The sequence below is a fragment of the Trachemys scripta genome, chromosome 2 (genome assembly GCF_013100865.1).
Source record: "Trachemys scripta elegans isolate TJP31775 chromosome 2, CAS_Tse_1.0, whole genome shotgun sequence".
In the NCBI taxonomy this organism is placed as follows: domain Eukaryota; kingdom Metazoa; phylum Chordata; order Testudines; family Emydidae; genus Trachemys; species Trachemys scripta.
In genome coordinates this window covers 143836463-144124820 of record NC_048299.1, presented here as the reverse complement: position 1 = coordinate 144124820, position 288358 = coordinate 143836463, and the positions used below count along the sequence as shown (strand labels likewise).

The following is a 288358-nucleotide window of genomic DNA, read 5'->3' as shown; positions in this document are numbered from 1 at the left end:
AGGTAGGGACACACCCAGCTGCAGTTACACGCAGGCTCTCTAACCACCAGCTTCCCAGCTTAGGACCCCAGAGCAGTACCATCCTGCCCATGTCAAATCTGGCCAGAATATGGGTTTAACAGCTGGTCCGCCTCTCCCTCAATGTGAAGAGAACACTGCACGCTCGTGGTAACGAAGCAGAGATTTTCCCCAAGCACTCCAGTCAAAGCTCAGTGGTTTAGATTCAAACAAAACAAGTTTATTAACTACAAAAGGATAGATTTTAAGTGATCATAAGTGATAGCAAACAGCTCAAAGCAGATTACTTAGCAAATAAACAAAAAACGCAAACTAAGCTTAATAAATTAGATATGAATTAGCAAATTCTCACCCTGAGAAATGAAACAAGCAGGCTGCAGATTAAGGGGCAAGCTGCACTTCCTTTACAGCTTGGGATCCCCAGGTCTTTCATACACAGGCTAGAAATCCCTTTAGCCTGCGTCCAGCACTTCCCCAAGTTCACTCTGTTCCTCAGGTGTTTCCAGGAGTCTTCTTGTGTGGGGAGTGAAGAACCCCAGATGATGTCATTTCCTGCCTTATATAGCTTTAGCATATGGTGGGAACTCTTTGTTTCAAAACTGGGTTCCCAGACCGGTTAGTGGAAAAATACTGACATCCCAAGATGGAGGCCAGAATCATGTGGCCTGGTCACATGTCCTTGTAGAGTTATAGCAACCATTGCTTACAGGCTGGCCAACACGTCCACAGGACAGTTAAGCTATTCCACAGCCCATTATCTTTGTTGATGGGCCATCTGTCTTCTTCATTGTTGTATCTGAAAAGCTGGCTGTGGGTGTTTTCCAGAGTAAGGCCCTTTGAATTACAGATCCCTAGTCAATATTCATAACTTCAGATACAAAAATGATACATGCATACAAATAGGATAATCATATTTAGCAAATCATAACTTTTCCAATGACACTTCATAGGTCCCATCTTGCATAAAATACATCATAATTATGCTATAATCATATAATCATAATATCATTATGAAGAATATGGGGTGCAGTGTCACTCATGGTAGCCCTCTGTCCAGGGGTGAATTTCATCCTGCATTTGCTGCACTTTGCAAAAACTTGATACATTGACGCAATAAGCAAGGGTGAAAGAAAACTCTGGAAAACACCCTAAAACTGTCCCACAATGTCATCCAGCCCCAGACAGAGGCAATTCCCTCTGCTCAACTCCTTTGGTCAGCTCAAGTTTTGGAAGTGCTGTGGGCTCCTCCTAGAGGAAAGGGGTGCTATGTGCATGCAAGTTTTTATTCTTTGGAAGGAAATATCAAGCACAGATCCTGGGAGCTTCTGTGATATTTCAGTGTTAGGTTCATATGGGATAGATTGCTGCTCTGATTCAGAGCCCAATGAATGACCTTCGGTCTCCCATATTGTGCCATTAGTTCGTACATGTGGATTAAAGTGTACTTACAGGGCCGGCTCCAGGGTTTTTGCCGCCCCAAGCAGCGCAAAAAAAAAAAAGTCGCGATCTGCGGCGGCAATTGGGTGGGAGGTTCTTCACTCCGAGCGGGAGTGAGGGACCATCCGCCGAATTGCCGCCGAATAGCTGGATGTGTCGCCCCTCTCCGGAGTGGCTGCCCCAAGCACCTACTTGTCAAGCTGGTGCCTGGAGCCGGCCCTGTGTACTTAGCCGGGAGGACCATGTGAAGGTTGCCACTGTCGCTCTTGTGGAAGACACCTTTCATGCTGATCTGAAGAGGATGGAAAACTACTTTCAGTACTGGCAGCTCAAACCCAATCCAACAAAAACGGGGTTGTCAGCTTTCCAGCTCAGCAATTCTGAAGCTAAGAGGTTGCTGAATGTAAGCTTCTGCAGCAAGGCAATGGTCCACGATCCTAAGGATGCCAGAGGATGTTGTGAAGGCCAGGACAACTAACAGGGTTCAAAAAAGAACTAGATAAATTCACAGAGGATAGGTGCATCCCCATGCTCTGGGTGTCCCTAGCTTCTGTTTGCCAGAATCTGGGAATAGGCGACGGGATGGATCACTTGATGATTACCTGTTCTGTTCATTCCCTCTAGGGCACCTGGCACTGGCCACTGTTGGAAGACACGATACTGGGCTAGATGGACCTTTGGTCTGACCCAGTATGGTCATTCTTATGTAACTCCTGCTCCCTAGGCGTCGCTCTCGATCCCAGCCTTACCTAGCAACAACATCTGAAGCAGGTGAGCCATAAAACCAAGAGTCACATCAATATCATCCAAAAGCGAGCAGGTTCTAGTTGGGGTTGCGATGCTCGAACACTACAAATGGCAACGCTGGCTTTAGTTTACTGTACAGCCCAGAACAGCACACCTGTTTGTGGAAGAAGCTCGCACACGGACCTCTTCGATATCCAGCTAAATGCAGCTGTGAGACTTGTAACCACTCCACTGTTCTTGCTTCCAGTCCTCAGAAACATCCTTCCTCCAACCATCCAGCAAGAGGTGGCTACATTGTGCGAGTACAAAAAAAACTCTCTCTGACCAAAAGCTCTTACTCCATGACAGCCTTGTTCACTTGCCTTAAGTCCCACTAACCATTTGGGACAGCTGGAGAAGCTCTTTCATCATCCAGAAGACATCTGGCAGATGCAATGGGCAAGCTCTGACGTAAACAACAAGCCCCTCATAGATAATTCCACTATCAAACCGCCTTGTGTCTTGCTCCGCCAAAGACAGTGGATGACCGTTAACCATATTAGGACGTTGCATAGAAGATGCGTGCACCTGATGCACACATAGACAATCAAGGATTTGCCACAGCGTGAATGCGGAGACCTCCAAATGATCAAACACACGGTGAACAAATGCCCCACAGTGCAAGGGTGCACTGTTCATCTCCTGAAGCCCTCACATGGATTTCACGCCTTTCTAATAACTTGCTAAAATGTTGCTATTTCCATATGAAAAAAGAATGAAATGGCCTAAGTTTAAATGGGAATTGTCAAGGCTGCTTCCCCACTCTGAACTTTAGGGTACAAATGTGGGGGCCTGCATGAAAACTTCTAAGCTTAACTACCAGCTTAGATCTGGTCCGCTGCCACCATTCCCAAGGGGATTCCCTTCCCTGGGAAGCCTTGAGAAACTCTTCACCAATTCCCTGGTGAATACAGATCCAAACCCCTCGGATCTTAAAGCAGGGAGAAATGAACCATCCCCCCCTCCTTCCTTCCACCAACTCCTGGTGAATACAGTTCCAACCCCCTTGGATCTAAAAACAAGGAAAAAATCAATCAGGTTCTTAAAAAGAAGACTTTAATTAAAGAAAAAAGGTAAAAATCATCTCTGTAAAATCAGTATGGAAAATAACTTTACAGGGTAATCAAACTTAAAGAGCTCAGAGGACCCCCCCTCTAGCCTCAGGTTCAAAGTACAGCAAACAGAGATAAACACTCTAGTAAAAGGTACATTTACAAGTTGAGAAAACAAAGTAAAACTAACACGCCTTGCCTGGCTATTTACTTACAAGTTTGAAATATGAGAGACTTGTTTAGAAAGATGTGGAGAACCTGGATTGATGTCTGGTCCCTCTCAGTCTCAAGAGCGAACGACTTCCCAAACAAAGAGCACAAACAAAAGCCTTCCCCCCCCCCCCCACCTCCACCCCCACCACAAGATTTGAAAGTATCTTGTCCCCTTATTGGTCCTTTGGGTCAGGTGTCAGCTAGGTTACCTGAGCTTCTTAACCCTTTACAGGTAAAAGGATTTTGGAGTCTCTGGCCAGGAGGGATTTTATAATACTGTACACAGGAGAGCTGTTACCCTTCCCTTTATAGTTATGACAGGAATGAATCCAGCCAATAAGGCCTAAGCATCACATGCGATATAGGGTATCATGGCATATCCCCTCTTGAAATCACTAGCCAACTATGTTCTGTATTCCCCTCACATCTCAGTTATGATGAAAGCCGGTCCCTCCATCTTAGAATTCCAGAGCTGAATTAGCTGTCTGCTCTCTCAGCCTGTGGAATGCTGTAAACCTTATCTCTGGTTGATTAAATTGAATTCATTCTGTAAGATGCAGTAATTACTTTACTTCTCCCACTAGCTAATATCAGCTTGGGGGTATTACGCTGGCCCGGCCCAGCAATGCAAACCAGGACACCTGCTATTATGCTAATTTGTATTAGTTCAAATATTGTCACTGCTTCAAGTTGCCAGAAATAAAATTATTTGGATCAGTAACTATAGTGAATTTCTTATTCTTCATTAGGGGCTTGATCCAGAAGTCATTGACATGAGTGGGAAAACTCCCATTGACTCCATAGGGCATTGGATCGGACCTTAACTGCTGATTAATGTTGTTCCTTTTTTCCAGCATCATAAGCTATACCAAAGGGATGCCAAACCTTTTATTTTATCTTTCAAATGAGAAACTCAAAGCTTTCTGCAAATAATAATGAATTGACCCTTCACAGCATCCCTATAGATGTTATCTCCATTTAACACACAAGTAACCTGAGGTACAGAGAGATGAAGGCCCAACTCTTCAAAAGCGGCATCTAATTTTGGTTGCTCCCATTTCTGGGTGTCCAGCATGAAGCACCTACTGCCTGATTTTCAGAGATGCTGAGCACCCGGAGTTCCTGCTGACTTCAGTTGGAGCCCAGGCCATCGACAATTTGAAGTATCCAATATTAGAGGCTGTTTTTAAAATGTAGGGGTAGAAAAGGAACTTTGCTGCTTTACACCGACAGGGGCCAATTTTAATGTGGATGTGAACACCTGTCCACTAGGGAGACAGCCAGTAAGAGGAAGACATGAGTCACTCTTGGTCAATTTGTCAGCTCTTCTGAAAATTTTGGCCACGTGTCTCCAGATTAAATCCCTGACTTTCAAGCTCTTGCTCTAACCATTAGACACACTGGCTTAGACATCTCGGTGAAGCTATCCACCTGCAATCACACACACAGTAGCATCACTGCCTGCACTACCAAGCTCTGACATTAGTGATATAATCTGGGACCATATAGAACATGGTTGCAGCCAAAGTCCTGTAGTGACACCAAAGGGGTCAAATGAGGTGTCTAAGACAAGGTTATGGTTTACTGGTTATGATTATGCTGTCTATATGTGTGTATCAATGTTGTAGTTGAAGTTCTGAATATTGGCTCTATACTGCCTGTATTTCAAACTTATGCTATGCTTCTGGGTGACGTCCCAGACAAGCTGGTGTTAGCTCTGCCTAGCCTGCTTGATGGCCCATTAAGGACCATCGGCTACACAGTGAACCCATTGAGAGAAGGCAAATATGCCTTGAGACTCAGCAAAGTGTGCAGGAACTGGCCCATGTGACTCCAGACTCCATTTTGCTATAATTTTTCACAGTAAGAACAAAGAGGTTTTCTTACACCTTGAAAAGACTTTAAAAGGCTGATGCCTCATCTCCATCTTGTCTTCAATCCTGCTTCTTACCTCTGGAGGGACTTTGCTATAAACAGAAGCTCTACACAAAGGACTGATGACCCATCCCAGCTGGGGATGTATTCCAGAGACTTGATTTGAACATGCAGTTTAGTTCATCACTGCTTCAAGCCTAAACCAAGAACTTTGCCATTACTGTATGTAATTGATTCCATTTAACCAATTCTAGCTCTCATCTATATCTTTTTCCTTTTATGAATAAACCTTTAGATTTTAGATTCTAAAGGATTGGCAACAGCATGATTTGTGGTTAAGATCTAATTTGTATATTGACCTGGGTCTGGGGCTTGGTCCTTTGGGATCGAGAGAACCTTTTTTTTCTTTTCTTGGGGTATTGGTTTTCATAACCATTTGTCCCCATAACGAGTGGCACTGGTGGTGATATTGAGAAACTGGAGTGTCTTAGGGAATTGCTTGTGTGACTTGTGGTTAGCCAGTGGGGTGAGACCAAAGTTTTCACTGTCTGGCTGGTTTGGTTTGCCTTAGAGATGGAAAAACCCCAGCCTTGGGCTGTAACTGCCCTGTTTTAGCAATTTGTCCTGAATTGGCACTCTCAGTTGGGTCCTGCCAGAACCAGCATCGTTACACAAGCACTCAGCATAATGTCGTAAGAGCCTTTAATAACTTGTCCCTCCTGCCATCCCTTTCTCTCACTCAGTTAAATGCACACGATCTCCCCCATTAAGCACACCCTTGAGTTTCCATTGCAGATTTCTTGACGTCAGATACCAACGCAGCAAGGAGACCCCCTTCTAAGATTCTTGCTCTGAACAGGAAAATATGAACGAGCCACTTGAGTAAGTACAGCGGGGAGGTTTGAGAGAAGCATTGTTTAGACTTTGAATAACAGGCACCCCTTTTCTTTGGGACATACAACATTTCTATTAGGGAAAATATGGCTCTAAAGAGAGACTGTGACAGGGTTTTTAATAGGTCAATAGGAAAAGGATCATGAGTACAAATGATACATCTGCTTCATTGCCTGTCAGCATTCACACTCTCAGGTGGCCTATAATAGCCTTGCAGTCACGGAAAGTAGAATAGGGTTGAAATTGCTGAGGCTTGAGCATACTGGTGCTATTTCTCTTATTTAAAAAAAGAGGCAGCTCTGATCCAGTTGGCTTCACTCTCTGCTGCTGCTGTTTGGAGAGTTTAATTCATAAGCAATAACTAACCTTCCAGTTAAGCCTCCCAGCTCCTCCTGGTAGATAGCTACCCTCCCCATTCCACAGAAGGAAACTGAATTGCAGAGAAGTTGGTTTGGCTGCCAGCGCTCATGGGCCTCGAGACGACAAAGTCTGGGAAGAGTCTGTGTGCAGACTAGGCTGCCTCCATGGTCTGGGAAGGTTGCACAGCAAACGTGTTCATTGTCTGGTGGAAAAGGAGGGAGCAGCGTGCCAGCTCTGTCCACAGAGCACCCAATTCCAAATGCTTCACCCCGAGGTGTAAATCTCCCTCCTGTGCCGCGTGCGTCTAGTCTAGTGGTTTCTCGTCTTTGGTCTGTTGGCCACTTGCTCGTAGTCGGCAGAAACCTGGCTTTGCTGCTCCTACAGGCCTCCAAGTTCTTCACTGTAGAGAGTGCCTGGGCCTATCAGAGGAGCTCGCAACAAGAAGGCAGCTCAGCTGCCTCCATTAAAGGCCACTGTTGAGTAAGTGGAAGAGGAGAGGAAACAGTAGCTGCATGGGGCCAGTGTCTCCATCAGAAGGGAAATGTCCAGGGGAGCAGAACAGAAAAGGGACCACATGGGTGGGTAGCACATGCAGGGGAGTAAGAGGGAAGGGATCCACATGAATGTCAGTGCGAGTAATTGCATGCTCCCCACTTACATTCCCCCTGCAGTTTCAACTGAATGAATGTGGTTCGCCGCTTTCACTTCCTGTCCTAAATTCTTGAGTAATGTTGCTGGGCACACTTCATCAGCTACCGCGTTGCGCTCAAGCGTGAGTGCTTCTAAGAGATGAGCTTTTAACTCAGTTTCTTTGTAAAGTGCTTTGAGATGAAATATGTTCTATATAAAGTGGACTCAGATGCAGAAGACCTGGATTCTGTTCCTGACTCTGTGCCTGCTGGGAGACCTCTGGCAGGTCACGTCTCTGCTCCGTGCCTCAGTTTAACCCCTGTAAAGTGGGGATAATGATACTGACCTCCATTGTAAAGTGCTGTGTAAGATCTGGGTTGTATTTGTATTATTTTTGGGAGGTGTTTGTACAGCACCTAGTGCAATGAGATCCTGGTCCATGACTTGTGCTCCCAGGCACTGCCACAAAACAAAATAATATAGATACAAATAATCTTGGGCCAAATTCTGTGCTGGTGTAAATGGGGGAAACTTCGTAGAAGTTAGTGAAGTTGCACCCATTCACATCAGCATAGAATTTAGCTTGTTCAGTGCATGGAGGTGAAAAACACCTGCACACACACATCTTTCCTTTCCATGCATCCTTCCTTCTCTTTGGTTTGCATAACTGCAAATATTCTTTGGCATGAATATTATCCAGACACCCAGCTGCCATATTTGGCGCTGACCTTCTCCATAGCTATGCTATCTGCTGTGCAATGTAGCATTTCCTTTTATTTGTTCTAATTAACAGGAGGTAATTTGCAAGGGGCCCCTGAGCAACCTTTTAGTGATGGCTGATCAATTCTTCAGACCAGAATTAATTACCAACATCAGTTGCGTCTTTCAGTGCAGTTGGTGAATGTTATGAACACCCCATACTGACTTTCCTTCATTACACATTAATTAGGATACCTCAAAGCCTTTGAGCAAAAGCTAATCCATCAACTATTTATGACAGAGTCACCTGGGCAAGATTTGAATTGGTGAGAGGGATGAAATGCTTTGGATGCCATTTCCAATCCCCTGAGCTACCAGCCCCACCGAGCCTCATTACCATTATTACGATTATTATTCAGTTCTCATTAAGTGCATGACCTGTTATAGCTGTTATACATGACCTGTTATAGCCAGTCCTTGTAACCTGAGCAAAACCCCACAGTATATTGTATCTTACAGTAGCAAGAAGACCATGTTTGTAGCCACCTGTTCTTGAACAATTCTCTAGATTTATAAAATATCTACAGTCATGTCATTTGGAGAGTTTAACACCTTTTTATAGAAATTGCACTGAGTGAAATTCACCCTTTTGCAGAGACCCAGTGTAAGGTCTGTATGCCATTTCAGTCCCATATAAGCATTCCAGTAGTGACACTGTGTAGGCCATGATCTGGTTGTCTGCATAGGGACGAATTTCATCCACAATGAGCACAGCAGGTTGTTAGCATGCTTTAAACCATTGGCAAGTAGTAACGTCCACCTACTTCTCCAATCACTCAGTAATGTTCCTAGATGTAATGGGAGGAAAGTCAGGGGAAGAGCACCTTTTCTTGGATGGAGGTTTGCTACATTTTGGAACATGTAACTAATACTCTTTTGTGCAATAAAATGTTCCCTGTTATTGACTAGTAATAAAAGCAGCACTCACATTAGAAGTCTCTTTGCTTCTGGAAGCAGGAGGCCTTCAGAGAGTGGGATATTGAATGCCTGGCAGCCTTTTATATTTTCATTCAGTTAAAAAATACAGGTAGGGTGAGTTGTTACGGAAGTTGGTTCACACTTGGAGGAGAACGAAGACTGGGGAATGTGGACTAGTGAGTTTGTGAAGCTCAGATGCCTTTATTCTTCTAAGGGGTCTTTGATTAAAAGCTGAAGCCAAAGCACAATGTGAATATTCAAATTTCATCCCCCTTGAATCCAGCCTACATCGTTAGGGGAGTACATTATATCTCAAATGGCTGGATTCTGCAGGTTGCAATGTGCTTTCAACTTCAACGTTGAAGTCAAAGGGCCAGATTCCAATTCTAATGCCCTCTTCATATTCAAATAGGGCCTTGATTCAAAGAAGTACGTATGTGCATGATTTAAAGCTACGTGCTTGGCTGATAGACATGTGCTGAAGTGCCATATCGGTGCCTAGTACCTTGTACCACAAGTAGTCCCATTGAAGTCAGTGGGACCATGTATGGAGTTAAGCACTATTCAGTATGAGTAAGGGGCAGTAGAAACCAGTCCTAAGGGACTTGAGGGCATTCAGGGTCTGATTCTGCACCCATCAATGGAAGCTTTTGACTTCAATGAGAGCAGGATCCCGGCCTCAAGGTGCCCAGCAACTTATAGGATTGGCCTCACCATCACCAAGCCATGACTCTAATACCGTGTGACATTTCCACAGCACCTCTCAATCCAAAGGATCCGTTTTCACAAACTAGTACGAACTAGCCAGCACCACTGAAGGTATGTCTGTACTGAAATCAGATGGGTCCTGCATCTTGGCAGGGGGTTAGACTAGATGACCTTTGCGGTCCCTCATAACCCCAGGCGTCTATGATTCTACACCCAAGCTATCTTTGATCCAACCAGCTCAAATAACGATAGCAGCGATGTCGTGGCATTGCAGGCTAATCGCGCAAGTACTGGGACGGCCTGTACAGCCCATGCTGGCACCGCTTCGCTTGCTGCATCTCAAAGCTAGCTCAGGTATGTCTACACCTGCTGCAGTCACACTTCTGCCTGCAGTGTAGACATACGCTCAGATGCAGCCACCTCTGAGGTGGGGACCAAAAACCACCCAACACACGGGACAGCATGAGGGAAGGGGAAACTTTGACCAAGAGCAGCGCTATAAACACCAGCTGTTACAAAAGTTGCCGTGAGATCTCTAATATCTACATCAGGAAGACAGGGCCCATCCCTGTAATAATAAAGATAGCACAAAATTTTGAGGAGCTAGATATTTGAGGCCTTCAAACGAGAAACAATGGGGATGATTTTCACTTTACTGAAAGGGTCAGAATATCGCTGTCCCTTTGGACTGCCTGCTGCAATTTAGAAAAACACAAAATACTGCATGAAAATATCCTGCAGTCTTGTCAGTTTCAAACACAAATGAATAATGATGCCACATAATTATTTTTCAACTAAATTGAGCCTCCTTTGCTCTATGTGGCTCTCCTTAATGCGAGCGGTTGTGCCAAGATGAATTTGGTATGCAGCTGGGTAGAGCTGGAATATTTCATTGTCTGGGACAGATTTATGCGGTTGTGTGTGCCAAGTATGTATAGATTTATTACATCTTTCATACTCTTGAAGAAAACCAGTCCAATGCCCATGGTAGGTCCATGAACCTGAGGAGAAAAAATACCTACTGCAGAGGCAGCACAGTCTAGGAGCACAGTTAGTCAGTCTGAGGCAGCTCCTTGCACATGTACCTTTTATTCCTCCGCACGTTTACACACACAACATAACAGAGGCAACTTGAAGCAGGCGCTTTCCATGCCATCTCCCTCTTCAGCTCAGCTCACCTTCTGAGCTTCCCCTTGCTGCCTGTTGTTTCTACTTATACCCTCCCACATGCATCAGTAGCCCAGGAATTACCACCCAGCTGCTCATAATCCCCCAACAGAAAGTGTTTAATTGCTCGCAGCTGAGCCTGTAGCCATCTTCACCCTGGAGCACTGGCAGTGATCAGGAGGCTGCTGCTAGTAATCTGTCAATGAACAATGCCCCAGGTGCTTGGTCCCCTGTTCCCCGGACTAGGAGCTAGTGTATCATGTTGCTGTCTAGTGACACCCCCGCCTCCCCATTGTTTGGGCTTCGGAGGTGCCTGTGTTCATGTGATCCAAGGGAGGAATGCCACAACTCTAGGTGTGTGAAAGTGCTGGTGGAGTGGAAGGTAATGAGTGTGCTCCATCAAATCACGTAGCTGTTGGGAAGGTCTGTGCGGGTCTGCTCTCCCTGCATGTCAGCAGTGGGTTTTGCCTTCCTCTCTTTACTTCCCTGGTTATCATAAAACGTTCTTCAGGAGGGCGGATCCACCAAAAGAGAACATTGCATAGGCTCCTAGTCAGAGGTGGATTAAGGTTTCCTGGGGCCCTGGGCCAGAGCAAGTGGGGGGCCCCTCACCACTGCTCCACCCCCGTTCTGCCCCTTTCTGTCCCTTCCCCAGGGCCTGCCTCTGTTCCACCCAGGGCCCCCCATTATGCCCCTCCCCACTACAGCTTGACAACCCCTTTTGCTCCTTTCTGTGTGTCTCTTCCCCCCACCCCCAGGGTCCCAAGACTGGATAAGCTCTGTCCCTGCACCACAGCCCCGGGGCCACAGTGGGAGAGTGAGAGCTCCTCCAGTCCCAGGGCCACAGCAGGGGTCTGGGTGCTGGGGCTTCCCCCACCACCCCCTGCGCTTTTGTGGGGGACCAGGGTTGAAGTGCTGGGGCTTCTGCAGCCCTGGCCACCCACCACTTCTGCTGGAGAGCGGGGTCAGGGGCCGCTGGAGGGGGTCTTGCCCTGCCGCCCCGCAGCTTCTGCCGGGGTCGGGATCCACTAGGGGGGCTTCCCCCGTCCTGTGGCCCGGCGGTTGATTTTTTTCCAGGGCCCCCCAGTTGGCTGGGGCCCCTGGGCATGGGCCCCAACATCCCAGTGGCTAATCTGCCACTGCTCCTAGTTGAAGGATTCATTAACTGTTCCAGAAATAGCGTTCTTTTGGTAGAGCTAATTAACAAATACAGCCTTCTGCTTTCCCTCTTACTGCCCTAACCTTTTTTTTTCTTTCCCTTTTTCAGTGTAGTGAGGAAAGGGGGAATTTAGGCCTGCATCCATAACAGGCCTAATCTCTAAACAAAACTATATCCCTTTGATAATCACCTTAAAGTGGCTGAGAGGTGGAACAATAGGGCCATACGTTGAAGATATGGAAATCCCAAAGGATCTAGAAAATCAGAGAAACAACAACGTGATGCACAAAGCCTGAGTTAGGTCCCTGTGCTCCTTATTCAGTCCATGGGGAAAAATAAGTGCCTTAGAATGGGACCCACAAAAGTCAGCACATTAGACAGGGAGCTGCCTAAACTAGCCACGGGAGAATTCTGAAAAGAGGAGCATATCTTAAGCCCTGACCCTCTCGCGGAGATAGGTACCTGAGCTCAGGCTGCTGGGAGGCACCAATCTCTGCTAGCAAGCCACAGCTGGGAACCCCTCTCCTGGAATTAGCTGGCTTAGGCACCTACTTTGTTTCTTGTGAGAATGAGTTAGAGACTTGCCTCTCTCCACACAAAATTGATGGGGGAGGAGGTGGTGCCCAGCCCACCTTGTAACTTTTAGCCCTCCTGATAGCAGTCACCTGGTTATGTGGGATAGATTTTAGAAAGGCTTTTGACGCAGTCACACATGACATTCTCATACGCAAACTAGGGAAATGTGGTCTAGATGAAATTATTATAAGCTGAGTGCACAACTGGTTGAAAGACTATACTTTAGTATCAATGGTTTGCTGTCAAACGAGGAGGGTGTGGCACGTGGATCCCACAGGGATCAGTCCTGGGTCCAGTACTTCAATATTTTCATTAATAACTTGCATAATGGAGCAGAGAGTATGCTTATAAAATTTGCAGATGAAACTGAGCGGGGAGGGGTTGCTACCACTTTGGAGGACAGGATTAGAATAAAAACAAACTTGACAGATTGGAGAATTGATTTGAAAGCAACAAGATGAAATTCAGTCAAAGACAAGTGCTAAGTACTACACTTAGGCAGGAAAAGTCAAATGCTCAACTACAAAATGGGGAAGAACTGGCTAGGTGGTAGTACTAGTGGAAAGGTTCTGCAGGTGATAGTGAATGACAAATTTAATGAGTCAACAATTTGATCTTGTGAAAAAGACTAATATTATTCTAGAGTGCATGAATAGGAGTGTCATATGTAAGACATAGCAGGAAAGATGTGGCAAATTAGAGAGAGTCCAGAGGAGAGCAACAAAAATGATAAAAGGTTTAAAAAGCCTGACCTACGAGGAATAGTTAAAAAACCTGAGCTTGTTTAATCTTGAGAAAAAAAGACTCGGAGGTGGGGGGGGACGGACCTGATAAGTCTTCAAATATATTAAGGGCTGTTATAAAGAGGCTGGAGATCAATTGTTCGCCTTGTCCACTGATGGTAGGACAAGAAGTTATGGGTATAATCTGCAGCAAGGGAGATTGAGGTTAGATAGTAGGGAAAACTGTCAAACTCTAAGGGTGGTTAAGCTCTGAAGCAGGCTTCCAAGGGAGGTGGTGGAATCCCCGTCATTGGAGGTTTTTAAGACCAGGTTGGACAAACACCTGACAGATATGCTGTAGGTTTACTTGGTCCTAACTCAGCGCAGGTGCTGGACTTGGTGACTTCTCAAGGTCCCTTTTGGCCTTACATTCCTATGATTCAATGATATTCTAGTGTGGGCTCCTTCCATCTCTCCTGGTAGTTTAATAGCACTGGAGCCTGAATTCCTCTGCTGATTCCAGGACAACATGGTCTAATGGACTTAAGTACAGTAGTGGAAGTCAGGAACATGTGAGATCTCATCCTGGTTTTGCCATTGAAGTATCAGGTGCCCGTGTGCAAAGCACTTAAGCTCTTGTTAAGGACAACCTGGCCCTTCATTTACACAGTGATGGACACTCTCGTATAAGAACCTGGATAGATCTAAAAAGTGGTATTAGATTTTTGAAATGTGAGTTTTAAACCTTTTTCTTAGTGGGCTCTGGAGAGCACTGCCTACTGTTTTAGAGCATGACGTTCCTTTTTGTTTGTGACCTGAGTTTGCGGTCAGCATAGCAGCAGTAATGAATGTGATGAAATAAAGTGTTTTGAATTTCTAAGCCGGCTATCAGATTCCATCAACCAGAAGTCTACCTGCTTTGCTTATTTCTTTCTGCTTCAATTCTTTGGCATAAGAATCAGTTGAACCTTAGAAGTTCTGTAAATTCCATTGCACAATTTCTGGGTTGTAAATAGTGTCGGGAAGTTAATGTATTCCTCATGCCTTTAATGATGCATGAGTCTTGAAAGAATAGCATGAGGACACATTACTATCTATTTTAGTAATGAATTGCTTTCAAAGCCACAGGGCATAAAACAAACTTATTAGAAGATCATTTGAGCTGCAGGATATGTTGATTTCAAGCCATCTGGATAGCTAAATGATGTGAAGTGTTCTGAAGATTCTAATGTTCACTTTACTTTCCATTTCTGTGGTTTTATTTTCTAACAAATAATACGAATAAAATCTTAGTATTTCATTTATATCGGGGTAACCAAACCACAGCTTGCATGCCACATGCATCTCTTTTACAGTTAGTGCAGCTCACAGAACTCCCTACACTCCCCCATTCTCCACTACCATACTGGGAGTGGGGAGCTCAGGACCTCTGTCTTGCAGCGGGGTGGTTGGGTAGGGCCTTCTGCCCAGTGGAGAAGGGGTTCTCGAGGCTTCAGCCCCCTGGGGCACGCATGCTGTGGCTTGGGATTTCAGTAGGATCAGGGCCAAGCCCCGGCAGCCACCTCCTGCGGGGCTGAAGCCCCGAGCCCCAGCATAAGAATGGCCAGACTGGGTCAGACCAAAGGTCCGTCTAGCCCAGTGTCCTGTCTGCCGACAGTGGCCAATTCCAGGTGCCCCAGAGGGAATGAACAGAACAGGGAATCATCAAGTGATCCATCCCCTGTCGCCCATTCCCAGCTTCTGGCAAAATATCTTGTGCAGGTGTGCCCCTGCTCTCAAACTTCTGAAGATTGTCGTATGCGGCTTGGAGAGTCAGTAAGTTTGGCCACCCCTGATTTATATAATGCCTTTCAAACAGAAGAATCCCTAATAATAATACTTCTAAGGTTGGGCATTTGATGGATCCAACAATAATTGGTCAATTGACTGGCCAAATATTGTCGAAAGATGGTCAAACATTTTAAAGCACTAATTTATTTGAACAGTGACCACAGAAACAAATCAGTAACAAGACCTTGGGGCACTCTTACCGGAATATTTGACAATATTTGACTGCCAGCTGACATTTGACCAGTCAATTGACTGGTTTGCCGAGCCTAATTTTGCACTCTGTAGCACCTCTCTAAGGATGATGATAACATACTGTTCAAGTGCCAGCAATGTACTCTGTGGTATAAAAGCAAGAAACATTGGGACGGCCCCTGCCCCAAAGAGCTTCCACTATAAGATAGACATAAAATAGACAGGATGCTCAGCGAAGCCCCGAGAATGGAACAACTGGGATTCTTAAAACAATTATTTTACTTTTAATTATCAAAGGGTGTGCTTGCCACTGTGAGGTTGATCCTGGTCTCTGCTATACAGCCTCCCAGCTCCCTTACTATCGTAACCTGTGAATAAGGGAAGACCCCTGCATGTACTAGATGATTGCTGCTTACTCTGAGCCATTGTATAGAAAGAAGCCTTTGTTGTTACAGCTTTAGATTGGATAGGGTCAATTACTAGCAACTTCCATACCAGCAATGTGTATTGCATGAGAAACACTGTCATATGTGCTGGATGTCCCACAAACAGATCCCATCACTGGGCAAGTCATTCTAATGATCAGTTTTAATAAAAGATGTTGCATAGTGTGCTATTCACAAAATAACGCAACAGCAATGGATGGCTGAAACTAGACCCGGCAAAGAGCATGCTGTAGGGAACAATCCTGAGCTGTTAGGGGAATGCGCTATGTGCCCTAATTGGTCATAGCCTTCTCTTACTTCTGTGACTGATTGAACAACTGTAAAGTAAAACTAGACATCTGTAAGCTCCATCAGTATTAGTGTTCCATGGGAAGTGCAAAATTGTTGGTCAGTCTCAGAGGCCAAGTCAACTTCAAGCATAATTTTTGGATCACCTGCACAGACCATTAGCATGAATGGCAGAGCTTCCCTTCTTTTTCCAAAGAGAAATTAATAAATCCGATGTTGTTAATGTTTACCTGTTCACTGGAGACCACTGATTTGATTAGTTATTTCCCCATAGTCAATTTAGTGTTATGTCTGTCTGCAAATTGTGTAGCTTCTTGTTGGCAAACTCATTTTCCATTCTACTTAATGGCAAAACTGTTGTGTAATTTAAAGTGCATTACACCCAGGCCTATTTATCCCCATTTGTCTCTTCCTTTTAACATTCTCAGTTTCCAGACAATTTCACAGATTGATTAGGACTCAAATAAATCATTATTATAATTTTTCAGCTCTAAAAACAATATGCCACAATTATGTGTGAGACTCAAATTAATAAATGTGGCAGATGCAGTTTGGTTACTTCCTGATTTACACTTCAGTGTCCTTTAAGCAATGTTAGAAGAAAACATGTTTGCTAATAGCATTCGCAAAATGATAGGGAAAGCCCTGCAGACTTCAAATTAGGTTATCTTAAACCATAGGATTATATAGCTTTAATCTTACACAAAGCTCCTACACCATGGGAAGTGATTTGCTTGGGAGAATAAACTCCATGTAACTTAGTAACATACTCCTCTTAATGCATTGCCCCAGCTGGTATGTGTGCTCTTTCTGCACTGTATCTCAGTGCAGTTTTGGTCATTCAGAACTTTAAAAACAATTCATCACCTACAGAGGCCTATATAGAGGGCAAGTCAACCCCTTCCTCCCACCACAAGCTTCGGAAAAGTTCAATTCAATCCAAAACATTGTGTTCCTGTCCGCACACTAGACTCATTGCCCTGTGTGTTCCCATCACTGTACTGTAATAGCTGCAGAGTAGTATATCATGAGAGAGACCTACTCTTGGGTGATAGCACTGCGTAAACAGCAAGAGGTCTTTTAGGGATTGCCCTTGCTCCTTTGTTTCAAACATCCAAGCACATGAGCATGTGGCAGCAGGGTCTGCACAGCAATTTAGGACTGGTCTACTAGTTATACTGCAAGTGCGATTTTCAAACTTAAATACCTAAACAATGCATTCGAATTCTATATTGGAATTCTCACTTGGCACTTGAATGTGTCAGTGCCTGTTTAATGTGATTTGAGCATCTAAATATGGATCCCGATGTCCTTAAAGCACTTGTATTTCCAAATTGAGCCCATCTGGCTCAAAACAATGAATCACAGGCAAAGGCTGCCTAGCCTTCTGAGAGAAGGCTTCACTGCTTACAGAGCACTTCTTAGTCTCTTCTGTTTCACAGCAAGATGTTTCAAATTGAATTGTTTCTAGCCAGGAGCATGGATCTGGAAGAACTAAAAGAAACACAAGGTTCCAGAGCAAAATATAATGAACGAGGTGTGTCTACCTACTGTGGTTGCGTTTCCAATTTTGCAAACCCAAGAGTTTGGACAATGTTCAGATTAGCATCTCAATTTTAGAACGCTTATCCAAACCCAGCCAAAGCATCTGAGGTATGCCCACCAGTCATCATTATTGTTCATCAGGGTCCGTCATTCCACTGTACTTGGGTTCATAACACCATATTCAGCTCACATGCAGTGGGCCTTCTCTACTGAAGTCAATGCAGTTGTGCCCGTGGGCACCAGAGATTGAAATTGGCCCAAAACTTTTTTCTTCCAAGGAAACTGCCATCCTCCGAAATCTGAGTAATGGAGGGGTTAATACCAAATAAGCCACATGCCGGATTTTGCTGGAACGCCTGATGTTCCAAATGAGCCCAGGAAATCTTTGATTATTACTGTTATCATCATCTGTTCTGTAAATAGTGTCTTGTACCTGTTTTTACCCTAATAAATTATCTCCCTAGCATTTTGCTCATAATCACCACTGTTGTGCCGTTTATAAGAAAACGTCAGGTGAACGCAAAGTGATACTTTAAATCTTGTGCTAATGAAATAGGTTTTTTAGATCAAAATGCTTTATTATTTTGTTTCTCTGCATGGCAGCATATAAATAACACACTGAACCACCTCTTTCCTTCTGGCATGATAAAGTTTTTAGCAAAAAATCCAATAATTTGCCACTCTTCCCATAATGTGCACTGTGGCTGTACAATACTATGATTTCAGACCTAACTGTAATCTGGTTAGCAAGGTACTAGCGTTATAATTAATGAGATGAAGCCATTTAAGAGTGTGATATAAATGATGCCATTATTCTAGCTGAGAATTTAATGGGAACTTGGTTTTTGTAATTTTGTATTAGGCAGTTTGCATTGTTTCTTCATTTGTTGTGTGGTGGTTACCAGAGAAACTGAGCTGATAGCTGAAAGGTTAAGGGCCTTGCTTGGAGCAGAGGGATGGTCCAGTGGTTAGAGCTCTAGCCTGGGACAGCAGGGGTTAAGCACATGTCCTACTGAAGATTTTGTGTGTTATGCTGGGCCCATCATTTATTCTCTCGCCTGTACAGAGGGCAGTTCTACTACCCCCAATCTCAGAGGGGTACCTGAGAATAAATATGTAAAAGGTTGGGCAGTAACGGGGGCCATATAAGTACCTAAAACAAATTATGAGAGACTGAGTATCAATGCTGGGTCTTAATCCTGAAAGAATGGAGAAATTCATGCCTCAGAAGAACTGAGCACCCAAACATCACACCACAGTTAACAGGAGCTGAAAATCAGGCTACAGCTAACTCAGGAGGTTGCTAACTAAGGGATGCAAATCCAGTTCTGATCTACATCACTCATTCATATCCATCGCAGATCAGCAGCAAAGACAAGCCTATATGATGGCTCTTGTTTGATCCACATGAAATAGCTGGTGCCTCAGTTCCATTTCTAATAAATGGGACGTGTCCCCCTGCTGGCAACCTCAGCAGGGAGGCCAAAGACTGAATAGACCATTGAAACGGAATCTTTTTTCTAGAGCCAGAATAACAAAAAATTAGCAGGCTGTTGTGGAGGAACGTATGCTGCCACTGCTTGTGCTGCTAATCAAGAGAGAACTTCACTCTTCAGGGACCCCAGTTCAGTAATTTGCATTCATCCAAGCATCTCAAAGAAGTTCTTTTCAAGCATTAACCATGTATTTCTGCTAAGACTCCTGCCTGTCCTCTGTGTACAGATGGGCAAACGGAGGCAGAGAGTGGGGAAATGACTTGTCCTAGGTCACCCGGCAGGATAATATCAATGCCAGGATTAGAACCAGGGAGCTTATGGTTCCTGTTTATGGGCATAGTCCACTCAAAGCCAAGTTAGTCAAATCTCATACTTCAGAGCATGATCTGATACCATTCAGGGGTTAAGAGGAGATTTGTTCTCCTATACATAGTGCCACACAATTGACTAGATGCATTATATTGTATTGGCTTTTTTGCCTTTCTCTGCAGTATTTAATATTGGACTTTGCTGAAGGCAAGATCCCAGACCTCATGGTCTGAGCCAGTTTGGTGAATTTATTCACTCAAATGGACAATAACATCTACTCAAGTAATGCTGATATTTTTGCTTTGATGGCTTTGTTTGGATGCATAAATAATGACAATCAAAAATTACTGCACTTACTCATCTACATTTGGAGAAGTCACCGGAGATTGTCTGGCTTAAATCCTTATAGTTGAACAGTCACAGATTATTTGGATATGTTACATCTCCTCTCTTTGGCCTATAAGAGCCTGACTGTCTTGTGCTATCATTGCTGTGCCCAGGCCGCAAGTCTGTGCATATGATGTAAACCAAGTAGGCATTTAGGACTGTCACAGCAGATAAGGGGAATCAGTCTTTTGAGTGACTGAGGGAGAAATTGGAAAAGGCCAAGAGAGATGTTCACCAAACTAAATCAAATTCTTGTTCCTTTTAATGCACCTTCACCTACCCAAGCAGTAATAATGTTATATAGCACTGAAGGATTCCAAAGTGTGTTAGATATTGTGTATATCGGGCTCATTTACCTACCACTGAAATGCAGCCAACTTTACCATCGTACACGTTTGCTGCTATGCACAAATAGCTTTACAAAATTGCGCATTTTAAGAGCAGTTTCTCCACCTGAAATTCAAGGAGGCAAAATGGAATAAGCCCTATTGGAATTTGACCAGAACACGAGGGCTAACGCACCTCCTCTTGCAAAATAAAAAGTGTCGGGGGATAACTTTCAGAGCATGTTTAAAAGACTGGACCTGTAGCAGCACAGCAGTGCTGGGACATTCAGTACAGACTTAGAGCTGAATAGTACCGCCTACATCTCTTCCTGCAGCATCTTTGTTTTCCCTGGACATCTCCATCCAAGTTCTGATTAGGCTCAGTCCTGCCTAGCATGAGACCTGAGGATTTATTAACATGGCCAGGTTTAAAAGACCTTTAAAATAAAAATTTCTTGTATTTAAGGAAATGCATAAAGAGTTGACCTCACTAAATCTAATCCCTTTCAATGAATGTTTCTTGCAGGTACTTGGCCTGGTTATGGCCTGGTTATATTGGCGAAAGCTTGACGACATATACTGCAGACTGGATACTGTTGATTTCAAGGCACTTGAGGTGATAGACTTCAAAGCAGTGGACTTCACAGGTGCTGGCTGGTGCTTGTGTTTTCCCAGAGAAGGAGGCTACATTCCCGTCAATGTCACAGATGATGACGATGATGAAGAGGTTATCGGTCAAAGTAAAGTGTGAAGAGGTTCCGGTATCCTCAACGTGGCAGTTCAGAGCATAGCGCACCTGAAGGCACAGACTAGAGAATGTGTGATGGACCTCAAGTAGGGAAATAACTAGACATCACACCCACTCGTGCTTCATCCTCAAATTCATGGGATATCTTAACAGGAATTCTAAAATAACTTAACATGGATACATGAGTAAGAATCAGCACACCCTGAAGGCACACAAAAGTGCCATAGTTTACATGCACTGTCTTGGCAACCCCAAGTATTTGTATATATCTCCCTTTTACAAAATAAATGTAACTTTTTCTTTAATCTTACTTGTTTCTGATGCGTATTTTTAGCTTCCAGAAACTGTGTGGAATTGGTAGAAAACACTGCAGTTAGCTATGGAAATATGAGTTTTAATATCCTGAGTTAGTCACAAAGAAAAGGCGGCCAGTCTGCAAAGAGAATGTGATTATAACTACCATCTCTTGCAAAGATGTGTTCTGAATGGCCTGTTCTTACCTGCACAATGTTTGATATTATTATCACTATACAATTCTTCATTTCAGCTCTCTCTCTTGACTGCATAAGGGTCAAATCTTGTGCCCTTCTCCAGAGCAGTGGGAAGCTATGGCCCAGTGGAACTGATGTGGTTCTGCTCCTGGAAGAGGTCAGGGGCAGGAGGTTGTTTAGCTTTTTTGGAACTCCAGGCCAAGCTCTGCATCACCTGAGGACCACAGTACTCTGCTCATGAGAGGTGGTGTTGGCTACTCTAGTAGGTGACCTTCCTTCTGAGCCATAATGAACCAACATCCCCCAGCATGTTGCTGCCATCATGAATAGTTTTCAGATGAGCCATAAAAGTGAGATCTTGACCATTTTTGGTTATCAAGGTTCCCATAGCACTTTTTGAAAGTTGGTATATATGATAGATAGGTAGTGGTGACTTCAATATCCACATTAGATAATTATATTCTCTTTCCTTACATTCTCCTTGTATTTCCAGTGGGACGTGTTAGTCTCACCACTTCCTGTCCTTAGCAGTTGTGTTGCTGTGCTCAGTTACACAGCTGCTGCATTTCAGTGAAGGGTGAGGGGGTCCCCCATCTACTTGTATATAAAAGCTCTTTGGTGTCAGTCAGGATGGAAGGCACTATCTAAAAGTAAAGAGGTAGCTTTTATGCTCTCTTGGGTAACTGGAACGCAGACCCATTTGCCCAGAGATTCTCCTGTGGCTTGCTTCATTGGAAGATGTCAATAGCTGTCTTGAAAAGGCATTGACTTTTTCAGGAATACGAGTCAGAATGGGGAGCCAAATCTTGGGTTATTGCTGCGAGTATATGTGCTGCTGCTTAGCTAGGGGAGATTCCCAGGGAAATGGGAATATGTCGAGCTCTTAAACCCTCCAGAACATCACTGGTGAACAATTGCTTTAATTCTTATCCTCAGGAAAACAGAAACACCCACTTCAAAGTCTGTGCTTGACCTTATTGCAATGTGATATCAGCTGGTTTTCATATTCATAGATTCCCAGGCCAGAAGGGACTGTTGTGATTGTCTCATCTGACCACCTGAATAACACAAGCTATAAGATTTCCCTATATTAATTTCAGCTGCAAATCCAATAACTGTGCTTGAATAAGAAAAATATCCGAACTGGATTTTAAAATTTCCAGTGTTGGAGAATCCACTGCGACCCTTGTTAAGTTGATGAGATTGTTAATTATTCTTGTTGTTTAAAAATTTGTTCATTTCTAGTCTGAATTTGTTCAGCTTCAAGGGTTAGGAAATTATCCATCTTGAAACTGACGAATAGTTTCTGCAATTATTAAATGTTTAACATGGATTGATGCAGAAAGTAGGACCAGACGGCTCAGGAGTTAGGGGGCTAGAAATGGGATATGGAGCCTTTCATCTTCAGGATGCTTGTTCACCTCTATTCCCTGGTTTTTGCTAAATGGCATGCTGGAATTTGACACCTATCTGACAGCCTGTGCTCAGAGTAGATGGCCATTTTTGTAGCTGCAGAGGAAAGCTTCAAAATAAATCATCTAGAATGTAACACAATGGGTAGGTGCATTATGCAAGATTTTTCTCCATGCTGAAGTACCCTTTGCTGGCCACTGCAGCAGGTGGGATACCAGACCCGATGTACCCAGTGTCTGATCAAGTATGGTAATCCCATGTTTCCATCAGCTGCAGACAGGACTTCAAGGTAGCCAGGTTATTAGGCCTGTTCCCTTTTAAGTTAATGATAAAACTGCTGGGGCCTGACACTTCAGAGGTTCTGAGCATCCACTACTTCCATTGACTTCAATGGGACTTGTCAGGTGCATTTTAGAAAACCAAGCCACTTATTGTCTGCAATTGCAGCAGGACTGAGTCCGTTGTAGCTTTCCTAAGACCTTCCAAAACCGCCTTCCAGGTTCTAACCCCTACCCCACTCCAGAAAAGATCTTCTTTTAAAAATTCCTTTAGTTTAACCTCAATAGCCTCCTCCTATTTTAGTTTCCTGTTTGAGATTTGAGATTTTTCTTTGCCCTCCTATGGAGGCATCTGCCTTGTTGAGCTTCTTGACAGGTCCCCTGCCTGCTCTGTGCCTTCCCCTACCAAGCTGTCACATCAGGAAGCAGTCATCCACAAGACTGTTTCTTTACATTTTTTTTAAAACTCTGGCTTCTGAGCCTTATGATGTATAATGCATACAGCAGGGAAGCATAAATCATTTAGCATGTAATTCACCTTTTACTTGATTTATTTATTTTAAGAAACTGTTTCAATGTGTAAGCGTCAAGGTTTCAGAGGAGTCTGTAAAAAAACAAAAAACAAAAAAAAACCAACCAAAGGGCAAAAGTACAATAGGAGAGGAGGAGATGGATACAATTTAAACCTTTGTCCTGGAGAAAGTCGTATTGTCCCAGACTGCCTGGATCATTCACTTTCTGCCGCTAGTTCCTCTTCAAAAGTCCTGATCTGGCAGGATGCAACTTCGGTCTGGGATTCTCATCTTCTTTTGGCATGCTAACAATTATGCTACACAGGCCTGATCCAGTACCCACTGCAGTCAATTGAAAGACTGGATCTGGCTCCAGGAGGCTTAAACTTCTACCTGTCCTGTCGGAAGGGAGAGTCTTTCTTTCTTTCTTTTTTTCTTTCTTTCTTTCTCTTTCACAAGAACTCAATGCTATTCGTGGAATTCAATCTATAGGCCAGGGAGAATTTTGCATCTCAAGGACTGTGCGGCCTTCATTCTGGGCAAGTCTAGTTGGTTTCTCTCTCACAGTTGTGAGGAGTCTGACGTTCAGTTTGGATGTTCTCTGCCCCCCGTGAAAAAAATGATCCTACCCGTAGAGAGGGTTGGTCCTCTCTGAGGATACTGACTCCAATTCCAGATTCAGAGCAGGTGTTAAACCACTTTGACACCACAGGCCACTTGCTAGAAGCACGAAAGGCATACTTTATTTGCATGAAAATGTAATTTAAAAAAATAAATAAATTCTTAAGTGTAATCTCTTTCTTTTAACCATGTATGAAGGATGAGATACATAAAAGCATCTGCTTGGTACATATCACCAGCAATGAAAGCCAAGCTGTCCTACAGCCCAGTTAGAGAGAGATCAGACTGAGACCCCAGATTTTCAGAAAAGCTCAGCATGGTTGGGTGCACACTGGGTGAAGAACAGTTCTATTGTTTAAGCTGAGCATTTTGGAATCTTTAGTCTCCTGAAAAGCACAGGTGTGGATAACCAGTAGTTGGACATGGGGCAGTGTTTAATACTCCAGGGAGCACAGTTGGCTCCCTCATTCATTTTGGACACCCTTGCACTGAAGATTTCTGTAGGATTGTGGAGGCAATTGCATAGCACAAGTATTATTACTATTAGGAATTATTAACCGGTATCAGGATTGTGGTTTAACTAATGCAGTAATTAGATGCAGGGTGTGACATTCTGTACCTTGGGGGAGTACCCTGTAACCCCCATATTTCTCATTTATATAAAATTGTGATCTTGCACATAAAGCAGGCCATGTGAGGTATCAGGGGAAAGGTTATGAGCAGCTGAAAGTTATTTCTCCATCCATATATGTATAGCATTAATGCATATGAAGTTATGAGAATTGTGTTGTATGGTTGTCACTAAAACATGCTGTAAGTTCTGTAAGTTAGAGAATCAGCCAGATATTAGCTCCCCAGAAGCAACAACAAGGAAAGTAACCAACGCCCAGGGTGTCAAACAACTCATCAACAATCATTGTCCAGCAAGGGAGCTACAATTCAATGACTCACCTGCATGCGGCCACACTAGGGGAATTGCTCAACCTTGCCTGGGAACTCAGCAATGCCCCCCAGACATGCCTGGACTTGTGTGTTCCCCAAACACATGGGACTGAGGGTATAAAACAGAACAGAGCAGGCCCATGCCTCGCCTTTCTCCTTCTCCCACCCATGCTGCAAGCGACAAGGACACTGAGAAGACTTATGATTAGGGGACTGGCCCAGATTTCAAGGGTGAAATCTGTGTACTATGAACTGCAATATCCAGTGGGGGGAGAAAAACTGCTTAATCTAAATGTTACCCAGTCTAATAGGGTTGAGAATTTAGACTGCGTGCTTAGATTTTATTTCTTTTGGTAACTAACTCTGACTTTTTGCCTAACACTTATAGTCACTTAAAATCTATCTTTTGTAGTCAATACATTTGTTTTACTGTTTATCTTTACCAGTGCGTTTGCAAATCTGCTCAGGTTTTGCAAAGGCTGGTGTATATCCACTTTCCATTGATGAAGGGATCAAGCAATTATAAATTTGCACTGCTCATCTGGAGCAGTGCAAGATGGTATATTCCTGAGATACAGTGCTGGGAGTTGGGCGGGATTTGTTTCTGGTGCCTTTCTCTGTGTGATTCATGAGTGGCTCTGGGAACATTCATGCAATCTAGCTCCACATGCTGTTATGCTGAGTGATCACAGAGCCTGGAGGGGTTTGCTGCTTGTCACTAGCAAAGCATTGTGAGAGGCAGCCCAGGCTGGAGAGAGTTAAGGAGGCACAGCGGTCCCACAGTTCCAGGCAGCACCCCGGGGTCCTGTCACACGGGGTTTCAGCAGAGATGTGCAGATGCGCAGAGATAGAAATGAAGCTCTTTGCTATCATGGAGTGGGACCTGGAGGTCACAGAGTGCTATGACAGCCACAATATGTATTTACCTACCAAGGTGGGCAAATAATTCACAGTTAACTTATTCTGCAGGCTTCATCTCTTTTTCTGTTCGTGGCTTGTCCATGAACAGAGAGGCATCTTCTCATTCAAAAATATCTAACCAGTAATTCATAATTTGTTTGCATCTCAAAAATGATATTCAAAATTTTGTTGGCTGTATAGGTCATGTGGTATTGTCTCTATTTCCTGAATGGTTGAGCGCAACTCTTCTACAGTAGGTCTACACTGCAAGTAAAGGTGTGATTGTGGTGCAGTAGACATACCTCTATTAGCTTTCATATGGCTAGCATGGGTAACAAATTAAATTAATGGAGATATCCTATCTCCTAGAACTGGAAGGGACCTTGAAAGGTCATCAAGTCCAGCCCCCTGCCTTCACTAGCAGGACCAAGTACTGATTTTGCCCTAGATTCCTAAGTGGCTCCCTCAAGGATTGAACTCACAACCCTGGGTTTAGTAGGCCAATGCTCAAACCACTTGAGCTATCCCCTCCCCAATAGTAATGTAGACATGGTGGCATGGGCTAGCAACTCAAGAACTTACCCAGGCGCCTACTCTGGTTGCTAGCCTGTGCAGAAGCATGTGCTGCCACGTCTACACTACTATGGTTATAAATGCTAACTAGTATTCATCTACATCACACCTTCCCTTGCAGTGTAGACATAGCCTAAGAAGCAGACTTCCAGTGAGAATTCTCAAGGTGATGAAGTCAAACTCATTGGAAAAATTCAAGCTCTTTTTTGGAAAATGCTATTCATAATTCATCCAGCTATTCCAACTCAGGGCTGAACACTGCTGCGTCACCATTACTTTGGCATGTTTCTCTGATGAATGGCAAAAATTTCTTTAATATTCCTAAGCAAAAGAAGCAGCTCAATAACTACAGAGGTATAACTGTAGATGTGAGATGTGTACTTCATCTGTGAATGTCCCTCGTTCCCATTATTACCCACAGGAGTTATAGCAGGTGCATAGGTCAGGTGAAACACTTGGCCTTCAGGGTTAACATACAGTATGATAATTGCTCACATTAAATGCAAAAGCTGTAATTTTAGGAGTGAGAATACATTTACAGTGACTGTTGCAAATGCCCCTTTTTAATGATCATATTTTGATGCACCTCTGAATATTAATCAGGAATGATTTTGAAGCCTGGAGCTGGATTTATTAATCTGACCATAAATTGCGTAGTTTAGTAATTGCAGCGTGGGTAGAAAATGTGGGAGGTGTGTTTCATCGGGGCTTGTCGCCCCATGAGTGAAGCTAAAAGTTCCTCTGAAAGCAACTAACCTAACCATTTTGCCTTCGTTTTTATTAATTGGTTGAGTATCATTCAGATGCATCACGCTGCTCTAAAGAACTTTTTCCATTGGTGTTACAAACTATAGAAAGAGGATCTAGTTCACCCACCACTGAGAGGCAGCCATTGCTGGGGTGAACTATGCCAACTGGCTAATGGACCAGAGCCACACCTGATTTAATTCAAAGTTCTTCCCACTCTGATAGGTTAAAAATGTCTTGATGGATTTTCTTTAAACTATATACGTGAACAGAGAACATTTTTCTTCCGCATTGAGAAGCGACATGAAAAAATTCAGCCCAAAAAAGGAAACGAGAAACAACTGAAAAATAGAGAATTTAGGGTTGTATTTGGCAGTGGTTAGTCAGTCGGGTTAGTAACTCTTTTAAAACTGTGGAGCAAAGGTTAGCCTTACAGATGGTTTTGGGAATGCCCCAAGCAGTCAGGAAATGTGGATGTGCCAGGATTTCCACACTACGTTTTCCTCTGCTCTCTACGCTGACTTCCCATAGAATATTGAGGCAAATTCATAGTCTCGATCTTTATCTTCAGTGTGCTCAGTGGTCTGGGCCTAGCATTTCTAAAATCTCCCCTAAGGGTACATCTACACTACAGCGGGGAGTCGATTTAAGATACGCAAATTCAGCTACGTGAATAGCGTAGCTGAATTCGACGTATTACAGCCGACTTACCCCGTTGTGAGGACGGCGGCAAAATCGACTTCTGCCGCTTTTTGTCGGCGGCGCTTACTACCACCTCCGCTGGTGGAGTTAGAGCGCCGATTCGGGGATCGATTGTCGCGTCCAGACGGGACGCGATAAATCGATCCCCGAGAGGTCGATTTCTACCCGCCGATTCAGGCGGGTAGTATAGACCAGGCCTAAAGCTCCAGAATGAAGAGCATGATAACTCTGCTCCTCTGGCAAAATAAAATTTTATCCTATAAGGGTCAGCGTCATCCATGCAAGAGACACAGAGCTTCCTCCAGGGCTGGCTCTAACTTTTTTGCCGCCCCAAGCAAAAAAAAGAGCGCCGCCCCGCCGTAACACCCCCCCCCCGAGTGCCGCGCCATGGAAACCCCCCCCCCAGCACCACGCCGTGCTGCTGAAACACCCCCCTGAGCACCGTGCCGCCAAAACACCCCCCCCAAGTGCCGCACCGTGCCACCGAAACACACTCCCCCTGAACACTGCGCCACCGAAACCCCCCCCCCCCCCGAGCACCGCACCGCCAAAACACTCCCGCCCCCCAGCACCGCCGTGCCAAAATGCCCTCCCCCCCACTCCCCAAGCACTGCGCCACCGGGGGAAAAAAAAAAAAAACGAGCGCCGCAGAAATGGAGTTATTGGGGACTCTAAAAAGTGGGAAACTGAGGTAGGCGCACCTGTCATGCCATGGTCTGCCACAGGAAGGCACTCCAGGTAGAGGTATAGATATTGATTTCAAAGGCCCAAAGAGTTGAAGGTGTTTATAAACTCCCTCACTGGCCAACAGTAAACAGTGATAGGTTTTGAGGTTATTTTTAAACAGAGCACTTGGTTTTATTCAGTTCCTTGGCAAACACCCAAAAGCATTTATTTAAATTGAAATTTTATTGATTAAACACAAGAAAGAACATGACATTAAAACAGGCCTTTTTATTGAAACAGTGGTTGAGTGATGATGTAAAACAAACTTAGTTAGACCTTATCAAAGTCTTTCTCCTGTTGGAGTCAAAATATTAGTCTCTTTATTTTCAGAGCAACCTTTCTTTGATGAAAAAAAGAAGGCTAATTTTACTCTCAGGCCTGATGTGAAGGGTATTCACTCATCCTGTTCTTATCAAACACACAGACACAAGGTGGAGGAGAGATGGGATAGAAAAGATGAGTGAATTACGGCTTTTGTTGATATTTTTGGAACACTGGTTAGTTTGCTGGTTAGTTACGAGTGGATGCTTTGGCTGGCAAGACAACCACAACAATTGCTGCTTGGACCCTGGTTAGTTGCCATCTGGTCAGGGCTGGGATCTAGTTGGATCCTTTCTCTTTAGACGGAGCAGGTTTGGATGGATGCAATATGATTGACTTCAGGATTCAATGAAAAGCCAAGAGAAAGCATAGGAGGAAAAAGAATGAGGAGTACTTGTGGCACCTTAGAGACTAACAAATTTATTTGAGCATAAGCTTTCGTGGGCTAAAACCCACTTCATTAGATGCATGCAGTGGAAAATATATATATACACAGAGAACATGAAAAAATGGGTTTTGCCATACCAATATAACGAGACTAATCAATTAAGGTGGGCTATTATCAGCTGGAGAAAAAAAACTTTTGTAGTGATAATCAGGATGTCCCATTTCCAACAGTTGACAAGAAGGTGTGAGTAACAGTAGGGGAAAAATTAGCCTGGGGAAAGAGTTTTTATTTTGTGTAATGAGCCGTCCACTCCCAGTCTTTATTCAAGCCTAATTTAATGGTGTCCATGAGGAAAGAAACAGAAAATAACCTCAACAAGAGAAGGGAATACAATGCAGGATCTTGTATGCCTTTGCAGTTCTGGTAATTAGATATCCCCACTGGTGGGCTGAAGACTGGATGTCATGATAATGTGATGACTTTCAGCACTCACAGGTGAAAACAAATTTCCTGTAACAAGAGCAAGGCCAGCCGGTCCTTTAGATGAGTCGTGATGAGCTGCAGGGCTGGCAGGTCGGGAGATGAGCTGGGATGCCAGGTGGGATGGGAGATGTGAGGTAGAGCTGAACTGAACTGATCTTTTTTTTCAACAGTGGAAATGGAAAAAGTGGGCAGCCTAGTTCATCCCCCTCGTTATTTTCGCCACCAGTTAGTAATATCCATCACACCAATTTTGGTCTATTAGCTTCTGGTTCCACATCTTCTGTTTTCACCAAGCATAATTTTAACAGTCATTGGATTATATCAACGTGGCCTTTTTGGTTTAGACCAGCGGTTCTCAAACTTCATCGCACCATGACCCCCTTCTGATGATAAAAATTACTACATGACCCTAGGAGAGGGGGACCGAAGACTGAGCCCACCCAAGTTGCACTGCCCCAGGCCGGGGGAGGAAGGGAAGGGCCAAAGCTGAAGCCCAAGGGCTTCTGCCCTGGGTGGGAGGAATGTAACCTCAGCCCCGGGCAGTGGGGCTTGGACTTCAGCCCTGGGCCCCAGCAAATCTAACACCAGCTTTGGTGACCCCATTGAAATGGGGTCGTGACCCACTTGGGGGTCCCAACCCACAGTGTGAGGACCCCTCGTTTAGACTAATCCAGCTTCTTTGTCTGGTTTGCTTGTGTTTGTTACAACATTCAACGTTGTAAACAACTTGACCTATTTTTCATGGTTATTTTAACATCTTATGAACAATCACTTGCTTTTTACATTTGAGCCCACAATAGAGGTACACTTTTTAGGCCCAATAGTCACCTCAGCCTTTCTCCCTACCTCACATAACAGGTAGTATCCCTTTAAATGGTTTGTGAGCTCTCTAATGGCACTCACTGGGTTCTGTGTTGTAGAAGCTGCCGGAAACCAGTCAGAGCAGCAGCATGTATGTAGCTACACCTTGCTCGTTAGTGTGTCATTAGTAAACACGGTTTTTTTGGGACCCAACTGTGCACCTGAAGTTTTGTCATATTGTAGATTGTAGGGTAAATAGTAGAAGACACAACAGCTGTGCGATGCAAGAGGCCAGACTAGATGATCACAATGGGTTGTTCTGGCTTTAGTCTAAGAAATCCATTTCTTCTTGCTATTCCAATGTGCCTGTGCACCTGCAGTTTCCTGCCTGGTCTCTGCTAAGCACCTTCACCACACTGTTAGCTTGTTGGCTCTTCTTAGCCTTTCCTCTGTGCTCCAGCAAGTATGCGTATCCTTTCGCATTCAAAGAGACACGAATCTCTTTCCCTTTATCTGCATATCCATAAACATGCACTCTGGTCTCGGTAGGATTCCGTTATGATCATGTAATTAGAAAGTCTTGGAAGCAATTGCTGCTAGTGATGATTTTACATAAAGACTGGCATTTAAATTGGTCTCTTTTCTTCGTCTTCTCCAAAAGAATTGGAGCAGCTGTGTTTACTCTTCTGCTGCTGAAAACCGCATTAAGAAAATATTTGGATATGTGCGTGGAACAGTGAATTACTCCAACAATGTACAGTAATGGTTAATTAGTTCTCATTTTATTCACATGGAGTCCATGTGAGCTGTTCTTTTCCTACCACTCAAGCCTTCTAGAATAGGCTTTTTTTTCCCCCTTAAAATTTCTCATTCGTGCAGGTCCCCCAATGATGGAAGCACCAGTGTTAATAGGACTAGAGGTAAGTGCCAGCCAGTATTTTAATCACCATGTCATCTCACCTTGCTTCGAGCTGTGCTAAATAACATAGTAGATCAAGCCCTGCAGCCATATCTACACAAGTGCTGTCACTGTGTTACCGCTGGTGGAAAAGTTTAAAGAGAAAAGTCTAATGGAGACATGATCTTGAGGTGATGCATTAATGCAACCGGTGTTCTGAGTTTAGCCAAAATCTGGGTATGCACAGCAAGCTGAGAACTGTGTTAGAAGCAAGCTGATTTCTAAATCACTTGCACTAGGTGTTTTGATCTCTACTGCTTTGGAAGCTTCTTTCTTGGTTTAAGTAAAATTAGCTGTTGACTGTACTTTCTGATGACATGCACAACTTTTAGCTGCTACCTATTAGATTCAAACCAATGGCTCAGCGAGGTGAAAGGTTCCATCTCTCTACATCAGCTCCTTAAATATCTAGTCCACACCTGTGATTTAATGGCATTACTTCACAGTAAAACCTACCACATTACCATATGTGTATGCAATATTTTGGCCTCCAACTTCATCTTTTGTTAACTCCTGTGTAAGCTTTATCCAACTGGATTCAACGAGGAGTGTCCACTAGAAGGGATTCAGTCACTTTAACTCACTCCTTGACCTCTGTTTAGCGTTAGCACTGCAATAAGAACAATTTTGCTGTAAAGGCATATGGTGTCTGCAGTTGAGGCAGTCCTGTAGCCTAGAGAATTGATGTGTTTTGCTGCATTTTTAAGGTATTTTCATCATGTTCCATTCCCTCGGTTGAACATTCTGAGATTTACCGCCAAGGCCCATAAAGGCTGTCTGACCTCTAGGGAATGAAATGAAGTCAGAAGGCTTGTAATGCATTGTGTTGCTTCTCAGAATTCACCACTGAATGTAATCTTCCCTTGCTCAGAAAACCATGGATTAACTACTAATCTCAGGAATCCGGACCAAGGGAAAACAATCCATTAATCCAGACTACTTTAAAAAGAAAGATCCGAGAGAGATCACCTTGTCAATCCAATTATTCTGCTTCTTATGTGACTTACAAAATTCAGATCCTTATCGGAAGCTGATTGGACAAAGCTGGGATAGAGATCTCACTTGTTCTGTGGTATTACATTGCTTTACTTTCTGGTATTAGACAAGTAGGAAACACAGACACACTTGAAAGAGAAGCAGATACATTAGCTGAATTTAAAAGAACATCTAAAAATCCGTTGATGAGCGCTGGTTTGTATGAAGGAATCTTATTGTTCTGTCTTTCTCTAATTACATATATAAAGGAGCAAAAAAGAGATGAAAGATAGGCCTCAGATTAAAGAGGGATTTTAGCTTTAGCGATAGTCACCTGCTGTTAGGATAATACATGTGAATATGCTGTACATAAACATCTCATGCTAGCATGTCTCATTTTGCTGATGCAGGTAAACCTCAGTTTTACAAAACTCTGTTAACCCCAAAATGCCTGTGTGTCCCTATCTTGCCTGCAGGCTATTGCATGGGTCCAGCGATACAATGGTAAGGATTTTAAAAAAAAGCTTTGGAAAACACACTCTCATGCAGTTTCAGGGATCTAGCCAATTGAGATTTAATGGAGTTCAGGAATAAACTGCCCTGTGGACAAGTTATCCCATAGTTGTTGCCTGCGGGGTTTATTGCACCTTCTTCTAAAGCAGCTGGTACTGGCCACTGTTGGAGCCAAGATAGTGGGCTGATCCAGTAAATGGACCATTGTTCAGATCCAGTGTTTCAATTCCTAGTCTCCCTCCCAAATCCAGATTTTACAGTGTCCACTGGACTTTTGCATAACCAAGGCTTTTGCCTGAATTATCAGGATTCATAAATACACATAATGGTTTGAATAGTCTGTCGAGTGGCAGGAAAGGATGCAATGAGGTCATTCTGGACCTGATGCAAAGGCCATCAAAACCAATGGAAAAATTTCCATTGGTTTCAATAGGTTTTGAATCAGGCTCTTTGTGGGGTGGATTTTAGAGACAGGAGGCTGAGCCCTCAAGAGTCTATAGCACTAGAACATCAGTCTAACAGAGAGATGCTTAGTATTTCAGTAATGGCACCCATCGGCGTTAGCGATGTCACTTCACCTTGCCACTCACCGATGTGTTTAGCAGGGGGAATGTTCTTGCTCATTACAAGCAGCTGCTGTTCAGTGAGTCTTAGCAGATAATCCCTGTGTAAAAAAATCATTTCCCTGTCGCACCTCTGAGTCAAGAGGGACGATTTGGTGTAAACACTGCGTGTGATGAGACAAATGTGTCTGGTATGTTTCTCTTTCACAAATGCTTTCAGGTGGCAGCAGCCTGGAAAAGGTGCTTTTTAAAAATCTTTTTTCAATTATTCCCTTTATTTTAGCTGTATTGTGCTGCCAGATTTGACCCTCAAGCTGGATAAGGGATGACACCTGTGGCCATAAGGTTACAAGTATTGTTTTCAGTGCCCTGGCCGGGTTCTAGTCTGGTTAATAACATTGCCAAAAATTCTGTACCATAACAGTTGCAGAGCTGGGACTGTAGCCCATGCAACAGCCCCTGATCTAGCCCCACACTTAGAAGAAGGATGGTCCAGTGGTTAAAGACTAATCAAAGATCTGGGTTCAAGTCCCAGCTCTGTCACCGACTCCCTGGGTGACCTTAGGCAAGCCACTTGGCCTCTGTGTGCCTCAGTTCCCCATCTGTACATTGGGATAATGGTGCCGTCCTGCCTCTCTGCGGTGTTGTGAAGATAAATATATTAAAGCCTGTGAGCTGCTCAGATACTACGGCAGCGGGGACCATATAAGTACCCTAGATACACAGACTGCCTCCTATAATCATGTGTACCCCACACCAAGTGAGAGTGGATCTCCCTCTTCATAGAATCATAGAATATCAGGGTTGGAAGGTGTGACAAACTGGGACTGTTCTTACTGTGGTCTGTGAATGCTGACAGGGGAGTGTGGCTGGGATAGTCTGCATTGGGGGATGGTAGACGGCCCGGAGGAGAATACCTGAGCGTGTAACATGAGAACCCAGGAAGGGGTTGGAGGCCAGGTAACACCTTAGCCCGGGAAACTGAACAAAGGCTGTGGGAGGGGTCGCTGAAGGCAGAGTCTTGGAAGCTGGGTGGTGAGATGGTGGGGAGGCAGAGTTTGCTCTGACCTCCCAAGGGGGGCTGGGATGCCCTGGGACCCCAAGATGGACCTAACTGAGGGGGTCCCTGTTGTCTGTGCCTGCAAGACCTGTCTTGGACTGTATTCCTGTCATCCAAATAAACCTTCTGCTTTACTGGCTGGCTGAGAGTCATGGTGAATCGCAGGAGGCCGGGGGCGCAGGGCCCTGAGTTCCCCAATACTCCATGACAGAAGGGACCTCAGGAGGTCATCTAGTCCAATCCCCTGCTCAAAGCAGGACCAATTCCCAACTAAATCATCCCAGCCAGGGCTTTGTCAAGCCTGACCTTAAAAACCTCTAAGGAAGGAGATTCCATCACCTCCCTAGGTAACCCATTCCACCACCCTCCTACTGAAAAAGTATTTCCTAATATCCAACCTAAACCTCCCCCACTGCAACTTGAGACCATTACTCCTTGTTCTGTCATCTGCTACCACTGAGAACAGTCTAGATCCATCCTCTTTGGAACCTCCTTTCAGGTAGTTGAAAGTAGCTATCAAATCCCCCATCACTCTTCTCTTCTGCAGACTAAACAATCCCAGTCCTCTCAGCCTCTCCTCATAAGTCATGTGCTCCAGCCCCCTAATCTTTTTTGTTGCCCTCCACTGGACTCTTTCTAATTTTTCCACATCCTTCTTGTAGTGTGGGGCCCAAAACTGGACACAGTACTCCAGATGAGGCCTCGCCAATGCCGAATAGAGGGGAATGATCACGTCCCTCAATCTGCTGGCACTGCTCCTACTTATACAGCCCAAAATGCCGTTAGCCTTCTTGGCAACAGGGGCACACTGTTGACTCATATCCAGCTTCTCGTCCACTGTAACCCCTAGGTCCTTTTCTGCAGAACTGCTGCCTAGCCACTCGGTCCCTAGTCTGTAGCAGTGCATGGGATTCTTCCATCCTAAGTGCAGGACTCTGCACTTGTCCTTGTTGAACCTCATCAGATTTCTTTTGGCCCAGTCTTCTAATTTGTCTAGGTCCTTCTGTATCCTCTCTCTACCCTCCAGCATACCTACCACTCCTCCCAGTTTAGTGTCATCTGCAGACTTGCCGAGGGTGCAATCCACGCCATCCTCCAGATCATTAATGAAGATATTGAACAAAACCAGCCCCAGGACTGACCCTTGGGGCACTTGGCTTGATACCGGCTGCCAGCTAGATATGGAGCCATTGATCACTACCTGTTGAGCCCGATGATCTAGCAGCTTTCTATCCACCTTATAGTCCATTCATCCAGCCTATACTTCTTTAACTTGCTGTTAAGAATACTGTGGGAGATCATATCAAAAGCTTTGCTAAAGTCAAGGAATAACATGTCCACTGCTTTCCCCTCATCCACAGAGCCAGTTATCTCATCATAGAAGGCAATTAGGTTAGGCAGGCATGACTTGCCCTTGGTGAATCCATGCTGACTGTTCCTGATCACTTTCCTCTCCTCTAAGTGCTTCAAAATTGATTTCTTGAGGACCTGCTCCATGATTTTTCCAGGGACTGAGGTGAGGCTGACTGGCCTGTAGTTCCCCGGAACCACCTCCTTCCCTTTTTTAAAGATGGGCACTACATTAGCCTTTTTCCAGTCATCTGGGACCTCCCCCGATCGCCATGAGTTTTCAAAGACAATGGCCAATGGCTCTGCAATCACATCCGCCAACTCCTTTAGCACCCTCGGATGCAGCGCATCCAGCCCCATGGACTTGTGCTCGTCCAGCTTTTCTAAATAGTCCCGAACCACTTCTTTCTCCACAGAGGGTTGGTCACCTCCTCCCCATGCTGTGCTACTCTTCTACTAAAGGCTGGTCCATATAGGCACTGAAGGTCTTGGGTTCAAAACCCATTTTCCACCCAACATGGCACAACACTGGAGTTTGAACCCAGAATCTTCAGCACTAAACATATGAGCTGCTCTCCCCCAGATGAGATTCGTAAACCTCCGATGCTGACCAGCCATTAGAATGGGGACATGCACTTTTAGGGTGAGTTATGCATGCCCTCTGTTGAGGACAGCAGTCTGTGGAAGCAGAGGGTGTAGTATAGCGAAGCGTAAACTGAACAACAGAAAGCTGAGGGGACTCAGGTGGAATCTGTGGTGGAAAACAATGCCGAGTTATGTAAAGGATGAGGATGGAGAGGAGCCTGTACCCACAATTGCTTCTGCAGGGGAAAAAAGACAGTGTTTGAGGGGGCAGAAAGAGCAGTCCAAGGAAATATTGGCGAGCTAAAGGGCAGGCCAGGAAACAATTATGACACTTTCACTCAGCCAGGCTTGGGAAAGGTTAGAACATTCATCACTGGAACTTTCAAATTAGCCCGGCGTGGGCCGGGAATAACAATTGCAGGATGACTAACGAAGGTTGCAGCTTTCTGGAGTGTTCATTTTTGCAGTTGAATAAGCAGTCAGCAATAGCAAAAGTGTTCTGAATGGAGACCAAGCCAGCTATGGCCCTAAGGATGGAGATGGCTGGTGGTAGGCACCATACACAGAGGAATCTTCATGCAGAGAAGTCTTATTTCTTTTCATTCCCCCTCCCCACTTCACCCTAAGGGGGAGGCTTTGCTATAATTAGGATTGCTAGCATGGTCTGGTGATTATAATACAGAACATGAAGTCAGGATTTCTGTTCCCAGCTCCACTGCTGATTCAGTGGTGCTGCTTAACCTCTCTGCAGCCCCAGCTATTTAACAGGTATGTTGCATTTCACTTGCTTCAGAGTGGGTTTATGAGGCTTAAGTATTGAGGGTGACATCCTGGCCCCAGTGGGAGGTTTGCCATTGACTTCTAAGAGGCTAGAATTTCATCCTGAATGTTTGCAGAAACTCCAATGGAACTGCTGCATACATAGATAATGTCATTCCAATGAAATCCAGCCATCTGAGACCTTCATTCTGCGTCGCTGTGAACAAAGTATCACAATAAGCAAGTTGTTCATTAATACAGTCAGTCATACATGGGAGCCTTAGTCACAAATCTAAAAATAATTGCTCTCCATTAGAGATGATTGAAATTTTCCAATTTCCATTTTTCAGTCACATTTTTGTTGACATTTTTTTATTTAAAAAAAAATGTACACTGATGACATTTTTGCCGTTTTTTTTTCCCCCCCATGTTTTCAGTCAGAACATCCCAGGGAATCTGCTCTTTTGGGGGAGCTAGGACCCACTCTACCCATGACTGTCTTATGAAGGCCCCACCTGGGGTTATTGGCTGCCCCTGACCACTGATTAGTAAACGAGCACCTGGACCTAATAAAGGTTCCCCAAGCTCAGTTAGAGGGGTACTGAGATGGGAGGCTCCTATGGAGGGGAGTGCCCGGGAAAAGTCTGAGCTAGAAGGTGAGCTCCCTGGGGAACCTACCAGGTTGGGGAGCTTGTAAGCGGGTGCTCCTAGAGATGGGGGCCTCCTAAGTGGAAGGCTGGGGTCAGCAGGTATCTAAGAGGACCTGGTCTCATCTGGGAGGTCTCCCAGATGCTTCCCAGAAGCCTGACCTGGCAAGGATCACCTGCTGTCTCTGGAGAAGTCACAGTGGATGGACTTCCCCAGACAGCTGACTCCAGAGAAGGCTATTACTCCAGTAGGAGCAAGAGGCCTAGCCCCAGAGGGACTAGAGAACCAACAGAACTCCATGGGGAGAGCTTGTAGAGGCAAACACTGGACTCAGGTGGCGGACATAGCCTAAGATTGACCTAGTCACCCCACGGGGATGTTGGGGTGAAAGTTTTGTTTATGTTCTGCATTGGCTTTTCTATGAATAAAGGAGACCTTGCACAAGGGGGTAGCATTTCGCTGGCTGTTTGGACTTTCTCATACTCTTGTTGAGGGGAAAACCAGCTAAGGGCTCACTTGCAATGCCACGCCCACCTGCGTGGGGTGGCATGGGCTGAGTCAAACTAGAATGATGACACCCATCTAGTCAGAATTTTTCCACTTTTGAAGAATTCTGATGAAATTTTGAAAATTTTTTGGAATTTGTAGGAAAGGTTTCTAAAAAAAAAATCACCAAACATATCAAGTAGCAGGGGATAGTCATGTTAGCCTGTATCCACAAAAACAACAAGGAGTCCGGTGACACATTAAAGACTAACAGATTTATTTGGGCATAAGCTTTTGTGGTAAAAAACCCACTTCTTAAGAGCAGTTTCCCCAGCCAGCTATGTTATCTATCAATCAAGTTCAGTTCACTGTTGTTTACAGGATTGCTAAGTATTCTGGCAAGTGGCAGTTACTTGGAGATTTGTGAATTATAGCATAAATTAATATTAATCCAAAAATTCATAAAATTTGTTATGCGCTTTTTGTTGTCCACTTTTTAAAAAGTTTAGATATCTAGCAAAAGCTCATAAGTAAGTGACCAGCCACACCCTGCAAATAGTGAAAGAAACAAAGTGAATAGTTTATGAATAACTGATAGATTGAGAATTGTTCACTCAAACTACTCAGCAAATCTTGGATTCACTGGCAAAAATCAGGTTGAGTCCATGAGCAGAAAAAAGGGCAACATTTGCAACAGCCATTATTTGCAATGAATAATTCCACCATCAGATCTCAGCTGTAATTATTTTTTTAAATATTTGTTTTACTTGCAATGTGCATTAAAAGCCCTCCTAATAAACGCAACTAAATAAATATGGCGTGCACCTTTCCTGTCAATTACCAAGTCCAAACGATCATCCATGGAAGGAAAGTTCAGCTTACTCTACTTTTCCTTAAATACAGTACAGGCAATAGCCATCATCTGTCTTTAAAGTGTTCTCTGCTGTGCAGTCTAGTAAGTAATCAGCGCCATAGGCAATGAGTATTCAATCAGTAGGACCCAAGTGCACTCTGTGTGCCAAATACATTTATTTGCCATATAGTTCATTTTTAAGCAAGGAGCTGTATTGCCTTCCCAGGGCGGATTTTTCAGGGCATCAGTCTCTGAATGGCAACACCTCTGCATGGTTGCAGCTACAAGTGTTCTCCCTCCTGTCAAGCTCAGGTATTCTGAAAGATAGCTTCCAGCACTATCCCTTCTGCAAGGCTTTGTTGCTCTGTGGGACAGGAGTATCCTTGTCCAGGAATAACGCCGGCCCTGGGAAACCCAGCTGGCTGCTTCTCCTCTCCTGCACTCATCTAGCCATAAGTCTGTAATAACAGCCAACAGGAAGGGGTGGCAGTAACAATTTGTGTAATAACGAGTCAGGAAGGGAAATGGTGCATTCCTTTGTGAAGCCGCAAATTGAATTCTACATGGGGCCCAGGACAATGGGGATGCTATCAAGTATCAGGGGGTAGCCATGTTAGTCTGTATCTACAAAAACAACAAGGAGTCTATAGCGGTCAATAGGTTTCCTGTATATGTTTATGTGACCATCACTTATTTGCACTACAGTGTTCAGAGAGTGGATCTCTTGTGTGGACTGGTCCAGACTGAGATTGATGGTGGGGTGGAAATTGTTGAAGTCCAGGCGGAATTCTTCAAGGGCCTCCTTTCAGTGGGTCCATATAATGAAGATGTCATCAATGTAGAGCAAGTAGAGGAGGGGCGCTAGTATATAATGCCTGCATCTGTAACTTTCACTCTATGCTTCTGAAGAAGTGAGGTTTTTACCCACGAAAGCTTATGCCCAAATAAATCTGTTAGTCTTTAAGGTGCCACCAGACTCCTTGTTGTTTTTGGGATGCCGTGTACGTTATAGGCCTGCAAGCCATTAAAGTCAAAGGGAAAACTCCTGAGGCATCAACGGGAGAAGGACAGGGCTGACTTTCTGGAAATCTTGAAATCCTTCAGATGGAATATGCAGTATAAATAGAAGGGACTATTAAACTCTGCATAGTGATTATAAGTAGAGTGTGTGTTAATTACATAGAGTTAGGAGAGCCCTGCCCTTAAGAGGAGTGTCTGAATGGAGAGTGGGGTGGTGTTCCCACAGCAATCACATTCATAGCTGGAGGAATCAGGTTAGGGACAGGAGAAACCAGAACATATGATGAATCAGATAAGGGGCTCAAATATTAGTCTCTCCCAATTGCTTTCACTCCCTTATAAGACAAAGGGTGGTTTTTCTAAGGGCTAGCACTGCAAACGGAGCCTGGACTCTGAAAAGCTGACACTGTTCTTGCCGCTGCTTACATGGATAAAGATTCTGCAGTCTGACCCTAGCTGTTTGCTCTGTGGCTGATGCATGAGACTGCTTAGAATCCAGCTGACCCTCCTATAGCTGCAGCTGCTGCACAGGGATAACAAGGCAAGCATCTGTGTCTCATTAAAATCAGCAGAAGTGACTCAGCTGAGTAGAGCAAATTACCCCTGTGCAGAGCTGGTGTAAAAGGTCCACAGACCCCTCTGAAGCACAGCACTTGTAGGGAGAAGATGTGCTGAGTATGAAGATGCCAATTTTATGAGTACATTGTTTGTACTTAAACTCTATGAATTTATTATTTAAGGCCAGAAGGGACAATCAGATCATCTAATCTGAATAGCCCAGGCCATTAAACTGCACTCAGTTACCCCTGTGCTGAGTCCAAAAACTTGTGTTTGGCTCTAGCATATCTCCCAGAAAGACCTCCAGGGTTGACTTGAAGACATCAAGAGATGGTGAGTCCACCACTTCCCTTGGCATCTTGCTCCAATGTTTAGTCATCCTCACTGCTATAAATGTGCGCCTCGCTTCCAGTTTGTATTTGTCTGACTTCAGCTTCCAGACGTTGGTTCTTGTTCTGCCTGTTTCTGCTAGATTAAAGAGCCCTGTAGAATTTGGTATTTTCTCCCAGTGAAGATTAATAATAATAATAAGTTTTTTAAAATGGGATTATGTTCAGGAAAGTATATGCCTGAGAGCACAGACGAATAAGTTTAAAAAACAATTTCTAGAAATTTTTATGAGCTACGTAACAATTTTTTTTGCCCTCTCCCCTCAACATTCCAGGAGTAACCTTTTCAGTAGCACTCACCCCAGGCACATGTGGAGAGAGGCCCGTCTGTGAGATGACTGCCATGGAGAGATCTGGGAACGTGAGGGTTTCATAAAGGCTGAAGAGAAAAATGAAACCTGATAAACACACAGGGTAAAATGAGTAATGATGTGGACTACACCAACAGCACATTGCTGCATGGCATGTGGTGAGGGAAATTGTGGGGCTGTAGTACCATCTTGTGGACAGGAAAAATACTGTCTGTCTCTGCTTTTCACTAAACCATTCTTAAGATACAATTTGGAGAGAAATCTGTCCCTTCAGACAAAGGGACAACTCCATGTTTGGGATAAACAGGGTGCAGCTTCTGTGGCACTAAAGGTGAGTTGTCCCTGGGGTCTCTCAAAATCCTAGTGTCAGAACTTTAAAAAAGAATCTACTTGTGACGGGTTGGATCACAGAAACCCTCTTGGGAGCTGCCACCTGATGTGCCAAGACTACCTCTGCTCCCGTTTTCCCTGCCAGCTCAGGACTGCAGCGCCCTGTCTTGCTGAGCCGGACACTCCCATCTGCTCCAACAAAGACCCAAGATCTGAATTACTTGCCCCAAAGCTGCAGGTTTACCTGAAAATAGCTCACAGAAGTGTGCTTGTCTTTAGCACTCAGATGCCCAACTCCCAATGGGGTCTAAACCCAAATAAATCCGTTTTACCCCGTATAAAGCTTATACAGGATAAACTCATAAATTGTTCACCCTCTATAACACTGATTGAGAGATATGCACAGCTGTTTGCCCCCCCAGGTATTAATACATACTCTGAGTTAATTAATAAGTAAAAAGTGATTTTATTAAATACAGACAGTAGGATTTAAGTGGTTCCAAGCAGTAACAGACAGAACAAAGTAAGTCACCAAACAAAATAAAATAAAATGCGCAAATCTGTGTCTAATCAAACTAAATACAGATAATCTCACCCTTAGAGATGCTTCAGTAAGTTTCTTCCTCGGATGGACATCTTCCAGGCCTGGGCACAATTCTTTCCCCTGGTACAGCTCTTGTTCCAGCTTAGGTGGTAGCTAGGGGATTCTTCATGATGGCTCTTCTCTCCTCACTTTGTTCTGTTCCACCCCTTTATATATCTTTGACATAAGGCGGGAACCCTTTGTCCCTCTGGGTTTCCACCCCCCTCCCCCAACCGGAAAAGCACCAGGTTAAAGATGGATTCCAGTTCAGGTGACATGATCACATGTCACTGCAAGACTTCATTACCCACTTGCCAGCACACACATATACAGGAAGACTCACAGGTAAAACACAGCCATCTGCAGACAGTTATCCTGGTTAATGGGAGTCATCAAGATTCCACACCACCATTAATGGCCCACACTTTGCATAATTACAATAGGCCCTCAGAGTTATATTTCATATTTCTAGTTTCAGATGCAAGAGTGGTACATTTATATAAATAGGATGATCACACTCGGTAGATTATAAGCTTTGTAATGATACCTTACAAGAGACCTTTTGCACGAAGCATATCCCAGTTACATTATATTCACTTATTATCATATTTTTATAAAACCATATAGACTGCACAACGTCACACTACTACTAAAAATGGTTGCATTGTAATTTAGTATGTAGAATTTCTCTGGGGGCAGAACTGTTGTATATTGCCACTCTGTTATAGACAAGGACTAAGAATTATAAGTAGCCAGATAACCTGAGGTTGAGTGATTGAGATTCCCTGCTAGCAGGGAGTTAGAAATGGGGTGTGGTGCACTGGTCTTGTGGTTAAGGCAATGAACTGGACTTGGGAGATGTGGATTCAACTCCCAGCTCTTCCTGAGACTCCCTGTGTGACCTTGGTCAAGTCACTTCCCCTCTTGTGCCTCACTTTCCCATCTGTAAAATGGAGAGATTTCTTTTCCCCTACCCTTAGTCCGTCTTGTCTTGTACAATCTTTGGGGCATAGACTGTGTCTTCCTATGTGTCTGCACAGGAGAGTTTGACAGGAAATGATTTCCCTATCCCATTAAAATTTTTGAGATTTAAGAAATTTTTCCCAGCCCAAATTGGGACCAAAAATCAAAGTTTTGAAAACTTCTACAAACTGAAAATCTGAAGGGAGAGGCGGGAAAGTTCAATTCAATCAAAATGTTTAGTTTTGATAATTTTGTTTGATTTTTTGACCATTTAAAAAAAATGTTCTATAATTAGCATACATGTGAAAACAAGGTTACTGTATTTGGAACTGGAAAACTTAAATGTTTCACTTAGAAAATGTCAAAATGGGATGTTTTGAGAATTTGAAAAGTTTTTGTTTTGTTTTGTTTTTTTACATTTTTGCGTGCCTAGCTTTGTTGAAACTGACTCTTTCTCATGAAAAGTTTTGGTTTAAACAAATTAGCGTTTTACTGAAAAATTCCTGACCAGCTTGAATGGAAAGCATCTATAACAAATAGAGCTCTGATCTTGCTTGCAGTATGTAGGGGCCACAGTAATATAAAAATAATGAATGAAATTCTTAAATGACCTAAACCCAGAATGTCAGTGTTAGTCTGATGCTTTCCAATTTACCACGGTTAGAAACAAATGCCGTGCAAAGGGAGGATTCTTCTATGGGATATCCAGCCCTTTAAACTAATGATATTGGACCTTAAACCTGTTACTGATACAGGACCCATCTTGCACCTCAGATCAGTATAATTTCAGGGCATAGGGTGGGGAGGAATCCATGTGTTGAGTAAAGAAATAGTTTGGGGCCAGGTTTAGTTTTTCTGCAATGGCAACTGTTCAAAGCAGGTTAGAAGTTTGTGATGTTCAGAGGAGTCTCCAGGGAGATGGATTTGGAGACTGTTTAAAGATGCACTAACAGGGGATGGGGGGTAAACTTGAATTTGTTTTGAGATCCCTGGCACTATACACTTTAGGAAAAACTAATTAAAACTCAGAACATACCTGTGAAGTGAGTAAATGTTACTGATTGGTATAGAAAAGTTAATTGATTTGCTCAAGGTCAGTGGCAGAATCAAAAAGAGAACCCAGGAGTCCTGGCTCCTTGTCATGCTTCTTTAGCCTTTAGAATACCAGAACCATAGGAAGTAGAGATGGGAAAGGTGTCTAGGAGTAAGAGGCAAGTCCATGCCCCAGCAAATGCAAGATTAATCCCTATTACCATGCAATTTTGTCTCCAGAAATGGATCGTTTTCATTTTCAATTCCAAGAAAATTGTGTACAAGTGTTAGAAGGGCTAAAATACTAAGGAGGGAGCAAAACGGTGCAGGTGATGTTTAACTATCACCAGGGGGATGAAAGCAAAAGAAGCTTTAGGCCAAATATCAGAAAAAGAGTGTGTGGAATAATCTCCCAAAAGGAATTGGGGGAGAAGGGAGCGGGGAAGCCCCTATCACATTATCTTAAGCTGCAAAATGTCACTTCCCATTCCCGTTTCTCCTTACCAATGTGACCAGCTATCCAGAAATTATATTGACAGTTGTGATGCAGATTTATTGATATTTCATGTTAAAAGGATAAGTAGATCTGAACAGCCCAGGCGTGAAATATAACTGGACAGCTCAGATAATCAGTGTATGTGCATATAAATGGATGTATTTGTGTAGAGCACAGGGCTGTGTGCAGTAATTGCAGTAAAACCTAAAGCCACATGAAACTCACCCACTTTGGGGGATCATAACAAACTCAAGATAAGATCAGAACTTGGATCAGTGGAGGATTTAGAACAGAAGCCCATTGGAAATGCACGGTTCCATATGAGAGAAACCCAAATGAAAAATACTAGCTCAGAACACATCAGAACTCTAGGGTGTTAAAAATCGGAGCCCTGATTTGAAATTTCCAGATGATCCCTATTTCTAATGGGCCCAACAAACGTAAGATTTTAAGCAGTGGTTCTAATCCATGGTTTTGGTCCAGGCCTCTGTGCAATCAGTGCAGTGATAATGTCCTCATTCAAACAGAGAAGGGTCATGGTTTTCCATACATCACTGTGGGGCCAGACTTGCAGCCATTGCAAGCAGCTGGTAGATGCCCCAAAGCCCTGCATGACACAGCAGTTCATTCTCAGTGCATGCTCTCCTGCCTCAGAGAGAGCAGAGGCAGAGGTTACTCTCAGCTTGGTTTTTTCGAAAGCCCTTCTCTGTCAGGACGGGGGCTCTGTCGTTGGTATGGCTGCACCTACATCATAATTTAAAATTCATACCGTGATTTGTGCAATTCAGGAGTCTGGACTTCATGACTGCTTGTTTAACTCTAGATCCTTCGAGTGCTGAGTCCCCTCCACCCTTATGGAACTCTATAAGCATTGAGGATGCTCAGCACCTTGCCGAATCAGACCCTTAGTGCCGGAAGGGATTTTCAACAACAGCATCTAAGTGACGTAGGAACAGAAGCCTTATTGAAAGGGCCAGATCCTGCAGACACTTAGAGTATGTCTACACTGCAATAAAAACCCAGCAGCACTGCTCCTCAGAGCCTGGGTCAGCTAACTCAGGGTCACAGAGCCCAGCCTTTGGAGCTAAAATAGCAGGGTAGATGTTCAGGCTCTGAGACCCTCGCAGGGTCTCAGAGCCCAGGCTCCATTTTGAGCCTGAACGTCTACACTGCTATTTTTAGCCCCGCTATCCTAAATCAGCTGACCCGGGCCAGTTGCCGCCCTGCCATGTGTCTTTTATTGCAGTGTAGACGTAACCTTAGGCATGAGCTTAACTGGAAGCATTCAGTGAGACCACACCATGCACAAAGTTAACCACCTGCATAAACGTTTGCTGGGTCAGGAAGAGCGTACATGCAGCCCTGATTTTCAGTGCTCCTGAGTTCTCACAGTGCCCTCGATTTCAGTGGGAGCTTTGTCTGGTGGAGTTGAAAATCAAGCTCTTAATCTATATGCAATATTCCAAATTATAAAGATGTGTGGTTTTAACTCGGGCTGTCTTATATCCTTTCAATGAAATCTTAAATACCTTGAAATGTGAGGTTTTCTTATTGTGTTTGTGTCACAAAATACGTTCAATTTTGTACAAAAAAAATTCAACTTTTGAATTTCTTTTTATTTATTATTTGGATGCCTAGGAGCCTCCGTCGTGGACAATGATCCCATAGTGCTAGGTGCTGTCCAAAGAACCGAACTTACCTGGATAACTGCCTGATGAACTTCTCATCTGAATAGACAAGAATGACACAGCGTGGTAGGGAAGGGATGCAACACACAAGCAGAGTGAACAATGTGATGGTAGCAAATATCATGTTAGTTCCATTATTTCTTTTGGAAGGCCATTTGGGAGTGGAAATTGGGCCCATTTTAAGCAAAAATTGGTTTGATACTCAGGTGAAACCTTCAAAATCTTTGACTTTTCAAAATGCCATTTCAGTGAAGATCGATTTCCCACCCATCCAAACACACAAGCTTTCAAAGTTTGGTGTTCTTTGGGGGTGGGGGGAGGGGAGTTAGGGTGGAAGCTCTGATTTTGTGAACATTTCACTATAAAGACAAAATTCGGAGATTGCTAAATGGCCTGGAATGCAATTATCTGTTTTTTCTTTATTTTTAAACAAGTAACTATAATCCTCTAAAAGCCCATGAGCCTGATCTGATCAGGCTGCCATAGACTTCAGTGGGGCTTTTCATGTATAGGTTTTATTGGACCATCCTGCGCAATACAACTTTACTCCATTATTATTACTGTTGATCGTTTCTTAAGTGCTGACAGCATATTTGACCCTGTTCAAAACACAAAATGAAGGCAGTTCCTGTGCAAAAGGGGGAACTGACAATCCGAGCAAGACTGATGCACCCAAGACAGGATGCCCTGGGCAGCACAGAAGGGGGACCAGGTTAGATTTTGTTGGCTTTGTTTTTTATGCTCTTGCTGTTTTTCCCGTCATTTGTTATTGTGACTGTACAAGGCTAGGTCCTCGCTTGTTCGCATGTCACATCCTCCACTGAGATCTATTTGTGTCCTGTGATGTGATGCTGCTCCGCTCTAAAAGTCAATCAACATTGCCCAAAACACATTTTAACTAGGAAGCGGCAGCGCCTTTGACATTCGAAGTCAATACCATGCTTGCATCAGTAGTTTTCTCTGTCAAGACAAACTAGGCTTCCTCACCCTACAGCACCCAGGACTTTCTTTCGTCCTAGAGCTTTTGCCAGTCAGCTACTGGACACCCCCCTCTGCTTAGTTCTGAACATTTCAGGGGATTAGAAGGTAAGGTTGCTTATTAAAACTAGAGCTCTTTTATGGAACACTGTGGGTCCGAACAGTGCAGGTTAATAACGTGTGTGCAATAAAGTTCACCTAAGGCGTGTTTTATGGTAAGTCTCCACTGCAGTCAGAGGTGTGACTGCAGCATGTGTAGAGACACCTGAGCTAGCTTTGATCCAGCTAGCCCAAATAATGATAATCGTGGTGGCATGAGCTAGCGGCTCAAGTAAATACCCAGGGTCCTCGGTGGAGTTGTAGAGCTCCTGCTGCTACAGCTTCACTGCTAATGTTGTTGTACCCTTAATTGTATCACTTTGGTATGTAATAAGATGACAACTCCTCTGAGAAAAGTAATGTTTGTTTTCCTCGTGCCCTATAATAGAATCTATCGCATAGTTGTCACGATTTTTGGAGGAATGTTCTTGTGGAATATGAGAGATTTTAGATGTTATGTATTTTAATCTGAAGAGAGATGCTCTCTCTTTATAATGCTAGAGTACCTGTTGTCATTGTGTCTATAAATCCTACTCATGCACATAAACAAGAGGAAATCTCCCCCCCCCCCCCATATTTATATATTTCTATTGTAAAAATAGAAATTCTAGGACCACCAGCCCCCTGCTGTGGGAATCTCTCTAAATGTTTAAAACAATGTGATAATCAGCAGTTACATTGAACCACTACATCAACAGTTACTATTGGACCACTTTTTCTCCTGTAGGCTTGGAAGAGGGAGAGGGAATGTTATTTCTATTTTGAAATTCTTGGCAGCTACTCAGGGGGTTTCTACACTTACAGCACTGCACCAACGTACACATAGTGAAGATGCTACTTACACCGATGGGAGAGCTTCTCTAGTCAGCTTAGGTACTTCTCCCCGAGAGACAGTATGTCGATGGGAGAAGCCCTCCCATCAAGCTATCTATACCAGGGACTAGGTTGTTATAATCCATGTAGATTTTTCCACACCTCAGAGTGACATAATTATACTGACATTTTGTAGTGCAGAGACCAGGGCTAAGATATAAGCAGATAAAGTTCTGTATATTGAGATTAAAACCTCTGAAGCTAACAAAAATATCTGAATGTGTGCGCGTGTGGATCTAGATACGTAGAAACATTCCAAATGTGGTAATGTTGATGGATAGAGAATGTTAGTCTGTACGTTTGAGAAGCAGTTTCCATGGTCACACGCCCCTTTTTCGTTTGCTCACAACATTCCCCAAAATGTCTTCGTGGGCAATAAATGTGCATATGTTTAATTATGAATCTCTCTAAAGTATACTGATAGTTCTAGGCTGTGTCTACACTACAGCTCCTATGGCAGCATAGCTGTGTTGGCATAGGCCCCTAGTGTAGGGGCATCAGATGTCAACAGTAGGCGTTTTAGCTGCCTAGTATAGATGCAGCATCTGTCAACAGAAAGAGTTTTTTCTGCCAATATAGGAACACCACCTCCCTGACAACACTAGCTGTGCTGACAGAGACACTCTTCTAATCGCATAGCTACATCTACACTAGGGGTTTTGTTGCCATAGCTGCATCACTAGAGGGTGTAGGGTTTTTTGCACGTCAGTGACTGGTTAATGGCTATGTCAGTATAAGTGACACCCCACACTGGGAGACAGCAGCCCAGGATAGGGATAACTGGAGAAGACTTGTCAGAGAGGGAACGTCCACTTTTGAGGAAAACCGCCTTGCCCTGGTTGCAGAAAAACGCTATAAAAGAAAGACAATTGTCACGCAGCAATTATGGCCCAACCCTGTCTTCCAAAACCACTTACAATGTCTGCCAACGAGCCCGTGGCTCAAGGGTCGGATTCCTCAGTCACCAAAGGCCCCATGAAAAATAAAACATGTGAAAGATCATCCTCGACCCGAGGGATTGCCGATAAGTGTAGAACAGACCATAGAAACACCTTTGTCCAGATCCATCTCTTAGTGAACCAGAAGAAAAGGACAAGAGAATAATTGAGCATACAAACAGACTATATCTGTTCCTGTTTAGCCAGAGTCTTGGTGACCATGTTAACAAGGGCCATTTGCAGAGATGCGAAATGAGTCTCTTCAGAAGACTCCCTACTCAAAAAGGCATTTAGAAAGAGCACAACATCATGGCAGCACATCCTAATACCGCACATCATAGACCAGAAAAGTTAAGCTCAGCTGGTTTGTTGAGGACCCCAAAATGGAATTAGACTTGATTTACCTTCAGTTTAGAAGGGATCGTTATTTCATACACTATATGGCATAAGAAGTCTACCCCTCTGATCCATTCTTTTCATTCCCTTTTGCATCTCAGGTACCCATCACTTGTTTCTTTGCCCTCCTTTCATACCCCAACTCTGCCGGTTCCTTTCTGTCTTTGGCCTTGTCTTGTTAATAGGCAGCAGCTTTAAAACAAACAAAAGGAAGTATTTTTTTCACACAACACACAGTCATCCTGTGGAACTCCTTGCCAGAGGATGTTGTGAAGGCCAAGACTATAATAGGGTTCAAAAAATACATTCATGGAGGATAGGTCCATCAATGGCTGTTAGCCAGGATGAGCAGGGATGGTGTCCCTAGTCTCTGTTTGCCAGAATCTGGATGGGCGACGGGATAAATCACTTGATTACTTGTTCTGTTCATTCCCTCTGGGGCACCTGCTTTTGCCACCATCAGAGTACAGGATACTGGGCTAAATGGACACTTAAAAGTTTTGCCGGTATAACTATAGTGGTAAAAACTTCCTGGTGTAAATGCAGTTGTAGTAGCAAAATAAGTCCTTTTGATTTGTAAAGCTTTTTCTGGTTCAACAAACAAAATAAGTTATATCAGCAAAATCTGTTTTTTCTGGTGTAACTGCATATATTGGGGCTCTTGCAGGCATAGCTAGTTCATGTTAATCAAAACAAACAAAAAAATCACAACCCTAACCAAAATAGCTATGCCAGCAAAGCTTTTAAATGGCTTTAGGGTTTTATACGGTCATCCATCACCTAGTATCTGAGCACCTTCCATATACAATTGATATCCATAACCAAGTCCCTTGTGGACCTCATAGTCTCTGACAATTCTCACTTCTCAAGGTTAAAAGGTCTGGTTTGGATTAAGTTTATTTATGTGGTTGCTTGGTTTCAGATTGTGGGGATTTTTTGGGGGGTTCGCTGGAAGGGGCTGTCACTATTTCAGGTCCTCTTCTCATCTGTCAGTTGAGTCGCCCATCCCAGATCCTAGTCAGACATTTTTATTGCTCAGACCCTTTCTGTTACACATTTTCTAACATGACTTTCCTATCTTCTCTTCAAATCCTGGAACCAGATAACCTTTAGTTTCATGAAGTCAAGGCCTGATGTCAGGTTACATTTGCACTAGTGCAATTTGAGCACTCAGTGTGTGCACAATTGCATATCCTAAAGAAAGTGTTTATCTACATAAATGGTGCTAGATACACACTGGCATGTGCAAATACCCAATCTGGCGCACACCATTGTGGTAACTAAATACCCAAACTTGGCAATTTGCGTCCCGGTGTCCTGAAAATCGGGCCCAATCAATTGTATTTTTTTTTATTAAGAGTGTTGCAACATTCATGTATTAATCTCTATGGCCTAAATAAAATTCTTTGAGCCCTGTTCCTACACTGCCTCCCCAGTGAATGTCAACGGTTCAGGACTAGGCTGGCAGTCAAGAAACCCAAATTCTGTTCTCTCCTCTGACATTAGCTCCTCATCTGTCAGCTATGGCTAATGACACTGACACATCTTTGTAAGGCACCCTGAGATCTATGCTGAAAAGTGTTCTGTAAGGGATGTGTGGTTATTATCTAAGTCTTTATTCTCCAGTTACAATGAATATTTGGCTCATTGGCTTATTATTGTGAGGCTACTTATGAGTGATGGGGCTGTGCGCAATGGCTTGGTTTTTGTAGGGTTACTCAGTGTGTTGGGCTGTCATGCTGGTTTGTTTCTGTAGGGTTCTAGGAAGTTGAAATTGATTCACTTTTTAGGGCCAAGCCCACTAACATAAATTTAAAAAAAAAAAGAAAAAAGAAAGGAGACTCTAGAGAACACTCCCACCCATATCTAGGAATGGGAATCCATTTTATTTTTTATTAGTAAAATACCCTTGACTTGTACCCTAAGTGCAATGGACAGACCAGGTTCTTGTTTATGGATCTGGCCATATACAGAGATCAAATCCAGCTGCGCTTATGTAAGCACAGTCCCCCTATCCCCCCACGGAGTCAATAGACATTTTGCCGGCATAACAGTGACGTAGTCTGGATCTAAGGATTCAGCCCAAAATGCACCAAGAGCTCTGCTTTCTAAGAAGGAATCATTTAGGGTCTCCCATTGAAACTAGACCATTTAATTCAGTAGCAGCAAGATCGAGCACTATGAGCCCAATCCAAAGCCCCTAAAGTTGATTTGAAGACTCCCATTGATTTTAATAGGCTTTGGAGCAGGCCCCTTGTTTTGTAACCTGGTCTGACATGAGAAATGCCACTTGTGGAATGTCCTCAGTCAGTGCACACATATGCCATCAGAAACATCTTTATACCAGTATAACCAGTCCACCCTTAGGGGTTGCACCAGTTTAACTAAATAGGTTTCTTTCTATCGATTTTAGTTAAATTAGTACAAAAACTGTAAATAAACCCCAATTCACCAATGTGGGACAAGGACTACCTCTTATATTGTTTTTGCACAGCACCTATCACAATAGAGCTCCAAGCTTGGTTGGGGCTTCTCAATGCTACTGTAATATAAATAAGATAAGATAAATGACAAGGTTATTCTGTTTCCTGATTGGCTGACTGCAGCTTTTAAACAGGGATAATGGTCTGAATATATGGACAAATAATCATTTGTGAAGATTTTGCACTTCCAGACATACCCGGTAGTTAAACGAATGCTTGCAAATAGAGAATAACATGACCACGCTTCCCTCAACAACCTGAACTCAGTACCTTATTCACTATTACTTTTGCAAATCTTTATTTTTTTTTAAACTGATCAGCTCTGATAATGTTTGATGCCTTCTCTTGAGAAAACAAGAGCTGGCCATTAGTTTGTGATGGTACTCAGAGCCCAGAGCTGGCTATCTGATCACTCTCAAAGTGACTTTGAAAGGCATTGATTTTACTGCCACTACTAGTAACCATCCTCTTGTCTTCATCAAGTGTGAAGGGCAATCACTATAGGTGAGATAATTAGGAAACTAATTACTATTCTTGATGAAAACACAAAAACTCCATTCAAAATAAAACCGTATGTGAGAATTATGAGCAAAAAGCAGGACAAATATTTACCAAAATGGGTCGGTGCATGATGAAAATGCAAATTCCACTTAGGAGAAGCAGCAGGACAATAATACTTTGCATCTGTAGATCACATTTTTATACACTTTTTTCATCCTCACAGCACTTCATAAAGGGAGGTCAGTATCATTTTTTTTTAAGATGGGGGGGGGGGAAACTTCAGCAAAGAGGTGGAATGACTTTCCAGAAGTCTCAAAGCAAAGTCTGCACTACAACCCAGGTCTCCTGTCTCCCAGCCCCACGACTATAACAACTAGACTGCTTTAGCCTTTCGCTTCTGAAAACTGTGATATCCCCAGCAAGCCAGTCTGCCTAACCAGGCCAGCATCTGCACTTGGCATACTCTTTAAAGCCTATGACCAGTGGAATTGCCAGCAGTTACAAGTTAGCCCACAGCTCTTTCTAAGCAAGCACCTTTATTTTAAGGGGAAAGCATTACAGAGAAAGCATATTAAAATATATGTTTAATATGTACACACTTGCAGAGATCACCACCCGCCCCCAACTCCAATTTCAGGCTATGACAGGTGTCAGTCCTTCCAACCCTTCCCTAAGGATTGGGACCCCTGGCCCCTGCCTTGGACAGAACGTCCTGTCTGTTGGCTGGATCTGAGAGAGCCCTTAATTTAAATTCAGGCTATTAATCCAAAAGTCCTTTCTTTGTCCAGTAGCTTCTGGAGAATCCGGTTTGAAGCAATATATATGAGCGTCTTCAGGTGGTGGTGCCCCTACGGACATATTAAAACCTGAGTGAATTTGCCTAATCATCCCTCCGCCTCCAGCCACTGTTCTTCATTCCTGGAGGGCTGTGGTCACCGTCTCCAATGGAATTTCATACAGTCCCAGGCCCACAATGAGTTCTCCCAAAGATATGGCAGGAAATTGCCATATATGTGTCTGTCTGTCTCTAGGAGTGAGTGGGTAGTTCAGTCTCCATGGCCTGTCTAGTTCTTGGCCTTTCTGTTGAGACAGCCAGTTAGGATCGGTGGTTGTGATGTAGATGCTAGGAACTGAGCTGAGAACCTCATGTTGCCCAAGTCATCAGACAAACGTCAAAAGCCGTTGCTACCTAATCACCCATTGCAATGAGTCACATTTGAACTTGGTGATATATGGCCTGGTGCAGCCACAAGGAGAATCAAAAGGACCGGGTTTTTTTATTCTGTGTTTGTACAGCACCTAGCACAGTGAGGTTCAGGTCCATGATAGAGCCCCTACAGGAATACAAATAATAAGGAGTAATAAAAAGGGAAGCCTTTCCTTTGACTTTAATGGCAGTTGGATCAGGTACCTACAGCTCGGATAGCTTCTGTATCTCATTACAAACCTCCTAAGCTAGCTAGTTCCCTTACAAAAATAATATTAAAAACCCAATCACCTCTGTGAATTTAGGCCTCTTGTTCATTAAATATTTCCCTTGTAATTATTTATGCATTTTGCAGTAGAAGCTAGGAGCCCCAGTCATGTACCAGCCGCCCATTTTGCTAGGCCCTGTACAAACACAGAATGAAACAATGTCTTCAGACCTTCTTCTCTCCAATGCTTTGCCTGTTTTGTCTATTTAGGCTGTAAGTTCTTGGGGCAAGGACTGTCTCTCACCAGCTGATTGTACCGTGCATAGCACAATGGTCGCCATCTCTGTTGGGGTCTGTAGGCACTACTGTAACACAAATAACATTTATTAAGCAACGTCCTCCACACTGCTCCCCAGCAATGTGTCTTAGCCCAGATCCGGCAGAACCACCTCAGGGGATCGGCGAGAAACTCCAGCCTTCGTCAGTATTGATTTATTATTTATTTATATTGCAGGAGCATCTAGAAAAAGGACCGGGCCCCACTGTGCCAGGCACTGTACAAACACAAAACTAAAGGATGGCCCCTGCCCCAAAAAGATGACAATTTTAATAATAGTCTCTTACCACTGATGTGGAGCCAGATGCCTCTCTCTGGAGAATCTCTTATTGATCTAAAATGAAAATATTTTTTCTTAAAGGTCATGTTCTAATTATTTTTCTTTCTTTCCCGCCCCCCCTTGAATCCCTCAGCTCTCTCCTCTCGTGGTTCAGTCATGATGGATGAGGATGATGGATTGAGTGAAAGAGGTCTCAGCAACTCCAGGAAGAGATATGATGATGATGAAGGTAAGAGAAATTCCAGGTGTTCCACAATTTGCCTTGGGAGGCTGATTCTGCTCCCATGAAGTCCAATGGTAAAACTCTCATTGACTTCAGTGATCGATTGATCTACCTACCTACCTACTTTTATGGCCCTCATCACTGCAGTATGTCACAATCCTTAATGGATTCGTTCGCCCAAACCCTCCTGGGAGATAGGGAAGTGCTATCTCCATTTATAGATGAAGAACTAAGGCCCCAGACAGCTCTAAGTAACATGCTCATGGGCACACAGGGACTCTGTGGCTGAGCTGTGAATTGAACCCAGATATCCTGAGTCCTAGTCTAATGCCCTGTCTATCCACTAGACCAATGTTTCTCAGCTCATGGGTCATGACAACCAAAGGGGTTGCGAGGCATTGAAAAACGTATTTGTTTGGAAGAAAAGAAAATCTCACTCCTCACACGCCATTACTCTTCAAAGTCAAGTATTCTCTATCAACTTCTCAAAGCACATACACAAATAAGACTTATTGTTATCCTAGATACCTTTTTTTACTCTTTTATATTAAATGTAAGGGGGACATGAACGTTTTTGACTTTGACTAAGAGGTGGACAGTTTGAGAAGGTTGAGAAACCACTGCCTTAGACTTCGTACTAGACAGCTGACGCCCGATCCTGAGAGGTGTTGAGCACCCACAACTCCTGTTGAAGTCTGTGGAAGCTGTAGCACCTCAGCACGTCTCAGAATAGGGCTGTTCAGCTGGTCTGAAGACTATGTTGCAGGGTAATATTCCTTGGAGTAATGGAATAGAGAAGTGATGCCAAAATTCAAGGCGAAATGGATAAAATTTGTCATGTTTCCATCTAAATAAGGAAAAACGTCCTTTGTGGAGGTGAAACATGGTTTGGCATAGTCTTGCACCCCGATGTATCAGTGGGGATGCATGTTATGGTGCTTCTAGGGGTGCTGATGAGATGCAGAACCCATGGGCTTGCCTACTTGTGGACTCCATAGCATCGATGGGTTTGGGAGTAGCTAGACATCTTTGTTAGCATGATAGTAATGTTTGGTGTTTCAGGCCAAATGGGGTGGGGAGAGCATATGAAAGAACTGGCTTTTATCCACAAGTGAAAAGTTGTGAGGTTTGTACACCCAGAGCCCTGCTTCTGCATGGAAGGTTCCTTGGTGGGTTTCTTTTTTCTCCATTGCAGACTACCATTCCATTTACATTGGGGTGCCAATGCCACGGGGCTACAGGAGGAAAAGGCGCAGACGGAGATCCACCTCCAGCCGGGATAAAACCAGTGAGAATGAAAGGCTCTACGAGCGCCAGGACCGATCAGATACCGATGAAGGAGGGCAAGCAAGCTACGACAATGGGAACGACAACGCCAGCAGGACGAGTAAGTCCTAGTTGTGCTATACCCTGCAATCAAGAAAAGGAATTAGGCTCTCGCTAGATCAGATTTCCTGAGGTGGTCTGTGCGGTCCTCTATAATGCTTGCATCATTTTTTTCAACAAATTGTGTTTTTCATTTAAAAAAACAGGGCTTGAATTCAATTCCAAATTTGGCCAATTTAAAAAAAAAAAAAAAAAAAAAAAGGTGAAAAACACCTGAAACTGCCAAATCGAAATGAAAAATTGGAAAACAAAATCATTTGAAGTTGACCGAAAACATTTTGGTTGACTCTAAATGAATCAAAACACTGGGGAAAAATCATTTAGAGGTATAGAAACATTTCATTCAGTTGAAAATTAATTTTTTTCAGCTTTTCAACTGGACAAAAACTTTTGAAAGTTTCATTTTGGGTCAGATTTTTTATTATTATTATTATTATTATTTATTATTATTCAATTCAGACCCAGACCCAAAAAAACATTATTCACTCAAGTTTAGTCCTCTGTAGCGCTCAAGCTGACATAGCCTTTTGTGCCTTCACCACAAGGGGACAGTACTCAGATGTTCCAGAGCTGGCTTTGTACTCCCCTAATTCCCACAGCTGCCAGGGGCCGATTTGGTACTTGGCTGCTTAAGAATGGCCTAAAGGCTTCTCTAAATTATAGGTGGTTGCACTGGCCACAAAGGGTCTGTTCAGGCAGCTCAGGGCTGCTGAAGCACAAGTCTTGTTGCCGGGATCTCTTTCAGCCCATGCAGTTTAGGAAGAGTGACCTGGATTCAGTTCTGCTTTGTGCAGCATCAGCAAATTTGTCAGGTATGTTCTGACTGTAGAATTGGAACATAAGAACGGCCACACTGGGTCAGACCAATGGTCCATCTAGCCCAGTGTTCTGGCTTAGGGACACTCAGAGCATGGGGTTGCGTCCTTGACTAGCTTGGCTAATAGCCATTGATGGACCCATTCTCCATGCAATATAATTGTTAGAGATGTTTGGACTGTTTTGTCCAGTCTAATTTTACAAACCACCCCCCACCCACCCCAAAAAATAGGACTTCCACCATTTTCCTCAGGAAATGCACAGCTTAATAGATCTCATTGTCAGAAAGCTTTTCTCCTTATATTGAGCATAATTTCATCTGACCACTCATAGCTATGCCCTGTGTACTGGCCACACCAAATAAATTTCTCTCCATCCTGCATATTTATGAAACCTACCCACTGGTTTATTTTGTATTTTGTGTGACGTGTAGTGTGTTTCCTGTAGTGGCTGGTCCGCGTACAAGAGCCTATTACTGTTAATAGCAAATGTGGTACTCCTCTAGTTCAAATGGTAACCGTCCTTGCTTTTAGTGTTGAAGGTCCTGGGTTCGTTCTCTGCTGATAAAACATGGTAAAGAAAGTAGCATTTGCAGCCTGTAGGTACAATTATGGTCTCTTCTTCGCTATTCTAAATGGTACCAAAAACAAGAAGAAGATAGCCTTAATTTTTCAAGTCCCATGACACCAGCAATTTGAAAACACACCTTTTCCTTTGTAAGCAGAGCAGATGTGATATGTTAGCCTTTGAAAGAGTCCGTAAGTGATGCAGCAAGGTCATTTCAGTGCTGTGTTTTCAAAGTGTTATTGTGCTGTAAGTAATTAATGTTATTTCCTACTTCTTACTAAACAATAGAGTTAATAGCCCATATTTCTGGTCATTGAATTATGACTGAATGCAGTGCCTTTTTGCTGACCATTTTCTGGCTTTACTTTTTGCATTTTTTCCATCCTGACTTAATTGCAATATTTATAAAGTGCTTTGAGATCTACTGATGAAAAGCACTATAAAAGAGGTAGGTATTATTTCTCCTAGTTTATTATTCCAATTGCAGTAGCGTCTAAGAACCCTAGCTGAGGGTCAGGGCCCCATTGTGCTATGCAGTACATAGAAAATAACAAAAAAGACCGTCCCTGTCCCAGGGAGCTCACAGATTAGACGTCAGACAGGACATGACAGGTGAACAGAGAAGACCGGCAGGGGCGGGGGTGGGGTGGTGAATGGGAGGGTGAGTTAGCAGAATGACCAGAATTTAGCAGAAAATGTATGCGTTGCTCTAATATATTTCAAGGTGTCATGTAATCATAGTTGTTAGAGACAGGAAAGACCCTATTGGGTCACATCTAGTCTATTTCTTCACCAGAGTAGGATTGTTCCCTACAGTTTATTCCCTAGAGCCTTGTCCAGTCTAGTTTTTAAAGCTCCTTAGCAAAGATTAACATTTTACATAGCAAAATAGCTGTCAATCTTCGTTTTAGCCCCAATATAGATGTTCTCTTCTTTTTGCTCATTTAAGAGTGCATTAAACCAAACTGCTGTAGGAGCTGGATCACAAAAAGTGACCTGATATAGGGATTTGCTTTAGAATCCTCTCTTTAAGAGCACAATTTTGTACTCACCATAGATTCTGCTTGCGATTCATTCATGCTTTTCACTGGCAAAGCATTCCAGCAATTCCCTGGCAAAAGTGCACTTGTAAAACCAGAGTACCAGTCTGGAAATCATGCCTGTAATTCCTTATACTTAAACTTTGTTTTCTTTCACTTGGCAAAGCATAGTGTCCCAGTTAGTTATTCAATGTGACTTACATATAGAGGCTGTGCATTAAAGCTAAATGATAGCAAACCTGTAGGATCAACAGCGCAGGCTTGTCTTCTATTTGACGGTCTCCAATAAAAGGTGCTGGAAATGGTAAAGGTTTCTGACTGTGGCTAGTTATGGGGAGTACAGTTCTTTGTAGTTGTTGCAAGTTGTTTCTGAATAATGCAGCATTTACAAAGCAAGCGTTCGCAATTGTGTATTTGAAACAGTCTCCAAAGCACTTAGTGGAGCACTCTAACCCTGCATAAAACCCTCAATTTACCTTACCTTACCTTGAAGGAAATAAATCCAATGCAATATTCCTGATGGATGGATGTCAGTATCTGAAGATGAGGCCCAGCATGCGTATGATGCAATATGAAGAAACAGTAAAGCACGAGGCACATGGAGAATCCAAAACATTTAGGATTTAAACCAGCTAAAATAGGGCCTGTTCAGCAGTTCAACTCATACTTTGGCAGAACTCCCATTGACTTCTGTGGGGAATTTTGCCTGAGTAAAGAGGCATAGGGCTCTGTCCGTGCTTGGAATAAATATGTGCAGCATTTCTGAAGTTGTAGAGATTATATCAAAACCTATGCCGCTGTTCCCATCCTCCCACCTCTCTCTCATTTCCCCCCCACCTCATTCACTCTCTCTCACACACACACCAGTTCGCTCACCTCTTGTACAGGCATCTCGGTGGATTTGGTAACTTCACGTCATGAGAGCTGAAGAGAGAGGAAAGTGCTTTATATTCTCTATAATCTGCTCATTAAGCTGTGGAGTTTAACAAGACTGAGTGGATAAAGGAGGAAGTTTGGGGTGGTTTTTGTTTGGTGTGGTGTACGTTTAACGGGGCAAAGAATGCAAACCATTCCAGGTAAGAACTATTCCACATGCTATTTCCATTCTCTTTCCAGTCTTAAAAACCTTGGTGTTCCTGGGCTTTGTTTCTTGCTTACAAAAGCCATTTTTTAACTGATCTAGGGGCCGGGTAAAACGCGACAGCATTGTTTCTGTTTGCAAGTGTGAGAGAAATTGATTAGCAAGACAGTGTGGCATCTTGGAATCTGATGTGCTTGCTGAAAATAAACTTTTTGGTAGCAAACACAGCTCCTTCATGTCTGAGGGGGTAAGAAAGGTGTTTTTGACTGGTGTCGCTGTCCCTTCCAGCCTACAAACGTAGGGATACTGAGCCTTAAAAATGTGGCACAGCTGACCCCAAAAAATATAACACAAGGAGTTTAGCAGTAAGCCCACATGCTTGCTAGAGAGAGAGAGCCTTCCATTTTGTAGCCCGTTGCTGCATCACAGTGTTCTGGAAGTGGGATAGAAGAGGCAAATTGCATCTAGAATAGGATGTTGGTCTTAGACAGAGGGACAATTTAGAGCGGTGGGCTGAGCTTTTCAATGCATTCTAAGGAATTTGGACATCCAGTTCCCATTAAAATTAATGGAAATTGGGCATCTAAATCCTCTAAGTGGTTCTCAGTCCTGAGGTTCAATAAGTGCTGCTGCTGGGATGCTTTATTGTAGAAGGCAGCTAGTTGCAAGGATCATCTCTGTTGAACAACCAGTGTTGCTGCTATCCTTCTTTTTAGGGGACAAGGAATGGACAGCAAAGGAGAAAAAAGCCCATTGTATGTTCTGATTGTCCTGCAAAATGAGACCTGCAGAAAATGAATGCCTTTCTTTTGAAGGAATGGATAATTACAATTGTCAAGCACCATTAGATAGTTGGCATTTCAAACAGATGCCAGGTGCTTGTTAGTTATTTGTTATGCCAAGTCTAGTTGGAAACTGCAGTCAGTGCCGATAACCTTGTGCACAGCTTTTATTCTTTTAATGGCAGCCACTTTCTATATATGTATATATAATATGAGACACAAGAGAAGCAAAACCAGAGTTGGCCTTTGTTTTGCAAAACCACATTAGCTGGGGCTTTTATCATGTTGGGGAAAGGTTTGGGAAGTAGTTCTCGGGGTTTGGTGCATCTTTAATATAGATATATGCATGTAACAATACGAGTATTACATTGTGTTGTTCTGTGCAATGATCCATTTTAATATAATCTGTTTTATCTGTAGTATTAATGTTGAGCTAAATCTTCAGCTCTGGAAAGTTTGGGGCTTGATTCTGATCTCACTATGGTTTAAATTAGGGGTAACTCCACTAAAGCCAGTGGAGTTTCACTGATATAAAACTGTGGAAAGACCAAAATCTGTCATCTTGGCAATATCTTTCTTAATTCTTTGGGTTTTTTTAAATTACATTAATGTGATCTATTCCTGCCCAAACAGTGGATCTCTTTATGACCTTTGATAAAATTCCTAGCATAAGTGTATGCATTCTGATTTAGTTTTAGTGAATTGCCTTTCAAAAGTGCAAAAACTCTGCAAGCATTTGGGTCACTTTTGCTCCGAAAGTGCAAAAAGATTTTATTAAACTAGCCGTTCGCATTCGTATGCTCTCGTAACTCAGTGCCCTGCAAGGTGGCCAATGACTCCAAGTAGTAAATTGAGGGAGCGTTCTAATGAGGATAGTTTTAATAAGGCTGAGATGTCAAAACCTTGCAAGAATGTTGTATCAGTGCTTCTTTGAAGATGCCCGGTTTGCGTGCTCAAAATAAAATCACCATTAAATATCTTCCTAGCTGAACATCTGGTATCTTCATTGACGAAGCAGAATGATGTATCAGATTTACCAGCTGAGAAAAATGAATAAGATCCACGTAAGTGCCTGAAATTATGGCCAGGCTAAGATAGGCTTTGTTTATTTCAGGGAGGAAAAGATCCCTCAGGTGAATAAATACCAAGCATTCTCTCCAGCAGCTTCCTGCCCCCACTGCTCAGTGAAGTCCTATCAATGTTGGTTTAGCAAATAACTCTTTGTTCGGGTCAGTGACCCCGGTCAGGGGAACAATGTGACTAAGAGTCTAGAGGAGGAAGAGACCTGAAAAATGATCTTCAGACCTTCCACTTGCATGATATTGAATGACTAGGTGTGCTGTGAATGGAGTGAAGGCAGTAGCTCAAGGATCCCGGCAAAACTGCACAGTGCAGAAAGTACGTGTTATGTGTAGACAGATCGGCTTAGACCTTAAGCTGGGGGAAAGAAAGAAAAAACCCTCTTTTCTAGGTAAATGTTCCCCTTTGTCTTTTGTTTTCGTCAATGGCTGACAAAAAAAAAATTCTTCACAAATGCACTCAGAATAGAAAGTTACAATGTTAAACGACCTTTAGGTACAGATGTAGCCCCCTCACAGTCTTTCATGCATTTATCCTCAGAGCACCGCTGGGAGGCAGGGCAGTGCTATTATCCCCACTGGGGGAACTGAGTCACAGAGAGGCTAAAAGACTTGCCCAAAGTCACACTGTGGTGGAGCAGGGTCTCCCAAGTCCCAGGTTTTAGGGCCAAGAGCTGGGAAGATCCAGCCTGGAGAAAAGAAGGTGTCTGGAACTTTGCAAAGGGATGTTAAAGGTAGGACACAATTCCTCTCTGTCATTAGAGACAGAAGAAAGGTGACTGGCTGAAACTACAGTAGGGAAAATATAGATTAGATTAAAATAGCTACTGTCGGTGATGGGAGAAGTTTCCAAGGGCCGTTACGGGTTCCCCTCAATGGCTTGGACTAGGATATGCCCTTTTGTCAAGGCTGGTATAAGAATAATTAACTTGGTACTTGCACATGGTTGCAGAGAGGCTGGCAGCAGGGACTCCAATACAGAATAGCTCTTGTCCATCTCTCCCTCGGTGTCTCTGTGGGATGGAGCCCTTAGAGGGTCCCCAACCAACGAGCTCTGTGCCCCCAGGGGGAAGGTCCTTTCCCTCCAGCTGAGAAAGTTGCATAGAGTTGAGGTTGTCCCCCAACTCCTCCCCCTTCCCAGGGCAAAGCCTGAGACCCCCCCCCCAACCTCCCCTCCCTGCAACTGTGGCATTTATTTATTATCATGTAGATTTTTATGCTTTTCAAGGCAGGGACCTGTCTTGTGTGTGTGTGTTCTGTGAAGCACCCATCTGGCTGCCACATCATAATAATAATTATTTTTAACCCATGTTGTTCATCCTCTCAGCGGGGTGATGTATCACAAACCGCTTTCCTATTGATCTGGGGAGAGGGGGTCTAATCTTTTGCATAACAGACCCCGCACTGGCTCTACTGCCATCAGGGAGCTCCATGGCCAGAGGAGGGGGGCTTTTTTGTTTTGTGCATGTACAGTGCCTACCGCAGTGGGGTCCCAATCCCTGCTTATGGCCCCGTGTTGCTACCACAATGCAAAGAATACATCAGCATCATCAAGGTGCAGAGCTTGAACCTCAAGTGACTGTAGCATTGCAATAGAAGGGGACTGATACCATCCTTGTTCTCATGTCCGTGAGCTCCCCATACCATTGCAGGACTGAGGGATCGGATCAGAAAGCGTTACTGGCCTCTCAGCTGAGATCCTCTGCTTTTATCCCAGCATTGCTTTTTGCAAGAGAGATTCTTAAATGTACCTAATGTATGTCGGTCGTGAACTCTCTGGGGTTGTGTCTTCCTTTGTGTTGGTGCAGCAACTAGCACGACAGGCCCCTGATTCCAACCAGAGCCTCAAAGCATGACAATAATTAATAATAATAATGACCAAGACTCTGGTGGTGTGGCTTAAGGGTCGTAAGCAGTAAAGCAGGCTAAACTATAATGCAATGGACATCCTAGTCTTTCACGGCAGTTATGAATTCTGCTTCACCTGATTTTTATGGATGGGAAAGGCAGTATTTCTGGCTGCAGCAGGAGGTTTCCTTTTACACATATGTACCAATTTAATTAGCCCCTTTCTTGAGTACCGTATATGGCCGACTTTCTTATTTCCAAGTTCTAGAGCAGTGGGATTCCGTTAACAAAGACATTTTCATAAGTGGATTAACATCTGACACATTAAGAGAGTGCTAAAACCCAACAGTTTATTAAAATACACGGTGTCCGAGGAGACCGACATGTGGTTGGGTTAAACCCTTGTTTGAACAACTCGCCACCAACAGCGGAGGAGACAACCCTCCCAACCCAAACCAGCAGTTCTGCACCTTTGCGGAAGGTCCTGTCCTTGTGTCCAGGTTACTTAGTGAAATGCCAGGGTGATTAGGAGACAAAATTGATTCTAACAGTATAAGTCCTTCTGGGTACAGGGACTGTATCTTTATTTTGTAATGTGCCAAGAGTATTGTTAGAATGTTAGAAATAATAATTGTAACGTGGGCCATTCCGGAAGTCCTTACTCAGGCAAAATTTCTATTGACTTCAATGCCGGAAGTTTGAATCCAGATTTGATCCTGCGAGCATAGTTCTAAACTCCCCTCTTAGCTTTACAGAGCACAGTTCTCCAAAGGTGGTTCTTATGTGTAACTCAGGCACATGCATGGAGTGGGGAATAGGCTGGAAGAGATTTTCCTGTGCAATTTGGAGAGGAGATTTAGCCCTCAAGTTAGGGACACAAAAAAGTCTCTCAATTTGCAGCCATGTCTGTTACGAACATGATGCTTCATAGGCCAGTGAGCAGGGGATATTAAAGGAGCTGAAGATGGTTTCTCTTCATAACAGGGAAAAAACTGTCGGAAGAATCAGGAGACCTACATTTTATTCATGGCTCTGCCACAAATTCTGATCTTGTGATGATGGGGGGGCCAGGAGGAGAATATGGCTGGATGGGTCTAGACAGGCTCACTGTGTGACCTAGGGCAAGTCCGGTAAACTCTGTATTCCTCCACTTCCTCCCCTGTAAAACGAAGGGAGGGGGCAGTGTGGGGAGGGGCAATGCCCCGCCAACCTCATGGGGGTGTTTGATGCTAAGTTTGTAATCATTTGTTAAGTGCTTTGAGACCTTCGAGTGGAAGGCACTGAGGAAGTGTGGAATATGATAATTACTACTGGATTGAACCCAGCGTGCATGTAGAATGAGTGTCGCTCTTGTTTGGGGGGGATTATTTTACTTTATACAACTTTGGAGGGGGAGTGTTTGTTTGGATAAGCATGCCATGTAGACTTAGAAGATTCAGGACTGTATATAAGAGGGGAACCACTTACAAGGGGGAGAGAAATGTCAGAATGAAGATGTCTACTGAGTATAAGTAGTGTGAGCGTTGTAAGATCTACAATATATACGTCGACTCAAGGCTTGTCGGCATGAGACAGTATAACATAAATCTCTTTTTAAACCAATATAAACCAGTGCAAAAGGTTGTGTGGGCATTTACTTCAGTATAGGGGTGGTTTATTTTGGTTTAGCTCAGGTCAATCAGGAACAGGTTAAACTAAACTGGGAAAAGGCCTCTCTTGTACCAAAATAAGAGTGTCCACAGAGTCTTTTACGCCAGTGTCATTCTACTGGTTTCAGTTCACACCTCAAGTTATACCGGTGCGACCTTCTCATGTAGATGAGTCCAGAGTGAGTTTTTCTGGAATTGTCTCTACCTCACATTCATTCTCTATTTTCATGAGTTATCGCCGTGGACCAGAACCTCACTCCGTGTAAATTGGCATAAGTCCATTGGCTTCACTGAACCTGGCTCAATATCTTCAATGGAGTGACACTGATTCACACCAGCCAAGAATCTGGCCCTTTGTCTGGTTTTTGGTCCTGTATATGGGCAGGCCGATATGTCCCAGAATGGGGGTATACTACAACCTGGGTAAAATTCTCAAAACCATGTAATGAACAGGAGTTAGATGCCTAAATCCCTTTGAGAATCTGGGCCATGGTAGCCTACGTCCCATTGAAAGAGGACTTAGGGCCAAAGGGTATGCCTATACTGCAGTCACAGGTGTGATTGCAACTCAGGCAGCCACACCCAAGCTAGCTAGTTTGGGTCCCACAGCAGTGAAGCCACTTCAGTCTTGTATAGGCCATGCTGAAGCTTTCATTGCCATGGCTTCACGAATCCAGGGGCCAAACTAGGTAGACTAAAGCTTGATCTGCAATCACACCCTGCGATTGTGATATAGACATACTCCCAATGACTGAGGGTAACATTTTCAAAAAAGCACCTCTCTGTATGACTCTGACATGACCATACCTTGAGTATTGTGGTCATTTCTGTGTATCTCATGGCTAAAAGGATACTGATGATGAATGGGAAGGAGTTGTGAAAGGAGGAAGAAGAAGAATCTGGAAGGAGGCAGGTTTAGGAGGAAAGACCAAAAGAAGTAGACGTGCTTAGCTTGGCTAAGTGACAACGAAGGGCCAGTCATAACTGCCGGGAAATACTTGAAGGCTGTAAGCACCCAGGAACAGGGCAGGATCATCTAAAGCAGTTGAATGAATGACGAGAACATTTAGGCTGAATATCAGAAGAGCTGCCTGATAGTGAGATTATTGGCGTGTGGAATAGTCTCCCCAGGGAAAGGGTGGGAATTTATAAACCAGGTTGTACAAAACACTAGCAAATGTGCTGAAGGCAGCAATCCTGCAGTGGCAGGGAAAGAGACTGGATGTTCAGAGAGGTGCTCACACTTAGGAGTGTACCTCGTGTGTGTGTGTGTGTGTGTGTGTGCGTGTGTGCGTGTGTTCTCCATTCATTCATTCTTTCCCCATTCCAAGGGATTTGGGTGCCTCAATACTTGGCCCATAGTACTTAGCTTTTTGATTCCACCTTTCTATAATGGGAAGGGCCGAATGCTTCTGTACATTTTTCACATGTGCTGATTATTAGAAAGAGGGGGAAATCTTTTTGATTTTTAAAATTAATAGGTTAGACCAGTCACATAATCCAAATCTAGTAAAAGTACTGGAATTAAGCACTCTGGGAATTAATGTAGTTGTTCTGCCTACTTTGTGTATGTTGTGTCCTATGTGCCTATTGGTGTAACCACTTGGGGAAGAGAGAGGACGTGTCTCCATCAATTTTGATTCTCCTGTTGATGTCCCCCTCAACATCGCTTCCGAACTCCTGCATTTTCATTCCTGCTCTCCCCCCCACCCCACTAATTTACATAAGTTGTGGCATCTCTGTACATGCCATGCGATAACGTACGAATACCGCCTTGCAGTTGGCCCAAGGATCTCTCCCTTGGGAATCCCACAGTGGTATTACCTCTGAACAAAGGTGTTCCTCCGCCGCAGGCATTTTTCAGCTGTTTGGAAGCGGACCCAAATAGCACGAGTGAATAGCATTCCAACACACCGGGCGCATGGCACGTTCTTCTGCCAGATTCCTAGCGAGAGTCTTGTGGCCTGCAATAACTGGTGTGTTCTGCTCTACATAAAGTAGGCCCTTAAATGAGCAGATTGTTAAGGAATCTTAGGAACAGGGAAAGCCTCCTGGCCCAACATGACTGTTGTTATTTGGCAGATCCCACCTTCCTACTTTTTCTACTATCTCCTGCAAATCCCCCAGAAATAGACAATGGTCTAGGATTGCCAGAGCTGGCCTGAGACTCAGTACAGGATTCACGGGGAGGGAGAGCTGCTAATAGTACTGCCTTTTTCGTCCCTCACCATCTTTGCCTTCTAGCCGAGGCTCCATAGAAGTCTCCGCTACCCCAGCGATATGTAGCACCTACATAGGTAGGTAGATGCTACTGAGGGGCTCTGGGGAATGACCACATTCCTTTGTTGTCTTGACTAGAGTTACTCAATAAGTTAGAGTTTAAAGTCAGAAGGAACCACCAGATCATCTAATCCAGTGATTCTCAATCTATTTACCATTGTGGGCCACATACAATACCTGTATAGCCCTGAGGATGTCACATGGGCCGCAGCTGTGAGCTGTGTGCCGCAAGTTGAGAACCACTGAAAGTCTGACTTCCTGTGTATCAAACACAATCCCACCCATCAACAGAAATGGTGGTAGCCTTGGCAGTTTAGGGTACAAGTGGGCCTTCAAGTGACAGGTAGGCTCTGGCCACTTTGTCATTAGAAGTCTCTTTGAATGGCCCACATAAGGGGATAGAACTGGGGACCTCCAGAGCTTTGTAGATTTCATTGATTCTAAGGCCAGAAAGGACCATTATGATTATCTAGTCTGACCTTCCTGTAGAACCTCCGCAAAATAATTCCTCCAGCAGATCTTTTATTAAGCATCCAGTCTTGATGTAAAAATGGCCAGTGATGGAGAATCCACCACGCCCCTTGGTAAATTGTCCCAATGGTTAATTACTCACACTGTTAAAAATGTACGCCTTATTTCCAGTCTGAATTTGTCTAGCTTCAACTTCCAGCCGTTGGATAGTGTTAGACCTTCCTCTGCTAGATTGAAGGGCCCATTATTACCTACTTGTTCCCTGTGTAGGTACTTTATGGACTATAATCAAGTTACCCTGTAGCCTTCTTTTTGTTAAGCTAAAAAGACTGAGCTCCTTGTGTCTATCACTAGAACACAGATTTTCTAATCCTTTAATGATTCTGTGGCTCTTCCCTTTCCAATTTATCAACAGCCTTCTTGAATTGTGGACACAGGATTCCAGCAGTGATCACACCAGTGCCAAATACAGAGGGAAAATCACCTCTCTACCCCTACTCAAAATTCCCCTGTTTATGCATCCAACAATTGTGTTAGCTCTTCTTCAGATCGGACAAAGGAGGACCTGTAACCCACACTGACCAATGGGCTACATCTACACAGTTAGAAGCCAGCATAGAGCCTGGTTGAATTGGTCACAATGCCTGGAACTTCCTTATGTGTTGTGTTTTGGTGCCCTTCCATGAGCACATGGTATTTCCCTGATTATCTCCATTTTAGTTCTACTTTCCTAATTTTTAGCTTCTGGCCCTAGTTTAGAATCACTCACCTGGGAGAATTCTCAGTCAGCTTTATCAATTGCCCTTCATAACATTGAAGTTGTTAATGGGTCACCTTGAGGCTTCCTGTTTCCCCGTGGCCCCTTCATGTTCCTTCCATTCATGGAAAAGTCCTATACAATGAAATAGGGATGGAAACAATAGAGGTTATAGAAATGTAATAAGGCTCCCTCGAAATTACTCTGAAAAACTTATAGAATTTCATGATGAATGTGACCCTTTGTGTAGGTTTTCCAAACCATCTCATAGAATTCTACAGCAGGGAGAGATGATTATCTCTCAAATTCAGTACGGTGGTTGAGGTAATCTATAGAAAGTTTCTCCTGTTCTATCGCATTAAATAGGATGATACCAAAACTACAGAAACGCTACCACTTTCTATTATTCTGCACGACTTTTTCATAAATTAAAAACTAGAGAACTGTGACCATCTTGGTTGTCTGTGCTACCTCTCCTCCGCTGCCCATTTTGAGCTGCGAATGTTAACTCCCAAGTCTTTTCTACACCAGCAATTTTATTAACATCTCCCACTATGATTCTTGCACCAGTTCCCCTACACCGGTATCGCTGGTGGGAAACCTAGCATAAACCAGCCATCGGTGGTTTTATCGCCATGTTGTCTAGATCTGCTCTGAGCGGAGTTAGAAAAAACAGCCTTGTCAATATCTGTGCTCCCACTGTTGCTACCACCAGTGGAATTTAGCTGGTGTTAGCACAGTAGGAGAAATAGTAATACCCAGCGCTTTTCATCAGTAGATCTCAAAGCTCTTTACAAAGGACAGTATCATTATCCCCGTTTCACAGATGGGAGAAACTGAGGCACAGAGTGGGGAAGTGACTTGCTGAACGGCAGAGCCAGGAATAGAACTCGAATGTCCTGACTCCCAGTCCAGCGCTCTAACCGCACTGCTTGCAAAAGCATCTGAGGCAGTTAAGTGCTTGACTACCTTAGTCACTTGAAAATCCCATCCATTAACAAAAAATGCTTCTAACATAGACGAGGCCAGAGAATGCTGGCATTTTCCACTCAAATGTATGCTGGGGTACGGGGAGAGGGAACGTGTGTTGTGACAGTCAAAGCTGAGTCCCAAAACCAAAGTTATGGGCTTAATGCAAGGATCACGGAGTGAAATTCTATGGCCTGTGCTGTGTAGGAGGTAAGACTAGAGGGTCAGAATGGTCCCTCTGAAATGCCATTCAAAGAAGGAGCAGCTTTATTTCAGCTGGAATTTAACATGGCAAAAGTTCCCGCAGCAGCCACAACAGATACTCGTTGGGAGCACCTATAGATTCTTAACTTCCTGTCTTAAGTTGTCATGTGATGTAGCTAGGTTCTGTTAAACAGTTGTCATGTTTCACACCATTCAGTAGGGAACGCATGATTCCTAGTTATGTTGCGTGGGGAAGTTTGTGAATCACTTTTGGTGTAATGATGCTATAGTGGAGAACATGGCACTTTTATAAAAACTGATACTTTTCTAACTCCCCAAACTTTTGTGTAAGGACAGCAGCATGCAGATGCAGTTAGAATTCATCTGAATTATTGTAGTGATGGCTGCTTTTCAGAATGGGGCAGAAGAGGCTATTTAATTGGGTACTATTAATCATGCATATTCTTATTTATCACTCAGTGCTTTCCATCTAAGCTCCTTACCAAAAAGCAGGATTGTTCTCCCCATTTCCCAGGTCGGGAAAGTGACTTGCTCAAGATCACCCAGTGAGTTAATGGCGGAGACAGGACCTACTCCAGTGCCCTAAACCCTGGATTACCCTGCCTCTCTATCACGCACATCTCTAGGGCCTTCTATCTTCAAAATACCCACAGTAACTCTGGGTGAGCACTACTCCCATTTTCATGGAGACACTCAAAATAATAGTTAATTCATCATCATTAGGAGTCTTTAAATCATGACTGGATACCTTTCAAGAAGACTGCCAATATAGTCTCGACTTTTCCCTGAACTCCCCTGCCTGTCCATCTCCTTATGTAGTGTCTTGTATTATAATTAGACCATCAGCTTTTTGTTCTGGGTTTGTACAGCACCTAGCACAATGGGGTCCTGGTCCATGATGAGGATTCCTAGGCGCTCCGTTAATACAAATCTTGGAGTAGAACTCAGTAGCGTTCTCTTACACCAGGGGAGTGGATAACCCCCATCCATTTCAGGAATCACTGCGTGAAATTCCCTGGGCTGTGTTGCATGGAATAATGATATCATAATAATAGATTATCATTATCTGTCCTTAGACTCTAAGAAATGCTGTCTCTGTAGGTAAGAGATGCCATTAGAACTGAGGAGTTCGTGGCTTCTAGCCCGGTATTCAGACCACTAGGCCTTGTCTCTCCTAGCCTGGCTAAAGAAGCGTTTATTCTTAACCTCACACACATCAGCAGTGGGTTAGCATTGCGCTGGCTGTTGCCAGCCGCCTTGCATGCTGCCAAGAGATCTAAAAACATGTGAACACAGAGATTTAAGAGAAAATCCACCAAACTCGCTCAGCGATGGAGCAAGCAGTCAGGAGGGCAAGTGTGTGCTCTCCCCCTCCCTGCCCCCCTCACACGGCTACAGGGAATGCATTAGAGTCACTCAGGCGGAACAATTCAAAGGGAATGAACCGGCTCTCTCGGTAATTAAAAATGTCCTGTGCTGCTGAAACTTCTGTCCGCATCCCTGGGTGACATACCACAGCCACAGGCCTAAGCTTACTCTGACGCAGCCGCTCAATAGCGGAGCTTGTCTCGACTGTTCTTTTCTCCCCTCAACACTTAGCGGGAAACAAAGTTAATTTGTTATGACAGGAGCATTAGGCTTTGCTCCGGAGGCTTGAGCCATAAAGAAAGCAAGAAAGGGAAACTCTGAGACCGAGAGAGAGCGCAAAACTCTAAGAAACTCACTCTCTCTCTCTCTCTCTCTCTCTCTTTATCTCAGAATTTCACTTTCTTTCTGAGATAGAGAAACAGAAAATGTTGAGAAGGAGGGACAGAGGGGGAGAAAATCCCAGAATAGATGAATAGAAAGAGAGAGCCCTGAAACAGATTTGAATTTGATGGCTGAAAGACGGGTGAAAGGGTAACCTCCACCAACTCACATATCACAGCAGGGAAAAAAATATAATTTCTAAAACCGAAACGTTGGGCTAATTTGTACAGCTCCCACTCAGGCAAAACTCCCAATGACATCAATGGAAGTCTTGTCTGAGCAACGATCTCATGTTTCAGCTCAATGTCTGGAGGAAAACAAAGCATAGAAAAGGGGGCAACAAAATTTCCCCCTGTGCTAGAGACCAGGGTTTCTTGTTTCTTACAGGGCTGTATTGCTGGTAGAAGGTGCTGGCTTGACAGCTCTGGACCCTGAAGTCCTATGTTTAACTGCAGCAGGCACAGCACAAAGCAAGCTTCTCAACATCCCTCCCTGAGGTGGAGGTGGGATGGTTCAATCTCCGTAACCTATACAAGCCTTGGCTTCTCCACTGAAGCCACCAGCGTGATGTGATGGAAAGGGCAATTGTGCTGGTATTTCTTATTATATGGACACTTGTGCACTGGGATTGGGCTGCACCAAACTCATTTCACATAGGCCACCAAGCACCAGGCATCAGGGATAGCTCAGTGGTTTGAGCATTGGCCTGCCAGACCCCGGGATTGTGAGCTCAGTCCTTGAGGGGGCCACTTAGGGCTTTGGGGCAAAATCAGTACTTGGTCCTGTTAGTGAAGGCAGGGGGCTGGACTCAATGACCTTTCGGGGTCCCTTCCAGTTCTATGAGATAGGTGTAGCTCCATATATTTATATTATAATTATCAGTCACTCCCCAATCTGGACTGGATTCTAGCTGGTGACTTGGAAGTTAAATGTTCTGTATCCACTTACCAGTCCCCTGAGCCATGCACTGCCACAAAGCCAGAATTTCTCACTGAAATGGTGGAACCTTCCTGATCAAGGACCCTGCCCACTAGAACCTAAAGAAAACACAGAGTGTCACCATGTCATGTCACGTTTCTTCCCCAGCGGGTCCAAAGAGTTAAGAAGCTCAGTCCATAAATACTTACCTGGGGATAGCTGAGGGATCTTTAATCTAACAGGTAAAGGCAGGACACGATCCAATGGCTGGAAGCTGGAGCCAGATACATTCAAGTTAGAAATAAAGCACAGATTTTTAACGGTGTGGCAATTCACCATTGGAACAACTTCCCTGGGGAACATGGTAGATTCTCCATCACTTGATGTCTTTAAACAAAATTGGATGTCCCTTTCAGAAAAAAATATATGCTCTAGCTCAACCACAAATACGTGCGTGGTGCAGGAGATGAAATTCTCTGGCCTGTGTTTTGCAGGAGGGCAGACTAGATGAACAGCATGGTCCCTTCTGGCCTTAAATACAACGGGTGAAATGTTGGCCCTTCTGTAACCGATGTCAAAATTCCCATTGACTTAAATGGGGCCAGGATTTCATCCTCTGAATCTAGCTGGTGGTTGTATCCACTGATTACCAAAATCGAGAGTGTGCACCTTCCATTCATTACATTTGCCAGTTGTTCTATATTTCAAGCCCTCTTTGTTGAGGAAACTTGGCCTGAATTGCTTTATTGTCTCGGTCTTCCCTGCTTCTCAATGGGCCTCTTGTTTCTGAATGAGTTGTTCCCTCAAACAGCTTATTGTCCTCCAAATGTCCTTTTCACTACAGGATCTAAGATACGCCTGTTGGTCCCCTCCTCCACCCTCACCCTCCTTTCTGTTTGTCCAAAGCTTTGTGGGTCAGGAGTGACTAATCTTGCTGCCCCAAAAATGCTGAATCACTTTTGTTTGCCATCAAAATTACCCCTTTAGCCTTTGCAGCGTCTTTCCTAGAAAACTAGAGCAACCAGGGGGCTGCTGCTCAGGCTGCCCGAATGGACTGCTACAACTGCACTTTTGGCAGCAAAGAACCCTGCTGCAATTGCTACAGCACGAGATGCCCAGCGAGGTCTTCCCAAGTCGATTTTTCAGCATGAGCAAAACGGAAGAGAAATCAAAGATTGTTTCCCCAACAGGCGGCCAGGTTTGATTAAACTGATCTGACTCTCCACCCAAAATTCAAACCCACAAAACATTTTGGAGAAACAAATTCCATTTTCTTGCTTTGGTTCCTGGTTCTGGCTGGGGCTGAGTTTGAAAGGACCAAATAATCACAAGCAAAGCTGCAGTCTTCATATTTCTTGCCCAGATAGGTATATCTCAGTATCAGTTCCTTGCCATTGGTATTCTCTACCTGTGGCATTCAATGGTTTAGCCTCCTGAAGTCTGTAGTACTTTGGTCTTATTCTGGTGGTTGGGCTTGGTGCGCAGGTGGTGATCTGTGCTATACAGGAGGTGAGGTATGATCTGGTGGTCCCTTCTGACCTTGAACTCTGTGACTCCATGGCTGTAACCAGGACATATTCACCAGAAAGCTCATTCTCACAAGGTTCCTAGAGCAATTTCGAAGCCAGATTGGTGTGAGAACCATCCACAGTTGTCCAGGGTTAAATGAACTCTTTTTATCTCCTCGCTTTAGTGTCTCCAGCTGCTGAACGCCTTCGTTACATCCTGGGTGAAGACGATGACCCTCCAAACCCCACCCTGTTCACTGAGATGGACACACTGCAGCATGATGGGGAAGAAATGGAGTGGAAAGAATCTGCCAGGTAAGGAGAGGAGACCTCCCCAGCGCTGGTGATTCAGTAGGTAGTGTTATTATGCATGTATTGTGGTAGCGCTTCAGATCCCCAGTCATGGACCACCACCACCCATTGTGCTAGGTGCTGTACAAACACAGAACAAAATGATGGTCCCCATACAGCTTCCAGTCTAAGTCACTACTGACCTAGTGCCCCCAGCAGAGAGTTAGGAGACACTGTGCTGCTGGAGGTAGCATTGATGATTCAGTAGCTGGCTTTTCCCCCCCAGAGTTAGTACTCAGCTGGTTGTCCCCTGCCTGGGGATAGGGTCCCAAAATTTCCCACCGTTGTTCCCGCTAGTTCAGCTACATGAGTGGCAATATTGATGACAGCCTTAGGGCAGATGGCTCCAGGAAGTCTCTCACATTTTAAGCACCATTTCCTCTAAGCCAGCTCAGAGCAGGTATAGATGACACAATGGTAAGTCTTGTATACGTTGGCACTCCCAATAATGGCAAATTGTAAGGGGGGTGGGAAAGAGTGTACACAAGGCAGGGCCAGCTCCAGGCACCAGCTCAGCAAGCAGGTGCTTGGGGCGGCCAAGGGGAAGGGACGGCACGTTGGGCTGTTCTGCAGCAGTTCGGCGGCGGATCCCTCTCGGAGGGAAGCACCTGCCACTGAATTCCCGCCAAAGAAGAAAACGGCGCGGTGGAGCTGCCGCCAGAGTGCCGCCGATTGCAATGGTGATCGCGGCTTTTTTTTTTCTTTTGTCCCACTGCCTGGGGCGGCAAAAACCCTGGAGCCAGTCCTGAGACAAGGCAATATGTAAATTATTGCGTAGTGTTGCTGTGCACTGGTGAGCAGTTATCACATTGTACCCCAGAGGGGGTTGTATTTCTATACTCGATTAAGTGATTCTGCTATATGCGTAGTTAGTAAAGCACTGTGGGAGCCTGCGTGATTAAAGTAGCTATAGAAATGCAGTAAGTTGTTATAATCGCAAGTAAGATGATGCAAAAGAAAAGTCACAAATTGCTTGTGACCACAGTGAAGTTACACCGGGTGCTTTTACAGGAGATACCCAGTGGCTTCATGACCATGGTGATACTGAGACCGAACACACTGGCTAAATCTATTAATCAGTCCTCAAATTGCAACAGGGTGATTGGTTTTGAAATTGATTAGGAAACAGCAAGTATGGGCCAGTTCATTGCTTGACCATGCAAAGTGACACAAATCCTGAAAGAGGAACAATGTAAAACATGGTGGCTAGAAACATAGCTGTTTCTTGAAGCCCACTCCAGAGTTGAAAAACCGCAGCTGCCTGTGGAATGGAGTCTTATCTTGAGTCTTGCAATATTTGGTGTGTTTCTTAAAGCCCCAGTGCCTGGAGGAATGTGATTAGGTGAGAATCTCAACTATCATTTGTTTTTTTTGTTTTTTTTAACTAAGTTTCTAGCCCTTGAGGTGGTAAGGGGCCTAATGTGGGTTGCTCCAATTGAAGACAAGTTGAAGAAAGCTTGGTTATATTGGTATGGGCATATCTGGCAGAGACCAGAGAGCTCTTGTAGTGACTGTGGATGGACGATGAACAAGAGGGAGACCAAAGACTAGGTACATGGACCAAATATCAGCAGACCTCAGAGGGACTGATCTTCATGACAGCCTCGTGTATGATCATGAGTTTTGGAACAAAGTTACAAAAGTCGCTGACTTCAAATAGGGAAGTGGCAAGAAAGAAGAAGTTGTGGAGAAAAATAGCACACACTATAGGCTCCACCACCAGACAGCAAATAAAAGGACCCCAGTATTTATTAATTTATTGCCTTGTGTCTGGGCAAGGCTACAATTACAAATAGAGTTGGGTGAATTTTTTTATTTTTTTTATTTATATTTATTTTTTGCTAACTAGTTTATTCACCGAAAAATGCAGTTTCGGGTGAATAGCTGAAATTCTCAACTAAAACCGTTGGCAAATTTAAGTCAAATTCAGCAAATATTTTTGGCCACAGAAAAAAGGGGAGAGGGATTCCAAAAATGTATAAACGGAACATTTCAACTTTTTGTTTCAAAATAGTATTTTGTATGGAAATTTAGCTAGATTTAACTTTTAAAAAAAAAAAGTTTTAAAAAAATTAAACTTTTTTTTTTTTTTTTCAGGTCGAAACATTGTATTCGACCTGAAAATCTCCCCCCGCGTCTCCCCAGTTTATCATTTCAGCAAGAAAAAACAAAAGATTGTCATTTCAGGCTGATCTAAAAGGAACATTTTTTTTGGACTTTTCATTTTGACAACCAAACTGGAAATGTTTTGCTCAGCTCTAATTCCGAACAGTGTGATAAGCAGCAGTCACAGCACGTGCTCGGCGGGTGGCTTCAGTTCCATTTCTCCAGCCTCTGCCTCTGTGCTTGGATCATGAGTGGATTTAAGAATCGAAGCCATTACTATTGCTGGTAACCTGTGAAATAAGAGTTCAGGAGACTGAAACGGCATGGGCATCGCATGGAATTGGTGTAGATAACACTGTATGGAACTGGCATAGCATAAGCATGGAACTGGTATAGAGCTGACAGCATGGCAAAGAAAATTGGTGCAAAATGCTACCAGATTAGATTGGTAGCATTTGACATCCTTTGTTTCACACCCTTTGGAAATGATTCCACCACATGTCAAGACAGTGAAAAAATCAAGCCCCATCTGTCTAATATTTCTGCATTCTCACTTTTCATGGCATCTAAAGAGTTAACATGCCCCACTGTTCCAGATCTTAAAAAAAAGAAAAGAAAAAACCCAAAACTTTTAATAAAAGTATTAGAGGAACCACAAATAGTGTTCGTTTTATGGAATTATGAGCTTAACCAAGTAAAAAATCTCAAATCCATGTGGAATTTTCTCTTCCTAGCGTAAGTTTTGTAAGCATTATTAGTTCTTTTTTTTTCCCCATTGAGCTTCATTCTTTGAAAAAGGAGTCACTATTGCGCCAGGGATTTAGGTGGCTTTTTGAGCTCAGCTGAGCCCTTTCTCTATTGTAACACAAAGGGATTTGTGTGTGTTCCTGCCATTTCGAATGGGATCGATGGGGTGAGGTCAGGCAGTTAATAAGATAGATTTTTATTAATTCTGTCTCTCTATCTCACCCACGTGCACCAGTGACATCCCACTTGTGCTGCATAATGACCTTGTTTGATGTGCACGTAGGGCCGGCGCCAGGGGATGTGCTTGCTCTCTGGTGCCCAGGGATTTCCACGTGCAGCTCCTGGAACAATGAGATGGGCACACAGTGTCCTACTGACCCCTTTGTTTCTGTACCGACTAGTGTGGTGCCTCTCAGGCATGGGAGTGCCATGCAGAGGTGGGCGGTCCAGAACACGTGGGTTCAAATCCATGCTCTGCCCCAGACAGCCCATGTGACCTTGGGACTTAGGAGCCTAACCCCTATTGATTTAAATGGGAGTTAAATGCCTCAACACCTTTAAGGATCAGGGCCCGTGTGCCATAATTTGCCATCTGTAAAATGAAGATAATAGCACGCCCCTGCTTCCCAGGGATGTGCTGAGGATAAATATATTAAAGACGGTGACATTCTCCGGTACTATGGTATTGGGGACTATATGATCTCTATCTACCTAAGACAGATAAAGATTACTGGGTAATGGTCCGATATACCCACCACCATGAAAAAGTTCACCTTGCGGAAACCTGGTGGCTGCTAAAACCGATAGTTCCTTGCCATGATCACAGGGGGGTTTTTTTGCCTGCAAAGACTTGCTGGATACAAGGTGCGGAAGGAAATCACAGTTAGTTTGGTGGTTCTGAGTGTTAAAGTTCTTGAACTACTGGGCAAGTGATTGTGTTCCTAGCTCTGGACAGGGAGTGGAGTCTAGTGGTTAGAGGGGGAGACTGGGTATCAGAACTCTGGGGTTCTGTTCCCAGCTCTGGGGAGGGAGGGTGGTCTAGTGGTTAGAGGAGGGGGACTGGGAGTCAAGACAGAGGCTCTTGCCACTGACTTGCTGTGTGACCCTTAGGCAAGACACTTCCTTTTCCTGGGCCTCAGCATCTGTAACCTCAAGTAGGATTAGATAACATATTTTACCTCTGTTTGGTGCTGATGTGAGTGCTGCTGGAATCCTGTGTCCAGTTCTGCTGTCCATGATTCAAGAAGGATGTTGACAAACTGGAGAGGGTTCAGAGAAGAGCCACAAGAATGAATAAAAGTTTCGAAAACCTGCCTTATAGTGATCGCCTCAATAAATTGAGCTTCTTGAGTCTAAGGGATGACTTGATCACAGTTTATGGGCTTGCCTACATGGTACCTTAGTCCGTATTACAGGGGAGTAGATTCTAAAGCACACCAGCGTGTTGCGCACTAACTGGTGATGTGGACTCGGCTGGCATGCACTAAAAGTTCCCTAATGCATGTTAACGTAGTACAGTTTGAAACAGGACCATATTAATGTGCACTAGGGAACTTTTAGTGCATGCCAGCAGGGTCCACATGGGTCAGCACACAATCTAGTGCCCCTCTATTGCAGACAATGGCACCATATAGACAAGCCCTATAAGTACCTACATGAGGAACAAATATTTGGCAGTGGGCTCTTCAGTCTAGCAGACAAAGATGTAACATCATCCAATGGTTGGAAGCTAAAGCTAGACAAACTTAAGAAATATGGTTTAAAATTTCAATAGTGAGGGCAATTAAGCATTGGAAAAATTTACCAAGAGTTGTGGATTTTCCATCAGTGGCAATTTTTAAATCAAGATTAGATGTTTTTCTAAAAGTTCTGGTCTAGGAATTATTTTGGGGAACTGCCGTGGCATGAGTTAGGCAGGAAGTCAGACTAGATGATCACAATGGTCCATTCTGATCTTGGAAACTATTAATGTAGGTCATCGTCCCTATCTTAAAAGGTGAAGCTTGTTTCATTAATGTTTAGAAAGCTGTATGAGATCTTTGGATGAAAGGTACTTGGAAGCACAACGTGTTTTCATCACTATTAGGCTGATTCTGCAATGGGCTACGTCCATCAACTTCCTTTATCTTCAGTGGGAACTGGTGTCACTTAGAACCTGGCCCAGCCTGGCAGGATCCAGCCCTGTCCCATCAGCGAGGATCCAAAGAAACGACATGTGTGTGAGGCATTAGACATTGTCGAGGCTGTTGTTTGGGCAACCGATTTAATTAACTTTTAGTCTGTTTTTTGAAGCAAGCAAATTTCCCAAAGCATCTAAGTGAGCAGGAGCACAAGTCCCACTGACTTTCAATGAAACTTGTTCTCCTAACTCACTTGAATAATTTGGGTGGTATTTCATTTTTTTCCCCTTGGTCTTCCTGTCTGCACACTAAATTGGCTCTATATGGGTATGTCTACACTGCACACTAAGCCAGGACTCTGACTCCGGTTTGAGCCCAAGTCCCCACCCCCACCCGCTCCCTGCTTCCGTCCACACACAGATCAGTCTGACTCAGGTCAGCAGGCACTCTGGCCCCAGGTCCTAGGATCCTACTAAGGGGGAGTGGGTCAGAGCCCAAGTCCCACTGTGAGTTGGATCCATTCCCTGTCACTGTGCAGTGTGGACACAGGTCAAGCTGCAGACCCAAGTTGGAAGGTCTGCGTCACACAGTATAGACGCGTTAGCACGACTGTGAAACCCGGGTCCAGTAATTGTAAACCCAGGCTTACAATGCAGTGTGGATGCCCCAGTATGGGCAGTGTAGACATATCCTAAGTGTTTGGGTTGTTAGCAGAAGTGTGATCACACTGAGCTGTGACCCCAGGGCTGCTAAGTGTCTGCTGAATATGGTTTAACGCTTTGGAGACTGGGCATATATAATCTACATCCTAAGCATTCATTTTGTTGCCAACCTGGATAAAACACCAGCATTCTACAGGTTAATGTTCCTAATAGATGGGGGGGAGGGATAACTCAGTGGTTTGAGCATTGGCCTGCTAAACCCAGGGTTGTGAGTTCAATCCTTGAGGGGGCCACTTAGGGATCTGGGGCAAAAATAAGTACTTGGCCTGCTAGTGAAGGCAGGGGGCTGAACTCAATGACCTTTCAGGGTCCCTTCCAGTTCTATGAGATAGGTATATCTCCATATATTATATTATATTATATTATATTATGATGATATTTTTGGCCACTGCTTAGGGAGCCATTTAATTATTTTCCCCAAAAGGTTTTATTCCTTTCTATGGTAAACCCTTATTCTGTGGGGCTGGGTGTGTGGCAGAATTAAATGCTCTCCAAGGTGCAGGTTACGGAGGGAGTTTGATGGATCTCTTTCCAGACCCTTGAGGCGGTAGGTGTGTTTGCTCGGCCTAAAAGTCATCAGCACGATTGACACTAATCAGCCTTTCTCCGTAGGGAGACCAAGGAGTGAATGGGCCCTGGAGACTGGACTCCCTCTCACCCAATCAAAGCTGGTTCAGGCGCATTAGAGAGGTAGTGCAGGGAGGTGGTTACAGTGCTCCTGGCTGTGCTGTACCCACTCTGGAGATAGAGGGCTTCAGTCTCCAGGGATCGCCCAGGACTTCATGCGAGCATTTCCACTACAGGTTTAAAAGCTGCCGAATTGCAGGCCCTGCGTTTCCTCTCTCCTTGGGTCAGGAATTCACAGCCTCTTTAGCTGCGGGGAGCCAGCTCCTTCGCTGCGTGAGCACTACCTGCAAATAAAACCTTGGCAAGCCTAAACAGGAAACTTCATCTTCAGAGCCAAGCAGCCGTCAAGACCATGTGGGCTTGGCTCCGGGAGTCTAACATGGGGAGAAAGCTGACTGCGCAAAAAGGCCAAGGATGAGACATTGCATGTTAGATTGCCACGCCTGGGATAATGATGCTTGGAAATTACACTTGCTGTGGTGACAGTGTCTAGTCTGTTTAGGGTTGCCAACTTTCTAATCTCACAAAACCGAACACTCTAGCCCCGCCCCTCCCCGAGGCCCCGCCCCGCCCCTCATTCACTACATTTCCCACTCCCTCGGTGGCTCACTCTCCCCCACCCTCACTCACTTTCACTGGGCTGAGGGAGGGGGTTGGGGTGCAGGAGGAGGTGAGGGCTATGGCTGGGGGTGCGGGCTCTGGGGTGGGGATGAGGGGTTGGGGTGCAAGATGGAGCTCCAGGCTGGGGAGTGGGGCCGAGAGATTCGGAATGTGGGAGGGGGCTGCGGGTTGAGGCTGGGGTGTGGGGGGAGGTGCGGGGGTGAGGGCTCCGGCTGGGGGTACGGGCTTTGGGGTGGGGCCAGGGATGAGGGGTTTGGGGTGCAAGGGGGGTCTCTGGGTTTAGAGGGCAGCGGCTTGGGGCTCAGAGTTGGGGCACGGACTTACCTTGGGCGGCTCCCGATCAGTGGCACAGCAAGGCTACGGCAGGCTCCCTGCCTGTCCTGGCACCACGCTGCGCCCCAGAAGCAGCCAGCAGGTCTGGCTCCTAGGCGGGGATATGGGGGCCAGGATGCTCTGCGTGCTGCTCTCGCCCCCAGGCCAATGGGAGTGTGGAGCTGGTGCTAACAGGGCGGAGGCAGCATGCAGAGCCCTGTGCCCCCCCCCACCTAGGAACTGGACCTGCTGGTCACTTCTGGGGTGCAGTGTGGTGCCGGGACAGGTAGGGACTAGCCTTCCTTAGAGCCACAGCACCACTGACCAGACTATTAACGGCCTGGTCGACGGTGCTGACCAGAGCCCCCAGGGCCCCTTTTCGACTGGGATTTCTGGTCGAAAACCGGACCCCTGGTCACACAAAGTCTGTTCAGATCATACTGTTTGGGGCAGGGACTATCTTCAGGGTGCGTTTGTACAGCACCTAGCGCAATGGATCCCTGACCTGAGCTGGGGCCTCTAGGTGCAACTGTCACACAAATGACAAAACAGAATAGGCCAAAGGTAGCAGGAACTCATGCTTCAGTGCAGAAGGAATTTTTCTCATAGAAGATTAGGGTTGGAAGGGACCTCAGGAGGTCATCTAGTCCAACCCCCTGCTCAAAGCAGGACCAACCCCAACTAAATCATCCCAGACAGGGCTTTGCCAAGCCTGACCTTAAAAACCTCTAAGGAAGGAGATTCCACCACCTCCCTAGGTGGTGGAATCTCACCCATCTCAGTGAGTACTCCAGATTGTAAAGGAGCATTACGGGGTGTTGTCTTCCTTTGAAGCAGTAGTGAGCAGATTGTCATCTGGTGTAAATTCTCCCAGCACCATAGGCAGGATTCTGGACTGCAGGGGGATGAGGACACAAACCTTTTACCTTTGTGATCCGAAGTTGAAATCCTGCCTCTGCTCACAAGCAACAATAAGTGTGAGCTGCTCGCGCTATTGCCGTTGGGCACGTCATAAAATTGCCACATGGTCAGAGGCAGAATAGCCAGGGAGTTGTGGATGAGGACTACAGAGATATTTGTGTTAGGGAGTCCAGGACTAAAGCAGCAGGGGGTGCTGCAGACCAGAATTATGGGTGTCGTCAGAGCTATCCTGAGGGAGCAGGACAGAAATAGCAGCAGCATGGTGCAGGTCAGCGTTAAGAAGCGTTGGCAGTGCTGGATGAGGAGGGGCCAGTTTGGGACTCGGGAATATCAGCATTGCTGCATGAGATCTCATGACTAGACCATACTAGGGTGGTGCAGTTCAGTGCAGAACTGAGGGTCCCAGTACGGGACTGAGGTGCATTGGTCGAGGTTTGTAGCAGTGCACTTAGCAAATCCATTGAGGTTCCCCGGAATAGATAGCAAATGTCCCTCATCTGACACAGAATTTGATCATGAGCAGTGTTAGCGAAACCACTTGCAATACCCCTGTCTGTTTTCTGCTAACATGGTCAACGCTTAACGTTGTGGTCGTTCCTAAAGCCCGGATGGCAGAACACGCTGTGAGAACACCTCCTGAAGCATTGCAGATGGGTGGGTGTGGGCCCACCCATGTCTAAAGGTCCTTCCCCTCAGTCTCAGGGGAGGAACCACCGGATCCAGGCATCAACTAAGCACTGGGGGATGACTAATGAGAGTAACCACCGCAATGCGTGGGGGACTGCATGATACTGGGACTGAAAATGGAAACAGAGAATGCAAATCTCTAGGTGGCTTCATATCTTGCCATCAGTGGGCTCTTGGCCAGCCTCAGTATGGCAGGCATCTTACTCAGTGACCATAAATCTCTTGGCCAGCACTGATGTAAATAATGTGACTGAGATGCACGTTAATTTAGCAACCGCTTTTGTAGCTCTGCTTAAAAGGATACAGGGTGGTCTAGTATTTAGAGCAGGAGATTAGGTGTTGGGACTCCTGGGTTTTAATCCTGGTGTGGGGAAGTGTATCCTAGCAGTTAGAGCAGGGAGGGGTTACTCCTGGGTCATATTCCCAGCTTTGGGATGGGTATGTGATCTAGGGGTTAGTGTAAGAGAGTCATCGCTTGGTTGTATTGTGAGGCGGTGATGTTTGTGTCATAGCATCAGGTTGCTGTAGTGTGAAAGACACAGGCCAGTGATACGTTGTGAACATTACAGGAGAGCTAAAGCTGACCTGTGGTGAGGGTTTATTAACGAATATCTGTAAAGAATTTGAGATCAGTGGGTGAAGGGAGCTACATTGTAGTAGAAAGAAAAATGCAATAAACCAGGACTTTTCCCTTTCTGAATAACGAATCTCACGTTGATGCTCTTTAAAATATTCCTTGAATTTCTCCTAACTAAAGCTCTGCAGTATCTCCTGACATGGTTCCAGTATAGCGCCCTCTCGGTTTTATGTATTTATTTAAAATACTATTCACTGATTGCCTTTCTCTAGTTTTAACAAACACCATTTTGTGTTCATGTAACATTTTTCATTCAAAGATCTCCAAGTGCCTTCCAAAGGGTGAGTAGCTACTATGGTTGCCCTCTGACAAGAGGGGAAACTGAGGGACCAGTAGGGTGACCCGGAAGCAAGGGTGAAAAATCGGGACAGGGGGTGGGGAGTAATTGGCACCTATATAAGACAAGGCCCCAAATATCGGGACTGTCCCTATAAAAGCGGGACATCTGGTCACCCTAGGCACCAGAGAGTTTAAACTAATTTTTTTTTTAAGGGTTGCTTCCGATTGCTCAGCCAAACTTGAGCCTGATTATCAGAAGCGTTACATTCCTGCAGCTCTCACTGTCTTGGGTGCACTGCACTTCCTAATGCAGGCCGTGTTGTGTGTCAGGTTTGGCACAGAAAACTGAGGCATCCAGAAGCCATTCGTGGCTTGCCCAGATCACACATTAAATCCGTGTTAGAGCTAGGACTAGAAACCACATGTGCTCGAACCACTACATTACACTGTCTCCTTCTCCTGCTGCATTAATAGCCTTTTGTTTGTCAATTCGCCTTCACAATCCATCATACGGCAATAGTAGTACAGAACAATAGCCACCGTACCTTTTCAATCACTTCCTGCAAAACCTGGGTGAGGTAACAGTAGCCTGTTGCCTTGCCCTGAATCAGATTTACAGCACCCAGAATCTATTTCCTTTCTTCGCTGCTAAATGGGCGAATGCTGCTCTACTCTGTTAACTGGGAGGAATCCTGTCTTCCACATCCCGCCCCCCCTTGGTTCAAGAGCAATGAATCCCAGCAGGGCCAGCTCCAGGCCACCAAGCATGTGCTTGGGGCGGCGCGGCGCTCTGGCCCGAGAGCGGGGCCGTGACTGGGCTCGCCGCCGCCCTCCCCGGGTGCTCCGGCTGCCAGGGAGTGCGGAGCCGCGGCGAGCTCGCCACCCTCCCCCCAGCGCTCTGGCCGCCGGGGAGAGCGGAGCCCCGGACGGGCTCTCCGCCCTCCCCGCAGCGCTCCGGCAGGTCAGGGAGAGCGGGCCCGCGGCTGGGCTCAGCGCCCTCCCCTGCCGGGCTCCCGGGCGGGCAGCGGGAGGCTTTTTTGCATCAGGCAGCAAAAAAGCCAGAACCGGCCCTGAATCCCAGAATCCTAAATGAGCAGCAAAGCTGCAGCGGGAAAGATTATCTAAATTAGTTCTTCCACTGGGAAAAAAACATTGAAGTGTGTCAATCTGCCTCCCCTTTGTAGTTTGGTAAATGCCAACCTAAAGGAGCTACTGGGGAGAAGGAACCACCAGGTATGTCCCTGACCATAGCCTGGATAATCCAGAGCTGTTTCCAGTATTTGCAGGCAGAATTAGCATATACTCTGTTGCTACTCTTTTTTCTTTTTTTTTAAAGCCCCTGTTGTCCTCTGTTCTTTCCGTCTGTCCCCACTGCAGTGACATGAGCCAAAATCCAAGTTGTTCCAGTTAAAAGCTGCCAGGTTAAGCCCTAGACTGACTAATCCATGAGAATTCATGGAGCTGGGCCTCTGCAAACCTGATTTAAAGGAACAGCAGCTTTATTTCCAAAATAAATACAGGCGCGTTGCCGAGAATTACTTGTGCTTAATTGGAGCACAAGTCATATTCCCAGGGAGCCTGCAGAAATCTGCTCTCATTCATTTATTTGTGTTACTCTTCATGATGAATGTTAAGAAGCTGATGCAGAACGTTAAAAGCAGAATAGTTTGGGTTTTTTTTAGGGGAGGGAGCGTTGTCTAGTGATTGGAGCAGGAAGTCAGGACTCTAGGGTTCTTTTCTCAGGTCTGGTAGAAGAGCATGGTCTAATATTTGCAGAAGGGACTGGAAGTCAAGATTCCTGTGGTCTGTTCCCAGATCTCAGAAGGGATTGTGGGTCTAGAGGTTGGAGCAGAGGACTGGGAGTGAGAGATCCTAAGTTCTTTTCTGCCACCAATTCAGAATGACGTCAAGTTAGCTCAGCATCCCAGTTTAGTCACTGCAAAATGGTATAATAGTCCCAATAGAATTAATTAACAAATGTCTCTAAAGCGCTTTAATCTCCTTGAGTCCTGTGGCACCTTATAGACTAACAGACGTATTGGAGCATGAGCTTTCGTGGGTGAATACCCACTTCATCGGATGCATGTAATCACCCACGAAAGCTCATGCTCCAATATGTCTGTTAGTCTATAAGGTGCCACAGGACTCTTTGCTGCTTTTACAGATCCAGACTAACACGGCTACCCCTCTGATACTTAATCTCCTTGAATGGCGGAGGTGTGTTATAAATGTTACATCACTGGGGATGAAACTTTGCTTAGTCAGCATGCTGCATCCTCTCATTTGCCATTTCACATTTTCCTGATGCTGAAATCCTTCACAGAAATAATGTAGCCAAAATGTAATTAACCCATCACTGAAATGAATAGAGCAGGTTAAGGTTTTGGGAACTCTGATCACTATCAAGCTGATTAAATGAGTTTTCCAGTGTCCTACCACAACAGGTGTACCAGGCCTTTTTTGCCCCATCACCACCCTGACGCACTCCACCCAAAGGAAAAGCATTGGCTGGGAAAGAGGGGCAATGAGTTAGACCTCAGAACACTGCCACTCAGGTTCTGCTACCTGCAGAACCAACAAGACTTGGTCCTCCAGGGGCTAGAAGGGGAGTGGGAGGAGGTATTAACCAATCAGGACCCACCAGGCGATATAAGAGGGCTTGCTTGCTTCTTTGTAGGGGCAGTGCTGGATGAAGCTGGGAGAAGAGGGGAGCTCCCCTGGCCCTAACCCAGAACCCCAGGCCTGGAACCCCAGGCCCTCAGAACCTAACCATCTAACTGCACCTTCAGCTGAAGGGGGTACAAAAAACTGGCTGTTTTGTCTTGAAGTTTAAGGGCTCAGGTGACCAATTTTGGGGGTTGAACTTTAATTGTTAAAGGATGAGCAAAGAGCTCACTGCACCAGACCCCTTGCTCCAGGCACGCTGTGACACCTGTCCTTTTAGTATTTGTTAGTTGTATGCATAAGCACATTATTATTCCATAGATGCACATGGCACTTCACCGATAAAAGGGTTTCCCTGCCTTGAAAGACTTTACAATCTATTTTTTTCATAGCAGCGTAAGTATTATATTGTGTGAGAAAGAGGAGGGGGAGGACCTGATCCCAGCAGTGAGGTTTACCAACCCGGCAGGTTCTGTTCCTCTTTCAGATGATGTGACTTTAGGCAAATAACTTAACCTTTCTGCCTCCACTTCCTCATCTGTAATATGCAAACCTACATTGCAGGGATGGTCTGAGGATGAATTAGCTGATGCTAATAAAGCACTTGGCAGGTGAAAAGTGCTATCTATGTACATGTGAAGCATTACCTCCCTTTAATAAAAGAGATCATTTAAAACCATATATGAACTGGACTCATGAAAGGAGCCTCATCTAGCATAGTGCTAATACTGCTGGTAAAACTCTTGTAAGATTCCTCTAGCTATGCAGCGTTGCCAATGCACCATCACCCTGACCTAGGGCTCTTCTAGATACCCCAGCCCTGACTCACGCTCTGCCAATGCCTCTCACTCCTCAGCTGTTCCAGTCCTGGGCTCCTCCAAGCACCTCGGCTCCTACTGAAACAATGGCTGTGAATCCAGTTTATTGCTGATAAATATATCTAACTGTAGAATGCACACAGGCTGTCCAGCAGCTGCCCTGTGATAGATCTATTCTGTTCAAGTTCTTACACTGTGCCCATCACCATGATCCTTGATCACCTGATTGGTTTGGACAGATGTGCAATTTACCAGACATGTGTTTGTACCCTGGACTGATCACAACTGTGGCTTTTGTTCCAGGTGGATCAAGTTTGAAGAAAAGGTGGAAGAAGGAGGGGAGAGATGGAGCAAACCTCATGTGTCAACGTTATCTTTGCACAGCCTGTTTGAACTACGCACGTGTCTACAGACAGGGACGGTGCTCCTAGACTTAGATGGCTACTCCTTACCACAGATCATCGGTATTAACCTCTCAATGCAAACAGTGGTGGGATTTTCTTGAAGTGGTTTCATTGGCACGCTGAAGCCTTACCTAGAACTAGAGGAAAGTGTCACTCATCTCAGAGTAATTTGGTGGAAGGGAGGGTTAATGGCATGTCAAATGGCGCACAGTGTAACCGACAATATCAACTCTGATTCTCCACTTGTGTAGTCATTGACATGTATGAATAGTAAGATCGTGTAATGTAAATAATAAGACCATGTGGGCAAGTGGCTACGGTGATGGACCACAAATTTATTCTGTGTGAGAGGATGTTAGACCACTAGTGTAGGCCTGGGGAGAGTGGAGTGCGGTTCCCTGGTCTGCCACAGACCTCCTGTGTGACCTGAGCATTCAGTTAGGCCCAGATTTGTAATGATACCAGACTCCTTGTTGTTTTAATGATATGTAGGTGTCACTGCACTCAGCATTGCAACCCCAAACTGATTTAGGAGCCCTTGTCTCACTTTCAAAAGGGATTAGGAGCCAATATGCCAATTATGTAGGCTCCTAAGTGCCTAAATCCCTTTTGAAAATGAGAGGCTCCTAAATCAATTAAGTATTTTAATGCTCAGCACAGCAATGCCCGAATTCTGTTAAACATCGGGGCTTTAGTCTCTCAAGGCCTCAGGTTCCTTATCTGTAAAGTAGGGATAACAGTGCTGCTGTTGTGAGGATAAATACGTTAAAGTTTGTGAAGTGCATAAGACCAGATCCTCAAAGGTACTGAGCTCTCCTGACTTTCATTGAAACCCCTGGGAGTGAAGTCCCTAAACACCTTTGAGCATCTGGGGGCCAGATACGTAGCTAAAGTAGATTATGCACTGCAACTGTAAATCACTACTGCTCTGATGTGTTTGCATTTGACTTCCACTTTTCCGTGTTTACACATTGACACCTTTTGCAGTCCGATGCAGTGAGGTTCTTTAATACATTTCACTCCACTGTAATCCATCCAATATGAAGTTAGGCAATGAAGGGATGATGATGATGAGGTTGTTGCTAGATTAATTTCTGTTACCTGGTGGGTCTTATGCAGTGTAATTGTAGCCGTATCAGTCCCAGGATATTCGATAGGATATTACCTCACCCACCTTGTCTCTCTAGTGGGTTTTAGGCTTACAGCCCCAAAAAAACCCACATATGTGTGTGCATGGGGCAGGGGTCACTAGCTGGAGGATTCTCTGCTACTTGAAGTCTTTAAACCACAGGATTTGGGGACTTCAACAGCAGAGTCAAGGGAAAGGGGTTGGGACGGCTTTTGTGGCCTGTATCATGCGGGAGGTCAGACTAGATGATCATAATGGTCCCTTCTGACCTTAAAGTCTATGAGTCTATGAGGAAGCTGTGACTAGTGGTTGGAGCTGGGACTCCTGAGTTCTGTTCTGAGACCTACAGGTGTTAGTAAGGCTCTAGTTAATGTTTCCAAAGCATCCTGAGATTATATAAACCTGACAGGTGAGGAAAAGCTGAAAAAAGCGGATGCAGTATTGCATCAAAACTAACAGTGCCTTATGCTGGGTTTCACTTTCCATTTTTATTGATGAATGTTCATTTCATTATGCCTTACGTAATATAAGCCAGAGAGAATGCAACTGTTGTCAAGCAGGAGATGTGGTACAGTTGAGAAATGAAGACAAAATTGATGTCTAATTTCTGTGCATCCATTAACTTATTTATTTTTCCCTTTGATTATATATAGTTACATACAAATGTCATTACATATAAATACACTAAAAGTTTTTAAAAAACCTGACCTGTGAGGAAAAGTTAAAAAAACTGGACATGTTTAGTCTTGAGAAAAGAAGACGGGAGGCGGGGGACCAGATAAATCTTCAAATATGTTAATGGCAGCTATAAAGAGGACAGTGATCATTTGTTCTCTATGTCCACTGAAGGTAGGACAAGAAACAATGGGCTTAATCTGCAACAAGAGAGATTTAGGTTAGACATTAGGAAAAACTTTCTAAGGGTATGTCTACACTACGAAATTAGTTCGAATTTATAGAAGCCGGTTTTATTGAAATCGGTTGTATACAGCCGATTGTGTATGTCCACACAATAAAATGCTCTAGGTGCTCTAGTCGGCAGACCGCGTCCACAGTACGAGGCTAGCGTCGACTTCCGGAGCATTGCACTATGGGTAGCTATCCCACAGCTATCCCACAGTTCCCGCAGTCTCTGCCGCCCCTTGGAATTCTGGGTTGAGATCCCAATGCCCGGATGATGCAAAACAGTGTCGCGGGCGGTTCTGGGTACATGTCGTCAGGCCCCTCCCTCCCCCGTCACAGCAACGGCAGACAATAGATTCGCGCCTTTTTATCTGGGTTACCTGGGTTACCTGTGCAGACAACATGGAGCCCGCTCAGCACAGCTGAGCTCACCATCACCATATGTCCTCTGGGTGCCGGCAGACGTGGGACTGCATTGCTACACAGCAGCAGCTGCTAACTGCCTTTTGGCGGTAGACGATGCAGTAGACTGGTAGCCTTCATCGGCGATCTGGGTGCTGGCAGCCGTGGGGCTTGCCTTTTGGCAGTAAATGGTGTATTATGACTGTTAGCCGGCCTATTACAAGTCGGGTCATCGCACGTTAGCAGAGTCTTCCCTGAGCAGCAGCTCGTGCAATAGGCCTGAAGACCATCGTCATACACCGCCCAGTATTTGCTGCCAAGCACCCAGAAAGATGCCGAGGGCTATCAGTCACGCTGCACCGTCGTCTTAAGATGTAAAAAATAGATTTTCTCTGTATTCATTTGCTTCCCCCTCCCTCCGTCAACAGGGTTTTCAGTTTAATCTTTGGGGGGGACCAGTCTGTGACAGTTGTTTGTGTCTCTCCCTGATGCACAGCCACCGTTCTTTATTTTAATTCCCTGTGCCTGTACGCCATGTCGTCACTCGGCCCCCCTCCCTCCTTCCCCTAGGCCGTCAGATACTACGTTTGCGCCACAGCTCGAGCCGAGAAGCGGTTCGCGCCTTTTCTTTGAATTCTGGGTTGAGATCCCAATGCCCGGATGATGCAAAACAGTGTCGCGGGCGGTTCTGGGTACATGTCGTCAGGCCCCTCCCCCCTCGTCACAGCAACGGCAGACAATAGATTCGCGCCTTTTTACCTGGGTTACCTGTGCAGACAACATACCACGGCAAGCATGGAGCCCGCTCAGCTCAGCTGAGCTCACCGTCACCATATGTCCTCTGGGTGCCGGCAGACGTGGGACTGCATTGCTACACAGCAGCAGCTGCTAACTGCCTTTTGGCGGTAGACGGTGTAGCATGAGTGATAGCCGTGGGGCTGGCAGCCGTAGTGCTGCATTGCACCAGCCCCTTGCAGGCGATGGTATATTATGACTGGTACCCGTCGTCGTCGTACTGGTATGGCTGTCAATCATGGCCACCTGGGCAGACATGCTACTGTTTCGATGATGACGGTTACCAGTCATAATATACTATTTTCTGCCAATTGCCCAATATTGTCTGCTAAGCACCCAGAAGAGGCCGAGGGCGATGCTGGGTGCTGGCGGACGTGGGGCTGGCAGACGTGGGGCTGCATTGCTACACAGCAGCAGCCCCTTGCCTTTTGGCAGATGATGGCATATTATGATTGGTACCCGTCATCGTCATACTGGTATGGCTGTCACTCATGCTGCAGCGTCGGCTGCCACCTTAAGATGTAAAAAATAGATTTGTTCTGTGTTCATTTGCTTCCCCTTCCTCCGTGAAATCAACGGCCTGCTAAGCCCAGGGTTTCCAGTTTAATCTTTGGGGGGACCATTCTGTGTGACAGTTGTTTGTGTTTCTCCCTGTTCCTGTACCTGTACGCCATGTCGTCACTCGGCCCTCCCTCCCTCCCGCCCTCCTTCTCCTGGTCCATCAGATACTACTTTCGCGCCTTTTTTCTGACCAGGCGCCATAGCTAGCACTGGGATCATGGAGCCCGCTCAGATCACCGCGGCAATTATGAGCACTATGAACACCACGCGCATTGTCCTGGAGTACATGCAGAGCCAGAACATGCCAAGGCGAAACCCGGACCAGGCGAGGAGGCGATTGCAGCACGGCGACGAGAGTGATGAGGAAATTGACATGGCCATAGACCTCTCACAAGGCACAGGCCCCAGCAATGTGGAAATCATGGTGTTACTGGGGCAGGTTGATACCGTGGAACGCCGATTCTGGGCCCGGGAAACAAGCACAGACTGGTGGGACCGCATCGTGCTGCAGGTATGGGACGATTCCCAGTGGCTGCGAAACTTTCGCATGCGTAAGGGCACTTTCATGGAACTTTGTGACTTGCTTTCCCCTGCCCTGAAACGCCAGGATACCAAGATGAGAGCAGCCCTCACAGTTGAGAAGCGAGTGGCAATAGCCCTGTGGAAGCTTGCAACGCCAGACAGCTACCGGTCAGTCGGGAATCAATTTGGAGTGGGCAAATCTACTGTGGGGGCTGCTGTGATCCAATTTGCCAGGGCAATGAAAGACCTGGTGATAGCAAGGGTAGTGACTCTGGGCAACGTGCAGTCAATAGTGGATGGTTTTGCTGAAATGGGATTCCCAAACTGTGGCGGGGCCATAGACGGAACCCATATCCCTATCTTGTCACCGGAGCACCAAGCCACCGACTACATAAACCGCAAGGGGTACTTTTCAATGCTGCTGCAAGCCCTGGTGGATCACAAGGGACGTTTCACCAACATCAACGTGGGATGGCCGGGAAAGGTACATGATGCTCGCGTCTTCAGGAACTCTGCTCTGTTTCGAAAGCTGGAGGAAGGGACTTTCTTCCCGGACCAGAAAGTGACCATTGGGGATGTTGAAATGCCTATCGTGATCCTTGGGGACCCAGCCTACCCCTTAATGCCATGGCTCATGAAGCCATACACAGGCAGCCTGGACAGGAGTCAGGACCTGTTCAACTACAGGCTGAGCAAGTGCCGAATGGTGGTGGAATGTGCATTTGGACGTTTAAAAGCGCGCTGGCGCAGCTTACTGACTCGCTCAGACCTCAGCGAAAAGAATATCCCCATTGTTATTGCTGCTTGCTGTGCGCTCCACAATATCTGTGAGAGTAAGGGGGAGACATTTATGGCGGGGTGGGAGGTTGAGGCAACTTGCCTGGCCGCTGATTACGCGCAGCCAGACACCAGGGCGGTTAGAGGAGCACAGCAGGGCGCGGTGCGCATCAGAGAAGCTTTGAAAACGAGTTTTGTGACTGGCCAGGCTACTGTGTGAAACTTCTGTTTGTTTCTCCTTGATGAACCCTCCAACCCCCCCCCCGACCCGGTTCACTCTACTTCCCTGTAAACCAACCACCCCACCCCACCCTCCCCTCCCCTCCCGCTTGCAGAGGCAATAAAGTCATTGTTTTTTCACATTCATGCATTCTTTATTAGTTCCTTACAGAGGTAGGGGGATAATTGCCAAGGTAGCAGGGATGGGTGGGGGAGGAGGGATGGAAAAGGACACACTGCATTTTAAAACTTTAACTCTTATTGAAGCCCAGCCTTCTGATGCTTGGGCGATCATCTGGGGTGGAGTGACTGGGTGGACGGAGGCCCCCCCACCGTGTTCTTGGGCGTCTGGGTGACGAGGCTATGGAACTTGGGGAGGAGGGCTGTTGGTTACACAGGGGCTGTAGCGGCGGTCTCTGCTCCTGCTGCCTTTCCTGCAACTCAACCATACGCTCGAGCATATCACTTTGATGCTCCAGCAGACGGAGCATTGCCTCTTGCCGTCTGTCTGCAAGCTGACGCCACCTATCGTCTTCAGCCCGCCACCTCTCCTCTCGTTCATGTTGGACTTTTCTCATCTCCGACATTGACTGCCTCCACGCATTCTGCTGTGCTCTATCAGCGTGGGAGGACATCTGCAGCTCCGTGAACATCTCGTCCCTCGTCTTACGTTTTCTCTTTCTAATGTTCACGAGCCTCTGCGAAGGAGAAACATTTGCAGCTGGTGGAGGAGAAGGGAGAGGTGGTTAAAAAAGACACATTTTAGGGAACAATGGGTACACTCTTTCATTACAAGGTCGCATATTTCGGCTTGCAGGCAGCCATCGTAGGCCACAGTGTTTTGGCTTATTTAACCTTCTTAACATGCGGGAAAGGTTGCAAACAGCAGCGCATTTCCCATCTCAAGGATGAATTGGGTTGTCCATTTAAAATGGGGTTTCAATGTAAAAGGAGGGGGCTGCGGTTTCCCGGTTAACATGCGGCACAAACACAAGTAAACCACCCCCCCCACACACACACACACGATTCTCTGGGATGATCACTTCACCCCTCCCCCCCACCGCGTGGTTAACAGCGGGGAACATTTCTGGTCCGAATAGCAGGAACGGGCGCCTCTGAATGTCCCCCTTAATAAAATCACCCCATTTCAACCAGGAGAGCTTTCTGGAGATGTCCCTGGAGGATTTCCGCTCCATCCCCATACACGTTAACAGACTTGCTTGCTTTTTTTTGTAATGTTTACAAATATTTACAAAGTTACACTCACCAGAGGTCTCCTGTGTGCCCTGAGGGTCTTGGGTGAGTTCGGGGGTTACTGGTTCCAGGTCCAGTGTCACAAACATATCCTGGCTGTTGGGGAAACCGGTTTCTCCGCTTCCTTGCTGCTGTGAGCTACCTACAGTACCTCCATCGTCATCTTCCTCGTTCCCCGAACCGTCTTCCCTGTGTGTTTCTCCAGTGAGAGAGTCATAGCACACGGTTGGGGTAGTGGTGGCTGCACCCCCTAGGATCGCATGCAGCTCCGCGTAGTAGCGGCAAGTTTGCGGCTCTGCCCCGGACCTTCCGTTTGCTTCTCTGGCTTTGTGGTAGGCTTGCCTTAGCTCCTTAATTTTCACGCGGCACTGCTGTGTGTCCCTGTTATGGCCTCGGTCCTTCATGGCCTTGGAGATCTTTTCTAATACTTTTCCATTTCTTTTACTGCTACGGAGTTCAGCTATCACTGCTTCATCTCCCCATATGGCGAGCAGATCTCGTACCTCCCGTTCGGTCCATGCTGGAGCTCTTTTGCGATCCTGGGAGGACTCCATGACGGTTACCTGTGCTGATGAGCTCTGCGTGGTCACCTGTGCTCTCCACGCTGGGCAAACAGGAAATGAAATTCAAACCTTCGCGGGTCTTTTCCTGTCTACCTGGTCAGTGCATCTGAGTTGAGAGCGCTGTCCAGAGCGGTCACAATGAAGCACTGTGGGATAGCTCCCGGAGGCCAATAACATCGAATTCCGTCCACACTACCCCAATTCCGACCCGCAAAGGCCGGTTTTATCGCTAATCCCCTCGTCGGAGGTGGTGTAAAGAAACCGGTTTAAAGGGCCCTTTAAGTCGAAAGAAAGGGCCTCGTTGTGTGGACGTGTCCAGGCTTAATTCGGTTTAACGCTGCTAAAGTCGACCTAAACCCGTAGTGTAGACCAGGCCTCACTCTAGTTAAGCTCTGGAATAGGCTTCCAAGGGAGGTTGTGGAATCCCCATCACAGGAGTTTTTAAAAACAGGCTGAACAAACCACTGTCAGGGATGGTCTAGGTTTACTTGGTCCTACCTCAACGCAAGTGGCTGCACTTGACGATGTCTCAATCATTTCTGTGATTCTGTATACAGCAAGTGACTCATAAACGCAGCGTATTTGCTTTGCAAGATAATGAGAGAAAGCACAATACATTTAGAACTCTACAGCTTCCTTTTTATTGTCCCTTTTCAGAGTATAACTACACGTTACACTTGAAAAGGCGGTGTAGTAGTCAGCCTTTAAGTAACAACCCACTGCATATGTTAAAACGTTGGCTCAAATTGTTGCACTGTTACATGCTTATTGTGGAGCTCAGTAGAGTTTTGCCATTCTTATTTATTCATTAATCATCTCTCTGTTTGATTTATTATCTCTGGTGTGATGTGCTTTTTATGTACTTTTTAATTTAACTTTATGAGCCTTATTCTAATGTCACATAATAAGCAACTCCATTGAAATCAGTGGAATTTATGCTGGGGTAAAAAGAGAGGACAGCTGAATTAACCGTATCAGAAGAGGTGACTCTCAGTAAAATAAAGGCTGGTCTACCCACAAATCTGCACTGAAATAACAAAAGGAGACAGTCCAAACTGATTTTGTTATTTCTGTGCAAGTCTGTGTATAGATGAAGACCTAAGGCAGCTAAATCGGCATCACCAACCCAGTCAGAGTAGCTTAGCATAGTAACTGCTTCGAAGATGTATACGTACTGCACACTGGGATAGGTTTTTATCGTATGAAAACATCCTAGTGCCTTCTGTGAATCACTACAGATCTCACTGATGCCCAGATATTGTGGTGATGGGCATCTTGGAGAAAACATATTGTTTGTTTTGGAAGTTTAGAGCCAAATCATGTAGCTTTGATTCTTCCCAATGGTGGGAGTTTTGCCTGCCCAAGAACTGCAGGAGTTGGCCCTTTAGGCAGAACAAGCTTGATTCTTCACTGCCTTGCTCCTTGTGTGTCATCATTGCACACCTATGCAACGTTAATGCAACACGCTGCTATATCTGAATGGCTGCATTTTACACAGATATCACGTGGGTGTAAATGATGACATAAGGTACATGGCAAATGGGGATTGGGCACTACACCTTTAAGAAAAGGAAAGTAACGTGGCCCTGATTCAACACTCCATTATACAGGCAAAACCCCAGGGGGAGGAAGGATATTAACTGTGATTTTTTTCTGAGTAAAGAAGGAGCGTGAACTTACCTGTGATGATCTGATCCCACCATATAGCCTCTACAGACCACGTAGAGTTTGTATGATGAGACTGCCTACGATGGCATGGAGCCGATTTGCAACTGCTAGCAGCAAATCTCTCCAATAGCCAGGGATGGGTCACTAGATGGGGAGGGCTCCAAGTTACTGCAGAGAATTATTTCCCAGGTGTCTGGCTGGTGGGTCTCGCCAACATCTCTAACTGATTGATTGTCACATTTGGGGTCAGGAAGAAATTTTCCCCCAGGTCAGATTGGCAGAGACTCTGAGCGGTTTTCGCCTTCCTCTGCCATATGAGGCACAGGTCACTTGCAGGTTTAAACTAGTGTAAATGGTGGATTCTCTGTAACTTGAAGTCTTTAAATTATGATTTGAGGACTTCAGCATAGGGGCTGACTTCCCCTCTGCCCGGTGAGTGCTCAACCCCACCGCTGTCCCCACTTCTTCCCGCTCCCGCACTGCCCTCGTCCCACCACCATTCCACCCACTTTCCCCAAGTCCCCGCACCTTCTCCGCCTCTTCCCCCGAGTGCGCCGCGTCCCCGCTCCTTCCCCTCCCTCCAGGAAAGTCCTAAGCGCTGCCAAACAGCTGTTAGGGGGCGGGGGGCGGGAAGTGCTGGGAGCGAGTGGGAGGAGCAGGGACACGGCGTGCTTGGGAGGGGGGAGGAGGCGGGGCGGGGGGAGGTTTGCTGCTGGTGGGTACCGAGCACCCGCTAATTTTTCCCATGGGTGCTCCAGTCCCGGAGCACCCACAGAGTCAACGCCTATGGACTTCAGTATCTCAGCCAGAGGTTAGGGGTCTGTTACAGGAGGGGTGGGTGAGGTTCTGTGGCCTGCGATGTGCAGGAGGTCAGATTAGATGATCATGATGGTCCCTCATGACCTTAAAGTCTGAGTCTTTGGCATGTGATGCAGTTCTAGAGTTTGCAAGGAGGGGGGGGGGTTTATTTTATTTTTTTTGCAACAGAACCTGCCATACCGCAGCTCAGTGAGTCATGCACATGCTTCCAATGTCCTTCTTTCAGATGATGTTATTGAAAAGCAGATAGAGGATGGTCTGCTCAAGCCAGAGCTGAGAGAGAAAATAAGTTACGTGCTCCTGAGGAAACACCGCCACCAGACCAAGAAGCCAATCCACCGATCCTTGGCAGACATTGGCAAATCGGTCTCGTCCAACACAAGTGAGTTCACAAGATTCAGCTCACACATGGCTGTATCCCGACGTCCTTATTCCTTTTTTTTTTTAACCCAGGCTAATCTTTTGTTGCAGTCTAGGGGCCTCAGTAAGGACTGAAGGTAAAATGCTCCCCCTCTACAGAGGGCTAGCACCTGTCCTATGCTCCATTTACAGCCTATTCCAGCCCTGTGGCTCAAATCCACCAATTTTCTCTGCCTCTATGAATACCTATGGGCTTCATTGGGACATAAGCAGCATGCACAGTCATGCTGTTCCTCTACACTTCCCCTTGAACACAAACTTCGGGATTTCATTCAGTACATTCTACAACTCTTATGCCGTATGTGAAACATGTAGATAAAAACAAAGCTGGTGGTTCTTAGATTCGTAGAGCTTAAGGCCAGAAGGGACCGTGAGATCATAACAGAGAGCGATGGATGGAACCCACAGGAACCCAGAATTCCTGGCACAGGGAATTGGTCAAGGAATGTAGAGTCTATGTCACTGCGTGACTGGCCCCTTTATGAAGGAGCAGTACCCAGTGCAACCTGTGAGTGATTACCTGCTGCTCATTTAGGCTTAAGGGAAGGCACCTGGGCCTTATAAAGAGGGAAACAGGGCGAGGAATGTGGGGGCAGAGCGAAGCTGCAGAGGCTTGGGCAATGTCTACACTACACAGCTTTTAGCGACATGGCTGTGTCACCGCAGCTGTGGCGCTAAAAGTCGCGCAGTGTAGCCACTGTTTGTCAGCAAAAAACTTCTACCCCCAGCGAGCGGCATTCGCGTTGTCAGCAGGAGGGTGCTCCTGCCGACGACGCGCTGTTCACGCTGGCACTTGTCGCAGCAAAACTTTTGTGTTTCACGGGGGGGATTGGGGAAGTTGTTAACACCTCTGAAAGACAAGTTTTGTCGTTTAGTTGCCAGGGTAGACATAGCCTTAGGGGGCTCCTGCAGAGAGCAGAAAGCTGGGATCCTCTCCTGGGAAAAGAGAAGAGGCCCCAGGGCTGAGTTGAGACACCAGGGGACAAAGGGTCCAGGCAGGAAAGCCTGCAAATGACTCAAGAGAGAGGATGATTCTCTCCTAGGAAAAAGGGAGAAGCCCCAGGATTGAATGTTGTGAATTGTCTGTAATTTATGTATATACAGCAGGGGAATGTTTAAAGGACTCAGGCCTGGTGGAATTTATCTAAGGAGCCTTGAGGAGAGTAAACTGAGGCAGGGCCTCTGCACTGCCTCGCTTGGCCAGAAGGGGGCACTACAGGACAAGCCCAGCCTTTTACAGCCTATAAAATCCATGTTGCATCCGAAGAAGTGAGGTTTTTACTCACGAAAGCTTATGCCCAAATAAATCTGTTAGTCTTTAAGGTGCCACCAGACTCCTTGTTGTTTTTATAAAATCCATGTTATCCATTCAAATCCTTCTGAGGTTGTTAGTAAACAAAAAATATTACTCATCTGACATTGGTTTGTGTGAAGCAAGCTGGTGGTCTCCCTAGAGTTCCCCATCACAGTAGCATCACCCCGTGGGGCTGTAAATGGCACCTTTGGTGACCATTCCAGCAGAGAGGCCGAAGGCTGGACGGCACATTGAAAACTGATCTCCATGTCAGGGCGAAGGCATCCTAGCAGGGGGCTGTGCTGGAAGCTTGCTCTGATGTGGTACGCCACTGGGTTGCTTGCTCTATAGAACGAACCCAGTCTGTTGCATGATTGTTTCCTGTTTTTAGCCATTTTAAAGGGGGATTTCTCTGTTTCCAGTCTAAGATATTAACTTCGGCTCAAATAGGAGGCACTTTGGTGGAATCTTGGATGTAATGACCTTAAGTTGTCCACTCTCTAGACTAACCTAAAGTGCAAACGTAAGGTTTCACTTCCGCACATCACATGTAATCGCCGATAGCCTGCTCTCCCGACATGCATACTTTCATTGACTTCAATGAGGCATCCATGCCTCTGGGGAGCAGAACAGAGATTCACCCAACAGCTCAGAGCAGAACTTTGCTCATAATTTAGTGATTTCTAGACTTGGTGTTTTGGCTGTGGTTATTACTCCTCATTGATGTTTTACATTGTGGGTCTTTTTCCATTTAGGAGTAATAAGTCATTGGAATGAATATTGACAACATACAGGAAAATACAGGGGCAGATTGTTTACCCACAAAGGGAGTTCTGCTGTTCACTTCAGTGGGTGCTGCGTTGGGCCCATTATTAAATTGCAGGGAAGATTTTTATTGCTGTTGTTCTAGCTGCTATTCATCTTGTTGCTTCCAGCCTATCAGCAATAAGTAGAGCTTGTCAAAAAAATGTTGACAGAAGTTTTTCATTGAAAAATGCCATTTAACTTAAATTTTTCATGGGAACATGTCGATTTCAACAACATTTTTTCGTTGGGGAAAAATGTCAAAATGAAGCATTTTTTTATGTCAAAAACATTTTGAATCAAAGTTCAGTTTTGATTTTAATATATTTACATATTGTGTGTAGAATATTATGTATATGTTATATTTAACATTTAATATAATGAAAAAGGCCAAATGTTTTGATACTAGCGACATTTTTGATACCAGCAATTCTCATTTTGAGGACATTTCAGGGATTTTTCAGAATATTGGAACTTCCTGTGGAATGCAGATTCCAGTTCCTGACCAACTCTAGTGAGGAGTTCTTTGTCACAGGACAAGATCCCACCCTGGCAGCAGCGTTGAATTAACACTGGGGAGGTGCTGGATGTCCGTAAATGCTTGCAATGCAGCTGTACCATAAGCAGTGTCTGTATTGAAAACGGCCCCTTCGTAATCAAAAGAGCTATTCTCTGGGTCTCCTTCTGATCTCCTTTACACCAGTGTAAATCAGGAGTGGCTCCAGGAGTGAAGTGAATGGGTTACATCCACCGTGTAAACAAGATCAGAATCAGGCCCTTTTGTGTTTATTCAGAATTCTGTCTGCTCTTTTTAGGCATGAAGGTGTGTTTTGTACTAATTTTTGTCCGTGACTCCTGCAGATAGGGTGACCAGATGTCCAGATTTTATAGGGACAGTCCTGATTTTGGGGTCTTTTTCTTATATAGGATCCTATTACCCCCAGGCCCTGTTCCAATTTTTCACATTTGCTGTCTGGTCACCCTACCTGCAGAGCCAACACAGCTATGAGAGTGTGAGCTTCTATCTACTGCAACCCAAGTCCCCTAGTATATGTCAGAGTTCAGGGCAACTGCCCCTATATTCCCGCTTAGTGGTCCAGTCAAGGGCACCCACTCTCAGGCCATTCCCTTTTCCCTTCCCCTCTCTGTCTCCCCCTCCCTCCCTTCTGATCAGGGTATCTCCCATCTGCACAGTACCCTGCCTTCACCATGTATTTCCCACCACTGGCAGGTTGCCCAAGGACGTTGCTTGCTTGCTCTCCAGAGATGGTTAGCAGGTGTAATTGCTACAAGGTACCACACAGCACTTCCTATGCAAGCCTACTTAATTTTTAAGGTAAAAAGGATTACAGAGAAATCATATTAAAACAATAAAGGAATCTGCACGCTTGCTAATAAGCTTACCAAGCATCACCCGCACCCTCTCATGGATGCTGGCAAGAGTCGTTCTTCAACCCCCAACCCACGGGGATTCCTTTGTGGTCACAAGTTCAGCACAGAACAAGCTCCCAGGTTTATGGGGCCTCAGGAGGCTCAGTCCTTTCAACCCTACCCTAGGGATTGGGGCCCTCCATGTGTCAGGGGTCCTGTCTATCCCCTGGATCATGCAGAAGGCTATTTATCCAAACCCCTTTTTTGTCTCTTAGTCCCTGCTGGAGAATAAGCCAGGGGGTGGCTTCAAAGGGTTGATAACAGAGGAAGTTCATTGCATCCTTCCTTCCCTACTAGAGAAAGTACATACAGTGCCACAGTAACATACCTTTTTAATACAGTGTGCCCCAAAGGTATTAGCCCTAATTCAATAAGGTTTAACTTAATTTAATGAAGTTTATCTTAATTCCAGAATGGTTCTTCAGGACAATACAGGATATTATCAGTCTGTCACACACCACGCCAAGTTGCATGGCCTTGCTCAGTTTCTCTCCGCAATTATAACCATGAAAAGAAGAACAGGAGTACTTGTGGCACCTTAGAGACTAACAAATTTATTAGAGCATAAGCTTTCGTGGACTACAGCCCACTTCTTCGGATGTGAGCTTATGCTCTAATAAATTTGTTAGTCTCTAAGGTGCCACAAGTACTCCTGTTCTTCTTTTTGCGGATACAGACTAACACGGCTGTTACTCTGAAACTTGTAATTATAACCATGGTATCTGAGCACAAAGGCCAGTTGTAAGTCGTAGAGCTTGTGTTCACACTGTGTGATATTCATTCTTCTGCAGAGAGGGCCTGCGCATCAGTCAAACGCCACTTCAGTCCTCAAAATAGGGCTTCAATGGGACTAAGGTAGTGACATAAGCCTTGTATTGGCCTTCTGCACAGGGATGAAATTCACCCAACGAGGAAAATATTTAAAATACCCTGGCAGAAGTAAGACCGTTCCTTCCTAATAGAAAAATTACTCTGCCTGGGCCGAAAGTGGGAAATGCTGCTGAATTCATAGCCACGCTTGCAGAATATCAATAGGTGTGTGAAATCTATCCAAGTTAAGCACTGGACAATTAATTTGCCACCCGAGTTTCAATACCTGAAAATGACAAGCTGTATTCATTGATGGTCACACATGATCCGAGCTGGCAGCATTTGCTGACAGCCTCATTATGTACATGTATGTGATCTAAATGCTCTCTCCTTCTCAGATCGCAGTCCTGTCCGGAGCCCAGCAACAGGGGCCAGCTTCCACCGCTCCACCGAAGATCTTAGAATGAGACAGAACGCAAATTATGGACGTTTACGTAAGTTGAACAACAGCTACTTACTTGTTTAGCGAGGCAGCAGTGTCTAGCAGAACAAACACCTGGTTGGGAGTCTGTACTCCTGAGTTCTAATCCTGGTTATTTGACTGATTCGCATTTGGCAAAGTACATAATCTCTTTGGGCCTCGGTTGTAAACAACTGTTTCCTAGAGCCAGAAAGCGAGAATGGTCTACTTGAAAATCACTTTTCCATCTGCAAATGTTGCTCTAAGTAAACTCTAAAATTATCATGATTGAAAGAGATTAGAGAAAGATGGATGCCACTTTATCCCATGGTGATTGTAGTTACAGTGCACTTACATTGCAATTGCAGCATAGTTACGCTGTGGCTATGATTTTCAATAACTTATTACAAGTAATTCAGACAGCCGGAAGGGGAACTGCATTACAGACTCCCTTATTGTTACATCTCTGGGTGTTCGTCTTATTACATCGCTTTTTGGAGCCCAGGTGTGTCTAGCTACATTTCAATTACACTGCAGTTATCCTCCGCCTTGTAGTTCTTCCATTTTTATGCATTGGTGGCAATTATAGGTATCAAAAAGCATAACTACAGTGTATTGCCAGGTAGAACTTATTGCAAAGTGTCATTTAAAAATTAAAGGTTTTTAAAATGACAAATCATCGCTTTGCAGCAAGCCCTGAGCAAGGGGCAGCACATAATTACGCTGCTTCAGGAACCACGTTCTGACTTAGAGTCACAGTCTGTGACAGCTGGATAGTTGGCACAGACGACTTCCCCCTCCATACCTTACAACTCCTTATCCTGCTGTGTAGGGGTGTAGGGCAAGAGTCCATCTCAACTTGAGAGGAAAATCGGGGTGGGGGGGAAATGTTTGCGTTTTTCAGCCTGCTCTGATTACTCTAGTGGGTGTAATTCACATTGAAATCAAATTACACTAAGATGAACCCCGAAGGGCTGGATTCACAAAGGCATTTGGGCGTGGTGATGCTGAGCATCACCAGGCTTAATTTTTAAGCACCTAGAAAATCACTGTGAAGCACAAAGCCCGAGTTAGGCGGCCAGGCTCCCTGTACAGTGAAAGGGGAGAGGCAGGCACCTCAGAATGGGGCTCACAAAAGCCAGCACGCTGGAGGCCAGGTGCCAGTTAAGTTAGCCAATGGGAGATGCCAAGGATGCAAGAAGCTGGGGTGGGGGGTGGGCAGGAGAAGGTGGATCATCAACATCAGGGAGACTGGGGGTCTCATCTCCCAGGCGAGTGCTGTAGCCACCAGGCTACTGAGTCATTCTTGTCCTTGCGCTCTCTGGCCCAATTACTCTTAATTATGTATTCACAGTGGAACAGTTTTGACGGGAGAGACTGAGGCAGCCCCACATCAGAATATCCCATAGCTCAGTGGTTAGGGCACTCCCTTGAAAAGTGACCAGTCCCACTTCAAGTGGAGGGGGGACTTGAACCAGGGGTGTGCCACATCCCAAGTGAGCGGCCTCACCATTGGCTAAGACGCAAGGGAGAGGCTCTCCTCCCCTGTTTTGTGTGAGCTCGGTAGGCGTGTTCAGGGCTCGCCTCCCAGATGGGGGCCCACACATGATTTAGGTGGAGGAACACCTTGTCCGCTGGTTCGTTCATCACGCTGAAGCTCAGGTGTCTGGATGCTTAGCATGAGGCTGCAGACCTCAGATACGCAAGTACCTGGGGAACTTTTCCTGAAAACATTTAGCTATCTACCGGGGTTGGTGGCAGCTGAACAGGGCTTTTGTAAATCCTGGGGGTGGGGGGATGATTGTGGGATTAAGGTGCCTAAAGTGGCAGTTCAGTGCCTAAATTCTTGTTTGACTGTAGCCCCAAATATTTATGTGATGGCTGGGGTGTTGACCGACACACTGGGGATGGAATCAGGGACCTCCAGATAGAAAAGCGTGAGCTGCTACAGGATCCCTTTTTGGTGTCTGTATCAACTCCTATTCTCTGTGGATCACCATAGCGGGGGATTTGATACGCACATTCACCAGTGGGTTACATTTAGTCAGGGGAAAGCTTTGTTGAGAGAGGAAAGAAATGAATAAAAACCAAGTAAGGATCTTAGGATTTGGCCATCAATTTGCACCACAACACTCAGGCAGATAGAATCATAGAATATCAGAGTTGGAAGGGACCTCAAGAGGTCATCTAGTCCAACCCCCTGCTCAAAGCAGGACCAATTCCCAGCTAAATCATCCCAGCCAGGGCTTTGTCAAGCCGGGCCTTAAAACCTCCAAGGAAGGAGACTCCACCACCTCCCTAGGTAACGCATTCCAGTGTTTCACCACCCTCCTAGTGAAATAGTTTTTCCTGATATCCAACCTGGACCTCCCCCACTGCAACTTGAGACCATTGCTCCTTGTTCTGTCATCTGCCACCACTGAGAACAGCCGAGCTCCATCCTCTTTGGAACCCCCCTTCAGGTAGTTGAAGGCTGCTATCAAATCCCCCCTCATTCTTCTCTTCTGGAGACTAAACAATCCCAGTTCTCTCAGCCTCTCCTCATAAGTCATGTGCTCCAGACCCCTAATCATTTTTGTTGCCCTCCGCTGGACTCTTTCCAATTTTTCCACATCCTTCTTGTAGCGTGGGGCCCAAAACTGGACACAGTATTCCAGATGAGGCCTCACCAATGTCGAATAAAGGGGAACGATCACGTTCCTCGATCTGCTGGCAATGCCCCTACTTATACAGCCCAAAATGCCGTTAGCCTTCTTGGCAACAAGAGCACACTGTTGACTCATATCCAGCTTCTCGTCCACTGTGACCCCTAGGTCCTTTTCAGCAGAACTGCTACCTAGCCATTCGGTCCCTAGTCTGTAGCAGTGCATGGGATTCTTCCGTCCTAAGTGCAGGACTCTGCACTTGTCCTTGTTGAACCTCATCAGGTTTTTTTCTGCCCAATCCTCTAATTTGTCTAGGTCCCTCTGTATCCGATCCCTACCCTCTAGTGTATCTACCACGCCTCCTAGTTTAGTGTCATCTGCAAACTTGCTGAGAGTGCAGTCCAGATGAATACTCCTGTTATGAATGATGATGGAGTGACCCATGAGGTATAAAGCTTTAAAGAGAATCTCAAGACGATAGAACAGGGATAGGCAACCTATGGCACGGGTGCCGAAGTCGGCACGCGAACTGATTTTTAGTGGCACTCACACCACCCAGATCCTGGCCACCGGTGCGGGGGGCTCTGCATTTTAATTTAATTTTAAATGAAGCTTCTTAAACATTTTAAAACCTTATTTATTTTACATACTACAATAGTTTAGTTATATATTATAGACTTATAGAAAGAGACCTTCTAAAAATGTTTAAATGTATTACTGGCACGCGAAACCTTAAATTAGAGTGAATAAATGAAGACTTGGCACACCACTTCTGAAATGTTGCCGACCCCTGCGATAGAACAAGAAAACAACCAAAATGCGTAGACTAACAAGTCATAATTATTTTTAACTGCTTCAGCACTGGTCTACATTTAAAATTTAGATCGACCTAGCTGTGTTGCTTTCAGGTGTGAAAAATTCACACCGCTGTGTGCATAGCTAAGTTGACCTAAACCCTGATTCTTCCATCAACCTAGGTGCCACCACTTGAGGAGGTGGATTAACTACATAGATGGTAAAAACGCTTCTGTTGATGTCAGAAGCGTCTACACTAGAGCTCTACTGCAGTAGACATGCCCTCTTGCTCCCATTAGCAATCCCACTAGCTTAAAAATGGCAGCTTCCAAATGAATTGGAGAACTTTGGCTGGAAGCTAGCACCCAGCTCGAGAACTCGCTTAGCTCTGAGCTGGTTCTTCTAGTCTGTCTAAGCTGTTCTGTTCAAGCAGTAGGATTTGATTGATTGATTTTTTTTTTAAATCATTTGGTTCCAAGATCCTAATAGGAAGTAATTAATGGGAGCCTGTCAACTTTAAATTTGCCCTTGTTGTTACTGTAGCCTCTATGTGCTTCATCTGAGATCAGGACAGCGTTGCGCTAGGTGCTGTATATATACATAATAAAAGACAGTCCTTGCCCCAAAGAGATTACAGTCTAAATGCATGAGACAGACAAACAGTAGAAGAGAAGAATTATTATTGTCCAGATGGGGAATCAAAGGCACAAGGACACTAAGGGCCAGATTTAAAAAGAGAGTTAGCTGCCTATCTCCCTTTAAAGTTCTGGTCCTAAATTGGTGGGCCGTGGTCAGGCAAGACTCTGTAGGAAAACTGGGGATTGAACCTAGACCTCCTGAGTCTCTATTCACCAGGCCAGCTGTCTGAAAATGTTCTACAGGCTATTTTTACAAGTCACATTTAAAATTACTGTAACTAAAAGAAATTAGGGGAGGGGAATCATTTTGTGGTTTTGTTTTTTTTTCAGATTGCTTACTTTGAATATTTGGCAGCACTGTGTTTCAGTTTGAGTAAATTTCATTGTTCACCCTGTATTTTCTGGCAATTGGCTTCCCCTTTTGAGTTCTGAAGAGAAATATATTTTGAAAAATAGGAAATTGTAAAACCACAAAATCGAGGAGGAGGGACTCAGGATGGATTGTTGCTTAAAATCGAAACAATGTCAAAAATGAGTTTAAATTTATATAGCCCTTGAAGAAAGGGCGGGGAAACCTTTGAGTAACAGAATTAATCCCTTCGCCTCCTCTTATTGCTAAGCATTCGTGGCATATGATATCTTGATTTTTGCTGCATGTTTCCTGGAAATTGATAGTTTGGTTATACTTTGAGAGATAAGTGGCTTGTCACCCCCAAAGGGGACTGTGTGCAAAGCTTTCATTAACCACCCACAGATTTGACATATATGAACTCTCCTGGAATTGCAGCTTCCCACAGACCCTGAGAAAGCCCTGATGGGAAAAGATGGAAACTGGGGCAACGTGTCACAGGAAGAGGGTAAAGGGACCCAAAAAATGAAGCAAAATTCTGCTCCCCAGATCCATCCATGCCATACCCATTAACTCAGCGGGAGTTGTAAATGCAAATGTGATGGCAAAATTTGGCCCATGCAGTGTAAGAGATAAGTGTCAACACGTGGCCAGAATCTGATCCTAGTTACACTTGTATAAATCCAGCGAACTCCACCAGGGTAACTCTGTTCTGATCACATTTATGCCATGTTAAATCTGGAGTTAGTCCAGGGGAGCCACACCAGATTTATCTTCTTGTAAATGGGACCAGAATCTGGCCTATTCTAGAAATGGACAGTGCTAGAGGCAATTTAGGACCCCATTCTCCTTTTCAGTAGCTTGTCAACCACACAGGTGAAGGGCACAAAATGGGCCTGTGAATCTGTACATAGAAGGTTTGTGGCCTCTAAATGTTTCTTACCGTGTCTTTCCCTTGTGCTTTCTTTAGGCCATGCGCAAAGCAGAAGCATGAATGACATTACAGATACACCAAGCACAGATCAGGTAGTAAGTTCTAAAAGCCTTTTGTGGACCAAGGTTTTCTGTGTAACATCATGACCGACCGCCTCCCATTACCAGGGGGGAGAAAAACAAATATCTGCTGTTATACTCTCATCCATAAACCGTAAATATGAGCGGCCTCAAAGCTGATTGTGTTCATGCAGGACAGGTGCAAATACACTGTGACAGACCCAGACCAGTGGGGTACAGGAGTCTGATAGAGGGCAAATATACTGGTCACTGGATGAGTAGTTTTCTGTTCCCTGAGTGACCAGAACAGGGGCTGCACTAGACTAATCAGGAACCTGCTAGAACCAGTTAAGGCAGGCAGGCTAATTAGGACACCTGGAGCCAATTAAGAAGAAGCTTCTAGAATCAATTAAGGCAGGCTAATCAGGGCACCTGGGTTTTAAAAGGAGCTCACTTCAGTTTGTGGTGTGAGTGTAAGGGGCTAGGAGCAAGAGACGCAAGGAGCTGAGAGTGGGAGGGTGAGGGTGTGCTGCTGGAGGACTGAGGAGCACAAGTGTTATCAGACACCAGGAGGAAGGTCCTGTGGTGAGAATAAGGAAGGTGTTTGGAGGAGGCCATGGGGAAGTAGCCCAGGGAGTTGTAGCTGTCATGCAGCTGTTACAGGAGGCACTATAGACAGCTGCAGTCCACAGGGCCCTGGGCTGGAACCCGGAGTAGAGGGCGGACCTGGGTTGCCCCCAAAACTCCCAATTGACCTGGACTGTGGGTTCTTCCAGAGGGGAAGGTCTCTGGGCTGTTCCCCAATCCACATGGTGAATCTCTGAGGCAAGAAAATCCGCCAATAAGTGCAGGACCCACCAAGATAGAGAAGGAACTTTGTCACAATATGTACTTCCTATGTTTAGCAGCATTCGGTGTCTAATTTTAATCCACAATCTGCATCCGTGATGCCCTGTCCCTGGCCAGTCAGGACCAAGTTGTTACATACCAAGAGGTAGATACATTGGAATGTAAGACTCTCAGAGCTGACGTAGTCCAGTATTCTATTCCCAACTAATACAAGATACTTCAGAGGAAGCAGCAAAAAATCTTTGTGGTGGATGTTTACAGAGTAATCTGTCCCCAGAAGATGATTCTTCCTATCCCCTGTCACTTAGTGGTTGGTTTATGCCCCGAAGATGGTAAGTTCACATCCCTTATGGATTTTCACTCCTAATAGGATGTTCTCATCCCTACATAAATTTCTAATCCTTTTATTAATCCTACCAAACTCTTGAGCTCCGTGAGCCAAGCAGACACCCAATGAAAGTGAAAGGCAGCAAATTTAGAAGCGTTTAAAAGGAAATTCTTCTCTACCTGATTTCGAATTATCCTGTGGAACTTGTTGCCACAATACATAATTGAGGCCAACAGGTTGGTAGAATTCTGATGAGGATTAGACATTTATATGGATAACGAGGACTCCACAGTTACAGTAAATAGGATTTTTAAAAAAAAGAATGATCTGAATCTTGCCAAAGAATTGTTTCAGGAATACCCTGCAACAATGAGTTCCGTAGGTTAATTTATATACTGAATACACATTCCTGTGTTGCCATACTCATGTCATGGGTAGAGTGCACGGTTTGGGGGTAACTTGAGTTTCCATACTACATGTTGCTTCCTTTGGAGTAATTTATTATGATTGTTCGTTTGTATTCATAGCACCTAAAGACTCTGATCTGGACCCCATTGTGCTAAGCACAGTACAAATAAATAATAAAAAAAGATGGTCACTGCCTTGACGAGCGTAGAATTTAAGTATACAAGAGGCAGATACAATAAACAGGTGGAGGGAAGACACGGAGCCAGTGTGATAAGCATCGATCGCACCAGCTGCAGAGCTATTTTAAAATGTTTAAACATTGTTTAAAAATCAAAAACACTTCCCTGCTCTGTGCTTCAGTTTTAATATCACTGGCCTGTCTCCCTGGCGCTTAGTTAATATTTGTTGAAGCCCTTTGAGATCCTCAGATGAAACTTTGACTACAGTATGTGCTGGGGTGAGGACAATGTGTCCTTCTGACTGATCCTCTGGGAATAGAAAGGAGTTGTATGCATGACATGGATTGTACTGAGGGTTGATGTGTCAAAGGGTTTCTCTGTCTTCAACATAAGAGGCCCATGTGAGTCTCATGTTATTGATGGAGTGGAAATGCACAGACTTCTAATTAACACATTTAATACATGTATTGATCTCTGGTAATTCAGATGACATCAGCTTTGGAAATAATACCTGCCCCAGATTCAGGGCAGCAAGAAAAAGCAGGTTAGGGGTATGAAAACACAGCAGAAATACTTTTGTAGGGAGGACGCTAGAGTCTTGAGATGACGAGAAAAGCTCTTGAAATCTTTGGGAGGAAATAGAGCAAGGAATATCTAAACAAAAGAGGAAGCAGGGTGTGGGTGGGAAGGATAGATAGGGTTGTAAAGAGGTGGGGTTGTTTGTGGAATATAATAGAGATGAAGACAAGGTGGCATATTTAGGAATATTACTAGTCTAGGGATGAAAAAGCAGGAGATCATGGGGAAATAAGAACTTAGTAGACGGTCATGTTTTTCCATACACAAAGAGCAACCCATCTGCCTGACTTTTTTTTGTTTGGATTAAGTGAAAGCAACAAATAAGAAAGAACAAAAATAATGTCTCCAGGTGAGAGCACAGTGTGTATGCCTCTTCTGTAATATTCTGCATCAGTATGACCATGCTTCTGCCATGTGGCATGGAGTGCTATCAGGCTCTCTCTCCTTGTCACCACCGCTATGTTTAAATGCAGGTGAAATTCCCATTAATGTGGTGTGCAAAGTGTAAAAATGACTCTAATACAAAGGCAATCTGATGAAACATGGATACTGCTCTCATCTTCTCTCTGTGTCCAGGTCTGGCTGGTATGTTCCAGTTTTGTTAATTAGAAATCTGTGCTGCTTCACCCAGTCAATAACCACCAAAGTGCCTCATGAGAGATTACCATGGGCTTTTTTTTTTCTTCTGCCCTTCCATCCATCACGTTGAAATCCTTTAACTTACTAAAGCTCAATTTGATCCTGAACATGACCTCAAAGCATCATCTTCCACCTCAGGGTCATCAGGAAGGGACACGCTGTTCCTACCTCAGATTTGTCTGCGCCCCTTCACAATTTCATTGATCTGCACAGATCCGGGATTAAGCTCAAATAAGTCTGTTTCAGAGAGGGAGTGTTTCTAGTGGTTGGAGCAAGATATTGACAGACAGGACTCTTCACTTTTATTCTCAATTGTAGAAAGGATAGTTGGTTGTTGGTTAAAGTAGGTCACTAGGAGTTAGAAGTGCTGTCTTCTTTTCCCGGTTATGGGAGAGATCATTGTCTAGTGGTTAGAGCAGAGCGCTAGAAATCAGGAATACTGGCTTCTATCCCTAGCTATGTGAAGGAGTGTTATGTAGAAGTGAAAATAGGCACTGACCGTTGGGACTCCTGGGTTCTTTTCCTGACATTGCCACTGATTCACTGTTTAGCTTTTGACAAATCACTTAATCCCTGGTTGCACAGTTCAGCCATCTGTCAAGTGGGTAAAATATTCCACAGGGTTGTTGTAAGATTTAATATTTGAGGTAGTGTTTAAAATCCTCAGATAAAAGTTCCTGTATTAGTGCAACGTATTCTTACCTGTGGAATATGGCTACTCACCTGTCATTTATTCCTTTGCTTCACATAATCCTGAACTGCCATTTCCAGAAGTAAATATATTAGATAGATAGTTATTGATCTTCTGAACAACAAAAATGCTGATGTCTCCTTTTCTTTTGAATGGAGCAAATGGTACTGCTGGAACAAAAAATTACAGACAAATATAGGCACAGTAGTTTTAGATTAGAATCCCTTTTCTGAGACCCTGATATAGGCACCTCCAGAAGTGATAGCTCAGGATGACATGAAACAAAAGGCTAAATGACAAGTGATTAGCCGCATTCCACAGGTAAGAATACTGCTTTTCACTAATACAGCAATTTTAAACTGAGGATTTCAAATACTACACACATATCACTGTAGTAACTCAACACTTCAGCAGGATGTTTGCCAATTGGTCCTAAAAATTAACTTAGGAGCCATGTTCTTTGGAGCAGTATTTTTTTTTTTCAAAATGTTATAATAATCTGTTTGTGGAATTTTTGAGTTACAAATTGTATTTTAAAAAGTAAGTTTGTCAGTATAGGAGAGTTGAGTTCATAGAGTTGGTTTGTTCATACAGTCATGATATGCTATAACTTCATAGAGCATTTATTATTCAGTGGAAATTCTATCATTGCTCTAATATTGAAGCCTGCTGTTGTCACAGCTATTATTGTTCTGTCATGTAAAGGAGCGCTGGAATTTTTCATTTCCTTGAACAGTGTGTTTAAGCACCTATATAATCAGAGATCAAATGGTTGTAGATTATTATTGGATTTTCCTCCTTTCCCTGGTTTTTGAAAGATTGAATCCTGAGCTATTTAATCAGTCCAAATTCCCACTGGCTAATAACCAGTGTTCTATTCCTACCTCCGTGTGTGCTCATGCATATACAAGTGTATACTTTTAGTACAGCATAGGAATTGTTAATGGAAGTACACGATTTGATACAAAGTAGTGACTGGGACATGCTTCACCTGACATGGGGAGTGTGTGACACATCATGTCTGCTTGTTCAGGCTGGATCCACCAAGAAGATAAAAGCTTACTACTGCTGCCAGTTGAAGGATTGACTATGGACTGCAGGATTTGGCTCACAATGTGTATTTTTAATGTGCTCTGATTCCATACTACGGCTTTAAAACTTTGGCATTTGATACTGAGAGTGGGGAGGAGCCAGTACTTAAATACTTGTGAGGCGCAGATATTTGCTCTTGACAAAGATGATGACCCGCTAAAGCATCCTGGGAAGCTATTCATGAAGTTGGCATTGGATTTAAAACGAACATTCTCGATTTATTTCCATTCCTGGTGTAGGATAAGAGAGCGTGCAGTTGACTTTAATCTGATATTCATTTTGGGGCTTGGCGCTAAACAAGGGGGGGATAGCTCAGTGGTTTGAGCATTGGCCTGCTAAACCCAGGGTTGTGAGTTCAATTCTTGAGGAGGCCATTTAGGGATCTGGGGCAAAAATCTGTCAGGGGATTGGTCCTGCTTTGAGCAGGGGGTTGGACTAGATGACCTGCTGAGGTCCCTTCCAACCCTGATATTCTATGAATTGCTGTTAGGATGAGCTGCACCTTGAGAAAGTGTAGTTTGAACGTTTGTCATATGGGTGCTCTTCCAGATATATTTTATTTGATTGTCCTCTCAGACTTTTAGCTCTAGTCTTAAAATTCCCTCCTTCCCTGTAAGGTGTATTCCATTGTATTACACTGACTTCCTGTTCTGCCATAATTGCCAGAGATCTGGCAAGACTCAACATTGACATTGCAGCACTTAGTGAGACCCACCAGGCCGATGAGGGCCAATTACAAGAGGATGGAGGTGGCTACACCTTCTTTGGGAAAGGAAATCCACCTGAAGAGAGACGCAGTCATGGGATTGGCTTTATCATCAAAAATAAGATCACCAGTCAGCTTGTGGAGCTTCCCGTGGGGATCAACGAGCATCTCAAGACTCTTTGGCTCAAGCTTAGCAACAACCAATTTGCCACAATCATCAGTGTACACGCCCCAGCACCCAATGGAGGAAGACAATAAGGAGCAGTTTTATGGCACACTCAATGCAGTCCTCACAGCTACACCGAAGGCAGAACAAACTCATCCTCCTGAGAGATTTCAATGCCAGAGTCAGACGGAATTCCCAATGGAGAGGCACAATAGGCAAAGAAGGGGTGGGAAATGTAAACCCCAATGGTATTCTCCTCCTCAGCAAATGTGTGGAGCATAATTTGCTCATCACAAATGCCATCTTTAGGCAGAGTAACAAATTTAAGACCACCTGGAAACATCCTCAGACCGAACACTGGCACCTCCTTGACTGTTATAGTCAGAGCCCGAGACTATACTGATGTCCGTATAACACGAGCTATGAAAGGTACTGATCACTGTTGGACAGACCATTGATTAGTAAGATCCGTCATGTACCTGCAGCTCGCTCCACCACATCACAAACACCCAAAGACTAAGTGAAAGCGGTACAATGTCAAAGCACTTCAAGACCAAGCCAGCTGCAAGATGTTCCAGTAACATCTGTCGGAGAAACTCTAACCTTCCTGACAACATCACTGCAATTCAAGAGCCCTGGGATCAATTTAAAAACACCATTCACAATGCATGTGCTGAAACCATAGGGTATTCCACTCATCGGCACCAAGTCTGATTTGACGAAAACAACAAGGAAATCCTAGCATTAATTCAACAGAAAATAAATGAATTTTATAACTGGCAAAATGATTCCTCTAAGCAATGAAAACATGAGGCCTATCACCTCATGGACAAAAGGACAAAATCTGAACCTGCGAAGAAATTCCACCTGACTTTAAGAATGCCAACATTGTTACAATATTCGAGAAATGGAACAAATCTTTGTGCGGAACTACAGAGGTATTGCTCTCCTCTCCATCGCAGGGAAGATTCTTACATGGATCCTACTAAATCGCCTCCTCCCCGGATCACAATGTGGCTTCAGGCCATCCCATGGCACAACCAACATGATTTTTGTGGCACGACAGATTCAGGAGAAGTGCAGAGAGCAACACCAGGAACTGTTCATGGCATTCATTGACGTAACCAAAGCCTTTTACTCTATCAATTGTGATGCCCTATGGAAAGTGCTGTGTAGGTTTGTCTGTCCACAGAAATTCATTTCCATCATCAGAGTAATCCATGGTGGGATGACTCGCTATTTTGTGCAACGGCTCAGAGAACAAATCATTCACCATTCGCACCGGTGTCAAACAGGGCGGTGTCATTGCTCCAACACTCTTCTCCATTTACCTTACCGTGACCTTGATTCTCATCTGTGACTGCCTTCCTGACAGAATCGGGATTGAGTCGTATGGATGGCCATCTCCTTAATCTTTGACATCTCCAAACAAAATCTAAGGTCACGAGAATTGGCATCACTGACCTTCAGTATGCAGACGACTATGTCATTCTTGCACATACAGAGGCCAACCTGCAAAGCACCCTAAATCTTTTTGCGGATGCCTATCACAGCCTGGGTCTGTCTCTCTCAACATCGGGAAAACCAAGGCACTCTACCAGTCCTCACCTGCACAAACTACTGGAGCTGCTGGAGTGGTTCCAGCACTAACATCAGTGTTCTCTCTGCAGCCAACACCAACAGTATAGAAGTGCAGGTCATGAAATACCAACTCTGCTGTGCTGGCCACTGTGTACGTATGCCTGACACTCACCTCCCGAAGCAAGTACTCTTCTCTCAGTTAAGTAAGGGAAGAAGGGCTCGCAGAGGGCAATGGAAGTGTTTCAAAGACATGCTGAAAGTACATCTTAAAAAGGGAGACATCAACCCAACAAACTGGGAGGACTTGGCGCAGAACAGAACACAGTGGCGCAACACCAGACACCAAGCCACAGCTCACTTTGAGGAGAACAGGCATGCTCATGAGACAGAGAAGTGACAAAGGAGGAAAGAAAAGACACAACACTCTAGCTAACAACGATGTCTCCTCCAAAATCACACCTGGCACTTCTGTGGGAAAATCTGCAGGGCTCCTCAGCTACTTAAAAACTCACCAATGAACCCCCTTGGCAGACGACATCCTTGCATCAAGGGATAGCTGAAGACGACTAACTTCCTGTAATGAAAGCAGGTTGAGAATTTAAAGTACAAAGACTGTAGCTACCACTCTGTTCCAGTCATTCGATCCTTTGGCTTTATGAATTAAAGACAGATCGGGGCACTACACAGAGAACCAAGGAGAACAAACCATCTTTCTACTGAGGAGCTCAAATCACTTTGCAAACCGTGGTGAATTTACAGTGAACACTGTAAAATAGAAGAGTATTATCGTAATTTTCCAGCCAGGGAAATTGAGTCACATGGCGGTATTAAGTGACATGTCCAAGCTCACACAAATTGGTGTGAGTGCTGGTATTATTGAACCCTGATTTCCTGACTCCCTCTCCTGTGCTTTAACTATTGGACCGTACTTCCTCTCCCAAACAGGTATTTCATGGAGGTACATTGTAGGGTCACAGCTCACCATATTGAGCCATATCCTGAGCTCCCTACTCAGTTTTCATACCATCCTTACTCCAGCAAAACTTCCATTTATTTTAAGCAGCTTTTTGACTAACAATTTCAGGAGTTGGCCTATTAAAATAAAGAGAAGACCTGATTTCCCTCATTTCCTCCTGCCCATCCATACATGGTTGTAACTCTATTGACCTCAGTGGAATGACTGCTCAGTGACGCCAGATCTGAATCCGCCCTAGAGGGTTTGCACAACTTCTCTTAACAGACACACACATCTGATTAGCAAACAAAATGGGGTTAGTCTAGATCAGGGGTCGGCAACCTTTCCAGAAGTGATGTGCCGAGTCTTCATTTATTCACTCTGATTTAAGGTTTCGCGTGCCAGTAATACATTGTAATGTTTTTAGAAGGTCTCTTTCTATAAGTCTATAATATATAACTAAACTATTGTGGTATGTAAAGTAAATAAGGTTTTTTTAAATGTTTAAGAAGCTTCATTTAAAATTACATTAAAATGCGGAGCCCCCCCGGACCGGTGGCCAGGACCCGGGCAGTGTGAGTGCCACTGAAAATCAGCTCGCCTGCCGCCTTCGGCACGCGTGCCATAGGTTGCCTACCCCTGGTCTAGATAATACTTAGTCCTGCCATGCGGGCAGGGGACTGGACTAGATGACCTCTCGAGGTCCCTTCCATTCCTATGATTCTATGAAAAAAAAATGCATGTGTTAACAGTTAAGGTTGTGGCAGGACACAATCCATCCACGAAAAACCTTGAAAGCATGGAAATAAGAAGTAAAGGGGAAAGACTCATGCATTCCCTTCTGCCTTCCTATTGCCTGGGATGGTTTTGGTATTCACTGCCCAAGACATTCATTTCCATCTCCAGCAAATACCAAAAAGCTGTGCATACGCTGGCTTCATCAAACTTGCACTCTAATGCAAAACCTTACCAGTGACGTCCTATTCTCTTATATCCAGCACATCTGATGCTCTTTAACATTTTTATCAGTGGCCTGGAAGAAAACACAAAATTGTCACTGATAAAGTTTGCAGATGACCCAAGAATTGGGGGCGTGGTAAATAATGAAAAGGACAAGTCACTGTTGCAGAGCAATCTGATTCGCTTGGTAAACTGGGCACAAGCAAACAGTACAGCTAAATGTAAATCTAGACATGGAGGAACACAGAATGCAGGTCATACTTAAAGGATGGGGGATTCCATCCTGGGAAACAGTGACTCTGAAAAAGATTTGGGGGTCATGGTGGATAATTAGCTAAACATGAGCTCCCAGTGTGATACTGTGACCAAAAGAGCTAATACAATCCTGGGGTGCATAAACAGGGGAAACTCGAGTAGGAGCAGCGAGGTTATTTTCCCTCTATATAGGGCACTGATGCAACCACCACTGGAATATTGTGTCCAGTTCTGGTGTCCACAATTCAAGATGTTGATAAGTTGGGGAGGGGTCAGAAAAGAACCACAAGAATGATTAAAGGATTAGAAAACTTGCCTTATAATGGTAGACTCAAAGAGCTCAATCTATTTAGCTTAGCAAAGAGAAGGTTAAGGGGTAACTTGATTACAGTCTATATATGTATAATCTTCATGGAAAACAAATATTTAACAATGGGCTCTTCACTCTAGCAGAAAAACGTCTAACATGATCCAATGGCTGGAAGTGGAAGCTAGACAAATTCAGATCAGAAATAAGGCGTACATTTTTAACTGAGAGTAATTAACCACTGGAACAATTTACCAGGGGTTGTGGTGGATTCTCATTAATGACAATTTTTAAATCAAGATGGATGTTTTTCTAAAAGCTCTGCTCTAGGGGTTATTCTGGGGCAGGTCTCTGGCCTGTGTTATACAGGAGGTCAGACTAGATGATCATAGTACTACTTCCTGGCCTTGGAATCTATAAATCTGACCCACACATTTCCCAACATTTGGGAAGTCATTTTGCCGTAATATTGCTGAGGTCCTGTGGTTACTAGTTTGCAAGAAATGCAACTTCCCTATTCCACATATCTGCTTCCTGTGCATACAAGTCACTTCTGCTGGCTTTGCTGACACATACAAGATTTTGTGGAGTTATTACAACCGGAGGGGGGAGAACTGGATTCTCTTCTGCCTCGTGCATTATCCACTGAATTTTTTCAGCCACATTCTGATGGACAGAATCTCTGTTACTAGCGTCGATGGGGGAAAGAACAACCTAGATGGATTTGCAGAATCCTTGCGACATTAGACAAACCATCCTTTGGCTTCTACCCTGACCGAATTTGATCTGGCGGCTAGCAAGAGAGGATCAGTATAGAACCCCACAATGCTATTTTTACAGCTCTGTCCTGCCCCTGTTTAAGTCAATAGGAATTCCTCAGTGGCGTATTGTTACCTAGAGTGTAGGGATGGTTAAAAATCCACATGTTCCTGTGTTGGAGTCGGAGCTAGGCTGCTTTCAATCCTATCCTTTGCCTTTTTTTTTTTTTTTTCCCTCTCACATCAAATTAAAGCACAGACCTGTGAGCCAGGAGATCTGGGTTTTCTTCCCATCTCTGCCTCCATTTTCCCTGGGTGGATCCCTTCACTTCTGTGCTATGGTTTTCCCATCTGTATGCAGGCGGTGCACATGCCTACCTCTCCGGGTCAGGGTGAAGATCAATGAGTTAATGCTTTGGGCACTGGAGAAATGCCAGGTACTGTTATTTACTGGCTGTACTCCTGTTGGTACAGGAGCAATGGACTCGAGGTGGGGAAGGGGCCTCATCAAGGAAATCCTGCTCTTATATCCCCCCTGCACAGTGGAGAACCTCAGACGCAAAACTCCCTCTTGGAGGAGCCCTGTGTGTGCTGCCGTCCAGCAAAAAGGAAGCCATGTCACATTACAATGTCCACACTCTGCTGTCTTTGTTCCAGGCTACAACAGGCAAGCCTGGCTTTCAGCGCATGCAATCAGATGGATGCAATCAGAACTACTCCTGGCTCTGTAGTTCTCAAACATTTTAGTATGGCGGCCCTCCCAACTGCATTTTGTCTTTGGTTGCAGCGCCATTCAGGTTTGGCCTGCGACGGAGGGGTGGCCAGGCCAAACCTGAGTAGATTACAACATCTGGAGCAGGGCACTAGGCCCAGGGCTTCTGGTTGAGGCGGGCTTGCTCTCCAACACCCACTCCTGTGGGCTTCCCATCTGCACCGGGCCAGGAGAAGTGTTTGTTTACCTAGGCCGGGTGCCAGTGATAAACTAATCCAGCCCTGGATGTGGTGACCCATCTGGAACCTTCCCATGACCTACTGGTGGGCGACCCACGCTTTGGAAAACTCTCTCACAGTCCCTTATTGCTGAGCGCTTAAAGAGATTCCCTTTGAGCTGAGCTGGTGAGGGATCTGTGGGTCATGGACACAGGGATGTGGATCTACTTTCTATCCCCTGCTGTCACTGTGGCACAGTGACAACCTTGAAGTTCTGGGTAGCTGTGGCTTTGTTATGATAGTGTTGTCGACCTTAAACTGGAATTAATTCAGGGAAGTCCTCTGGCTTGTGTTATGCAGGCGGTCAGATTAGATGGTCACGGCAGTCCCTTCTAGCCATGCGATCTATGTGTGATGGAGCTGGAAGAGAGGGTCTCGCAGAGCTGGGTCGCAACCTTTGTGGTTTAGTCTGATTGAAATGGGTGTAGAGACTTTCTGTGGTGAACAGAAGCTTTTACACTTGCTCAGTAATGCATCCAGAGGGCTTCAGGATTGCAGCCTGGATACCAGAATCGCGCCCTTTCCAGGGTGCTGAGTGGAACTTAGATAAATTAATGGAAGCAGAGTGTGTGTGGACTGTTTAGGAAAAGAATTTACCTTGGGAAATATTCCTTAGGGCTCTCCACTGTCAGAATTTACCAGTGGGTGCTCTTAGTTTAGAGCTGCAGTAATGAAAGCAAATTCCCTGATAAGAAAATCCAAACATTACAACGTTGGTGCATCGAGGGTTAACACTAAGATATGCAAACCATTTTGTTCCAAAGAATGTTGGTTTTTAATCAGCCTATTAGACCCACTACAAAGGGACTTTTAAAGTTTTTCATGAAGCTTAGTGGTCACCGTTAACTCCTGCTTTTGCTTATTCCAAGCTGTATCGGAGGAGTGGTTTTATTATTGTTTTATTTTTTTTTCCGTTTGGATTTAAAAGATTAGAATGGGGGGAGCTTGCCGCCCAGCTCACATGCCTCTCCTCATGCTGGCATATAGATTATAATAACATCCTGCCTGGGTTCGTATTGAACCCTTTTATGCTAATAATGAAAGGGCTGCAGGGGACAAGAGACCCAAGGATCAATCTATGAAATGAGGCCACCGCCTACAATTATTTGCTCCCTTTCCAAAGAAGAGATCTGGGGGAATGAACTACAAAAGGGAAGCTCAAGCTACTTATTACGATGAATCCTCCTTCCTTATTACACGTGGGGAGCCAGCGGGGGCTGCTGGAAGGGAAAGAGGCTCCAAGACATGCTCTTTCGTCATACTTGAGTGTGGGTTTTTTGTGGGTCCAATTTGGAAGGTGGTATGTTTTTTTGTTATGTGTTTATTTAGGCCCTTATTCAGGACAGCACTTAAGCATGTGCTGAACTTGCTTCAATGCGCTCAAGTCCAATTTGAAGTGTCTCAGATTTAAGCACTTAAAGTTTAGCGCATGCTTATGGGCTGTTCCCAGCGAGGATGGACTTCAATGTTGCCCACTCTGACCATTTTATCATGAGTCTGTTTCTCGAAGCCCCAGCTCCTGGAGTCATGGGGATGCGTGAGAATCTCCGCTTTCAGTGAGAGTCGGCACCACCGAAGGTATGTCTCAACTGCAGTCCAGTGGTGTTTTGGGCACATGTAGATCAAAGCTAGCTGGGACATGCCTACCTGAGCTGCAATCAATCAATCCTGATTGCAGTGGAGACATACCTTGTCATGGTGCTGCATGGGATGTGAAACTTGCCAAGGAGGATTACTTGGAGGAAAACTAAGGCCACTTTACTCCTGATTGAGAAGCATCCACACCGAGGTGGGTTTAAAATGCTTTAACTCATGTGCATTGACTTCACACTTTTGATTTGCCTTAACTTAGTAACTCGTACCCAAGTGCTACTATATGCTTAGAGGAAAGGAGAAACTCCAATTTCACAGCAGGAGCTCAGCAATTTTTAGCATCCTAAATGTCAAGCAGAAATAGGTTGTCATAGTGTTATTAAAAAAAAAAACGTAAAGGAAGATCTGACCCATCATTGAACTTTCTTTTTCCCCCAACAGCTAAAAAATAAATTCATAAAGAAGATCCCCAAAGACGCGGAAGCCTCCAATGTCCTGGTGGGAGAGGTGGACTTCCTGGAGAAGCCATTCGTGGCATTCGTGAGGCTTATACAGTCCACCATGCTGGGCGGGGTGACGGAAGTTCCCGTCCCCACTAGGTGCGCAGCTGTTTAAACAAACAAAATGTGCTTTTGCAAGAACTGAAGAAAGGTATTGGTGGTTCAGAACTGGGGCTTCAGCTGTAAACTCTCATGTAAACCTGATGCGGTATAGCACACCTTACCTTCCAGATTAGGTGGGACAATAGTTTCTTCCCCTGTCTCTGGACGGCTACAGATTCCTAAGGCGTCTAATTAGAGCTGTGTGAATAACAGACTTTTGGATTCGCTGGCCATTTTGAAAAATCAAAGTTAAAAAAAATCATTGCGGGTCAACCCAAAATGAACCATGTTTAAAAAGATTTCGGCAAACCAGAAAGTAAAAAGTAAAATAAAATAGTTTTGGGCCAAACATAATGTTTCATTTGACCTAAAACAAAACATTTTATTTTGATTGCTAGTGTTTTTCAAACCATTTCAATATTTGAAATAAAATTGGAGGAAATTTCAAAGCAAACAGTCATTTCAAATGGAGAGAAGAATTTTCAGTATTTTGGTGGGTTGTTTACAAATTTTGGAGGGACGGGGGTCCCCCAAACAAACAATTCAACAAAACTGACATGAATTTGCAAAATGTTTCAGTGTCGCCAAATCTGCATTTTTTTCTACAAAGAAAAGTTTCAGCCAAAAAACTTTGCCCACCTCTAGCAGTATAGCATGTTACCTTCCATGTTAGCTGGGACAACATTTTCTTCCCTTGTCTCAGAAGGCTATGGATTTCTAAGGTCTAATGCACTGTTCAAATGGCTCATGTAACTTTCACTAATGATAGTGGGGCAGTCAGGTCCTACATGAACTGGAGAGAGACTAGAGCTTTTATTAACCTATATTTTCTTGCAGCATTTGGTGGATAATTTCGGAATCAGGACTCCTGGGTTCAGTTCCCAGCTCTGCCACTAAATGGTATATGAATCCCCGTTCCTGCTCTGTGCCTTAGTTTCTCCATGTGTAGAATGGGTATAATGATACTGACCTTAAGTGTTTTGATATTTATAAATGAAAAGGGCACAGTGGATGAAAGGGGTCTGCGCAAAGCATATGCACCACTTAAATGCTGCTTATACTCTTTAACTAGTGGGCTGCAGATTTCTGGGTCTGCTTTGCTCAGGGGCATAGAATATTCTGCAGAGCCCTTGGTCCACCCCCGCTCAGCTCCATACGTCAGTGCCCAGAAAGATGCAGATGCACATCTCTGAACTCTAAGCTCTGATGTTGGCTCTTGCTCAGAGGAAGGTTAATGTGGCACATAGCCTTGTGCTGGCCCACAGAACAGGGGTGAATTTCACTCGCTACTAATATTCCAAACTGTGCTTCGCTTCAGATTGTCAAGGCAACTGGTTATGTAGCTTGTTTATTCGCAAAATAACTTCTTCCAATTATCTGATTGTTGGTTCTGATGATCAACATGGATTTGCAATTAGGCATCCTCAGTGGAGAGGAACTCAGGAAGCACATCTGCCAGTATTGCATCAGATATATTATAGGGCAAGGGTGGGCAAACTATGGCCTGGGGGTCACATCCAGCCCTTCAGACGTTTTAATCCAGCCGTCGAACTCCAGCTGGGGAGCGAGGTCCGGGACTTGCCCCACTCCAGCCGGGGAGCGGGGCTGGGGGCTTGCCCTGCTCCATGCATGCCGGGTCTCTGCACGGCTCCTGGAAGCAGCAGCATGTCCCCTCTCCGCCTCCTATGCGTTGGGGCAGCCAGGGGGCTCCACACACGGCCCCTGCAACTCCGATTGGCTGGCAACTGTGGCCAATGGGAGCTGCAGGGGTTGCACCTATGGATGGGGAAGACACAGAGCCTCCTGGCTCCGTCTCTGCCTAGGAGCCGGAGGGGGGACATGCTGCTGCTTCTGGGAGCTGCTTGAGGTAAATGCCCCCCCCCAGAACCTGCACCCCTGCCCCGCTCCTTTGCCCCTGCCCCAGCCCTGATCCCCCTCCCACCCTCCGAACCCCTCAGTCACAGCCCAGAGCACCCTTCTGCACCTTCAACCCCTCATTCCAAGCCCCACTCCAGAACCCACACCCCCAGCCGAAGCCCTCACCCCGTCCCGCACTCCAACCCCCAATTTTGTGAGCATTCATAGCTCGCCATACAATTTCCATACCCAGATGTGGCCCTCGGGCCAAAAAGTTTGCCCACCCCTGTTATAGGGAGTTTAAATGCCTCTTTGGAAAAGTAACATTTGACACTTGGGTTCTGGAGGAACCCACATAAAATCACATGCTTATATTAGTATGTTTGATATAATATTTAGTATTTTTGTAGATATTATTCTAAATATTTAAGTACTTTAATCAGTTTCTTTTTAAATTTTAACCCAGGGGTCTGTTTGGTGGAGCCAGAGTGAATCATAGAATATCAGGGTTGGAAGGGTCCTCAGGAGGTCATCTAGTCCAACCCCCTGCTCAAAGCAGGACCAACCCCAACTAAATCCCTAAATTGCCCCCTCAAGGATTGAACTCATAACCCTGGGTTTAGCAGGCCAATGCTCAAACCATTGAGATATCCCCCTCCTCCCCAACATTGCTCACTGGTTAGGCACTAGCTTAGGACTTGAGTGACCTGGATTCAATTCCCTGCTCTATCCACTATTTCCTGTGTGACTTTCGGCACATCACTTGACTTACCCATCTGTAAAGTGGGGATAATAACACTTCCCTCCCTCTCAGTGGTGTTGTGAGGATAAATCAGTTAAAGGTTGTGAGGCTCAGAGATTAGAGTAATGGGGGGCCAGATAAGGACCTAAGATAACTGTAGCACAAGATCTGGTCTCCTGATGGTATTTTCACCATTCAGGAACTGACAGACCATCAGAAGAGCAGATCACATTTTGGGGATCCAGAAGTGCCTCCTTGAGACTTTTAAAAAATATTTCCAAAAGCCACGAATGAAACCAAGGCAAATATTTAGCCCCATGGGCATCCCTGCCAGGAACTCGTAGACATCAATAGGATCTGGCTTGCGTTGCCAGGACTTGCCGGGGCTGCATACAGCAGTAATAGTGGAATGCTTTGGGGTGAGATTCTCAAAAACTCTCCACGGTGGCCTAACTCTGCTCCCATTAAAGTCAGTAGGAGCTTTAACGTTGTTGTCAGTGGGAGCAAAGTTGGGCAAACTCTGAGAGCTTTTGGAAAGCTCCCCTTTTGCATAGTGATCAGAAACGCTAAGTTGTTCCCATTCGGATAGCCTGCGTATTCGTCTCCAAACTGCCTCGTGTCCATAGGTGCTGGAACGGGGGGAGCCGAAGGTGCTACAGCACCCCCTGGCTTGAAGTGGTTTCCATCATATCCAGGGTTTACTGTTGGTTTCAATTGTTCTCAACACCCCCACTATACAAATTGTTCCAGCACCCCTGCTTGAGTCTGCAAAATGGTTCTGGGATTCTCACGAGAACAGGATTTCTGGTACTTGTGGGTATTCAAGGTTTCCTACATGTCAGGTCACACATCCCAGTGACCAGCCACTATTTGGAGGGGAGGGGATCCTTGTGTAGTTGTAACCACAACCCTGGTTACATTATCTGTGGGATTGAACCTGGGCCCTCTGGGCCTACAAGTCTCTCTTGCTTGTAATAAAGGGCCAGATCCATTAACTCAAAGTCAGTAGCAGGCTCATTACGTGTTCTGTGCTTTCTAGCCATTAGAAGGGGACAAAGAGCCATGCTGCATTAGTGTGGGTCGACACACAAACTAAAGCTCCCATTGAACTCGATGGAGAGAAGAGAAGAGTTAGGGCGGAATTGATAGCAGCCTTCAACTAGCTGAAGGGGGGTTCCAAAGAGGATGGAGCTTGGCTGTTCTCAGTGGTACCAGATGACAGAACAAGGAGTAACGGTCTCAAGTTGCAGTGGGGGAGGTTTAGGTTGGATATTAGGAAAAACCATTTCACTAGGAGGGTGGTGAAACACTGGAATGGGTTACCTAGGGAGATGGTGAAATCCCCTTCCTTAGAGGTTTTTAAGGCCTGGCTTGACAAAGCCCTGGCTGGGATGATTTAGTTGGTGTTGGTCCTGCTTTGAGCAGGGGGTTGGACTAGATGACCTCCTGAGGTCTCTTCCAACCCTGATATTCTATGAGAGACTCCCCTGGGGTTGCAGTGGGAGCTGGATTAGGCTGTATTTGAGAGAACCAACTGGTAAAAATCAAAGGGCCTAATCCTGTATTTCTTGAGCAGCTAAACTTAGTGTTTAGACAACTGCTTACATAGGAGCTCAGGACTGGAAGGGACATCCTGGGCCATTGAGACCAGCCCCTGCTATTGCAGGAAACCTTGTCATATAACACTGCTCATAACTTTATCAAGCTCCATCTTGAAACTAGTTTGATTGATTGATTGTTTAGACCAGATCCTGCATACTGGCAAGAGTTGTAATTTAAACCACAGACTGCAAAGATGGCCATTAGCTCATGAGTTCTGTTCTTTTACCAGGTTCCTCTTTATTCTCCTGGGTCCTTCAGGAAAGGCAAAATCCTACAATGAAATAGGCCGAGCTATCGCCACCCTCATGGTAGATGACGTAAGTAAATCTTATGATATGGCAGAGCCGTGCTCCTGTTACATTCCCTTCACGTGCACTACATCCAGGCGATCCGTACATTTATGGGATTTCCCAAAGATGAAATGAGACGTCCCATCAGAGCTCCAGGACCAGAATGAAAATCATAAGACCAGTTTGGCAGATGCTGTAAAAATCTGTGCAATTCCGTGGAAGTCAATGGAGCTACATCAGCTGAGGGATCTGCCCATAGGAATAAAGTTAAAATATTGTAATGTGTGTGTGTGCGCGCCCATCCACTGCTGTCCTCCCCTGGATAGAATCCGTTCAGCTGTGTGTCATAGGTTCCATATTGCCAACACTTAGCGACGATTCTTCTTTCGTTCAGATGACAGGGAACTGGGCTTTTGGAGCAGGAGGGTCTGAGTCGAGTCCCAGCGAATGTGTGATATTCCAGCATGCAACAGACTGACACCCATGAAGTCCTAGCTAGTCATGGATTCATTCAGATATTGTTCACTAGCACAAATGTTCATGCTAGCAATGAGGGAGCCACAATCCGTGGTCCAAAATCTTTGTGATCTAGAAAGCATGTTAGATGAAGCCTGACCCTTCTTCTAGCAGAATTGGTTCTTCCATCTCTCCTACTGCCTAGCTAACAGTTTACCTAAACCGTTTGTCTTCTCTGTGTATTTCTAGCTTTTCAGTGATGTGGCCTACAAAGCCAGGGACCGAGATGACCTGATTGCAGGAATAGATGAGTTTCTGGATGAAGTCATTGTCCTCCCGCCAGGGGAGTGGGATCCAAACATTAGAATAGAGCCACCCAAAAAAGTACCTTCCGCTGAGAAGAGGTAGGTGGTATTAATTGCAGTGCAGTTCATAGTGCACTGGACTGGGACTCAGGAGACCTGAGTTCTATTCCTGGCTCTGCTACTGGGTAAACTTAGGCAACTCCCTGTGCCTCAATTTCCCCATCTATAAAACGGCGACAATGTTAATGACCTCCCTTTGTAAAGCACTTTGAAATCTATGGATTAAAAAGCACTATAAAAGAGCTAAGTATTATTATTAGCAGCATAATGAGCTTGATTCTGTTCATAGTTACACTGGTGTAAAAGCAGCACGACTAGTTGAGCAGCATCAGACTCGATTAGCTGGAGCCACGCTGAATTTTGGGTAACAAATCCAATGAAATGGATGAAATATGGCAATTAATTAGCAGAATTTGAATTAGCCTGGCCATTACTAACCTAGCATTTCAGCTTCCATGGTTAGGAACTCAGAATTATCCCTTTATAGACAAATGTAAACGTAGCTAATATGAGGAATCTTTAAGGAATCTGCCTTGTATAATATTTTGTGTCTCAATGCAAAATTACTTAAGTGCCATCTCTTCTTTCAAGCCTAGATACAAGCATTGCACTCAGATGCTAAGTAATCTGTGAGCATGTAACCCTCTAAACTGAGGGGTACGGATTATGCAGGGGTCCGTCCGTCTCTTGTGCCAGGGCCGGAACGCTCTGGAACAGCATTCCGGCACTTTTGCTACATGGAGGACCTCATTTTGCGAAGATAAATACACTAAAGATTGTGAGGTGCTCCCTTACTGTGGCATAAGATAGAAAGCTTCCATAGCACTTTTAAGACTTGCCAAACTCAAGCGTTTTTATTCACCTTCCGGGTTTTGAGCCTTTTAGGGTGGCATCTGCACAGTGAGCAGCAGCCCATGGCAGCAAGCCTCAGAGCTCGCATCTACAGATCCAGGCTGGCGCTAGAGTGCTAAAAATAGCCACGGAGACATTTGGGCTCGGGCTGGAGATCAGGCTCCGAAGACTACAGAGGGGGCGTAGCTCTTTTTAGGACCTTAGCAGGAGCCCCATGAGTTTGTAGAGCCTGACTCTGAGACTCGCTGCTCCGGAGCGCTGCTCACTCTGTAGACACACCCTTAGAGGTCACATTTTCAAGTTTTTCTCTGCAACCGGTTTCTCTGGAAACTTACTTTTTAATGTAAAAGCTAGCTCATCCCCTGCCTCAAGCAGCTGACGCATTAATGAAAAAAACACCAAATTTCGCAACTTGCAGGACAATCACAGGCAGTGAAGAGTTGCTTTTTGGAGCAAGAGAAATGCTAGATCCAAATGACATCTTACCGAAATAGATCCCACTTCTGGCTACAGTACGCTCCGTTTTTCATGATGTATTAATCCAATAACTAAAGGTCGATTATCTCGCAGTGTGTGCACATGAGCTAAACTGGAGTATGTGCGAGTTTTTTCTCTTCCTATTGGTAGGAAAAACTCCAGGAACAGGGAAGATGGGTGGAGAGTGGAACTAATTTCCCAGCTACATCTCCTAGGTGACCCCCTGGTGGACAGGTTTTTCAGAAGAGCAGTGTGTCGGGTGGTAGTGAAGAGAACGCTGGGGGCTGGGTTAGATCTCTGTCCCTCATGGAAAGCTTTGTTTTCTCAAGGAAATCCAAATGTGGGCTTTGTGATTCTGCAATATGCACCATTCCTCACCTCTTGTGCTGGCCGTTGATACAATGTGGCTGGCAGCGGTACAAGGGCTGCTTGTGGGTCAGTGGAAGCAATTTCTATACATATCATCTATAATCTTCTAAGGTGACTGTGAGGCTTGTGGAGGTTCTGTGTAAATTGATAAATAACAATAGGGTAATGATCTATACCGTTAAAAGAAATAACAAGCACGTGGTAGCTGGTATAAAACTCAAGGCTCCTACACAACCCTTGGCTTTTGTGTAGACTAGACCAGGTTGTGCAAAAATCTGTCTGCCTCATCCGCAATCACAGAGTCAAGTCATTCTGTACTTCACTCTGCAATAAACAGGCAGAGCCCTCCAGTCTGGCCCAGTGTCCAGAGCACTGGACTGGGGCTTAGGAGGCCTGGGATCTATTCCTGGCTCTGCCACTGGTGTGTTGGGTGACCTTGGCCAAATTGATGTGCCTCAGTTTCCCCATCTATAAAATAGAGATGATCCAGTGAAGTGCTTTGTGATTAGATAAAACATGCTCTAGGAGAGCTAGGTGTTTTTACTTACTATTGGAAGACCTAGATTATCCTAAAGGCAAATCCAACCAAAAATCAAAATGCTGCCCCAGACACAACTGTGCTAAAGGGAGGCCCTGTGTGTACAGCCGGGCTCTTGGGAGTCAAGACTCCTGGAAGTCCTGATTCTCCGTGTGACCTTGGAGAAGTTGCTTCACCTCCATGTGACTCGATTATCCCGTCTACAAAGGGGAATTAAGAATGACCAACACCTCAGGGGGGCAGGGAGGCTAAACTCCCACTGGTTGCAAAGTGCTTTGAGTCCTTCCTGGGGTGAGGGGAGATGCTGCTGAAGCGCTGTCGTTCCAATCATGCCCCCAACATCTCTCAGGAAATCAGTGTTCTCGCTGAACGAAGCAGGGCAGATGAACGGCACCGCGGGAGGAGCGGCAGGAGGGGGCGGCGGCGGCGGAGGTGGAGGGGGCGGCAGTGGCAGTGACGACGGAGAAATGCCAGCTGTGCATGAAGTTGGGGAAGAGCTTGTCTGGACGGGCAGGTAAGCAGAGCCTCAGCCCCTGAAACATTGTGCAGTGCACTGGTGAGAGTGCCACATGGTGCCAGCCTGGGTCCTGTGCTTTGGGGCAATATGCTGTCAGCCCTCTCCTACAACCTCCTCCACCTTCTGGCCTGGCATCTTCCCTTCCCCTTCAAGGATAAATGAAATTCCCCTCCCCACCCCAGATACAAGCACCTCTGCCCCCTCCCTGCACACTCCCCAACGCCCCCAGTGGTGATAATGGTCCTAGTCCTCGCCTCCCAAACTGCCCTCCCCCCAAGTGTCCATGAGGCCTCAGTCATGCTTTGTTTTACACAGATCCTTACAAAGGTGAAGGCCAGCACGATGGGTATTGGTGCAAAAGTGCTTTTGAGGGTGCACAATGGGGAGTTGCCCACCCAAGGGCTCACATGTATGCACAATTGCTTATGCTTGCAGCTGAATGCCAAGAAGCAAAATTTGCTTGACCTAGTCTCCTGGCTAAACGCTTCCAGGAAAAGTAGGAGCAAGTGTCAGGCTAGATTCCGCCTTGGGGTCGGCATGTGCCACAGAAACATCCATGCCTTAGAACGCAATCCCTGATGCGTACGGATTACCTGGGCCTCATTGGTTACTTGTGCCCTCCTCATCCGTTCGTTGCATTCACCTGTTCTCTCATACTTAAGGTATGTCTATACTGCAATCACAGGATGTGTTTGCAGCTTTTGTAGCCGTACCTGAGCGAGCTTTAATCAAGCTAGCACAGCAACTGGACCAAGAGAGCTGGAGCAACACCAGCTCCAGTACCCAGTACTCCAAGCCCGCCTGGAACTGTGGGTACTTACTTGTGAGGCTAATCCACTAAAGCTTGATTAAAGCCAGCCTCGGGTAGGTCTGCATAAACTGCAGTCACCCCCTGCTATCACAGGGTATAAAACACCCTCGTGAACTCTTCGGGACAGGGCCGCATCCTTGTTATGCATTTATACCTAGGGTGACCAAACAGCAAGTGTGAAAAATCAGGACAGCAGGTTGGGGGGTAATAGGATCCTATATAAGAAAAAGACCCAAAAATCGCAACTGTCCCTATAAAATCGGGACATCTGGTCACCCTATTTATACAATACCTAGTGCAGCGCGGTCCCGAGCCATGACTGGGGCTCCCAGGCTTTATGACAATGCAAATAATAATCCTAAATGGCCTAGTTCCACTCAGAGCTCATGGGATTGCCACATCTGGGACCCTTCTGCGTGTCTCCCCCAGGTTTTGCGGCGGCCTGTATTTGGATATCAAGAGGAAGTTGCCCTGGTTCCCCAGTGATTTCTACGAAGGCTTTCATATCCAGTCTATCTCCGCCATCCTCTTCATTTACCTGGGCTGCATCACAAATGCCATAACATTTGGGGGGCTGCTTGGTGATGCTACAGACAACTACCAGGTAAACCAAAGAGCTGCCCGGGGAGCTCTCCTCCTCCTCCGAAGGATTATTAGAGCTGGACCCCAGCCAAAAAGTTTGGACGCAGATGCCCCGATGTTTGCAGGGTGGCTTTTGTTGGCACGTACCTTAGCTGTGCTGCATGGTGAGACGTTGCAGCTTCTGCCCCTTGCTACACATGTGGCAGGTAGCAGGATTCACAGCAGGTGGCTATAACCCCTATGCAGCAGGCCATGTTCCTTTGGCGCTGCAGCCAGTTCTCCTCCCTAATGTGGTAGGTAAATACCCCTGCCCTGTGGCTGGGAGAGATTTCCACTCCACTGCGGTCTGTGGTGTGAAAAGCCATTCCTAGCTAAGACATGGACATAACTGTCACTCAGCCTGAGGGGGAGACTTGAGGGATTGCAGACTCCAAACCGCCACGTCCAAGTCCCACAGATACCTCACAGTGATACGAATCTGTAATGAAATCATTGCTTCTGCCAGCGTTTGCCCTGCCTGTGTGTCGCACGGCACCTGTGCTAAGTGTGGTAATTCACCAACGCCCATTTGGCTTAGTATCAGCCCCAAAGCGCTGACCCGTGTTTTGAGGAACGAAGTGGGGATTCTTGTGCTGCCTGATTCCAGTGAGACACAGGCCGGGAAGAACGTGCAGGAGAACTGGCGCGAATGTGTTCTGCAGCCACGCTCTGTGATTAGACCTCCCCTCAGCACGACTCCTCTGGTGCAACCCAGGGCACGTGTCTGACTGTCTCCTCACATTGTTTCTCTTCCCAAAGGGGGTCATGGAGAGCTTCCTCGGCACAGCGATGGCGGGCTCCCTGTTCTGCTTCTTTGCCGGGCAGCCGCTCATTATCCTCAGTAGCACAGGGCCCATCCTCATCTTCGAAAAGCTACTCTTCGACTTCAGCAAGTAGGTGGAACTCGCTCAGAATAGCGGCCCTCACAGCGGTAACACCAAAGGGGGCAGAGGCACAAGAGCAGGGCAGGTTCAGTCACTGTTGAGGCCTACATAGCGTCCCTCTAGCCATGTCATTATGGTGGTGGGCAGCATTCCAGGTGGGTCTACCATAGAGAAGAGGCCTAGAGAGCCTTCTCCACAGCTCTGCAGGTCTCCCAGTGAGAACAGGAGCTTGAAGCAGGTGCTCAGGAGACAGAGGGAGCTCCGCCGTCTTCTCCCTGGCTTCTCCACAGTTCTCTCTACTCCTTGGCGGCTGCTGGGAGAGCTCCCCCAGCGGGTTTGCTTACTGGGCAGGGCATCAGCAATCGATCCAGGAGACTTAACAGGGTGCCCAGCGCTCCCCGGCCCAGTCTTGGCAGTCTCAGCCCGATGGCCGAAGACTGGATGGGCCATGGAGACTGAGTCACCTCTGACCCTTGTCAGTGGCAGCCGCTGCGCTGGTTAGGGGCACGTTGGCAGGGCAGAGTGAGGAAACTCGTGCCAGACCTGTCCTGTGAATGACTCCCTTGGTGAGCAGAGACCCTGTCTGGCGTTCTCTGCTTGGTGTCCCCTACTGGGGTTCTTCTATTGCTCCTTTGATTCCATCCCCATCCCTGTGCCTCTTATTTGTACCTCACAGAGCTAGACAGGAAGGATGAGCCAGTGATTAGGGCACTAGACTGGGACTTTGGAGGCCTAGGTTCAATTCCCTGTTCTGCCACAGACTTCTTGTGTGACCTTGGGCGAGTCACGTAGTCTCTGTGCTTCAGTTCCCCCTCTGAGTTGGGGATACCAGCATTACCCTATTTCACAGGGGTGTTTCAAGGATAGATGAGGATGGAAATGGAGGCCATATAAGTACACAGACTCTGGTTTCTTTTCCCAAGAAGGTGGCCATTATCATTGGTGTGAAAGGGCCCCTGTGGGGGGCGGGCTCTTCCTTTCACTGGAGATCAGATACGGTGACACTTTCCATGAGCCCTCAGTTCCCGTATCTCTCTTTCCTGAGCAGAGCTGTTGTTTTGTTCTGACCTTCTGTTGTGCACAATTCCAGAGGCAACAGCATAGACTACATGGAGTTCCGTCTGTGGATCGGCTTACACTCTGCCCTACAGTGCCTTATCCTGGTGGCTACAGACGCCAGCTTCATTATAAAGTACATCACACGCTTCACTGAGGAGGGGTTCTCCACCCTCATCAGCTTTATATTCATCTATGATGCTATCAAGAAGATGATCGGCGCCTTTAAGTATTACCCTATCAATGCAGACTTCAAACCAGACTACGTGACCATGTACAAATGCGAGTGCATTGCTCCTGACCCAGGTGAGTCCAAGTCCTATTCCCTGTTGGGAATTTTACTTTGAAATTGCCGATTTGCTTGAACCACGCAGCTGTCATGCTGAGGTCCAGTTCTTGAGAGAGAGTGCTGCACAGCTTCCTGATTGGTCCTTGCAAATTGCGACCTGGTGGAAGGGCGGGTAGCCTTTGCTGCATGAGCTTCATTTGGTGATTTACTCCAGCAGCTTGTTTTAAATGGAAGCAGTGCTGCCTAGTTGTTAGAACACTGGACTGGAACTTAAGAGACCTAGATTCTCTTCCCAGCTCTGTCACTGGCCTGCTGGGTGAACTTGGACAAGTCTCTGTGCCTCAGTTTCCCCATCTGTAAAAATGGGGGAAATGATACTGACCTGCTTTGTAAAGTGCTTTTGAGATCTCCTGACAATAAGATTATTAAATCTTGGTCAGCTGCACTTTCAAAGGACATTCCTGGATAGAGTTTCACCCCTCCTCCCCACAATAGAGCAGTTAGGATGGCAGTGCCCGTTCACCTATGGTCACAGTATCTCTGGGTGGATTACAGTGTCATCCCACAAAGTATGGTCTCTGTCCAACGGGGATTTGGGGAGTGATCTCCCCACCAGCAATATGTTCTCTACTCTGGTTCCCTAGAGCAGTGCTCCCAAAAGGGAGCAAAAAATTAATAAAAAAAAAAAAATCTCCTTGGCAGACCAGCCCATCCCCGGTCACTGAGGTCGTGTAGCAAAATACCTCCTCTATAGATGGCCAGACCTAAAACCATAGGAATTAGGGATGGAGAAGACTTGTTAGATCCAACTTCCAGCCAATGCTGGATTGTTCCCAAGAGTATATTCTTGAAAGGCTTTATCATCTCCAGTTTTAAGTGTGCTCAGTGACAGGACTTCCAGTGGGACATTCACGAGGTTTCCACAACCCTTTTGACTGGTTCACCCCTTGGTCCTTTTCTAGAAATGCGTCTGTCTCAGAGTTGGGGGTGGGGGTTTTTGTTCTGATTTTTAACAGCTTCGTCCAGTATTGTGCTGATTTCTACCACCGCAAAGATACAAAGGGATAGGGCAATTAAAGCAAAACGACATTGGGTGACAGGAAACCAAACTTTTTCCAGAGCCAAGATGTACCCATTCTCTGCCAATGGCTGTATTGAAGAAGGCTGTAATTCAGGCTCATTTCTATCACACCAAAACCAACCCAAACAGCTTTTTATTTTCATTTCATCCTCAATATTCATATTTGCTCTTGGAAGTTAATTTCCAAATTCTCCAGAATTCAGATTACACTACACAGAAGCGCAAAAGTACTACTAGCACTCAGAAGAGAACAGAGTCATTTATTGTAATGTTATCAGGAAACGTTTTCCCTCAAAATTGCTGATTTATTTAAGGGGAGAAAAATGCTCTGGGAGATTTTAAAATAACTATGGAAGGAGAAGGTAGAAAGGTACGACAACACACACTTTGGAAATAGAAATAAGTACTGGCATGCCAAATAACCTCCATAGACATCTATCTGATTGCACTTCATTACATGTTTAGCTGCTTATCTGATATGCTAGAAGTAACATCTGTCACATTTTTTGGTTTCTTTTCTTGACTCATGGTTATCAACAATTGGCATTTGTGCTACTGAAAAACCACAACACTGTGTACAGTGTCACCTCCAGCTCAGAGACCATGCTGATGAGCACAGTTACGGATACCTAGACTGAGCATATTGCATCATCTCATTGTGACACAGTGGGTACGTCTACACAGCAGCCTGGGGTGTGATTTGCAGCTCCAGTAGGTGTACTTCTGGACTAGCTGTACTCTAGCTAGGTCTGCGAAGCTTCTGGGTCCAATACACATTGGTGCAGCCGCATCACTATTTTTAGCAAGCTTTTTATGTCACATGTTGACGTATCATCTTAACAGGAGGACACTGGGTTGTGATGCTGTACCATGATGTCACGATTTCACTTGTGAAACCATTGACTGTGCCACCAGCCTCATGTCTTTTCTTTTTCTTCTTACGAAGAGTGTCACATTATAACAACCTTGCAGCCATTCATCTCTAAACTAAGGGCTTGACCCTGCAAGGGCTGAGCACTTGGGCCTTATCCAGTGAAAGTCTTAAGATGCGCTTAAAGTTAAGCACACAAGTAGCCTGACTGAAGTTGATGAAACTATGCAGATGTTTAAAGTTAAGCACCTGTTTAAGTGTTCTGCTGAATTCAGCTAGAATGCTTGGTAGAGGCTTAAATCGATATAGGACTCTCCACTCACGTTCCCCATATCTGGAGATTCTTAGGGACTATATTTGTTTCCTCTGAAGCTGAGCAGGCAGAAACATGCTACTGACTGCTGCAAGTTCTTCCAGGGTTGTTTTGGTCTGGAAGCATCTCTAAGTTTTTTTTTTCACCAACAGTTCATTCAGGGCTAATCTACACTACCACACTCCATCGGCCCAGCTGCACTGCTGGAGTGCATCTGGCGAAGACGCACCGTGGCAACAGGAGAGCACTTTCCTGTCGACGACATTACTCCACCTCAACGAGAAGGGGAAGCTATATCAGCAGGAGAGCGTCTCCCGCTGATCTAGTGCAGTGTGCACACCACTTTAAGTCGAGTTACGTCGCTCAGAGGGGTGGCTTTTTCACATACCTGAGTGACGTCACTTATATCGACTTAAGCGGTAGTGGAGATAAGCCCTCAGCAAAGACCAGAAAAAGTGAATGGACTCTTGGAATTCTTCAGTGGTGTCATTATTGTGTTTTCTCATGTTGGCAGCACCCTGCTCTGCATTGCAGTGTCTGTTTCGCTTCTTGTGCTCATCCTGCCAAAGTTGCCTTGTTGGAACTTCAGTTTGCACCTTTGAGCTGACTGAGGAAAAAAGTAATATCCCATCTCGAAATCTATCTGCACTGAAGTGCATCACTGAGCATTTGTGCACAGTTTGGTTTGTTTGGTCCTTTGCCATCTTTATTCTTGTAAAATCATAGAAACTAGTGACTGACGGGGCTACCTTTCCATATCCTCAGCCAGTGCTGGCTTGTTTCCTACAGTGTGTTCTAAAATGTCTTGGCCAAAGTTGGTAAACTGGTCTGATCCGAATATTAAATCTGCTGAGCAGTAAATGCTACCACTGAAGCTTTTAGCTGGCTTTGCTCGTGTTAAATATTGGTTTGTTGAAGCTTTTTCCTACATCAGTAGCAAGTAACCTTTCAGAAAGACCTGCTGTCAGCATAAGCATTCTTCCCCTTTTTTGTAGAAACATAGGAATGCCCATATACCAGACAGAACAATTGTCCATCGACCCAGGTCTCTAGCATCCTATCTCTAGCATCCTTTATTAGATGCTTCAGAGGAAATAGAAAAATTCCTCTTCCGACACACAATTGCATTCAGTCCAAGTTCTGCAGAAACCCGCTGGATTGTTTCCTTGCCAGGCGGTAATCAGTGGTGTTCTGTTCTCACTTGATTCACGTGTATCCTTTTTGCAGTGGTATAATGCAGCAGTGTGCTTTGAAGTACGAGCATGCCATTGGAGCATTGGTGTTGGAGCTTGGGGTAGTGGTTAGAGCAGGGAACTCGGAGCTAGGACTTTTGGGTACTATTCTTAGCTCTCCCACGGAAGCGCTATGTGTGTGCATGGGCCCATTGCTCAGTTTACTTAATAAAACATTGACACTTCAAGGGTAATATACTTGGTGCATGAGCATCACTGGAGTTAGGTTTCTCCATGATATACATGATGTATCAGATAGAGTCAAGGCAGCTGATGAGAGAGGGCAAGGGACATTTCCGCAGTATATATTAAAAGTCAAATAGAGCTGTAATACAGTGGCAGGTTCCAGGAAGGCGCACAGGCATGCAGGGATCTGCAGGTGCGTTAAGATGCAGAGCTGTTTCTGACACCTCATACTGTCAGATGGGATCCTGTTAGTTCCCACTTACAGTATTAGAGGGGCAAAAAGAACTAGGGCCTGAGACAGTGTGTGGTCCTCTAGGGTAAAAACTATAGGAACAACCTTACAGAAAGCTTAAGAGATTTATGTTTGGTTGTTATAAGATAACAGTAAAGACAGACTCCAGGAAGGGGAGGAGCTAAGTTTGGATCAGATCTGGGGTGTGCATGTCCCGTTTGCAGCAGAGTGGGGACTTCGCCTGCTTCTTTGAGTCCTACGGGCAATTTCCTTTTGCTGCCTTGCTGACACGTACCTTCATATTCTCTAAATGTGGACAGAAAACAGCAGCTCTTTTCTTTTTGAAAAACAAAATATTTTCTGACTTGGAATTTACAGTTTAATATGATTGGAAACCTGTTCCTGTTAACGTGCAATTGGTGAGGTCACCTCAGTGATATGTACAGTGCCATCCTGAAAGATGCATGTCAAAATATTGACGGCTGCTGTCTGCCAGGAATTCTCCGGCAGAACACGGAGTACATGACACAACCATATGGAATGCAGACAGAGAGACAGAGGAAGCTAGAGAAGGAAACCAGCCCCCTTACAAGTCTATGTCCTTTCGTTGATTTAGAAATAATATATATATATATATATATATATATGACTATATGTATTTTTACTGCCCATTCCAAGTCCTGCTAGCTACTACAGTTAGTGCAACCACTAGCTCACATACCATCTCCAATTTTTTCCCTTCAGAATCATCCATCCGGGCTGGTTTGAGAAATTTCTATCTGAACTTTTGTCTATTGGAAAAACTGGATTTTTGACCCAAAAATGAACATTTTACCAGAATGGGTCTGTTTCTTGAAAAATTTCAGTTTCTCATTGGAAAACTAAAGTCTTGATAAACAAAAAAAATTTCAACTTTTTGGCCAACATTTTATTAGTTTTCAGTTGCCAAAAATGGGGGAAATCAGGGGGTTTTTTTTATGAAGAGTCAGAATTTTCTGCAGGAAAACCCCTTCATTTTCCAGCCAGCTCTCTCATGCAGATCTCAGTGAATTCCCTTCCTGTTTGGAGAAACTGCCAAATATTTTAAGGCAAAAGGTTTGGATTTTGTTTGAAAGAACCACAACTAATACGAATAGAAAGATTTTCAGGACACTTACATTTCGAGGAAAACAGGAGAAATTTGCGTTGATTTCACGCGCACGCACACACACACACACTTTTTAAATATCATCATCCTACACTTTTAGAAACTCAAATATAACATCATCATCCTAGTGCAAATGAGCCAGAAAGTGAAACTGAACATACATACACTGAAACTGAGCAGTCTACTTTCACTGAGTCTAAACTGAGTTGAATCCATGCAAATAAAATTTATGAATAATGAAAAGTAAATTAATTTTTTATATTCCAGTTTTAATCAGAAGAGATTTTTAAAAAAATATATTAATTTAATCTTGAAAGTGCCTCTTAAATTTCAGTCTGCATAAACGGTTAGATTATTTAGCCTTTTTTTCAGTGAAAATTGAGTTTTTCCTGAGATTGAAAAATTGGCTGTCTTCGCAAAAATGTTGCCTATTTGTTTGGGAGGAAAATCAAGCCTCTTAAACTGGCTTAGAAATTCTAACTCTTTCTTTTCCAGGTCTATCTTTAATCGCTTTTCTTAAATCTTCCCACGTTTTAAAACTCTTGACTAGAGAGGCTGCAATTTCTTGCTGCTAGGGGATCAAATTCTGTTCTTGGTGAAGTCACTGCATATCTAGAGTCACTCCACAGACTTCAGTGGAGTGATTCTCATTTAAAGTGATGTAAGGACCTGATGCTGTAGAAACCAGCGGTGGTGCAGGATCAGGCCCTCCCTCAGAGTAGAATTTGACCCTTTGAGTCTTCTTTTCTGAAACAGCACTTCCCACTCAGTGACCACAGGTCTGCTAGTGATAGTAGGGTCTGAAAAAGTGCTTCCCCTGCGTGGGCACAGCCTGAGTGACCTTTTGAAGCATTAAATATAGAAGAGGGCCCTCTCTTCAGATTTCCCTATCTCTGTCTGGTGCAATGCAGAGGGAGACACGGGCCGTTTTAAAAAAGAAATGGACTATCGTATGTGCAAAGTTACCCCAAAAATATTCCCCAAACGATGGTGAACTTTTCCAATTTGATTAAATGTTGCACATACACACACCTTTCTGCAGAAATTTGCTAACACTTTCTTTTTCGTACATTGCTGAGCAATACCCAAATGGAAGGCATCCGTAGACAGAGGCAACAGCTGTGCAAGCTGAAATCCACTAGTCCTCCAAAAGACGAGTGTGGCAGTGCAGGCTTCCCCCATGCAACCTCGGTTCTGACTGGGAAAAACTCCAAGCATGGAGTTACATTGGTTTAAAATCAGTGTGAGAACAGAATCAGGCCCTTCATCTCTAGGGATGATTTGCTAGCATAGTCTCCATGTCTCATTTGACCTCTGAGACCGCCCATCTATTACAACCAGTTGTAATGGTGGGTTAGTGGGTTCCCACAAACTGCTCTGAGACCTACCCACACATTTCACATGTGTCTCCTGTGAACACCATCTAGGATCCAGGTTTGAACTAGAGGGAACTAAATCAACTGTCTGATTTCTGAGGACATTAGCACCAAATAATGTTTGTTTTTGGCTTCATCATAATATTCTTTTTAGCAGGATGGTCTCCTGTAGTAATAGCTTCCTTTGAACTCAAACCCATATAGGGGTGTAGTGACAGGTGAACTATACAGAAGCGCGTGGGAGTCACAGGGCACTTGTTGCCTTTGGACTGTGTCTCTAAACAACATGATCTAGCCTACAGAGACTGAATTACTCTCACTCCCAGTGGCAGTCCCTTCAGGACAAAGTTTGAGGCATGTTGGCGAAGTCTGTGTGGACAACTAGCCTTCTTTTCATCCATGCAGTATCTCTTCTTTGGACAGACAAAGGATTTCAGTCTCCAGAGCTGTCAAGCTGGCATCTTTTACCATCATTGAGTTAATTTAATAATAAAATGTATTTTAAGTGACTTAAAACAGCTGAGCAAACCAAAACCACACGTATCTCCTGTGTTACACGCAACCCCAAAGTCCACATGGAAACACCATTCTTCTCTAGAAGTTTTTCTACGCTGTAAACCCTCAGTCTCCTCCCAACAGCAGCCACACTTAAACTTGTTCTTTCACCCGTGTTGCTCTGGGCATCTAATAAAGTGGTGTCAGATTTGGACATTTCACTCTTCCAGATATTGAGTGTGTGTTAATCTCCTTTTGGTCCTTTTATTTATTTTTGTTAGTTAGTTCTGATTTTTGACTATTGTAACTGATTTGTACCATATTTGTCTCTGCTGCACACATCTATTTGGCTGCTTTCAATCTCAAGTGAGTATCACTTTATAAATATTAAAATTATTTAATATTTGATACTCTTACCCTTTTGTTTTATTTTTATTTTTTTAATGTCTCCTACTTTTATCTCGAGTCCAATATATCCATTTGTGTAAAGCACTTTTATGGGCCTTCTCATAAAAATACAGCCAATGCTACAGTGTTCTTTAAGATGGGCAATGAACAATTTAAAGCAGTAGAAATCGCAAATATGTCTGGTTCTGGAAAAGCTAAAGGTTATCGAAAGAAACCTTTAACATTGTAAAGTCTGGAGTTAATCAAACCAAAAGTCACATTAGTTCAGTTTTCCCTTCCTTTTCTCTGGTGGTGGAGTATTGTTTTGATAGCACCAAGGGCTCTGATTCTAATCCAGCAATCACTTCTCCTTCATTAATTATCCTGTGTAGTTCATCGGGGAAAGGAATGACAGCATCTTGAGGCAGGACATTAGATGTTATGTGTTTTGCCACCTTCAGAATTATAGAAATGTTGGGCTGGAAGGGATCTCAAGAGGTCATCTGGTCCAGTCCCTTGAGCTGAGACAGGACCAAGTCAACTTTAGACCATCTCTGACAGGTGTTTGTCTAACCTGTTCTTAAAGACCTCCACTGACTGGGATTCCACGACCTCCCTTGGAAGCCTATTCCAGGGCCTAACTCTCCTTATAGTTAAACATTTTTTTCTACTATCTAATCTAAATCTCCTTTGCTGCAGATTAAGCCCATTACTCTTGGTTCTGCCTGCAGTGGTCATGGAGAACAATTGATCGCTGCCCTCTTTATAACAACCTTTAACATATATGAAGAATTGTTAACTGGATGGGTGGCTCATGGAGACTACAGCTCCCATAATGAATCCATGCCTGCCAAAAGAAACCTCATGACTTTAACAAGTTCATCTGCAGCAGTGAAACAATTAGGTTCAAAACGCATGTAAATATGCATAGGGTTTTTTTCAGTAAGTTTATCCTTCTGCAGGGTATTCTTTAAGCAGGCAATGGGTGTTGCTTACAACAGAAATTCCCAGCTCGTGTTCAGTTTCTACTTCTGAGTCATTCTGCCTCCTTAGGAAAGTCACCTAAACTCTCGGTCCTTCAGTTTCCATCTATACAGTGGGTGGAATAATACCCACATACCAAGGATATTGTCGCTTAATTAAGCACTTCAAAATCCTCCAACAGAAGGCGCCAGAGAAGTGCTCTAAGTACCATCCTTAGTGCTGTGGTTTTGTTTTTCTTTATTCGGGTTTCCAAGTGCAAGAGGTCCAAGTCTCTCCATCCATTTTCTCCTTGAAAATGGCTGGGTGGGGTTAGAGAGGGAAGCCTCTTTCTTGCAGAGAGAATCCAGGATGGCAATGGAAGAAATTTGCCCTAGACGAGGGGTGACCTGTTGAGCAAACGCAGCTTCTGGAGAGAGAAGGGTTTCTTTTTTTCCCAACTTGTTTCTAAAAAGGTGGTCCCCAGTGGATCTCTCCAAAAGCCACAAAGTTCTTGCAGAAGGAGTGACCCTCTAAGAATGAGGGTAAGCCCCCCCTCCAGGAGAAAGAGACATTGGGTTCTCTCCAGCGCCCTCTCCCCCAAGAATGGCAATTCTTTCAGATGGACATATTAACTTTCAAACTATGATCCCCTCCCCATACCACATCCAGAAAAGTGAAGGCTTTGAAGAAGGGACCCCATCTGCGTCATACGTTCTCTGAATTGGTGGTAAGCACAACTGTATGTTATAATGGCAAAGAACACAATGAACAACTGAGGGGGCATTCAGGGAGCTGGAAGAGGTCTCCTAATGGATGGCAGGGGGCATTGCTTGATTTGATTCGGGGGGGCGGGGGGGCTCCCATTGATATATCTCCCTGGGAGCTACCCAGAAAACCAAAACGGGTTCTTTTATATGGCCACTCTTTTCTTTAGGCTGAGAGGCAACACTTCTGACAGTGGCCTAGGTTGCAGCCAAATGTGGTCCATGGACCAAATGTGGTCATTTAAAGTGAAGGGGAAGCCCACTGACACCACAAATCCCAAGATGCATGGGAGCTGAGTCTGAGGTCACGTGACCTAAGATGACGTGTTGCACCATGGGACCTGTAGTCTCCATGGGCCGCCCGTCCTCGGATAATGAAGTAAGATGCAATCTGTTCCATTTTCTTACAATGAAATGCATCTCTGGGGCTCCTGGCAAGTTGCTAATGAGGCCCTCGAGGGGTCATTTTCTGGTCTAAATGGAAGGCCACACACTATATTAATCCGGGAGAAGTCGCTGCTGGAATTAGAACCAGAGTTTACATTCTAGCTCCCAAAATCTGTGTTCTTCCCTTCATGCTGGTTTCACTCCTGGGTCCCATCCCCCTCCCTTTCCAACAGGTCTGTAATAATGTGCTTATCCTAGACTTCATTACATTCTTTCCCTTCCATGTAGACAGAGCTGTCTAAATGGCCCACAGCTGTGTGGGACACTAGGTAACCCTTGCTGGGAACTGAACACAGAGTTTTTTGCTCTCTCCTGGGAATGGAAGGGCGGTTACTGGTTCAAGCCAGCAGGGTCTGCTCAGCTTAAACAGGATTTCCATGCTGGATTGAATTTGACTATTTGTTTTATATATATAAAACCTTAATAACAAACTCCTTTTCTGCAGTGAATACAACATTGTTCAATGCTTCAGCTCCGCTGGCACCAAACAACACTAACATTTCTGTGGTAAGTACTTTTGTTTTATGTATATTCAAGTAGCGGGTAGCTGAGCTCTCTGGATCCTTACTTTCTTTCTGGGCTAAGCAAGTAGGACAACTGGGGATCCGCCAGCTAAGGCAGTCAGAGTCTTCTTCCAGGGATGCTATCAAAGCCTACAGCGATCGCTTTAGAAATCAACTTCTTAGTTCTATGACTTGCCAACCGAATGAATTAAAAATCATGGCATGGAATTAACGTTCAGCTTTGGGGAAGGAGCGGAATGGGAACCGTGTGTCTCTTCGTTCCAGTTGCAATGGCCTGGCAACATCCCTTCACGTGCCCAACCAGGATATTCTAAACCACCAAAGAACAGACTGCGCCAAAGAATCCACGGCAGTGCACGCTGGGCTAGTTAATCTCCGCTGGGTGGCTGTGTATGCAGTGCATACACAATCAGTCAAGCACTTATAAAGCGCGGACCTCACCATTGAATGTGAGGCCTCTCTATGCACAAACTTGCACTGGCTTATTTAAACCAGAGCAAACCTCTGCATGGACACGCTTATTTCCATTTAAGAGCAGGTTATTTCAGTTGAAACAAAAGCTGTTCCTAGCTGACTGACTTGAAATTGAAATGAGCCTGGTTTAAACCGAAAAAAGACCCTCCACAGTGGTTTAACTCAATTTAAAATCACACTTTAAGTTAAACCAGTGAAATTCTGTGTGCTGTGGCTTAAGGAGCTCCCAGCCACGTGGGACATGCACCAGAGCAAGGGTTTATCTACACACGGTTATTCAGGACTAGCTATTAGACTTTAAATTCACACCCTACCTTAGTCCAAGTTAACTTTCAAGGGTAGACAAGCCCTTAGAAAAGTTGTACCAATTTATAAACCAGTTTAGGGCTTGTCTACACTCACAAGTTAGAATAAGGAGAGACTCCAAAACCATGGGACAGATTGTTACTGTTATATTGGTGTGTATTTTACCCTAGCCAAGATACAAACAATGACCAAGACTTTCAGAAGTTGTGAGTGATTCTGGGTGCCCCAGGTTGCGGGTGCCCAACTTGAGATACCTTAAAGGGATCTGACTTTCACAGGCGGGTGCTGAGCACTTTCCAAAAATCAGGCCCTTTTTAGCGGTCTCAAGTTGGGGATCCAAAAATCACTAGGCACTTTTTGAAAAATCTTTTAATACCTGGGCACCAGATAAGCTCTGGATGCCTCATTATTAAGAGACATGGTTCTTATCTGGTTTAGCGCCGCTGACGTTTAATGTCACGACAGTGGTCACCCTTAAAAACTTGCCAATTTTGCTGTTGGATAAAGGGATATCGTTACTTCTATTTACAGTTATCCTTATACTTACTGTAGGAAATACGTTGAATAATACAAATTCTGAAATAAAGTTGATTCTGAGCCAAGTTCTTACGGGTGACGGTGATGTTTTGCACTGTATGTTTGATGGCGCACTTTAACTTTCCGCAGAATTATAGTGGCGCTCCTAAGCAGTGCCATATGACTAATTGCATTTGCCTGCACACTAGAATTGCTAAATGTATTAATAATATTTTGGTTTATTCTCTTCAACACTTCGATTCCAAGTACAATGCTATTAATGTAACAGCTCTGGACTGGACCCAGCTGAGTAAGAAGGAATGTCTAAAGTATGGCGGAAGCCTAGTAGGGAAATCCTGTAAATTTGTTCCTGACTTAGCCCTCATGTCCTTCATCCTCTTCTTTGGGACTTATTCCATGACTGTAACGCTGAAGAAATTCAAGTTCAGTCGCTACTTTCCTACAAAGGTAAGAAAAAATACAAAGACCATGAAACCCATCTATATTTCAGTTTCCACCATAAGTTGTAAGCTGGTCCCTTTCAGAGAGACATGGGGAACTTGAAATACAGATCTTGGCCTCCAATCCTGCATTTGGATCTGCATGGACAGACTCTTATGCCTGTGTGTTGTCCCATCAAAGTCAGAGGGCTTCTCTACAGGCACAGATTTGGGTAGATCTAATTGCAGGATCAGGGTCTGATTGAACAAATGTGCAGGTCAGAGTGGGGATGGGGGGAGGAATATGAAAAAGAAGTAGAAGCATGCAAGATTTCTAGTTTGGGTGTTTGGAGTTTTTATTATTATGAACATCTCTTTAGCTTGCCCCATGATTTGTAATTAGACACCTGTTCAAAAGAATGTGCAATAGAGTACAGAAGATTAATTTTATTTTATAGAAATCCATGCAAACATTTTCATATTAGCTTTTAGCCTTCCCTTCCACACACTTTATTTTACAACAACAAAATTCTGAGCTTAACCTATCCAGCAGGTGTCCTTTAAATTATTAAACATGAAAGAATTTTAAATATCCCGTATGCTTCTTGCTATGGATGTTCTCTGTTGAGTTTTTTGCATTTCACCTACTTAGGACAATGAAAATCTATGAAGCCAGTTTTGCTTTTATTTATGGCCCATTTCACTTTCAGATGTAGCAATGTTTGGGCTGCAAACACTGCATACTGCTTTCATTAGGAGGCCTTTTTTGAGTTGTCCTTTTATTGGTCTTAGCTTTTATAATGGCAAGTTTTTAACAACATTTAAAATTCAGGGTAAATTTAAGATGCCCATATACTTTTCACTTCCCATTTCTGTGAAGTCTGCATCTCTCTAAAAGATTCTTGAACTTTTTCTATGCATACAATTCATTTAAAAGTAGCAGAATCCGAGCCACCACTGGCTGATATTTCTGCCAATTATGAGGAATAGAGGCTGATCCATGTTTCTGCGTTTATTTTTTCTACATCTGATAAATTAACTTTCTTCAAACTTTGCATTAACTTGCTAAAAACTACAAGTTGCTGCCATTTAAAAACCCTCTTCCAGATTTCAGTTGAGGATTTGATGTTTTAATAAAGCAATATGCCAATATTGCCAACCTGAAATCATAAGCTTTTTTTTTTGTTTTATTTTAATTTGCCTTCTGATTTGTGAGCTTTTAAGCTGCGCTTGGGTCACATTTCCAAGCTTTTCTCCACAACCAGAAGGACTAGGAACATTTAAATGAAAGCTGAAAGTCTCACATATTCACATGACTCCAGGAGCTTAGGGTTTAATAATAAAATCATGAGAACTGGTAATGCTGATGTGGATGCTCTGACTTACACCAGTGAAAATCAAAAGTAACTCCTTTGACGTCAACAGAGTTACACCTGGATGAGAATGAGATCGGACCTGTTTGTCTCCTAATGTCCCAGTGGTGTACTGCATGCTTGGAGATCTGTAAGCCACCCTGTTTAACCAGCCTTTCCCTCCCAACCCCATCTGCCTCCAGGTCAGGGCCTTCATTGCTGATTTTTCCATTGTCTTCTCCATTCTGCTGTTCTGTGGAATAGATGCCTGGTTTGGCCTGGACACTCCAAAGCTGCATGTTCCCAGTATAATTAAGGTTCGAATGTAGCGGTTTTGAGGTTCTTTTCTCTCCTGATTTCTATCCCTTCCAATTCCTTTCCAGCTAACCCTTGAGACTGTCCTTCCAACAGCTACATTGGGAATGGGATGAAAAGGATTCGGTTTCCAAGACACTTTATTGGCTGATCTGATTTTTTCAGTGGTGAAATTATTGGCAAAAACATTTCTTGAGCACCCCATCTTCCCCAGCCATCAAATTTATGGACATTGAACATCCAGCCTCAGTAATATATGTGCAAACATCACATAGAAAGAAGTTTATCCCTGGCACACAATATACATTGATTAGAGCAGGGGATGGAAAGGTTGAGTCAGTGGTTAGGGAGCCAGGATGGGACTAGACCTGTGGTCAATTCCCTGCTCTGCCACAGACTTCTTATGTGACCTTGGGCAAGTCACTTAGTCTCTCTGTGCCTAAGTTTCCCCTCTATAATATGGGGTTATAGCATCCCCATTAAAGAATGGGAGGTGGTCACAAGGTAACAGAGTCCATATGAGTACCTTAGGTAGATATTCATGATTCACTAGGGAATGACTCCGACCCCTGCTGAAGCAAGATGATATTGATATCAGTAAATATCCATTCCATTTCTCTGTTGAAATGAATTAGCTAACACTGCGTCTCACATGAATTATTTTCATTCTCTGATTAATGCTCAAACTCCGCCACTTTTCTGCCTTTTCTTTGTGTTGATTTGTGTTCTCTCCCTCTCTCTGTAGCTACGTAAACTTATTAGTGACTTCTCTATCTTCATGTCCATACTAATGTTTGTTGGTCTCGATGTATTGTTTGGACTGAATACTCCTAAACTGCAAGTGCCTACTGATTTTAAGGTAAAAGAACTAGCGTCCCTTTCGAAGTATTCAGCGCTCTCTGACAATATGTGTATTGTTACAAATCTGCAGCTGTGTTAGGATGTCAGTTATTTATTGTTACTGTTAATTATTTTATGATAATAGCACCTCGAGGGGTGGTGTTGAAAGGAACCCCTGATGGACGTAGCTATGTTGACCTCACTTTTAAGTGTAGACCAAGCCTAAGCATAAAGCTATGTCTACACTGTAGGGGTGTGAAGAGGTGTGATCCCTGACCGACAAGTAGTGCCAGCAAAAGCCTCTAGTGTAGACACAGCTAAGTTGCGTTTTTACCAATCTAGCTTGTTTCCCTCGTGTGGGATGGTTTAACAATGCCAGTCCAGAGTGCAGCTTTGCTGACATAAGCAGTATCCATGCCAGGAGCGCTTTGCCCATATAGCATATCAGGACAGTGCTCCTAGTGTAGACGTGGTCTGTGACTCAGGGCGTGTCTACACTACACTGGCTAGAGTCCCCTTGTGGAGACACAGGGTATACCAGCAAAAGGACTCTTGCTGTTATAAGTTGTAACTACACATTTTGTCGTCATAGTGGTGTCTGTTAGAGATGTTTTTATTCACACCCCTAACCAACATAGCTATGCTGGTAAAACTTTGTAGTGTAGACCGGGCCATGCAGTAAATAGATTGGGGGAGCACGAGACACAATGAGACAATGTTTGTCACTATGCTCTGCACTAGGGTCGTTCAGAAAACCATGCTGGAAGGGAGACAGAACCCCCACAGCACTTCCGGCTGCCAAAGCCCAGGCCCCTAGCACTTGAGCTAAAGGAGGATCTCTTGAATGTTAGTGGCACAGTGCCTGTGGCCATGACCCACATTTGAGCAATTCTAATTCCATCCGGTGGGGGAAGTGATGTGCATACCTGCTAGCCAGTTCCCCCCACTGTGATTGTGGGTTAGAATGGTTATCCAGTGGCTCAGGAGGGTGGCGGTCAGTTCCCAATGTGGATTAGGTACTGATTGTCCTGGAACAAGATTGCACTCCCAACAGACTCAGGTTTTCGTACTCTTCCAAGATTTTATACAAATTTGCCCAAATGCAATGGCATTTTCCTGAAATGTAATTTTTATGACCCGGAGTCAGAAAGCGGCATACAATAACCCTTGCCTTGCTCTGTTTTTAGCCCACTCGCTTAGATCGAGGATGGTTTGTGTTCCCGTTCGGTAAGAATCCATGGTGGATCTACTTGGCCAGCGCCCTTCCAGCTCTGCTGGTTACCATCTTGATCTTCATGGACCAGCAAATCACAGCTGTCATAGTCAATAGGAAGGAGCACAAACTGAGGGTATGGCTTTTAACAGTATCTGAAGGGATACTCAGTGGTTTGAGCATTGGCCTACTAAACCCAGGGTTGTGAGTTCAATCCTTGAGGAGGCTATTTAGGGATCTGGGGCAAAAAAAAACTGTCAGGGGATTGGTCCTGCTTTGAGATGGGGGTTGGACTAGATGACCTCTTAAAGTCCCTTCCAGCCCTGATATTCTATGAACTGATGTAAACCTATTCAACAAACCATAGAGAAGACCAGAAACTGGGCCATCTTCTACCCTTGATTACACATGTGCTTCATCAGAAGTAACACGGCACATGTAAGGGTAAAATTTGGTGCTCTATTGATTGGAATCAGTGCTTACCTATCCATTTGTTCATTTGGGGTGAGCTTCACCCCTGGACAGAAGGCCAGGACTATGCTACTCAAAACTAGGGTCTAGGTGAGATTCAAGAAGTTAATGAATCCTGTGCTGCTCCTTTTATTCAACAAAGGCAGGGTAGCTGTAATTATTTAAGTGTGGTGTGTCCTGGTGCATTCTAAAGTGTGTTCTCTGAAGAAATGAATCTTAAATCTTGGAGAAATGTGGAGAGGCGATAGGGATTTTGGATGTGAGCTCTGCATTGTGCAGATTATCAAAGGGAAAACTAGCAAGGTCCTACTACAACAGAATTCCAGCGTGTCACCCACCATATGGCCACTAAAACTATGGCTGTTTTGTTAACCTTTTGGATCTTAATACCAGGGATTAGCTGCAAAAATTGAGCTCTTTAATTATCAAGATAAGATATGGGAGGGATATAAGCCAAACTCTAAAAGGAGGTCAGGGATGCAACTGCAAATGATTCCGTAATTGTCCACGCGGGGATATCTTAAACCTTCCGCTGAAGCAGCAGATTCTGCCCATTGTCAGAGATAGGATGCTGGGCAATGTGGACCACTGGTCTGATCCAGTCTGGCAATTAGAGCAGGAACTGTCTTATTCTGTTTGTACAGTGCCAGGCACAGCAGGATCCATGAGTGGGGTTCCTAGGAGCTGCGGGAATACAAATAAATAATAATTCCTATGTTCTCCTCAAACTGGTTCTATTTTCAGGTGTAAACCCCTTACATTTCATTGGGTTTTTTTGGTGAAATTAGAGCACTTCTGAAATTGAAGGGAGAAAAGCTCAGTCTCTGTAGTTCTTTAGACAGGGATGTTCAAAGGAACTGAAGGGAGTTTGGCCTCCAACTTCCACTGAAACTCAATGGGAGCTGGGTGCCGAGCTCCCTTGCTCTCCTCTTGAAAATCCCCACTTGGAAGCAGTGTTAAACATTTCACACTCTGGAGCAGAGAGGATGGGGCCAGGCCTCCGTTGCCTAACCAGAAACCTGTTCTGCCACTCTGTTGCAGAAAGCGGCAGGCTATCACCTGGACTTGTTCTGGGTGGGGGTCCTGATGGCCGTGTGCTCATTCATGGGGCTGCCTTGGTACGTAGCTGCCACGGTCATTTCCATAGCCCACATCGACAGCTTAAAGATGGAGACGGAGACCAGCGCGCCAGGGGAGCAGCCACAGTTCCTGGGAGTGAGGTGAGGACTCTCACAAGGCCGTGACACTATCCGTTCACTTCCAAGTCTAGCGTGCAGCTGCTTTGATTTGGAGAGCGGAGGCCAAGGGCACTGCATAGCCGCATGCGCGTCAGGTAGGTTGTAATCCCGGTATGTTTCTAGCTACAGAAATGGGAGCCACATTTTCAGCACCTCCAATAGTTGATTTGCGATGTTCCACAGAAGAGCTGTATTCTGCACCATCTCATTGCAGGACAGTAAATTGTGGGTGCCTGCAAAGTGATTCCATTAAGAGCCTCTGGGCATAATGGGCAGGGTGCAGCATGCAAACCCTTTTCCTCCTTACCTGCCCCAAACCTCTTTGCAATAGGGGCAGACCTAAGTAACAGTCCAGATTCTCCCCTGCCCTTTGTGTCTTTTGTAGCCACTGATTCCCATGCATAGTGACTGTAAAACACCCCCAGAGCAGAGCTCTCCACACCAGTGCTAGTGTGTGGCACCCATTTCTTGCTCACTTAGCATGGGGGTAAAGTACAAGGTGTAAGACATGTGGAGAATCGGGCCCAGAGGCTGGGCTATGTTGGCAGTGTGTGTGGAGGAAGATGATAGGAACTTGTAATGTTCAGCCAAATTAAAATGGAAACCCCCTAATTCCCATGCTCTCTCCATGCCATCCAGCTCCTGCTCTGGACCACATGGACCATGAGCAGGAAACCTCACACTATCATTTCAGCCTATCCCTGGTGGAGTCCCCAAGCATCTGGTCTCTCCCTGTAGCTTAAGGTGTAGCAGCATTATCCACTGTGAGTAGATGTGTCACGATGGTGCACAGCAGAGGGAAAGACCCAGAATATACCGTGTGCCAGAATGCACAAGGGTTAAGTTCCGTGTGAGCCAAAGACCCTGCCACAGATGTGGAGCCCTGCAGCTCTAGCAACAAAATAAGGAGAGGTCCAGGATTGGCCGAAATTTGGCAGATTTACCGAAGAGCCTTCTTCAAAAGGAGGCTAAGTCTCATTGAAAGTCAGTGGGACATACGGGCTTTCCCTCTTTAGCTAAACTCCTGTCTGGTGATGTGATGACTTTGGGAGTGCCACGAAAGTGCTTTTAAGGCCCTCTAAAATGTTGCAAACTGGGGCGTTTGCAGGACCAGTGGGGTCGAGGCAATCTCTGGATTTGTTTTGCCAAATACTGAATCCTCTCAAATGCTGTGGGTTTTAAAGTTCGACTCAGACCTCGAAGGTTTCTGGGTTTTATTTCTCACAAAGAAAAGGCTATGAGAAGGGGAGAGAAATTCAGTAAAGAAATGGGCTGACAAACAGACCAGAGTAGGAGGGAGTTAAGGATCACACCAGGGAGACTGCTACAGGAGCAGAGAGCAGAAGAGAGGAATGTTGTAATGAAAACCTAACTAGAGGCAGGCTGGCTGGTTGTCTATCCCCATATATGTCCATCTGTCTAGATTCCTCTCCATAGATATCTGGCACTATAACGGGGTCATCTTTCAAGGCCAGCGGGCCTGTGGCCAGCTTAGCCTGTTTAGATTATCAGACCCAGCTGGAAGGGGTCAGATGTTTTCTATGAGGGGCTGAGAGAGCTCAGTTGGGAGGAGGGAGAGCTAGAGGTGGAGGTTAGTGCTTGTGGCAGGCGCCGGAGTTAGGGGGAAGAGATGCATGGGGAAAGGCCTCTGGGTCCTGCGGCCTGCTTAGGTTGGGAGTTGTGTTTAAATGAATAAATCATGCTCCTAGAGACTGGGCATGGTGTTGGTCTTTCCTGGGCTAGGGAGACAGGCCAGCAGCCCCACATACCCATTGGTTCTCAATGTCCCAGCCATTCATTTCATCATAGGAACATAAGGCAAACACAAGAAATTGTCCTACCTGATGCCACATTTCACTCTGCCTGTCTTTGTTCTTTGTCAGGGAGCAGAGAGTCACCGGAATCATTGTCTTTGTCCTGACTGGGATATCAGTCTTCCTGGCTCCAATTCTGAAGGTAAAATTTCCTCTTTCTACTTCATACAACGTTCTTCACTGCACAGTTTGCTGATGAAGGTCCAGGGGCCCAGTCAGCATTCAGATACCTATAAGACACCAAGCAGACTACAGGTCTGTGCTGAAATAATGGCCCAGAGAGGTATTGTTGGGATACAGTGGAAAGCGCTTATTTTGTCGTCTGGATAACTGTGTCAGAGAAGGGTCTCGGAATCCCACAGCATATTACCCCATGCACTGGATCGTAGCCTGGCTCCCATCCCATTTTGGCTCGCTATGCTATGTGCCATGGTCACTCAGAACTTCATGTGGAGAGAAAGCAGATCCTTCTTCTCCTTGCCACTTGAGCTAAAGGAGAATCTTCTTTAGTGATACAGAGCCTATGACACACAGTTGTGCAGTTCTTTCTGTCTCATAGAAGGAACACTAACCAGTTGACCATAATAGTAGTAATCTCTTCTTGATATGAGTACCAAATAAATTCAGGATGGCTTTGACTGTTATAGGGTTTACAAATGAGTGTTAGCCATTATTTTCAAACTGTTACCATCAGATTTTCTAGGTCCTGTTCAAACAGCAAATAGTGATCCTAAATGTAGTAAAACATTGTGGCCTTTGGTGGTTCACTAATGCAATGGTGGATTAGCCACTGGGCCAACGGGGCCTATGCCCAGGGGCCCCAGGCCAATTGATGGGCCCTGGAAAAATAGGTGTCCCCGCACCCTGACCTGCTCCCAGCAGGAGCGTAGGGGGAGGGACGACTGCAGGTGGAAGAGGTGGGGAGGAGCCCCCACTTGCTCTGGCCCAGGGCCCCACAAAATGGTAATCCGCCTCTGCACTAATATGTCAGCATCTCTTGTCAGGCCTGACTCACTTACTACACCTAACGCACTGTTTTCATGATATTTACCCAAAAGGTGGCAGGTAATATAGCCTTGAACAACTAATAACTCACTGATGGTTAACATTATTGCATGATGTGTGTATGGTAAATCCACAAATGACTTTAAATATATGCCGAAAATATGTGACTAAAATGTGTTTAAACCAGGCATCTCGAGGGGGAGTCGATAAACAGGTTTTCTTCCGGCAAAGGAAAGAGGCCAACACCTTGCCCCAAATGTGGCCAAATTCAGTGGACTATTCATTTGTATCGAAGGTGCGGGAAGAGAATATTTGCATTGTAAAACTCACCCGCGGGGAGGAAGACAGCATGGAGGCTACACCAGTCAGCACAGAAAGGGGCCTTTGTCTAGGCTTGCTTGTCAAAGAATATTTTTCCAAGGTTTACTGGCCTGTGAAAAGAAAGGGGAGAGAACCCCATAATTATTCCTTACTGGGCAGATAAGAGGCCAGGCCTCTTGTTCATCTGAGAAAAGTGGATCTTTCAACCAAGGGGGTTAAAGTCTCTGGAAACTGAACATAGATGAGAAACCTGCTTAGACAAAGACTGTAACTGGCTGAAATTAAATTTTCATTTTAGAAGTGTATGTTTACCTTTGTTTGCTGGCAATCCTTTCTGTCTTTATTGTTGGTATCCCTTAATCCTATGTCCTTTTGTTAAATATACTCGATCCACTTTTACTCTAAACCTATTCAGTGCTGTGACTGAAATTGTCAAATCCCATTCAATTAGAAAACTGCTGTTCATATCTCTTTAAAGGAGCAGTGTGACAGGGTCAGTAACTCACCGCTGTGGCGCCTCCTCCTGGCCGCTTCGGGGAATTAGTTTTGCGCCAGTAGAGCGCCCTCTTTGGGTGGCGTTCCGCCTGTCGTCGCGCCTCTGTGGGGTGCACGGACTTGCGTTGCTCCCAACGTCGGCGTCCTCTTCCGGAGCACTGCCCTCCGACAGTGTCCCTTTGTCCAATCACACCCCCTTCCGGGGTGGGGGTAAACAACAGCCCCACACCTTCAAGTCCGATCCTCACCGTCTAGGATCTGGTGTGGTTCTGACCGGCCGCTCCCTGCGGCCCGTGGCTGCGCGTGGGGTAGCACAGCAAACAAAGGGGGAAAAAGGGGGGGGGGAGACTCAGGCCCGCCCACTACTCTGAGTCCCAGTCCAGAGGCCCTCGTGTGACAGTCTCACTGTCTTCCTTCTCCTTCCTCCTCTGACTATCCCTCTGGACCGCTTCCCCATCAGCCCTTCACTACACTAGGCCTCCTCCTCCCAGGCCTGCCGCCTAGCAGGCTATGGAGTAGGGCCTTCTCCCACTCTCTCAGGCTGGCCTGCACTGCGCTGTCCGTGGTGCTGGCCTCCCAGCTCTGGAGACAGACCTTCCCCTCTGAAGGCCTGGGACAGACTGACTGCTCCTGCTCTGGGCAGCCTTTTATATGGCTAAGCCGGGCCCTGATTGGCTGGCTCCAATCTGTCTTCTTATTGGCTCCCAGTAAGCCCTCTTCTGATTGGCCGCGCGTCTACGCAGGCGCCTAGGCCTGCCGCAGCCCAGTCTCTCTAGGTGTGGGGTAATCGCCCCACCACAAGCAGCGAACTTAATAACTTCTGTGAGTGACCCAGGAGGAGGCTGGACACTGCAGGGAAGTGTCTCTGGGGATCTTGAGACTTGGAGGTCACTGTTTATTATCTGAAGGCAAGGTTTGGCCTAGCAGAGTACTGAAGAGTTTGCTGGCACGGCAGATGAGCTGGTGTGTCAGGGACAGTCCCAGAGCCCAGGGTCCAGCCTGAACCCGAATGTCTGCATTGCAATTTTATAGCCCCTTTTAAAGCCCCATATCCCGAGTTCCACTGATCTGAGCCAGCCGCAGCTTTGCCATGGGTCTTTTATCACAGTGTAGATGTACCCAGTAACTCTCAGTTCTGGGAACATCAGCAGAGCGTCACGCTGGCAGATGGCTTGGGGGGAATTCAGGACTGGGAGGGTGTTGGGGTCACGCTGCAAAAAAGAACTGGGCAGGGGAAGCCAGGGGGTAACCTGCATGCTTGCCTGCTGGCGTTCTGTGTCAGGGCTGTGAGCCAGACCAGCATAGCATTTCACAGCACCCAGAGTAACGGGGCAGGTGGTGACACGGCCCCTTACAGGTCTGGCTTGACCTCCGCAAAACATCAGAGCTGTATCCTGTGTGCTCGGCTCAGATGTGGGCCACTTCAAGTCAAGCGCAGTAGAAAATTTTGAACATTTTTACAAAAGGGGAAAAAACCTCCAAATGTAGGGCTCAATTGAGACTTGAGTAAGGGACAGCGTGTGGCTGCATCTCCCCAGAAGCAACCCCGGGCATTCGTTATGCCTCTTCTCTATATGGTATCGGTAATACCCTGTCACTCTAGCATCTATCTGCTTGATTATGGACCAGGGTTGTTTTTCAGCCAGGATTTCCCCAGGTTGTCGTTCTGGACAAACACTGCTAGAAATGTCCTTTCTGCAGTAGTTCACAGGAGACATCTAAGCACTGCGTGCTTGTTTTTCCTCTGCCCACAGTATATTCCGATGCCGGTGCTGTATGGTGTCTTTCTCTACATGGGAGTTGCCTCTCTGAATGGCATTCAGGTAAGAATTTAATCTGTGCTACTGAGCTTGTTCCCTTCATGTGCTGCTACCATATTCCCAGTCCCCATCATTCTCCTCCTCATCTGTTTACGCCACTTCGATAAAACGGAATCATCTATTGCTCATACTAATAAGTTGGCTGCAGAGGAAACTGAATGGACCCACAGGCAACCCCCTGTATAGGTAAGGGCAGAATTGGGTCCTTCCAACTGCTAGAGAGATCTGTGGTCAAGGGGAGGCTCAGAGCACTGAGAGTAAATGGGATACATTTCCTGAGACTTCTGTCTGTCTTAGGGTTTGGTACTGTGGCCCATCAGCATAGTATCTGAGCATTTTCCACATAAAGAAGATTGGCCGTAAGAGAATTTCAGGGAGTCTCTGGATCTTTGCCCTTTCTCAGTTATAGAAAGCTCTGCTTGGGGGAGAGGGAGAAGGCAGTGGTTGATGCTATGAACGTCGTTCTGCTTATGGTGGAAAAGCTTTCTCAAATCCCTCTTCCCTTCCGGCGCATAATCCACCCCTGCCCATCGACTGCAGACATGCCTTGCATTGGGAAATTGACACACAACTTGGAGCCCGAGTGAAGGTACTACAAGGTGCAGGGAGATTGACTCATCCAGACACATGGTTTATTGCCTGACTGATTAAGGGCTGTTCCTGGAAAGGAGAGGCTGAAATTTAATCAGGCCATATTTGAAATTACTAAAACGTTGAGCTTTTAAAGAGCCTTTGGCTCAGCACCAAGAATTGGTCATTCTCGGAACATTCTGTGAGCGCTGCTGGATTTAGCTGGCAGTGGACCTCTGGATGCAGCAAAGCCCTCCATGGGACTCATGCCCGCTTGCTTCACTCCGAGCTCTGCAGAGTGGTGTCTGAACGCAAACATCCCAGCTCTTGTGATGCTAGATACTACAGTGATGAAGGGTGGATGGATAGAAGTGAGGTTGGGTCAGTTGGACAGGAGCTGCCCTCTGGATATATGATATACAGCAATTCCTTAAATGACAACCAGGATTTTTTGACATGCAATTCATGTTAACCCTAAGGATAATTTCAGTTTAAACATAGTGGGACAGAGTTTATCCCTCGTGTAATGTCACTGACTGTAATGGTGTTACCGGAAAGGAATTTGGCCCACTGAGTCTTAATCACTTTGTTTTGTTGGTTTTTGTTGTTGGTTTTTGAAATGGAGGTTAAAGCTATATTTAAGCTAAAATTAGGCTCCAGGTTAATATGGTCTGAACTTCAGAAACTATTTTAAGGCGGATGCCGTAGCTTTAGCTCCCGGGAGCATAAATCCGAACTGAAGAGTTTGTTTGTGGAAACCACCAATGAGTATTAGCACTGCACAAACAAGGAAAGATCATTTTCCTGGCTAATGCTTTATATGATTAGAACATAGGATTTCCAGAGCAGATCCTGCTCCTGTCTCTAGCTGTGACCAATACCAGAGGCTTCAGAGGAAGGTAACCCCCACCCCCACCCCGCAACTCTTACCCAATAATTCACTTGGCTACGCATACAGTGATACATTTGGCAGGGAGGTAGATGGGGGCTGGAATTCCTTCCTGACCTCTAGTGACAATCAGTATATGCCCTGAAGCATGAGGTCCAATTACCCAGTCTTAACATGTGCAACCACAAACTGGATTGCAATGACCCTCTCCAGGTGAGAACGTATCGTGTAAAAGATACAAAGAGTTGATCTACTTCAGAAGGCATTATTCAGGGGAAGTTTTCTGGTGGTGTAATGCAGGAGGTCAGACTAGCTGATCATAAAGGTCCCTTCTGGCCTTGAAATCTTTGTAGCAGCCCATTGGGCTAGAGCTGAAGTCCTCATTCAGGCAAATCTCCCATTGGACTTAGTGGGAAGTTGGCCTAATTTGGGGCCAAGTAAGGACCATTCTGAGCCAAAACCTTCAGCAGGTGTCCGTGCAGCACTCTCCTCTCCAGCCAGCATGGAGCACTTGACAGTTGCTCGTTTCAGAACCAAGCCCAGCTCAGCCTTTACTCAGGGATGGCGAATAACGTGCTGCTTTTCCCTGGCAGTTCTGGGACCGCTGCAAGCTCTTCCTGATGCCAGCCAAGCACCAGCCTGACTACGCCTTCCTTCGCCATGTGCCCCTGCGGCGGATCCACCTCTTCACCCTGGTGCAGATCATCTGCCTAGCCATCCTCTGGATCCTGAAGTCCACTGTGGCGGCTATTATCTTCCCTGTGATGGTAGGGCCTCTGCGCTCACTCGGAAGATCCTTGGGACAGACGGTGTGGGGAGGGGGTGAGCAGCTGGGGTCCCCATGCAGTCCCCTCTGCCCCATCCCCAAGAGGGATACAACCACTGATCTTCCTGGGCTTTGTCTTTATTTTTAAAGACCAGAGCCTTAAGGCAGCAGGTCTGTTTTTCTGAGTGTCAAAAGCCTTCTATCAGCTGATCTTCCTGGCTTCCCTCTAGCTCAGCCTTTCACCGTATCCTTGAGTTAGAACTAAGGAGACTAGCTCGTCTTCCTGGGACGCAGTCAGCACTCCATGAAGTGACCGGTATTAGTAGGGCGACCAGACAGCAAGTGTGAAAAATCAGGATGGGGTGGGGGGTAATAGGAGCCTATATAAGAAAAAGACCCAAAAATCGGGACTGTCCCTATAAAATCGGGACATCTGGTCACCCTAGGTATTAGCAGGTGCCTTCTCCAAAGATGAAAGGAGGTGTCAGTCTGGGGTTTGACATCCCTTGAATCCCTTGGTTCGAGTCACTTCAGCCCTTCTGATGCAGATCCATTAAGTTCCCTAAAGTTTCCCGCATGGGGAGTGTTTTGTGTCACCAGCCACGGTTCTCTGTGGGGCCGCCAAGGTTCCATAGCGCGTCCTGAGAGGATAGCAGCTGTTCTTGGTGCCCTCAGCCAGAAGCTCCATGCCCCCTTCTCTGTTCTGCACTGGTCGGCCCCACAACTGCCCCTCCCCCACTGTGTTTTGTCACTGTAGCGCCATTCGGAGTCTGGCCTGTTTTCTTCAATGGAATCTAATCCCGAATCTGGATCTGCTCTGTCCGCGCTGGGAGCGGTTGTTTAAATCTCTCTCCCTTCCCTCTCACCCCCACCTCCCTTAGATTTTAGCCTTAATCTTAGTGAGGAAAATGCTGGATTTCGTCTTTTCCCAACACGACCTGGCCTGGATTGATAACATCATCCCCGAGAGAGAGAAAAAGAAGGAAGACGACAAGAAGAAGAAGAAGAAAGGCAACAAAGGGGAAGAGGAGAGTGAGGATGAGGTGTGTCCATGCTCGGGAGGAACAGTAAGGGGCTTACAGTCCATTAGTGTTGTAGATGTTCAGGGATGTTAATGTCACTCACCGATGAGGCCCTTAGTTCTGTTCTGAAAAATAGCTCTGTCCAAACGATATTGTGAGGGTCCATCATTATCGTGCCTCAGTTTCCCCATCTGTAAAATGGAGAGAACAATGCAGACCTCCTTTGTAAAGCGCTTTAAGATCTACTCATGAAAGGTGCTTGAGAAGAGGTAGGTGGTGTCGTTATTGTCTCCTTGATTTCCAGATTCAGTGTGCTCAATTTCCAAGTTGAGAAGGTTTTTTTTTCCCAACCTGCCAACGCTTGCAACTGGGAACTTGCACATCTCCCAGGAATAAAGCCACATTTTCCCCTGACTGACACCCTGCGCAGTCCTTCAGTGAGGAGCCCCAAATGCAACTGATTGCAACTTAAACAATTCTGTAGATGATGCAGAAGAAGCAATACAATCCAGCTCCCTCTTTCAGGGCTGGGTTGGCTCTGAAGGGATAACGGGAATCAAAATCAGTAAATACCTGTTTATAGTACTAAATTGAGCAGGGCTGCCTCCAATACAAACAGGGAGCAGATCTGCTAATGAGGTACCATCTCTTACACAGTCACTCTTTGAGTAGAACCACACTTTAAATACAGTTTGTGTTCCAAGTAGGGTGGCCAGGTGTCCGGTTTTCGACTGGAACGTCCAGTCAAAAAGGGACCCTGGTGGCTCCGGTCAGCACCGCTGACCGGGCTGTTAAAAGTCCGGTTGGCGGGGCTGGCAGGCTCCCTACCTGGCTCTGCGCAGCTCCCAGAAGCAGCGACATGTCCCTCTGGCTCCTAGGCGGAGGGACGGCCGGGGGGCTCCGTGTGCTGCCCCAGCCCCTGCCCCGTGCAATGGCTCCGCAGCTCCCATTGGCTGGGAACCGCAGCCAATGGGACCTGTGGGGGCGACACCTGCGGGTGGAGGCACTGCACAGAGCTGCCTGGCCGCACCTCTGCCTAGGAGCTGCAGCCAAGGGACATGCTGCCACTTCTGGGGAGCCTCCCAAGGTAAGCACCGCCTGGATCCTGCTCCTCGCACTCCCTCCCAACCCCCTGCCCCAGCCTGGAGCCCCCTCCCGCACCTGAACCCCTCATTTCTGGCCACACCCCAACCCCCACCCTCATCCCCTCCTGCACCCCAACCTCCTGACCCACCCCGGTGAAAACGAGTGAGGGGGGGTGGGGGAGAGCGAGTGATAGAGTGGGGAGGGTTGGAGTGAGCAAGGGTGGGGCCTCAGAGAAGGGGTTGGGTAGGGGGGCGGGGCAAGGGTGTTCGGTTTTATGCGATTAGAAAGTTAGCAACCCTAGTTCCAAGTCTCTCCAAATGTTATTGCAGGGTTACAATAAATAACCTCCAGGCTAAGGAAATCCATTAGCCCCACGATAAGGATACATGCAGAACATCTGTTAGCGCTATTGTCAGTCTTGCACGTGTCTCAAGGGATGTCTAGAGCCCTTGCTGCAGGCTGCATGCAGCTGTACGTAAGAGAGACGTTCTGTCACCTGAGTAATAAAAGCATGTGGCCGAACTACCAAAACGCCAGCGTTAGCCTTGAAAATCCTTAGCGGAGTTATCGATAGAGATTGGGAGCTAATGGAACCCCTCCTGTGGATTCTTCTTCTGACTATATCTCTGAGACTGCTGCACTTCCAGTAAAGGATTTTTAAGGCAAAATGCAACAGTGACTAGCACCACTTAGTGTTATATAAATGGAAGAGAAGGGAAAACAAAAATCTGATGGCTGGACTGTCAGCAAAGGGCTAGGAACAGAAAGGACTATTGGGTACTGAATGCAATCAAACCCCTCCAACTACACTACCCCGTAAAAGGGAGAGTCACAAAGGGCAGTAGGCACCCAGCTTCCATTGGAGTTAGGCACCCAGGGTCCCATTTGTGGCTGCCCATCAGCACGTTTGGGAAGGGTGAGGGAGAGCACCTAACGGGTGCCCCGATTCAGGAAAGCACTGAGGCATGTGCTTAAGTCCTTTTGACTTCAATGGGACTTGAGCGCTGTCTCGAATAGGGGCCTGGGCAAGCAGTTTTGAGATAAAGGATGATTTCAAATATGTTTTGAATGTTGTGTTCAGTTTTGGTCACCTCATCCTCAAAAGACCTAGCAACCAAAATGATTAGAAGCCTCAAGGGAAGGACTTCAGTCGAGTGGGAGACTCAAGAGGCTAGGATAATCCATTCAAAAACAACACACTTAAAATGAATAGAAAGACATACTTTGTTAATTCAACACATAATTAACCTGTGGAACTCACCTCTGCAGGGTAGTATTGAAGCAATTTTCTCAGTAAGAATTAAAGGAGGAGGCATTTATATGACTAAAACTGTCAGTGACAGTTATATGACAAGCTAAGGTAAAAGTTACAAGGGCCATTAGGGCTTATGCTTTTGGGCATAAACTGATCGCCAAACTCCTTGTGTTTTTTGTTAAGCATCTGGATGAAATTTTGAAGATACATCCGAGCTTTACTCCATGGTTTATTTCCCAATTGATTCTACCTGTGTAGTCTCCCCTTGCGGTTTGAATTGGATACAATGGTTCTCTTCACTATATGCATCCGAAGAAGTGGGCTGTAGTCCACGAAAGCTTATGCTCTAATAAATTTGTTAGTCTCTAAGGTGCCACAAGTACTCCTGTTCTTTTTGTCTTAAACTGATGCATAGCATTCATTGTTAAAGAGCTGCCACATTCCCCCTTCCTCCCCCCAGAGCTGGCTGCATTTTAGTGGAGGGTGACTTCTGTGTGTAGGAGAATCTCATTTATCCAAATATCTCTGACCCAGAAATCTTGCTTATTCTAATCTTAGTTATGTCCACTTATGTGAATTATTTACCAAGTAATGTAACTCTCTCATCCAATCCCCTTGTTTAGCCAGATGTTTCTGATGTCCCCAAAACACTTCAGATAAATGGCTTTACCATAGTTAATGGGAACCTTTAGCATGAATGGTGTTAGAAATGTAAGCTATTGTTATGGGCAGGCAACATATTACCCTGATTAATGTTAATTGCTGTTACTGATGCTGATCTTTCCACCATGCATAGATACATAGATGCCTAGGATGGGATTTTCAATGGGAACTGGGTACTCCTTTGAAAATCCTGGCCTTCTGCCATATGCATGAGAATGATCCATTTAATGCGGAAGGGCATGAGTATGTTTTCAGGCATGCTAACCCCAGACATGTCTGTATAAATCATTGTATTCACTGGCTCTTCCCACTCTTTTCCTAGCCTCGGTTCCCAACACCCTCAGTTATAAAGATCCCAATGGAACCCGTCCAATCAGACCCCCAAAATGGTATCCATTGCATTACCAGTAAGTACAGTGCTTAGGTTCTAACGTTATTACCATTTACTAACCCTCAACATCTTGGTCTATTTTGTGACTAATCAAAGTAACCCGCTGCAGGTGCTTGGCTTGTTTTGAAGCTGTAGATATGTGTAGATAAGAGATCCGCAAACAGGCTGAGGAAAAGAACACACACGGATCCTTCAGCTGCTTTTTAAATCCAAACTTGATTTTAAAATTGTTTTGCTGCCTGAAAACTCTGCATTCTTGGCCTAGGAATGCCAGAAACCTCTCACAAGAACCTGTTCCTCTGGGGTTACCAGCCCACAGGTGGATCAAGAACCAGGAACTCCGTAGAACTAATCCTGGCTCTGATACTGACATACTGCATGCCCTTGGGCAAGTCACTTGACCATAGTGATGGGTGCGTTTATCAGAAACTGGATAGAGAATGAACCTTCTTGTGCCTATTTCCCCATATGGAAATATGCAGAGGATAACCTATTAGCTACCCCACAGCAGGGGTGGAGGATGAGAATTTTGTTAGTTAATGGGTGTAAAGTGTTGCACAAAGTTCATTGGCGAAGTTGAAAGTGCAGCTTGCTGTTGTTAAAGATTAAAAAATGCCAGATGGTTTGGGATTCAGGAGACCTGGGTTCTAGCCTTCGTTTCAGTACCGTCTCCCTGTGGGACGACAGGCAAGTGACCAACAGCCAAAGGGGCCTCTGATTTTGCCTGCCCAACTTCGGGCACCTCAGACATGGTTTTCAGGAGTGTTGGGCCCGTGCCGAGCTCTGTTGGAACTGCGGGTGCTCAGCACCTGAAATGACAGGTCTTTTGGGGGAAACGTTCATTCTGTCTTCTCTGGGCCTGGGCCCTCTGCCATTGCAGCCTGGTACAGGAAGCAGTGACAGCCCAGGAAAATCATTAACCAAAGCTGCATTTGTGCAAAATAGACATTGGATTCCCATGCATTTGTCGGATTAAAGGTGACTCCCTTGCATTCTTGAAAGATAGTTGTGCTAATAGCCCTCCCCCTCTGCCATCTCTCCTGTCCCAGGCTACTGCACGTCAGAGGGACGCCCGAGTCCTTCAGTAAAACGTTACCTTGTCACTTTGGTAAAGGGCTGGCTTATTTGGAATGTGCCTTTTTCTGTGGGGGAGACTGGTGGGGAGCCAACGCTTGCTTCTGAACGTTCCCAAGTTCCGCTCCACTCCAAGCGCCTGAAAGGTCCAACTTCTGCAATGCTGGTAGCTGCGCCTGTCTCTCTTGTATGTGAGTGGGCTGGAGGCGCAGCGCTTGCATCCAGTTCCTAGCAGTGCTCGTAATGGAATTGGCAACTCAGCTGCCCCATGAGGGGAAGGGCTGGGCCAAAATTCAATGAGCCAGATTCCGAGGTGTAGTCTGAAGACTTAAAGCTGGCATACTTTACTGTGTGATCTACACCATCTTCCACTCACCCTCCTGGAATCCCTCAGGTTCAGTGAGCAAAATCCAGATGTGGTGATGTCTGGGGAGTGTTAAGTTACCCATCAACATGTCTGACTGCCTGAGTCTTAGTTGGTGCAGGCTGCACACTGAGGGGCGCAGTGGAAGGCGTAAGATTCAGTTACTGTCCTGACTTTGGCCCCTCATGTCCATCTGATCCACCTTATCCCATGAGAGTCCCCTGCTGTCAGTCATATGGAGGCTGAACTTCTTAGAACCGATAAATTATTCCACATTGTGGTATCCTGACACATGGAGTGACCCAGGAGAAGTAAAGGCCTGTCCCTAATATCCCAGCAAAAGCTGGGATATTAGGGACAGGCCTTTACTTCTCCTGGAAGAGACATAAATGGTCAGCGTTCACGTCTGGTTCTCTGTAGCTGTCATTGTTTATGGTTTCTTCTCTCTTTCCTCATGGTCGCTCTATGGGACAATCTCTTATGGGGTTTCAGAAGGACTAAAGTACTTAAGGTCACAACTCCCAATGGGATTTGGGCACCTCTTTGCCTTAGGCTGCTTTGAAAACCCCTGACCATAACATTTAATCCTCTGTTGGGAGGTGAATTGGACTTGCCATTGTCAACAACTAATGCGGACTCCAGGCTTTATCCAAATGGCACCCCATTTATGGCTTCCGGTTCCTATTTAGATGGAGATTCAGGATATTTATTCTCTCTCTAAATAGTCCTGTTTCCAATGAGCCCAGAGTCTCCCAAGTGTGTTCTCCAAGAATGAAACTCCTTTCAGGATCAATCCTCTGACCCATTGTCCTTCAAGTGTCACTGAGGCAATTGGCCTCCATTTTTGTTGGAAGCCTTGTAGAGAAATTCTACTGATCAGTGGGTTGGCAATAGGATGCACAGAGCCTTTTGGCTTGAGGAGACAGGTTTGAAGCCAGCCTGGCTAGACTATGATGCAGAGTTGATACCATCTGAGGGGTGTTTTGTTGCCTATAAAAGAGAAGCTAAGAGTCGAGTTCTGTTCCCAGTGGATAGAGGCCAGCATCATCATTGGCACTAGCTTAGTGGCAATCTCAGCAGGAAGGCCAGCGATTGAATTGTGACGTGCACTGAACTTCCCTTCCCTTTTGTCTGATAAACACGCCTTTCCTTCATGGTTCTCCATCAAGAGGATCCCAGCAACCCTGAACTTAGGAGCAGTTTGCATCTGGATTGAAAGGTTGAACCTCAGGCCTACAGAGTGTCGACTTTGTGGCTAGCTGGTGGATTTATTTTTCCTGTTTGTGAGGAAACCAATGCCAATTCTTTGAGCAGAATCCTGTTCCCATTGCAGTTAGGGAGTGTTTCGCCACTGATTTCAATGGGATCAAGATTTGTCCCCAAAGAATAAGCACTTACGTGATTTAGGAGCCTAGCTTCCATCGACTTTCAATGCAGTTTAGGCTCCTAAATCCAAAAATGGCACTTGGGCTCCTAAGTCACTTAGACACTTTTAAAAATTGTACCCTTTGACCCTACATTTACTAACTCTCAGAGATTAGCTCCTTTTTGCTTTTCCTCTAGTTTTTTGTTATTTGCCCAAAGTTAAACTCCCTAAACCCACGTTTTGCCACCTCAATAAAAGTGGCTGGACTTTGAGTTTCTGAGCCGCCACAACTCCCACTGAAATCCGCGGGTGCTAAAGGCGTTCAGCAACATTTTACTTGGGTTCCTAAATCCCTAACTTGAGGCTTCCATGCTTGAAAAAGTGGGTTTAGAAATTTAAAAGGAAAACCTAGTCAGGTGAATCAGGACTCAAAGACCGCACGGGAGGTAAAAGCAGCAGATTCCTGTAGCCAGGTCTCCCCTTTTGCATCAATTAGCGGATGATTTCCAAAGACACACAAGCACCTCGACATTCAGCGGAGAGTTGGATGTTTAACTCTCATTAGTGTCTTTGACGCTCCCTCCCCTTTGTTGCCATATTCATTTAAAAATGCAGCATTTCCAATGGGTTTTTTTTCTCCGCCCAATTAGTGGGTGGAGAGAGATGACCATGCAAGTTCACTGAACTTCAAGGTTGAGGTCTCGGAGCTGCTGGAGGTTCCACAGTGCAGCGCCAGCCTTTTCCCTCTAACTGGGATGGTCTTGGGAGATTTTTGGTTTTTGTTTTGTTCCTTCCTCACCCTGAAACGGTTTCATGTGCATCTGTGTTTCCCTTCAGGAAAGAGGTCCTCCAGCTGGAGCTTTGCGTTCTGATTCCTCTCCTAATGGTTCAGACTTGGATCGCAGGTAAATGACATTTAACAGGCTCATCATCCCTCCCCAGTTCTAAGCCCTGCCCCCAAACCTGTTGGAGTGCGGCACCTCCATGGGTGTGAACGCCAGGCAGGAATCGGAATTGGTTCAGGCAACGAGAGGGTCTAGTTAGGAGCAACGGGGTGAAGTGAAGGAAGGGAAAATTCAGGCTGATCGGGGGAAGAAAAATTCTAACCCTGGGCTCTGTGGGTGGAATTCACCCTTGTGCAGAGGGGGCAAGCACAAATCCATCGGCCGCTTAAATCACAGGGGTTTAAATGGGGCATCAGGCCTGTGCTTGCCTTCTGCAAAGGGGTGATTTATGGGTGTGTCTCCGTTGCAATCCCAGGGTATGACTGCAGCTTGAGCAGACATATCTGAGCCAGCTTGAATCTAGCTAGTTCGGATACCAGGGCAGTGAAACAGCAACAGCACAGGCTGTACAAGCCCATCTGGAACCCCGGATAACTTCTCGAGCAGCCAGCAGCTCCACTGCTCCAGTACCCAAGCAAGCTAGATTAAAGCTAACTTGGGTATGTCTACACAAGCTGTAATAACTCCCCATCATTGCTGAGAGAACATACTTGAAAGGGTATAAATCTCCTCTCAAGGGCAGTGGTGTCACCCCATTGCTTGGGAGATTTAAAACAAAGCTAGATAAAAATCACTGTCTAACTTGCTGTAGGAAGCACTACGTCGGCCAGCGGATCAGGCTAGAAAATAGATTGTCTTTAAAGATCTGTGATTCTCTCCAGTCTCTTCTACTGTGGCCCTGTACCATGGCTGATGGTGCTTGCATGAGCCAACACGCTGCTACAGTCTATTGGAGAAATGAGGTCTGCGTTCAGTTAGGGGGTTGGATGTGTGTGTGTGTGTGTGTGTGTGTTAATAGCATCTGTGGATAACAAAGTAGGAAATAAAAGACCCTAGGTCCCCTGAATCATACAATCACTTGTAACCAGACCAAGTGTATGATGCAAATTGACAAAAGCCACAGTGGAGGTTGACTCAGTCGCTGGTTCAATCCAGCATAGGTTGTTGCTCTGTTGGCCCCGCGGTGCCTGTGTTGGCAGAGCTGGAAGATCTCAGTCTCATTTCAAAACTGTCAAGAGAATTGACATGAACTGATCCCTTCACTGGTAGAGAAACCAAGGACTGAGCTTCCTCCCTCTCTTGCCTAGTGAGCCCTTCCAAGGAAGGGCGAGAAAAGCTGGTCAGTGTTACCCCTGTTCTGCAGATAAAAAGAGGACTTTAGCCTCCAGGGCTGTGACCTGTACACCAGTCCCTGCTGTTTCTTTTTTTGTCCCCTATGAGCTGTTGATTTCTAGATTCTGGGTCCCCTTCCTCAGTGAAGGGGGCAGGGCCTTCCTTTGCCTTGATTGACTGTCCACCAGTCCCAGTTATCAAATAGGCTGATGTGTACCCAGCAGCATGAAATTCATGATGCCCACAAAGAAAACGGAGATGGATGTTTCTGTGTGTACTGCGTGTGTAGTACCAGCTGTCAGGATCTTCTTTCTGTGTACAGGGCCTTGCAGTCTTTTCCCATTAGTGTGACTATATTTGGATGTCGTGATTTATGGAAATAGGTAAGCAGAGGTTAAACTTCCAAACGGGAGCCAGGGTGAGTTAAAGATAAGACATCAGTCTTGCATTCAGAGTTTTCTGGCTTGTAGCTTTTGTGCTGCACCATTCCAGATGTATGTCATTAGCTAGATTCTGAAACACGAGTCAAATTCAGCCCTGGTGTAACTCCAGTGAGTCTGTTCTGAAACATGACATCGTAAAGATCAGATCAGAACTTTTATTCAAAGGGACACTGTCACGTTAAGTTGGTCTCATTGTTTTGGACTTTGTGAAAACTGAGCTTTTATTAAACAAAAAGCCTGGTACAAATGTTCCCATTTTTTTTTTAATTTAATTCTAATGGAAGCTACGCTTTTTAAAGCAAATCAGGATCCCCCTTGTATCACTAAAGATTGCAGCATTGGATTTGATGCATGAGATCCTGAAGGTGAAATTGATCAGAACCTGATTGTTAGCAAAAATGAAATTGAGTGGTGTGTCTTCATTATCCCAAATGAGAGAAACGAACAAGTGAAGGGTACAAATTAGATTATTTTTTTTCTTTCCGATTTCATAATCAAGGTCTCATTTGTAACATAAGTATGGAAACTTGTTGGGTTTTTTTTCTAATTAAACACTGGTTTCTTTTACGCTCGTTAGCGAGAGTGAAGTGGTGCTCTTCTCCCAAAGCTAAAGAGAACTTGGCTTGAATCAGGGTGAACAGAGACATGAGCGGCCTTTGCTGTTTTGCAAGCCAGGGTGGAAAACATTTTCAGCCCCCTCCTGACTTCCACCAATTTCCTCAGTGGCTGAACAAAAATTAAAACCAGCCAGTTAGTGAGCAGCATAGTGGTTTGGCAATCATGCCCACCCTCTAGAACTGGGTCTGAATAGGGATATGTCTGTGTCATACCTACATTGCACTGCTGTCCAGATGTTATTGTCTATAACAAAAAGTGGACACTAGGGGGCAGCAGTTAGGCTTTACTAAGAACATAATCCTGGAAAATTTATCCCAGCTTCACGTTTTACATCGGCGCAGCACATTTTCACTAGGGGTTTGCAGATACACCTGTGCAAAACCAAGGGAAAAAAATGACGTAAACAGTCGCACCGACTGGTGCAGACGAGAAGAAAATTGGGCCTTATCTTCAAAAGTTATTGCATTGCCAGACAGATTCCAAACAGCCTGGTCATTTAGTCACAGCTATTAAAGGTCATAAAGTTTAATGCCAGAAAGGATCACCAGATCATCTAGTCTGTCCTCCTGCATATCACAGGTCACCAATCCTGCACCCAGTACCCACACACCATTCATTATGCTATTCATAAACGCTGACACTATCAAAACATGGGGGGCACAACCTTCATCTGTAGCACCTCCTGCTGTGTCAGTCCACTCCTGGGATCCCCCCCCCCCAGCTCTGCCAGTGCACCACAGTCCTAACTCATGGAATCCCCTGCTGTTCCAGCCCAGGGCTCCCCGGCTATTCCAGTCCTCTAAGGTTTTGTTATTGCTATGGCCTATTAGATCATAGCAGACCACGCTGCCATAGCAGATCTCATCAGTCAGAGAAAGGAGTGGGCGGAAGGGAAAGCCCAACCAGAATGCACCTGAGAGGTTGCGCAATGCTGCACGTAATGGAAAATATGTCCTTCCTGCTCCTTGCGCTGCTGAGCACTGACCTCTGCTGTAGCGAATTCCCCAGGCTGTCTGTGTATCTGGCAAGTGCAGGTAATACGATGTTTCTGCATCCCCTTTGTCATGCAATATGTCTCCGCTTTCCAAACTGGCACGTGGAGACCCAAGCCCCATTGGCACACTCTCCTCTCCCTGCAGCTAACGCTCCACTGGCCACTCTGCAAATGTGTGGATCCACTCTTCCCCGGGACTGTTTTGCCCTGGTGCAGGTGTTGACTGGCTGGGTCGCAGGCTGAGATGCTACTCTGCAAGTATTAGATGCAGTGGCCGTGCATGAGCGTAAGCTGAACGCTGTGATTCTTAGTCTGACATTTCTAGCAAACCAAAGCTAGTACACACCTCTGTAGTGCATTGGTTAGCCGGCATCCCGACATATAGTGAGGGGGGGATAGCGAGAGTTTCTGGGCCTGGTGGTTCATGAGGGATCGTACCATGAAATGTTTACTAATGCCTTGGCTTTTTTTTTTTTTTTGGGGGGGGGGGGGTGTAATCCATTTACCAATAATCAGATGGTGTTTTATTGGGATGGGCAAAGGTCAAAAGGCCTAGACGTCAGGTCAGATACTGGGCCGAATTATCCAGAACTCAGCAAAATTTGGGCAGGAACTCTTGCTGGACAGAAAATTCACTTGTGAAAATTCTAGTATCTCCACTTCCCTGTTGGGCCAGAAATATCCCAGGAAGACGCTTTCCCATCTGGTAGTTTAACACAGTTGGGCCCAGAATGAACCCTGTCAAAGCAACAGCAAGTAGCTCAGATGCTATGGTGTAAATATCTAGGGCACTAATGCTATGAATGCCTGTAGATAGTTGTATAAATACCTGGAGGGATGATTGGCTGTGTAAGACAGAGCAGAATGCTAGTTGGCTGGGTGAAAATGCCTAGAAAGGAACAAGACAAGTTTTAAGGTTGTTTTATTAATTTTTTTTCCATCTTCAGATTAGGTGTGATCTGAGTATAAGGTGAAGGTTTGTTCATATTTTCCTTCTACTCTATAGTGTGGTACAGTAGACCTGTCTAGGAGAAATGGAATGGAGTTACAAAAGGGAAAGTTTAGACGGAATACCAAGAAAGAGCTTCCCAGCAGTGAGATGCAGAATCTTCTCCGGAGGGTAAAGGGATGGGAGCCCCTTCACTTGGGCCATTTGTAACTAGACTGGGCAGCGCACTAGGAAATGGCTGTAGACAATAATTGTGCACTGGCGAAGGGGATGGACCAGATTGTCATTGGGTTTGATCCTTCCTTTGATGGCAGTTTGGAGTTTGTAAGATTTGGCTCTAAATTCTTAGGAATCCTGTCTCCAATCCCTCCTTTCCAAGAACTTTAATGCTTAGTGCTACATGCGGCAACCATCCAGCTGGATTTTGGGAACTCATTTTGGGAAGACTATCCGCTTACTTGACTGAATAACTTGTGTCCCACTTTGAATTCATTGGATTGTTGAACTTCCGGTTCTCTTGTGTCTCCTCCTTTCTTCTGTTCCTGTCTTACTCCTGCTTCACGTGAAGATTTTGACCCTGATACTGAAGCCCTTTCACTTCAGAGCACCTGCATCTGCATAATAGCAGTATTGCCAGCCCCCGGCTTTTGAAATCATAAATTGGCTTAAAAAGCATGAAATTAAAATATTTTGGTTTTGTTTTTCTTTCTGCTTTTAAGAGTCTTTAGGGTTCATATTTTCTTGCCTTTCTCCTCAGCCATGAGTGCTAGAAACTTCCTCTCTATTTTTAATGAAAGCTGAGCTTCTCACCTAATCACATGATTCCACGAGCTGGGGCTTTAAGGAAGACATCAGGTATCCAAGACCTGTAATAAAATCATGAGAGTCGGCAACACTGAAATAGAAAGAAATGGGCCTGAGCTGCAACATTCAGGTCCAGATCCGCCAAAGTTCAGAGCCAGGGTTTTGGTTGGGCCTACAATAAATATGGCGGGCCATTCACAGAGTTTGGATCCGCTCTTCCCCAGGACTGTTTTGCCCTGGTCCAGGTGTTGACTGGCTGGGTCGCAGGCCGAGATGCTACTCTGCAAGTATTAGATGCAGTGGCCGTGCATGAGTGTAAGCTGAACGGTGTGATTCTTAGTCTGACATTTCTAGCACCTCAAAGCTAGTACACACCTCTGTAGTGCATTGGTTAGCCGGCATCCCGACATATAGTGAGGGGGGATAGCGAGAGTTTCTGGGCCTGGTGGTTCCTGAGGGATTGTACCATGAAATGTTTACTAATGCCTTGGCTTTTTTGGGGGGGGAAGGGTGTAATCCATTTACCAGTCAGGCCAGAATGCTTTCAGCACTGCAGTCTCTCCTGGCATCTGGGGTTTTGGTTTGGGGTCAGTTCCAGTATTCTGGTTCATGTGCACATGCCTGGTTGACATTTGCACCCAATGAGACCCGTTTGTATTGTCTCCACTTCACGTGTGTCCTGTCTAAATGCTAAAGTTTTGTTCACTGTGATGGAATTTCTCCAGCCAATGGGATTTGCATTGTTGATTGTCTAGTGCATACGAAAGCTTAAGGCTTTGTTGTTCTAGGATGGGAGTTTCAAAGGTAGCTACGTAACTTAGGAGCACAAGTCCCATTGACCGTAGCGCCTCTACGCCTTAATTTAGCCCTCTGTATATTGGAGATACTTGCCTGAATTTGGTAGAGAATCAATAGCCCTTGAAATTCTGATCATATTCAGTTTAACATCCTTACAATTAGGTGTGTGTATCATTTTTGAACAGCTGGCCAACAACATTATCTTTCTCGTCATATCCTGTAGCTGAGAGTTCCATAGATTAACACATGGGCACAGCATTTCCTTCTTTCTTATTAGATTTCTGTCCTTTTATTCTACCTCCCGAGCTCAGAAAACATGGAGCAGCTCAGGGGGTGTTTGAAAAAGATTTGAACATGAATTAATATATGGGACTCTTCATCTTTTAAAGTACTTTACAAATCTTAACTAATCCTCTCAAGACCTCTGTGAGGCAGGTATTCTCTGTAGTAGAGCTGGGCCTAGGTTGCACATTTGGACATCTGGATCCAGGTTTCCCCACAAGCTCCTCATTATACAGATGGGGAAAATGAGCCACGAAGAACTTGTCCAAAGCTCTAAGTAGCCAGTGTCAGAGGTGGGATTAGATCTCAGGATTTCCTCCCCTCCCACCCCCCTGTTAGATAAAGACTATGGCTTTAACCCAGTCTCATGGATTGTAACTCCTTTTTTGTGCCTTCTTCCCTTCCAGTATTACGCTTCACCTGAAGATTTCCTGCCCATCATCTCCTGCGTTTAACTACTCCCGAAACCCTCTCTGCGCCGTGCCCCAGGTGAAGATAGAGATGGAGTCGGACTATGAAGACAGTGACACAGAAAAGCACCCTCGGGACATGGGCAGCGAGACCACATTGTAGTCCCACACTGTCCTTCCTTTGTGATGATATATAAATAAGAAAATTGGGCCTATTTTTCTATGTGACAAACTGAGGAGATCATTGGTCCCCAGGACCCATTTCTCCATTAGCTTTTAGCAGAATAAATTAGAACTGCTGTGGAATTCCACCCCGTTCAGTTGGGCCAAGAAACCACCGCCAGCTTCAGAGCAATGCTAGGAATATGGAAATGGTACTTTAGGACTCTGGTCCCTGCAGTAATAGGGGACATTAGACCCTGGGCGGTTGCTGCTATTTCAATGAAGACTCTGAAGATAGCAGGGCCACCTTCCTTCAGCATCTGGACCCTGACATTACCAGCATTTCCAGTGCAAGCTTCAACTCCACCATTCTTGTGTAGTCTGTATCCCTATTAGCGTTAGTTGGCCCAGGGAGGATTCACAAATGCTTGAGCAATAATCTGTGACATTCCATTGGGGATGGGGGGAGATTTCAGGACTGTAAACTGCAGTTTATTGCATGTTTTACACACCATATGCAGCAAACAATGCACACCCCAGAAACAAAACTGGGCTAAGAAAAATTCCCTTTTTGGGACGTTATGGAATGTTTAGACTCGAAGTGGAAAACTTCCCTGGCTGCTGCTTAAAAATACAGCCATAGCCCTTTCAAACTGCTTCTGTCCTGTAGGAAGGTTTCTATATGAACTCTGTGTTACCCCATGGCATTCACTCTCCGGAGCTAGGAGCAATTTTAAAGGGTTAGGCTTGTAACAAGCTAAACTCAGGCACTTCCCACCCTCTCTCTCTGCTGAAGTTATAATGATACTGTTCTAAGCAGACTTAGTCCATGTAACTCCTATTGTTAATGGAGAAACTTGTAAGAGGTTGACACACACAAACTGCCATTGTCCAGGCCAGTCAGGCTGAACTAGCCCACCACCAACCATCAAAGCTGACTCCACCCATGTCAGCTGATTGATGTACTAGAAAGTCCTGTGGGTAACTATTACAGGGGCAATGACTGTCTAGCTTTTACTTTGCAGCATGTTCTACTCCAGCAACAGTCTTCCTCGAAAGGACCATCCATACTTTTGCTCAACCCAGCCACATACAAATAACTGTCTGGAAGGTAAGCAGCACTTATGGGCTGTGAAATGTTTGGTTAATCTTAGGGTTAGAGATGGAAGAGCCCTAACTGCTCTAATCCATTCCCTTCCAGCCCAGGCATTATCTAAACAGGAGTGGAGAAATCCACAGCGTGGTATTTTTATGATACATGCCAGAGTCAGCTCGACAATAGAACTTCCTCCTCTGAAAGCACCGGCCCCTGCCACTGGAGCAAAAGAGGGATTCGCTGTTAGAGCATGTCCTATGACAATTGAGCAGTTATGATTCCATATACTAGCCAGGTGGTAGCAACAGCAGTCCTGCTGGAAAGTGACTTACATGGCCTTGTCAGTTAATTTTTTAATGAGGAATGAATGATTGATATGTCAGATTGGATTGCTGGCCTTTTCCCTCCACTAGGCTAGTGAGAAAGAGATAGGGATTACAGACAGCTCAGTTAACTGTGGGGGTGAAACCAAGAACTTGTGTTGTTGGAATTAGAAGGTTCCATAACTTGGGTGTAAGGCAAATGTCTGCTACTTAGCCTCAATGTAAGAGAAAAGTAGGGTGGTGACCATATCTTAGCTAACCATAGGCAAATTGTGTCTAGAAGGGGCAGTGAGATACATACATGTCTATTTGTGCCAGTTTTAATTAACAGTTGAGTTGATATACTTCCCAGTTTAGTCAGGGGAGGAAGGATACTGGGCTCAGAAAAGTTTCTGCAGCTGCAGATTTTAGTGCAATTCCACACCAATCTCATTCTTGGTTAAGTCAGTGACTTGAAACGTTTAGTTTTTTAATTCAAATTATAAGGTGCAGCCTTTGGCAGTAGTCCCTTGAGGGCTAGTTACAGATAAAAAAAATATCAAGGGAAGCCCTTTCTTAAGAGCCAGTTCCTACTTTTAATTTTCAGTCCCCCACCCCCATGCTTTCAAAAGCATTAAGGGGCAGGAAATTCAGTTCAGTTACATTGGTGCAAATACAGACCTTAGGTTATTTTGCATTTGAGTTTAGTGCACAGCACTTGAGGTGTTTGTATAAAGATAAAAGCTAAACCCTTACAGTAGGGCATCTTCCTTACTATCACTTTTGCCAGCCCTTGCTTCCTCTACAATTGCCCCTCCCTTAAACATGGCTTTTGCACATACTGCCAGATGATGTGAGCCTGCTTTGAACTGATTTTTAGAAGTCTCTTTCAGATGTGAGTGGGTTTGCTCTCAAAGGCCTGTTACTAGTTAATCCTTGCAAACTGGCAGCTGGATACTGTTGCAGTGGTTAATATGTTACTGTACCTACTCATTCATTGGTGCATTTTTCAAAAAGGAAAGCAACAAAATTGTCTTGAGGGTTTTTTTTTTTTTTTTTTTTTTTTTTTTAGAAAAAATGCAATTGTAAGCTAAGTTCAGAAAGAAATGGAAAAAATATCAGCCATTTAAGATTGCTGCCAAGAACAAGCCCTCAGTGTTTTGTTATAAATTCCACCTGCATGCATCTTTAAGAGCAGGCTTCATGGTTTTTTAGGATAAAAGAGTCCTGTTTCTGACAGAGTCCACTCTGCAGGGGTTCTGGAATGCTGGTTAAATATTGCAACTGCTTTGAACCTTAGAATGAAACAGATGCTGGTTCTTTGTAAATATTTAAGTGAAATCCAACAAAAGAAAACTTGAATTCAGTTTCCTATTTATAGTATTTTCTAGCTTGAGTACCCAGCAAGACTGTTTTTGAATGTGAGATTAATAAAACAGTATTACTCCAGTTGACAGTTAAGTGACAGACACTTAATTATTACATGTTAAGGTAAAAACTATTTGAACTTAAAGGTGGTTCTGTATATTTTCTAGTTTATTTTGTATCAGTCTTGTCTGTGGTAGCTAAAGCATGATAGGCTTACAAGCTTAATTACTTTTTAAAAGGTTGATCTACTTTATGCAATATGTCCGTTCAGTTTCAATGTACAAAGCAAATTGAAAAGGCTTGGTTGACTCAGTTAAGTGTTCATGGAGCACAAGAAGATGCTTGACTTTTCAATCAAGGAAGCTGTACAGTACAGTTTGTTTTAATTAAATCCGTGCAGTTTTCAATGTCACAGGCTGTTTACACTTTTGTATATGCAAAGTGATTTGAGGAGTACCAGACTTGCAGTCTATTTGCTACTAAATACAGGAGCTATTTTACATTTCATTAACAATCCAATAAATCTCATTAAATTCTCTTCACTTTGTACTGTGTTCATGATACAAACCTAAATCTTAACTTCCAGAATTTCACTCATCAAAAATGCATCCCTCCTATACAACAACCTGCTAAGACCAGTCTAGTGGAGGTGGTGGTGAAATCCAGGTAACACTTATATGACTAATGGTGTTGTTGGGCCTACCAGCACAGTAGTTTACAATGAGACAAGCCTTCAATTCTTGGAGGCGCTCTCAGCTCCAGCAGGTAAGGCAGCAAGTGATTATATATATATATATATATATTTTTTGCTCACAACAAAGGTCTCTCTTCCTCTTAGAGATTTGGCAGCAGGAGCGGGTTTTGTTTCAAACTACTTTCCAGGACACTTGAGGCTTTGCCTTCAGAAGAAACACATGACTTGCTGTAGAGGAAAGTGTCTAGAAAGAAATGTAAAACCAATCTTCTTCATCCTACTTAATATGAAGCTGCAGTCCACTATAGATGGTAAGAAACTTTAAAAGTCCCTTTTGTACTGATAGCATTAAAGAAGCTATTCTGCAAATTTTGGTGCAACACAGAGATAAGCAGCAGAAATGAGTTTAAACTACAATTCATTTCTGCTGCAGCAGCTTCAACTACAGCTGACCTTGTACTTTGAAACAAAGTTGGAAGCTATCTCCTTAAAAAAAAAAAACACACACACACACAAAGCAGTCTGCTTCTTTGACAAAAGTGGAAGTGAGTTTAGTAATTGCAATCGACTGGTCCAGAATAGACAACCAAACCATTTGGTGTAATGGCTGTCTCTGACCAGAAACAAAGTCAAGTGATTTAGCTGTGTGGAAAACAGCTATCCTAGCTCTTTTTAGGAAAGTGATACACCAAAACAGTAGTGAATTTAAAAGTAGCTTTTGAGTAATACCAGACCAGAAATTATCCAAGGCAACTATATACAGATCGAATGCCCTGCAGCAATTTAATTGGCAGGCTATATGTTCAAAAACATAACATCTGGGCTGTTACTCACCCATCCTAATTATTCTGAGACCAAGCAATTATTTTTTAATCAAAGTTAGCCTGGGTTATTCACTAAGCATTTTCAGGTCTCACACTGTAGTGGAAAATATCACATCCAATGCAGAGCCAACAGCCACCTCTGTTCTTTGGCTAAAGAAAAATAGTCGCATTGTGCCTCAGTACTGAATATTGGTCTAGCTACATACCAATAGCTGGGAGAACTGTTTAGCTTTCAACTTGTTTGCGCTTATAAGATGTCTTAGCAGGATTCAATGCTACCTAGATTTGAGCTAGTGTCCAACAGTGCTAGCAAACAATCCTGTAAATGTGGTCAAATTTCAGGATCTATGAAAGCACTTTACCTTGAAGATCATTATTCTTTCACTGTAGATGATACTTTTTCCAACTTGCTAGCTTCACATATCCTGTGTACTATAAATTCCTGTATAAGTGACACTGTCATAGCATTAAAATCCCTTGCAGCTGATTTTCTCCATCCTGCAAGTTTTAGACCTCTCAGAATGTAACTAGTTTAAATATTAAAGAAACCCAACTTCGCTGGGAATCATTAGAAACTAAACAGATGGAGTGACCCAGGTATTTAGCTGCTTAAAGCCTTTGTATACAAATGATTGTATACTTATGCTTTAAATAAATATCTATGACTTCAAAGTATCATTGAATTAACTTCTATACAATAAATAAAAATATTGCATTTCTATCGGCCTGGTTTTGGGAGTTGATTTGGAATGTTATTTTGAAAGTTATAAGTCCACCATTAAACAGTTAAGGCTTCAAGCTCTTTAGATTTCAGCATTTTCTTTGCCGCAATAATTGTATTCTTCATCAGCATAGCAACTGTCATGGGCCCAACTCCCCCAGGGACTGGAGTGATGTAACTGGCTTTCTTCTTTACTCCTGCAGGAAGGAAAGTTAGAATTAAGAATGGTGCATCACACTTTAGAAACAGGCTTTCAAAACCTGTGTCCTATTGAGAAGCTGCACTAACAAGCAGAAATATTGACAAGTCATAACAGGCTACATTGAAATGAAAAATGCAGAAGTCTGTTAACAACTAATGTGTAATCTAGTTCTTAGTGAACTAGGCTTGAATGTCAGCAGAGTAATTCAAAACCAGCAAAGACCATCTGTAAGTCCCACACAGTTTTGTGTAGATCTAAGAGGAGTTTAAACAGTCTGAACATGTGCTGTCTCTTGCCTTTTCTGGGACAGGGCACTGGCAGCAGTAAGCCTTAATACTTAACCTAACATTACATACAACTCTTCAAAAGACAGTTTGATTCCATGATCAACGCATGTAATAAGGTGTCTAAACTCAAAGGCACAGCAAGTCATCAGAAGATGGCAATCCTGCATACTATCAGGTGAAGCATTGAGAAAGGTTTCTCTGTGCAACTGTGAAAATGGAGTTAGATCAAGTGACTGAAAACTGCAGATGTTTATGGCATGTCAATTGCCCTGTGGTCCATGGTATAACAGGAAGCACTGTTCCCAAAGTATTTCTCAAGTATGGTATGAGATCAAATTCACGATCTGCCCTACAATGTAGGAAAGAACTTCTCAATGTCAGTCTAAATCAGTTCAGTCATATAAGTGGGGTTTCTCTGCTCTTCTAAATACTCATTAGTAAATACTAAATACTCAAGAGGGATCGCTCAGTGCAGAGGAGGGATAGCTCAGTGGTTTGAGCATTGGCCTGCTAAAGCCAGGGTTGTGAGTTCAGTCCTTGAGGAGGCCACTTAGTGATCTGGGGCAAAATCAGTACTTGGTCCTGCTAGTGAAGGCAGGGGGCTGGACTCGACCTTTTGAGGTCCCTTCCAGTTCTAGGAGATGGATATCTCCATACATTATTTTTTATAAAGCAGTAGATACAAAAAACAGCCTCTGTACCTTCAAAATCCACATCTCCAACTAGTTTTGACTTCGCAGTAACAGGATCTTGCACTCTGTTTATCCCAACATCAATAACTGCTGCTCCTTCTTTAATCATATCAGCTGTGATCAGATTAGGAATACCTGAAATTTAAAAACCACCAACCAATTACACCATGTTTAGTTGCTACCAAATAAAATCCACAACTGTAAAACTAGTCAATAAGCCCACTGTAAAGAGACAGAAAAGCAGATTCTCAAAGCTAAAATGTAAGTATGTCCATGCACACCATCATGCATTACCACCAAAAGCATTTTACAAGATAGCTTGTTATTCTACTCCATTTTATGGATTATGATCAACAGCTGGATTTGTTTTAAAGTCCCTTATTATGTCCAAATTTACAGAATTATGGGTAAGTAATTTTCAAGAGAAAAAATGTAAATAGTAGGAAAAAGTTAAATTTACTCCAAAAGAGCTATCAAGTAGCTTAGAACCAAAATATTTTATTTTTTTAAAAATTAAGCATTTCCAAGAACGCAATTTCAATTAAGTTTACGTAACCAGTTCTTCTGTAGTGGTACATGTTTGCCTTGTATTAGTACAGGAGTGTGCCAAAGTCATCAAGTGAATGTAACAACACTATATCCAGGGGAAGAAGTGAAATTATTGGGAAAATCCTCAGTTTTAGTGACAGAAGGTAGTCCTGCAAGAGCATGTAGAGTCCATAGCTATCAGTGCCAGAAATGTGGGCGAATAGCAACTGATGGGGTGGGGCCATGCTTATCAGGTTCTACCAGACATGTAGGATGGCCAGTTACAAATTTATGCAACTCAAAAGTCACAAGTATCCGTAAGAAGAAATAGTTCATTCTTTAGTGACTGCAATTTGGTTTCAGTAACATTGCCATTGAATGACCTCTACACTGCATTTGGTTTTCCTGATGTCACATTACAGATCTACATTAAAAATGCGTGCCTCTTAAAATTGACTGTTTCACTCCTTGTGTGCTTCCACCTTCAGCACAATCACCTTTTTCAGTCCCTTCACTATTCTGTTCTGTGATTTTTAGCTCACTCAACCCTTTCTTCCCTCTCCTCCCGTGTCCTCATGGCTCCCACGCACTCATGCCAAAGTTTTGCTGACGGCCCCATACTTCGAGTGGGCTGCCACCACATGTATGGTTCCATGGCTAAGCAGAGACCCATTGAAGCTCCTCTGCACATGTTCTGTTCATGACTGCACTAGACAAAGGAGACAAGATGAGCAGGGACACGGGTCCCACAATCTGAGCTATTCCTGGATCAAACCAGATGGCATAAGCTACTGCATGACACATCACAGAACATTAGCATTGCAGTTCAACCTGACCCTCCAGCATCAGCCTCTCACAGGCTATAGTAAAATAGGTCCCTAGCCTTACGGATTTTCAAATTCAATTTCACAATGTGATTGTGCTGCCCTTTTACTCAGATACAGCTGGGAACAGGCAAGTCATTTATCAGAGAATGATTCTTCCAGGTTCATTTAAAAATTAACAAGCTGGGTTGGCTCCAACAGCTCTGTTATATAGGAGATCAGAAAGGGCTCCCCAAACTGTGCAACTCAAGCCAGCAGTCATCTGGAGTCCCTCACTCAAACAATTCCCTCTGGCTGCTCCTTGCAGCAGCATGGAGTGGCTGTGCAAGTGCCATCCAGCCTCACAGAGCACAGACTGCACATGTAGCATGGGGACACTGCACCAAGACCTGAAGGCATCCTCAGTACACTGATTCCTATATAAATAAAGCAGCATTACAGCAAGTTTCTCCCTTGTGGGAATCTTGCCTTTAGTGCAAAGAGTTTAATGGTCTTACCTGCAGCTGCTACCACAATATCAGCCAAAATCGTGTGTTGCTTGAGCTGTTCCTTAGGAGTGTAGCGATGTGATATTGTTACTGTTGCATCACCTGCAAGATTAGTCATAATGAGCATTTACTCAGGTTTTGATATGAAAAATTCTAGCTTTTCACTCTGAAGGGTCCCCCACTGATTTACAATCTGCAAAGATCGTAAGTTCAGTGTGTGGATCACCACCACTGCTTTTCCCATATTGTTAAGTGGGCTGGGGACAAGGCCCTCTTACTGAGCCACTGATAGAAAGGGGGGAAATCACGTCACATCAATAAACTTGAGTGCCATGTATTTACTCAAGGACAACGCAGTTAATGTGTTTACCCTTACAAGTGCCATGAGCTCTTTAGCCACAAATTGGCATGGCCTGCAGTACATACCACCATCCTTACTAGAGTGATGAGCAGTGATCCAGTAATCAGGGAACTATTGATTAGTATTACGTTCTACAGCACTCGTTCTTTTCTGTGTCTCCCCTCTTAGTGGACCCATTGTGACTAGCCTGCAAACTCTCACAAGAACAGAGCTGTTACCTCCAGGGCGCTCATGTCTGCCGTCGGTATGCAGCAACATTGCAATGGGCATTCCAACGTTCTTTGATCTGCCAGCCACTACTACATTCTTCCCCAGGGTTGGGATTCCTAAGGGATTGGAAAAGAAGTTAACTCAGTCAACTTTAAACTGCAATGGAGATGAAAAGCACTTAAAATGTTGCTCTTATGACCCCTACCAGTTCTCTTGATGATTTCCCACACACCCCAAGGTGTAGCTGGCAGCATTGAATATTGGTCCAGACACATGCGCCCCACATTCACCACATGAAAGCCATCAACATCTTTTTCTGGGATCACAGCATTGCAGATCTTTCGCTCATCAATATGCTCTGAAAAAAGTAAGTGTCAACATTAGGGTCCAACCAACTCCATTTAATCAGTTGAAGAAAATGTAATTAGCTGAGAATGATCACTTTAGCCTCTGACTTACACTGTACATTCTTCCACACATCCCCAGGTAGTAGAAAACCATGCGCCTGTTCTAAAGCACTATGGCAAACTTGAGGCTACCCCATGTAACTCAACTACCAGATATTCTGTGTAAATATTTCTATTGCAATCTCAAGTGACTATATTACCCCAACAGATATATGAATTTGACAGGCTTTCCATAGTTCCTTGAATACAAGCAGGGAATTAACCATAGGGACTTCAAATTTACCCTGTGCATTCAATATTTGTTGCAATGAATGTGAAAATATCCCTTCAAATTTGAAGATGGTACTTTTAGACCACCTAGATTGCAGTTGTGTATACAATGCAGTCCCAATAAGCAGCCACTACTCCAGAAAGGTGAAAACATATCTAACCTACACCCATGTCAACTGTATGCACACATTCAACTGCTACTACAAAGGAAGTCAATAAACCAACTTTTCTTCATTGAACAGCATCATGGCAGAATGCCATTTCCTTCATATGCTCACACACAAGAGCCACGGAAGCAACAATGTCACAGCAGGTTCAGGACAGAGCCAGACTGTAATTTGATCCTGCACCCATATACAAGACATTTGAAAGTTTTCTAGGTAAAGGTGCAAACACAGTGAGCTTGTTTGGGGGGGGGGGGGGGGGGGGTGTTGGGGGGAGAGAAGAGAAAAAGTGTTGACTGGAGAACGCACTGCCCTCGATTTGGTAGGTCTTCGCTAGACCCACTAAATCAACACCCACTGCATGGATCTCCCAGTAGTGAAGACAAGCCCAGTAAGAGCTCCTCAAAATCCCACCAACTCACCAGGTAAGGGAAGCTGCACTAATAGGCCATCCACATTGGTGTCATCATTTAGCTTGCTAATCAAATCAAGCAGCTCCTCTTCAGTGATGGAGGCTGGCTTCAGGATTGTTTCACTGCTGATTCCTAGAGAGTCATTTTAAACACCACATTATTAGAGAGGGTCAAATGTAGATTAGTCTGGAAATGAACATTCTTAATTCATGCTAATTTTTACACTACAGAAATCATCTCTATTGACAAGTTTAAAAGTCTCAATCTTCCATTAACAAATATTATATACCATGGACTTAAATATCTTCTATTCAAATAGCAAGATGCAAACCACAATGCTCCTTCTTAGTCTATGACTCAGATGAAGATGAAGTATTGCATTCAGGGCTGTACCTCAATGTTAGATGAAAGCAGACAGACCACACTGGAAGATGTGGTGGGTTCACTAGGGCCACTACACTAAGTGAAGTGGATAAAAGTCTACATGGGCAGCAAGCTGAAAACTGTATCCTCATCCAGCATATGAGAAGCCCAACTTAAATTGGGGTCTTAAATTAGTTAATGATACTCTTGTTAAGAGTCCTATTAGGGCACAAAGACAGGAGTGCAAGAACCTACCTACATCAGCCGCTGCTTTGGTTTTGTTAAGTACATAGGAGTGACTTGCAGGATTTTCTCCAACTAGAACCACACTGAGATGGGGTCTCTTGTTACCAGCTGCTACCCATTGTTCAACCTCATGTCGGGCTTCCTGTCTGATCTGCTGAGCCAGCTTTCTTCCAGAAATTATGACTGCATCATTTCTGAAAAAAAATAAGAAAATGGTGTCTAAGCAGGGAACCAGTTTTAAAAACATTCACTCCATATTGAGTTTTCTACCCAAGCTTCACCCCGTTTTAGTCAAGAAAAGAATCTAATGTAGGTCATTACAGCAGTTGCTGTTGTACTGAGTTAGACCTATGCACAAATATTATATTCCATACTTAACATTTGTCTAAAACCCATTTCAAGTGGCCAATACAATAATCAATTCTGCTTAGCTAGATATCCTGTTTACTAGCAGCAAAGTTGGAAGAGAATAGATTTTTCTGAGGCAAATCAAACGATGCATACCCAAGCCAATAAATTAAATTCCATTCCGCAATTTTGCTCTGAGAAGCAATGAAATTTGAAGACAATTCCTAGGCCAGTTTGTTTTCTATTTGCTGACAGTTCATGTAATATGAGAAAGTTCATGGATTGCTCTCTCCTGGAAAGCCATGCTCCAGTCATGCTTTTGTCTAGTGTGCATTTTATATTCTAAGTTAGCAATCAAGCAAATAAAATTCATATTGCTAAATAATCCTCTTCCCCTCCCCGAACACAAAGGACTTAATTTCACTTTAGCAGAGTTTTCACTATAACCAAAATTCTTTGAAACAAAATGTGGGACTTTCAATTTGCTTCACTATAAATGGAATTTCACTACAGCCAAGTTCTACTTAATCATTTTTAAATCCTTCAGTTTAACACTTAGATCTTTTAAAGTGGATAATTTGCACAAGCTAAAATTGAAGTCCATATTAATTCCCTGTCAAAAACCACATTTAGAATAATGCAACTATGCAAGTTTATCTTGTTTGCCCTTTACTCAGATTTCATATTCCTTTACTAACCACTTTCCACTGAAGTTTATCGTTTTACCAGAATAATGTCTTAGATACATATTATCTTAGAATTTGTTGCCAACAAATATTCTTAAGCTTGTTTTTAATTATCTTAATATGCAAGTACTGTTGCAAAAACTAATATCAGTGTCATGAGTACAGCTTTAAAAACAGGCTACTGACATTTGATCAATATATGAAATTTTGCTGAAGCAGAGAGAATAAAATACAAGTGTTTATCTTTGACATTTGAGTCATATTAAAAAAGCCCCCTACATACATTCCTGGTCTATATTGGTATCAGGAATACATAACTATTGCCAATGCATTCCAGGAAACTGGATAACCACATGGTAGGGAAAGCTGACAGAAATACTACTAGCCAAAGGGGTTACACAGCTGCCAATTTACATTAACTGAAAGGCTACACACCAACTTCCTTTACATCTGAACTTCAGGAAATGTATTAATATCACAATCTGAATAAAAAGCAGTTACTCTTACCAAGAGCAAAACTTACAAAATATCAGTTTTGTTCCTTGTAGACATTATTATGGTCAGCAGCAGGAACAAGGGGTCATGATACTGAGTTTTTCATTCAGTGGCAACTATAATTAGGACCCTACCAAATTCACCTCCATTATGGTCAATTTCACAGCCATAGGATTTGAAAAATTGGTAAAGTTCATGTTTTCAGGTGTTGTAACCATGGGGGGCCTGACCCAAAAGGGGATGGGGGGGGGGGGTCGCAAACCTGTTGTAGAGGGGTCATGGGATTGCCACCCTCACTTCTGTGCTGCCTTAAAGCCGGACAGAGTGGGGATGAGGGTGCGGAGATATCTGCAGCCGGGAGAGATACCCAAGAGCAGCCCTGCATGGAAAAAGCAAGTCCTGTTCTGCCCCAGCCAAACCTGGACTACAGCTAGGAGTCCCCTTTTCTGGGGCGCTTCCAGCAGCACAGGGAAGACCGGACAACTCCACAAGTCTCCTCCAGCTGCAGGAACCTCTGGGGCTGCTGCCCAGTCCCAGACTGTCCTGCAGCAGGGGGAGGCACCCGGGGGTGGGTCTAGTCTCCCCCTGCCCTTCCCCCCTCCCAGCAGCTGTGCAGGGGATGGATAAGTCCTGTCATGCCCCAGCTGGAGCTAGGAGCCCTCTTTGCTTGGGCACTCCTAGGAACAAGGGGACATCGAATTCATGGAAAAGGGCTTATTTCACAGCCATGAAATTGGTAGGGCCTTAACTACAACTCTTGGCCAGTGCTCGTGAAGAAATGTGAACACTGCTTGATGCACAGGCCATGGGGAGGGATCCAAACAGGAAATTTGTCCAAATTGTGTAAACTCTACGAGTCATTCTGACTGATCTAATACATCAGCATCACATGCAAATGACTACCAGGGAAAGCATGATGCACAATACTGTGGTCAAATACTTGTCTCCACCACAGCTGGGCAAAAAATCCACAAAGGAAAAATTTATCAAGCCTCTTACAAGACAAATTCAAATTCAAGCTTCAGATACTATTTTAAACTAGCTTTAAGCTAAATCATTTTAAGCATTGTTTTAAGAGAACCAATTAAATTTGCTATTTTCAAGAACTGCTCTGGGCTACTTTCCAAAATTATTCACCTTGTAGCTCTAAATTTAGCCAAGTACTTTACATTCAGATAGCCAAAATGGTCCACAAATTTGATTTCTAGGACTGCTCTCTTATCTAGGAAGGAAAGTCATTGCTCAAATAGATTAGGCTAGCATTGTCAAAAAGGGGGAAATCTAAAAGGATCTCCTAATTTGCATTACTGACTGTCTGATATCAAACTTCCCCCTTTCAACAGAAGTTGTAAGAGCACTTCAAACATGCATTAAGACTAACACACACACACACACACAATATTCCATTTTTCTAGATTGCTGAACAAAGTTTTAAGTGACTTTCCCCTCAAGGTCATACTGCAAGTCCTGCCCTCCACTCCCCTTGTTTTAACCAAATGACAACCCAGTATCCTTTGAGGGTACAATCCCAGACCTGGAGCTTTAGCCATGGGTCCGTCTTTCATTAGGGCCCCAATGAGAGAAAGTAGGCTAGAGGAACCATCACACAGATTGTGTCTGGTTGAAGGGAGTTCAAGGCAGAAATTGATGCTTACACAAATGTAACCCCAAGGAGATTACCTAGATTCCTGGGGCTCTGTGTGCTGGTTGATGAGGGAGACGTATGCTGTTCCTGGTAGGGAGGGGGAGCCAGTCTGCTCCGCAACCAACAGAGAAAGAAACTCTTCCCAGGGAGTTCAGGAGAGGGAGAAGCCATTTTGGAGCAATCTGGACTAGCCACCCAGGGAAAGGGCAGGAGTGGCTGTGTGGGGAGCTAGTGAGTCCCCCAGGTTTGCATGCAAGGTTCCCCCTGAGAACTGGCCTCTGGGGACCTGAAAGCAAGATCCCTTAGCTTGAGCTTTTCCAGCTCCAAGGTGACTTCCAGTTTGTAGAGCTTTGTTGGGGAAACTTCCCCCAGCCAAGCTGAGCTAACCTTCCCACTCCCTAGGTGAGATCAGTCACCACATGGCCAGCTCCGCTCTGGCTGCTAGTTCAAGGCTGCTGCCTGCTGAGTGTATGTGAGCACTAGGGTGGGAGACTAAAGTTTGGATTTTAGTATGGTTTTGTAATCCACACCTTGAGCCCTTAGTGGTAAGGGGAAATCCTGGCACCAGAAGCATCCTGACTCCTGCAAGAAGAGGACACCTGCCAGCAGTATCATCAGCCCTCTGTGGTGACTGAGGAGTCCAGAGCCATCTCTGAATCTGAGGATCATTCACAGTTGTTTGTGAGTGCACTATCTTTTAGTTAGCTAGTCAGGGAAATTGTTTGGGAGACCCCTTACTCCCTGAACTGCATCCTTTAACCAGGGGGTAAGGATTTGGGGATTTTGTTAACCTGCTGCCTATTAACTCTGTGGAGGGACTTATCACCTTATCCCACTTGAGTGTCTCTTGGGCTGTACTGAACCTAGTCAGCCACTTTGTTCACTGCTGCACAGAAGATATCATGGTTGCAGGTAATCAAGGGCATCTATAAAGTACATGTACCAACAGGACACTAATTTGGTATTTGTAGTATCAGATCACATGATGGGAAAGTCATAGGTATTACCAGCATGGGCATCAGTAACCCTGAGAATAGTGTTTTACCCGGTTATATTTATCTTCAATTTAATATAATTACTGTGTTAAATATATTGTGTGTGTGTTTGTGTTATTTCTTGGAAGTCTCCAACTATCTGGCAAGTAAGCGGGGGTTACCCTGTGATTAGAATTCCCCCCCCCCCCAGCTGCCCTGGTGACCCTGACAGGGGAGCAAGCGGGGTGGAGGCACCGCTAAATAAATTCATATGGGAAGAAAAAAGCTGTACCCTGCTGAATGGCAGGATCCAGAAGAACCGAAGCACGTCCATCAAAACCCATAAGGAGATTAGCACTAAAGGAGGTAACTGGGTGGATGGGGGCACTACACAAAGTAGCTTTGGGTGTGAACATTTCTGTAGGACAATCTGTACTCTAACACACTGCTGCCTCAGACGCATTGTTTGGAGATTTTAAATGTTTCTCCTTAGATTCTTTTGGGGCACAAACCTCATTTAAATAATTGGATTATCCATCTGTCCAGTAAATTTATTGTGAAATTAAGTTATACCTAGCTGACAATCCCAAAAAGCCATCGCCTAAGGTAGTCAGATAGTTTTTTAGGTACTACCAAATATAATTGAGATTATTCCCTCTAACAGGGAAATGAGCCTACTGGCACCATTTCAAATGCTAAATGTTTTAACCGCAGCACTAAACGCTGATTACTATCACACCAACAGTAAGTCACAAAATGAGTTTTGGGAAGTGCAGCAAGCTGTCTTCTACTATAAACAGAGTTAGAAGTTCATAAAAGAATCTAAGTTTCAGTCAGAGCTGCAATGTATCCCTTGTCAGAGAGTCTACAGGAATGCCAAGGCAAAACCTTGGCAACAGCTTTTCATTATATAGCTCCTTGACTAGACATTAGGCTTGAGCAAAAGGGGGAAGGCAGGGTATAGGTAAGAGGTGCACAGGAGCACCAGTCTCCCCCCCCCCACACACACACAAAATTTAACCCCGATCTGATTGCAGTTACATAGATTGACATCAGTGGAATAATGTTCAGATTCATATTACAAGACCAGAACATAGTTCCATATCTATTGGAAGGAGCATTAACCTCCCTCCCCTCCCCAATGCCCCTCCAAGAGAGTCAAGCCCTGAGATATATCAAAGGCTAGGTCTACACTACCCGCCTGAATTGGCAGGTAGAAATCGACCTCTCGGGGATCGATTTATCACATCCTGTTGGGACGCGACAATCGATCCCTGAATCGACACTCTTACTCCACCAGCGGAGGTAGGAGTAAGCACCGTCGACAGGAAGCCACAGAGGTCGATTTTGCCGCCATCCCTACAGCAGGGTAAGTCAGCTGCGATACGTCAAATTCAGCTACGCTATTTGCGTATCTTAAATCGACACCCCCCCCCCCCCCCGTAGTGAAGACCTGCCCAAAAAAGAGACTAAGGGTGAAGAAAAGTTGGAAGTACTCCTTTAAAAGTCTGAAAAACACAAATTAGGCACTTTGTGTCTTGAGCAAGCCAGAAACAATTTTAATACACCTGAGACACCACCATCTCACTGGAAAGCAGTTTTGCCAAGTTACAGCACATAGTCCCAATTTTCTGTGTGAGTTCCTGAAAGGGGAGGAGCAGTGGAAAAATCTCAAAGCTAGACTGACGCAAGTACTGTAGCATAATGTAATTCCTGAGTGATAATGGAAACCACAGAAAAAGAAAGGAGGACAAAAATACATTTCTTGCTACTGGGAAATGAAGGAACATTCAGAGCTGGGAAACAGGTATTTTGAGGAGTAAGAAATTTTTGGCTCCCCTCACATACCAATAATTTAATGAATACATACCATTTTACTTAAAATATACAATTCATTCACACTTGCAAAATGCTACTTTCCTAACACAAGTGATTTTTTGACAACCAAGTTAAGATTTCTCATCAGGGTGAGAGCAGGTGAAATTTGTATGTCCAGGCGTGTAAATTTTCATGGGTTTACTAATAAATTCTAACAACTCTGTAGGGTGGACAATTAAAACTATATCATGCATTAGGTTCTCAGATTTGCAAACAAATTTGAATTATCTAAAGAACCTCCCTTTCTGGTAGAATGATCTTTGGCCTGAAACGAAAGTTCTTATGATGATTTGTAAGGAGAATTCTCCCCACTCCTTTTAGATTTTTCCTGAGCACTAAATAACTCTTCATCCCCTCCACATATAATTACATTTAACTCGATTACACCTGTGTCCCCACCACCACACCAAGAGTGTTACAAGGTAGTGGTGGATCCAATTACAAAGGGAGACCAGAAGGGCAGCTGGTGCTTTGTAGGCAGCAAGGTCAGGGTGTGCCCTGGATCTTGAGTATTAGAAGCAGCTGTTCCATGCAAGCAGGGAATAGGATTTCATCAGCCTGCAGATCTGCTAGCTGCCACTGGGAGTATTCAACCAAAGCAAACTGGCTAACAGAGCAGAAGGTCCCATTCATTTCAGCAATACTGTACTTTACAGGCAACACAAGTATACAACAGCAAACCTGGGTTTCAATTTGGGTAAATACAAGTCCCAGCCTGACAAAGATTCACAATGTTTGGGGTTTAACATCCCCCTCCCATGCATCTAGGTGCCTCTGACACAGCTTTCCAGTGTTTGGGGTTTCATCACCACCGTACCCACTATCTGTCCAAGATGGGGGTTGCAATCCCCCGTAATAACGGCATAGTTTAGACTTCTCAGTATGTTTAGACATTGCTCCCTGATGCATTCAGCATCTATCCTGGACAGGGCATCAGTATTTGTGGTTAGATCCCCAATATATCCACCATCTGCCTGGGATGGGGATGCCCAGTTTGGTTTTGTCCCTGGCTGGGTGGCTCCATGATCTCTCCACCCAGAGTCAGTTTTTCCTCATTGCTTTTTCAATGGAAAATTGTGTCATTTGTCAGACACCAAAGAGATCACTCCTCCACCTCACCCCCATCTGCCCCTCAGCACCCTGGCTGCACAGTAGCACCTCTCTGGGCTTTACATTGCCAGTTACCCATCTAATTCAGAGTCCCCGAGCCTACATTACATGATCCCCAAGCAGGCCCCTCTCTTCACTTCAGAGGAACCCCCCTCTCGCCCACCCGCAAAGAGACATCTCCCCAACTCCCCCTCCCCAGCAGGGGACCCCCTCCCCCCCCCCCCCCCCCCCCGCGGAACCCCCACCTCCCCCCCCCCAGGAGCCCCCTTCTCGCCCCCCCGGGACGTTTCCCCAGCTCCGCGCTCCCCCGCCCCCGGCACGTTTCCCAGCCCTTCCCTCCCTTCGGGGGTCTATCCCCCTTTCCCAGCCCCCCCTGCTACCTGGGCGCGGTGAGGTGCAGCCGACGGGAGCTCAGGGCACAGCAGCAGGCTCGGGGAGCTCGTCCCGCCCGGGCCAGGGCTCGGAGCAGCAGGCTCGGGGACAGCGCGAGGACCACCATGGCTCAGCTGAGGAGAGACAGGCACACTAGTCACACGCAGCCGTTCGTTCGCGCGGGGAACCAACAGACCTGACAACCCCCCCCTTATATAGCTTCGCCAGACCCACCCCTATTGGCTGCAAGAGCGCCTATCATATTGCGTGGAACATACCGGCCCCACGCTGATTGGTGGTCCACCGGTGACGCAGAGCTGAGGGGAAACAAGGACAGGGAGCGGGGAAATAACGTAACTGGACCAGGATTGGTTGCGATAGTGATAACGTAAAGGAAACTGGATAAAGGGATCTGATTGGTGGACACAAGGAAGGGGCGGGATTTAACACTGGTATTGGTGTGTGATTGGGTCAAATAAAGGGACGCACTTGGGCCTGGCTATGTACGATTAGTGACAAGCTGAGCGAAGGGCGGGACAAAGCACTGGTGCTGGTTTTTCATTGGTGAAAAAGGGAGTAAAGGGCGTGGCTACTGGGCCATAGAGGGTGTGTCTTGCTAGTTGGCTGGCTGTAACTGAGGCTGAGTATTGCATAAGCCAGAAGCGGCCGCTATGAGGCGGAAGGACGATGCCTAGATGCGTGTCTCTGAGATCAGATGGAGGTGAATCAGGCTGGCTCCTGCAAAGAGAGGATAGCCAGCTAGTGGCTGTGCAGGCTATGCCATTACTACAGCAGAGGGAGCACCTGGCCACAGCTAATACCCTCTGCTCAGCATAGGAAAAGGAAACATTGAGAAAGGGCAACAGGATAAACCCCAGCCCTTCTTGTGAAACGTCCCATATAGGTTTCAGAGTAGGAGCCGTGTTAGTCTGTATCTGCAAAAAGAACAGGAGTACTTGTGGCACCTTAGAGACTAACAAATTTATTAGAGCATAAGCTTTCGTGGACTACAGCCCACTTCTTCGGATGCATATAGAGTGGAATAAATATTGAGGAGATATATATACACACAGAGAGCATAAACAGGTGGGAGTTGTCTTACCAACTCTGAGAGGCCAATTAAGTAAGAGAAAAAAAAATTGAAAGTGATAATCAAGATAGCCCAGTACAGACAGTTTGATAAGAAGTGTGAGAATACTTACAAGGGGAGATAGATTCAGTGTTTGTAATGGCTCAGCCATTCCCAGTCCTTATTCAATCCTGAGTTGATTGTGTCCAGTTTGCATATCAATTCCAGCTCAGCAGTCTCTCGTTGGAGTCTGTTTTTGAAGTTTCCACTCTATATGCATCCGAAGAAGTGGGCTGTAGTCCACGAAAGCTTATGCTCTAATAAATTTGTTAATCCCATATAGGGGAACGTCAATCACACCATGAAGAACAGAAGTACTTGTCAAGTATCAGAGGTGTAGCCATGTTAGTCTGGATCTGTGAAAAGCAACGAAAAGTCCTGTGGCACCTTAAAGACTAACAGATGTATTGGAGCATAAGCTTTCGTGGGTGAATGCCCACATGTGTCTCACGAAGTGGGCATTCACCCATGAAAGCTTATGCTCCAATACATCTGTTAGTCTTTAAGGTGCCACAGGACTCTTTGTTGCTTTTCAGGAGTACTTGTGGCACCTTAGAAACGAACAAATTTATTTGAGCATAAGCTTTCGTGGGCTACAGACCACTTCATTGGATGCATGCAGTGGAAAATACAGTAGGAAGATACATATACACACACACACACACACAACATGAAACAATGGGTGTTACCATACACACTATAAGGAGAGTGATCAGTTAAGGTGAGCTATTATCAGCAGGAGAGAAAAAGAACTGTTTGTAGTGGTAATGAAAATGGCCCATTTCCAGCAATTGACAAGAAGATGTGAGGAACTGTGGGGGAAGGGGGGGAAGAGCATGGGGAAATAGTTGCTGCCCCTGTATTCGAAAGATAGGCAGGCAGAGCAGGCTGGAACTTTGCTACATCAGGCTGGCTTAGATTTTTGTCTGAAAAGAGCAAACAACATACAAAGCAATCAATCTGTCTAGCTCAAATGTTCAAACGCGCCTGCTGAGTTCGAGTGCATCAGTTTTTGAATTGAGACACCTCATCCAAAAAAATCAGTGAACACTTTTGAAGATTACATGAGTCTGATGAAGTGGGTATTCACCCACGAAATCTTATGCTCCAATACGTCTGTTAGTCTTAAAGGTACAACAGGACTGTTGCTTTTTACAGATCCAGACTAACACGGCTACCCCTGGGATACTTGACTTTTGAAGATGTGGCTGCTATTGGGAGAGGATGATGAGCTCGGGCAGTCGAACCTCAACCCATTTTTACTTGTGGTTTCCATTCAAGTAAGATTGGAAGTCTTGGTCTTATTACAATTGCCATGCTTAGACCACTAAGCCGTCCCTTCTGCACATAGCTAGGGTCTACAGTGTTATATATATAGCTATAGGGATAAATTGCTCATACACACTGTGGGAGAGCAGTGGTAGCAGCACCTTTGTCAGGCTTCACCCGGGGAAGAAAAGCAGCTGTTGCTTACCTCTCTTTCAGATTAAATTAACTGTACTGACCTACCCAGTTTTGCTAAATTGGTGAACGCGCCCCCCCCCCCCCCATGCCTGACCCAAAGGGGCAGGTATCTCAGTGGCGGGCTGATGCAGACATGGGACTGAACTGCTAACGGTATCGGGGTCCCCCGGCCTGAGGGAAGGGAAACCAGAGGTACCCACTGGGGAGAAGGGCGCCGGGGGTGTCTGTACCTCTAATGCCCCATCCCCCCCTCACCTTGTCCTCCCTCCCCCGGCCAGCCAAGCCCTTCTCTCCGCCCCGCCCCTCTCCTTGCCCGGGGGAAGGGACGGGGTAGCGCTCTCCTCTCGCGAGATCCTGCGCGGCCCCGCCCGGCCCGGCTCTCGCGGAGGGGAGTCGGTCGGCGGCTCGATCTCGCTGCGCAGCTCAGGGCCGGACGCAGCCAGCGGCGCCTCCCCTCCCCCGCCGGGACCCCCCCTCCCCCTTCCGCGGCCTGAAGATGAGTTTCCTCTTGTGAGTGGCTGGGGGCCCGGCGCGGGAAGGGGGCGCGGCGGGGTGGGAGCCTGCCCCAGTGGGGGGCTGCTCGCTAGGCGGGGGGGGGGAATTGGGGGTGATCGGGGGGCGGGATCTGTAGCCCGTGGGGTGGGGAGGGATCGGTGGGGGAGTGTGAGAGGTGGGGGAGGGGAGGGATCCGTGGGGGGAGTGGTGGGATCGGTGGCCCTTGGCATGGGGGAGAGGCACGGGGAGGGGATTGGTGACTTTCGGCCTGTGGGGGAGGGAATCCGTGAGCTGGAGAGGGGAGGGGAGGGGGTTATAGATTCATAGATTGTAGGACTGGAAGGGACCCCGAGAGGTCATCGAGTCCAGTCCCCTGTACTCATTGCGGACCCTGGATGTGGAGCAGGTACCATGTGTGAGCGGGGAGGGATGAGAGCAGGATTGCAGCATCCAGCCCGAAACCTGGGTGGAAGGAACAGGGCTGTGACCTTTGGCACCGGATATATGTCCTCTACAATCCAGGTTTGATCCTGCTGCTCTAGGGGAGATGCTGGTGCAGACCCCGGTCATCAGAGGGACCTGTGGAGCTTAGTGCATGAGCCTCTCCTGCATGAGCTAAAAGCCAACTGGCTGTTAGCTAAGGCTGTAGAGCAAACTCATTCATCTCGCTAAGTGGTCTCAGTGCCACTTGATGGGACACAGCACCACACTGTGTGTGGGTTACACTGGCATGGTTTGAAAGCTTGATGTGCTCATGGCAGAGGCCTCTGTCATGTGCAGGATGAACTCCACTGAGTCCAGAATCTGCAGTTAGCATCTCGCTGTTGACTCAGGCTGTACCAGGCAGCCAGTATTGACACGCATATGAGCCAAACGAGCTTGATTTACCAATGTATTGCTGTCAAGTATCAGAGGGGTAGCTGTGTTAGTCTGGATCTGTAAAAAGCAACAAAGAGTCCTGTGGCACCTTACAGACTAACAGACGTATTAGAGCATAAACTTTCGTGGGTGAATACCCACTTCGTCAGACGCATGTATGTATTGCTGGTAATACCAAAGCACATGCACCAAACTAATGTGTTTATTTCCACCAAAGGGTTAACGGTAAAACTTCGGGCCTGATTCTCCTGTCACTTGCACTGGTGTAAATCACTGGTGTAAGCAAGAGAAGAATTAGCCCCCTGTTCGTGGTCAACAAAGGCAAGTGGCTATTGCTGTTTAAGGATATCTGGATTCACCACTTTACATTCTGATAGCTTGATTTTTCTGGCTCCTTGTGTACATGGCCCCCTAAGTTGCCATGTATTATTATTACTGCTACTCGTTAGTATTGTAATGGCACCTTTGAGGCCCCGCTCAGGATCTGGACTCCATTGTGATAGGCGCTATTTGTCAGAAGAACCTGGTTTTATAATTAAATACAAATATTTTTTCCTTGTGTTCTTTCTGCTCACAAAGAGTCTGATTCTGCAACTCTTACTTGGGTTGACTAATGTGCACAAGTAGATTCATTGATTTCAGTGGGACTGTTCTCACAAGTACGCTGTGGTCAAGTGAAAAATTCAATATGAGAAAAGCTCCCAGTATCCAGCCCAAAAATGTAATTGGCTGGTAGTCTGGATCATCCTATGTATGTCCAGGAAAATACGGTTTTAACAGTGAATTACTACCATTTCTGCTGAACAGCATGCTGGTCTTTTGAAGGTGGTGTTCATAATTGTTTAAAAATAGGCTTGAAAGAAGGGGTAACTATGCTGGTAGTTAGGGTGATCACTATAGCCTTTAATCCTAGGTAAAGGATTCCTGTATGATTATTGTTTTTTGCAGTATGGTTTGTAATGACACTTGTATTTTTTGCATATGCTCAATGAGGTGTGTTTCTATAGATAATTATAGAAAATAGCTATTTGGGTTTATCTCTCCATCAGCAAATCTGTCATGCTGGTGAACATTGTATCACATGAAACAGTTGCTATTGGAGGACTGGCTAAAATGGGTCAGGGGAACCCAGGTAGCCAGGACTCTTAGGTTCTAATTCTGACTTTGCCCACTGATTTGACATATGACCTTGGACATGCATTAACCTATCTGTTCCTCAGTTTCCCTATTTGTAAAATGGGAAGGATATTTACCTGCCTCACAAGGTGTTGAGAGATTAAATTGTTGGTAAGGGACTCTCAACTCCTTGGCTGAAAGGTACTATAAAAATAAAAAAATTAAAAAAAAAATTGCTGTGCAAAATATTCAGTCATACTTTAAACACATTGCCAATGAGTTGACTGATGTAAATAATTGCATGGGGCAACATCCTATAATCCTCACTCACATGAGTAGTCTGACTGAACTATTTTCCTGTCTAAGGACTACATTCATAAGCATTTCATGGTCAGGCCCCAAACTTCAAATGAAATCTAATTGGTTAAATATCAACCATATTCTGTTCAGTGTTTCTTACAGTAATTCATGTCATGTGGTGGTATGGTATGGTCTTGTCATGAAAACTTATCAGCCCAGGCACAAAATCTGCTCACCCTGCTCTTTTACCAGAAAGGTAATAATGAAAAACATAATGTCACTTGCCAGGAGCAAGCAGAATTCAGCAAGGCCAGTATAGTACACAGATAAAAATTCCGTTAGATGTTTAATAAAATATGAGAATACATAGTCATTGGAATTAAAAGTTCCAGTTTGAAATGTAGAACTACTATTGACAACATAATTGAAAATCCATTTCTGTTCTGTCAGTGGCAGTCGGTCCTCTAAAACATTCAAACCCAAGAAGAATATTCCTGAAGGCTCCCATCAGTATGAGCTCTTGAAACATGCAGAAGCAACCTTGGGAAGTGGTAACCTTAGACAAGCAGTTATGTTGCCAGAAGGAGAGGACCTCAATGAATGGATTGCAGTTAACAGTAAGTCCTTAGAAAAAATAACTGGCCTGCATACTTGAGAAAACTGGGTGTGTATTTTAAAGCATCTTTTCACACTTACAAATATTGAATGGATACTCCATTTTTAGATTTATTGACTGTCAGTGGGATTTTGGCTCCTAAATGCCTAAATCCCTTCTGAAAAAATGTGAATTAGGCTCCTAAATCAGTTAGGCATTGCGAGGCTGAGTGCAGCAACACCTACATACCTGAAGAATCTGAGCCTAATTCTTTTGAGGGGAGAGGGATATTTCCAAACCAGTACTTCTCGGTTCATGTTATTTTTGCTTTTTGTTTTATTATATTGGATTATTAAGCAAACAGTAACTATCACAGGCTTTAAAAAGAAAGTTAGTGGTGCCTAGAACATGTGTCAAGTTAATCACATTCTCACAGTTTAACTCTTGGTTTATGCTCAGATGACATTCTGTCAGGCAGGAATATGTGTGATGGAAGCTTGTAGACACTCTCCGTATTTTCCAATACTTGCACCATAGAAGCATAGTATCTTTTGTACATAATATGAACACTGGATCAATTTTGATAATTGAAAACTATTAATAAATGTGGATTGATTTTTATTTAATTGCAGTTTAAGTAAGTTTATTATTCAACTACAATAAAACTCCTATCTTGACTAATTCACTGGCAACACGAGTGTCAATTCTTAGCTGGACAACAATGAAACAATTTAAACTAGACTTCCCCTTTTTAAAAGGGTTTCCAGTATAGTCTAATCTATACTAATATATAGTCTAAGAAACTTAAGTGGCTGTTCTCAAGCTAAACAAGAAAATGATATACAGGCTACCTTTGGTCTGAAAGTGTCTGTCTTAAATTGTAAGAAGCACATTGTAATTTTTATTAGTGGAGTAATAATCAATGCAAGGATTGAGATTTTTTTTTTTGGTTAGAAAAATATTACTGATCCTGAAAACGTTTGCACTGGTCTTCAAACTAAAGACTTTGAAAGTCATTTTGGCGTGATTTTAGTGTGTGATATTTTATCACTACACTTACAGATTAATGCTGATGCCCTGTATTGTTTGGAGTCTGTTTTCAGATGTTAAGACATTGGTTTTCAGCACTCCAAGGTTTTGAGCTTGGCAGCCACTACATGGCTTCCCAGAAGATTGAATTCAACCAAGAGAAATTGCATACTAGACTTAGAAATATTTTAGTGAAATAGGATTATGAGTTCCAATTAAAAAAAAAAAACATCAGATCAAAATGGCTACAAAATAGAAACCTTCACTCTGAGAAGGTTGTTACTGGCAGTGTGGTGCAATGCAGAATGAAAACCACTTTTCTCTGAAAATGATGTTGTGTTCATACTAGTGACGATGGTATTTCCATCTGACCAGATAATCCACCAGAGAAGATAACATCAACAAATTTAAATTCTGTGTACACTTAAAGTTGATGTGTTGTTTTTGCAGCTGTGGATTTCTTCAATCAGATCAATATGTTATATGGGACCATCACAGAATTCTGCACGGAAGCAAGCTGTCCAGTGATGTCTGCTGGACCAAGGTAGGAAACTCATTGCAGTATACCAGACATAATATATAAACAGGGGTAGGTCACAAATATAAATAAATAGGCAACATTAATGGAAAAAGAACAGATAATCATTTGGTGTTTTATAGTCTTATTGTCATGCTCCCATGAATTATTCCTATCCCCCCACATACAGCATTGAAAAATTGATAGGGTGCATTTTGGGGAACTTTGCATTCCTATGAGTTATCAGGTACTGGTGCTGTCAGAGGGAGGATGTTGGACTTAGAGATATTATTGGTCCAATCTGGTGTCTTTTATACTGTATATTTACACAGGAGTGAAGGATGGGTCACAACATTATCTCTATTGGTCTGAAGATCACATAGATTCCTGTCATATTCATGATCCAAATATATTGATTCAGTGAAACCTTTTTTTCAAGAAAACATTTTGTTTTAAAGCACCTCAGTTACGTTACAGAACTGCATATTAATTTATTGATCAAGAATCTTTTTTTAGATTATTCACGTGTGCGAAGAATTTACTCAGACCACTTATGCTGATTTTCAAAACTAAAAAAAATTGTTTTCACTTCATTAACACCCACCCACAGCACCTAGGCTCTGTACTTAGGGGTAGAAAAAATCATAAATTCTTTCCAGTGACCTCACCCAGCAGAGATGGATGGCTGGAAATAGGGGAAGCTGAATGGTCATGATTATACTGGTTCAAAACAGGAAGGAGAGTCTCACAGGAACTCCAGACTTCTTTCAGAAGAATACAAAACATCTATGAGAAACTCAGCAATATAATAAACTACCTGCTTTGTTGTCACAAACATTAATATATCGAGCCCAATGCTGAATATCTCATAAAAGCCCTTTGATTTATTTGGACTTTTGTAGTAACATGCTCCATATTTTTTTTAAAAAAATGTGTAGGTTGTGTTCTCCATGCCAAGTATACACAGTATTCTGAATTCTTGCAGCTGTAAAGGACTCTTGTTTTGTAGCTTCACACATGTCCACAAAAACTTTCCATGCACTCATAAAGCATTGTGGTTTTTAGCACAAGATCAGATGTGTTATCTACTGGGGCAACCTAATAGTGCCAGTTGTTCTGTGGAAAGGGCCTAGTCATCTCAAAGGAAGGCTCATGTATATCCTGTGGTGGGAAGGGATATGCTCATGTGGCAAAGTGTTGGGGGCAGTAGGTCTGATGTCTTGGGGGGGTAGAGGGCAGTACATGATGGGTTTGAATGCACATGGGAGTTGTCTCATATTCAGATGTGTCTAATATGGCAGGTAGCACATATAAAGCATCTCTTTCAGGGCGGAAAGAAACACAAGTTTCACTACAGGTTTTTTTTCTTCCAGCAGTTTCACTAGATTAGAGCATAGCGGCATATGCCACAGCTAGGTATTCTGATTGTGGCATTTCTTCCTGAGGTGTAGAAGATTTTTGTTTACTATAGTCAGCAAAGACTAATGAAAGTTTACAACTATGATGCCGTAAAAAGGAGTCCGGCTGACATGCAGTATCCATTATGTTCAATGTAAAACCTTGTCCTATGATTTCATTTTACTTGTTAACCGGTAGTATCTAGGCTTGAAAGTTTTAGGTTAGAAAGTTCCTGTTTCTATATTTGGTGTGATTTCCTTTCAACACTTCCTGTTTGAACTGGAACATTTGGTGTCTGCTTTTAGTTTGTGACGGTTGGGGTTTGTTAGCGAGAGAGAAACTTCATATGAGTAAAGTATGCAGTTCTTCCAAGTTTGCTGTGTGACATTGCAGAACTCCGATTGCTTTCTTGGAGACCTACTGTCAATTCCTACATAAAAGTTTGGGTGGTCCTTTGAAATTACTTAGATCACAAAATCCTGTGCATCAGCCTCAGACTTAGGATTTCAGATGTACTTTTGCAGATGTACAGTCTTGCTGATGTCTTCAGAGCTTGAATTGCCATTGCTCTCCTTACTGGAAGCCAATGGAGGGGCATATGATTCATGCTCAGCAAAAGGATGTTAGCAGCAATAGTTATTGCATATAATTCCTCAAACTAGTTTCCTCAACATTCCCTGAAAACAGTTTTTAAAATTTGACTCTAGTTGTCTGCTTTAACTTTTTAAAGGAACTTTTTTTTTTTAAATATATATATTATTCATCACTTTCTTCAGGATCAAAATTACTAAATTTCACTCATTACAAAGTAACTGACGATCTGAATTAAAACACTTCTGTTGTGGTAGCACCAAAGGCCCCAGTCTAGATTTGTACTCTTGTGTGAAGCACTGTACAAACACAGATAAAGGAACAGTCTCTGCTCTAATGAGCTTACACCCGAAGGCTCTGATTCCTCAAACAATTAGTCATGTGTTCAACTTTAAGCATTAGTCATCCTGTTGACTTCAAGCGGTTCTACAGAGGTCTGCTGTACGGTGTTCGGTGCAGGATCACATCTTTTAAATAATATCTTTTAACAAATGATCCTAAAGCATTTGGCAAAACAACATTCATTTTCCTGCAAATGCTTTTCCTGAATGTAGCCCACTTGACTTTAATGGAATTAGTCATACTTTATACTTGCATTTATAAAGGTTTCAGTATTCAGCCCTAGGTATATTGTAATAAGACTTTTTAAAAAAAAATTCCATCATAAATGTTTATAGAGTACCAGTTCCCTTGTGAATTGTATAGGTCCTTGCAAGCCTTCAAGTGAGCCAAATTCTCACTGTAGTCTATGGGATTCCCAAGCACAAAGCGCTTGTACAATCAGACCCCAAATAGATGTTTTTATAATACTGGCTAAATCCTAATGAGCTATACTCATGACTCTGTTTTTTCCTTCCATCTCTAGCATTCAACAGTTGTGGTCAGATTCTGCTTGGTAACTGCAGGATAACATGCCAAACTTATAACTTCTTTCCTTCTCCTACAACCAGTAATCATATATATATGGTTTGGTCAGCTCATCTTCTTGCTCGGCTCAGCTTGGATGCCCGTTTAATGAGGAATATAGTACATATAATACAGTGCCTTCTAATTGTGATTTTTACATGTATCTTTAGTTCCTCCCCAAATGCCTTTTTGACTAAAATTTTCATCTTTTTTCCAGTCCCACATGATTTTTTTGCATGTAATTTGGGGTTGGGTAGAAGGAATGGTAAAAGGGAACTTGGAAGACAATCAGCTAGGCTGAGCATGAGAACATTGATGAAAACTAAAATTAAGGCATTTTTCAAATGTGCTTTTTTAGCATGTTGGAATAACTCAAATGGTTTTGGTTTAAAATTTAGCACATCTCTCAGCCACAGAAAAGATTCACTCTTCATTTTGCCAAGTTTTGGAAAAATGTAAGAAATAAAGAAGCTAGTTTAAATAGCACATGCATAGTATTTTCCTTCCCGATTTAAGGGCACACATAGCGCAGTTATGGGTACATACCATTTTTGGATATTCACATACAGACTTTGATCCTCCGGACCCTCCTGCATCCTGGCAGCTGTCCATACTGAACCAGTCCTGGTTGCCTTCTTCCCTTCCCTCCCACCAATGGCGGGCCAGGTTCAGAGTTGGTGATATGAGTTTATTGATAATGTTTGAGATCATTGATTTACATGCTGAATAGGCAGAAGGAATGGGTGTATTAGGAAAAGCAACCAACAGAATGCTTTATGTTAGACAGTCTTACACACTCCCCTCCTAGCTTCTCAGTGCATAAATCCCACCAACATAACTTTTCATTATCTCTGAATTTTGCCTAGTATTAGAGGGGGCCTGGAAGGTGGGATATGGCACTTAAAATTTTAAGCTTCCTGTGCTATGGGTTATTTATCCCAGAATGCATTGTGTCCAGGGTGCACGCTTTGAAATGAAAAGCACTATGGCTCATTAGAAAGGCTGCCAGGACAGCTGGGTCTCAGTGCCTCTAATTTCACACTTCATGCACTGCCTGGTGCACAGCGTACTCTGAAGTACACTCCCACAGAGTGTAGGAAACATAAGTTGCATGAACACTGTAATAAACTCACTAGCATTCTCCCTTTAGTGATTTTTGTTTAATTTTATTACAAAATTAAGCTTGTTCTGTGGCACGGTTAAGCGTTTAAAATGTCAGAAACCAGGAGCATAAGAACATAAAAATGGTCACACTGAGTCAGACCAATGGTTCATCTAGCCCAGTATCCTGTCTCTGACAGGGCCAGGGCCAGGTGCTTCACAGAGAATGAACAGAACAGGGCAGTTTTGACTGATCCATTCCTTGTCCATCCAATCTCAGCTTCTAGCAGTTGGAGGCTTAGAGATATGTGGAGCATGGGGTTGCATTCCTGACCAACTTGGCTAATAACCATTGATGGACCTATTATCCATGAACTCATCTAATCCTTTTTTGAACCCAGTTATGCTGTTGGCCTTCACAGCGTCCCATCGTAACAAGTTCCACAGATTTACTGTACATTTTGTGAAGAAGTAATTCCTTATGTTTGTGTTAAATCTGCTGCTTATCCATTTCATTGGGTGACTCTTGGTTTTTGTGTTATGTGACAGAGTAAATAACACTTCCCTATTCGCTTTCTCGACACCACTCATTATTTTGTAGATCTCAATCCTTTCTATTTTCCTCACTAGGATTCAACTTCCAATTTTTAAAAGGCCTCTAATTGCCTCTTTTACTCTGTAGTTTAGCTTAGCCATAGTGGCATTTTTTTTTGGTCCTTTCACTGTTTTCTTTTATTTGAGGTATACGTTTAGTTTGAGCCGCTATTATGGTATTTTTAAAGAATCTCCATGCAGTTTGCAGGCATTTCCCCCCTGTGACTGCTCCTTTTAATTAGCTTCCTCATTTTTGTGTAGTTCCCCTTTTTGAAGTTAAATGCTGGTGTGGTGGGTTTCTCTGGCCTCTTTATCCCTTCAAGGATGTTAAATTTAATTACATTAAAGTTCAAAGATATAGGGCCAGATCCTCATCTGACATAAATTTGAGGTAGCTTCATTGACTTCAGTGGAGTTATGCCAGTTCATACCAGATGAGGATCTGGCCCATGATTTCCATGTCGAATGTGTCGCATTGCACATTTAAGACATTAAAGTTAATGCTACACACAGAATCATAAAATACTACATATTCACGAGGTACCCTGGTTACATTTAAAGTTGGGACTCGGTCTTTGACTCTGATGTTATTGCATATAAAATGCCAACTAGACTGCATTATTCATTGTTACATATACTTTTACCATAACACAGGAATGATAGGTTCAAGCCCAAAGAAGCCATTATGGAATATTAAAGGCAATGCTATATCAAATGGTTCAAATAGCAACTGGGAACAGGGACTGCTGGCTTCTGTCCCAGCTCTGATTTGTGGGGCAGGCTATTTAATTTCTCTGTGTATCAGTTTACTCCAGTTTACTTTTAAAAATCTTTACCTTCCCAATAGATTATAATGAAAGAGAACCATCTTTATTGCGTTGCAGTGGCTTCTGGCCCAGACCCTTCACTCCAGGGCAAGCAGGACAAGGGAGAAGCAGTTCACTTAAACTTTGGAAGGGGAAAATGGGACCTCTCTAGTACATCTCCTCGTGACTGTTCAAGGAGCATTATTAATTGGCTCTAAAGGGAGCTGTGGTCAGCTCTCCTCAATTGCACGATCGCCATGTTGTACACTTCATGGAAACAATAGGAAGTGGAGATTAAACCATAAAGAAAAGAGACTAACCCAGTTGTGCGTAAAAATGACATGGAATCTGGTTTAAGCCGGAACCAAAATTCTAGTTTCCTGGTTAGGTTCTGATAGAGCCCCTTTTTTAATCATTCTTCAGCTAAAAAAATTTGTTTGCACTACCAGTGTTTAACAAGTAAAACAGGGAGAGCCTATGTCTAATAAAGAAGTGTCTGGAAAAGTAAAATTGTTTCTCTTTGTTTAAAGAAACCTTGTTTTTTTCCATAGGTATGAATACCACTGGGCAGATGGTACCAATATAAAGAAACCAATTAAATGTTCAGCTCCGAAGTACATTGATTATTTGATGACATGGGTTCAGGACCAGCTGGATGATGAAACCCTCTTTCCTTCAAAGATTGGTAAGTGAAATCATGACAGTCATGCACTAGGCAGGGTAATATTGTGGTGGTGAGGACTGTAAAAGTACTTAGCTGCATTTGAGAGAAGCTATAGTGACAGTAACTGGTTGTTGGAGTATTTCCCTTGTTACATCCTATTTTTAACTGGCTAATACAAGTATAAAAATTCATCTAGTCTGAAGTTTGGAATCCAGGCTTTCTCTTTTCAAATCATGTCATTCAGTCCTTCCTGTGTGGATATGTACCATGGGTTGAGCTGCAGATTTGTCACAGCATTTAAAAAAAAAAATCATAGTAGTTACGGTACATTTAGTAAAAGTCGGGTTTTGTGACAAATGAGGAGGTGGGGTGGAGAGGTGCAGGTGCTGGAGATCAAGCCCACCCCGTGCTCACCCGGTAGGGGTAGCTCTTGTCTTTTGGGATTGGACCCAGTTCCCACTCCAGGCGTTGCAACCTGGTGCATGGATTCATAGCACTGCTCAGTTTTGGTCTGGGTGCCCCATCATGATGATGATGCAGGAGCAGCTGGGCCAAACCTGAGAACCATTGCAACACCATGCACCAGGTCACAGCACCACTAACTCAAATTTGGCCTGGCCACCCGCTTGTTGTGGTGGAGGGGCAACTGGGCCAAACCTGAGCAGCATTGTGACCCCGTGTGCCAGGTTGCAGTGCCCAGAGCTGGAAATCAGGCCCAGCCCCATGGAACAGGAGCCATAGCAGTCGCTGCTGCAGGGTGAGTTTATTGAAATCCTGGACACACAGGTCATGGACGCATGGGAAAGTCTTGGTATCTGTGACCTTTTTCCCCACTGTGACAAACTTGCTGCCCTGATAGTGGGGTAGATTCTGATCCCATAATCACTAGAACAGTGGTAGGAAAAGTGCAGCCTGCAGGTCACACACGGTCCGTCAGGGTAATCTGCCGGGAGCGGCAAACGGGGAGCTGCGGACGGACAATGTAAACAAACTGTTTCGCGGCCTGCTAGTGGATTACCCTGATGGGCTACAGGTTGCCCACCACTGCACTAGAGCTAGAATTTAACATCATCTCTAGTAAACTGTCACCTGAAATCTGTGTCTTTGCTGAAGCTACTGTATGTCAGGTTCACATCTCCAAATAAGCAGAGAAATCTTAGCTCAAAATTTCTGAGAGATAGAAATCTCCCATAGTGAGGATTAAGCGGTATAATGTGGCCAAGAAAGTAAACTCCAGTAAGAACAAATTGTCCTTTATAACTCAAAACTCTTTTCAAATGAGATTTGTTGCCAGGTGTTTGTCCTTAGCATGGACTTGATTTTGATTTTTTTTTTTAAATAAGCAAGAGTTCTTAATGTTCTTTGCAGTGCATCCTAAAAGCTCTCTTATTGGTAGACATGATGTTGTGTAGAGTAGTTAAAAGGTATCATTTAAAAATTTAATATTTCAAACACTCAAAGATCAATTAGGTGCCCAACCCTCACTGAAAATTAATGCTGCTTCATAAATTATACGGTACATGCCTTGCCTCAACTAGCTACATCTGGGTAAAAACTACTTGTGGATTGTCTCCAGTAGGATTTTGCATCAAGAAAACTAACAGCATAAAAATGCACCTTTTTTGCAGGGAAGACTTAGACTTAGTATACAAGTAAAGAGAGAAACTTGAAAGTGTTTCCTGCTCTGGATGGGAGAGGGGAAAAAACAAACTATGGACCACCGCTGTTTAAAATGCTTAACTTTTCCTTGTAAATCAAATCTCTCACTGAATTTAATTCAATGTGCGGATTTTGGGTGTAGCTAAAAAGCAGTAAACATTTCAGTATCTTATGATCCCCTATTTTGTTGTCTACTAATACTTGTTTGTTGAAGGTAAGTATAGAGTGACTTAACTATTCTGTTTAAGTCACTTAGTTGGGGTTTTTTTAATCAATTTAAATGAGGTTGAGGCTTTGTAAATCTAATTTGAAAATGTGTGCTTTTGCAAATTTAGGTTAAAATGTATAATGAACTATGTTATAATTTGTTTTTATATGTAATTACTGGTAGGGGATTGTTTGAATTTTATAAAACTGTTAGTCAAAAAATCAGAATTTTGCTAGTTAATCTCCTGATCCTGCAAATGTGTACCATAGTACCATGAATAGCTGCACTGACTTCAGTGGGATTACGCATGGTTCGTGTTGAGTGTCTGCAGCATTAGGGAATAAATTAGTATTTTTACTGAAAATTCCTCTGGTATAAAATCTTTGTGACTTGAAAACAAAATTGCTTTGGTTTAAGAGTTATTTAGACTTTCAATATGTTAACACAGTTAGGATGAATGTTTTTGGGATACTGTCCAGAATTTTAAAGTCCATAATTAAGCTTCTATGGGTGAGATTTTTGAAAGCACCTAAGTGACTAAAGAGTACTCGTCCTATTGATTTAAAACCCTTATGGAATATAGCTAAGGCCCCGATCCTGCAGACACTTACACATGTGCTTTACTTCACTTCCATAAGTAGTCCTGTTAATTCCAATGGGACTGCCCATAGTAGTACAGATAAGCTTGTATGTAAATGTTTGCGGGATCAGGGCCTAAGAAGCTCCCCAAAAGGGAGTCAATTCTCTTTTACAGATTAGGGTGATAATTTAAATAACTTGCCCTGTGCTGTCACACAGGAAGTCCATATCAAAATAAGAATTAGAATACATATGTTAGATTATTAGACTTGGCCTCTGTGGCCAATGGGATTCCAATCTCTCTTCAGCCAAGCACTTTCTCTCATGATTGATTTCAGGGAGACTGTTTGCATGTTTAAAGTTAGATGTTTGCATAAGTGCCTTGCTGAATCAGGGCCTATATGCACAAAGGGTCTGTTTTTTTATAAAGGTGCTGAGTTCCCTTAGTTCTTGTTGACTTCAAAGAGAACTGTGGATGCTCAGTAGTTTGTGGAAATGGGATGTGAGTGATGCTTTGAATAAGTGATTATTTGCTCCAATTCTCAGTGTCTTACATCATTTATTATAAGTGTATTGACTAGATTTTTACAACTGAATAAATAAGTTTTGTACCCTTACTGAAGCTGAGGTTTCATTGTTTCTAATTAAGTCTAGTGCCCTTTGGCAGAAAATTTTCATTCTGTAGCTGGGCTTTCATATATTAAACTGGATTAAGAAATGTTTTGCATATGTTTGCACATTTCAGGTGTCCCTTTTCCTAAGAACTTCATGTCTGTGGCAAAGACTATATTGAAGCGTCTGTTTAGGGTCTATGCCCATATTTACCACCAGCACTTTGACTCTGTGATGCAGCTCCAGGAGGAGGCCCATCTCAACACCTCCTTTAAGCACTTTATCTTCTTTGTACAGGTAAGCTTTAAATTACTAGCTATTCGTCCTAAAGTGACTCCTTCTAGACACATTTAAAGGGGCATTATCAAGTTAAATCTAATCCAGAACGTAGGTTTTATATAAAACAGATTTACAGAATCTACAAGACTAATACAAATGTTTCCGTAAATGTTGATTTTTCCCCAATAAGTCTGGGATCACTGGGAAAATTCCAGAAGACTGGAAGAAAGCTAAGGGGCCAATATTTAATAAGAGTAAACAGGATCACCTGGCTAATTAGAGGCCTGTCAGTCTGACATCAATCCCAGGCAAAATAATGGAGCATCCGATACAGGACTCGATTAATAAAGAATTAAATGAAGGTAATATAATTAATACCAATCAACAGGGGTTTATGGAAAGCAGATAGTGTCATACTAACTTTTTTTTATGAAATGACATGTTTGGTTTATACAGACAATAGCGTTGACACAGTAAACACCTCTACCCCGATATAACGCTGTCCTCGGGAGCCAAAAAATCTTACCACGTTATAGGTGACACCGCGTTGTATTGAACTTGCTTTGAGCCGCCGGAGCACGCAGCCCCGCCCCTCCGGAGCGCTGCTTTACCGCGTTATATCCGAATTCGTGTTATATCGGGGTAGAGGTGTACTTAGACTTCTGTAAGGCATTTGACTCGGTACCTAAAAAGATATAACATTAACATGGCACACATAAAGTGGATTAAAAACTTCCAAACATAATTGTAAATGGGGACTCCTCATTGAACAGGTGTGTTTCTAGTGGGGTGCTGCAGGGATCTGTTCTTGGCCCTACAGTATTTAACATTTTTATGAATGATCTGGAAGAAAACAAAATCATCACTGACAAAGGTTGCATATGACATAAAAATTGGGACAGTGGTAAATGATGAAGAGGACAGGTCACTAATACTGAACGATCTGGATCGGTTGGTAAGCTGGGCGCAAGCAAACCGTATGCATTTTAATATGGCTACATGTAAATGTATACATCTTGTCTTACTTAGACGATATTTCTATTCTGGGAAACTGACTGAAATAGATTGGGGAGTTGTGGTGGATAATCAGCTGAACACATGCTCCTAGTGCGATGCTGTAGTCCGAAGGGCTAATGCAATCCCTGGATGAATAAACAGGGGGATCTCAAGTAGAAATACAGATTTTTACCTTCCTATTTGGCACTGGTGCAATGCTGCTGGAAAACTGTGTCCAGTTTTGGAATCACAATTAAAGAAGGATGTTGGTAAATTGGAGAGTTCAAAAAAGAGCTGTGAGAATGATTAAAAGGTTAGAAAACATGCCTTATAGTGATAGACTCAAGGAGCTTCAATCTATTTAGTTTAACAAAGAGAAGGTTAAGAGGTGACTTGATTATAATTGATAAGTACTTACACTGGGAACAAATATTTAATAATGGGCTCTTCCATCTAGCAGAGAAAGGTATAACATGATCCAATGGCAGAAAGTTGAAGCTAACATTTTTAACAGTGAGAATAATTAACCATTGGGACAGTTTACCAAGGGTTGTGGTGAATTCTACATCACTGACCATTTTTAAATCAAGCTTGGATCTTTTTCTAAAAGATAAGCGTTAGAAATTATTTTGGGGAGGTTGAATGGCCTGTGTTCTACAGGAGGTCAGACTAGCTGATCACAATGGTTCTTCTGGCCTTGGAATCCTATGAAATCTATGAAAGTTAGATAATGTTTCCAATGGACATGTAAGAGATAAACTTCTGCTGCCAATATTAAATGGCTAGCTGAGTGTAATTAAAAAGGTAATCGATTGAGATGGCACTTGACAAAGCCACGTCAAGTTTTGCTCTTGTAGTTAAAGCTGAAGGCATTAGAGATATGGGTCACGTATCTGGTTCTGCTGCCGATTCACCACATACTGTTTATTTACTTTCTCAGTCTCCTTGTGTCCTCATTTCCCAATCTGTGAAACGGGGATAAGACTAGACCTGGTCAAAAAATCCTATTTTATTTCTCTAGTAAACGTTAAACAAAACAATTGCATTTAAAAAACAATTACCAGAGTTTTGAATGAAAAATATCAAAACAAAACCAACTTTTTGTTTAATTTCAAATCAAAATTTGTATTTAACAATTTTCTCTGAAAAATGTAAAATTTAGTCAGTGTAGTTGTTTTCACGGAACTTCAGTTTTGTTGGGGGAGACTTAGTCTAGCTCTAGAGAATATCAACCAGACTGAGCTTTGAGAGGATTAATTAAAATTTATCAAATAAACTAAGTATTTTAAAATCACTTGTATCAAGCTGTTTGTGGTAAAATACTGGAATTCTTTATTTTGCCTTAGTTTTGAATTAAATGGATGTTGCGTCACTTACTCTGTCTACTGCCATTTTTATTTAAATTTATCCTTTTTCATGTTTCTCTCTCCCCCTGCAGGAGTTCAACTTGATTGACAGGCGTGAGTTGGCTCCTCTTCAGGAACTAATTGAAAAGCTAGGATCCAAAGACAGATAAATTTTCCCTGGAAGAATTCTTTCTGCTTTCAAACATGGTTCCTCTTTCTTGCTTCATATACAGCTGCAGCTATTTCTTTACCACTTTGTCTTTAGTGGCACAAACCCTGAGTACCACAGCTAGCGGGTCTAAAACACATGCTTTCCAGTCTAGCACAGTTACTGCCCTTCTTCCATCTTAGTAGCTGGTGTGGGGGCTTCATTGCAAAGAGGTACCAGGTCAAACTTCATGTAAAATCCAAGGTCTGCAATTCAGCAAAAGTGTCTTCAGAGCAAAGTAGCTATGAATTCTAAGAGCTACTTTATCAGATCTTTTACTTGGAAAGGTGGGGTTCATGATTGCATTAATCCCTGCAATGTCATAATTTTCTAACTGAACCATATTTTGTCAATCTGTATAAATTGAAAATTATGCAAAATTTCACCAATGCAGAACTACATCATTATAGTTTGCATTAGCAGTTCCAGAATTAACTTTCTGCTCTAGAAATTGGATGGATAAGTACTTTGAGACTTCAACTCAGCTTGCAGTTTTGGGCGTATGAGGTTTTGTGCACAACCCCCTAAATTTGTATGCATGGATAGAGGAGCTGTTTACCTAATGTTCAAGTGCACCTTCAGGAGTTTGGATGCATAACATTTACAGGACATTTGTGGAAAAATTTGGCCACATAACACTTAATTTTCAAACACTTCCACAAATGTGGCTGTTGTAATTTATCTGACATGAAACAACAGATGGTAAGAATTCTGTAGATACTATATTTGGCTAGAAATTGTTTGCAAAACTGCAAATGCAAATATTTTGGTTTGGGTTTTATTCCATCCAGCGTTTAGTTGCTCAACAAAGTTCCATTTTAAAGCTCTGTTTGCTAGTATAAAAATTGTTGAATACTTCTGATAAGTGCATTACGTTATGAACTTTGATATTCCACTGTTTACTATGTAGGAAATAGAACTATTTTTGCAAATTTTATGATGGATGCAATTTATACTTAAAACACACCGCATTTTTATCTCTTAGAACTAGACTGTTAATAGGTATAGGTTGGTATATGTAGCTTCAGCAACCAAAGCAATTTAAAAAACAATCTGGTATTCAGTTATGACTTTGAATTGCACACACATATATATGTATGTGTGCCCCCTGTGGATTTTTGTTTGTGTACACCATTTCAAATTCATATGTATCTGTGGTTTTTAAAAAAAGGAAAAAGGTAACTTAATTCACTTAAACTCATTGTGTGGCTTTCAAAACCTTTTTTTAAAAATGCTGGATCAAACATAGGAGGAAAAACTACTGGTGTATTCCTTATGAATGCTTTTATTTTATTTTTTTTTAGAGTAGTTTGTTTTAAGTTTGTATCTAGATGCACTTTGAATTTGCCTTAGAGCCTTAAGTAAAATAGTAGACTAGCCATGAATTGCATGGACATGAGTTATGATCTAAAAGTGACTAAGATAAAACAAAATAGAGGCCATCTAAAAAAACCCAGATGAAAAACTTAAGACTGGCACAAAAGCGTAAGTGTGGAAGCTTAATTACAAGAGAAACAATCTCCATGTTCCCCACTGTGAACTGCGGAGTTTTCTTTTTTTTAATAAGTGTCACCATTATCTAATGGGATTAGTACTGTATTTTGACAAATTAAAACAGTTGCGCCCGCACCATCTGATTGTGAAAAATCTGAGCAGCAGATACCTAGTTTCTTTGCTGGACTGTGAGACATCATGAGTATCATTAACGGTGTTTTGCTTAAAAAAACATTCCATTCTAAAGGCCTGATCCTGAGTTGTTTTGATGTTACTTGTGGCATGTGTCATTCCAGGAGAGAAACCTGAGGCTGACAGGTCTCAAGAGCTTGGAGGTAATTTTGTTTTAATGCAGTATTGATTTACATTATTAAATACTAGTATCTTAGAAACCAAATTAACTTGTAGTGCAGACTTTGCAATTCAGAGATGAAAGGGTCCTAGCTAGGACAGGTGACATGTTCCACCCATAATAAGTGGAATTTTGTGTTGAAACCTCGATATTTCTTTTCAGGTAGCTTTGGCTTTTAATTTTCCTTCCTGGTGTAGGGGGTAGCCAGCGTTTTTCTTTTTAAATAATCTAATCCCCTATGCTGCTTCTGCCCAACCTACTACAATGGTGCATGGGAGAAACACCAGAAAAAGCTGGGCTGGAGCTGTGCAGAGGGGAAAGTCAGCACCCTGGGGATGGTCCATTCCCCCGCCACACCTCACCAACTTTGCTCTTTCTGCACAGCCACTTTTTTTTCCCTCTTTGCAAGCCTGTTACCTGTGAACTGCAGTTCAAATGTGTAAAATTAATGGTGCTTAAAGCACCAGTAAATCCACTGCACGCTGTGTAATTCTCCCCACTCTCAGGGATTGTGAAGCTCCTGAATGGGCAAGCAGTCATGGCACTCTGCCTACTGGTCCAGGAGAGCACTGAGGGAGAGTCCCACATGACTGCCTAGGGATCTGCAGGGTTGAAATCCTGCATAAATATGGATCCTGTGCCACTTCTGCCTTTGCTGGCCCCTCTGCCCCTACTGGAACCCTATAGAAGAGTGTGTGAGATGATTGCTTACCCATACCACTGTTCACCCTACATGTCAAAGCAACTAGTTTATACGGGGAGATTTCAAAAGTATGTAGCTTTTTTTACAAGATGACTTTATTTTCAATCTCAAATGTCTAAAATCCAAACTTTGTAACTCCAGTGACCCACTGAATTCTCTCTGTAAAATACATATATAGCCTGTTCCCAAGATGAAGTCATTTTTGCCACATTTCAGCTGATTTGTTTGTCATCCTATCTTTGAGTCCCCGAGTGAACAGGCCAATGCCATAAAGTAAAACATTGCCAAAACTATTTTCTGTCAGTATTTTTCACAACTTGTATTCGTGCTTAGCCACTATTTATCTGCTATCACACTGCACACGCCTTGACCAAGCACTGCTGACTAAGAACAAAACATGCTGAACAAACTAGCGCTCACTTTGAACATCATAATTAACTTCTGAAAAGTACAGTAGTCATTAACTTTGAAGTGTGGACATGTGCTATGGGACAAAAGTAAAATTGTATGGTCTCATATGCTTTGGCTGTGATTTCAAACTGACTCAGTTTACAAAATTGAAAGTCTTTTTTCCAACTCATTCTGGGGTCTGAAAGATCAAGACAGATGCTTTGTCCAAAGGCAGGAATGTTTTTATAGAAGACTGATTGGACTACAGTGGTTGAAATGGCTTTGAAGGAATTCACTTTTTAATCTGCCCATCTCTTTTGTTGTTGTTGTTGTTAGAATCAGTCAAATTCAAAAACCATTCAGGCTCGGTTTACCTAGGGTCCAGTGAGCTCTGATTGAAGTTAATGAGAATGGATAGCATGCAGCACACTGCAGCATCTGGCCTTTACATGTAAGGGAAAACTGGCTAAAAGCTTTTTTGAAATCATTCTGCTTCACCAACCCTAAATGGACAGATAGTAGCTACTTAAGTTTACAGCGTTTGTCAAAAATTGTACAAATAACCTTAGTTTAAAACCACACTGCTCTAGGGTTAGCCTGAGATGTTTTTATGTAAATTGCTCATATTTAAAACCTCATAATAGAACTGTGAATAAAACTTGTGGTTTTTGCTTGGCATCTGTAATGAGTAAGCTTTTGCCCTGGCCTTGCACAAATCCAACTTTTTTGATAATTTAGTTTTCCCTTAAGTGCTTATGTATTTGTTCTGAGCTTTCTTGCAATGAATAGATTTCAGTATAGGTGATTACTCAACCTTTTCTTCCATTATAAAGAAACGTTGCTGTGATCATTGAGAAAGGTAGGTAAGGCTTCATTTGTTTTAATGTAAAAGAACTTTTTCTAGTTAGCTTTAAGCTGTATTTTGTTCCTAGCTCAAATCTCTGCCCTCTTCCAAGGCAGGCACTGGTCACGCCAGGGATGAGGGGCAGATTAGTGGATGGATCTCACTTGAAACTCAGCAAGCATCCAATTAATACTGAATATCCAATAATCTGCTTCAACAAACTCCTGACAAAACTATTGGGTTTCTCTGTTCAGATTCTAGATATTTTTCTGAATTGCACTGTTAATTTAAGAATTCAGGAGGGAAATTAATCATTTAGAGGGGTAGGCTGTTCCATTTGTTAAAGGAAGAATTGACAGTGTTTGAGAAATCCTGTACTAGATTGACTTTTTGAAGTTTTTTATATTTATATCAATACACACACTTCCTCAGGATGGACTAGGGTTGCAAGGTTCTTTCATGCAGCTGTTTCAAGTAGGCAGAAAAGTTTGTTCAGACAATGTTGATACATCTTAACTTGCATTGCTGGTGAGTGGTGCTGTGACTCAAAACTGGTTACAGTATTTAGATCTCTTGCTACTTTCAGTGTTAGGGACAAACTTTAACTACAACTCAATACTGCCACTGTACCTTGTGTGTTTTCCTGCATGTTTCCTTCAACTTGACTAAACAGGTAGTCCATGGCAAAAAAAAAAAAAACCTGTTTGCATCAATTAACATTAGTGAATTTAATATGAAAATTTTATAGTATTTTTACATTAATAGTTATAATAAGTTTTTACTTACCTGGGGCTTTTTTGGGTTACTTTTAGGTAAATTTATTGTACTTTTTACAAAATATTTTGTATCTACTTTTGTAACTTCCATTCAATCAAATAATAAAGCATGTGGTATTCAAATGATTTTCTGGTTTAAACAGGTGAAAACACTGGGGCTATTAGGGATTTTAACCTACTGGCTTATACCAGTTATAACAAGCACAAATGATGGTCAGTCTCTGCAGTGTGGCAATAGCTTTGTACAGTGTTTGCTCATTGCTTCTTACTTTTTCTTTATACTGTAACAATGATGTCCTCTGTTTGCAGTTGTCACCTCCACCATTAAATGTTCAGGGAAGGGAAGTGTAAGGGGAATTCAATGTCTGTTCATTTTGGAAAGCTGATGGAACACTTCATACTAATATTTTATGTTGCATCTCCTTTCTAGTAGTATGAAGAAGTGAGGCACCTTTTCAGAAACACCTTAAACAATAGATCATGCTTTATTCCCCAACCCCCTAAAAAAAGTCACTTTCAGGGAAAGGGTAAAATTTTCAAAAGGCATTTGCTTAAGGAAATAGTAATGGAAATTCCTGCAGCTATAGAAACTTACAACTGAAGTTGTTTTCTCTTCTGAATGATAAACTCCCCCTCTGATTGTAGCAACACTGAGTGGGAGAACCAGGACCCTATCTACAGGCAATTTGCTCTACTTAAACTTAAATTGTTTGAACTATGTTTACAGCAGGCTTATCAGTCTGCTTCTGGCTCCTAGTAACACATTTTAAGGACAGGCACAAGATTTAGCAGAGTTCTAGTCCTGGCTTTACCCTATGCTTCCTGCATGAGATTGGGCAACTTAATCTTTTCTGTTTCCCAAATATGTAAAGTGATCATAGCAGGGTTGGTAATACCTGTGAAGCAGTGTCTATGCTCCCAGGAAATGTGCTACAGGTGTGCAAAGTACTTCAGTTGGTATTTACTACAATGGAAAACTTGTTTTTTCCATTGTATAAACTTAAACTGCTGGAGAAGAGATGAACTATCACTGTAGAGGCTCTTAGAAGTGTTTTTGATGGGATATTTTTAATAATTGTTGCAGGAGGTGTCTGAGGTAGGCCTACCTCAGGCTCAAACAAAATGTAATGACTGCAACAATAGACATGTGGGCACCAGAGTTCTGATGAAAGTTGCATAGAAAAAAAGCCTCACAGCCCCTATAAACAAGTTCTTTGCATCAATAACTTTAGGGCCGTAACTAATGAGATATTTCCAGTTTCTTGCTATTAGCTACAGCTCTCCTCAACCACTACTTCCATGAAGCTTTGAGACAGCAGTAATCATACAGGTAGGCCCTAAAATTTCATTAGAAACAACCTGAGTGAGGTAATATTTTTAACAGAAGTTCGACCAGTAAAAAAGATAAGATATTACTGGGCCAGCATGGCTATACCACTCCCAAACTAAAGTGTGTATGATGATTAAAATTATTAGATGTTAGAATAGCTACTTAAAACAATAGACATCTTATGCATTTCAGAATTTACGCTCCCAAGACACATTATGTATCTAGTCATGTTTGTTTCATGAATCAAGAAGCACTCACCTGCAAACGTGCTATCAGTTAAGTAGAGAGGTTCTAGTGCAACACCTCAGTCTTGGTAGGTAGGGCATAATTGAGATCTCTTGCCAGTTAATGTCCACTAAACCAGCAGCATGTTTTGCAGCAGTTGCAACATAAACAGTAAGGAAAATCCTTCAGTAGATGCAATACTTTGCACCTCTACATCCCTATCTGATAACAGGTGGCTGTAGCAGAGGAAGAAGTTGGACTCCAGCCTTGTAAAATATGGCCACGCAGGGGTACTTTAGTGCTCCTCTAGTCAATGTTCTACTTACCATATGGATTGTTTAAAAAAAAAAAAAAAAAAAAAAGCAGCATCAAGGTCCTAGGATTTGGCTTACCTAACTCCAGTTACTATTCCTCCATGCTTACCAAGCACCTCAGTCACTGACTAATGCTTACCAGAAAAGTCATTGCCCACCCCTGAAATATCAATAGACAATTACTTATAATGCAATAAAACTTTAATATAACTTATTATTTTAATAGCTAACTATTAACTGGCTGAGGTACAATTAAATCTGGCATGAGAAAGCTTGAACTTAAGGCACAGACATGCTCAACTAAAAGTTGACTAGCCGATCCTTATCAAAGAAACATTCACACTTCTCAGGAGTTTGAGTAAAACAAGCACTTTCACAGATGCCATGAAGAAAAGATGATCCTCATAATTCAGACTCAGAGCATCATGCCTTGAGTTTTGCCCAACAGGAAACCAGAGCACCTTATCCTTTCAAGGACATCACACTGAAGTAATGTAACTTAAAGCCTTTCATTTATTAAGAAACAGTCTTAATTTCATATTCAGTAGCTGTGCCAGACAGCTCAGGATTATCCTGCAAGCTTCTCTTACAAAGCCATGTTTGAAGTAAGATGATTGACTGAGAAGGCACATTGACTAGGGGACTATACAGCCTCTGAAGTAATTTCTTTGTAAGCTTTCCTCACTGCCCTGGTTTCCTCTGAGCTACACCAGAACACTAGTGAAGTAGGCAGCAAAAACATACATTATTATTTTGGGTTTTTTTGTTCATGATCTCTTTGTAGAATCACCACAGCTGGGGTCCTTTTCCACTAGATGTTAGTAATGAAAGATACTTTGGAAGCCAATACTTCCCTCTGCAACATGCTCCACAAACCATGGCATTCCAGTTCCATCCTTGACTTACAGTGATTAGTTTTTTGATAAAGTAACCAACTAAGATTTGGCATCAGGTACTTTATGAAAGGATAAGAAATCAATCTACAAGTTAAAATTAAATAAACATGAAATAGGATCTCTCTTTAAATAGCTTCTGAAATACTTACAGTCTTTGTTTTAACACCATTAAATATTGATTTAAAGATAAGTCCATAATACAAACTTCCTGTTTTGTCTCATGCCCATAGGTGTCCTATCTCCACACAGGTTTCTAACAATGCTGCCTGGTTCATCTTCAGTGCTTTGGAATAGATGTGAATATCCGTAGTCCATGCATTGCTTTAATTTCTTCACTTAGTGCCTAAAATAAGAAATTAAACAAGTCTTTGAACAAAACCACAAAAAAGCAACTCAACTGAGCACAATAGAACAGAAGTCTGTGGTAGAGGCAGATGGCTCACAATACCATTATAAAGATAATGGCAGAACAGCAGTTGTTCCTTATGCAAGCACTGATTTTGGACCCTGGTCTGTTACTTGGTACTGGGCAGGAGGAGAGACACTTCCTCACTTGAAACTGAATGGGCCAAATTAACAGCATGATTAAGATGAATACTTCCTTGATATAGCCAGCTTGTTTTTATTCCTTAATGGGGATAGTGGGGAAATCTCAGGCTCCTAGAATGATCCAGTACATTGTGAATTCGTTGCAATTCCTCTTATAGAATGTCACAAAAACTCAACCACATGCTGTAGTTAACCCAGTTTGCTTGGTCTCCATAAATTAGCCAATTAGATGTGGAGCCTCCAACGATTTTGCATTGCTCCCTATTCCAGAAAAGGGGGATTGATAATGGCAAAAGAGCCTTTCACTGCCAGGTTATCACTTCAGCTAAAACCCAGGTTTGTGGTGTTTTGGTAGTCTGTCTAGTGGTCCTAGCCCTGATGCCAGACAAGAGTTCACAAGAAACGACACTAATTCACTACAGTAAGATTTCAGAAATTGAGTTACTTTGAAGAAATTGCTTCAAGTTAAAGAAATGAGAGTTGTAGGAAGTACATGCATTAGCTAGAAATTTTATAAAAAATAATTACCTCTTTCTTTTCTTCAAATTAACTGGTTTCATTTCAACAGAATTCTAGATAGCATGAAACTATGCTTATAGACTTCCAGTTCCTATGCCTCTTTAAAGTGTTACTAGGTCAGTCTAAATCAGAGGAACATTCTAGGGGGGGCGCAGCTGGGGCCCGGGTCCAGGCCCAGGCTGCCCAGCTCCGCTCCTGGCCTCGGCTGCCAGCCTCAGCCCCCAGCCTCGGCTCCCTTACTCCTATCAGCATCCCCACTCTAGCGGGGTGGGGGCACAGTTGGGATAAAGGGGGGTATGAGGTAAAGAGTTTGGGGACCACTGGTCTAAATACCTTTGTAAGAAAACCTACGGCAACTCTCAGAGTAAAGGATATGGTGCTAGGAATTTTCTTCCCAATCAACCTAGGCTAATGCAAGTGGAACACATGCAATCCAAGTCTAAGGTTATATCAATTAAAATCTTTCTGCATATACCACACAAGTCTACAATGTAAGCTTTTTGAATTCAGTATATTCAGCACCTTACATTCATTTGTAAGCTTTTCAGGACAAAGAATAGTCCTGTGTGTCTATTGGGCGCTATAATTATTAATGAACATTTAGACTTTGAAACATTTAAGTTTTGTAATGGGACAAATCAGGAAGGTTGCAGGGGTGGTATTTTTAAGGTCCACATCCTCCCTAGCCCCAACTTCTTACTTTACCACTAGCCATCTATTTTGCTAGGGTGCCAGCAGGCTTGTTGAAACTTATTTCCAGCTGCCCTCTCCCTGATAATCGTGCAAGGAGACTATAGCAGTGTATAAGACCCCTTGCAAAGCAGAACTATTTGGGAGGTACAAGGAGATAAAACTCGGAGCAAATTAAGAAAGGGAAACTGTCAGGATGCTTTTCCTGATACAGAAAGCCACATCACTTGGGTCATTTTGAATCAGACTGCAGACCATCTCATAGGGAAGAATCCTGCAGTAATAATGGGGATGGGTTAGATGATCCAACAGGTCTTTATCTCCTCGAGCTTTTCTATGCTTGATCAGGTGGTTTCTCCCCACACAGAATAACCCTCAGAAATCTGTGTTATTGATGGTGTGGGAAGGTCAGCATTCAGCACCTAATCCTTGAGCTCCTAAATCTGCTCTACTCACATTGAAATTAATTGGGTTATGGGGTCTCCACACCCTGTTGTACCAAGCCCTGAAACTGTTAGCTATACCTAAGAGAACACCTTTGGCAGTGGTTTTGGCCAGGTAATGGCAAATTGTCCTGGACATACCTTGAAATAATCCCCCAATCTCATCAGCACATATTTAGTTTTTGTAGGAAAGTTCCCACACTCCAAAAGGTGGAATTAATACACCACTGGTTATAACAAATTTCCAGATCCCACAATACTACTTACCTGATTAACCATTTGATGTTGCTGGACAGTTCTCTTTTCTTTAAATTCTTCAGATTCTATATGAATTTCATACATTGCTCCACAGCCTCCTTTAAAACAAAATTACATTGATTATATCAGTGTCTTAGTCATTACAATTATATGCAGTATACAGATTGATTATAGTTTAAGGGGCATTGGCAGGAAAAGTCATTTAAACAGATTTCCTTATCCAAATTACTAGCATATGCTGCATGTTTGAAAGCTGTAAAGTCTTTCTTAAAACAAACCCCATAAATTGTGATAAGTATTTAAGCTTATACAATTAAGTCAGGCTGATCAGTTTCACCTCCCTTATTGCGACACCAAAGGGAGATCCTAGGTGGGAGTGAAGTTCTAGAGTGGAGCTCTGAATATGGAAAAGGTTGAGAATCACTGGACTAGGCAATGACAGACACACACACACACCCCACCCCCACCCCCGTTAAAAGAATATTAAGGTTGCAAAGTTGGGAAATGCCAGATTGAAGACTGCCTCTGCAACCTGAATTCACACCGTTTGTGCATATACACTGTGATACAGTCTTTAATTACAAAATTACAGGATCACATTCTATTTTTTCCACCCACAAAACCCATGTCTCACTCAGTGCTTAGAATGGGCAATGCTCACTGTGTGAGAAGCTATTCAAGCTATTCAAGCTATTTTTTTGTTATCTTTGTAATTCAGTGTGTGGCTACAGGCCTTATTTACTACACACTACTCAAACCCACACAAACACTAATGAATTTGTTTTCACAACACCCCTGAGAGATGAGGGAATTTTCTTTTACAGAAGTGGAACTGAAGTACAGAGATTAAAGGTCAAAAGTATCCACTAATTTGGGTGCTCAAATTGAGATGTTTAGGACCGACTTTTTGAGAGTATTTAGCATTACACCGCATCGTGTATGTTCTAAGCACAGCTCCCATTGACTTGAATTGCAGCTGCGAGTGCTCAGCACGTCTGAAAATTGGACAACAATATCTCAAGTAGGGCATCAAAAAACACACCATTCGTGACCGCCTCTGAAAAGTTGTTTTAAGTGACTTGCCCAGCATCATATAAAAACTCTGTATGTGGCAGAGGCAAATTCCAGGGCAAATTCTATTCAACTACCTTACCCATGAGACCTCCTTTCTCTTCCTGCAATCCCGTACCTCGTTCCCTACACACCTTCCAACTTCTGCAATATTTGAGGCAGAGCTCCTACCAACAATAGCCTCCTTCCCTAGTGAGGTTTTTACTCACGAAAGCTTATGCCCAAATAAATCTGTTAGTCTTTAAGGTGCCACCAGACTCCTTGTTGTTTTTGTAGATACAGACTAACACGGCTACCCCCTGATACATAACCCTGATTCATTGCCAGGGCATATCCCGCCTGTGCACTAAATGAGGGAGGGATCCTGGGGGGAGGGGAGGGAAAATCTATGGTCACACAAGGAGGCTGAATCAAGGTTTCACAGGCAACCTTAACTCTGGCTTTTACACACACACTGAGGCTGGATTTTTCTTGATTTTTGAAAAAGCAAATTGAAAAAAAGAAACAGAAATTCCATCATATTGACAGCCACATGGTTTGAACCTTGAGCTCCATCACACAGACCTCTGCCGCCTGAGCTAACAGAGTAACTCATAGCAATAGTAGGTTGTCATCCTCTACATGAATCAGCACTTGAGGGAGATGAGACAGTTTGCCAGTGGGGTTCACTTTACTGACAGCAAAGGAATGGTGAAATTCAGGAATCTTGGGTTTCACTCCAAGCTCTAGAGGAAAGTGTTCTGATGGGCAGTGTAGACGGGTGGTGGTTCAGGCTAGCCACCTGAGGGCCAAGCCTGCCTGACCATCTGGGTTTGAGCTCGGGTGGCTAGCCCGAGCAGCCGCCCATGCCACAACGTCCACACTGCTAGTTTTACCACGCTAGTTCAAGCAGAGCTAGGATGAGTCTGTCTACCCAGGCTGGGAATCACACCTCCCAGCAGCAGCACAGACATAGTCTGAGGCAGAAATGACATGACTTGCTCATGGACACAAAGTGGGTCTGTGACAGAGTTGGGAATTGGACTCAGATCTCCTGTCTTGCAGCTCTGTACTCTAACCACAAGACCATTCTTCCATGATATTTAAGTTCCCGCGGACAACAATTTTGTCTCCTTATTTATCAACTATCTATAAATAATAGCCACAATTTGTTACCTGGGTTGCTAGCAGTGGGGGGCAAGGATTTTTTCAACTGTAAAAAATGATGTTAAATTTAGCAGAGGCGAAGACAGTCATGTTTAGAAGTCAGTGTAGACAAGGCCTATATTATAAAACTATGATGGAGACTCCCTTGAAAGGATAGGCACAGAGGAGAGAAGCGTTTATAGCAGTTTATAAGACAGTTCCCAGAAAACAAAAATCCCTGTTCTCAGTGCTCAGGAAAAGCACATCAGACCCCACAGCTGAGACTTGAACCTGGAAGCTCATGGTCCCTACATGGAAGCCATCGGGTAAGCTGACGCGTTGTCCAGACCAGATCGTGGGAGCTGAGCTACGTTTGTAACCGCTGGAAGTTGTCTTTGCATCCCTCCCAAACCATAAAAGAGATTCCGCCGGCCCGAGTCTACTTACCTGATATATCCACTACTTTGATGGCCGAAGCCCGAGGGAATTTTTCTTTGAGGACTTGCACCACCCTGACTTCCCCATCCGTCTGCGACGCAAATGCTCTCCGTGTGTGGCACAGGAGAAGGATCTAGCAGGAAGAAGAAACACAGAAAAGGGACAAGATCGTTACAAACAGGGCGGGCGGGCGGGCAGGGGCAAGACTGGTTTGTGCTGCAGAAGCGGCTCTCGGGCTGGAGGCCCGGCCCGGCTGGGCGAGGCGCCGTAAGACCCCAGGAGTCCTGGCGCCCAGGGCCCCGACGAGGGGTCAGCGACAGCAGAGTCAGATGGGCCGGGGGGGGGGGGGGGCGACAACACAGGGACCGAGCCCCTGACACCACCACGGACTGTACAAGTGCCCCGGCCAGAGCCCCCCAGCCCCCTCCCCAAGGCCGGCCCCCCCCCTCACCCTGTGGCCGCGGCCCAGGAGGCCGGCGCTGATGGCGGCGGCCATGTCCTCACCGCCCGGGCCCGGCCACAGGGAGAGTCCGAGAGCCCGGGCTCGATCGCGGCCCAGCGCCCCCTAGCGCCGCGGCGGCCCCGCCACGCTCCTCCCCCAACCCGCCAGGGCCTCCTCCTCCCACCCCCTCCACGGGGCTGCTCCTCCCCACCCCCCCCCCCAGGCCGCATCCCCCCTTGGGCACAGCAGCTGTTTCAGGACCCAGGGTTCACCCTTATATATGTGGGGTGCTACCACAAAATCTGGGATTGGGTAACCCCAGCTAAATGCCCCAAACAGCAGCAAGTAAGAGGAGGAACTTACCAGAACATTGGCTTTAAACTTAACCTGGTGTTTCTTTGTATAGGCTGTTGCGAGACAGCTCCTAGCCTGTGAAATGTCCCAGCACACAGGCTCCCACATAAGAAGCCCGCAGGAGTACGCAGATGGTCCCAGTGAATGGAGGGCTAGGCCGATAGACTATGCATGTTCCCGACCATTATAGACACACAACTGTCAACCTTCCAAAGCTAGTACTGTTATTAGAAATAATGTGTCTAGCACCCTGAATCTACAAGCTGCAAATACCGATTAAGACATACTCCTTCGCCTGAAGAGCTTATTATTTAGTGAGAGCATTTGCTCCTAGCAACAGTCCAGAAAGAAATCCTGCACCTTACGAACGCTCCCAGTGCTAGAGGGGTGCTTTCTGAATGAGCCCTTTAATATGCTTTAAATAAGGCTCTTTGGAGACTCCAGGCAGTTCATCATGCCATTCTAATTTACATAGAAACTACAGTGGTGGGTGTGATAGAAAAAAAACTAAAATAATTTGGGTCTAAGTGATTTACCTCAAAAGTTCTCAAACTGTGGTGGTCCACGAGCTCCACTCAGGTGATCCGCAGATAGTTCCCTCTAAGGTATGCACCTGGGTGGCCGCACACGAGAGAATGAAGGGCCACCCACCTAATTAGTGGAGCTGCACCTGCACCCTCGAGAAGACGCACATGTAAAGTGAGGTGGTGGCCTTGGGGGCAATAGGGAGTCGGTGGGAGGGGGCAGTGGGGTGAGAAGAGGGGGTGGGGGGAATTTGGGATGTGCAGGGCTGTGGCAGCTAGAGAAAGAGGTGACTTTCCCCAGCTCCAGGGCTGCAGCTGCCAAGAGGAGACACCCCCCCTCCTTCCCAACCCCAGCTCTGTGGCTGCTGTAGTGGGGGAGAGACCCCCCCTCCTTCCTAGCCCCAACTTGGGGGCTGCTGCGGTGAGGGAGAGACCCCCCCCCTCCTTCCCAGCCCCAGCTCAGGGGCTGCTGCAGTGGGGGAAAGAGGGAGAGACACCCCCCCCTCCTTCCCAATCTCAGCTCGGGTGTTCCTGTGGCAGGGGAGAGGGGCACATCCATCACATTAGAAATTTAAAACTACTGATATTAAAATATGAGTTGTGTGCTTTTATTTGTTTAACAAAAAAAGTTAATTAAGGTTTTTTTGATATAGCGCTTTAAATCAAAATGCTTTACAATCGTTAGCTAATGGTACAAACAACATTTGGAAAGATCATTAAGTGGTCCGCCGAGACCATCACCAATTTTCAAGTGGTCCGCGGGAAAAAAGAAAAGTTTGAGAACCACTGATTTACCTAGTGAGGCATTAGCAGAGTCAGGAATAGAAAACATGTCTCTTGCCTCCCATTCTGGTGGCCTATCTACTGGACCACACTGCCTCAAGCTATATAAGTAAATGTGCAAGTCTTTAAAGTGCTTTGAAATCTACATCTGAAACAAAAATGTTAATGTATGGGCTAAACATTATTGAATCTGTTTGATAGAATAGGTTTGCCTTTCAAGAACCATTTAGTGTTCAGCCCATATTAATGGCAGTAATAGGCCAGATTCTGATCTCAGCTCCACCCACATAAGCCTATTGAATTTAATGATAATATTGTGGGTTTACATTGGTGGAACTGAGCTAACAATCTGGTCCAGTGATTTTACTTCCGGCTCTTTATTTTCAATCACTAGCTATCTGTCTTCTGAGCATAAGTTGATAAATAAATGGAATAATCATTACATTCCACATATGAGAAATTGATTAGAGCACCTTATATATCTTCCCTTGTTAGAACATTACGGCTATGCCCTATTTTATTTTCTCTATACGGACAAAGCTCCTTAGAGCCAAGATAAAACTGGTTCTAAAATTATATGTGGACTAAATTGTGGACCTAGAAAGGGACTGTAGGAGTTCAAACACTTTGTATGGTAAACATAAAATAATTAGGTTTCAGAGTAGCAGCCGTGTTAGTCTGTATCCACAAAAAGAACAGGAGTACTTGTGGCACCTTAGAGACTAACACATTTATTAGAGCATAAGCTTTCGTGGGCTACTGCCCACTTCTTCGGATGCATAGAATGGAACATATATTGAGGAGATATATATACACATACAGAGAGCATGAAAAGGTGGGAGTTGTCTTACCAACTCTGAGAGGCCAATTAAGTGACCATTTCAGTGAATCCTGTATGATGTATGCATCAGAAATGTTAGCATTAGTTAACATTCTACCTAGGCACAGCAGAGGATGTAAGGCTGAGATTTCTGTGTGATGGATCGGGCAGCTCAGGCTTGTCTATAGAATCATAGACATGTAGGGCTGGAAGAGACTTCAAGAGTCTGCGTGCACTGAGGCAGGATCAAATAAACCTAGATCACCCCGACAGGTGCTTGTCCATCTTGCTCTTGAAGACCTCCAATGACGGGGATTCCACAGCCTCCCTTGGAGCTTAACCACCCTTAGAGGTAGAAAGTTTTTCCTAATAGCTCACCTAAATCTCCCTTGCGGCAAATTAAGCCCATTACTTCCTGTCCTGCCTTCAGTAGACATGGAGAACAACTGATCCCACCCTCGTTATAACAGCCCTTAACATATTTCAAGACTGTTATCACATTCCCTCAAGTCTTTTCTCAAAACTAAACATGCCCAGTTTTTTAACCCTTTCCTCACAGATCAGGTTTTCTAAACCTTTGATCATTTTTGTTGCCCTCCTCTGCACTCTCCCCAATTTCTTCACAACTTTCCTAAAGTGTAGCACCAAAAATAGGACATGGTACTCCTGCTGAGGCCTCACAAGCCCTGAGTAGAGCTGGACAATTCACTCCCATGTCTTACATACAACACTCCTGTTAATTCGCCCCAGAACGATATTTGGGATAATACAATTTGCATAGTGTATAATTAGCAGAGTAACATACCTGTCAGGTCACTGCTAGTATCTTTGTTGATATACTCCTATCTCAGTTTACATTACGAAAGAACAATGGACATTATTACTGCTACTTGCATTTATACAAAAAGCAAACCTGTGTAGCACCCGCTCTCTGGACTATGCATGGCATTGGGAATGAGGAATTCCTGAGTTTTATGCCTGACTCTGCCAGTGACTCTCTAGATAGCCTTGGGCAAATCTCTGCACTGTTCTGTGTCCGTTTCCCGTTCTGTAAAAAAGGGAGCTAATATCACCTACCTGGGGCTGTGAGAATTAATGATTTATGCTAAAATTTTCACACATAGCTGCCTAGAGTTAGGCTCCTAAATCCACATGTAGACATCTAACCGGAAGTGGTCTGATTGTCAGAGGTGTTTGGCGTCCTCTGCTCCCATGAAAGTTAAAGTAGTGTACCAGAGTGAAGAATCAGGCGCTTAGTCCCCTGCTCCACTACTCATGCTTCTCCCGCTCCATAGTATAGTACAGTAGGAGCTAGCATTTTGTTATCTATGCTTACTGTTTTATCAGAGCTGTGTCATTTCAAAGGAGTCCGTGCAGGATACACCGTATTCTTTGTTGGAGCAAAGCCAATAAAAGCTGTTCTTTTTTATTTCCAGTAGTGCCCAAACTGTTCTTTCCAAGCTGAGAAGACAACAAAATGCAGCTAAGCTGATTTACACCAGCTGAGGATCTGGCCTGCACGGTTCTTTGTTTCTTTGAAATGGAGGTGCTCTCCCTAACGTATCGGTCTTATCAGCACTATTTATCAGATGGGAAACTGAGGCAACAGACCATCCTCCTTACCCTTTAACTTTAAAGGTTACACCAGGACCTGACCTTCTTCCCATATTTGTTCTCTAGAGGTTAGGGTGCTTGGAAGGCCTTACAAGGTCTTATCCGTTTAATAGCTTCTTGTTTTATTTACTTGATTCAGCACCTCCTCCTGTATTTGCCCTTTACTTGAAATTAACAAATTACTCTGATAGTTTTACTGGCCTTTCATAGTCCACCACCGTTGTTGTAAATGCCTCTTTATCACTGTGTTTCCATTGTTTCCATCTCATCCAAAGTTCTTACCACATTTCTTCTGAACAGGGCTTTTCTGCCTTTCAGCAATCTGTTGTCCAATTTCCAATTACATTTGTAGAACACACTAGTTTAGAATGTGACATATCTAGTGGCAATGACACAGCCGCTGTTTTCTTTCGTAGATGTCTCTGCTCATCGGCTCTCACTCTCTTCAAATTTCATCTGAGAATATCCTTTTCTATACATCTTAATGTATCTCTTCTGTTATTTTTATTAAGGGGCCCAAATCTGCAGACATTAAGGATGAAATTTGTTCCTGTGCAGAGGATCTTTCTCACAAAGTCTGTACCACTTAAGTCCCACTTAAGCCCTATTTTGGGGATTTAAGTAGTCTATAGGTCTTGTATTGGCCCCCTGTACAGAGACGAATTTCACCCAATTGACTAAGATCAAGAATAGTGTCAGTTTAAAATCAGACTAATTATCTGTAGTCTTTATCCTACCCTTACAGGCTTAAGAAATCCATACATTAATAATAGGCATTTCCCATTGCTGCTATGATCCAAAACAACCACTCAGGCCTGGTCTACACTACGGGTTTAGGTCGACTTTAGCAGCGTTAAACCGAATTAAGCCTGGACACGTCCACACAACGAGGCCCTTTCTTTCGACTTAAAGGGCCCTTTAAACCGGTTTCTTTACACCACCTCCGACGAGGGGATTAGCGATAAAACCGGCCTTTGCGGGTCGGAATTGGGGTAGTGTGGACGGAATTCGATGTTATTGGCCTCCGGGAGCTATCCCACAGTGCTTCATTGTGACCGCTCTGGACAGCGCTCTCAACTCAGATGCACTGACCAGGTAGACAGGAAAAGACCCGCGAAGGTTTGAATTTCATTTCCTGTTTGCCCAGCGTGGAGAGCACAGGTGACCACGCAGAGCTCATCAGCACAGGTAACCGTCATGGAGTCCTCCCAGGATCGCAAAAGAGCTCCAGCATGGACCGAACGGGAGGTACGAGATCTGCTCGCCATATGGGGAGATGAAGCAGTGATAGCTGAACTCCGTAGCAGTAAAAGAAATGGAAAAGTATTAGAAAAGATCTCCAAGGCCATGAAGGACCGAGGCCATAACAGGGACACACAGCAGTGCCGCGTGAAAATTAAGGAGCTAAGGCAAGCCTACCACAAAGCCAGAGAAGCAAACGGAAGGTCCGGGGCAGAGCCGCAAACTTGCCGCTACTACGCGGAGCTGCATGCGATCCTAGGGGGTGCAGCCACCACTACCCCAACCGTGTGCTATGACTCTCTCACTGGAGAAACACACAGGGAAGACGGTTCGGGGAACGAGGAAGATGACGATGGAGGTACTGTAGGTAGCTCACAGCAGCAAGGAAGCGGAGAAACCGGTTTCCCCAACAGCCAGGATCTGTTTGTTACCCTGGACCTGGAACCAGTAACCTCCGAACTCACCCAAGACCCTCAGGGCACACAGGAGACCTCTGGTGAGTGTACCTTTGTAAATATTTGTAAACATTACACATGGTTTAAAAGCAAGCGTGTTTAATGATTAATTTGCCCTGGCAATCGCGGCCAGTACATCTACTGGAAAAGTCTGTTAACGTGTATGGGGATGGAGCGGAAATCCTCCAGGGACATCTCCAGAAAGCTCTCCTTTATGTACTCCCAAAGCCTTTGCAAAAGGTTTCTGGGGAGGGCTGCCTTATCCCATCCGCCATGGTAGGACACTTTACCACGCCAGGCCAGTAGCACGTAGTCTGGAATCATTGCATAACAAAGCATGGCAGCGTATGGTCCCGGTGTTTGCTGGCATGCAGACAATATCCATTCCTTGTCTCTCTTTGTTATCCTCAGGAGAGTGATATCATTCACGGTCACCTGGTTGAAATGGGGTGATTTTATTAAGGGGACATTCAGAGGCGCCCGTTCCTGCTCTTCTGAACAGAAATGTTCCCCGCTGTTAACCATGCGGTGGAGGGGAGGGGTGAAGTGATCATCCCAGAGAATCGTGTGTGTGTGTGTGTGGGGGGGGTGGTTTACTTGTGTTTGTGCCGCATGTTAACCGGGAAACTGCAGCCCCCTCCTTTTACATTGAAACCCCATTTTAAATGGACAACCCAATTCATCCTTGAGATGGGAAATGCGCTGCTGTTTGCAACCTTTCCCGCATGTTAAGAAGGTTAAATAAGCCAAAACACTGTGGCCTACGATGGCTGCCTGCAAGCCGAAATATGCGACCTTGTAATGAAAGAGTGTACCCATTGTTCCCTAAAATGTGTCTTTTTTAACCACCTCTCCCTTCTCCTCCACCAGCTGCAAATGTTTCTCCTTCGCAGAGGCTCGTGAACATTAGAAAGAGAAAACGTAAGACGAGGGACGAGATGTTCACGGAGCTGCAGATGTCCTCCCACGCTGATAGAGCACAGCAGAATGCGTGGAGGCAGTCAATGTCGGAGATGAGAAAAGTCCAACATGAACGAGAGGAGAGGTGGCGGGCTGAAGACGATAGGTGGCGTCAGCTTGCAGACAGACGGCAAGAGGCAATGCTCCGTCTGCTGGAGCATCAAAGTGATATGCTCGAGCGTATGGTTGAGTTGCAGGAAAGGCAGCAGGAGCAGAGACCGCCGCTACAGCCCCTGTGTAACCAACAGCCCTCCTCCCCAAGTTCCATAGCCTCGTCACCCAGACGCCCAAGAACACGGTGGGGGGGCCTCCGTCCACCCAGTCACTCCACCCCAGATGATCGCCCAAGCATCAGAAGGCTGGGCTTCAATAAGAGTTAAAGTTTTAAAATGCAGTGTGTCCTTTTCCATCCCTCCTCCCCCACCCATCCCTGCTACCTTGGCAATTATCCCCCTACCTCTGTAAGGAACTAATAAAGAATGCATGAATGTGAAAAAACAATGACTTTATTGCCTCTGCAAGCGGGAGGGGAGGGGAGGGTGGGGTGGGGTGGTTGGTTTACAGGGAAGTAGAGTGAACCGGGTCGGGGGGGGGGGGTTGGAGGGTTCATCAAGGAGAAACAAACAGAAGTTTCACACAGTAGCCTGGCCAGTCACAAAACTCGTTTTCAAAGCTTCTCTGATGCGCACCGCGCCCTGCTGTGCTCCTCTAACCGCCCTGGTGTCTGGCTGCGCGTAATCAGCGGCCAGGCGAGTTGCCTCAACCTCCCACCCCGCCATAAATGTCTCCCCCTTACTCTCACAGATATTGTGGAGCGCACAGCAAGCAGCAATAACAATGGGGATATTCTTTTCGCTGAGGTCTGAGCGAGTCAGTAAGCTGCGCCAGCGCGCTTTTAAACGTCCAAATGCACATTCCACCACCATTCGGCACTTGCTCAGCCTGTAGTTGAACAGGTCCTGACTCCTGTCCAGGCTGCCTGTGTATGGCTTCATGAGCCATGGCATTAAGGGGTAGGCTGGGTCCCCAAGGATCACGATAGGCATTTCAACATCCCCAATGGTCACTTTCTGGTCCGGGAAGAAAGTCCCTTCCTCCAGCTTTCGAAACAGAGCAGAGTTCCTGAAGACGCGAGCATCATGTACCTTTCCCGGCCATCCCACGTTGATGTTGGTGAAACGTCCCTTGTGATCCACCAGGGCTTGCAGCAGCATTGAAAAGTACCCCTTGCGGTTTATGTAGTCGGTGGCTTGGTGCTCCGGTGACAAGATAGGGATATGGGTTCCGTCTATGGCCCCGCCACAGTTTGGGAATCCCATTTCAGCAAAACCATCCACTATTGACTGCACGTTGCCCAGAGTCACTACCCTTGCTATCACCAGGTCTTTCATTGCCCTGGCAAATTGGATCACAGCAGCCCCCACAGTAGATTTGCCCACTCCAAATTGATTCCCGACTGACCGGTAGCTGTCTGGCGTTGCAAGCTTCCACAGGGCTATTGCCACTCGCTTCTCAACTGTGAGGGCTGCTCTCATCTTGGTATCCTGGCGTTTCAGGGCAGGGGAAAGCAAGTCACAAAGTTCCATGAAAGTGCCCTTACGCATGCGAAAGTTTCGCAGCCACTGGGAATCGTCCCATACCTGCAGCACGATGCGGTCCCACCAGTCTGTGCTTGTTTCCTGGGCCCAGAATCGGCGTTCCACGGTATCAACCTGCCCCAGTAACACCATGATTTCCACATTGCTGGGGCCTGTGCCTTGTGAGAGGTCTATGGCCATGTCAATTTCCTCATCACTCTCGTCGCCGCGCTGCAATCGCCTCCTCGCCTGGTCCGGGTTTCGCCTTGGCATGTTCTGGCTCTGCATGTACTCCAGGACAATGCGCGTGGTGTTCATAGTGCTCATAATTGCCGCGGTGATCTGAGCGGGCTCCATGATCCCAGTGCTAGCTATGGCGCCTGGTCAGAAAAAAGGCGCGAAAGTAGTATCTGATGGACCAGGAGAAGGAGGGCGGGAGGGAGGGAGGGCCGAGTGACGACATGGCGTACAGGTACAGGAACAGGGAGAAACACAAACAACTGTCACACAGAATGGTCCCCCCAAAGATTAAACTGGAAACCCTGGGCTTAGCAGGCCGTTGATTTCACGGAGGAAGGGGAAGCAAATGAACACAGAACAAATCTATTTTTTACATCTTAAGGTGGCAGCCGACGCTGCAGCATGAGTGACAGCCATACCAGTATGACGATGATGGATACCAATCATAATATGCCATCATCTGCCAAAAGGCAAGGGGCTGCTGCTGTGTAGCAATGCAGCCCCACGTCTGCCAGCCCCACGTCCGCCAGCACCCAGCATCGCCCTCGGCCTCTTCTGGGTGCTTAGCAGACAATATTGGGCAATTGGCAGAAAATAGTATATTATGACTGGTAACCGTCATCATCGAAACAGTAGCATGTCTGCCCAGGTGGCCATGATTGACAGCCATACCAGTACGACGACGACGGGTACCAGTCATAATATACCATCGCCTGCAAGGGGCTGGTGCAATGCAGCACTACGGCTGCCAGCCCCACGGCTATCACTCATGCTACACCGTCTACCGCCAAAAGGCAGTTAGCAGCTGCTGCTGTGTAGCAATGCAGTCCCACGTCTGCCGGCACCCAGAGGACATATGGTGACGGTGAGCTCAGCTGAGCTGAGCGGGCTCCATGCTTGCCGTGGTATGTTGTCTGCACAGGTAACCCAGGTAAAAAGGCGCGAATCTATTGTCTGCCGTTGCTGTGACGAGGGGGGAGGGGCCTGACGACATGTACCCAGAACCGCCCGCGACACTGTTTTGCATCATCCGGGCATTGGGATCTCAACCCAGAATTCAAAGAAAAGGCGCGAACCGCTTCTCGGCTCGAGCTGTGGCGCAAACGTAGTATCTGACGGCCTAGGGGAAGGAGGGAGGGGGGCCGAGTGACGACATGGCGTACAGGCACAGGGAATTAAAATAAAGAACGGTGGCTGTGCATCAGGGAGAGACACAAACAACTGTCACAGACTGGTCCCCCCCAAAGATTAAACTGAAAACCCTGTTGACGGAGGGAGGGGGAAGCAAATGAATACAGAGAAAATCTATTTTTTACATCTTAAGACGACGGTGCAGCGTGACTGATAGCCCTCGGCATCTTTCTGGGTGCTTGGCAGCAAATACTGGGCGGTGTATGACGATGGTCTTCAGGCCTATTGCACGAGCTGCTGCTCAGGGAAGACTCTGCTAACGTGCGATGACCCGACTTGTAATAGGCCGGCTAACAGTCATAATACACCATTTACTGCCAAAAGGCAAGCCCCACGGCTGCCAGCACCCAGATCGCCGATGAAGGCTACCAGTCTACTGCACCGTCTACCGCCAAAAGGCAGTTAGCAGCTGCTGCTGTGTAGCAATGCAGTCCCACGTCTGCCGGCACCCAGAGGACATATGGTGATGGTGAGCTCAGCTGTGCTGAGCGGGCTCCATGTTGTCTGCACAGGTAACCCAGGTAACCCAGATAAAAAGGCGCGAATCTATTGTCTGCCGTTGCTGTGACGGGGGAGGGAGGGGCCTGACGACATGTACCCAGAACCGCCCGCGACACTGTTTTGCATCATCCGGGCATTGGGATCTCAACCCAGAATTCCAAGGGGCGGCAGAGACTGCGGGAACTGTGGGATAGCTGTGGGATAGCTACCCATAGTGCAATGCTCCGGAAGTCGACGCTAGCCTCGTACTGTGGACGAGGTCTGCCGACTAGAGCACCTAGAGCATTTTATTGTGTGGACATACACAATCGGCTGTATACAACCGATTTCAATAAAACCGGCTTCTATAAATTCGAACTAATTTCGTAGTGTAGACATACCCTAAGAAGGTTGGGCTTTGATCATCATCAGAATCTTAACTTCATGCTGCTCTGTTCAAATGTTTCTCGTTTCCTCTGCTGATGCATTTGGGGGATTCACCTGTTTTCCTATGACTGAGTCAGATCCTCGGCTAGTGTAAATAAGAGTGAATCAATGGAGCTATGCTGATTATACCCGCTAGTGGCATATCTAGAAGCAATTCACTGCATTTTTCTGTCCCTCTTCTTTTCTGCTTGGGTTATTCTCTTTCCCGACAACTGAATAAATACAAGACTCAACACCAACCTTTAATTCTTGAGGTGAAATCCTGGTTCCATTGTAGTTAATGGGTGTTTTCCCATTGACTTCAAGGTGACCCTTGCTTTCTAAACATCCTGTAGCTCTGTATTCTGTAAGTGTCCTGGCCTCAAGAGAAAGCAGCTGTTGGGGAATCCAATTCTATATACAAATCATAACTTTTCCTCTAGCAGTTTGGTTTTGAACCTTGATATTTAAAACAGATTTCACTACTTTGTGCAGTTTCCCTGGGGTTTCCCCACTCCTGGCCTTTTTGGTTTCTGATCACATAAAAAGATTGTTGGCTGGTATTTTCACTTCACTGGGAGCTGGACATTTATCTCCCTTCTGCTCCTTTGAATATACCAGCCTCAAACTTTATTATTATTATTTAGCGCTACAGGATCTTTTTTCTTTCATTGATGTGGGCTGGATGTTTACATGTATGACTCTTATTGGCAGACTTACCTCCAAAATTAGGGAAAGCAGATGTTACTTTAAAGTGCTGTCAATAAACTGTGGGCAATTTGACTTCAGTGGGACCTACCTGTTTGAGTAAAGGTGGAAGACTCAGGACCTGTGTAGACTGTGTGAAGTTCACTTCTGCGCACAGGCCAGCACAAACCTGACGTATCATTTCGGTCCCTTTTATGCCCTCAAAATAGGGTTTAAGTGGGATGTAAGTGTGATAGGCCTTGTGTGGGATTTCTGCACAAGGCCTGAATTTCATCCTTTTTGGGTGGGTCCATTTTAACCATCCCGTGTTAATCTATGTATTCTTTACTTGCTCTAACAATATTTATAACCAAAGATGTTAAGCTATAGGGGCAAAATTTTCATACCTGGGTGTGGTACTGAATGAAGAGCTGGATTCTGTCACATTGAGTAGTGACTTGCTATGCAGGTCATCTCCCTGATTTCAAATGGGTTTTTCACAGAGTAAGATACTTGTCACCATGAATAAGATTGGCTCACCCTTGCCCTTTGTGACCTGATTTTCAAAGCACACGCATCTCCCACTGGATACAAATAGAGATTTAGGTGCCTAATTCTAGGGACGCAATTTTGACCTAGAACACTTAAAAGTCAGAGGCTGAATCCTCAGCTGGTGACAAATCAGCATATTTCTATCCAAGTGGCACTTTGCTGATTTACAGCAGCTGATAATCCGGCTCTAGATTTCTTAGGATGGTTTAAGATGGAGATTTTCCAGGGACCCTAAGAAATGACAACCCAGTTCCTCGGAAGTTGAGGATCTGGGCCCAGTTGCCCAAGGGTATGTCTACACTACCCGCCGGATCAGCGGCAGCGATCGATCCAGAGGGGATCGATTTATCGCTTCTAGTCTAGACGCGATAACTTGACCCCCGAGCACTCTCCCATCAACTCCTGTACTCCAGCACCGCGAGAGACGCAGGCAGAGTTGACGGGGGAGCGGCAGCAGTCGACTCACCGCAGTGAAGACACCACGGTAAGTCGATCTAAGTACATCGACTTCAGCTACGTTATTCACATAGCTGAAGTTGTGTAACTTAGATTGATCCCCCCCAGTGTAGACCAGGACTTAATCTCATTGAAATTCAGTGCAAGTCAGACAACTTATTCCCTTAGGCTTCTTTGAAGACCTCAGACTAATAGTCCATGGTTGGTGTGACCTTTAAAGTCCAGTTGTGTGATCTTTCCATGTCATCATCAAATAAGAAACAGCTTCATCTTCACTAAGTTTGGTGGGGGAAGAGAAAAAAAAAACACTGAATTTGAGTGCAAAAAATAAATATAAAATTTATTAAAACACCCACAATATTTTAAAGATATCAGGAATAATACATTTCACAAACCAGCTGGTTGTGTGTAACTTAAAATACAAATAAAAAAAAAGGATCCATACTTGCAATTTTTAGGCATCCTAAAAAATAAATTTACTGAAACACTGGAGGAAAAAAAGTGTAAGGAAAAAATACAAACGAAAAAGAGGGGGGAAATTATACAAAATAAAATTATCAGCATAAATTTACTGTACTAATAATATCTACAGTTTAATACACATTAATCCTATTGCCTTGAGACATTGTAAAATCTACCATTCGTCAATCAACCCCAGATAAAACTTCATTTCAAGTAGCCACAGTCACAAGTCAACAAAGAAATCTTCAAGTGTGATTCACAAGGATGCCTCCACTGGAGGCCTTGTCACCAAATATGAATTCAAAGAGACAAGAAATCAAATACATCGAGAAGTTACGGCTTTAAAATTAACTAAACTGAATTAGTCTGTCACAATCCAACCTGTTTCCTCATTTCTCTTAAATTAAAAATGCATTTTTTTGTTTAAAAAAAAAAAAAAGACAGCATCACACCTATACTTAATCTGTTTTTGTTTTGTTACATACAAAAAAAAAAGTATTAAAAATAAAGACTTGGAGGTTGAAAACCAGCTAAACAGTAAAATGTTTTCAAAGTGTGACCAGCGGTGAGTAATCCCTGAAAAATGGATGCTAAAATGAGGAAAAGATGGGAATAAAAATCACTACAAAAAGGATCCCTGATATTGGAACAGAAGAAGAATTAGGCCAGTATGCTCTGCTATTCTTAGGCAAAAACAGCGACATAAAATCTAGGCCTTGAACCTGCACATCCTTTATAAAGGCAAAGCTCCCATGGGGCCTGGTTCTCATTTACATTAAAGCCCATTTTACCATTTTGGCTGAGTAAAGGGACCTTAATATAAATGAGCACTAGGCCCTGTTGAGTTTAATGGGACACTTGTCTTCGTTAAGAAAGCAGGGGTGGTCCCCATTGCTAACGGATATATGATTTAGCATTGGCACCTGGAAAGTAATCCGGGTGCGAGCTGAAGAGTACAGTTACAAAACATAATCCAGTGAGACCATTATTAGTCAAAGGACTAAACAGAACAGACTTTGTGATCGGTTTTGGGTGCTCAACACTGCCCACAATCAGATCCTCACGGCCAGATCCTCAGGTGTATGTGCCACGAGTGATGCTGCTTAACACCAGCTGAGAATCTGGCACTAAATGTCACTGTCCAGTCTCACCAGATTATGTCTCGTGACTGTACTCTTCAGCCGGCACCCGGATTAACACGCCCAGCGCCTTCAATCCTTGCTCAAGCAAAAAACCCATTGAAGCTCACGGAAGTTTTGCAGGAGAAATGGATTGGAAGCATCAAGCCCTAATATTTCCAGGAGTATTCTCCCCCAGAATATGTAGAAAGAAGCAAATATAGTTGTTTGTTATAATTTTGTTTAAAAGACTAGTAAGGAATGCGGGTTAAACTCTGCTCTGAAAGACACTGGTGTAAATCCAGAATAAACGCCACTGATTTCAACCAGTGCACAACACTTCAGATTTACTCCAGTGCGACTGAGGACCTGATTTTTGATACCATTAGTGGATAGCTCTTTATTTCACAAGCAATGTCACTGAGCCAGATCTTCAGCTAACGTAAATCAGTGCAGCTCCACTGAAGTCAGTGAAACTATGCCAATTTATACCAGCTGAGACTTCAATGAGATTCTACATGGAATTAGGTCCTATTCAAAATGAACAAGGGTATTGAGTAAGATGAATGAGAAATCACCTAAGAATAGAGCTAGAACAGGCCAAAAAGTTCTAAAATGTCAAGTACAGTGTAAAATTAACCAAATGCATACCCTAGTTTTTAATATTTTTATCTATCTTTATTCCATTATCTATAGTTGAATCATAAATTGCCACGACAGTCTATTTTTGAGGTATTTTTCTTATGTATCGTGACAACAGCAAGCTTACACAACAAAACTCAGGTATCTGTACAGTTTATAACATCAAATCACGTGAACCCAAAAGAAAAGAAAGAGTAGCACAAGTGGGGGGAAGGAAGAAGGAAATGTAGAAGTATTTGTATAAGTTTTAGGCATCTCTATGTTTCTAGCCACAAATAGTGATATACAAAGAAAAGTCAGACTAAGCTGTAGAAATGAAGCAGGTATTCCTAAAAGAAGCAGCTATATGGTCTATCCTGCAAAAAACAAAGAACTCCCACTGGGCTATATTCAGCTGTCATTTACATCAATGTCACCTGACTTTCAGTCATGTGATAGCAGTGTCAGCGCCTGGTCCAAAGACCACTGAAGTCAACGAAAAGCTTCCCATTGACTTCACTGGACTTTGGGTCGGGCCCTAACTGAATGCAAAAGGAAGAGTTTGCTCTCAGTTACACTGGTGAAAACATGGGACATCTGCATTGATTTCAATGGACTTTCTTCAGATTTACACCAGCAAACAGAATCTGGCCCAGGAGGAGATTTTCGTGAGTAAAGAGAGCAGGATCAGGGCCCCACAGGACTAAATCCTTACTTTTTGTTTTGAAACAAAGTGAGTTGAAGAAGTAGAATGTTACATTAACTTTTAGAATAACTGCTCTGGGTCCACAGAAACACGGTTCCTTTCTTTTCCTCCCTTCACACAGATGGAATTTGCCACCCACTCATGGGGGGAAAAAAATTCCATTCTGTGCTCGGACGACTCTAAAACATCAATTCTGCACCAATTTTATTTTTGCATAATAACTATAAATTCAGGGCACCAGTTCTACCCTCGTTGCATTGTGCATCTTGGGTAAGATTTCATGAGAGTAACTAAGAGCACAGTTGGGACCATGAAGTGCATTTGTTTTCCCTGCAAGAAGAAAGCCAACGAAAGAAAACCACTTTCATTTTTTACCCACGGTAATAAGATTTACAGTTATTTGCTTGGGTTCTGATTCTGCCACCCCTTCCAATTTATAGAACTTTTCCAGGAGCTGGCAGGAATTAACCCTTAATTAGCTGAGCAAATACCAACTATAGGGACCAGATTCTCAGCGGATCTAAACCATCACAGCTTCACGTAAGTCATATGGAGCTACATTCATTCACACTAGCTGAGGATCTGGCCCTAGGAGGCAAATTCAGATCTCACAGCAGTCTAAATCCAGAGTAATCCCCATAAAATTATGCTGGATTTCCAGCAGCGTGAATTAGATCAGAATCTGGCTCTATAGTTAGATCCAGAGCAGAGATGCTAAAAGCTATCACTGAAGAAAAATAAACTTTATTCTCAGCTAATTTTTTTTTCTTGGTTCTCTGGTTTTACATATACGTAAGTAGCACCTCAGCAAGATGGAATCAGGCAAAACATGATACAATTTGTTAAAACACCATAGCACCGTTTTATTAGAAGATTTCATTTCATAAAAATATGCCTTATATAGCCCACAAAGCATACTCCAATATTAAAAGGAAAAGTTGAGGCACCTCAGGAATTCTTTTTTCTCTCTCTTTACTATGCCTTATTACAGGACACAGCTACGGTTTTGGTACATGAGGAATGGTCCCATCTGGTTTCCCAATGAGACTTTAGGCCCATAGAATTTTGCCTTTGACCTCATCAGGAGCACGAAGAAGCTTCCTCCCCCAACCTGTCTGCTAATCACTCTGAGCGAAATTTGTCCCCGCAAAAGGCCTATGTGCCATGTCAGATCTATGGGATTTGAGTGGTGTGTACTCATGCTGGTCCTCTGTACAAGGGTGAATTTCACTCTGCATAAGTAATATTTAGCAGTACATCAAATGCAATCCTGGATTCCTTGCACAATCTGAATTCAGTGATAGGTGAGGGAGGCTGGGAATGCAGGATCAGGGCCAATATTTGGTTCCTGTACATTCCCTTCATTTCCCTTTTGCTGTGAGCCCTGGATTTTATCAGAAGCAAGAAATAAGTGCCAAAAGCGAGAGACTTCAGTCCACTCCGCTGTGTCTGGGTAACAAGGCAAAGCATTACAGATGAAGAGACTGATGTCCTGAAAGAAAAACATTAAAACAACCTCTGGGCTCAAAACCTCTTCCCATGGAAGTCAATGGAAGCTTTGCTGATGACTTTAATGGGAGCAGGAGCAGGCCCTTTTGTCAAGATTTTCCCAGGGTTATAGACTTGTTTGTTGTCCTAGCACCGTTTGTTGGTTATACCTGCTGCAAATCATTACACCAAAAGTAAATAAAAATCCCTTAGCACTATTCTGAGCTTGTCATTTCACCTGTGTTATGACATTAAAGACAAATCAATGTGGTGGGATGCTGGGCTGGATTCTGCTCTGAGAGGGTAAAATTCACCCTTGCGCAGAACGCCTGTGCACCACTTATGTTCCCCTTAAAGCCAACATGAGCTGAAGTGGTGCGTCGGCCTTTAGCTGTTTCTCTGCACATGGCTGGCTGTCACCCAGTGACAATGGTGGAGTCAACGGGTCTGGATTCTCACCTCACTGCTCAGTGGACATCAGAAGTAATTCCACTGAAGTCGCCTGGCCTGGTGTCAATCAGCGCAGCTCCATGGAGCTACACTGATTTACGCCAGCGGAGGATCAATGGAATTGCTCAGGCGAAATTAGAGCAAACATCAAGCCTGTTTCTTCAAATGACTTCAAATTTACTCTGGTGTAACGAGAGCAGAATCCAGTGTATCCTTCATAACAGACTCCTAGGGCCAGATCCTCAGCAGGTGTATATTGGCATGGCTCCACTGACTTAATCTTTTGCAGCCATCCTAAGAATACAGCTGTATATAGGGTCCATTTCTGCTTCATGCTATTGGATTCTTTTAATGCTTTGAATCACAATGGCTTTTTCATGGTTAAAAACAACTGTGATCGCCACGACATTAGATACAAATGATAGTGCCAATAGAAAATAAAGAAAAATATTTTAAACAGACTTTCAGCAGCAAGGGGTTAATAGCTGTGCATAGTTTTATATTTTTAATAGACGTCTGAAGCATGCTAATTTTTAATGACTGAGATTTGAGGTAGGTTATATATGTAGTGTAAAACAATGTGAGACTGCAACAGTATTCCTCATCAATTAAAACACCATTTTAGCTGTGCTGGCTGGAATTGGGAGGTTTGCTTTTACTTGGAACAGCCTTATTTTTTTTAACCAAAACTATCTATTTTAAAGCTGTTTGGGAAAATGATAGGCCAGATTCTGACCTCATTTACTCTGGTGTAATTCCACTCCAGATTTATACCAACATAGATAAAATCAGAATATGAGGTCATGACCCTGACTCTGCGCCCCGTTATGCTGGTGTAAAACTGGCATGATGGAGCAAGTGGAGAGTCAGGCTCTATATTCTTAGTTAAAGGGCCAAAACTCTGATCTCAGTTACGCCAGTGTAATTCTACCAACTGCAGTGAAATGACTCTGGTTTTACAAGGGGGTCACAGAGATCAGAATCTGGCCCTCAAGGATTATTTGCGTGAGTGAGGCAAACAAGGTTTGGCCCTTCTGTCATTTTCTCCCCCTCCGTCTAATAATATCACCGCTATTACCAATAGGCTATGACCGGACATACATTGAACATGAGTATATTCACAAATGTTATAATATATCACAATCAGATCAGTCTAAAAATTCCTAAACAGAAACCTACAAAGAAGTGCGACTCTGACAGGTCAGATGGACTCCGTCACATTCTTAAAATGCATTCCCCTTCCCCCCCACCCCAAATATTACAATTTCTCGCTCTCCAAAGTCATCTAAAAGAAGCTTTCAAGGCACCCATGCAACAACCTAAAATATGGAAGTTGAATGAGACCTGGGTGAAAAGTACGGATGCTGGAAAGAAATCAAAACCACAACAACAACAAAAAGAAGCCATTTTTAAGAAGTTCAGGTCCAACGTTTCCTCAAAGCTAGAAAATTAGCATGCTCACTAAGGGCCTAATCCTGCAACTATCGGGGTCAATGGCAAAACTCCCATTGCCTTCAATAGTGCACGACAGGACCATAAGGACTGAGGGCCAGAGACACAGCTGGCATAGTTCCACTGAAGACAATGGCCGCTCTACACCAGCTGAGGATCTACCCCCTTGAGTGCTTTAGTTTGTTATACTGTGAAGTTCAGAGGGTTTCCTATAAATCTGACTTGGAATAATTCTACAGCCTTGATATGATCTTGGGTATTTATAACAAAGCAATAATAGCTCATTGATTTTCCTTGTCAAATATATGCAACTATACAGAATACAGAAAAAAAAATTATGAAGGACGGACAAAGCATGTTAAATATTTTGCCACTATTTACAGTTCTCCCACGATAATCTGTTTAAAACATACTGCTTTCAAGTTGTTGGGGTTGGGTTTTTTTTGTTTTGTTTTGTTTTTAAATCTAGGTGAAAGTGCTTTTAAAAAAATCTTTCCCTATTTACAGTTTAAAATCAGACCACACAAACGTTCAGGATGTTTTACAGCGATCCTGTGATTTTCTGTGCCAGTGCACGAGGAACAAGGTTTACAGTAAACAAAACGTTATGTACGGTTAAGTTCTCAGCTCTCTCTCTCTCTGACTCTCCAAAAGGCACCTGAAAGTGCAGAATTATGACTGAGTATTGTTATCCAGTTTTAAATGTCTACCAGGCCTGATCTTTCAGAATCTTATGCAGGGGAGCAGCCCCGCCATCCCCGAGAAGTAATGGGACTACTCAGCTGAAGAACCAGGCTTCTACGTTTGGAATTTCCCACAGAATGTCCTGTAGGAACAGCAGGCAATGGACTTACTCTGACTCCCGCTGAAGTCAGTGGGAATTTTGCCAGTGATTTCAACGGGAGCAGGATAGCACCTGTTATCCATTAAGTACTTTATCATTTATCTCAGGGCTCAGTTCCCATGAAGGAAGAAATTCACCTCTGTAGAGAACATGCTCAAGGGCCCAGGCATCACTTAAATACCATTTAAACCCTCAGGGCCAGATCCTCAGCTGGGGTAAATGATTGTAACTCTAGTGAAATCAATGGTCTTTTTACACCAGGCGAGACCTAAGCAGTGAGGACTCAGGGCTTAAGTTGGGCACAGAAATTGTGCAGGGCCTCTGCACATGGGTGAATTTCACCCTACATTTTTTTTGGGATCGCTCCATATAATTTCTGCTAACATCACAGAAATCCAGCCCTCCCATGGAGAACGTCTCTCTAGCTTCAGAGAATTTCCTCCCACCCGTCACTCCTATTTAGCAAGTTATTTGAATCAATCGTTCCCAACAGCTTTGTAGAGGGGGAAAAGAAGTCATGATTCAGATTGTTAATAAGCACCACTTAGTTTTGCTGTAATCATCATCGTTGTTATAAAAAATGGCACCGGGAAAATAATTAGCTTGCAGAAAACGGTCGTCAATTTCATTTTTGTGTTTGAAAACGTCGACTTGTCATAGGGGAGTTTTTACAGTACGGAAGCATGCACCATTGGAAAATGTAGAAGGCGGCTTGCAAGTCATTTTCGGTATTCACTCCTCCCAGAGCTGATCAAACAGAGAACGTCCCCTTGAGACTGAAAGCACCAAACTTAGCAACAGTGAGTACACAGAGCAACACTAACTATTCACAGTTTTTGTTGGGTTCTTGAAGATACAGTAACCCCCTCTTTCCCCCTCCAGATTTTTTTTTTTTACTGCTATAAGGTGACAGAGTATGATCGGTACAAAAATAGCATGGAAAGTAGTCCAGATGTCCCAGGCTTCTGTCTCTTGTATAAGAAACCTACTTTCCTCTCTAATGTCACCTTGTAGCTGAATACATAACAATGTGAGTTTGGTGAGAATATCAAAATAGCTGATAAACTATTCAGCATGAAGACAAATCATCCTGGATAATTTGGTCTTGCTTTCAACCTGGTTTATAATGTATTCAGCTAAAGTGTCTGGTGTTAGCTCACATTCTGAACTCACAGCACTTTAAAGCCATCAGACCTGACTGTCCTCCCACTTAGGAAATTACCCCTTTGCAGAGTGGCCAGGATGAGGCATAGCACCACTTAAGTCAGACTTAGAGACTTCTGCTGCCTGTTTACACAGGCTCTGGTTTTCCACTGGTGTAACTCCATCAATTTCAATGGATTTAATCCTGAGGTAAGTAGGAGGCAAATCAAACCCTTTACCTATAAACAGAGCTGTTAGGAGAAAACACCTCCATTAAACAAACCATCTGCAAAACCCCAGCATCTGCCTAGAAGTGGGAATCCATTACTCTATCTGCAACTGATTTCCACATAATTCTCTGTATATTTCCCAGCCCCAGAGGGTTACTGTATCTATAAGAAACGATCAGTCAAGCTGCAAAATATGCACTTTAGTTCATTTGAAAAACCGGATGTTCAAACCATTTTCGATTGACTTTGAAGCACACATTTCCAGATGGTTTCCAAGCTGAAATTCCCTACCAGCGTTAACACGAGTGAGCTGTACAGATTTTCTTTTTTTCAAGCTGGTTTGGTGTTTTTTTTTTTTTTTTTTTTTAAGATCTGCTTCATTGTTGTAATAATAAAAAAAAATCCAATAAATACATATTTTAAATGGAATTAAAAACCTCTCCTTTGTGAAAGGACACTATAAATTTTTCTTTTCCATTCTTGTGATGTACAAGGATAGATTAAAAAAATGCGGAGATATAAATATTAGATTACTGAAAAATGTTAACAGCAATAAGTGTTCATTTGTTTGTTTTTTTAACTCCTCTCAAAGTGCAGATTTTAGAAGGTTTGCACTTGAGTAGATTTTTTTCCCCTACATGCATTAGGAGAAAGCACCACAAAGCAACACTGTGGTCCAGTGTCGCAGACGTTGAGGTAAGATGGCCATATTAGCTGTATTAATCTCATATCCAGCGACTGTATGGTCCAGTTACCTTGGTATAGGCATATGAGGACACAGTGATAGCAGAGTTTGTTGGAATAGCCACTGCTTGCCGTGTTGGGACAGAATCTTTCTTTTCTTTGTGTTGGGGTTCGGGGGCCACGGCGCCTCCCCACTTGCGCTTTTTGCTGAATGGCTTGGTATCCTGCTGGAGCCCGAGCCTGGCTGCTTCTTCCTGCCTCGCTCTTGCCCTCTCCGCCAGCTGCTTCATCTTGGCTTCCCAAAGGGCAAGGCCGTGATTGGGCTGGTTCAAGTTCTTGTGTTGGTAAAACACCAGTGAGATGCGGGTGGGGTGGCACCGGTTGGGTTTCTTGAGCGGGGTGGTGGCGTGCAGCTCCCGCCTGGCGCATTCAATCAGGATGGAGCCATGGGCCGGGGCCACCGCCACCCCGCCTATGTTTTCATCCAGAAAATTGTGTTCGCTGTCTGACCACTCCTCTTCCTCCTCATCATCTTCCTCCTCCTCCTTGAGGGTCTTATCGGGCAACTCTTCCATGCTGTCATCCAAGCTGAAGGGGTCCCACAGTTTCTCCTGATGACGGATACTGGGCAAGAACGCGTTACTGTCTGCTTTCAAGGTGCCGAATGGCTTCTCGCTACACACGCTTGACCCTATGGTGGCCGACGAGCCAAAGGAATCCCATGGCTTCTCAAGCAGCCCCGAGCTAGGTGTCGGAGTCCTCCTCTCGTCCACCTTGACCGAGTTCCACAGCTCATCTTGAAACCCAGGGTTCCCCTTGAGGGTGGAACTGAAGTTCAGCTGGCTGAGGTTCCAGGGTTTTTCCTGCAGGTTCGAATTTGCAGAACTAGGCAAGACTGAAGGGCTTTCGTTGAGTCTGCAAGGGCTCCATGATTTCCCAAGCAGGCTAGAACTATGTTGCGTTGCCTGCCCATCTCCAGAAAATACGTTCCATTGTTTCTCCTGGAGGTGAGACTGGGGTAACTGGGTAGCGTTTGAGTGTCCATTGAATGAATTCAACTTATCCTGCATGCTCGTGTTGGGTAAGTTGGTATTGTCATTGGGCGTAAACATATTCCAAGAACGCTCTGCATTACTAGTCCTGTCAGAGGGAGACACATTCCTGTTGATTTTGTAGGGGCTCCACCGTTGTTCCTGATCGCCGTTCTGAGATGACACGGGTACAGCGGACAGGTTGAGACTCGAGTTTTGTACATTCATGGCAGCCCTTTGAATGGACTCGATGTGTGACAAGGCGTCTACGGGCTCTTGTTTGATTGCTCGGTTGCTGAAACAGTTTGTGTTTTGTGCAAACGATGGGGTTTCCATTGGGACCGAGTTAGTCCTATGGGACATGGCCATGGACTTCTGGCTGGCATACCTGTTGGCTCTCTCATAGGTCCGCTGGTGGTGGTTTTTGTTTCGTACAGAGTGGGGGAGTTGCTCTGAGAACTCTGAATTCCTGTAAGTGTGGTTAAGGTTATCTTGCAATGCTTGGAGGTCGGGTTTCTTCTCATAGCTGCTACTTACCCAATCCCCGCTCCTCGGCTCAGTGGCACCGTAATTCAGAAACTGCGAAGGGAACATGTGGTTGCTGGAGAATCCGTAATATCCAAAGGAGGGAAAAGTGAACTTTGAATGAAACCCATTCATGGAAGGCAGATTAGGCTGTGCATAGTAGGAATGGTAAGAGTAAACGCTGTTCATGCTGTACGGGTCTGAGGGGCGGCAGCTCCCCAGCACGGAGTAGCTTTCCACCACTGCATTGCCGTTGTATTTGAAAGAGTTGTAATGGTTCTGAGGTTCAACTTTGATGGAAGGTTTGACTGAGTGCTGGGGGAGTCCATTTTTCAACGCCATACCTGTGGGCAAAACACAAAGCGCAACGGTGACTGGCCATACAGCCTAGGGGAATCTCCTTCGTAAGCCAAAGATTAAGTCATGGGCCAGTGCTTTGGCTGATGTACATCAGCAGAGTCCCACTGGAGTCCATGGAACGCTGTTGATCTACACCAGCCGAGGATCTTCTCCCCAGAACCAATCACTGCTAAAGCTTCACCGAGGGTCACACGCCGCTTATTATGTGATTGGAGATGTCAAGAGAATGCTGGTTCTAAACTAGTGGCCTGTACAACACGACTTACATAGAAGAGCTATGCCATCCAAATGCTGCTTAGAGGGCAGGCCGTAGCTGTGTTTGATTGTGGGTCATGTGCCTACAACATTCTGTAAGCTACATGCCTTGCAGCAAAGCGCAGATATCCTGGTACACAGAAGAGCCAAATAAAAAAGCCCCCACCGGCATAGCATTAAAAAGCCAGAAAGGGGCCTGAACAGTGCCTGAACTAGAGGCAGGATTTGTGGTCTGAATCTCACTGTGAGCACTAGTGCAACAGAACTATCTTACACAAAGGATCTGTGCTCTAAAGCATACCGGTGAGCTAATACAACAGGGTACCACAAAGCATCTGTGCCATGAAGCAAACTGGTGAGCTACTGGATTGGTGCAACACAAAACTTGCTACACAAAGGATCTGTGCTATTGAGCGAACTGGTGAGCGAATAAAATAGTGCACCACAAAGGATCCTTGCTATAAAGCATCCTGATGAATTCATATCCAAGGGCAACAAAACTGTGCAACACACCTGAGATACAGGCACTCGGCAAACCCAGAGCCCTGCCCCCGTTACCTGTATTTTGCTGGAGTGTCGGGATTTCTAGTGCTTCCTGCTTTATTTTCTCAGGGGTGATTAGCTTCTCTTTCTGCATTTTCTTCTTCTCAGCGGCTGCCTTTTTGGCTTCTAGCTGCCTTTGCCTGCAAGACTTGGCAGGCTCAGGCAGCTTCCTGACCTCCCTGGGGAAGGAGGTGAGCACCTGAATGGCTCCGCTGCCCATCTTTGCGTTCTGATTCTCCTCGCTGCCAAACTCATCCGTGGTGGACATTTTATACAGCGGAAGGACGTGCAGTTGCTCATCCTCAGGAATCTTCCCAATGCTCCGATTGTCCTCCTTCGTTAAGGTACACACCTGGGGTGGACAGGGGAGAAGCACCAATTAGCCAATGGCCAGGAAGCTGAAAGCCCCATTCAAACCGTTAATAACATATGCCCTGAAAGCATCTCCATTCAGGAAGGGCACTTAAATACATGCAAAAGCTGACGACTGTGGGACAGAAGTACACGGTTAAAATTAAGCACAGGCTTAAGTGCTTTCCTGAATTGGGACTACCGTGGTGAGAATTCACACCCAGGATAAACGGCACTTCTCATCACAAAGTATCCGAGACACTTTACAATCCATATGTAAAGAAGAGTCATTCTGCCCACCACTGAAATGCAGCCACCTCTAGGACGAAGCAAGGCCGCTGTTTAACAGCGCACAGCACCACGGCAACAACAGATATGCTGCGAAGAATACTACATATCCACTGAAATGGCGGGGAGGATTTATATGGATAATGTGGCAGATCTAGTATCCTCACCTGCTTTTACTTCACCTCAGTACCTTATTTGTGCAAACAATTTACTCCAGTCCAGGGAAATTATGTCTGCTGCTTCCCGCACCTAGAGCCTTTTTATACTGAAATAAAAACACCTTGCACTCCGACAGGCCCCCCTCACTTTAGGTGTTTACACACATTACTGAAATTAGCCTCACATTCTTCCCCCCGGGAACTGGTAGGGATGAACTTATCACCCCCCAGCAAAACGTAGCACAGCGGCTTTCTGAGCTCATGCAGGATGAAAATGATCCTTATGCAGAGTGTCAACCCAAAGCCCTACTTCAACTGTGTGGGCCTTCTGTCTATCACCCACAGTGGGACGACTATCACCCACAGTGAGTCAGAGCACCCAGGAGTGAGCCTTCCCAGAAACCTCGCTCCAACCACTACACGACACTGCCTCCCAAAAAACTCTGCCGGATTTGTCAGGTGTGAGCTCAGGAGTATCCCACGTATTTTGGTGCTGCTGCTGGTGATGACGGCAAATTAATACCAGTAATTAGCACTTGTCCTTTATCTAGCCCTGGCATTTTCACAGCACTGTACAGAGATTAACTCATGAATCACAAGGCTTTGATGTCCCTTCTGCGTTCTCAGGCAATTACAGAGAAAGATTTGAGTGAAAGCTGATATTTTGGCTTGCAATAACTGGGTACTGTACTCAGTGTGTGTGCTGGGGTGCGGGGTGGGGGGAAGGGTGTCATAATTAAGTATGTAGCCTCTCAGATCTTTCAGCTGTGGATCACAGAACCCTTGATAGGCAGAGATAATTCCTTCCCCAGAAAGGGAATTTCTAATTAAATGAAAACTCAAAGGCGCCGCTATTGAAATCAGGCTCTCTGAAAAAAGTGGAGGGGATACAAATATTGTCTGTTAGCAGATGGCAGCACTTTGCATTGCTGCCTAGCCATGTCCGAGCTGTGCAGCAAAAGTGAGTAATCTTTACCTCCTCCCCCACTGCAAGGAGCAGCTGGCACATGCAGACCTGCTTCAGAACACACCCTGAGTTTGAGACGTGGGGCCAGACCCTCAGCTGATGCAAATCAACACAGCTCTGTGGACTTCAGTGGAGCTACACCGATTTCTACCGGCTAAAGATCTAGCCTGTGGCCCCTTGCTAGGTGAGCGAAAACAGCCTTATTCACAGCTGCTGGATCCCAAACCAGCCCAGGATCAGAGAGACGGATAGTGGTTCTCAGTCCACCTGCATCTCTCACTCACACACACAACCAGCCTAGCATAACTGGCCTTCACTAACACCACCTGTCTTACACAGTGCTTTTCATCAGCAGCTCTCAAAGCACTTTACAAAGGAGGTCAGCCCCACCATTCCCATCGGCACAGAGCGGGAAAGTGACTTGCCCAGTGGCAGGGCTGGGACTAGAATCCAAGTCTCCTGAGTGCCAGGCTAGTGCTCATTTCACTAGGCCATGCTGCCTCCCTTGATTATTCCTTAGCAGCCCCACTGGAAATGTCTGAGTGCACCATGGAGACCGACTGAATCCCCACCTCAAGGCGGTCCTTGCAGAGCAGAGGTGGGATGGTAGGGAGGGATGTTGTCATGCTGCATTCATCCTGCAGACCAGGCACCTTTCACCCAATGCTGAGATGACCTTGCAAGAGAAGGGTGCTCTCCCCTTCCTCTTTCCCTAAGCCGAGAATGAAAATGCCTCCTTACCACCGTGCATCCGTTGTAGAGGTTATGCTGATCCTTGTGAGCGTGCGCACAGAAGTCCATACACGCGGTCACCCCAGAGAACGGCCTTCCTTCTTTCAGACCGAGCCGGCAGTCTATTGCGATATCCTCGTTTGTAACCTAGCCCAAGGGAAATGAGACGGCTCCTGTTACTCCGCTGCTACATGGAAGCCTGCCCATATTGGAGGTACCCGTTACTGAGCAAAGCCAGCTCAGTAACGGGCTGGAGTCAGGGGTCTGGGAAGAGACTTGTGACACTCCAGACAACTGCTGGAGCCTCCACTGGCACTAGCAACCCACAGGCTGAGAGCTGCTGATGTAGGCCTCAGCCCAGCAAAACACTTAGGAGCCCAATTCGCTGCTAGACTGAAGCCCTTTCACACTGGTCTGGCTGTACTCGAACAGGATTAGCTGTCATCTAAACCCATTTTGGGTACATCTACGCTGCACACTGAGCCTAGGCGCTGATTCAGGTTTGAGCCCAAGCCCTCCTTCCGTCCACACACAAATCAGCCTGATTCAGCCAGCAGGCGCTCAGGACCCTGCCAGGGAGGTGGGACAGAGCCCGAATCCTGCCAAGACTCGGATCCAAGCCCTGTCGTTCTGTGGTGTGGACGCAGCTTCAGCCGCAGCCGTGAATCAGAAGGGCTGCATGGCCCAGTATGGACAGGCTAGCACAGCTGTGCACGGCAAACCCAGGGTTACAATGCAGTGTGGATGCTCCAGCGCAGGCGTGGAAACGCCAAGTCCACAAGCGGGTCCCACAGACCCGGGTTTTCAATGCAGTGTAGACAGACCCTGTAAGGCCAGAGTGATGCGAAGAAGCTTTAGTGTGAATGAGAATTAGACCGTAAGCATGTGTCCATTTTTAAGTAGGTAAATGCTTAAGGGCTTTGCTGGATCAGGGCCTTCTATTATCACAGAAAAGCCCATTGAGAGAAATGTGGGACCCTGGTACATCAGGTTTGTTGGGGCCCCACCTCTGCCGATTTCAATTTATTTACACAGACATTACAACTGTTTGGGGGCTCCCTGAGCTTAGGGCTCTGGTACAATTGTCCCCCCCATTCCCCGGCTGTCTACAGCCTTGATTACAGATCCAAATCTTTCTGGGGAGCGATGCACTGAATTTTATTTGAAATAAAACACACAAAGGGCTCAATTGTGACTGACTCCAGATCGGCTGTGCGAGCGGCAGTGGAGAGTAAGCAGGGATCACATGGCTGGCCGTGTCCCAGATGCCAGACTCTGATCTCAGTGCCACCAGCGTAAATCCAAAGCCAGAGGGGTGAGCCTGCTCCTGTCTGGACATAAGCCCTGCCATAGGCATCTCTCCAGTCATCACCCCCGAGCAACAACCCTCCTCTTCTCTGCCTAAGAGCCTCAGCAGAGCCCAGGCTCTATATGCTTCCCCAGCCTTGTTGTGGACACCCACCCTGGGGTGCGTTTTTCTCCAAGCTGCTGCCAAACTTCCTCCTTGGAAACAACCTGTGTCGCTCGTGATCCGAGCATCCTGCTTCCTGGCTTCTGACACTAAAAACCCTCAGCCTGCACCAGTCCTGATGGGGCTGGGTGGTGGTGTCACGGGGGCAGAGCGCAATCTAAGCGCACTCTGAAGGCATTTAAAGCGCGAACATCTGGCCAGATGCTGTCACTTTATACTCAGGGGGTGGCCTTTGGCCTGCCAGGTGCTGAGCTCCTTGAGTGCCCACTGATTTCAACGGAGGAGGGGGATGCACAGCACCTTGCAGGACTGACCCTTTCTTCCACGCTGGCATAATAAAACCCCACCACCCGGGGTGCCCTTTTTGGCAGCCTAAGGACTGAACGGACGACGGAGACTGCTAGAGATGAGGGGGTCTCCCCCGGGAGAAGCCCACCCTGTGGAAAAACAGAGGCATTTGGGGCTGTCAGCCTAGCACCTTCTGCCAGCACTAGAGTCCCTTCAGCTAATCAAGGAAAGAAGCAAATATCAAGCAGCCCTGAAGGCTTCACTCTGCTGGCACATCACCCACTCAGCATTACAGGGCTGTGTCTGTGCAATATGTCACCGGGATGCCCCTCTGGGCTGTATCTCCAGGGACATGCGCCCACATTTCCAACCACAACCTCCATGGGTTGCATCAGGCAAAATTAGCTCTGCGCTACTAGAGAATTGCTGGGGGAAATTCAAATGCCCGGTGCTGTGTCAGTCAATGACAGGACAGCTGCTTGACCCCCCCCCCCCGCCCACATCTCCTAGAGTTAGCTCCAGCTGGGACTGTGGCCATCTCAGGGCAGTTGTGCTGGTGGGATCTTCGTCCAAGCAGACACCGAGTAGCCCTAAACTAAGGGTCTGTAATGCTAATACCAGAGGGGGGAGGAAGAATAGTTTTCTTTGGTACCTGATTTTGATACGCCTGCGGCGCAAGCCTCCTATAAAGTGGAGCGACTTCAGTAGCCAAGTCCTGGAAGCTGTTTCTGAGCACTTCTTCCTGCAAAAGGGAATAACGAGAGAGCGTTTATTCTCCAGCGTCTCATCCAGATCACGGTCTGGGTGGGGCAAGGTGCGTTTGCCTCAGCCCAAGGGGGAGATGGCTCGCGAGAGGAAAATTCACATGTGAGCTACACAGGCCGCAGGCCTTTAGGCTGGAAGGGACCATTGTGCTCGCCTAGTCTGGTCTCCTGCCTAGCCCAGGGCAGAGAATCTCACCCAGGGATTCCCAGCACTTGTGGCTGAGCTAGAACGTCCCTTACAGAAAGTGACACCCAACAGACTCCACGTGACGGGGAATCCACCACGTCTCTTGGGGTCTGTCCCACTGGCCCATTCCCTTCACTATCAAAAATACACATCTATATTTAGTTTGAATTTTGCTGACTTCAGCTTCCAGCTACTGGATCTTGTTCTGCCTTTGCTTCCTAGATTAAAGAGACTCTCGAGCCTCATATAACTTCTCCCTGCGTCAGTAACTATATGGCCTGGTTTGGGTCATCCCAACTGAGTGGCTGTGGAAGCTTTATACCACATTGCATCACCCCGTACTCTGGAGATCCCCAGGGTGAACTCCTGGCTCATGGACGACAATGAGAATTTTGCCATTGATTTCACTGGGGACAGGATTTCACCCTATGTGTTTAACAGAAAGGCTATTTCAGAAATGCTTTACTGGGACGACTTTTTGTATCCTTTCACCTGTAAAGCCAGGATCTACTGATAAAGAGCTTCCCCTCCAGCACCTTTCCCCAGCACTACCTTCCCTGCTTGAGTTAACGGAGGCAGGCAGAGGGGGCTCACTGACCTCTTTGGGATTGTCCCCCACCAGTCGGAACTTCCGGGGAGTTTTACTTCGGGCGTACTTGCATCCATTGAAATACATGCTCCAGGAGCAGCCGAAGGAAAAAGAAGCACCGCAGGTGTTGGGGTCCTTGCCCTGACATGCACAGGTCCGGCTGCAAGAGACAAGCAAGGAGGAATTTCACTCACCGGAGATGCCAGTTCTGTTCCAGCCAACGGAGCGTCCAGTGGACGCTGCAGTGGGAATTCCTGGAGGCAGAACGCACTGACCCCAGTTGGAATCTGGCTCTGGGCGAGGCAGCGCCCGGGTGAGTCTTTACGACATGCAACAAACAACAATCTGTGACAGGGCGAGCCCAAGAACTGGGCGCACCTCATTAGTTTCCCTTTGCACAGGGGGCTGATGCAGCCGTTTCCTTGCAGGAGTTTGCAGCTCCTAAATTCCAGCCTCAGAAAGCTCGAAGTCAAACGTAGCCTATGTCTCCGCTGTGGCAGGCTGGTGGGATTCCCAGCGGATGTACACGAGCCAGCATGCTAAAAAGCTAGCCACCTGAGCACACACCTAGGATCTCGGCCGGGCTTGTACTCAGGTGGCTAGTCCAAGCCGCTCTCTTTTTAGCACACTAGCTCCATCAAAGCTCGCGCGTGCATGTCTACCCAAGCTAGGAATGATATCTCCCAGCTGCAGGGCAGACATCGCCTCAGCCGAAACAGATTTGGGCTCAAAACTCCCCTTGGTTTCCATCCAAAAATCCATGGACCCAGCATTACATTATGGAACCTATGCAGGGTTGTCGCTAGCACTGGGACTCTGGCAGAAAGAAAGCGCCATGAGACCTGTAATGTCCACAAGCCACCAGGGCTTCGGATTGATGTGCCGCCCAGAAAGACAGCCCCTCCGGCCCCAGCAGTCCACCAACAGCAGCGCCATGCTGACTCTGAACGTCACCTACCCCAAAGAGCCCCGGGAAGACCTCCCATGCAAACATGGACCAAGGCCCCTGTTTAGCAGGGGAAATCACAGCGCCCGGGCTGCGGCGCAAACGGAACTTACTCGTCATTCAGGCCGCATCTGCGGCTGGTGGGGTTTCCGTATTTAGTGAGCGTGTCAGTGAGCTCCTGGTACAGCGTGTCACCCAGGGTGCGAGGGATGCCCTCCCAGGCCAGGATTAAAATGATGATGACAGCATTCTGGCAGTGGTGACCGGCTCGGTGCCGCACCAAACACAGCAGCTTCTCCTCTTGGTTGTGCCTCCTGATCACCTGGAAAGCAGCCGTGCACAGTTAGTGGCGAAAGGCAAGGGTGGAGACAGGAAGCTCTGTCCCCAGAAAATATCTGGAGCCATCCGCCCTCAGATGCATGTTTTCCTTCTCGCTTTCGCCAGGAATGGCTGTGAGGAGCTTGCAGGCCCTTCTAATCGGGGACCAGCAATGGGATATTCAACCCCTAGATCTGCTCGGTAGTGACCAATAGTCACTACTATTATTATGAACAGCTGTGCTACTGGAGTGCCTGGAGATCCCACCAAGAGCAGGTCGCATCACGCTAGGTGCTGTACAGACATCTAGTAAGAGACAGTCCCAGCTCCAAACAGCTTACAGTCTAAACAGACAAGACATAGGGTGGGAAGAGAAAGAAAAGCACAGGGAGGTGCAGTGACTAGCAATGGGCAATGCTGGGAATAGAACCTGTCCTACTGGGGCATGCTGCATCTCAGTGGTCAGACGTCTAGGCAAAATAAGTTGGCAATCTCAGGACTAAATGGGCCATGCAACCTGAATCCCCCTCCCTCATGAGTCCCTTCAGTGCTGAGACACACCAAGGGGACTGTCACACGGTGGAGGTTGTACAGACACTGCTTGTGCTAGTAACACTTGGTGGGTAAATGGAACTAGATTCTCTGGGATTCTCAATCCAGCCCCTTCCACCAGAACGTTATCCACTGGAAGGGAGAGATTTTCAAGAGCCCTGTGGGATTCAGGAGCACAAGTCCCACCGCTGTTCTCCTAAATTCCTTACACATTTTTAAAATATTGCCCTATAAGCAGGTGCCCAGGGATTCTCAAAAGTCAACCTGGCCACCCACTTTAAAGGGGCCTGGTTTTCAGAGTGGGAGGTGTTCAACACTTTCTGAAAGTCACAGCCCGTTATGATGTCTCGAACCCATGAGTCACTTTTGGAAGCCCTGCATAGATCTCCGGAAATATTAAGGGGCCAGATCTTGAGGACTTTAGTTTTCACTCAGATTTTGGGCTGGGCAGGAAATGGTTTTCCCAACCCATGAGATGTTTCAACATTGCAAAATTTATTCCTGCCTCAAATCCAGAGAAAAATCAAAATGTCAAAAAAATTCTGCAAACCGAAAATCTGAAAAAAAAAATGGTTTTGAGTCAATGGAAATGTTTGGTTTCCATTTCACCCTTTTTCCCTTAAAAAAACAACAACCTTTTTAGTGTAAATTTACTTGGAAATGAAAAGTCATTTAGGCTTGAAAAACTTAAATTTTCTGGTTTGACAACTTTGAAACTATTTTTTTAAACCACCAATTTTTCGCACTGGGTGTTTCATTGAACCCAATGCTTAGAGGCCTGCAAATCTGCAGCGATCCACTTTATTCCCGTGGATATCTGCGGACCATGTTTGCGGATGGATGCGGATCCAAATTTTATATCTGGACCCCTGCAAATCTGCAGATATCCATGGACCATGTTGGCAGACTGGAGATGGATCCAAATTTTGTATCCGTGCAGGGCTCTACCAATACAAACAGTTCAGGTTTCAGCAAATTGGCTTTTTTTTGGTGAAAAACATTTTGTGTAAGAAATCCGAAGCAGCTCTACTCAGGCCACTACCTGGGCAAAGCTCCCACTGAGGAATTAATGGACTAACGGCTTCAGGATTTGGCCCCATACGCATGAGAAAAGTGTGTGTACATCCCTATTAATCAAATCCTGGAATCCCTTATTTGGGCAAAATCCCCACTGATTTCAATGAGTGCCACTGGAATCGCAGTGTCATGATTTGGCCAATCACAGCAGCTTCATACCAGGTCTGTGAGCTAAAGCACTGGAGCCAGGCAGACTTTCTAACATCAGCGTGGGTTGAAATGATCTCTCAGACGCCTGGGTCATGTGCCTATCACCTACCCCCACTCAGTGTGGTGCGGTATCCCACTCTAGTGGTGGCTGGGCCACATACAGAGGTTGCTGAGCCTGCTACACTATCAGCCAACAGATGTGGGTCATTTAGCTCAGACCCTAAAAGCACATGGTCCCAGGTTTGATGCCGATGGCCCTCCCTGGGGCTTGGGAATTAGATACAGACTTTGCAAACTTTTCCCATGGCTACTAACACAGGTTTCATCTGCACCGATGCAAGTAGACAGGCCCTCAGCCTTTTGAGCCTTCAGAGTGAAATCTGGCCACAATGAAGTTGACAGCAAAGCTCCCACTGACCCCTGTGAGCCAGGATTTCACCCCATGTCTATGAGACCTGCTCTGAGCAGGGCGTTTACAGCTGCAGAGCTGAGCGGGGGTTTGCAACGGTGGGAAATTCTGCAAAATTTCCCTAACGTAGACAAGGTTCGACTGACCTACTCAGCCACGGTCTTTCACTTCCATATCGGCTAGTCCATTACACACGCTGCTACTCACATCCTGGCGCTCACTCGCTCATTTGCCTCCCGCTGCTGAGACACTGGGGAATTCCTCACACTGGCTGCTTTTCACACCCACCCGGCTGCTTCTCTAAACCACATCCCCCAGCGTCGCCACGAGCCACCAGGACTCCTGCACGTCTGACCTCCAAAGGCAGCATTTACACCTGGCTGGGAGAACCGTCCAGCACCGACTTAGATTACTTCCTATTGGTACACCGACACTGCTTCTTGGACCAGCTAGGTTCTCCATGCAGATCTCTCAGACAAGTACTGGCCCTGTTTAGCATGGGGGATCTGAGAGCATCACGGGAAAGGAAACACACTTGCCATTCAGCCTGTATCTGCATCTGGGGGGGTTTCCATGTTTTTTGAAAGCATCAGTGACGCCTCCCCCTCTCCCCCCAATGTCTGGGGATGTTTGAATCCATGTCATCTCAACCACACACACGCACACAAACACTCCGATGTTTCTGCACAGAAATACAAGAACCTCAGGATAGAAATTACCTTTTTCTGTCCCCTAGCACTGGCAAAAAATGGGTTTAAAAACGCATCTGACGTGCTCTAAAAGAAATCAACGAGCCGGCCACCAGGACATGGGTAACGTTCAAACTTGACTTCCTTTTCCCACCCCAGAAGAACATTAATTCCCACCCTGACATCAGGATGCAGATGCCCCCTGATAGATGCACAGCACCCCCACCCTGACATCGGGGTGCAGATGCCCCCTCACAGCTGGACAGCACCCCCACCCTGACATTGGGGTACATCCCTCTGACCGTGATAGAACGGCACCTTCCCTGCTTTAAAACACAATGGAAAGGGTTTCTGTCAGCCAGCAGCACTGCTCCAGCTCCCCTCTCCCTCTGTGAACCAGCATCAGAGTTGGCTCTAGCCTGGCCTGTAACGTAGGAGTCAGACTTTGTCCCTCGATCTCAAGTCCTTCATGTTTCCCCACAATGGCCAGCAGCACAGAGCAACGCTGAGAAACATAACTAGGCTGGCAGCTGGCTTCCACCCCCCCAGGGCACTGCGCTGTTTGGTCCCTGTTGGGCCAGCGTTATCTCCTCCCATATGCTCCCCGGTGGCCACTCTTATCAGCCGCTTTCGAGCACCTCTGCCCAGCTCGGAGACAAACCCGGTCCCGGTGATCACACTCAGCCCTTCCAGCAATGCGACCTTCACTGGACACCTGTTCTCAGCTCAATCCCTCCTGATGCAGTGCGAGAGACAATCCCATGGTGGGATCTTAGCAGGTCTTAGGCAGCTTGACTTCCTGGTAACCCAGAGATACCAGCTCCAAGTTTGAGCCATTAGAAACTTGATGGGCCGATTCTGGGCTCTCCAGTTGCTTTCGAGGGGGTTGCGCCTGATTTATGCTCATGTCATTGAGAAAAGAATCCAGAATTCCTCTACATATGAGGCAGATTCTGATCTCAGTTACAGCGATGTAACTCCATTGCCTTCAGCAAATTTACACCGGTGCCAATGAGATCTGAATCTGGCCCAGTGTTCTTTAAAATAACACACAGTTAAAATGATTTCCATAACTTCTGCCACAGTCTGGATCTTTTCTGCTCCCTCCTTCTACACATCGGGTCCCTCCCCCACTTCAGCACTCCCCTGGTCTTTCTTCAGTCTCCGGGGCTGAGCAGTGTTTAGGATGGAAATGCCCAAGACCCTGTTAAATGCAGCGGGAATCCCCAGAGAAGTCTGGGCCAGGTGGTGAATTCCACAGTCCAGGTTCACCTTCAGCTACAGGTCTCCTAGGGTGACCAGATAGCAAATGTGAAAAATTGGGACAGGGGTGGGGGGTAATAGGAGCCTATATGAGAAAAAGACCCAAAAATCGGGACTGTCCCTATAAAATTGGGACATCTGGTCACCCTAAGGTCTCCATGTGCGATATTCAGTACAACACGGCACATGGACATTAACCAAATACAAGTTGGTGGTTTGGAACATATTGGTCAGGTTCTCCTCTCAGCTGACAGGGTTAAAGTCAATTCATTCATTTGATCCCCTCTCTGAAACCAACTGAGGGCAGGGCTACACAGTCAGAGAAGCGCACACGCTCCCCTACCTGAATCCAGCTAACGAAGGTAACTGCAGCAGTGTAAACAGGACAGCATGAACTTCAGAGCGTGCCAGGTTCTCTAGTCCAGACTGTGCTGTTTACACTACTGTTGAGACCCAAGCTAGCTGCATTCACGCTAGCCCAGGTAGGGTATCCCACCATGCGCAGCTTTTGCTGGGTTGCTACATTGTAAAATTGGCCCACTGGACTTTACAGTACCAGCATTCTCCGCCGTGAGCACCCCAGGATCTGCTGCGGGAGCAGCCGCCACTCAACAGGACAGAACTAGGTCCCTCCAACATGGCTCAGTATCACCCAGCTAAAAACGTTGAGCACCAAAAACAGAGACCAAAAAAGGAAAGACAGGACCCATCGCTCTCATGGAACAAAGAACTCTCCCCAGCCAAGCCCTCCTGCTGCTCAGAGCCTCTGTTAGCCTGCTGATGGCCCATCTGAGAGTGGAACAGTTCACTGACTAGTGAGACCACGTGCTGGGGGTAGGGTTGGTTTCCCCTCACCTCCCCATTTAAAGTGGCCGCTGGAAAGCGCAGAAGGTCCAATCTGTAGCCAGCTGGCTGCCATGCTCCTTGCAGAGAGAGGGACCAGGTGGGGAAAGGAATGGGATAGTGATTAAAGGGAGAAAGGGGGAGAGGAGAGACAGGGAGGGTCAGTGTAAAGAGAGGAAAGAGAAGAGATGCCCACATACCATGGTGATGAGCAGGGCACGAATAACTAGATAATCTATGGCAGTTAGATTATTACTTGTATCAGTCTTACCTGGAGGCTCCACCTAACCTATACATATACGTAGTGCAAGACAGTCGCTACGGCAAAGAATTTACAAGCTAAACAGACAAGACACACAAAAGGAGCATTGTCATCCCCATGTTAAAGACAGGGCCTGGAGGCACAGAGAGATAAGTGACTTTCATAGATTTTAAGGCCAGAATGGAACAATTTGCCCATCTAGTCTGACCTTCTCCATAACACCGGCCACAGGATTTCATCCAGCAGTTCTTGAATCAAGGCTATTATTTGTGGTCGAACTGGAGGGTAGTTTTCCAAAAGACTTGCCCCAGGTCACATAGCGAAGAAATTGAGCCTAGATTGGTTGAGTGCCAGTCCAGCGTTTTAATCATCCTCTTCCCCATAATTAGATTACGAAAGCAGATCAAACAGATTAGAGTAGATCTGACAGACTAGCTCAAACTAGAGAGCTGTTTTAGATCAAACAGATTAGATTGCACAGATTAGATGCAGATCAGATTAGCGCAAACAGCTTAGATCACCTCAGATAGATTAGATCCAATCGATTAGATTAGCTGGCTAGATTAAGCAATGAAATAAAATTAGATGGATTTGAGTTAAGAAAAGAGAGAGCTCTCTAACATTTCTGAACACAAGACCAATGAAAATATCTCACCTGGTGATGGAATGTGTGAATGTTCTATTCTCTGCATCTAGCCCTCCATCTATTCATTCTATGCCCATCCCCACAGCCTCCGAGCACCTGTACCATTACTGTAGATACCCCATTCTCTGATCACCCCTTCTCCCCCCAAAGCGCAAGGTGACTTTGAGATCACACTCAGATGACAGAAGAATTGGGAAATCATTCTTGGTCTGAGTAAGTCATATTAAAAAAAATCTGAAAGCCCACCAAGATGGCTGGCACTTACCCACTTCGCTATCGGGCAGCCCCGGGAGCTTTTGCCTTCCTTCCCTGTATAGATGACCTTTTCGATTCTGATGGCTTTCCCCTTCTCGCCATACCTGGTGGAAAAAGGCATCAAATGAGTGTAGGCAAGAGCAAGGACATGCAATGAAAGAATCAGCGCCCGCTGAGCTGCCAGAATGGATGTGATTTAAAAAACAGACTGTCCCTAAAGGAAATGAGAGAGAAGAACAGTAATTCCTAGCTTCTATATAGAGCTTTTTCAGTCATAGCTCTCATAGTGTTTTGCAAAGGAGGTCAGTATCATCGTTGCCTTTTTACAGATGGGGAAACTGAGGCACAGAGGTGGGGAAAGTGTCTTGCTGGAGCTTACCCAGCAGGCCAGTGGCAGAGTCAGGAATCAAACCCAGGTCTCCTGAATCCCAAGCCCACTGCATCATGAATGCTTCTTTTCACTCGCACGGCCATTTGTGTTTCACACTTTCCTTCTCGCTTCCTTGTGCGGAAACCAGCCCTGCCCACACTGTGGCTCACATGGTGTGACATTCCCCCCTCATGCAAGGTGCTCGCACAGAGGTCTGTGCACCACCTTCACCCTCCAAACAGTGGGAACCAGCTGGTGCAGGGGTCTGATACTAACCCCTGAATTTCACCCGATTCCACAAATGTGACAGCACAGCAGCCCCGCTATGAGCTACGATTCAGCTCTTCCATGCTGGCCATGCCAATGGGTGTGGGTGGATTTCCCTCAGACTTCTCAGGTGAGGAGGAGGGGGGATAGCTAGCCAGACTCCAAGAGCGGAAGATCGCAGACCTCACGGCTATGTTAATTCCTGGGAGACTTGCTTATGCCAAAGGTATGTGAGGATGTTCTCCCCTCCCACACCCCGTATCCTTGTTTTCTTCTCCCCAGGCCTCTAACCCCGTCGGATGGCGTGACTCACCCCACGCATCCCTTCTGCTGTGCATCCAAGTGCCTTCCCCACTACAGCCCGTGCTGGGTCCCAATCGCCTCTCCCTAGCCATCCAGCTGGAAGTCAACCGAGGTCTCGTCTGCATTGGGATTTTGAGATAGAGCTGCAGCTGTGCAAATCGTGTCTGCACTTGTGCAAATCGTGTCTGCACTAGGGATCTGCAGCTGGGCAGCAAGACTAAGGCCTAAGGACACCTGAAATTCTGCCTAGCATTCACTCCCTCCCCTCCAATGCATACGTTAGTTTGGTAACAGAATCCTTTATCCCAGCAGAGCTGCGTCCCGCCCCTCTCATTCTCGGGAGCTACGCTTCCGGTATGTCTACACTCAGATCTCGGGGGAGGCTGAGAATCGCACGCCTCCCTCCAAGCGTGGACGTACCCTGAGACACACTGAGCACCTGGGGTATCTCAAGGAGTGGGTCCACTTTATCACAGCCAAGGAAAGGAAGTAATTTTGAGTCCCCCCACAACTCCTGCCCTTACACTCCTCTTGCAGGATCAGGCCCTAATTTCTGATCCTGCCTTCAGATAGGTCCTACACCAGTGTTATCCCATTGGCCGCCAATCAGTGCGACTGAGCGCGGAATCACGCCCAGCGAGTTCAACAGCGTTCCTTCCGATGTACACCAGGGGAGAGCCCCTTTGTCTCCCCACTCCTTCCCCTCTGGCAAGCAGACCAGAGTACTCTGTCAGACACTCTCAGCCAACTGATCGCGGCAACCTGGGGTTTTCGCTGGAGCTAATCAGCACAGATTAATCTTCCCACTCGCCTCCTTCCTGGAAGCACTAATTAACAACGCCAGCTCCCCCCTCCACCCTCCAAAGCCAGCACTATCCATCACCCCCGGGGGAAGAGAGCCGGCCCACACGGCCCTGCCGAGTTTTGCTAGCAAGACACTTTTAAACAAGGATTCCCATGCCCCGGCTGATGTTCATGGGTGAACGCACCCACACAGCCATTGTGGCTGGGCTGCTTCACGCCGGCAGGACTGCCAGGCGCTTCAGAGACTTTGCAGATGTTGGGAACAGGCGGTAGGAGGGGAGCGGGACGGGGACACAAAAAGACAGGCTGGGTGCATTCTGATGCAAAAACCAGAGCTGAAGCGACTGCACTTTGGTCACACTTTACGTGGAGGGGATGGGGACATTTGTAAACAGTAGATACGGGGTTAAATTGTGTCCGATGGGGGTTTTAATACATGGGCGATCAATTGCAAAATTGTGGCACTATTTGCAAACCATCGCTCTAATTACTCCGCCTGTATGCTAGACCCTTTCCCCTTAACCCTTTATCTGCCTTATCTCTTTAGATTGTAGGGTCTGTCTCTTATTATGTCTATGTGCAGCACCTAACACAACTGGGCCCCATTCTTGGTCGGTCCCTAGGCACTACAATAATGACATAAAATAGGTCAATAGATTGCTTTACAACCATAGCTTAGAACTATCAATAATACCTTCCGCTGATGTGCGCATAACAGTCTGCAACACACAGCGCTCCTGGGGAAGATTTTCAAATGGACAAATGGCAGTCCGGTGCCTAGATCCCACTGCACGTCATTAGCCTGTGGAACTCATTGCCATTAGAAGTCACTGAGGCCCAGCACTGAGCAAGAGTCAAAAAGGAATTGGGTGTTTATATGAATATTCAGAGTTATCATATTAATGCCAGCAAAAGTGTTGGAAGGGATATGAACCTTTATGCTTCAAGGCCTGAGACAATCTAACTGTTCGGGGTCAGGATGAGACCAATTGTGAAGGGCGGATGATCCCATACCTGCTACTGCAGGGTTCTCACATCTTCTGAAGCGTATGGTGCTGGCCACCATCTGAGACAGGACACTGGGATGGACTGAATTCGGGTCAGACGCAGCCTGGCAGTTCCTATGAATTCTCAGGCAATGCCAGCCAACTCCACTGAGAAGGGCTTTGCAGCTCCCACTGTAGACAAATGGGATTTCAGCTCAACGTAAAATTGCTACTCATCTAGATGAGATATTGCCGCGAAGTGGGCAGCAGGTATGCACACCACTGCCCTCTATGGGAAAGAATCAAAACTGCTTATCTGCATGGCTTAGACCCCATACTGCTTTAGACCAAGCAGCAGCGGTTCATCTTCTGGAACAGGAGGACCTGAGTTTTGTCCCCGTCGCATAGCAACAGCTGTGAAATCCTAGACACCCAAGTTTACAAGGACACTTCGTGCACAAAGCTCCATCTCATGCATGAGCATAACTGGAAAGCCAGAGCAAACTGCAGCATGTCTGCGCTGCACAGAAGCATATTATGATTTATAGTGTGGTGGTTGCCCCTAGAAGCCCCAGCCATGGCCCAGGCCCTCATTGTGCCAGGTGCTGTACAGACACAGAACAAAAGGACAGCCCCTGCCCCCAAAGAGCTGACAACCTGCCCTGCTCTTCATCTCATGATCTCAGAGTGTTGTATCAATGCCCCCTCCTGCCTGGAAAGCACTGCCCTCCCCGTGACAGTCTACGGGCACTTCCACTAAGAGCCAACAAATAAGCTAATCTAATGGCAGGCCATTCCCTTGTTGCTGATTGACCCACCTAGCTATTCCGTTCTCAGCTGAAAGCCTCCAGAAGCGAACGGCACCAGCAAGAGAAGATGGAGCCGAAACACAGACATCTCATCGGCCCTGCAGAATTCTCCACTGCTCGGCTCCCAAGCTCAGATGTTCCTGATCTACAGGGTGGATGGGAACTTCCTGGACTGGATTTCACCTCCCTCACCCATGAGGAACACGGATAGCGACGGGGAAGATTTGAGCAGCAGTGGCTAGTGCATACGTCTCATTAACCTGCTCTACACCCATCCGTTTACCTCTGACCGACCGGAGAGAGAAGCGATCCAGATAACACACTTCAAAAGGGACTAGGGGGACCATAAAGGCAAGCCTCAGCATCCCACTTTCCTAATAACTACCTGCTTCGCCACCGCAAAGCGAATCCAGAGCTCGCCCTGGCACGTGGGGAATGGTGGCCAGGAGACTGATGAGAAAACTGAAGCTGCTGTTGTAGGAACTGCAGGTGAGACTAAGCAGGAGAACACATCATCACCACCACTTGTGGTAGGTCACTATCCAGGGCTTTAAACACAGGTGAGCACCCATGGGCTGGCAGCTCCTGGCCTGTGCAGTCACCCTCTCTGGCAGCCAGCTGAGAACGGGAGGCAATTTCCAGCATGAGCTTTCCATCCCCCTGACCCCCATCGACGCTCATGACTGTAACGGCCGGGGCGCAGGCAGTGATGTCCGCTGGGCCGGGGTCGAAGGCAGGAATCGGGACTAAAACGGGGTGAAGGATGAGGTCAGTAGCAGTAGCAAGCCAGAGCCTGCTTTGTTGCTCAGACGGCTCCCTAGGGCAGCTTCCTGCTTTAAATAATTGGTGCTGACCAATCAGGCGGCTGCAGGGTTCTGTCTCTCTAGCTTCTTTGGGCAGTACTTCCTGCAGTGCCTACCCCACCAGTAATCGTCGGCTGCTGTTTCACCTGGCTCCCCAGTGGTGAGGTGGAGGCATTGGTCACCTAGGACCCTGCAACCCTGGGTCCTAGACCTGCCTTACAATGACCTGCCTGCTCCAGCGATGGAAACCAGGGCATATGACAGCCCAAAACTTGCTGCTGCACATCTTGGGAGGGATCTTCTGAAGCGCTCAGCGTTGTTCCCGCTGAAGTCAATGGGGGCTTTATTGTTGATTTCAGCGGAAGCAGAGTGAGGCCCAACGCTGGGTGCTTTGGAGAAAACCTGTCCACTCCCGTCCTTGAATTAAACCCAGCCCATTTAGTGAAGGGAGCTTAGACACCCTTATGCACACTGGGATTCCTGGTGGGAGTTTTTCAAGGAATAGCTCCACCAAAGCTCTATGGTGCCCAATGGATGAGCCTGTGCTCAGCTGAACTGGCGAATAGCCACTGGTGCCAGTGCAGTGCTTCCAGATCTACCCCGACCGAGTGCACAGCCTGGCTCGGCACGTGCAGTTCTGATGCTGAAGTCATTCCCAAGCTGCAAATGCTGTATCCTCTGACCTAGAAGCACAGACAGGTGTAATAACACAATAAAACTCCACATTATTGCTGTGAAAAGACTATCTGCTGAAACGGTGCGGGTGAATTTCTATTGCCCTGAGCTGCAAAGCTTCCAGAATCCACAGGGGGTGCTCACTGCACAGGCTCATGGGCAGGAAATTTAATTCCCACAAGCCCAGACTGAGAACATGAAACAACAAAACCTGTTGATTTCACTTTTTAAAAACATTTGCACTTGCATCCTCCCCTTCTATTCAAGGACCTCAATTCACTTCACAAAGATTACCTAACTTCAGCCTCACAACCCCCTCTGGAAGGCGGGCAAGATGGGGAAACTGAGGCACAGAGCGATTTAATACGTGGCTTGCTTGAAGATGACACAGTTGGTGGCAGAGGCAAGACTCCAAGCCAATGAGGATTTATGCCTCATTAGGGGCCCGATCCTGCCAAGCACTACTGACTTGCATGGGAGTTGAGGTCAGTCAACACCTCTCAGGGGTGTTCGGTACCTTTCTGGAACAGGACCAGTCAATGTCTGTAGGCTCTGAGGGCATTCATGTGGTGTCAGTAATTACCCCCTGCCCCGGAGGGGGTTGTGGGTTCCTTTCAATGGCTCGCCTGTTCCCCCATGACTCACCATGCCTCCAGGGTCAGTGACGTAATGCCATCAACCCTGGTGACGCTGTATTTCTAGCTGACTCAGCGCCATGACTCAATCCCTGGGGTGTAACCCAGTTAATCTGGATCCCACCTGCCTGCGTGGTACTTTGCCGCTCCCCCCGCCCCCCCGCAGGCATATTCCTGCACGCTGCACAATGGAGAACAAGCAGATCTGACACCAGCCCATTCATCACATAGGGGAAAGGCCTGGAGCAGGATTCTGGGCTTTGCCACAGCCAGGCTGAGATGGGCCCTGTTTGTTTACGCTGGGGGGGTGGGGGGATATTTTGGCCCCTAGAATAGTCCAGAATCCAGGGGAAGCACAGCTGGTGCAAAGCCCATTCCCTCCCCCTGGCTAGTACCGTCTCCGTCTCCAACCCCAGGGTGAAGTCCTGGCCACGGCGATGTCCGTAGGAGTTTGGCCTGCAATGGGGCGAGGATTTTACTCGGCTTTCCCAGACCTGAAGAGCTGGAGGGCTCGATTAGATTAGCCTGGGATTAGCAAACCAACCCTTCCCTGCCAAGTCCAAACATCCCAGCCCCTCGGTGGGACCCGGGGCAGAGGGGCAAGGGAGCGCACGTGCTCCCCAAGCAGCTGCCAGCAGCCCCTCCATGGCAGGTGTGTACAGTGGCTGAGGGTTTTCTCTAGTGATTTTCGGTGCCCAACCTGAGGGCCTGTTGCTGAGCCTGTGGCCCCAAGTCACGGCAAGTTGGGCTCTCAGAAATCAAGGCAGCGCCACCTGCTTTTGATTTTCCTGACCAGGGGGACAAGTAGGGGGATGAGCAGAATGATGCTCAGTGCAGGCAGGTGGAGAGCTGGACACCTTAGCCAGGGGACTAACCCCACAAAACCAGGATCCTGCTGCACAGCTGGGCAGAGATCAACGGGGTTTAGCCCCCATTGACTGTCCGGCTGCAAGCTGCTCCCTCCCAACTCCCCACATTCCTGCTGCTGAGACGCGACAACGCCCTGGAACCGCACCGGCTCAGGCAATATGCGTCTGTCCTCCTCAGTCCCTTCCGCTCCTTTTCAATCTGCCAAGGGGAGGACGTGGGCCTGGAGACAACTCAGCTGCACAAATATGTCCAGGATGTCATAACCAAGGCAGGAGATGGTAGAACTGGGTGGCAGGACCCTGCACTATGGGATGAAATTGAGCAAAGGGAAAAATGTTTCCTAACAGCAAGATCTATTAACGGTAGGACCTAACATAGCCAGACTCAGACAAATTTACACCTAACTAGCAGCGAGCGGGCTCTGGCTACCAGTGAGATTGTACAGTCTCCCAAGAGAAAGGGGCGGGAGCCCTGTTGCTTGAGACAAAAAACAACCACCGCCAAAAATCCTGGACTACACTGGAGAGCGAGCTGTAGGAAAGAATCCTGCCCTGGCAGAGCGACAGGCTGGGTGACCCCACTGGTCTTTTCTATTGCCAATTTCACCGACTTGACCGCAGGCATAAGGAATAGTAACCGTGAAAGGTTTTGACTTGCCCTTGGCCGGTTGCTTAGTTTGGCAGCTGTTGAACTGTCTGTGGGAGGCAAATGATACGTCTCGTCATGCGATACTCATTGGCGTACCATGCAGATATGCACCCGGGCAGCGCACGACTCGCCAGCGGCCCTGCCAGCCCTGGCTGTAGGAAGCAAAGCAAACCGGTTGGCCAACCCAAGCCTGAAGTGACTCCCTGCAGCAAATTGGACTAACCAGTGTGGTTTCCCACAGGCATCTAGTTCCCACCATGGCTTTCCCTTGACCACCTTAGCCCATGTTTAAGGCAGGGTGCCGTGCCTTCCCTAGACCTTTCTGAAGTGTTAGGCAAAATATGTCAGCTAACACCCTCTACCAACTCTGAATCCTGGTCTAGCCAAGGCCACAGTGATTTAGGGTATGTGCAGTCAGAGGTGCGACCACTGTATGTGCTGTAGACTGATCTACACTAGAGTTAACGATAGCAGTGAAACCCCCCAGAAGCAGCATCCTTCCCTACCAGGGACCTTGGGTCCATACGGGGGTACCCCCCACCCCCATAGAGCTGGATCAAAGATAGCTCAGGTGTATCCATCAGCGCTGCAACCACGCCTCCCATTGGCAGTGCAGACAAACCCTTCAGGGACCCGTGAAAGTTGTTTTCACCAGCACCTCTCCCAGGCACTGCTGACAAACCCAGACAACTTTCACTGGAACTCAAGCCAGGAGAGGAAAAATCCCACACCCCGTCCTGCATCACCACCACGGGATAACGCAACCAGCAGGCGGGTGAATTCAAGCACAAGTAGAACATGTGCGGCGGGGGAAGCACGGTGGCGGGAGGGTGGCTTTTCGGCTTCCCATTTACGCTGTCCACAAGCACCACGCCAGCTGGAGGGGAAGCGGTGGGCCTGGTGCAGAAGAAGAATCTAGCTGTGCCTGATAAATTGGAGGAATTGTTCGCCCCGGCACAGACACGACTCTGCCCAGATCAGCCTTTAACTGGGGCAACAACACTAGCGTTCCTAGAAGACGCCCGTGGATTAGATTCCACCTGGGGTGATGTGGCTACAGCCCCTGGCACAGGGGCCTCGGCGGCAGCATGACCAGCAGAGGGCACTGGAAGCATCTGCAATCGCCCCCCTCTTCCCTGGGGGTCCTTTGCAAGGCAGAAAAGTGAGCAGTTCCAGCTGTGGAGGTGGGGCGGGGCAGTGAAGGAATGCACTGATTCAGCATAGCCCCTCCTCCACAGGGCCCTCTGCACAGGCGGGGGGGATTTTACTCCGCCTGTCTCTCTTGTTGCAAACCATCCAGGACGTACCTCTCTTCCATGAGATCCCTGATAGATGCCACTGTTGGTCCCGATCCCAGGTGGGTGTAGTATGGTCCCTCGTCTTTCTCCACTATTTGTTCTAGGAAAAACAAGGAGGAGGGGGGAAATTACTTCATTTGAACTGGTGCCAACCCCCTCCCCTCTCCCCAGAAGCATGCAGATGCTGCAGGCTAATGCAAGTCCTCAGTGAAATCAGGACGGCCCCACGTTCTTCACCGGACGCCCGCCAGCGGCACCTGTGCAGCCTCAGTGTGATCGCCAAGTTTGCAGAGCTGCAGCCGACCGAACTTAGAGCGTGTTCACATGACAGGCGGCACAGTGGCACTGCTATGGAGTAATAGCTATGCCGCCGTTTTCTGTCGCTGCGGGAACTCCGCCTTCCTGAGAAGAAGCAGCGACGCTGAGGGACGCATCCTTCCGTCTCCCTAGCTGTGTCTACACTGCGGGTTATATTGGCATAGCCACGGCGCTCAGGGGGGTGGATTCTGCACAGCCCCGAGTGCCAAAGCTCGGTCGATAGAAATTTTAAGCATAGACCAGGCCTAAGGCTTGTCCACACTTGAAAGTGAATTCGGATTAGGGCAAGATACGAATTTAAAGTGCAACAGCTGGTCCTGATCTTAACTCCAGGTGTAGACAAGCCCTTAGCCAAGTGTTCGATTGAGGATGCACAATAAGAAATGTCCCTCAGCTCCCTCTCCCGGGACTGCAGGGCTAGCAAGAGTTAGAAAGAGCAACGCTTACTACTGCATCTCGGGTGAGCAGACAGAACTCTGGGCATATGCACAGAGGAAGTTATTACTATTATTGCTTAGTTTACAGTAGCACCTACAAGTCCTCACCTAGCTCCAGGCCCCTTTAGGCTAGGCACTGTGCAGACACACAGTGGGACAGCCCTGGTCTCAAAGAGCTTACAATCTACGCACACAAAGGAGGGATTGTTACCCCCAGTTTACAGCTGGGGACTAAAGCACACGAATATTACATCACAGACGGCAGAGCCAGGAATGGAACATGGATCTGCAGAGCACCAGTCTAGTGTATTAACCACAAGGCCATGCTGATAAACAACCCAGTGCCTTAGCTGCATAGTCCTTTCCCACATCAGAGCTGTACTGTGAGGGCCAGATTCTGCCACCCTTACTCCTCATCAGTAGTGCCTTTCTCGCCTGTGACTTCAGTGGGCTCCTGGCTGAACAAGGTCATAGCTAACATGAGTAAGGGCAGCACAATCCAGCCCTTAGCAAACAGAGGTGTGCCGGCTTTTCACACACAGCCAACGCCTATCAAAACCACCCTCCCTTTTCACTCCGTGACAACAAACGGGTTCTCAGCCATTCCTGGCAGGATCGCCTGCAGCACACCTCACGCCCTTTAAATGCAGCCATGGAGAAAAGCTGCTTCGGCGTGTGTTCCGTTTGCTTGTATTTTGCAATCACCCGCGTGGGGAAGATACATGCAAATCCACCCCTCTTTCCCGAAACTGGACACAATGGGCCCGATCCCCAGCTGGGACAGATCAACAGAGCTCCACTGAAATTGGTACAGCTATGGTAATTCCCATCAGCGGCAAGTCCTGCCCAGTGAATCTCGTGGCGTGTAATGGAACAAGATAACACCCCCGCCCCCCCAGACTCAGGTCCAGCAGAACAGCTTCAGGCATGGCCCAGCATCAAACAGGTACAGAGCCAGGCAGTCACTGCATCAGGCAAGCATGGCCTGGCACTCATCGCATTCTTAGATAGCCGACCTCTGTAGGGCAACGACGAACAGGGGTGAGCGATGTGAACACAGCTACGAGCCCTGCACAGGACGCATAAGCTCCTTGCCTGGAGACATCACAGTCAGGTTCCTCCAATCAGCTGGAACAAGACTGTCTGGTGAATGCTGAGAAGCCAGATTATATTGGGAGAAAAGCGACAGGTTTCTAAATCACAGATTAACCAGCTCCCTGGCAGGGGCAGATTTTGCTATTTTCTGGCCCACATGGAACATTTTCTCCCTCTCTCTTTTCGCGGCCTCCTGGGATCAAGGTGAAGCTGGAGAGAGACAGGAGCAAAGAACGCAGCTGTGACCCAAAGCCATCTACATTGCCCAGCTGGGTAAAATGCTGCTATTTCACCTCAAACCTAGGCACTGTGAGGCAAGGGAAAGACCCAATTTAGTTATGCTCTGGACCTGGGAGGTGACTGATTGCCTCTTGGGTCAGAGCACGCAGCTGAGAGAGCACAGGCGCAGCAGAGACAAACTAGGGAGAGTCCCTTCCTGTAGCTGGGCTTGGCCGTGGCCAGAAAGCAGAACGACAGGAGTAGGGTTAGCTGGAGAGTGGAGAGGAGTCCCAAGCCAGGGTCGATGAAGACCAGGGAATGAGATAGATGTGCAGGAGGGGTGGAAGGCTAGTTTAAATGGCACTTGGATTCCCAGCAGGGAGAAGTCAGGGGGTCAGTATCTTGACAAGGGGGAGGAGTTGAAGTTGAAGTTGAGCTGAGGAGGGGCAAAGGATCCTTTTTTTGTTTAGAGCTGAACCCAGAACGGGACTGAACTGAGCCATGCACGGAAGACCAAGCAAGGCACTCTGGAGGAGGGACTGGCTGGGGCTGACCATCCGGGCAGAGGAAGTGCCCACCAGAGGGCGTGCAAGAAGCAAAATGCTCTTCAATGCCACATCCAGGCATGAAGGGCGGCCTAGCAGTAAGGACGTGTGTTTATACCCCTTCCTTTACTCCAGTGTAAGTACGATGTGCCAGAGCCTCAACCACTGCAGATCAGCTCCCCCCATTTACACCAACCTAGCATCTGACCCACTGGCTACAATGAAGTTACTCCTGACTTACACCACCGTGAGAGTCATTTATCTGAGTGCAGGCCAGATTCCTTTCTCAGGTACACCAGTGTTACACTTGGGACTCCGAGAGGTCACCAGCACATGGCCAAGAGTAGCAGCTGTGGGAACAGCGAGAGATGGGCAGAAATTGAAGGCACTGGATGGGAAGAGGGGACCAAACTGAGCAAGAGCCCCAGCTACAGCGGGGAAAAAAGCCACAGATAACCCCTGGCTGGGCACCAGGGAGATGGGAAAGCGAGCAAGAAGGGCAATGGAGGAGAGGAATGAGGAGGAACAACCAGAAGTTCAGGGACATGGACCCCTGTCCCACGTGGAGCCGTCTACACCAGTGCAATGTGCCACCACAACCAAATGTGACACCCTCTTTGCACTGCTGTGAATGACTCCACCAGGTGCAGGGCACTGATGAATGGGGGCTCGGAGGTAGGGATGGGGAATCCAGCAGGAGTTCTGGAAGGAGAGGCCTAGCAGGCTCAGGACTCATTGGCGTGGCGGAGGTAACTGAAGCCATGGGAGCAGGTGAAGGCACCAGAGGAGGTAGGCTGGGAATTTCTATCCCAAAGCTTCTTTGGAAATGCTGGCCGTGAGCCACAAGATCAAAGGCGGCACCCACTGTAACATTCACCACTCCAGCTCCACGGGACACGGAACTCAAGCCCAACCGGCAGGGGGAGAAAGAGAGACTCATGCAGTCGCTGATACCAGACACCTGGGGGCTAGTAGCCACCATGGCCAGTCAGGAAGACACAGGAATGGCCAGAGTTATAGAGTCATGTCGGGGCCCGGCTGAGCCAAAAATTAGCTCCAACTTCTCCATGTTTCCTCCTCTGTTGTGCTTTTGTGAGGAGGTAGAATTGGTCTGGCATAGGTAGTGCCCAGATATGGCACGCTCTCTGGAGTTCAGGGGGCAGTGTCAAGATCCACGTTACCGCAAGCCCAAGGCATTATTGTTTAAGGGCACCTCTACACGGCAAACTATTGCCAAGGCAACTGATGTTGGCATAAAGCCGCCGCAAACAGTATATCACTCATGCACGTACATATGTGGCTCCTTGCGTTGGCACTGCGGGAGCATTCGTGTCAATGCATGGTGCACACGGAGGTATCCCAGTGTGCAACTCACCATCATCCAGCGCACTCTTTCTTGGGAAGTTTTGACAATGTATCGTGAGGGCAGAAATGAGTCACGCAGGGGGTGACTTGGATTGTGGAACCAAGTTCTCATCATGCAACTTTCTCCATCCCATAATGCCATCTCTGTCCCATAACTGTCACGCCTATTTTGCAAATCCCATGAATCTGTGCAGGACTTGTTGCTGTCCGAAATCTGAATGAAGCATGGAGGCTGCACAGTTCTGCATTATTTGTCATGAGCGCAGCAAGCACAGGATGAGTGATCCTCTGGTAGCTGCAGAGCCGCAAGAAGAGCAAAGGGGAAAAATGGTGATTTCCAGGAGGGCAGACGGCTGTGGAACGTAGCAAGAACCAATTCAATATCTCTGCTGGCATTCGTGGAGCAGCTGCAAACAGTGGAGCGCCACTTCTAGACCCAAGAAACAAGCACTTACTGGTGGAATCCCATTGTAATGGAGGCTTAGGATAACGAGCAGTGGCTGAAGAACTTTCAGATATGAAAGGCCATATTCCTGGATCTGTGTGCAGAGCTCACCACAGCCCCCCGGCACAGCGACACCAGACTGAGAGCTGCACTGACAGTGGAGAAGCGAGCGACGATTGCACGGTGGCAACTTGCAACGTCGGATTGCTACAGGTCAGCGGGAAAATCATTCTGCAGTTGTAAAATCCACAGAGGGGGTGTTGTCACGCAAGTATGCAGGGCCATTAACTGTCTACTGCTTCGCAGGACCGTGACTCTCAGCAACATGCAGGACATAGTGGATTTGCAGCAATGGGGTTCCCAAACTGTGGCAGAATGATAGCCGGCATGCATATCCCTATTTTGGCATCAGCCCACTTTGCCAGAGAGTATATCAACAGAAACGGCTATTTTTCTATGGTATTGCAAGTGCTGGTTGATCACTGGAAACACTTCACCGACATCAGTGTTGGCTGGTCAGGGAAGGTGCACGACGCTTGCATCTTTAAGAACACAAAACTATTCAGAAAGCTAAAAGCAGGGATTTTCTTTTATGACCAGCGGATTACCATTGGCGATGTTGAAATGCCCATAGTGATCCTGGGGGACCCAGCCTACCCCATGCTCTTGAAGCCATACACTGGCCACCTTGGCAGCACCAAGGGAAGATTCAACTCCCAGCTCAGCTGGTGCAGAATGACAGCCGAGTATGCTTTTGGTAGGTTGAAGGGACACTGGTGTTGTTTACTCACGAGATATTTTCTGTGAGGAAAAATATCCCAGTGGTTGGAGCTGCCTGCTGCGTCCTGCATAATATCTGTGACGCAAAGGGGGAAAAGTTCTTGCTGGGGCAGAGGGTGCAGGTGGAGCAGCTGTCTGAAGAGTTTGAACAGCCAGACATAAGGGCTATCAAAAGAGCTCAACGCGGAGCCACACAGCTCAGAGAGGCTTTGAAAAAGCACTTTATCAATGAGCCCAAGTAATGTGTCGTGGTGGACTGTGCTCTACTCAGCCCTGAAGTTTGGGGGCCTGTTAAGAATTGTGCGGTGCTTGGCGCACATCTATGAACATAACACTTAATTTTGCGGTGCTTGCTGTACATGCATGATCATTACACTGTGTGTGTCATTGATCCGATGAGTTGTCACAGTGTATGATAACAAGCAAGTGGATGCCCTCACTACCACCAGCCATTCTGCAGCATACACTGGGAATGAATAAAAATGAATTATTTTCCAAACAAGAGAGTTTAATTGACTCACAAAAACACTTCAGCAGAAATTCTGTGCACGTTAAAAGCAAATATATCAAAACCTTAATAAATTTACGGATCAGAGTTTTAAGAAGAGGAAAGAACATTCATGTTCATTTTAGCTACTCATACAACAACCACGGCTCTCACAGGTCAGTGTATGCGAAGCGGTGGTTGTCCTTGGTGTGGAGCAGTAGGAGAAGCCCTTCGTGCATCTCCCTCTCCTTTGCCTGCTGGGACTCCTGGATCTTTCTCCTGTCTGTTCTTTCCCTCTCCATCCAGTCTGCAATATTCACCCTCCAGGCCCTCTGCTCACAGTCTGATGCAGCTCTGGCTTCCAGATCTTGCTGAACATGTCATCCTGAGTCCTCTTCTTTCTCTGACTCAAGCGTTCCACGGGTGTAGAGGGGGAACCCCTGAAGGCCACAACAGCAGCAGCTGCAGATAGAAGACACAGAGAGTACCACTGTCAGTATGTGAAACAGAAAGTGAAAGTTAAGTTTCTGAACTCCCTGAAGCTTTAAGCGAGACCTGCTGATTGAGTCTGCTTCCAAGTGCACCATGCACAGCACTTGAGGGAAATGAGGAGGGTATTGCTTGGTTGCATGAAACTATGGGTACAGGGCAATGGTGCTGAATACCGGCACCATTTTTCACAGGCCATGGTGATCTGAGCTGATATCCCACTCCTGAGGGTGACAAAGGCACAGCTGCAGCTTGCATTCCCAAGGCCCATGCGCTGAAAGCCTGCACACTGCAATGGCGCCTGCCGAAGTTATCATGGACTGGCGTAGGAAAGTGCCCTACCGCAGAGGGGGAAATAAGGCTGCCGGCCCTAGAAACTTTTCCTCAAGATCTCTCAGGAGGATTCTCTGTGTACAGACATAAACTGCTACGTGTGACAATCCCCCTCCAGCCACCCGCCTAACTCTAGAGGGGAATGAAAAACAGACAACTACTCTACCTCTTTGTTGTATCGCTACCTCGTCTAGTACAAGCACATTAAGGAAAAGTCAATAGCTTTGTCCTGCTAAGTTGGGGGCATCATCACTGTAACGGGAAATAAATTTACACACTTACCTGAGGTTTCTTCCCTTGCATCAGGCTTGTCAGCTGGGACTGACTGGACTATGGTGGAGTCTCAAACAGATCCTGGCTCATGGCATAGCTGGGCCTCCCGGGCACATGTCCTTCGTCCTCTTCGTCCTCGCTGGTCACGCCAGGGGCCTCTGTCTCAGGCTCCTCGGTGGTACCCATTGTGGCGAGTGGGGAGGTCTCTGCCAAATATGGCATGCAGCTCTTGGTAAAAGCAGAAGGTCTGCAGCTCGGCACTAGATTGACTGTCGGCCTCTCTGCCCTTCTGGTCTGCTTGCCGCAGTTCCTTCGCTTTCACACGGCACTGCTGCTGATCCCTGTCGTACCCCTTCTCCTGCATCCCCCATGCAATCTGCTCAGAGATCTCCACATTTCTACGGCTGGTCCTTAGCCATGCCTACACAGCCTCTTCTTCCCACAGGCCCAAGAGATCCAATATCTCCTGTCTACTCCAGGTCGGAGCGCGTCTGGATTGCATAGCCAGCATGGTCAGCTGGGTCCTTGTGCATAACACTGGAGACCTGCTAAGTGAGGCAATCCAGAAAAGGCATTTCAAAAATTCTTGGGGGTTTGGTGGGAGGAGGCTTCTGGTCTCTGTGACCCCCTGGGCAATGGAATTAACCATTGTGACCAGAGTGGTCAGTGTGTGGCATTGTGGGACAGCTGCTGGAGGTCTGCAAGGGTCAACATAGGTAACACAGTATCTGCAGCAGTGCTGTGTTGACCTCAGTACATTGATCATGATTCAATGCTGCTCGAGGAGGGATGTTACTATGTCGGTGTAATGGAGAGCTTACATCAGTGGGAGACAAATTTAAATGTAGACACACGTCCAGCAGGTCAGTGCATGGCGACTTACATCAACCTACACTGGTAGTGTAGACCAGGCCTAAGGGACAGCCTTTTAAAGGTATTTAAGTGCCTAGCTCCCATTGATTTTTTTTTAATAGATGTTGGGTGCCCAATGCCTATAAAAATCGGGCCCTAAAAGCTTTTTGCCAGAAAGAGCCAAACAACTTGGTTTTGTCAAAACTTCAGTTTCTCCCTCAAGATGACTACTTCAATTGGGGACAGTGATATAGTGTCTCTGCAGATCTGCAAGGGGAAAGGGGGGATAGTGTCTCTTACTATTAACTTCACTATTGTCTTTCTACCACCCGGTCAAAAAAAAAAAAAAAAAAAGTATTTTCAATCCAGCATCCTTCTGATTTAAATTATTTGATTTCTTACTTTAAACTGGGAAACCCAACGTATATTGTAAATTCAAGTGACAATGTCAGGAGCCCAGCAACTAGCTAGCTACTGCAATGACTGATATTCTGGAAAAATGAGAGAGAAATCTCTTAAAACAGGAAGAACTAAAGATAGTGAGACAGGCAGATAAATAGAGGAGAAAAAGTGATGGATGTATAGCTAGATTAGCAGATAGATATAAACAGATTAAGAGAGATGATGGCTACATGAGATTACACTCAAAATATCTAAAAATATAAATAATTTTAAAACTAATCTGAACGGAAATATGTTTATGATCGGTCTTCAGCTATTCCAAATGTGATGGTGCCCAAATGCAGGGGGCAAAAAACTATTTTAGCACTTAGAAATATTCAGGATGAAAATGTAACAGCAAAAATATATAAAGATACAACCCAAGAAAATGTTTAGCAATCACAATGACCTACCAAGCCATCTGGCAAGAGGAGAAAAATCTAACAACTCTAGGGGATTGTTCCCCGGTACGTGCCACTCTCAGAAATGCTGGATCTATCAGGTTCACTTGAATTCAAAAGAGATTTACCTGCCCCAATGCCAAAGACTAAGTACTTTCCATTTTCCAGATTTGCAAGGAATGTCTTAAGCATTTGGATTAGTAAGAGCAGGAAAGAACGTCCATAATTCTGTCTCTCGGCACGAAATCGGGACCACTCCAAATTCCATTTCCTGTTTCTAAACAAGAGGTTGCAAATTGCTTCCTTTTCCGGAGTACAATTACCCGCTGAGCACACGCAGAGTGGACTCAGCCGCAAATAACAGAGAGGCCAAACTGACGCAACATTACACCTGGCATCACTTCCCCTGCGGGAATATTGTTAGAGATGATCCAAATGAGAGGTGAACAGATTTGGGAAGCAACTTTTTCGCTCAGATGCAAACAAATGCTGCTATTTTGGAATGTCTACATGACAGCTGGCTATCCCTAAAGCATGCAAGAAAGAATCAAGCACCTGCACGGAAGAAGGCAGCATCTTCACCCATTCGGTCATTTCGGGGAGACTTATACAAATTCACCCTAAATAAAAATTCTGATTTCAAAGCTCTCCTTTTGCCTGCCTCACAGCAAAGCTTCATCTTAGATTCATAGATTCCAAGGCCAGAAGGGACCACTGTGATCAGCTAATCCGACCTCCTGTACACAGGCCAGAGAACTCCAGGAGCAGCTGGACTGTACATATTGTTCAGAATTCCCACCGATTTGCAAAGCATTAATACCTTTCAGTGCTGGTTTCCAGACTCGGTTTCAGGCCATCGTTTTGTTAGCTGGCTACGGATGCTGTGTTGCTAATTTCCACAGCCTCTCGGAGAGAAAGATGAACCACAAGTTTAAGTAGGTTTCAGCCACAACTGGCTCAAACCTTTTCGGCTCAGAACATTACTAGAATGTCGGGTTCTAGGTGGTACGGGGAGTGATCTTCAAGGCTGAGATTTTCAAAAGTGACTACTGAGTTCGGATGCCTCAATTTTCGATTGCCCAGCTTGAGATCCCTTAAAGAGGCTGGACTTTCCCTGGGCTGGGTGCTCAGCACTTTCTGAAACTGCCCCTTTTTAAGGTGTCTTGAGTGGAGCACCCAAAAAAAATGAGGCACCCAGAATCACTAGTCAATTTTTAAAATATTGGCCTAACATTCTGCCTTGCTACTTTGTTTATAATAAGCTAAAGCCTGTTTCCTCACCAAACTAGTTCTCCTCCTGTCATGTGCATGTGACTTTGTTATTGTAGGGTTTAGCTTGTTTCTAAAAAGCAGGCTTTTAAATAACAATGATTAGTATTATTTGTACTACATTAGCGCTTAGTGAGATGAGAAACCCACTGGGCTAGGGGTTATACTAACAGCAAGAGAGAGCCGCTTTCCCCAAAGAGCTGGTAATCTAAATAGACATGATAGACAAAGGGAGTATTATTGTACAGATGGGAGGAACTGGGACAAAGATTTTTGTTCTCAGCATGTGCAGCACCTAACACAATGGGGACCGATCACTGATTGAGACCTCTCGGCACTACCGAAATACAAACGCTGCTAATTAAAATCATCATAATTCAGGAGGAGATTTTGCAAAGGCACCCACAAACCCTGATCCTGCTCTCAATGAAGTCAGTGGCAAAACTCCTGCTCACTCTAACGGTGCCGAGCCAGTCCTAATTCTCACTGAAACTCAATGGGAGTCAGGCATCAATGTGTCATTTGTGTCTTTGAAAACTTCCCTCTAAGTGACATGCCAAGGTCACACAGGGTACCTGTATCAGAGCCTGGCGTGGAACCCAGAACCCCAGAATCCCACTTACCAGCACTGTTCCTCCCACTGCATTGATGGTTTAGAACTTACTGTACCAACCCATCATGACCAAATAATCTTAAACTACCCAAGAACATCATTTGCACCCAAGAATCAAAATCATGAAACAGAATGGTGTGTCAGTTCTGGGAGGGTTACAGCTGTTTGTTATTGTAGGGTTACACTAGCTTGTTATTGTAGGACCAGGCATTATTTGTAGTGATGGATTACAACCATTTTTGTTCACACGGGGTTCTCTTGTGCATTGTGCTCCGAGAACTGATTTGTTTGAACTTTTAAGTTGGTTCAATAAAAGATATTACCTCATGCACCCCTATGGATTTTTGCAGACAGAAGAGAAATGAAAGTAAAATACATTAGCCTTAAAGGTGTATGTTTAAAGAGCAACTGACAGGTGAACATTTTATTTGGAGACCATTTTGCAGATCCGGTCTGTTGTATAACATGAGAGTTGCCATACTGGGTCTGACCATTGGTCCAGCTAACTCATATATCCTGTCTCCAATAGTGACCAATACCAGAGCTTTAGAGGGAACGTACAGACCACGGGAAGTATGGAGTGATCAACTCCCGGTTTCTGGTACAGAGCATGGAGTTATGTCCCTGGCCATCTTGGATAATAGCCATTGACAGACCTATCCTCCATGAACTAATCTAGTTCTTTTTTTAACCCAATTATACTTTTGGCTTTCATAACATCCCCTGACAATGAGTTCCACAGATTAGTTGTGTGTTGTGTGAAAAAGTATTTCTTCTTGTTTGTATTGAACCTGCTGCCTATTAATTTCACTAGGTGACTCCTAGTTCTTGTATTATGAGAAGCAGTAAATAACACTTCCCTGTTCACTTTCTCCACATCATCCATGATTTTATAAACCATCATATCTCTCTTCCCTTGTCTCTTTTCTAAGCTGAACAGCCCATATCTTTTTAGTGTCTCCTAGTATGGAACCCATTTCCTACCCTTGATTAGCTGTGTTGCCCTTCCCGTAGCCTTTTCTAGTTCCACTATATCCTTTTAGAGATAGGACGACCAGAACTGGACGCAGTATTCAAGGTGTGGGTTCACCATGGATTTATAGTGACATTAAGATATTTTCAGTCTTATCTTCTATCCCTTTCCTAATAGTTCCTACCATACTGTTGGCCTTTTTGATCACTGCAGCAGTTTTCAGAGAACTATCCACGGTGATTCTAAGTTCCTTCTTGGGGGGAGGGGCGGGGTAACCGCTAATTTAGAAGCCATTATTGTATATGGGTATATTTTATTACTTCTCTTGCTAGTACCTTGTTAGTGAAAAAATTCTCATGGGAAAAGGGTCTTAGTACTTTGAAAGCTTCCGTGTGAGATTTCAGCACTTCTGGGCCATGAGCAGAAATTTGGGTATTGTATTTGTTTATGACCTTATAACTTCCATGATAACCAAATGTCCCAACCCCTCCAGGGCATTCTCTCTACAGATGGCGGGAGCAGTAGCAGAAATGGGTATATGCTCCAGAGGGAGGGATTCCTTGCAAAAACCCTTAAGAATAAAACAGGTTAGACCTACAAAATGTGTGTTACTGGGAGCTCAACTTGAGACCCCTGGATCTTAGTTGTCAGAGGGGCTGAGCACTTCCACTGCCTTAGCTGGAGTTGCATTTCCTCAGTACCTGTGGATACCAAAGCTGGAGGAACCCTAAAACCAGCAACCGGGGGGGAAAATCCTATGATCGTTTGGTCTTTGGCCTCTCTGCTGAGACAGCAACCAAGTAGGTCAGATTAGACGATCCTCCTGGTCTTTTCTGGCCTTAAAACTGCAGCAAAATCTAGAACGGAGTGAATGCATGTAATCACGGTGCACCCATTCCACTCCCAATGCTGCTGCTGAGTGGTGTATGGCTGCTGGATCAGAGTTTGATGGGCTGGAGCGCTCGTTCCACATGGGTTCCCTGGGCCAAACCTTCTGCTCCATTGAGCTCACGTTACACCAGCTGCGACTCTGGTTCCCCCATGTGAGAAAAGTACTCAAAGACCATCCCAACCAGGACTCCTGTCCCCTACTGGAGCAAGCTCCGGAGCATGGGTCCAAAGAGCCCAGGAGGAGAAAGGGGATTGGCTTCTGTGGGTGTCCTATCAAATAATCAGATCTGGATGATTCATAAGCGAATTGGACACATCAGTCAATTTTACCCATTAGTGTTGTTTAAAGCAATTAGGATTTGAGGGCACCTCGTCAGATCAGACCCTAACATCCCCAGATGCTTCATTCCCCTTGGTATGGTTTAGTTATTCCAGACTTGAGCTCTCCAGGCAGTATTCAGCACTGAGCCAGGGACTTTGTCCTTCCACTCCGGAGGCCTGATCAGTGGCTTGTAAACCACACCGCTCCCGCTCCCCAACCTCATTCCTGGAACAAACAGCAACTGGACTGTGATGGGGGCCAGAATCCTGGCTGGCTTTTTTTTAAGTTTGCAAGCTGCTGCTAATGTGATTTGCTCTTTTGGTTACTCTGTTGAGTGTAAATGCAGCTGGCCGTCTTTTCTCTGAAACTTGATTGTCCTGGCTCTGGCCGGGCTCAGAGGGAGTGCTGGGCTATTTGAATGATAAAGAACCAATACAGAGATAATTAAAAATAGATGGTTCAGCCTTGGCCAGCATGGTTACTAGGACATGGTGGGGAACAAGCAACCAGCCTGCATTTGTGGAAGAAGAGCTAGTTAGCAGATGCTTCAGTTGGGCTTGGTTTCCGTCCGGCGGTGCTGAACAACTGACACAGATTTAGGGCTGGATTCTTTGTTCTGCACCTTCTGCAGTTGTGCCACATGGGGATCAGAAGGGAACTGTTTTACACCCTCCTTGCCCCGGTGTAAATGACTGTCCACAATGCAGGGCAATGGCAATTCAAGCCCTTTGCGTTATCTCCTGGGATGATCTCATGCCCTACGGTAACCGATAACAGGCAAGCGCTATGTACTATCAATATTTCGCTACCTCCTCCTCCCCCGTTAAACTGGGGCATCTCTTAATGCCAGGAGGGCAGCAGCTACCTGTCTGGGCGCCTGCTCGTCTTGCCATCCCACAGCTGCTCTCCAAAGAGACCCCTGAAGCAGGACGCCCACTTGGGTTAAGGAGGGGACCGGAGCTCACCTATGCTGGCCATTAATTACTTTCCAAGGCCTGTTTTCCCAGACCTTCTCTTGAGGGGAGGGAGAGCTTGCCCTCTGCGCGGTGGCTTGGGAAGGGCTTTGATGGAGGGTCTTGGTGCAGTGGGTAAGGTGGTGCATTTTGTTAATACATGGGGTACGCACACCTTCAACACTGGGAGAGGCTCCTTGGAAATACATTACATTCAGGTGGGTGCAAATCGTGACTGGAACTACAGTCGAGAGGGATAAACCCACCAAGGCCCCCATAGGGATGCATTCAAGCTCTCTTCGTGGCCACTGGAAGACTGCATGCTTGGCTCTCTCCTAAACAGGCAAGGGCAGGAACCGCGGACTGACACTCCTCCCCCGCCCCCCCAAATACACTGGCCAGACACACTATGCTGGCTTGGAGGGGAGTGCATCCAGTGAAGAGCTGCAGGAAGTCACGTCAGCAGGGAGGAAACTTAGAGCTTCATAGAGTTTAAGGCCAGAAGGGCCAACCAGGTCATCTGGTCTGACCACCTGTGTAGCACAGGCTTCTCTAAGTCCTGCTCCCTCTCCACGTCTCCCCCAGGGGTGGCCCCACACCACCCGCCTGTAACACAGTGCATTCAGCAACAGCTTGTTCTAGCCCTACGTCAATTATAACTCCCCAGTACTATCTTAGACAGCCCCGGCCTGCTGGTGTCAACCGCTAAAATATCAGAAAAGGAAAGCAAGTACCAACGGAGTTAGGAACAGATTCTCTTCAATGGCCCACCAATAAACAACCCAAGAGGCTCTTGCCCAGGTCTCCATCCTCTTAGGTACCACTACTGTAATCTCCACTGTTCCACCTTTGATGCTAGCCACAGTGCTTCAAATTCATGCAAAATGTCACGGGCCAGGATAATCTTCCGGGCTCCCTGCTCCAACCACATCATCCCCGTCTTGGCATCCCTCCACTGACTCCCTCTCTGCCACCCCACCCAACACAAATCTTGGCCTTTGCCTTTAAAGCCCTTTGCTATTCAGCCCTGCCCTACTCATCAGATCTACTAGCTTACAATACAGCTACCTAGTGCTCCTCATCGCTCGCTCTCAAAGTGCTTTATAATAGAGGTCAGTATGATTCTACAGAGGGAGAATCAGAGACACAGAGAGGGTCGCTCCAGGGCAGTGACAGAGCTGGGAACAGAATCTAGGTGTTCTGAGTTCCAGTCCAGCATGCTATCCACACTGCCTCCTCTGCACCAAAAATCACCACCACCAGAGCCTTTTTCAGCCAGAGCCCTTGGCATTCCGTGTGAAATGACACCATCAATTTCAGACCCACACATCTGTCTGAAAATGCTTCCCTAGTTACCCTAACACACACGGTCCCTGTTAACTGAACGAGATCGGAGTGCTAGGAAAAATATTTCTCGCTAATCTTTTCAGTCTGTTTCCTTTACGCACTGGACAGCACTAAGTGTGTAGGCAGTTTCACTGTTCTCCCTATATGATCGGTTTCCTGCATCTTTCACACTGCAAAGGAGAAGAGAAAACCATTTTAGAAAATCCTCAGAAATTGAGAGGGGGGACTCCAGGCCATGGCTAGAACCTGAAACTTTTAACTCATTTGTTTAATTCACAAATTACATGTGTATAGTGGCCCTATAATTTGACTTTTTTTTTTTAAACAAGCACCATGTGTATTTAAAATAAAATACCAAAACAAGACACTCAACATCAAACACTTCTCCCAGGAAGATGGTAAGAGCACAAACGCCACATGATGGATGTGCAGTCACGCTGCTTAATGTACTACTGGAAGGAGTTCAGACACCACAGTGATTAAGAAGCTAGAAAGAACCAGTCCCATCCTTCCAGTATGGTTACTCTGCAGCCTGACTGCCTTTATGCCACGATTCCCATCAGTTCTCACAAGCTAAGGAGGGCCGTGTTGCATGAGGGGGGGATCGCCAAGGAAAGCGTTGCCGGTGAGTTGCTATCATTTTTTCCTCTTAGCTGGGGCTGAATCAATGTCCCAGTGTGGTGGTGAGATGGGGATGTACTGTAAAACCGAGAACCTGGTCATTAATGATCCCATGGTGCTGTTCTACAAGGGTAGGAGTCAGGAGTGCTGGCCAAAAGCCAGCTTTGGTCATTAGACTCTGCCTTGCTGAAAACTTCCCCTGCAATTTCAGTCATGGGAAAACAGATCTCCACCCACGTGGTGACAAAGTCCAGGTAAAAGGAGAGAGGCCAAAGACAGCAAACAGGAGGGATCCTGCTTTAACACAGATGTGCAGAGAGAAGAGCAGAGCTAGGATATAAACAGAGGAAACCAGAGGAAGGAAAGGGACAATGTCAAATTCTCCAGTCAGTCAAAGCTATCCGCACTGCGCACAGCTCCCTGGCTCTCCAGAGTCTGCTGAGACACCAGGGAGGACGGGCTGAGTCATTGACCGGTTAGGGAGCAGGGGCTACAAGTCAGAACTATTGGTTAACTTCACATCTTCCCCACTGACTTGCTGGGTGACCTTGGGAAAGTCATGTCCCTGCCCCATGCCTCAGTTTCCTCACCTGTAAAAAGGAAACAACAGTGCAGGCTGTGAGGCTCAACTCATTGATGTCTGTAAAGCGGATGGATGGTGTCCCGTCCCTGCTCCCGCCACTGCCCCGCACCTGGCCAAAAATCAACACAGCCATTGCGAAATCTTGCCCTGGGCTAACGAGCTGTGTTGTACCAATACTCCTTGGGATTTTCTAGCCATATCAATTCACAGCAGGAGTGGGTGGCTGTGAGCACTATCAAGGCACAACGAGGATCCTTCACCCCCTGCTGCTGCTGGGAATCCAGGCATGGCTGTCGTGATGTTGGAGAGGATTACATGCAATGAGTTGTGCCTCAGTTTCCCCTCCAATATTTTGCCTGTCTTGTCTAATTAGAATGCAAGCTCTCTGTGGCAAGCTGTCTCTTCCCATGCATAGGCACAGCACCAGAGTCCTGATCCTGTGACCTCTAGGTGCTGCTGTCATACGAACTCTGAAAACCCCGTAAAGTCAGTATAATGGAGCAGTGAATCCGACGCTGCATCAGAAATCTCAGCAGAGAGACTACAGCAGAGGTCGGCAACCTTTCAGAAGTGCTGTGCCGAGTCTTTATTTATTCACTCTAATTTAAGGTTTCGCGTGCCAGTCATACATTTGAACGTTTTTAGAAGGTCTCTTTCTATAAGTCTATAATATATAACTAAACTATTGTTGTATGTAAAGTAAATAAAGTTTTTAAAATGTTTAAGAAGCTTCATTTAAAATTAAATTAAAATGCAGAGCCCCCCGGACCGGTGGCCAGGACCCGGGCATTGTGAGTGCCACTGAAAATCAGCTCGCGTGCCGCCTTCGGCACCCGTGCCATAGGTTGCCTACCCCTGGACTACAGCGTGAAAAGGCCATGTATGTTTAACTGCAGCAACACAGGACTGAAAGGGAGCTCCTGGATCAGTGAGTCCAGTCCCGGCTATCATAAACTCTCCGCTCACCCCTAGCGGTTCCACCTCCAGTTTCATGACAGTGGCTGGGGAAGTCTATGTTTTGCCACTGTCCCTGTGGACAGAGGACATCACTCTGCAGGGTAGACAATCCAGCACCGATTCCCCCTTAAAAGAATACAAAGAGCTCAGGTTTATCCTCCTCCATGAGGGCCTCGAGGCATTGAAAGCCACCTCTACCACTGCATGGGGGGGGGAGGGAGTGCTCAGCAAAGCATTCCCCAACCTCAATGCCAGCAGGACAGGAGTAATAAAACATGGAGGCGTTCTTAAGGCAGCATTTTAACCCTGAAAGATAAGACCCTGCTTTACAACCCTGCGCCAGTCCTGAACTGGCCTGCAACAGTTATCACAAACTGAACAGCCCCGCGGCCCCCCGGATGCTATGGGATTTGCATAGGCTGGCTGAGTGCTGTGCATTTTTATGAGCTCTGTGGAGAGCCGATTAGCAGAGAGAGGCACCCTGGCCCACAAACCCCTCCCCGCCCGCCCCAGCCCTCCCTACCCCACCTGCTCCCCTTCAGCTCCCACGCTCGCTGCTATTCAGCCAGCTGGCCCGCCTTGCCCCCTTCATGCTGGCTGCACTTGTCTGCGATTGTCTTGGCCGGATGCTGCCAAGGGAGATGGGTTGCCTTGCGCTGTCGCTGAGCTGCTTAAACCACCCCGGAGTCTGAGCAGAGGTTGGCTCGGGGCTGAAGGGGCAGGATAGCGGCTCACTCAGGGCTGGATTCTGATCTCAGACTGACGTAACTAAGGAGGAACGGCACGGATTCCAACCGGGGTGGCGCTGGATTGATGATGGGGTAACTGAGACCCGAATCCAGCTCCGAGGGCATTTAAAACGCTCCCTATTCAGGCAACAGCTCAGTGCAATGGCAGGAGGACAAACCATAAACATTTGGAACCCTCTGTGCATTGGTCTTTTCCAGATTCTCAAACCCTCCAGCCTCTCTACATCTGAGGCTGCAGAAGGGTCAACAATGCGCTGGGGCAGAGGTGTCTGTTCACTGCTCTCCTCCCCTGGATGGAATGTTGGTCCTGCCCTCCAGTACACGCTTACGCACGAGTGACCTGAAGGCCCACCAGTGGCTCACAAGTCTGTGTCAGCAACTCTTGTCAGGCCCCAACGTACTCATTATACCTAACACACTGCTGTCATCCTGGTTATCCAGAAAATGTCTTGCAAGGTATCGAATGAAAGCCGGCAATGCACCAAGTCAACAGGGCTTTTGTAAAGGAGAAATCACACCTCACCAATCTATTGGAATTGTTTGAGGGTGTCAATAAG

The 288358-nt window shown here is 45.3% G+C and overlaps 6 protein-coding genes across 7 annotated transcripts in view; 3 read left to right on the top strand and 3 right to left on the bottom strand.

Moving 5' to 3' along the window:
- LOC117872895 (tetraspanin-15-like) overlaps positions 1–21146 on the top strand; it is a 201237-nt gene extending 180091 nt beyond the window's left edge. For both annotated transcript variants that reach the window (XM_034761736.1, XM_034761734.1), the window contains one exon: positions 20620–21146. In XM_034761736.1, coding sequence (XP_034617627.1) covers positions 20620–20844 — 225 coding nt within the window. In that variant the 3' untranslated portion in view covers positions 20845–21146. The remainder of the gene's footprint in view (positions 1–20619) is intronic.
- A 34002-nt stretch (positions 21147–55148) lies between these two features.
- On the top strand, positions 55149–173767 carry SLC4A5 (solute carrier family 4 member 5). The gene is made up of 27 exons (XM_034761732.1): positions 55149–55388; positions 56578–56769; positions 74693–74822; positions 88423–88583; positions 98362–98517; positions 103293–103388; positions 108752–108807; positions 122252–122409; positions 126843–126930; positions 127609–127763; positions 130310–130474; positions 131718–131892; positions 132669–132802; positions 133884–134155; positions 144078–144139; positions 145720–145920; positions 147448–147561; positions 148305–148418; positions 149587–149748; positions 151125–151303; positions 153205–153277; positions 156711–156779; positions 158829–159002; positions 159883–160044; positions 163350–163434; positions 167060–167127; positions 173635–173767. The coding sequence occupies exons 1-26, from the start codon at positions 55316–55318 to the stop codon at positions 167092–167094; spliced, it is 3441 nt and encodes a 1146-aa protein (XP_034617623.1). The 5' UTR covers positions 55149–55315; the 3' UTR covers positions 167095–167127; positions 173635–173767.
- Positions 173768–178215: 4448 nt separating this feature from the next.
- MTHFD2 (methylenetetrahydrofolate dehydrogenase (NADP+ dependent) 2, methenyltetrahydrofolate cyclohydrolase) lies at positions 178216–191942 on the bottom strand. Its single transcript, XM_034761733.1, has 8 exons — positions 191776–191942; positions 184269–184453; positions 183660–183782; positions 182602–182754; positions 182405–182512; positions 181835–181927; positions 179995–180120; positions 178216–179001 (listed from the first exon to the last, which is right to left on the bottom strand). The coding sequence occupies exons 1-8, from the start codon at positions 191892–191894 to the stop codon at positions 178862–178864; spliced, it is 1047 nt and encodes a 348-aa protein (XP_034617624.1). The 5' UTR covers positions 191895–191942; the 3' UTR covers positions 178216–178861.
- Positions 191943–194733: 2791 nt separating this feature from the next.
- MOB1A (MOB kinase activator 1A) lies at positions 194734–215720 on the top strand. The gene is made up of 6 exons (XM_034761730.1): positions 194734–194870; positions 197601–197767; positions 199225–199318; positions 205239–205372; positions 208543–208706; positions 211123–215720. The coding sequence occupies exons 1-6, from the start codon at positions 194857–194859 to the stop codon at positions 211198–211200; spliced, it is 651 nt and encodes a 216-aa protein (XP_034617621.1). The 5' UTR covers positions 194734–194856; the 3' UTR covers positions 211201–215720.
- A 2129-nt stretch (positions 215721–217849) lies between these two features.
- Positions 217850–224151, bottom strand: BOLA3 (bolA family member 3). The gene is made up of 4 exons (XM_034761731.1): positions 224107–224151; positions 223665–223788; positions 221031–221119; positions 217850–218905 (listed from the first exon to the last, which is right to left on the bottom strand). Exons 1-4 carry the CDS (start codon positions 224149–224151, stop codon positions 218840–218842), a joined length of 324 nt encoding a protein of 107 aa, XP_034617622.1. The 3' UTR covers positions 217850–218839.
- Positions 224152–243947: 19796 nt separating this feature from the next.
- TET3 (tet methylcytosine dioxygenase 3) overlaps positions 243948–288358 on the bottom strand; it is a 158090-nt gene continuing 113679 nt past the window's right edge. Inside the window, exons 5-12 of the mRNA XM_034761729.1 lie at positions 270053–270143; positions 261586–261679; positions 255225–255433; positions 254175–254325; positions 253278–253367; positions 250876–251013; positions 248386–248722; positions 243948–247556 (exon numbers count right to left, since the gene is read on the bottom strand). Coding sequence (XP_034617620.1) covers positions 245698–247556; positions 248386–248722; positions 250876–251013; positions 253278–253367; positions 254175–254325; positions 255225–255433; positions 261586–261679; positions 270053–270143 — 2969 coding nt within the window. The 3' untranslated portion in view covers positions 243948–245697. The remainder of the gene's footprint in view (positions 247557–248385; positions 248723–250875; positions 251014–253277; positions 253368–254174; positions 254326–255224; positions 255434–261585; positions 261680–270052; positions 270144–288358) is intronic.

Bases quoted from the DNA above. Each gene is read 5' to 3' on its own strand.
- MTHFD2 (XM_034761733.1), bottom strand. From the start codon at position 191,894: ATGGTGGTCCTCGCGCTGTCCCCGAGCCTGCTGCTCCGAGCCCTGGCC. The intron at 182,755-183,659 runs GTGAGTTGGTGG...TACTTTTTTCAG, and splicing joins AGTGCAGCTTCCCTTACCTG to AGCATATTGATGAGCGAAAG. The intron at 179,002-179,994 runs GTACAGAGGCTG...TCCTTCCTGCAG, and splicing joins TGGAGATGTGGATTTTGAAG to GAGTAAAGAAGAAAGCCAGT.
- BOLA3 (XM_034761731.1), bottom strand. From the start codon at position 224,151: ATGGCCGCCGCCATCAGCGCCGGCCTCCTGGGCCGCGGCCACAGG. The intron at 223,789-224,106 runs GTGAGGGGGGGG...TCTTCCTGCTAG, and splicing joins TCCTGGGCCGCGGCCACAGG to ATCCTTCTCCTGTGCCACAC. The intron at 218,906-221,030 runs GTAAGTAGTATT...TTCTTATTTTAG, and splicing joins AACATCAAATGGTTAATCAG to GCACTAAGTGAAGAAATTAA.
- SLC4A5 (XM_034761732.1), top strand. From the start codon at position 55,316: ATGATGGATGAGGATGATGGATTGAGTGAAAGAGGTCTCAGCAACTCC. The intron at 127,764-130,309 runs GTAGGTGGTATT...AACATCTCTCAG, and splicing joins GTACCTTCCGCTGAGAAGAG to GAAATCAGTGTTCTCGCTGA. The intron at 134,156-144,077 runs GTGAGTCCAAGT...CCTTTTCTGCAG, and splicing joins GTGCATTGCTCCTGACCCAG to TGAATACAACATTGTTCAAT.
- MOB1A (XM_034761730.1), top strand. The intron at 199,319-205,238 runs GTAGGAAACTCA...TTTTTTCCATAG, and splicing joins GTGATGTCTGCTGGACCAAG to GTATGAATACCACTGGGCAG. The intron at 205,373-208,542 runs GTAAGTGAAATC...TGCACATTTCAG, and splicing joins CCTCTTTCCTTCAAAGATTG to GTGTCCCTTTTCCTAAGAAC.